Here is a 240693-nt window from a genome sequence, read left to right as displayed (position 1 = left end):
TTACCAGCCAAGGCAGGCATTACTCTCAGCCGTGATGCAGCAATCAGTAACTAAAAAGCGGTCTAAGAGTCAGTAGAAAAGCATGCTTTGTGTCTCTCTAACTGGACAAAATAATGGCATGGCCCCCACCCTGATCTAGGGCTGAGGCCTGGCCCAAACATGTGAGGTACACATGGTCCCTGCACCTCTCCCTGCTTCCTGCTGCTTTTCCCCTGAAGCACTACTTTAAGTAGATTTTACAGTGTAGTCATATGCTCAACTTGCTAATAATCAGCTCAGTGTAAATATCGACACTGTGCTGCAGAGAAGCTCAAATGTCATCGTAATCATTCCCTTGGATCACTTCAGCATGGCGAGGAACAGAGAGAATAAAGGCAAGTGCCAGAGGACAAACAGGCACTGTACAGCAACCACAGGAGACCAAAAAGGGAAGAGGTGAAACAGTGAGCTGGTAAACCTGGGGTCACCTGGAGTCCTCCAGCTGGACTCTGGGATGCTGGAAAAGGGGTCCCCAACAGAGCAACTACAGATTCACAAGAGGTGACACCAGTCATAGGATTTTCAAGATATTTCTATGCAGAAAGACTGGGAAAAAAAAATCAGGGGTGGCAGCCAAAACAGTTTTGCATTCAGTTGACAATGGCCAAAAGCACAAAGTGTTGATGTAGTTCATTTGCTAGTGTCCAATTAAAATAAAACTGAAAAATAAACCTCCAGCTGTAATGGAAAGCTGTTTGACATATTTGCTGAGATGCTCCTACAAAGGCCAAGGAACAATGCAGGTAGAAGTGACTTGTATCTCACACGTAAGGACATCAACCTAGGAAGCACCAGAAATATGTTGCAGTGCTGTGCCCACTACAGTGACAGAAAGACAACTCTTGTATCTCTTTAAAGGTAGTATACAGAGATGTAGTGTACTCCCTGAACAGTATTCTTGCTATGTTACTAAGAGACGACTGTTTCTATGGAGAGCTTGTTGGTGAGCAAAATAAACTGTTTTGATGAATTATAAAAAAAGGTAAATTAATTTAAAAAAAAACCCATTGCATTTGTGCTAATTGTATGAAATCATGCTAATATAGAATTTCAAGTACATATTTCCCTCCTCTTTTTCATTATTTTTCTTTTTCATTTCTAGTGGACATTTATCCTAAATGCTGTATGGTCTACAAACTGATACAAATGAATATCAGTCCTGCAAAATACTTAACTAACTGTAACAGCCACCAATGTAGTGGCTACAAAAGCTCTAACTGAACATTTGTTTGCTTTGAAAAGCTAAGTATAATAGTACGGCAATTTATTGTGGATTATAAGTATCCACATGACCATGAATATGCCATGTTGTGAACTGAACAAAAGAGCTTTGAAATAAGAATGGTAAAGGCAAAGAAGGAGAGAACAAATAAGTACATTAAATAAAGCTCAGCATTTAATTTTAACATGCTTCTGTGGTAACAGCTAGACTCTACAGATGACAAGTAATAGATATGTGGGGGTTTGTGGTATTCCTGCTTCTTTCTTGTTTATAGCTCTAATTATCTTATACAGTGCTGAAACAGACCTTGAAAAACACTGTGCTTGACTTAGAGAACAGTTTAGTTGATCAGTCAATGATTTGGCAAAATAAATAACAAGAAACTACACAAAAAATAAATCAGTGAGGAATTCCATAATTAAACCAACTGGAATTTATGAGTGACCTTTTTTATCTTTACAGCTGTGGAAATTATTCAACATATTTGAAGATGCACTTTGGTATTTTCAGTGTCAGAAATATTCCATATATTACACATTAATTTCATCAATTGTATTTTTTTTTCTTTTTTTTTTTTTAGGTTCTTAATAATAAAGCCAGCCCAGGATTATAATTGAACCTTCAATGCACATGCAGAAATGTAAGGTTTCTCACTGGCACCTAAGAGGAAGTTGTTGTTTTCATGAGCTGCCATCTATACCCTTCTGGTTTTATTTTTTCTCTCAAACTTGGTTGCAGTCCTCCAAATCTAGCACCAACATATGAATATACACATGGCTGTTTAAAGCAGGAGGACTGATCTGGCTGTGCTGATTAAAAAAAAAAAATTACAGACCACACCTCTTTGTCCCTCCCATCTGCCAGAGGGTATTGTCCTTGCTGGAGTTGTGGTAGAAGGAACTATAGGAATCTGAGTCACCTGCCTCTTATGTTCTCACTAGTGGTTAAAACTAATTGCCACACTACACAGGGAAACAGGCACAGTTCCCGTCTTCTCTCCCTCCGGCTGTAACAACTTTCAGCGGAAGGGCAGGGCAACTAGCTGGGGCAGTACAGCATTAAAAAGTAACGTCTTAATTCTACCTATCTACCCTGCATGGTTAGTGTTTCTAAGATTATAAGACAGTAAAAGCCTCTGGCCTAGATTGCCAGGTAAAGCCCTTACATCTGCTTACCTCCTAATTCCCTGAATTCTTTTTGCATGTCTTCTGTCTTGCATTCTCTTTCATCTATCCCAGCTTGCCTCTGTCCCACTTCTCTTACCTTAGTGCTTGTTTTGCATAGAGTCCCACTCTCCCAGTGACATCTCAAAAGCTGCCATTATAGCTTTGAAAGCAGTCCTGACAGCCAGCTGCCAGTGCACACAAAACTCCAAAATGTAGTTGATCTGAGCAGGCACAGGGATCTCTAGAATATATAAGGAATTTTCTGCACATCAACAATACATCGTATACCCTTGACCTAGGGCACAGAGAATAATGTGGGCAGCATGCAGTCCTCCCTACAGTAAGCCATGTTTCCCTCAACCCACTACATTCTGTCCCCAGATTTCCTGTACTTGTTTTATCTTCAGCATCCACTATGTATACTACTTCCATTTTCATGTGCGCCTTCTCATAGTCTTCATGTTCTCTATGCCAAATTTTAGCTCCAGTCCCACTTCTTCTATTCCCACGTCTCTCCACACCTTTCTGTCCATCCTTAAAACCATAAATCTGAGAATGATCTCTTTTCAGCCTTGCTGGAACAAACACCATCTTTGGTAGAACAAGCTTCATTTTAATGCAACAGGATTACAGGTAAGTAACCAGCTGTCATGACTGAAAGCAATTTCACTTAAGTCCTAAAACTCTCTGGAGACAGCAACCATTACAATAAGGAAAAAAATCAGAAGTTGGACACCTTTAATCTTGTAACTGCAGGAGTCCCTGTGTATTTTGTGCTTTATTTTCAAATCCACTAAGTACATTGAATTGGCAACAGTACAAATGTTCTGAGACTCACTGATGGCATTTCTAATCAATTCAGTGAGTAATGACTGCAAATTTCTATAAAGCGATTTACTTGCAATGAAGAAGAGAAAGAGATACTTGCTATTCTGTCTGAGACACTCAACCTGCGTGAAAGAGACAGAGAAGAATAGGAGGCTCTTCCCCTGCCATTTCAGGTTTCTGTTTCATAAAAGGAGATGAATCTCCTTGAAAAGAGATCTGCATACAGAAGTGAACGGCTTTCATTACCTACAGATCTTCATTGTTTCACTCAAATTCTTTTAGCTGGTTTTGGTCTCCAACACAAAATGTAAACAAACAAAAAAATATATATATCTATATATATATAAATCACTAGGCTAGATTTTCATTGTGACCTATCTTCTACCGCAGAAATCTCATTTTTAGACAATCTACAGAAAATATCTCACCATGTACTATCTAAGTATAATAATTGTACAGGGTTGGGGTAGGCCTAATATCTTGGATTTTGAAAAGCAGGATGTCCTGCCTTTCAGAGCAGTAGCAGAGGAATAAAGGAGTGTCTAGCCATTTGTTAGCAAACCAGGGCAGAAGTGTACAGAAAGAGTCTCTCTGCTATTAACTTCCTTCTAAAAGGATTAACCGGACTCTCGCTGAAGTCAATGGAAATACTTCACTAATATCAGTTGGAGGAATCTCCAGCTAAAGAAAAAAAATCAAGAAAAATCAAGCAATGAAACTACATCTTCCACTAAAACACCACCCCATGTCCCAAAAACATGCACAGCCAGTAGACACTTTCTATGTCTAACTCCGAAAAATGTTGGATATAAATAAAAACATCAGTTCAGACATTCTAAGTATTGTCTGCATGTGTGAGGAAATGAGAAATATGTAAGTAGCAATTTGATAGGATGTTGTGAAGTTACATATGGGGACTGACAGATTAAGAAACATAAAGGAAGAAGAGAGTGAACAGTGGTGTGTGCTATGTATATGTCAAGTTATATATAATAAATATCTATATGCTAGAAAATGACAAAAGAAAGGGATAAGGGAGAAGCACAGCATGACACAGACATTCCAGTAATGGTAATTTCTCCAGCAATCAACCAGTCTCCAAACACCAGAATAGCTACCCAAATGCAAATCTCAGGTGTAGATAAAAACCCCACTATTTGCACTTCAGAACTTTTTCGTGCTTGCCAAACAAGCAAGGTTTACAAGAACAAATAGTATCTTTCCCTGTTTCTGTCTGAAATATACAGTGCAACTAAGTCAACGACCAGTTATCAGTTACTCAAATCATGGTAGAAATGGCTACAGTTCTTGTTAGCAGAACTAGTATATAGCTTTTTGTTTCTTGCAAGTGTGACCACCTTCTTGTTGCTATTTCCTGCTTCCATTCACCCAAAGAAGAGGTTTGGTCTTCCAGTGATGTTAGAGATTTGTTTTTTCTAGCCTAGAGGCCTGCAAGTATTACTTTGTAGTAAATCCAAGTAACCTGGAAAATACTTTATATGAATACCAGGTTGGTATAAGAAAACAAGAAACTATCTTAATTTGATTACTTTAAATGGATTGGAGCTTTGCATAGGTAGAAGAGGATCATTACAGAAAGGAGTGCTACACAGACTAATATATACATAGCTCGTGCTGTGAGCAGAACAATAGCTCTAGTTCTTCTCTCAGAGCACAGATACAATTAGTTAAGAGGATATTGCATTCTTCAGAAATTTTTGGCATCCAATAGAACAAACCAACCACATTTCAAAATAAAATATTGTATTTTAAAATAATTTCCCCTTTTAATTACCTGCCAAGACTTTCAGTCTTTCCCCTGCAGAGGAACACATCCCCTTGTCAGCTGAACACAATGCTTTCCCACACTGCTTGCTGGTTGTGGGGTTGCTGACTCCTGCTGCTGTGACACAAAATCCTCAACTTAGCTCTTGGCAGGAAAGTAACTGCTTTCCACATACGTGGTGTTACAAATGCACATGTTTCTGTGAGGTTTCCATCTACCATTATGTGAACTTCAATGATTTAACTCCTATGCTTTTACCATCACAAAATAATTTTTCTGCTCAATGAATGTAGAGGCAAAGCCAGTGTTTTCGTATTCAAAGCAGGAAATCTTGGTGCCCTGACAACACTGTAGTCCTACTGCTGGATTTATATTCTAATGGCTGATGGAGTTTTCATCAGATTGTCCAGTAGCAATAATTCATTTCATATAACCTGGGCATACTCTGTTCTCACTAGCATAGAGAGCAGACCTATGGCATTCAGCAGCCAATCCATCTTAAAACTAGTTTAAAATATTAATAATCATGGTTAGCTAGATGGAAATATGATTGATTGCTACATATTCCACTAAATAATAAAACGTATCAATAGCTATAGTTATAAAACCAGACTCATGGGATAAATTAATCAAAATCAGTGCCTACGTTTCAAACTTTTGTCTGTCATTCTGTCTTGCTTCTGTATTGTCTTTTGCCCAGATGTGCAAATCTTTCTCTGAAGGCACCAGGTAGTGGTAGATACAAAGGCCAAATGGATATCAAGTTTTATATCGTTACAGAATAGCAACTTGTTATTCTCCCTGTTGTAAGTGGAAAACCTTAAAACATTTTCACTGCACTGGAATCAGTGTTGACCCCATATTTCTTGGGTGACTCATCCTAACTGTTCATTTTTTGTTTCTTCTTTTGTTTGTTGTAATTACTTTTCCTGTCATACCAGAAGTATCAATGGCAGACACGAATATGTATAAAGCAAAACAAGCATATTTGCTGATATTTTTAATACTTGAAAACAAAAACACAGCTTCACAAACTTCCAACCCACTTTCTCCCCATACTTCGTTTATGAAACATAATTTACTTGGACGTGCTGCAATAAACGCACTCACTGCTATGCTGTCTCAAGAACTTGTTTTACAGATCATGTACATAATAACAAACTCACAATAATTTAAAATAGCCTTCAAATTTAATAAGATAAAACAAAACACAGATCATCCTGTTGGCATTCAAAGATCAGGAGAACTGGTAGGTCTAGCAAGAACTGGTAGGTCCTGCGCTTTAAAGCAGATCCATAAGGGTTATCTTTGCATGACTAGGAAGTTCAAAGCTTGAATATCTGCTTTCTCTATGTTATTAAAAATCCCACAAGTTTTGCAAAGGTAAGCTAGCTATCCTATGTCTTGAAAACATTCAAAAAGACCTCAGTAATCATGTTTTGTCTGTATGAACAGCCAAGTTTGTTTCTGAGTCATACTAACTACTTTTTATCCTCAACTGATTTCCCCAAAAGTCAACGTCTGGATGAGCAAAGTGAACTTGTGCGCATGTAAGAAGTGGTTTCATGCTTGCACTCCTTTTTTAGGTAAGAGCAATTGACTTCTGCTTACTGGGAAACATATTCATTTCTGTTCTGGTTTGCTGGTGCTGCTGGAAGGGTGCAACAGAGCTGGAAGCAGGGGAATTTTCAGCTGGCACTGCTCCTGCAAACGCAGCTCCACTTGGCCCTAATCTGGAGAAGGCCTGGTTGCGTGTGGAGTTACTCAAGCTCAAGAGCTTGCTGCTGCTGCAAACTAAAATACACTCTCCACCTCAACACAGCATAGCACATTGTGATGGTGGTTCAGTCTCCCTCAGTGTACGTGGTGAAGCAAAGACTCAAAATACCTGTGAGTTGGTTCCTCTTCAGGCACCTACAATGTGGCCTGGCACATTCAGTCAGTAACCCCAGTCTGTGTGATGATGGGAGACCCATTTTGAGAAAAGACCATGTGGTTATGACACTGAACTTCAGCTGACAAAGCTAAGAGAGAGGGAGCAGGCAGGCAGTGAGGATCAGCAATGGCTAAAACCAAAACAAAACAGCCATTTACCAAATTCTGCCCTAAGTGTACCTATGACCTGGTCCTTTAAGTTCAAACCCATGTCACTTAAATTACTGAAGAGCTGGCCTGCTTGTTACATATTCTTTGTATGGTGGAAACATGGAAACAACAGTGCACAGTAACTGGCTCACAAGACTAGTTTTTAGCTTTTCGGTCCTGTTCAGCAGCACATGAAGCCTAAGATATTTAGGGGTGGAAAAGGCCTGAGAAATGAGGGAATGTAAACTGCATCGCTTTGAGGGGAAAAAGATTCAAAGCGCAGGAAGGAAGCGCTGTTGGCGCTGGCAGAGCCACCGCAAGAAAGACAAGAGGGATGGTACAGGCACTGTGAGTGCAGGAGACAAAGGAAAGAAAATACCACAAGAATAAATACAGATGTTTTCGTAGCGACTGAGCTAGAAATCGATCTAAAAAGCCACATGGCTTCCCTTCAGTTAGTGACTTGTCGGCCGGGGAGGCATGGGCTTAGGGGGGCTGGCTGCTACCTCAGAGATGGGCTAAATCACCTCGCAAATCCGAGAGGAAGCATCGCCGAAAAAAATAAGCGAGCAAACGCCCCCTCCCACATCGCCCTGCCCGAAACCGCTTGGGGAGACCCCTCGGCCGGCCAGCGCCAGGCAGCGCCTCGGGGCGGCCGCCCGGGCCCCACGAGCCGGTGCCGGGAGATCCGCTTCCTCCCGCGGCAGGCGGCGGCTGCGCAGGGCGGCTGAGGCGGGAGCAGCAGCGCCCCCCGCGGCTCAGCTCGGCCGGGCGCTCCCGTGCGGGGTGCGCAGGGAAAGGCCGCGACGGGAGCCCCCTCCGCCGCCCGGGGCAATCCCCGCGGCGCGGGCCCCGCGCTCCGCCCTCAGCCCCCCCTCCCCCGGCCGCCCCGCTCCCTGCGCTGCCACCGGCTCGGCGGGCCGCCGCGGCCGCTAGGTGTCGCCGGCGCCCGGGCCTCCCCCGCGCCCCTCCTGCGCCCCGGCTGCCGGCGGGGCTGGCTCAGTGCGAGCCGCCGCGCTGCGAGCGGGCGGAGGCGTCAGCCCGCAGCGGAGACGCACAGCCCGGCTCGGGTCGCCTCTTCTCCGCGCACTCCCGCGGCCCGGCCCGGCTGACGCGAGGCCACCCGCGCCGCTCTCGGCACCGCCGGCCGCCGAGCGGGCGGCTCCTGAGCACGGCCTGCGGCCGCTCTCCGGCGGCGGGGAGTCGCGGCAAGGCGACGGCTGCAGCGGCGGCGGGGGGAGCAGCCATGTTGGAGCGGGGGATAAAGTGACTTTCCTCGGGGAGGGAGCGCGGCCGGCGGCCCGGCGGAGGCGGCGGGTCTTGGGGCAGCGAGGGGAGGGCGGGGGGCTCGTCTCCCGGCGGGCGGATACCGCTCCTGGTCGGAAGAGAAGGGGAAGGAGAAGGGGGAGAGGAACCGCTCCCGGACCCACGGAGCTCGGGCGCTGCTGGTGAGTTGTGGCTGCTCATTGTCTGCCGGCCCCGGGGTGCGGGTCGGGCCCGCGGGGGGCCCCGGGCCTGCGTGTGCGTGGGGCGTCGCGGGGGGGGTTGAGGTCAAAACGCGGCTCCGGAGGAAGGTGGTGGGAGATGGGGCGGGCGGTCGCTCCGCCAGAGCGCCGAGGGGCTGCTCGGGCAGCCCGCGGGAGCCGGCAGGGCCGTTCTGCGCCCCCGGGCCGGGCTGTAGGGGATTTCCGCTGGCCGCTGGGAGCGGCTCCGTGGCGGCCGGGAGGCAGCTCCGGGGTTCGAGCTCCGCGTGCGGGGGGAGCGGAGGGAAGCCGGGCCTGAGGGGTGAGCCGGGGCTTGCAGCCGGTGGGCACCGCGGGGTTTTTTGGCGATCCGGTGTTGGTAACCGTCCTTTCCCCGCCGCCTCCTCCCCTTCAAACGAGGCTGCTTTCTCCTGACAGCTCTTCTCCTCGCAGCCTCCGCACCTATGACACATTCGCTCCTTATTGCAGGTCTTCCCCCCACACGCACACCCAAAATATGTAGGTTTCTGCGCGTGGCATGCGAGTTTTTGTGCCCTGAGCTTTGAGTTGGTAGATGACAGGATACGTGAACATTCGCTGACCCTGAACTTCTGTGAACTCCTCCCTCCCCTTCCTCTCTCAAATATGTAATGGCTTGAGTCCAGTCAGAGCAAAATGGTTCTTCCCTCTCAAGGATGGGGAAATTAGGTGGCATTAGGTGTGTTTTATATTTCGTGGAAATTTACTACGCCAGCCAGTCCCAATGCCGTGTTCATGGGGTGGATTAGCTGTTGCGGTAGAAGGCTGCTGACCTTGATCCCCTTTGTCTCCTGCAACAATTTCGGGAGCTGGCTGGAGTTGTTTCAAGCTCAGTGCCGTCTCTGGCACTTTGCAAATGGTGTTTAACAGTATTATGGGTGTTGAGAGGGGAACAGGGCTGAGGTATAGCATAAGCCAAACTAAATTATTTAAGAAGCATCTGTTTCCCTTTTTTAATTTTGGTAAATAATTTAGATGTTTGTTGTTTTATTTTTTTCTTTAAGTATTTTAATAGAAGATCAATAGCAACTTTCTTCTAGCTATCATGGCATAGATAGGAGATGAGGAAGCCTGATTTGACATTCTTCCATTGCTTCCCTGACTGTGTTTCCCTTTTAAAATTGTATGAATTGCACTGGAAGCTAGATGACCAAAGGTTAAATACTTGGAAGATGTGGGGCAGAGGAAAAAAAAGAAGTTAGCCTTAGTACCAAATTCAGGTTTGTTTTTGTACTAGAATCGTATAGAAGTGAAGTAAGTGATCTCGTATTTTATGTGCCTAGGATGTTAAAGAAATTGCCATATTGCTTTGTTGTACGAATTCTGTATCATATGCAGCTCTTGTTATTTATATCTGCACTTCAATAAATGATGTGAGAGAGACTTGTTTTGAATAATTAACACAAAAGTAACACTTATGAAAACGTGAAATCATATATTTGAAATGCAGAGTGAAAAATTTCCTTAAAAATTGTTTATACTTGAGAGAACAAACTGAATTTTCTTCTCCAACACAGAGAAACCATTATAATGTTAACTTGGCATTAAAAGGGCCACTTACATCTGAAAGATGAAAGCTTCTTTTTTGATGGTGTTATTTAAATACTGCTTTGACGATAATGAGTCTGGCATACAAAAATCTGTAGGAAGGATAATGCAGTGTTCATACCTTGCATTTGCATAGTGTGTGGTGTAGTCCTGTGTTTACCCACGATGGAGGTCTACGCAAATCAGTAGATGGGATCTGCCTACATCCATACCGAAGAGCTTGCAAATTGGAGCCTGTGTCGTCTGAAGCAAATTATAATTTGAAAGCAGCGAGTCGTTTATTGCAAGCTCGGCTAAGGATGCAGTGCATTAATTGATCTTTTAAATATGTAAAATACCATCAGCGCGTAATGAAATACTTGATTTATAATTCCGAAAATAATTAAATTGAGAACAACTGAAAGCCAGAATCGGGCTGTGTTTTTCCCTTGAATGACTCTGGCTTCAATTTCTGCCCAACGCTGCGGTGTGAAAATACGATACAACTTATGACATGGATGTTGAGACATTCTCTATGCCTGTGTTATTGTTACAATGTGGAGCTCTTACAGTAAAACTGGGCAGATTTTTTTGAATGGCTTACTAACATATAACGTCTTGTAATTTCTTAAATGACTATCTGTTGCTAGAAGAAAAAAAAATAGAATGTTTCACTCTCTTACGAAGTTTTGGTTAAGTACAGTATATTTGAGTAGACCAACCTAAAAAGTGCAATCAGGAAAGGCTTTGTTAGAAACTGATTCAGTGAACAATCTGTATTAAAACCTTTTTGTGAATTTGCTCTTTACCTTCTTCACACATTTAAAGGAAGCTGTTGGTATTTCACATACTGATCATCTTTTGTTTGTTGGCCAAGAAAGTTAATCAGCTGGTTTTTTAAAAATGTATCTATACCAGTTGTGTCCTTATTGAATATACAGTCTGGTGCTATGTGAGAATTGACAAGATCATGTCTGAAAGCCAAGCTCAATAATAATAAAGCTTTTCTACTGTAAATTCATTAAACGTTGCCTACAGTTTTAAAGTTAGGCGTATCTTAAGTTATTAGCTGCATAATTTTAATGCTTGCTTTTTATTTTTACAGCAAGCTCTGAGTATGTATCTACTGAGGCAGCTGGACACCACTGTCATCAGTGGCACTTCTGAATTTGATATGAAACACTACTCCACAACTTTAGCTTGTGAAAGTCCTTTTAAAAGGCCTGATGTTTATGCAGCAGTTAGGCTCCTCATCTGAATAACAGACTAAACCAGGGTATTGCTACTGATCATTGCCTTTATTGCAATACCTGTAATTGTAGCAGTGACTTTTTGCTTCTGAGTGTAAGAACTGGAAATTTTTTTCTGTGCCTGTTCACATGCTGATCTGAAGACTATCTTACGTGGATATTAGAGGTAAAAGCATTTTATATTTAAATATTTTGATCACTAGACAATAGTTTTAATTTATTTATTAAAAATCTTTAAGAAATCTAAGACTAGGGTTTTTAAAAAAACTTTACAAATGTTTTCTGTCCTGCTGTGCATACCTTTTTGGGGCCTACTAACATTTTTCCCCATTAAGCAGGGAAGAACATATACTATTTCCTCCAGAAACAGTAAATTCCCACAAATGCCCATTAATTATGTGCAATACTTTCTTTTTTCCTGTGTATTTTATGAAGAGTTGTGATGACAACTGTTTCTCTGAAGAGTGAGAGTTGGTGCTTGTTTAGTCAAATGAGTAGTTATAATTCTTTATCCAATACAAATCCATACATTCAGATTTTTAACTAACCTGATGGATCGGCAGTTCTTCCAGGGTTGTTGGTTTCCTGGACTCCTTTCAGAGTTCAGTAGAACTGGCTAATTAAAGTATCTACAAACAGCGGTTTAAACCTCAAGCATTTAACCACTGATGTTGATAGTCACAAGGAACAGACAAAACTGGAACTTAAGGTAGTTTGCCAACTTAGAGCACAAGAACATAAAAAAGAATATAGTTATTGAATTTTGTGATCCAGCTATATGGAAAACAATAACCTTAACAGATGCATAGATCAGGTAATACATCAGTCCTCAGGTAATAAGGCTTTTGCCACTTCCGCGGAGATCATTATACCTTATGTCTGACTATATTATGAAATATCATAGACACACTGATACTGGAAGCAGTAATAACCCTGTGCTTTACTGGCATATTTGGGCTTTTGTGGTCTAGTGCCTATTTTTAAAGGATTAGAAATTTTTTTCAGTAGGGTACATGAGGTTACCACAGGGTCCTATGTATAAGCACAAATGTTATAAAGAGGGAAAAAATAAATGTGTGAGCAGCATTGCTAAAAATATAGCAGCAGCAGAAGAAATAACTGTCAAATCACACTTTATCCTGCCCCACATGAAAAAATAATGATTGCAAGAAAAGGGAAAATACTGTCTTTATAACATTTTAAAACACTCAAAATCTTCTGTGAGTTTCAGGACAATTTTCTGCTTGCTTACTTCTGTAATAGCTCGAAAATACAGTAAGCTGAAGAACAGCTTTATCCTAGATTTTGATTATGACCTTTTTTCCTTACTTTTAATCTCCTCTGGAACAACTAGTTGTGCATATATTATGATGAGCAAGGCTGTGGTGTTATACCAGAACAAAGAAATGACATGTCTTTCATGTACACTCCGAGCTACAGTTCTTGCCGGTCTGTATTTTAGGTTGGAGTTGCTAGGTATCTTGCACAAGTGAATGTTACTCTGCGCCCTCTAATCATATTTTATTTAATTGTAATGTGTACCTCATAATTGTACTCCTTTCTCTGCTTGCTACTGTTTTCAAGGCTTGGTAGGGTTGCATGATGGTATCTGATTTTTAACATGCGCACCTTGTCAGCTTCACTAAGGGTACTTGCATGCTTTCAGTTTGTGTTGAAGTTGGCAGGATCATGACTCTCTTCTGTGCTCAGTGGATTAGGGCATTTTGCAGACATGTAGCTGTACTGATATGCTTATATCATAGTGAACTGCCATAACCTGCGTAGTCATCTTTCAGAAATGTCTCCAGGTATCTCTGACTTCCTACTCTTACCTTACTGATATGGAATTATCTTGATTTGTTTGTATTTTGTTGAGGTATGTGCCAGATATTTTTATACAGCAATCATTAAAGCTTTGGTGTTCACTACAACAGAGATCTTTGGGAAATATGGATTCCTGAGAATTATCAATTAATACTTCTTATTGGCAAACCTATTGTCTTGCAATTGAGAGAAAACTTAGATTAAAAAACTACAGTGGCCTATAGGAGTAAACAAGACAGTTCACAAAAATGTAAACAAGTTGAATGAAGTATGATTGGTAAGGATTGATGAGGAAAACTCATGCTGTCACAGACTGACAATAAGGCAGAGTCTTTTTAGGAGGAAAATGAATTCTAACAAAGCCATTAGCCTGTTACAAATGCTTAAGAAAATGTTGGCATTTGATGGTCTTCAGAAGAGGGTGATGTTCATTAAATACTGCTATATTCAGAGGTAAAACCAGATGATGGTCGTGTGTGATGATGTGAAACTCTTCCTGAAAGAACCTGAGGGTGTTAAACAGCTGGCACTGAAGTTGCATGGTAAGGATTGTGGATGTTTATAGGGTTCTTTCTGGAGTGTTAATGCCGATCGTGTTTTTCAGTATGTCTCAGAACACTGAGAAATCGTGTAATTTTAGCACAACTTCAGGTTTCTTTCAATGATTTTAAAAGTTACTAATATGCATAGTAATGGGTATTGACAGCAGGAGTTTAAGTGAAGGAAATAACTGTTCAGCATATATTTATAGAAGACTGATCTTATGAAATTAACTTCTGGTTCCCTTGGTAGGATTACAAACTGTGTGTGGTTTAACACTGTTGATATTGCAGACAGGCTTCTCTGAAACCTTTTACTTGGCTGTTATGTGACATTTTGATTAAGGAACTAAAATGATAGATCAAGTGTCTACATATTAAATGGTTTACAACCTGGCAGATAATGTGAATCAAGTGGTTAACTATAAATAGTTGCCATGTTGTGTAACTGCATGTGATGAGGACTCCTCATCCTCCAAGTACGATCACAAAGGAGCTGTGGGAAACCTGCTCAGATCCTGCTGTCGGGCACTGCCACTAATGAAGGGAAAGCTAGTGAAAATTGCTGATTGTTTTTTGTACCTCGCACAAAATTGGGAAAACAATAGAGGCAGCAGAACGGGTCATTAGCGCACGGTGGGTGCTTGGAAAAATGGCAGTTTCCTGCTTGTTTCCTTGATGTGGCGTATTATATCAGACTTTAAAAGATTGAATACAGTATATTAACTTCTGAAATAAATTACTTATTTTTTTAATTAAAACAAATAAAGTATAAGCAGCTGTTAATAGTAGCTTTTAGTTTTTTAATTTCTTTTGTAAAGCTTTGGAATAGTTTTTAATGTATATTGCAGAACAGATATTAAATGTTGATCTGCGTTTAGTATGTGGGTTTTAGGGCAAGCTTTTATTTTAGAAACATATTAATAGTAGAATTAATTCATTAATAATACACAAGAGGAGGAGAGTCAGTTATGGAATATTAGATGACATTTTATAATATTGCCACCCATTTTCTGTGTATCTTGAAGCAAAGTTGAATTCCTAAATGTAGAATTCATAAACACTCTGTGTAGGCCAAAATAGTTGTGGTCATTTACATATTTAACTGGGGAAATTTAAAAGCCATTTTTTCAATCTGTCCCTAGTTCATTGCAAGGTTCCTCTGTTCTTTTTCTCTTCATCCAGATCTGGTTGTCATAAACGGCAGTAGAGTATTTACATATACAGGAGACTTGTTTCTGCCTTAAGTACTATTTGATCTTAAAGCTCTGTCATACCTTACTAAATTGTTTAAGTGTCTGCTTGTGAAATGTGAAACTGTTCCATAATTCACCTTATTTATGTTTGCTCTGAAAACTAAATATAAAACTTAAATCTTCCTGTATGACTGTGGGAGACTAAGCTTGAGCTGGTACTGCCTGTGGATAACTTTGTTGCTCTACAAGCAGTTTGAACTGGCACAATTTTGGCTCTGTTAGAGCTGTAGTTGTTTTCCCCTTGGCCGGCTGCTGCCTCTGTACTAGCAGGTGTCTGGTGAACATTGATGACCATGTCAGGGAACCCGTGGAGGTTACAATAGGCCTTCAGCTTCAACTTTACTTTTGTTTTTTAGATGTAAATAATGGTCACTTTCTGTGGAATCAATGGAAAAACAACAGTTTGTAATTATTTTTTTTTAAATATCCTGAGCAGATGGGAGGGGAAACTTCCTGTTGTACAGAGAGGAAAGGAGGTCCTTGACTGCGAAATATGTCAAAGTTATATATATGCCATACTAAAGTCTTTTAGAAATTATGTGTAAAACAGCAGGTCAGAAACTTCTTTTGATACTGAATAGGAAGGGACAGTGGGGAAACAATTACCAATAAATCATATAAAATATATTCTTAATTTTAAGCATGTGTACATCTTTGGGAGGGAGTTGTGCAAGGAAGTGGGATTTTCGATGTGGGAATTGTTAGTGTTGGAGGAAAGAAATCCAAGAAGCTGAAAATAATGTTTTTTATTGAAAATAATATTTTAGAACTGTACTGTACAAGCTGAAATTGAGCTATGGTAGGCATTCAAAAATTTTTGGAATAGGCAACAATAAAAAAAAAGTCAGTTAACAACTATAGTGGTTGTATTTTACAGGGGCCCAACAGGGGAGTTGTGTGGGGTCCTTGTTTTTTCTGAAGAAGACATCACCTCAGGAGAGACAAGATGAGATCTTTGGCTTTTTTTAAGCTAATTTGGATGTAAATCACTGAAGTTTACGCTGAGTGTCCTTGAGGTTAATGTCCTGTACAACACTCAGATAAAGCGGTTTCAGAAGCAATTCCAAAAGTTGAAGATTCTCTCTTTACCTTTGTCAATGTGATTCAGTAGGTTATGGCGAAGAAGCAAAATATTTTAAAGCTTATGCTATTTACCTTCGGGATTAAACAAGATAAACAGCTTACAGTGTTCCCGTTTGCACAAGTCACAGTATTTTTAAACCTGCTGCTTATAATTCTAGGTTGTTTATCACGGAATGCAGTTAACCTAAATGTTTTATTGTGACTTGGTTTTGATACATCTCAATATAATTCTCAAAACCAAATGTTTGATCCATAAGCAAAAAAAGACTTTAAAATTTATTTAGGCAGAAGGCGGCCTTTTGTTATTATGCATGCCCTTTTTTTTTTTTTCTGGACAGCACAGGAGAAACAGCGTAATAATGTATAGTAATTAGTTTGCTCAGTAGGTATATGCTGTTCTTCTTGAATTATGCATTTTTAGGAGCAGTATGAAGTAGATCATGAGTTCTCAAGGTATGGGTTTGATATGCTTCGGTAGTAAGCTTAGTTACTGCATTTTAAAATGTGTTTGTTTTAATTTGTGTATAAAATGTGGAGTGTTGAGTGTTAACAAAGTGTTCCGAACCTGCTTCCTTCAAAATGAGCTTCTTTTTTTTTGGTGGCCTTACATAATAGGAGTTTTGGTTTCCTGGTATTTGTACATATTTCTGGTAGTGGAAGAGGTAGACATTAGTTAAAGGATTTAAGTCATAAATTGTTTCTCATTGTTAAAAGTTATTTGCGGGATGAATGGATAGCTGGTGATGATTTGCACCTGTAGATGCATCTTAACAAAATATCTATATTGTTTTTAATCATCTGTTTCTAGGAGTGGGTAGGTAAAAGCTGTTTTGTTTTATTTTGTTTTTTCAGCAAATAATTTATTCATATCTAAAATATGAACTGCAACAAATTGTCTGATTTGAGGTTTGCCTTTTTTTTTTTTTTTTTTAATGCTACTCTCTATGATCAGTAGAGAGAAACAAGTTCAGAGGGTAATCCAAAGATCTTAATACAGAGCTGCCTCCCTTTCCACATTTACCTTGGAGAGAGCCCATCACAGTCATTGTTTTTGTATTACAACATTACAGTTTGAGCTGAATTAAGTACTTGCTTCAGAATAATTGTTGATGCATTAGTAAACTGAATAGGTTTCCACTACTATCTGGAGAGTACTGGAGGGAAGAGAGAGGGCAGGAATTACAGGGTTCGTGGTGAAGAAGGAAGAGGGGGTTGCTGGGGGATGGAACCAAGCACGTTCTTACTGGTGGTGGGAAACTGTCAATTGACCTCAAACTGGTCTGAAATTTTCTCTTAAGTGCCTCAGGTGCCTAAAGATGAACAATGTGAACACCCCTTGCAATTTATGCTCATGAGTGTTTAACGTGTAAGCAAGAAATTGTGCAGATTTTTCTTTATTCTTCATTTCTGCTTGCAGATGCTCAGCATGAATTAAAATTCTAGTCATGTGAGTAGTAGTGACAGTGTATTTTAATATTGAAATAGGTTGCTGAATGATATGTTTTCATTTTATGTCTCATGGCAATTTCAGAAACTAGGCTTGCAAGGACAAATAAAAATGATGTTTTTTTGTCTTATGAGAACTTGGTTCTTAGAATATATAGGTCCATGATAAAATAAGCCTAGTGAAGATCAGAGCGTATACTATACCTGCAGCTGATGTTTATTATTGACTTTTTAACAACATTGCACTGCATTATGTTAGTAGTAAATCTATGTATTTATATGACTGGATTGTCATATCTGCTTTTGGTAACTGAAACTGTAGGTTAATTCAGAGAGTTTGTTTTTTGGTTTTGCTTGAAAGATAGGATGTGAAATCTCTGTTTTACTTGTATATTGAGAACTGTTTCCTTGGGTGAGTTGACATGATTTACCAAATTCTTTGCTAGTTTAGATAAACTGTTGAACATGTTATTTTAGGATATAACTGCAACAGGTTTTGTGTAGTGACATCGTCCAGTTTTCATGGAAAGTAATGCATCGCTAGCTAAAGTATGTAGGGATGGATTATGTCAGTTTTTGATTGCTTAACTTGAGGCCTCTTTAAGATACTGATCTTCAGGGTGCAAGTGCTGAGGAGGTTTTGAAAATCAACCTTAACAGTGTTGGCTGCAGAGATGTGTTAACAGAAATAATAACCCGACAGTGTCTGAATACCTAATGGTAAACAAAACAGCTGGAGGAGAAGGGAAGATGGTGTAGCTATAAAATATCCTGAACCCAGCTTTATACTAATACAACAGGATAGCTTTTCCCTTTTCTATGGCTAGGTGGTATCTTGCTCTCGTTTTTTTTTATACCAATGTAAATGAATCTATCCTGGACTATTTAACCAACATTCATGCTTCACATCCCAGTCTAGGTAATTGCACTGGTGCCTTTTCCAGTTGTAGATCAGACACAGCCAACACATATGTAACCTCACTGCTTCTCAGCAGGCCTAGGCCTGAAACACAGACTTGGAAAGCAGTCGTAGTGACTGTCTTCTACACAGAATATTCTCTTAACCACGTTGGGTATACAGAGCTTCCAGTGGTAGGCTGTTACAAAGAAAAATTGTTGTCACTTAAGGGAGAAAAAAACCTCAACCCTCTGATAAAGCACAGGAAGCAAAATTGTTGACGGAGAAAATTCCTTTTCTGTATAGTCACTTTTATGAGAAGAGCCACACCCCAAAGGTAGTATGTTTAGCTTAGTGGATCCTAGTGACATAAGAGATTTTTTTTCCCTTGTATTCAGAGACTTAAAGGGCATAAGGAAAATTATGTGATTTAATATATTTTCAAAGTTATTTGTGGTGGTTACCACATTATTTGTGCTATGTTCTAATGTAAAAATATTATGATCATAAGAGGCTTCAGAAAAATAACACATTCATTTTCGTGCAAAAGTGGGAGACATTTGAGATGGTCCTTTCGTTTTTGTTTAACCCCTGATGAGGCTCCTCCCACAGTGTGCACCAGCCTTTTCCTGCTAGGTAGTAATATTATTCCAGTTACATTGAGTTATCATGGCTCTTTATCATAAAGTCTAGGAAGCTTTTTGATTAAGCAGTCTGAAACACAGGGAAGCTTCACTCTGTTTTCCAGCACAGAAGTGAACTTCTAATAATGTCCCTTTCCCTTCCTCGGATGAATAGCTCTACTGTATCTTTGAACTAAACCTTAGGATTAGCAGTGGTTTCGTTGGGGGCAAATTCAGGTAGTGAGGGCAGGAGCACCTCGCTAGGACCAAAGCTGAGCTTTGCAGGCAGGGCACGGCATTCTGGCACCCTGCATCCAGAAGAGGATATTACTGAGGTGTGTTCTTGTGAAATACTGGGGATCTGGTGGTTTCTTTGTTTGTTTTTAAGCCAGAGGAAGGCATAAGGGTTTTTTTAGGGCTTTGCTCTGTGCTGTTGACCGTATTTTGATCTAAAAAGTCAGACATCTGTGTTTATGTAGTGAAACAAGCAGATGTAAATCTGCTCTTAGATCTCTGTACTGCAGGTTTTCGTGGAGAGATGCTGCATACAGTATTATTCATGATATGTGCTGATTATGCATTCTAAGCATAGTTAAACGTTTTGAACTTTAGTAGGCCATAGGCATGTATTCAGGTATCCAGTTATGAAATCCTGTCATTTCAATAATAAAATGTTTTAGAAAAGCTAGAGGTGATTAGTAGATGATGTTGTTCATTGCTCTCAAACCCACACTCTGCAGCATCAAAAGTTTCATGACAGAGGAGATTGAATTGAAGCTAAGAAGTGTTTCATGTGCCATGTGTTGTCTTATAGTAATACTGGTTTAATCTTATCCACGGTTCTGACGCAATTTTTCGTTGACTAGCCCTTTAGTAGAACACTCTTCACTTCTGTGGCTCTCTACCCATCAATAGAGTGCTGGTCTCCAGCTTATGCTATGAAATGCCTTGTGCTACTTCTCTTATTTCTCTCTTTTTTTTCTTTAAATAACTTGAACCTTTAAGTGTATGAAAATTAAATACTGGCAATTCTATTAATAAAGTTTAAACTTCCTAAAGGCAATAAGCAGCTTTTCTCCTCAATTTCAGATATAGTTTTGTTATCTTTTTGTCTGACAATATTTTGGAAGTACTGTGTTTCCTAAAAAATGTCAGTAGGGAATACCAGAAGAGGCATGCTATCTTGTTGGTGGTGGAAATTTTCATATACTTAAATCTTTGCAGCCTATCTGGTTTTCGTCCTTGTCTTTTTTAGTAATTTGAATGCTACTACAAATGATTAATTTTTAAATTTAGATTTTTTTTTTCAAGTTTAGATTTAGAGAATATTGTTTTTAAGAGCCCTTAAAATAATCTTTATCTGCCTTGCCTATCAGATGGAAAAGCTGATGTTTTTGATGACACTTAAAGCATCCAAGATCACTGAGTAGCAAAGTTAGTAATAGGATCTTATTCTCAGCCCAGGTTTTCTTTGTTCTTTCCTGTCTTTCCTATATATGTGGTGCAGAGGTTTATTTACTCAAATAATTCCATGAGATTAGCTGTGGGAATCTGTATTGGTGTAATAGTGATTAAAACTTGTAGCTTCTGATCTGTAACTTTGCTGGCTTATTTTTTTGTTTGATTTATTTTAAGCGATTCATTTTAAAGGGTTACTGATGTTTCAGAATGCAATAGTACCTTATTTAGGCCTATTAATTTTTCTACAGTATGACACAACGTATAATAGGGGCTTCATTTTTTTTCATAAATCCTGTTTGGAGCTATACTGCTGTGTATGCTTTTAATAGCATTGATGAAGGCTGGAGTCTTCATGTGAAAATTATGTATTTTAGACTAAGTTTAAAATTGATAATGTGTAATTCTTCCACCTTGTGTAATTGTCTAGAATGGGGAAGCGATGTTTGAAAACGCTAGAGCAGGGGTGTCAAACTCATTTTCACCAGGGGCCACAACAGCCTCGCGGTTGCCTTCTAAGGACTGAACGTAATTTTAGGACAGTCCTAAATAGAAGATTGCCCTGTGTAATGATTTAATTCCGTGCCATTTTGAGGCACGACTTAGAGGGAGCCTATCTATTATATTGAAGGGGTTTTTTAAATGTTGATTTTTGTTTTAAAAGTGGTGTGCAGTCTAAATTTGAACTTATAAAAAGAGAAGACATGATCTATGTAAAATGTTAATTAAATTCATAGAAAATAGAAAGGCAGCTGATGGATAGAAGGACATTATGACCTTGTAGAAAACAGAAGGTATTTAGGATTATAATAAGTATTAGTAGGCTTTCTGAACCATAGGCCTTTGTATATTTTGTTTAAGAGATCTAGAAGTAACTTTAATAAATGTGACCTATTTTTAGAGTTAGTTTGTCTTTTGGGTTATAGAATATTCTGCATATGATGTATTTTGAACCATTTTTACTTGAAAGATGCAATGAAAGTTTCAGGTATTTCTTTAGTGAAATATTTGCATATGTTGAGAGGAAGAGATGAAAATTGCAATTTTATGGCTGGCTGAAATTTGTATATAGCAAATGAGATATAAAGAAATGCAACCACATATTCTTCACACATGCAAGAGCATGTTCTGTAAGTGATTTCTGCAGTTACCTTTGTTGCACGCTTCATGATTAGTTAATGTACTTTGAGGATATTATAAGTACATGTCTGGCATATCAGAATATGATTTATACTGTGTAAATCATAAATACTTTATTCACTATTTTCACTGCTCATTACACAGAATTGTCTAGCAGCTCTTGAGAGACTAAATGAATTCTCTCAAGACCTAAATGCTGTCATCAGCAATATCTATGTGTTTACATTCTCGACTGCATGGGCAGTACATGGGCCACTTTCTGAAGTAATCCATTGTGTGAATAAAGAATATTCAAGTCTTTCTCGTACTAAAGTAGAAGTTTAGAACAAGCACTGAATCAATCTTAAAAATACTGTTCTTTTTGATAGCGAAACTGCCTCAAATTGAGGCATCCTGTCTCAAAACAGCAGTATTCATCACTTAGCAGTGTTAAAAGAGAAAGTTGCTTTTTAACAGCTCTTCATAATTATTTGAAGTTTCTTGTTTATTGTAAAGGGGGAAGTGAACTTTCTTTGTATGAAATGGTGTACAATGCTAAATTAACGTTATCTGGAGCATGTGATGTACTGTTTATCAAAATGATGCATTGTAATTTAGGATGGTTTCATGAAAATAGCAGTAACTTCAAAGTGTTTTTATTTATAGAACCAAATCAACATAAATAGTTTGAATTAAAAACAAAGTTTGAGGCTTTTGTATGAAAGGTGGTGTCTTTCTAGGGGTGGCATTCCTGTCTTGGGGGGTGTGAGTCTGACAGGGGTCAGGGCACAGTAGGACCGGGCTCTTTATATCCTGGCTGGGACAGGGACAGTGATGTGAACACGTTCACCTGGCGGCTCCTGTGGGTGCACTCTTAAATGATAAAACTAGCTTGCTAGAAAGCTCAGAAAAGCATCTTAAATTGCTGCATTAATCCTCCTCTAAGAGCAATATTTGGTGAATACCTGCATTCCCATTCCTGTCTATATTCTCATTAACATGGTTATTTGTTCTTCCTGGTCAGCAGACTTACACTCTATAAAACCTTCATGTTGGTACCAAGACAGAGGTTTCTGTCTTTGTGGAAGAGATTACGTCAAGTATATTATGAGCTACAAGGGAATGAACATTTATTTGCAAGCTGAATATTTCACCTGTTTGTGCCACATCTGTTTTAAAGGTAAAAAGAATTTATGGTTTAAGAGTAAAAAAGCTTTGAAGTTAGTATGTATTTGCTGTCACCTCCAAAAGTCATTACTGACTAGATTATATACTAATCTGGGTGGGATCCTTTTGTGGTAAAATATTTCCTTAGTTAACTCTACCTGTCCATTTGAAAGCTAGTAAATCTTTGTATTCTTCTGACATTTATTTTTAGTTCATAAAGATGTAATGTGAGACACAAACAAATGCTTTGCTTTGATACTCTAAAAAGGGTTCTTGAATCGAGGATTTGTGCCTGATATTATCCTCTGTTATTCTAGAGATCCAGCAGAAAACCTGATGGTAAGCCAGCTCTGGTGGCACTACTAAATGTCTTTATAGAGTCAGGATAGATTTGGTGTGTGTTCAGTACCAGGGTGTTCTGAAGCTGAACCAACTTACATGTTGCACAGCAAACAAGGTTGAAAATGAAAGCAGACTTTTTCAAAAGTAAACTGGAGATGCCCGTGCATAACACTAAGTCCGCTTGCTTTAGCCTTGTCCCTACGCTCTGTTTTCCCTGCAATGTGGTGGTCATGAGGCTGGAGTAGAAGGATGTCCCTTTCCATTGCCTGGTGTTCCTGAGTAGTTTTCCTGCTCTGCAGACATCGCCAAAGGAGGGTTGCCACAATAGGGCTGCAAACAGGGTGGTAAATAGGTGGTGCTTTTCTCTCTGGGTGGTAGCTGAATTTAATGCCATTTAGAGGAGTTCATGATTAGTCATCTTGTTCTCTTGCGTCAGTTATTTGTTGTGAAGCTCTCTGCTGTATATGCTTGTTGACCTAAACATGAACGTGTTGAACTGCTGTTCATAGAACACGTGCATTTTTGAAAAATTGCACATTTTCAATTTATCCTCCAACATGCTCTGCAAAGTACGTGTAGTGTTTACATAAGGAAGGGAGATGTTGAGGTCTTTCAGTTGACATGGTGACTAGACTAGGTAATTGTCACAGAGAATACTGTGACACTGGTCATAAATTAAGTGATCACATGAAACCTGTTCATTACAAGCCTAATTAATAAGAAACATTTATTCTGAACTTACCCTTCATATCCTCGTGTTTTACTAAATGTCAGGATAATACATAATTAAAATATTTTGAACAGTTCCTCAAGTATCATAATAAATTGTGAAATGAATGATGTCAGTCCTGTAAGTCATAATAAAACAAGCTGCTTTGAGCTTATTTGGCCGTCTAGAGGAAATAGATTCAGTAAGAATTTTTGCTTGTGATTTCCAAAATGTGAACTGCAGTAGAAATAAAGTTCCAGAAGAAGTTTGTTAGGCAGTAAATAGAATAATACTGCTTTGATAGTAGTAGAAAGACTTGGATCCTTACTCTTGCTCTTATTTTTTTTGTGAAGACTGGCTGTTTGGGTATGAGGATTTTAGCATGGTACTTAAAACTGGATGCATTTTTGCTGTTCCTGAGAATAGGAAGTTTAGCAAGGCTTCTTGCTAGTATGAAAGGCAGTATCTGTATTTTCATTCTTTGCCTCCCCTTATTTTTTTGATGTACAGTTTGCTCTGTATTGCTGTGAAGGAAATATAATAATGTGTATTTTAGGGAGATGATACAAGATGTAGAGTGTATTTCAAGTGTTCAGAAATCATCAGATTTAGCTTAAAAAGCATGCTTGGCCTGTGCTTATATCAAGTGCATTGGGATGCCACATGTATGTAGCTTGGTGTAATAGTCTTTAGATTCCATTTTTTTTCTCCCCAAAGCTGTCTTCCTTCTCCCAAATAAAAGAGTTTAATCTGACCTGCTGTATTTTGTTATTTATTATCATCTTGCTGGGATACACATGAGCCTTTAGAAGGTTAATTTTCTTTATATTGAAATTTCTAATCAACTAAAAGTTTCTTCTGCTTGACTTTCTTACTTGCCTCTTATGGTGTCACATTTGAATGGTAAGCAAGAGCTAACTGAACCTGGAAAGAAGCAAGATACCTGGTTTATCTAAGTCTATTGTAATAGATTTGTGCAACATGAAGAGACTGTGTGGCAAGAATAGACTTAAAAAGTGTTGGTCCCAACCTTTCTTTGCTTTGTAAATGAGATTTGAATGTTTAACGTACAAATTTAATGATAAATATATATTTGAAAAACAAATTAATGTTAATTTTTTTGACCCTGTAGATAGAAGATTTTTCAGTGGGATGATAGAGATTCTTATTGTGGAGTGTTCTCAGAGTGATGAAGAGGTGTGGAAGATGGATGTGGGAAAAAGGACAGCTCATATAGGTCAGCCTCATCCTTAGGGCATCCTGGCTCTGTGCGCGAATCTCTGCCATTCAGTATGTGAACTCTGGCTTTTTTTCCCTCTGACATCTAATACAGGACAAGTAGTACATTTCCTGCTAATGTAAAAATTTTTCCAATTCAAGATTCAGAGCTTTTTCTAGCAGGTTGTTGGGTAGTTGTGTATTCAGTTACTTCAGCTCGGAAATTAAATGTGCAAATATGCTAGTTTGTTCCCTGCTGAAGGGAAAAGGTGTTCTTCAGGCATCGCATTATCAGTATAAATTTATAAGCCTGAGCCCTGTTCTCTACATGAGTCTAAAATCTGGTATGCATGTGGGGATGTAGGCTACGTACGGTTACATTTGCGTGTTCAGTATTTATTTGCAAAGTTCTTCAAGCTTATTGCACACACAGACCGATTCTTGGTGAGGTAGTTGATCTGTACCTACAGAATTTATGTTGCACGTAGGAAGTGCATGATCTTTATTAAGGGCCTGATTAGAGCTCATGGAAGCATGTCATGGGGAATTAGGTGTTGGGAAAAGCGGTACCTCGGTGCTTGGTTTGTTTCAGATTTGCCTTGGTAATGTTGGAGTGCCTTTGCTTTTTTTGCTGTCAAAATGTCACTGCTTGGATCTGTCCCAATGTTTTTATTCAAGTGATAGGAAACAGAAGGGAAGGAACTAATTGGTATCAGTCTGGAAATCATGCTCTGAATACATGTACAAGCATTTGTGCTTTCTTATTCAGATTTCCAGCATGTGAGATGTGACGGCAGAAGCATCATTCTGGGGATGTAGTTAGAGCTCTGGGGGAGTCCAGAATGTATTTTCATTCTTACTGCCGCTGAAGGAAAGTGGGGAATATTTCTGTCCTTATTCAGATTCTCATAAATTCTTGCTTTATAATGAAGAGCTTGTCTTGCTGGTTCATTAGTAATTGCTACCTCCTACCATCTCTTTTGTCAGCAGGGGGTAGGATTTCCTCCTACACTCAGGCAAAAAAAGAGAAAATTAGATAGTGATAGAGGCTAAAATTAAAAGAAATCTGAGAAGACATAGGCCAGGTTAGTCTCTAATTCTGTAAGATGACAATTACTTCAGATTTTCAGTGAAAAAAATCTTTCTTTTCTTGATAGTGGTATCTTTAGGGGGGCAGACAACGCCGGTGTTGCTGGGCAGAGAATATTTCCACATAGATCATCTGCCAGTACTTGGGCTGGCTAGCACGTATTGACGTTAACCATTTGATAAAGGTATTTCTAATTGGAAGGCTATACACAGTTCAGAAGCAGTTGCACCTGATACCTTGGTTGCCTCACAGCAAGAGGCCGAGGCACTTCTAAAACTTAGTAAAAACCTAAACTGTGAAAGCTTATAATTCTGTTTGTGGTTCGGTATACTGCAAGGATGGTATGGGTAGCAACACTTCAAACAGAAACGCAAGACATAATGTTGGTGGTTTGTGTACCTGTTTCATTGTCTCAGCTTCATGTACGCTGCAGTCACAGCAGCTGGCTGTAAAGTAATTGGTTTGCATCCTGCTACTCACAGCAGCAGTTTGTTGGAATTAGTTGCAAAAAATGTTATGGAACTCTGTGAGGTCTTCCAGTCACCTCCCTTCATGGCTTAAAGTTTTTATTCCCTGCAGGTTAAAAACCTTTCCCTTTTGCTTTTCCATGTTCCATTTAATTTCAACATTTGGTGACTGGAGTAAATGTTTTTTTCAACAATCTGTTTCTTGGTTTGTGATTGCAAGTGATCAGTGAATGTTTATTTCTCCTTCACTCTGAGAATTTGCTGTGCAGTTTGAACATGCAATCTAAATGCACAGAAAAATAGTCCACGTCATGCTGAAGGTGTGAGGTGTTTGCTGAGGCTGCGTGAGGCAGGAGTTTGTTTGGAAACCCTGTGTTGTGTTGGATTATAATCACCTGTTGTCATGTTACGAGTTTTCAAAACTAAAGTAAAAGTGTTCTACTGTCAGTACTGAAATATGCAATAACAAAATGTAATATTCCTTTCCCTCTGCTGTTGTCAGGCTAGTAGGTTGTTTTGTGGGGGTGGGCAGCTTATAACTTCCTTAAGTGTTCAGAGAAGTATATGAGCTTAAGTGGTCACGATCTCTGTTTGAATCATCAGTAAGAGTTATGTTATGAAACAGGTTGTGTGGCATTACTGACACTTTAGTCTGCTGAACTAGGAAATTGCTCGCGACTTCTTGCCTTTAGACCAAGCCTTTTTTTTTTTTCCTGCATGTGGAAAGTCAAGTAACTGGTTTTCAGGAAGTCAGTTTTGCCTTTTTTCTTCTTTATTTCTTTAATAGCTTTATTATTTTGCCTACTCCCTAGACAGCAGGTGTCCACAAGCATTATTACTGTTAGCATCAATTTATTTCCATATTTTCAGTTTAATGGTAAGATTGAGGAATAAGTTCATATGGAAAAGATAAATAATACTCACCAAAAATAGAGAGGGAAGAAAAAGTAATGCATTTTTAAGTGTAAAGAATGTGAAGTTTATTTGTTTAGATTGAGATGACTCGTAAGATTTTTAAGGTTAAGATGTAACATTAATGTATTTGTATTAATTCTCCAGTTGATATGATAGATAAGTATTTATTCTTGGGCATCACTACTTGGGGTGAATATTTTGATGGTTGGTAAAGAAACCGATTCAATACTTCAGGTTTGCTGTTGCCATGCAAATTACAGAGTTCAGCCAGAAAAGCTAAAGCAAATGTGATCTTTATTTTACAATGTGTGTATCCTTGCTATGATCCCTGTTCATTTCTTCAGCCTTTCTTCACAATAATTTACTTTACCCAAGTTTGGGAACTTGAGAAAAACGATATGATTTCTTACGTATTTCTTACGTATCCTGAAAAGGATAGGATTTCTTACGTAAATCACTCAGCATCTCTCAACATTAAAAATAGATCTGTGAAATGCTTTCAATTTTTTGGCAGTTTCTCACTGTAAACGTGCAATGTTGGATATTTTCATTTCTAATAAAAATCGTAGCCAATGTTTAAACAAACTTTAGCCTAGCTCCAAGTGGAAATTTCCAAAATCCATGCTAGAAGAGGAAAAAATTGGTACTAAAAGTATGTCGAGATTTCAGCCTTATAGCAGGTCATTTCTGATGCTTTCACTAGAAACTTCAGTCACAAATTACTATTTTGTTGTTTAGATTAGCTTTGCTTATTTGGCTGTGTGTATATTTTTTTTTAATGCAGAAAGGTTACCTTCAGCAGATCAGAACTCATGTCCCACAATCAAGAACACAAGGAAGAGTAAACTAAAGAACAGAAATGCATATTAAAGTACGCTTAGATAAGGAGAATATTCTTAAACAATGCTGGCTTAGTGGTGTGGATTTTGTAAAGGCGCTCTTATATGGTCTTGTAAACACATGCAGTTGAAAACAAGGCGATGTTATCTTAAGCATGAGACTTTTGATTCTGTAGAGATCATGGAGGGCTGAGAGACTAAATCCATTGTCAGTGCTCTTTCTTGTTTTACTTAAAAGATTTCAGGGCTATTTACTGGGGTTCTTTGTCGTTTTTACTTCAGAACCCCGTGGTTTGCAAGAGCTTTCACATTTTCTTTCTTTTTTTTTTTTCTTTTTTTAATGCTTTTATTAAACAAAAAAAAAAAAGGAAGAAAAAAGCAAAGAGAAAGATAAACACACGCACAAAAATCCCTCTACCTCTAAGGCACAGTCGAGATTCTGAAAGTGCTTTTCTGAGCGATGTCCATCATAATAGAATCTGGATCAGACCAGAAGCAACCGTAAAATGTATTTACTTCCTTCCATTGTTAGAATAGCAAGATGTGAATTTCTAAATATGGCTTTAAAATTCGATTATACTGTTACATAAGATAAGATAATAATAGATTAGATAATGGAGAAGAAGATGGAAAAATGGCATCTAAAACCACATTCATATGTTATGCTTCAATGTCAGGCTTACAGTTGAATCTGTAGTGAGACAAACTGTCCTGAAAATTGTGAGGGAAAAATGGATATGTTTTTGTAGTATTGACTTACTGTCCGCTTTCTATTGTTCCTTGATTGAATTTGATACTTAACTATTCTGAACGTGTTTTCAGGTTTCAAGTCCTTGAAAACTCTTCATCCCAGCATTGAATCCCAGTTTGTCTCCAGCATAACTTAAATGTTCCCTACAGAGAACTGAAGATTGCTACGGACACTTGTCCTGAGCAAATCCTTCTTTGAAGATTAATGTATAAGTATATTGTTTACATTCTTTTATTTCCAGAAGTATTATTTTTTATTACATGCTTTTCATCAGTAGCCATGCAAATACAATGAAGGAAGTTATTGTTAATATTTTCCTTGTTAAGTTCATTCATTTGGACCACAATGGTGAGACTATCCACCTTCAGGGGTAAAACCATCAGCTAGCTGGTTAATGTGTCTGTATCACTATATATTTTTTTTCCATTCTATTAGGTATCTATTGTTTAGCCATACCTGTTCTTACATGTAGTCAAATATTGCAAATGTTTTAAATAGTTGTACCTTGAGTAATAATACATTTATTCCCAAGCAGTCTTTTTTTGTCTCTTGCTGTGCACTGAAGTAGTTAAAAAAAAAGTTAAGCATTAAGAAAACAAACAGAAAAATCATCAGTGATCACTGTATGGCTTTTAACTGTACTGTGTTGCTTTTCGTAGTAAAAAAGAATATTTTTTTCTCCCAAGAAGTCAATACTGTCCTTAATATTTAGGCTTAAGGACTCTGTTATTGTACAGCTGTTAGTGTCTTTATCGTATTTTAAGGATTAAAAAAAATATGTTGCAGTTTAGTAGTTTATTGTATTGGAAATTTTAGGTGTAATTACTTCAAACCCAGATATGAATATGCATTGTGACAACTGTGGATTATGTAAAATATCAAACCTTCCTGTCAAATTGCCTGAGTCACATATTTCTCTCAATTTTTCTTCCTTTTAAAGCTATTTCAAATTTAAGAAACTGCTATGCAGGGTACAAGATAATTAGAAATAATAGCACACTTCAGTGTTTTTACTTGAATAATTTCAGCTGCATGAAATTTAAATTTGCCATCTAGGCCAAGGGGCTGAACACAGATGGTAGAGTAATGGCTGACTGGTGATCTGCTTCATAGTTGAAAGGACTAGTCTTAATTTTACGGACAAGGAAATACAGTTTTAAAAACACAGACTAGAACGATTCAAAATGTTTCAAAGCAAGATATGTAGGAGTAGTAGATTATGTTATATTAAAGCTGAATTACTTTTTAAGTGTTTTGGCTTTGCTTTAAGATATATCTGAGTTAATAAAAATAGTAAAATTTTTTTTCAGCACACGTTGAAAATGTTCGCTAGACCATGTAAGAAGTTTGCATGCTGCTCTGTTTCTCTTTATGTGTAAGAATTGTCATTTGTTTTTATCCTAGCATCCTCGCATATAAATAATGGCATGTGTCTTTTGTGGTTTCTGAAAAGGAAAGAAATTGTTCATTTACCTGCAGGGGATGAGTCACCATTAGTTCTGTTAAAGAGCCATTTTTAATATTGCCTTATTTTTGAATAAAACAGAATTGCTTTTTGGATTTTCACAACTTCTGATAAATTTGTTCTTAGACTTTATTCTTCAGTTCATCGTGACCTGACTTCTGGTTTCATCACAATTTTGGTCTTTCCACCTTCTTTGAGGATGGAATAAGAGAGTAGCAAAACAGAGTTGCATTTGTGTCTCTGAGGAATTAGACCAATTTATGTGGTATCAGTAGGCATCACTGCTTTGACTATAACAAATCTTCAAATCATTTTGAGATAGGAACACTACATTGGCTTAAGGCTTCCTGTATACAGTAAAGGAAATCGGAGATCTTTGAAGCTCTGGAGATCTTGTCTCTCGTTGCCTTTTAAAGATGAAAACCTGCCATAGGCACTTAAGGGTTCACTAACTGAATGTGGCAAATCATTAGCATATTTTGTGACAGAGCAAAAGTGATGATAAATCTTCCCATTTTCTTGCATTATTTTTATAAGAAGACTTCACAACTACGATCTAGCTCCAGCTTTGTCCTTTACTCCCATGTGTCCTTCTTACGAGTAATTTCTGAAGGAACAACCCCTTGAGACTAGATGGTTTATAGATACCTGATGAATTTTGCAAAGTTAAATACAAATTAATAGTCTTGACTGAATGCTTCAATTCTTGCTCCTGTGCAAGATGAAGGCTCAGTATCAAGATAGTCCCACTTCAGTGGGAGAGTAATTAGGTCAATTATAGATAAAAAATACTAAATCAAGTAATGGTGGAAAAGACTTCTTCAAACAAATTTCAAAGTAAGACTATTAACCTTTAATTGGATTTATTGTAAACATTTGCTTCTTTGGTGTGTGGAATAAGATTGTCAAGGGGGCTGTAGAGTGTTTTGGTTGCTGTTTAACTCTGGAAAGTTGTCTGTACAGCTGGTTTTATGTGAGCTCCTGTTCCTCAGATCTCAGCTTCACCTCTAGCAATAGCGGATTTGTTCATTACTCTCACTGTGGGATCGCCTGTCAGTACAAACTTGATCCAGATCAAGCGTAAGCAAATAACAACACTGCTGTTGACTTGATCAGAATGTGCAACAATGGTGCTTTTCAGCTTTGTGGTGGCTGTGGCAGGACAGCTGATCTCTGTTCAGCATAGGCTTGGAACAGAATTACACTCACAAAGTGTTCTGTACAGATTTGTACAGAGAAGCCAGAGAGCTCATTGTATGAATATGTGGGGTCTCGATCTAGTAATTGGGCAGCCTGATACCTGGTTTACTGTCTCGAAATGTCGATAAAGTCTGTGTCATTATTTTCCCTTTTAATTGGTGAGAGAACGTGTTGCATACAGCTTAATCCAGCCTTTTCTCTCTCTTCTTTTCTTATAAGTACCTTGTGAGTCTTTACTCTGCCTCAGTTTCTCCTCCCTGATCATTTCATGGTTTGCGTCTGTCTGTCGTTCACTGGTCACTGCAGTTCCTTGCAGATGCTTCATTCTCCAGTGGCTCTAGTTGCTTCATCATGACAACATAAATGAATCTTTAGCCTTAAAAATTGTTTTGTTGTAACTCTTAAGTATTTTGGAGTAACTTTCCTAACAAGAACAAGCTTGTATGTAATGCTTTTAACATGCTAACAGTCTCCTTTAGTAGACATTTAAATGTTGGTAGGATACTACCAATGAAAATAGTTGGTACTTTCTTTTTCCTAGGGATGCATGGTCATAGAACATTATTTCTCTTCCGTAGCTCATATGTTTTAATGTAACTGAAGACTGATAAGCTGAACTGAAGTAGCTTTTATGTGAGTTATAATATGGCCAGCAAAGTACAGGTTTAGCTGTGAAACAGTAATCGTCAAAATGAAGTTAGGTTGTGTTTTGATCTTTATAACCTGTGCAATTCTTGAATGTTTACTGGGTTGCTTGCCACCTTCAAAGATTTCTGTATGAGACTTTGATATCAGTTTCTTTTCTGTCTGTTTGGTTTCAGTAACAATATACCAAGATAATTTTTTTCTTCTTGTTAATTCTCTGAAAATTGAATTGATTTTTTTTTTTTTAATCAACGCTTCTTTAATTTAACTAATTCAGTTTTGATTCTTGGAAACCACCTTTGCTTTTAGTAGCTGTAATATGTTTCATATATTTTGTGTAAAGTGAAAGTGAGTGTGCTTTTACTGCAGTTTTAGTCAGACAGAAGGCATTTCATGCCTACCACATTTGCTGCCATCGTCAAGTTTCTCCTACAGCTCTTTTCTCAATAAAGTTAATTCAGAAGGGAAATATGTCATCACGTAACAATTTATGTATTTTTTTTCTTCCTTCATGGTCAATAACTATGTTTTGGACCCTGCCTTCCAACAGCAGAGATAGCTAAGTTGTGAAGAAACAACGCTCTCTAGATTTCTAAAACAATTTTGTAAACATTCATCATTTTACTATATTATGACATTGTTTCAGATCTGTGGTGGATTCTATTCTCTACTTTTAGGCTATCGTAATTCAGTTGATGTCCTGAGCTCTTCATCTGCATTTTGTTGGAGCTGAGCCTCTCCAATGTATATATATATACTCATGTAGGTGGAACAGATAGTCTTAAGAATTAACAGAACTGACTGTAGAAGTATCTGTAATACCTCCTTAGAGCTTTTGAAATGGGTAAGGTGATCTTGAGGAAGTTCCAGGCTAAGGAGTTATCGACTGCAACAGATGAAAGAAGGAAATTGTAAAAAAAAAAAAAAAAAAGACCTAACCCAAAACAAACAAAAAAATAAACGAAAAAACCCCCACACCAGCGGTAGTTCTTTGTTATGCAGAAGGCAAGTTTCTGTGTGCTTGACCCGGTCAATGTAAGAGGAGAGTGTCAGCCTATAGACTTTATTTGGCAAGAAATGTTACAGTCTATGGTCACCATAGCATTCTAGTGAAAGAAGAACCTGAACTACTAAATGGCTGAGGCAATGAAGGTCTTCTAGAAGAGCTAGAAAATCTCCAGATTATGTCAGAAGTGCTTATTTATATACCATCTCCATGATACCCAAGTAAAAATCCCTTTTAAAGGTGTTGTTACGACATCTGCATGCCTGGATCAGAGATGAACAGTGGAGGAATGGTGGTGGGGAACAGAAGATATTCATATCTGAAAGGGCTGTTGGAGCAGTGTGATGGTCCCAGTTGTTTGAAATTACAATAATAAAAAAAACCAACCAAACAACAATAACAACAACAAAAACAAACAAACAAAAACAAAACAAAACAAAACAAACCCCAAAAAACCAACAACCAAACTTCCTTCCCCCACCCCCCCCCCAAAAAAAAAAAAATCCACAAGATTAATTCAGTCAAGTTATACCTGACTGTAGTCAGTCTTCATTTAATAATTTTTAAAGTAACAAGATCTGGAAATAGAACCTCAAATTTGCTCTCAATTTTAGTAAATTTAGTCAAATGGTGTGGCTTGTTCCAGTGACTCATTCAGATGTAAGAAATGGTAATGCCTACAGGATTACTGTTAGAGAAAACACCTGTATTACATGTGTCACATTGGGAAGAAAAAGATGCGAGTTTGTTATGCTCTACAAATATACAACATCCCACTTTAGGTGCAATATCAACTGGACTGCAATCCAGTAGTTTATGTGGTTAAAATAATAAATAGCAGAAATGAGAATACTTGTGAACAATTCAGCTGAAAGAAGCATGCACAGTTCAGTACACAGAAATAAATGACTTCTGTTTCCCTGTTGTATGGTTGTTATAACTAGGCCTTCATTAAAACTAGAGTTTCTTTGTTACTAGCAAAGTTTGCTTGTTCTTATTGAAGATAAACAAAGTTATCTAATTGTGTGTCTTGTCTCTATGTAGTAAATAGCCTGTGTAGTAAACAGCAATAGTGAAAGCCTCTGTCATTCTGGTTTAGCATTCAGCTGATGAGAAGCTTCATTCTCAAGTCCTGTTATAAAGGTGTACTGAAACCATAAAGTCCTGAGTGACAAAAAATTAAGGTTCACTTCATGACAACAGTCTGCCAGATTTATATTCTGAAGCTCTCACCAGAATGTAAGAGTGAAATAATCATGTAAGGAGAATCTTAAAGGGGATATTTTGGAGCTATTTCATTAAAAACAAAACAAAACCCAAACTTAGAGCAAATGTAGTTTGTTTTTCTTACTAAAAACAATTGAACAGCTCACTGTATTTAGTTCACGGATCGATGTGGTTACCAGATGTTGTGCCACAATCGCATTCAAGATGCATGAATTAAATTTCAGTATGATAGTACTTGATTATTTTGTGCTTTTACAAATTAATAATAAGGCTTAGATGACTTGTCCTTGTGAAAACATTCTCTTGGATTCCCTTTTATTAAACCGAAATACAAAAAGCAAAGCTATAGATCTGAATTACAAGTATTACAAGGGGAAAACAGAAGCTTCTTGATCTGTTTAATTTCAGGCTTATGGATCCTACTGATCAAAAGGAAATAAACTGCAGTGGGAAGATTCTTCTGGTTACTCTTCAGCATACTTGGATATGTAAAAACAGATAGAAGCTTCCTTTAGAATTAAGATAAATTTATTTTAAAGAATGTTTTGGTGAAAAGATACTGTTTTCCAAGGCTGCTGAACTGAATAATTCAAGAACAGCTCAAGTACTTGACATGGAAACAGTAGCTAGGTGAAAGAATAGCATATCCTAAAATTTTAAAGAAATAGGCCTTATGTTATATCAATTAAAATGTAATCTTCTGTTCTTTGAGGTGACAGATGGAATCAGTTGGACTTTGTATCTTGGAGCTTGAAAGACAGCATATTAGAGTAGGATTGTCCAAAGAAGGTTCAGAAAGAAAGATCCAAACAGCTAGTGAGAAATAAATAAAATTTCCAAATTAATTACTAAGGTAACATCTGTTGCCCTTAAACTTTGCATACTAATTTTGAATTTTAATTCTGCTTTAACCTGAATTTTCTAATATGTGTGTATTCATCACAGCACATAGATTCCAGAAATAAAAAAACATTATGTGAACCAAGTTACTGAAAGAATGTAATGGGAGAGGGAGGAAAGAATTAGAGGAGCTTGGACAGCCCTTTTACTCTAGAGGAACAGGGGCACCAAATGTCCTTGAGCAGCTTAGTTCAGCCTGTAATGATAGGACAAGGGGTAATGGTTTTAAACTAAAAACAGGTAGATTCAGATAAGATATAAGGAATATATATTTTTTTTTTATACTGAGAGTGGTGAAACACTGGCACAGGTTGCCCAGAGAGGTGGTAGATGCCCCATCCCTGGAGACGTCCCAGGCCAGGCTGGATGGGGCTCTGAGCAACCTGATCCAGTTGAGGATGTCCCTGCTTGTTGCAGGGCCTTGGGCTAGATGAGCTTTGAAGGTCCCTTCCAACCCAAACCATTTTGTGATTCTAACTCCACTGGACTATTTTGAGGGTTGTCTTATCTGATGGCATAAAACAGTTTTCTGCTCTGGAGTTTTACAGCAAATTTGCTTCAGTACTTCTTGAAGTGAAACACTTATTTTCAGTAAAGATCTGTATCAGGCTGTGATATTAAATGCTGCTGGAGTAAGATTCTTCTGGGAATGCTGAACCTCTATAGATGCAGTGATTTCAATTTACCTTTTCATAAAATGTTTTCTGTTTGTGAGACAAATCTTACAGTTTGGCAGCTTTATCCAGGTCACTGACAGCAGTAGCGATATCAGCCTGTGCAACAGGATTAGGATCCAGAATGGGAATTAGTTTGCTGTGGAAGGGATTGGCCCACTGTTAGTCCTTGGCAGCATGAGATTGCATAAGCTTTATGCTCTAACAGCAGATGAATGATCGTGTTTGTAATTCAGAAGAAATTATTTTGAAGAAAAACATAACATTTCATGTCTTCTGCCAGAAAAACAAAAGAGAGCAAGTGGGTCTGCTCAGCACAAATATGTGTTTGGGAACAGTGCTCTGTGCATATTGTGTTATCCTTTCGCTGCTGCTTTGCAGAGGTTTTGTAAAAAAATATCCAGCTATCCTCACTCTGCCTGTAATCTGTAGCTTCCAGGATCCTAGAGAAATTCTGCTTTGCTCTGTGTGTGTGTCTGCCTTTGTTGATGGTATCACTGTTGCTTGCCTGGTATTAATCACGTTTTATCTTTTTAAATTCTATTAAAAAAAATCTGGACGCTATTTGTCCTTCAGGTTTTGTTCACTAATTGTTTATGCCTGGTTTAATGTTATTGACTGACATTAATAATGGTTACTTTCCCAAGTTTCCTGTATAATGATTTTGTCATTTGCTTATGGGTACATCTTTTTCCATTTCTACTGGTTGCCATTTGTCTCCTCTTCACAGAGTCTAGCTGACATCTTGTCACTGTCTCACTTCTGTGTAACCCTTTTTGTTGTTGTCATTCCTTAATCTTTCACTACTTGTTTCAGGTAGGGAATAGGTAATACTAAGAGAAGGTAATGTAAAGTTTGAGTAGTGTCTTTTGATGTGTTGGGCTGTTTGCTGAATCTAGGAGGGAAATGGCCTCTTGAACTGCTTAGCTGGAGTGTAATGTATTTGTAATTTACTTGTTCTGCTTAGTTTTGGAATTGGGTGACCCTTGTCTGGGTAGTCTCAGTTACCTGGATGAAGAGCAGTATGTAAAATTGTGTATAAAAGACACACAGGGAAGAATTATCTTCACAGGCAAAGAAAAGGAACATCCAGTGATACAGAAAGATCTTGAGTCTCCAAATCTCTCAGTCTCCATGTAGAGTTCTTGGTTTTGCGCCAACAGTGACAGTTGTGAGAGCCTGATGCATGGGAGTTGCCTTATTTTGTATGTTTGAGTGAAGAAGTACCTTTTTTTTTCCCCCCTACTCTTGAAAGTACCCTGAAATATACTTCCTGTGAGGCTTGGTAGGACGACTTAATTTGGGAGTGGGGTGTTGCTGCGGGAGAAGTACAGAGACAGAAAAAGCAGAATCTGCATGTGGTTTTTGCGCAGTGGGAATCATAATGGCCTGAATTTATTTATTGCAGAGGATGAAGGCACTTGTGCTGAATGCTTTTACTTAATTTCATATCCATTTGTTCTTCTTTTCCCACGTCATCTTTCCTTAACAGCATTTGCTGTTGTCCTTTATTTTGCTCACAAATGGCATTTCTTTCAGATCTCAGCGTTTGTTTAGCTAGGCTCAGTAAGCTTAAGGCAAAATTCTGCAGTTTTTCAGGCTACTTTTCTGGTACACAACACTTACCTTGAGTTTGATGGGCACTAGTGATCAGTGTTCTGCTTCCACAGCGGTATTAAATTGGCTTAAGCAGGTTCATGCTTTCTTCTCTGCCTTGTAGGGCATATTGCCACCACCTTTTTGTTGCCAACATAAGTATTTGCAAAGCTGCTTGGCAAACATATGTCAGACCTCTTCTTCTTTCCCAGGTTGTCAACTAGATAATAATTTGCATTAGGAATAGTGTCTTTTCTTATGCGTTTAGTATCCTAGGCAATGGATGCTGAAATGATCCATGTGTGCGTATCCAGTTGACCATTAAATGGCAGCATGAGCACTTCAGACAGATGTAGCAACATTTGTCTGAATGTTGTAACAGAACAAATTGGTCTCATGCTGGGATATCTTGACTGCTATGTAAAAATTAATACAGCAGAAAAAATTGTAATTGACTTATTGTTTGGAGATTTTCTGTTAGTGAGGGATCTCTGAAGTTGTACCAATTACAGGATTGGAGAAGGGAAGACAGTAATTTGTGAGGTTTTAAAAAATACCGAATTGGAGCACTTTGTAAGTTTAGGTAAAACACATTTATTAATTCAAATAAATTTTTGAACCATAGTTCAAAGATGGTTTATTGCAAAAATGGGTTTATTTACTGCTCCTTCAGAATTACCTTTAAAATACCTCAGTGGAGATATTACACATACTCAGTCTGATTACGAGAAGCTTGTTTAGGCTGTTGTTTCTGTCAGTAATTATTTTCGTAGTGGTAGCCAAGGTATTTCATCTCTCTATTATTTCAGAAATAATAATTTCACCACAGCTTATTATTGTCAGAAATCTCTAGAAAAATACAGAATACATGTGTTAGAAGATGTCTCTAAAGAATCTGTTTTATCATACCATTTTTTTAATGGCTTGTTTTTTGTCTCAATGCATTCAGTGCATCAGATCTTAAATGTGGCCTGTTATTCATAGGAAAAATATACATGTATGTTGTCAGTACTGTAGAACATCACCATGCTGTTTATAGCATCTCTTATTTGCTAAGTGAAAATTCTTCCTGTGTTGCTATATTGTGCTTTCTTCCAAAAACACCAACAAAACAAAGCTGTTGATTATCGTGAAACGGCTTTGTTTCCATTTGCATAGGAGTGTAAGAGAAAAGTATCCAAAGCTGTTTTAAACCATTCCTGGCTGTTCGCTATTGCTCATATGCACAGACATGTATATATACAATAATTATGGAAGGATTTGGTTTTGCTTTTCCCTTGTAGGTTTTAATGCAAGGCCTTTCTGGGTTTTTGGTGGGTTTTGTTTTGTTGGTTGGTTGGTTGTTTTTTGTGTCTGTGTGTGGTTGGTTGGGTTTTTTTTATATTAGTGCTATACAGAACATGTATTGAGGTTCAACAAATAATAAACCAAAAACCAGACATTTGGAGGAAAAAATGTAAGTTATAAATTTACAGAGATTGTACAAATTAACCATAGCAAATGAATTTTTTATGATAGTCATAATTTTGTCTGCAGTTTTAATAATTAAAAAGCTTTTTTTTTTTTTTTTTCCTGGGATGAGCTCTGTTACAGCAATCACTTAGTGGTTAATTTCCAAGCAGGCCACGATAAGGTTTCTTAAACAACTTCCCCAGTGTAATTAATTTCTGTTTTAAGAGAAGAAGGCCAAACACCTTTTTATTTTGCTTATGCAAATCAGGAGTGTCTTTAGTTTTTATCTTGGTTTATATCTCCATGATGTATTTGTTGTGTTTCTTGGTGTTTGACTCAAGAGTATAGAAATGAACTGAATACTTTTCATTGCCTTAGGTCTTGGTTGTAAATAGAACTTTTTTGTGAACACAACAAGAACCAAATGTTGAAGACTCTGGTTATGGAAGTTCAGATGGTTACAGGACCAGGTGATGCTGGGCTGAGAGCTACTGGAGATTGAGAGAAGGTTCTTCAGTATGAGATTCTTTGATTTAATGCCTGAATTGTGGCAGGGGAAAAAAAAAAGGCAAGCCTCTAGTTCTTGAATGTCCATGCCTTTTACTGACAAAGTTGCTCAGGCTCTCAATAAATTGGAGATGCTTTTCAGTCTTAGAACTAACATTGTCTTCTTGAGCTTAAAAGAGGCTTTCCTCTCAGTTTTCTTCCAAAGACTGGCTCCTTCACAAGACCGAGGAGGATGGTCCCAGAAGTGATGACTACAACAGTCTAAATCTGTCCCTCAAATAATCTCAGTATTAGGGAGTAGCAGGCTTTGTGTGCACAATTTTTTTTTTTTTTTTCCTGAAAGTTGTATTAAGGCTTTATTCTTATTAATCAAAACTAGTGAAATTACAGACATTGCTTTTTGATTTCCAGTGCTCATTATATCTTTTGAGATGGCAGGTCCCATGGCTCATTGGTAGTATATGTGCTACATTCATGTAACCCTCTGGTTTTTGCCTTTCCTTGTAGTTTATGGGTCTGACAGCAAATGCAAGAAGCTTTACCAGTCAACTCATTCACTTTGTTGACATAAATGTCAGTCAATTTAAGCAGACATACTATGTTTTTTCTCTTGGCTCTTGAGAGAACAGAACTTTTGATAATTAACGTGGAGCAATCTGTCTAATCTAGGGAGGTCTTTAAAATAGAATGTCTCTCTTGATTTTACTATTTGTTATTGCTTGTGTCTATATGGGGCAGAATAAATGCGTACGTTTTAAAGAATGTAAACTTGCTATGATGACCTAAGTAAAACTTTTTGAGTCCAAGAGAAAGAAGATAAGTATCGGATATGAAAAAAAGGCTGCAAGATTTGGCCCTTTTTGGCAGATTTGGTGTTTATTTTAAATTGTGTGCCAGTTAGTGTAGTTAAATATGCCTGTAGTCATGATCAATATATTTTTTTGAAAATACAGAAGAGTATTCACAATCTAAATTAAATTAGGACAAGCTCATTTTCATATGTTTGCTCTATTTGCAGAGGTTCTTCCAGTTGATGATTTAGATCAGAAGCTAAGTATAGATGCTCTTATTCAGTTTAGGAGGAGCCTTTTTGCCTACATTACCTAGGAAGACTAGCCTCAGATAAGAAGTTAACCTTTGTGAATACTTTTCTACTGCCAATTTTCATTAATTGTTTGACTGTGATTCTATAAATATGTAAAAAGGGGCTTTACCTCAAAAATTTATTTCCATATTGAATATTGTTTTATTCATAAGGAAATGGCTGTGAGAGTCCTTTTGCCTTTATTTCACTGGGAGGTCAAACTGGGCTGTGAGATTGACTTAATAATTATTTTTCTTTCATCAGTAACAAAGTCCTTGTTTGTACAACGTCACTTATATCTGTGCAGTGTCAGTTCTTTGACCTAATGCAGTATAAAATATAATAACTTTTAAAGTACTTCTGATCCTGACAAGAGAACCTAGTTAGCTGGAGTTGTGTTGCTTTTGAAGACCAAGTATGGAAAAATGCAGTATAAAATATTTTCACCCATGCGAACAAATGTGAGTTGAAACAAATACAAAGAACAGAAGCAATGAGTAAGATGCCATATTTATAATCCATTCTTTTACAATAGAATTGTGATTGTAAGGAGGTGCATCTGTTTTAGATGGGAATTTTATGAACATAAACTGATGGTTTATGATCTTATATAAATTATTCATCTATTTCTCATGAGTGAGATTAATAGTTTGTATTTGATGTGTGAAATGCTTATGTGATCAATAGATTTTCTTTTTTTTAAATTGTGGTAGACTGAGGACATTTTAATAAATGCAAACCCTGTGGAAAGCTGCTTTTCTTTTTAGGTTAAGGGGACAATATGCCTGACAGGTGTTTCCTGTTTCTCTTTTTAATTAATATTGTTTACGGTACTCAAGTTTTTCAGACCTTTCTTTCTGAGACAAGCTTGGATTATCACCTTCAGAAATACTTATTCTTAAGTTAGATGCATCTAAAATTATTAATGCAGCCAAACAAATGATTCATAGTTTATTACATGCTTGCAAATATTTAACAGACCTGTAACTGATGTAATTAAAATGCTAGTGGAAGGTTGAATGATTATCTATTCAGATTTGAGTGGTACAGTGAATGACACCATGGATTTTGAGAATCATTAACAACTATAATTGTGAGAAACATATGAGAGAAAATGTCATTATTCTTGTTTCTAGTTGTGTGGACTGTTTTTATTCTTCTGTTGATAATACCTTACTTGATTTTCCATCTTAGATCCTTAAAAAAACATAAGTCTCTTGACAGAATCTTCAGATCTCTTAAAACCCGTGCCACAGTATACCTTCTTGCAATTTTTTTTAAGCATCTTTACAGTTTTGCCCACTACTGTGTAAGTGTACCCATGACATTATAGTGATTTTACAAAATCATACTGAGTGTCTCATGTGGACGTTTCTATCTCCTCCTGTCCTAGGAGTTCATATGGAACCTACTGGGTGAGCACTTGGCCTTTTTGGGTGCAGAGGTGGCCATGCTGATATCTGCTTGGTTTGACGTCCTGTGCCTTTAGCTTTAGGTTGTTAACATGTCCTTGAGGACCGTGCTTGTGTCCACGCAGTTGTTCATGTGACACAGTTATGTAGGGTTTCTGTTCCTGTCCTTTCCTCCCACTTCAGCTGTTGTCTTCAAATGAGTTATCCAGAACAAGAAGGGCCTTTAGATGTTTGGAGGACACCTACCACCTTGTAAATCAGCTTGTAAAAACAGTCAAGTAGCAACTTCAGTGTGCGTCTAAGTGGTGAAGCAATTTTAAAATGCTTAATCTTTATGTAGAGGCATCTTAATGCAATATAACATCTGGAAACAGAGGCGTCAGCACTTAGTCTGATCCAAAGCTTATTGAAGTTGAAGGCCAGATTCCCACTGACTTCAGAGGGCTTTGAATCAGCAAAATCTTAGTGAGCTTATGGTGTTTGTGACCCTCCTGCAATAAACTGGTTAAAATTTAAGCTATTAAATAACCTCATTGCTTTTGAAAATTTTAGATAAATTTGTTTAAACTTACAAGGATTAAGCACACAGTATATATTAATTGTGTATAAAGATCTTACACACTTTTTTCACTTTCAAGGTACCAAGGGTCTGGGAGCTTGAAGGAGGTGTGGGGGTTTTTTGAGAATTCTGGCTGTTGGCAGTATAAGGCTTCTGATTTTTGCTGAATAGTTGAGTGCAGAATCTAGTTCGGTTATTACTTTACAATCAAAATGCTTTAATGTCTGTCTGCTATGTAGCCAGGGTGTTGTGGACATTTGTGTCTGCCAAATGAGAAGTGCTCTACTACATGTGTTGTGGGAAGGATTGGTCTGATATAAAGAAAGGAAACCAGAACCCACTTATTTAATCTGGTCTTACCTGGATGATTTTAAAAGTGTAGAGTTTGTTTTCAGAACTGTATTACAGAGATTGCTTTAAAATGGCATCAGGAGCACAGCAGAAGTTTCAGACTATTGAAGCAAACTGAGTTAATGACAATGAGAAAATACTTTTTCTGCAGGTTTTAAGGAAAAGAATGTGTGCGGAAGGTAAATTTTAGCATAATGTTGAAGAATTATCTTGTGTTACTTTTAAAGACAAAAATACCAGGTTCTCAGGGTTAGCCTGGAGATTGTAAGAAGCAACAGTTCCTCTACCACATTGTCGCTTCCTTCGTTCATATCAGTATAAGGATTGAACAAGTTTGTCTCTGCCAGCTTTTCTGGGTCGTATCAGATAGTGTCGTATCAGATAGTATTGTATCAGATTGCTTGTCCTCATTCTGTCTGCAGAAGACTAGAATTTGCATTAGTTGCGTTCAAGTGTACGCATCTATCTGCCATGACATCTACAATATTTGATTTTGGTATGACTTACTCAGCGTAGATAAATTTACAGAATAGAATAGTCAAGCCCTGGGCTCTGTTCTGAAGCTCAAAAATAAAAATAACAGTGAGTATTCTTCTCACAATTGGTAAGGACTGGGGAGAACATCAGGAGTCCTACTGCATCTGATCATAGCCACTAGATGTATATTGCTAGTCAAGTAACTCGATTTTCAATTTGAATTAGATTTGCCATTAAATGGAGCAAACAAGTATGTGTCTGTTGAATTGGTGAAAACTAATACCAGCCAATTTCCCTTTACTGTTGTTAAACTGAATTAAAATTTACTTTTCTGTTGAATTTGTTACTTTAGAGAACCAACGATAGCTTTGAACTGTGTAGATTATAGAATCATAGGATCATAAATGGTTTGGGTTGGAAGAGACCACCTCTCAAGCCTCTCAGGGTCCATCTGGATGGGATCCCTTCCCTCCAGCGTGTCAGCCACACCAGACAGCTTAGTGTCATCAACAAGCTTGTCAAGGGTGCACTTAGTCCTTCTGTCCATGTCACGGACAAAGATGTTAAACAGCACTAGTCCCCATACTGACCCCTGAGGAATGCCCCTTGTCACTTGGACATCGAGCCGTTGAGCGTGACCATCCAGCCAGCTCTTTATCCCCTGAGTGATCCATCTGTCAAATCTGTGTCTCTCCAGTTCAGAGACAAGGATGTTGTGTGGGACAGTGCCAAATGCTTTGCACGAGTCTAGGCAGATAACATCAGTTGCTCTTTCCTTATCCACTAATGCTGTAAGCCTGTCATAGAAAGCCACCAAATTTGTCAGGTAGATCATATTTGAAAACTCTGTTTGCTGAGGTCTTGTCTCAAACTATCAAGATTTAGCAGGTTCTACAACTTTGGCCACAAGTGAGAGTAAAGAAGTCAAGGTTAGAGGATGTTCCAAGTGCTAGATACTGGTCTCTTCCTCCTTCTTTGTGGTGGGTTTTTTTTTGTTTGTCCTTTTTTTGTTTGTTTTGTTGTTTTGTGGGGTTTTTTGTGCCTTTTTTTTTTTTGCTGGTTTTTGTTTGTTTTTTAAATGTATGCATATTTTACATATCTGAATTAGTGAGAGTACTGATGCTTTAAGAAAGAAAATTTGGGTTTGTATTGGTAAGCATCTTTTCCTTTAAAAAAATGAACTGTATTTAAATAGAAGGAAGCATTCACTCATGTGGATTCCCACTCCTGATTCCTTTTTACTATTAAATTATTTCAAAATCAAGCCATGAATCCTGTAATTCAGATTCCTAGTAAAAATGGTGCTTCAGCACTCCGTGAAACCTTATAACAGGAGAAATTTTGTAACTATAGTTAATAAAATATTTGCTTTTATATTAGCTTGAGTTTTAGAATATTTCTTGGATTTTGTGATCTATGTGTCTGTTAATTTATATGTAATATTCTTCAGCATTAGACCTTCTTTTTTGATTAGAAAATTGTGTAGGCTTAAATATTGGCAAGCTCAGAAACCAGTAACAGCCTGTTCCATACAAAGGCCCCAGTTACTGCCCAAGTGGAAAACTGGCAAGAAATTGTTGTGCTGTCAGGTAGCTTTAGGGCATTACATAGCTAAAAATTGCACATACCCTTTTTGAGAGTAATACATGTAGGAAGATGCGGGTTTCAAAGAACCGTATAGGATAATTGAGTAAAACCACGTATAAAGGATGTGTCCTTCCAATTTTTTTTTTTAAAACTAGGTTTTTAAGAGAAACATAGGCCATTGTTTTGGACGAGTTAAAATAAATGCAGAATTACAGCAGTTTCAAGTAAGGTCTTTAAAGCAGGTCCTGAACAGGAAAAGTAAATGTTCCCCTTGGAACATTCTCTGAATGCAGTTTCTTAACAATAAGAATATCCTGCTTTTGAGTGCGAGAGAGCACAATTATTCATACTAAGGTGTGGCTTTATTGCACATACAGCAACGCATTAAAAGGGTGGTTTTGAAACTGCTCGCTTAGCTGTATCTCCAACAGTTATATTTTTATTTCCTACATATCTGTACCCAGTGCCTGACTACTTCTGCTTATAGTAAACGTGGTTGTCTAAGATGTTACTGTGTTTTGTAATCCACCTCTTTTCCCTTGCATGTGATTACTTCTTTGCCAGCAATTTTAATGTTCATCTCAGGCTTTTGGGCTCAAATCCCGAAGGTCTTATTTTGTCAGTCCTTATGTATTACTTACTGTCCTGTGCCATCTAGTCTTGTGATCATTCAGTCTATATGTTCTCCTACCACCAACAGACGCTCTCAACTTTTTCCAATTTGTTCTCCTTTTTATTATGTAGCATCTAAACAAAGAGTAAGCTGCACACTTGAAATGTGTGTACTGTAAGGGGCAATGTCAATATAAAAGTAATCATATTCACAATTTCTTATTAAACGTAGATCTTTAGAGTACCACTTCTTGCATTTGTGTTTGGAGGAGGACATAGAGGAAAATTTGATTTTCTAATTTTGTATGTGAATATTGCATTTTGGAGTGTGGAGGCTGATAGATGAAGGAAAAAAAACACATTAGCAGCTCAGACTTGAAAGTATGCTGTGCTTGTGTTTAATGCTGCCTTTGTGACTATGGGAGTCTATGAGGAGATGAACAAGTTACTCTGAAATAACATCCAGGTCAAATTGTCCATATGGAGTAATGAAGGACAAAATTGTGTTTCTCATCATGTATGGGCAAAAATATGGCACGCTGCAAAGTTCACTTACCAGCTCAGACTTGTGGCATTATGTTTATCAGCCTGAACCTTTGTTATTATTACTTGTTTGCTTACTGCTTTCCATGGAGAAAGTATTTCCCAGTTTAGCCTTATTGCCGAATTGGAAAGAAACGTCCATTCTGTCTGTTGCTATCAGGCCCTGGCTATCTATTTTCCGAGGTGGGATCGGGTTTGAGAATTGCTTTTGTGTTTAAAGCATTTAGTATTGTCCCCTTCCTCCTTTTGTGCAAAGGGCAAAATATAGAGAAGTTCAGTAATTTCTCATCTATAAACAAAGGGGCTGAAAGACGGAGGTTCCAGTCTCCTCCTCCTTGGTGGGTTTGGTGAAGGAGGCAACAGAGTGTGGACTCAATAGGTTTTCAAATGGCTGTTTATTACTAGATTGTAAAATTAGTGATCAAATCAGCTGTTTTTTAAAGCGACAAAGATTTTCATTTTCCCTAACAAAGAAAAATTGCAAAAATGTATGGGCACCTACCTCTCAAGACATCCTTCTTCAGGCCAGTAAAGTAATCCTGCTTTAAGGATATTGTTTTAAGGGTAATTTGCACACCAACTAAATTTTCTGTAAGCCTTCTTATGTTTTTATGGGAGATAATTAAATTTTTGTTTTGGATGAACTAATTTTTTTCTCACTTTTTGCCTTTTTTTTTTTTTCCCCCCAGGCTTCCTTAAGCCAGACTTAACATTGATAGAATGAAAAAGTTTAAGAGGAGACTTTCCTTAACCTTGCGTGGAAGCCAGACCATTGATGAATCGCTGTCTGAGCTAGCAGAACAAATGACAATTGAAGAAAACAGCAGCAAAGATAACGGTAAGCACATCTTTCACTTTCCAGAAAATGTAAGGATTGTAATGGGCCCCACTGAAGTGAGTGCTTTTGGGGTTTATATCAGTTTTCACAATTGCATGGATTTCCTCACTAACCTTTTCTTTTGATTTATCTTATATTTGACTACCCTAGTTCTTTTAACAGGTTGATATGTTGTCACACAGTGGTTTGGTTTGCTTTGACTTTGAACTGTAATACAGCTATTTACCAACAGCTATCTAGATTGATACTGTAATGCGGTGTGCAGCAAGGATCGTAGATGCTCTTTAAATAAACAAATTATTATTTTATTAATTTAGCAGGTCTGACATCAACTTCATATGGCTTCAAATTAAATTTTTACCCCAAATGATTATTTGGTAATATAATTGATAGTAATTGCTTAAGTATCATAAATAAAACTGTTTATGTTATTGTTGGGGATGAAGTGCAGTAGTCTGAGAATTCTGTCACCCCTTCATGTCTCTGAATAGTATTTTCTCTTCAGCAATATGAAGGCAGCTGGAAACATTCAGGATAACTAACTTGTCTGTGTATTCTTAAATGAGTCTTTGGCTGATCCCATAAATGTACTGGCTGCTATAAAGTTCACATTAATTATAATACTGCTTTTGAATGCAAACTGCAGTAATAATGACTGGAAAAGATTTTATTGCTTCGTTCCGTTTCCTGGGCTGCAGCTTTTAAGTCATATTTCATCTTTTATGCTGATTAGTAGTATTTCTTGCTTTGCTGACATCTAAGATTTTCTCAAGTATCAAGTGATCTGATTTTTTTTTTCCCCCCACTTCACACCAATAAATGATTCTGAATTTTTCCACTAGAAGCTGACAGGGCTGGGAAATTTGAGCAGAAGTAGAGACAAGGGAATTTTCCCCGCAGACTTTTGAAACCTCATCCAAGATCTGTTGCATACCAAGTTTTTGAAAACTGAATTTACCTTTGGCAAAACAAAGCTATTCATATTTTTCGCTTTTACCCTTAATCGCAGGTATATTCATTGCTATATCCTGTCTTCATTGTGGGCCATGCCCAATAGTTTGGTAAATTATGTTTACTACAACTTTTTATGTGTTTATACAACAGGTCTACTCTGAAATAATAATTTTAGCATTTTTGCACTGATTTCTGTGAAGTACTTTCTGAAACACTGAGCAGTTGTCCCATGTGGCTTCACTTGTATTAGCCTTCTTTACTGATGCATATTTTGTTCACACCTGTATATACATCTGACAGATGGATTTTATTATGCAAATGAGTGCTAAGAATATTACTTCAACGCTGGGAAATGAGCATCAGGAATTGTTACCAGCATCAGTGAATGTAGTGAACTGAGTTGTTGAATGGATTCAGTTGAAAACTGGACCAGGAAGAACAAAAAGATTTTATTTTAAACTGTATCATGTTCTGGATGCCAGCTCAAGGGACAGGGGACATAATAACTCATTAACAGAAGCATGAGCTTATGCCATCTTAAGTCATGTGTGGATCTATGTACAGTTTATAATATTTATCTGAGAATTATCTCAAACAGCAATATGTGGATGTCTTCTGAATGCTTATCACTGAACTCTGACAAACTTAATTTCTCAGTAGGTATCTAAAGTTATAAAATACAATTGAAGAAAGAGGTTCTAATTAGAAATTCATTATTTAGCTTTTAGTGCTCCTTTTATTTTACTTTACACATTAATTCATTGGCCAAAAGAAAGCTTATATGCTAATATTGTGTGATACAGTACATGCTATGCTTACAACTACAAAATGTTGTTAATACCTTACTTGAGTATCTTTGTATACACTGAAGTGTTGTTTGATCCTCTTGAAAGAGGAAGGATAGTAAATATAAACTGTGCTGTTGCTACCTGTAACCCTGAACTCATAATTTTATGTAATTCTAAGTTTTACTGACATTTGCTTCCTTTTTTTTTGATACTTGTGGAATGCAGATACTAGTATCTGTCCTATCTTTGATCTTGCAGAGATGAACAGGATACTACTTTGTGGATTGTTCTTTTGCTTTGTTTTTCATTTCCAACCCTCCTTCTCTCAGAAAGCAGGGTTGGAAAAATGCTTGCTACACCAGCTAGTCCTGCTTTTCTAAAGGCAGTTCTAACTCTCGCACAGATCACAATATTTTGAAGGAGTAGTTTTCAGACAGACTGTAGGAATCAGGGTTTGGGCAACAACAATTGCTGGAAAAAACAGTCAGGAGATGAGTTCTCTCTTTTGGTGAAAGACAAGTTTGGTAGAGAACATAGCCTGGGAAAAAAAAAAGAAAAAAAAACAACCAGTGCACATTATTAAAAAAAATTACATACAGAAGAGTGCTTCAATGAGAAAGGTTTATCTCAGCATCTTATAAAATCAGAGTGCTAAGAAGCCTGTACTAAGTGTAAATACCAGCTCAGACACATCAAGGGGGTTTAGTCTCTTGAAGAATAGTTTATAAAGTGAGAGCTGCATGAAGATCTTGAAAGTTCATCTTTTACTGTGATGGTGCTGATCTCAGAAGGCAGGAGTAACCATCTCCCTAGCTTTGGTTCTAAGAAGAATAAACAGCTCCTTTACCCTGTGGAACAGAGAAAGAAAATGCGCTCAGTTTGCAGGATTTGGGTCTGTTCTTTAAGAAATTTGAAAAGCACAGTCTAGTAAATCAAAGGCAAACCAGTACCTTGATCTACAGAGAATCAAAGTCAAGGATACAAACAGTCTTCAGAAAGTGGTTCTTCCTATGTGGTTTATTTTTGACCGTTATTACATCACGAACTTGAGAAGTTGAAGGGCGTTGCAGCTGTTCTCATGCCGAAAGGCAAGAATAGACCCTGAACACTGAAGACCTTTGCAGCTTTTCTTTTTTCCATTGTTGTTGTCCATTTTTGTTTTGTTTTCTTCCTAGCAAATCACCTGTCTTATCTTCTGTCATTCCATTCTGATGGCCATGTCCACTGAAGGATATAATTTTAGACGAGCTAGCTTTTTTCTTTCCTGGAAAACAGCTGTGTTACTGGACCTTAGAGACTGTAAAGGCTGTATCCACAGAAAACTACATCTGTGCTGACCTGGGATTCGTGCTCGTCTCTATCTGGTTTTCACATACATGTCCTGTAAAATCTTGATTATAAAGTTCCAGTTCAGCACTGCAGTTCCAGATGTAGGTCATATGCACATAGGATCAAGGGACCTTTCCTCAGGGTCACCCTTTTGCACTCACCTGTCTCATTCAGCCCTCTGGCACACATTTCCTCTCCCAGAACAATTGCCTCTGATTTCAAATAGCTGCTGCTCAGATCCAGAGACCCACCTTGTCATTAGCTCCAGCTTTGAGTGGGTTGTTCAAAGATTTGCTTTTAAAGAGCAGTACTCCTAATGCAGAACAAATTGTCCCATTTGCAGTTCACAGACATAAAAATAGATGTGCAACTTTTAATTTCTTCGCAGTGCATTGATACCACTGAATCAGCTTACCTTTTGTGTGCAATGTCATTTCATACACAGCCTCCTTCATTGCCTGATGTCAGTACTATCTCAGTATGCAGCACTCATCCATCAGCAGCAAAATGGGATTAGCAGGGATCAACCCATATTGTTCCACGCAGTAGCACAGAACTATTGCACTGAATGTAGAATATCTAACAGTTTTGCTTTTGGTTTTGTGGGTTTTTTTTGGAACACCATCAAATTATTGAGTGATCAGAAACCTATATATAATTAAATATGCCTTACAAATTATGTTCATCGGAATTGGCTTCTGGGTGAGGAGACATCACAAAACCAGATGCATAAACCATAGAAACAGAGGGACCAGTGAAATGCCTAATATACATCTGAAGCCTTATGAACTGTGGACTGTATGAAGTATACTTTGGGCTATTCTTTTATCTAAGTACAGATGCTTTTCATGGTCTCTGTTTCAACATATAAAGACAATTAGTTGGATTTGTTGTTTATTTTTCATTCTGTCTTGATTCAAGCACACTAACAATGTGCCAGCTTGCTTTTTTAATTCTAGATTCTACCTTACTGTATGTATTGAGATTAATATTAAAAATACTAAATGATAATTTGTAACAGTTGACAGCTAAATTAGCTTCTGAAATTTTTCCTTGCCAATGACATACTAATGAAATTTGGCTAGAAGCAACATCCAAATCATGCATATTTAAAGCCCAATTAACTGCAAAATTTATGCAAATACTTTAAACACATACGAATCTGCTCTTTAATGAAGGCAAGAAAATGTGACCGTATTATCTAATATTATGAAATACATTATCACAAGCTCCAAGCATGCTTTTTAGAATAATTACAAGATATGTTAATAAATACATCCACAGCTCTTGCATTAATATATAAGTAACTTGGAAAGCTATTTTATATTGCCGGTTTTTATTTTTATATGTAGATGTATACATGCATACGTACTAAACTAAAACAAGTCAGTTTCTGATAGAAATGGCTTGATGAATTTCTAGAATAATATTTATCTCCATTTGGTGTGTTTTAGCTCAGTGATGTGATCATAGGATCTGGTTTCACAAACACTTGCATAATTCTTTTGTAATTTTACAGGTGTGAGTAATAATGGAAGGATCAGCTACAGTAAAGTGCGTAAGTGTTTTTTAGGTTTAAGGCTTTTAATGACTAGTTACTACTCTGATAAGAGGCATGAATGTTCATAAGAATCGACACATTGCAGTACTGTCTCCGAACATCCAAATGTCTTTGTAGTTGTAGTCATTGCAAATCATCTTCAGTACAGCTGAGAAATTCCCATTCCATCTGCTGCGTGTGATTCCTTGAGTATGGAAGGAAAACAGTGTGGTGCAACATATTTTCAAGATGTTCTTAAATTGAAAATATGAGCACAGAAATGGTTACTGGTAATAAGTCAATGCAATTTCTCTGCTGATACTGGAGGAAAGTATCAGTATAAAAATATCGGAGGTGGGGTGGGAGGAGAGGAGAAATGCCAAGAAGTGGTAGAGATCATTCGAGAGCTACAGATTGCTGCAAATAACTGGCAGTTGTCAGAGCTAAATGCTGAACCTTGTATTGTCCCTTACACCGTGCTGGTGCTGTTTTTATTCTGGTCTGTATGTACCCTTCTGTGCTGTGGCATACATCAGTTTTTGTTAGTGCTGTTCAGTATGGTTTCTCCATCCCACATACACTGCACAACATGGTGTTCTTTCTTCCCTTCTGTTTTAATTTACTTCTTCCGACAAAACCTGGGGGCTCTACTCATATGTCAAAGTGCTTATAAAGTCAAATGTGCATGAAAATTCAGTGCCCGAAAGCTCACTGCAGAGACCTATCCACTCAGGAGTGTTTTCCTTCACAAGCAGAATGTAGGTTTGGCAGGAGAATTTGGTGCTTGGATGCAGAAATAGACTCTAAATACACCAAATATCTGCTAGCGTAGGCTCACTGATGAATATGGAGAGATTTGTTCTCAAATGGCATTCAGATGGACTTGCTAAGTACAGAAAAGTAAAATAGACAAAACTAGCCAACAGAGTTATTTCTGAAAATGGGGCAAAAAAGAACCAAGTCCTCTGCTCCTGATTTGGTTGGCAGAGTGGCCTCACGGATGTTTGTCTTGGGAGTGACAGGGTTGCTGTGTGTGGACAGACAAGGATGGAAGCCAGGCATACTTTTATCTTGGCTACAATGATGACTCGCATTGGTTTAAATTGTACCTGAAACAGTGTTCTGAAGTATTTGGTGTAGTGCAATGCTTTCTGGAATTACGCTTTTTAAAAAGTAGAAGAGTAACTGGTCATGTGTCACGCAGAGATGATGTGATGTACGGGACCACCACGCTTATGTTCCAATACGTGTTCTGATGACCCAGAGGTACTGTCTTGAGAATTACCTTTTAAATGGCATGAAATATATAAATCTCAAGGGCAGATTTTCGACTTTAAATATGTCTCATTTGATTGTGGTCTATGTCTCGGTACCTAGACTGAAGAAAAAAACTTTGTGTGAAGTCAACTTTGAAGGGCTTTTTGTAGTGTCTCTTAGATGTCCTGATCTCATCTTTTGTGTATTATCTCTTGTTTCTGTAGTTTAAACAGGCTCCTTGGAAGAATGTGTGTCCTTTTTGTCCCAAATTAAAAGTTTGCAGGGCATTTCAGTGCCATTTTAGTCATTGAGGTACTTCATTTCTGGGAAAAACTCAAATGCTGTCAGCACATTCCTTCATGCTCTGCACATGACTCGCATGGGTTAATTTTGAATGATGGGAGGAATCATTTGAGGTTCTTCTAAATACTGTAATAGTCATTAATGTGACGGTTTCATCTTATTACTTAATGAATAAATACACTTTTAAATAGTTTTGCGTGATTGCTCTATTTTTAGAGTGACTTAATGTTTTACTGGATATCGCATAATGGAGTCCATGAAAACAACCATAAAATACTGTATATAAATATATAAATATGCAGTATTTTATGCAGTATTCCTCCTGTGACTCCCTGAGAATACACATATAGCAAATGTATGGCTGCTTCAGGTTATTTAAATATTTCTTTTGTGGGAGCCATCACCTGCAATCAACTGATTTTACTGAGTGGGTCTGACAGCCTTAGAGCAATGTAATTAGATATCATACGGTGCAGCATACCAGCTCCAAGATGTCAGAAATTCACCTGGTTACATTCTAGAATTTCTGAAAAATAAAGGGCTTCTTGACAACACCTCTTCCAGGAAAGCAGTTTGTTCGAAATATATTTTGTATTGCAAGTCCAAAAAAAAAAAAAAATCAATCAATATTGCCAGTAGACATGTAAAAATTGAGTGATCATTAATAGAGCATACACTCAGATTAGTGAAATGAATGTGTAGTAGATGATGCCAAAACATGATTAAGCTCTATGATAGTAGCATTTGAGACAGTCGATATGAATAATATTAAAAGGTTATCATGATGGATTGCAGGCTTTGTGAATGCAGGGCTGTTTAGAGAAGGAATATTTAGTACACCTATGTAGAGTTTATACAGTTCCGCAATCTCTATCAAAACAGAAAAGGAAAATAAAAACAAACAACCCTGGAAGTTTTGTGGAACAAGGGTGAGGCCAAGGTGGGTGGAAAAGAAACTGCATGAAGTCCTGTCCTGTAAGAATCAGTAGCTGATTCTCAGGGTGTTTAGTGAGATTATGTTATTGTTGAGCTAATCCAAAGTCAAGCTGCAGTTAAAAGTGCCGAGTGAGGTTCTGCCTCCATCCTTGTGCCAGCTCCCACACTCTGCGTGCCCCATGATGATCCACTTGAAAAACCGAAATCAAAATTACACTGATTTCTTGCTGGGGGAGGACCTTGAGCCACCTTTTTGCTAGCAGCAGTGAATTGTGGCAGGCTTGCTGTTGCACTATAATTTGTCCTTGCTTAGAATATAGAGCATGCCTGGGTTCAGTTCGCATTATATACCTAAAGCAGAGGTCATAAATGCTACATCTCTGATATCTGTCTTTGATTAGAAAAAACTCCTCTTGTCTACTTAATTTGTATGACATTAAAACGTATGTTTTTGTATTTGTATGGTTTCCATGTCCAGAATGGATAGTGGTTACTGAATAATACTCTTTCTTCCAGACTTCTTCAGCTCTGTTAGAGATTTGTTTTAAGGGAAAATGTCACCATGTATGACAGGTGACTTTGATTCTTTATTAAAGCTAGCTGAAGCAAATACCATTTCAAAATTTAGGCAGTGAAATCTGAAAGCCAGCTTGGTCTTTTAATCACATAATAGAGGTACTCATGGGACATACAAAGAAGAAGAGGTAGTTGAGTATGTGGCATTAGTTATGCCAGAAGTGTGTTTTACAATGCATTTGCATTCCTAATGAAAACACTTTCTTTAATCCTGTGGCTGACTGACATGTGACAGTATGTCAGTTGCTGAGGCCTTGTGTAGAAATGCCAGGAAATTCTGCAGCCTCTTTGGAACTCAAGTAAATCCAGCCCAGGAAAGAAACTGGTAGTGTTGGCTCTTTGTTCAGATAGATGGTCAAGGAAAAGAAACACTGGCAATTTATTGAAAAATTGCTTAACTTGGGAGTAATTTCAGGTCGGGGTTTGTGGTTAATTTAAATTGCAGCTAAACGAAAAAGAGGAGACATCTTTATAACCTCATGAAATAGTTGGTTTTGACTAATTCCTCATACAAGTTTCTTGGTTATATACACTATTGTTCTACTCTATCCTGGCAGTTCTTATAATTATGAAATTAAAAAACCAGTTCCACTTAAGCCTAAATTTCTGTCACTTCACTACTTAAAGATTTCAGCAGCTCATTTGAATTATTTTTTGTTCTTGTCTGTTTGTTAGCATTGGTGTTGGCATTATTTCAAACTTAGCAAAGCAGTGGTACCTTACTGGGTACTGTATTTTCTTAAAATAGATCTGTGTATTCTTAAACAGATCAGCAACATGGTCTGGAAACTCTTACAATCTTAGTAAGCCAGGCTGGTTATATTTTAAAGAGTATTTTTTCTCAGTGGTATTGTTGTAGTTACTTTGCATTATGCCAATATTAACGGAAGTTTGAATGGTAGAATGCAAAAAATATAAGAAAATGATCCAAGTGAAATAAAGCAGCAGCTCAGCATTTGCCGAACTTGAAAATCAAGTAATACAACAGTGCAGTCACCGTGCATTGGCCAATCGTAAACCTTGCTGAAGGTGCACATTTGACAAGATAACATGGATGTGGCATTTAAGAAAAAGTGTGTGTGTGTGTATATATGTGTGTGTGTATATATGTGTGAACTTTTAAAAAAAGAGACACATATTTCAATAAGTGTCCAGGGGCATTGAAAAGAAAACTGTGTTCATCCTCTATGCCAGTATAATATTTCTGAATATTCTCAGAATGTTTCTGTTAACCTTTTTCACATACAAAGACTGATTTTGCAAGATAGCTTGGTAGCTTTCATGAGAAATTTAAGAAATGAGCTGACATTCCTTGAAAGATGAGTGAAAGAAGTGTTTTGTAGCCAAAATAACATAGCAGCAACTGACCAAATTCAGTCAAAAAAGAGCCACTAAGAAGTCTTGCTTTCAGCTCACTTTTTGTATTCACAAGTTTTATCAGTTTGGAATTTCACATTGTAGAGTGGAATGAGGAAAGAGAGCTGGAGATCAATAGTTAATAAGGCCCTTGCTGGAGTGGTTGTGCCAGCGTGAGCCAACACGAGCAAACTGCCCAGGTGCTGCAGAAGCCTCGTGTCGTAATGGAGTTCTGCCTGGATGTTTTCCTGTCCCCAAGGATGGCATTTAAGGGCAAGTCTAAGATTAGAGCCCAGAATATAACAGCATTTCCCCAGAGTACTGCACTGGTTTCTAGTTCAGAGACTCCCTGAACCAGGCAGGTCTCTGTGCAGTCAGTAACCCTGAGCAGATTTGTCAGTCTCCCCTTGAGTCTTGTAAACCTCTGATGGTTGTAATGTCCTGTGGTGAGGAGTTTCCAGAGATGCGCGGTGTGACGAACCGCTTCACAGCACCGTCTGCAACCTACCAGGGCTGGCTGCTTCAGAGACGCTCACGCTGGAGGAGCTGGTGGATGCAGCTGATTCCTGGGTGCTCTCTGCAGCAGTCCTGCAAGTCTGTGGGTTGTATCACACCTTCTGCAGTTTTAATCTGAGAGAAGAAGACCAGAACTGTGCATGATGGTCGAAGTGAGGTATATCCGTACACTTGCATAGTGGCGTTTCTGCTCTCTTTAATTTCCATTGTTCATTTTGGCTGCGGCTGAATATTAGGCCAATAGCTCCATGAAAATACCTGCTGTGCTGCTGGACAGACCTCCATCATGCCAGCCAAGCCTTTGAGTGGTTACTGAGTTATATTTACCAAGTGCAGTGACACCACATAAGGAATGTTAGTGAGTTTTATGCAGGGAAACATTTTTTTTAAGACAAACCAAACCTATAATCACAGAGCTAAAATTCTAAGAAGCAGTTTATAAATGTATGTAGTAAAGGCATTTAACTTTTACAGTTTTGACTCAGTTAAGGCGAGGCAGTTGCACTAAATTCACGCCTTAAAAACTGCAGCATTACCCTTTAAATGTAGTGATTCAGCATCTTAGTAATCCTGCAAAAAAATTAAATGCTTTATGTGAATGAAATGAAATTGTAATTTGGAAAAAGTACTTAGGAATCTTTGGATAGAGAGAGTGAAATACTCTTTTCAAAAGCACTTTATTTAAATCTTGTATCTCATAGATGCACAGAAATAAAAATGCAATGTCTTATAAATTCATTGCCAGCAAGAGTTTTTGATTATTTTCAATATTTACTCCAGTTCTTAGCTGTTACTGTCACATTTGCAAGGAGACAGCACACAATGCAGGATTCATGTGAACGTTTATTTAAAAGTTTCTTGCATACACAATGCAAACTTACCTGTATATACAAGAATACTTTTCCAGACTCTAAGTCTGTAAGTTATGCAATCATAAAAAGAATAACACTATGTGATCCTTTTCCTAACTTAATTTGTACTATGATTTTAAAAAATACTTGTAATCAAGTGTTATTAGTGCTTCTCTTAATCACAAGTATACTAGTAATCTGAGAGTTTTTGTAACCTTAATTTCATTGTCTGTCTGTAGTTATGCCTGTCCTACTACATGACCTAAATTATTGTTGCTAAATTTTATAATGGGCTTCATAATTTAGAACACTGCTTACGACAGTGCGGGAAGGTGGTAGTTACCTATGATGGTGAAAGTTATTTCTGTATAATTGGATCTTACTACATTAACCATTTGTATTTCATTTCTATATACATGTTATGTTTGCTTAATAGTTTTATCTATGTTTATAATTGAGATGAACTTTTTGTGTTAAGATACTTTAGAAATTTTGTTTTAAACTGTAAAATATGTGCAAATCTACCAGTGCCATGAGGAAAACAAGTTTTTTAAATAATAATCTCTCTTCTTCGCACTCTCATGTTAGTAATGAACATAAACCTTAGTCTCTAATTAGTCATTCAGTGTATCATAAACTCTGGCCTTTTTTACATGCTACACAGTTCATGGAGGTAGATTAATTTTAGCGTGAGTAGCCAAAAACTGTAACATACAAGGGAAATAATCAGCTCTGTGAATGCAACTGTACTCGCCATGTGTGCACACACTCCAGTGTGGTTAATGATACTGGAGTCCTCAGTGGCTGGGAACGTATAGAGGTGTGTATGGGTGCAAATGTACAAAGGACAGCAGAGGCGAATGTGCTGTCCTGCTTGCAGGCCGAGCTTTGCTCCCAGCCAAGCTGCCTTGCCCCTTCCTTCTGCTGCCTTTGTTTCTCCAGCCCCTGTTGAGATGTATCCTGACATCCTCAGTTGCTCATTAGGATGAGAAAAATAACTTTGATGCAGAATTTGCATATTTGTGTGTGAGGAAGTTATCTTGCCATGGGAGATACATTTTGCAGTTACCAAGCATCAGTCTGTCTCAGCACCTTGCTCAAGATTGAAGTTACTCTCCCAAGCGTAAAGCTGTTGACCATAGTGGCAGAGCTAAAAAATATTTGACAACAAATATATCTCAACAAACTCATCAGGTATTTGGATTTTCAGAGTTACCATTCGTTTGACATTATGTATAAACTCAGCATGAGGTCCTTAGTCTAGGAGCTAGATCAAATTAAAACCAAAGATCGGTAAGAAAGTTAGAAAGCGAGTTTTGATATATAAAAAAATCAAAGCAGTAGTTGTGCTGTATGTGAACTGATATGTTTTCTGTTATGTGGAAGTAGTGATAGATTCTGTTAAAAAGATCAGGAGGAAGGAATTACTGCCTGCTGCCCCAGGGTAAATCTACTGTTGAAGGCACAGAACAAGGAAGCTGACACCACTCTGAAACTGAAAGGGTTGCTGTAATGCATTAGACACAGAAATAAGGATTTGGGACAGAGATGCACAGAATTTTGAAGGTGAAGACACTGATCATACTTGATGAACCAATACATGGATCTACAGTGTATTTTTCTTCATATTCACACATTTTGAAGCTGTGTTTACAAAGGACATTAATGGGAAGATGCAGGCAGGATTGCAGCTGTGCTGATATGTCCTTTCACATTCTGTTCTCTGCCTGAAGCATTTTTATGGCTTTTCATTTTCCCGCAGCAGCTGAATTAAAGTGATTTTTTTTGTTGTTGTTTTAATATAATAATTCCTGTTTATATGCTGAATTTTCTTGCATAATTGTTTTTAAAGTCACTGTCCTGTTCTTGGATAGTTCTGTCTGTGTACTTCTATCTCTATAATAATATTTCCAAAAGTTTTTTGTTCTTGTGGGAAGGGAGGGAGATTCCCTTCAGGATCCTGTTTTGTTTGGGTTATTAGGTATTTCTTGCTGTTGTTTTCCATAAAATAAGTTCATCTAGTGATATTATTCTTATTTTGGAAGGGAAAACAAGATTTTGGGGTCCCTGCATGTGAGAATATAAGTTGGGGTGGTGAAATAGCGTCCCGGCCTGTTCCCTGTCCCAGTGGGTGCGAGTGGGGCTCTGGGCAGCCATGAATGGCTCCAGAAACTCCTCAGGAGCTACCACTCCATCAGCAGCTCTCACACTGCAGTTGTCGGGTGCACGGCTGCTGCCTTTTCTGTCTTCCAAATAATACCAAACAACACGTGTCTGTAAGGGTAATAAGAGTCACATGAAAAATAAAATTACTTGAATCTAAAGTGTGAAGTGGGCACATCACAGAATCACAGAATGTTAGGGATTGGAAGGGACCTTGAAAGATCATCCAGTCCAATCCCCCTGGCAGAGCAGGAACACCTAGATGAGGCTACGCAGGAAGGTGTTCGGGCGGGTTTTGAATGTCTGCAGAGCAGGAGACTCCACAACCTCCCTGGGCAGCCTGTTCCAGTGCTCTGTTACCCTCACTGTGAAGAAGTTTCTTCTCATATTTAAGTGGAACCTTCCGTGTATCAGTTTGTACCCATTGCCCCTTGTCTTACCATTGGTTGTCACCGAGGAGCCTGGCTCCATCCTCGTGACACTCACCCTTTATATATTTATAAACATGAATGAGGTCACCCCTCAGTTTCCTCTTCTCCAAGCTAAAGAGCCCCAGCTCCCTCAGCCTTTTCTCATAAGGGAGATGTTCCACTCCCTTAATCATCAATAATGATCAATCACATGTCTGGTCTTTTTCCTGGTACGGAGACAGTGCTTGTATGTAGCTGCCGGGTGACTCTTACCTCTGGGTATGCTTTGGGTTGTGACAGTATTTCTTCTTTGATTTCTTGTATGGATGACTTCATCAGTGATCCTGGTAAGTCTAGTTTTGTGACAAGCAATGCCGGCTGGCTTCTTTTCTCCTCCTTGTTGGGATAAAAAAGCCTCTGTGCATTCTGAGTTAGACTGCATCCATTGCCACGGCCATCCTTGAGTGCCAACCCATATGTGCAGAGTAAGGATACTGAGAGGACACGAACGCTTATTTTGTATGCTCATTTGTAGATCAGATTTTAAAATTTCTTATATTTCATCTTTTTTTTTTTAAATTGTTTATCAATAATAGTAAGTAAAAAATTTACAGTCCTGATTTTAAGTCTAAGTGCTGTTTGAGACACAGCCCAGTAGAAAGCCAGCGTAACTCACTGAATACTTAATAATTATGATAACCTTTAAGTTAATAACCTTAATTATGGCAGGGCAGCTCTGGTGAGTATAGACAGGTATGTTTCCTTCTGAAGATTTCCAGTAGTGAGGCCTTGCTACTAGTGATCCTCAAGAACTTTGAGAGGGAGAATATTTCCAAAGGCTTGTGGTTGAATTTGCTCATTGTGTGAGTTGATCTAACATCTGGTCTGTTTAAATTATAGTAAAGATGAAACATTGTGCAATAAGACAAATCATTAATTCAGAAGATGAAAAGTTGATACTAAAATATACATTCTGGTTTTATTCACATTTTTAAACTGTGTATTCAGTTCATTTACTGATCCAGCAGCAGAGTGACAGAATGTAATAAAATGAGATTTGGGTAATATTTGATGCCATGTTTTGGTTAATTGGTTAATTGAGAAATAGCAGTAGTATTATGGTTTACTGTTAGTATGAAAGAGAATCTTACGAGAGTGGTGATTTGCTATCTAGTAACTGTTTTTTTCTTTTTTTTTCTTTTTTCTTTTTTTTTTTTTTTCTTTCTTTTGGCATGTTCCTGACCATCCTGCTTGTTTGTGGGAATGAATATGTTGATCCTTGTGAATTGTAGAGCCCATTGTGAAGAATGGCAGGCCTCCAACGTCTCACAGCATGCACTCATTTCTCCACCAGTACACGGGATCTTTCAAGAAGCCCCCGTTACGGAGACCACATAGCGTCATAGGGGGCAGCCTCGGCTCTTTCATGGCAATGCCCAGAAATGGGAGCAGATTAGGTAATTTACCACGTTGTTTGTTTAAGTTCATTTTTTCTTTGAAGAATAATGTCTGTATTGATTTTTAGCAGGAGATAACGGTTATTGTAATGCTTTAATCAATCTCTAGGAATGTAACAGTCTGTTTCTAGGGTGGTTAGAGAAGCATGTTTTTAAGGTACTGAATGTCTCCTAAGATTTTCAGGAAGAACGCAAATATAAGACCGGAGAGAAGTCTTCTATGAATGTTTTTCAGTTGCAGAGTTACAAAATTTTAAAATATTCTTTCTTAATATTTTGCAAGAAACCTATGTGTCCATCTCAGTTAAGTATTGGTGAGAACTGCAATAACTTGCATATGATAAAAATAGAGGATAATCATCCTCTATGTGGCATTTAAAAAGAACTGACCTATTAATTAGACTTTTCGTTATTATAATAAAAAAAATTCTTTATTTCAATGGTAAATTAAGGCCACTCAGCTATAATTTTGACTATAATTATCTTTTTTGTTGTGATCTCAAGCTATATTTATGGTTCTGTGGGGCAAATAAATTACAATTTTTTTCTTCTCCTTCAAGTAATTTGTCATGTTGCTGCCTCCAGTCACCGTTTTACCCTGCTTTTATGTTATTTTAAGTCATGCTTTGTTAATTGATACTAGAAAATGAGTGCAACTCACAGTTTAATTAGAATTCTATGATTTTTTCAATCTTCTGCCCTTATTAGGGAGGGTGTGATAAACTGATCTCCTTCAGGATTATGTTATGAATCTTCAAGATGGCAGTCAAACCATTTAAATCCTCCTCTGCTGTAATATCACTAACCATGTTCAAAACCTTGCCTTTTTACTGTTTGTGCCACCATTCAAATGGAAAGAAGAATTCCGTCATCTTCAATGGCAGCAGTTGTTATCACAGAAGAAAACAGGTTTTGGTGTGAACAGTTTGACTAGAACATCAATTCCTGATTTCAACTCAAGTCCTATGTAGTTTAATTTTCTTTCTTTTTTTTTTTTTTTTCTTGCCTAGACAATTTTGCTTAAGTTGCCAAGGATCTACCAGGAAGACAAGGCTTAAAAAAAAAAAAGTTGTGTACCAAAAAGAATCTCTGGTTAGGAATATTTAGTCTTTTATGAATTATCTGTCAAATCGTATGTATATTAACTATGTATAGGAACACCAGTGATTTATACTTCTGTGCTTTTGTTCATGTGTATTGCCTTTAAAAACATTCTATAGAATTTTTAAATGTAAATTTACCAATAACTTATTCCTCTTCAAAATTTCCCTATGAACTTCAAATCAGCTTTGCAAAAGGAAAATGATAAACAGTGTTTGGTTTCTTTTAATGATTTTTCCAGTTTTCTCAAAGCTTTATTTTTAACATGAAAAAAATACTGATATATAAATTTTGCAGAAGAATGCCGTTAGTTTTATTTTTCTCAGGTGATCAAGTTTTGTAGATGATCAAGTGTTCAAACAGCACTCACATTTTTGAAATGTTATTTGGTAGGAAGTGTTATAATAACTACTAATAGCTACAGATTACTGTAAAATTTGTAGTTTCATTGGAGTGGTATGGAATAGATTTACTGAGTGAACCATGTGTATGTTAAACACCTTTTTGCTTTGGATGCAGTGATGCCGTAAATTATGACATTTTTTTGCTGCTCCTTTGTTGAAAATGTAAGCTGCTTGTACATGTTATCTAGTGGTAGATAACACAAGAATGTACAAGCGTTATTACTAATGTTCTTTCTGCTCCTTCTCCACGTCTTTCCTCCATATGAGAATGGTTGTTACTCAGCAGGATGCTGAGGTTTTGTCCATTGGGATAATGACATCAGAAATGAAATGGTCAAATATTCTACACTACGTTAGACTGTTTTCTTTGCTTTCTTCATTCGTCCTCTTTCCACTTTTTTCTCTATCCCAGTGATGGGAAAATGCTATCAGAGAAATGAGATATCACAAAATTATGCAGTTAAAGGTTGGTTATTTGGTTAAAAAACAGATTAAAATGAGACCTGCCACAGGTGCATCTTCATGCTGCTTGCTTCTGAATGAGATTATCGATACAAAAATTGGTTGAGAAGCCCAGGATTAGTTTTGTTTGTTTTGTGAGCACCAAACATGGGTTCCTACCGTTGTGGTAACATGTAAAATCTGCATATATTTTTTAAAGTATTTCTACTTGGAAACATCTCTGTTAGCTTTAGGTTTTGTAAAAAGTTTTGTGAAGACTAGAATTCTGAATGGATCTTTACAAAGTGTGCGTTTGTTTAAAATTTTGTAGTCCTTTTTAATTTAGAATTCGGTTGTCATAATAATTTTAAGTGGCGTAGGTGACTCTCAGGCCCGATTTTGAATCAGCCATGCCACTGAGGCAACTGAAGGTCTGGCTGAGGTTTTTTGAGCTCCCGTGTATCTATACAGCCTCTATATATCTATACAGTCTTGCACCTCCAGAAGCTACTGCAGTCCATGACAGAGCCAGAGCTAATAAACTCTTTTTGGACCTGACCTGGCTGAATGCAAAGCCAACTTAGTTGTCCTTGTAGTATTTATATTACTGGGAGCGCTGGAGAGGCACTTGGCATGTGCAAAGCCAACCCTCCTGGTGAACCTGAGTTTCCCCTGCTTTTGCCAGTGTTGTTGATATAGTTATGGAGAGGCTTTGTTTCTTTGTCCTAAATATTTGAATTGAAAGGAATGATTTTTCCATACAGCTTTCATAGATCACTAGTGTTAATGGCAAAGGCAATTTCTCACCATTGCCTTCCTCAATTTGAATTGTTATTAATGAAACTAATAGTAAAATTTAGCCGCTTGATAGAACAGTGCACCTTGGAAAGAATCCAGTCTGCAAGTCACGTGGTCATTTTTGTAATCGTTTGAAATAAGACGGAAAGATCCTGCAGGCTGACTCACTGCTGACTAATTAGTGGATATTACTTTAGCTCACTTGGAGGATTTCTAATTTGCTGCACTGTAGGTTCCCTGTATAAATTTCTTGTGTGGTGCATTCCCTATAGCTGACATGAGAATTTTTCTTTTAAATGTTCTTCTGTTGTTTTCTTGTTATATTGTAGTCATCTGCAACTTTTCATTATGTGGCCATACTGAATATTTAATTAGATATGTAGAGTTCATTAACATAAATCTGTGTAAGAGAATGGTTTGGGTATTCAGTGAAAGCCATTCAATAAATTATTGAACCATTAAAACCTCTGAAGACCATGCAAGCTGGCTTTGGTGCAGGTGAACTTGCCAGTAGAAAAGCTTAGTGAAATTAAGGAAGTATTTGCATGATTTTCATCATTGCTTAATGAAATATTATCTTCATGCACCTGTGTAAAATGATTAAAATTACTAGGTTAATGCCTTATTCCTGGGTTTATGCTATTAAAATAATTAACATAAGGCTCTACTAATGCCTTTTTAATTGAACAAAAGGACACATTTATATTAGATGATAACACGGTTAAGACCTTTTTTAAAAGCTTAAAAGTATCCCTATTTAGAATATAATTAAAACACTGCAAACCTCTCTAGATAGAAGCAGGTGGGTATTTAGCCCATCAGAAATTCAGGCATGTGCTTAATGATAGGTTATTTTTTTTTTTTGGATGACACAACCAGTATCCTGCTTAAAATCTTTTGGTGATGGGTGTATGTAGCTTATACAGACTTAACAGAATTAGTTAGATCACAGCAGTATTCAAAATAGACTGACTGTCATCTTATTGAAGTCTGAAATACCAAATAATTAGACTTGAGTGGTACTCACTGTATTCTCATTGTCATTGAGTGTCGTCTTATTCCTGGTTTACAAAGAGCAGAATCCCCTTGCAGCTATATTATCTGCCCCAAATGTATGGGTTTGTGTCACTAGTTCTTGAAAGGTGCATTGGTTGTGTAGGATTGCATAGGCCATCTTTTTAGTAGAATTATCTTTGTCCACTAGGATGCTCTTTGTAGTTCTGAGTGTTACATTTCAAAGTGTCATTTTTTTATGATCATTTCATAACGTGTGTGATTTTGTGAACTGAACATTGTATATTTTAAGATAGAGAATATGACAGTATTAATCACATGATTACTTTAATAAGTGTCAGTCTTTTTAAAAAAATCAATGATGTAATTGCTCCATGGCTTAGAACACAATACTACTTTAATTTCATCAACCTTATTTTGTGAGGTTGCTCAGATAACTGTCTCTTGTGTAGCTTCTCTAAAGAAAATAGGCTTTGGGGCTCAGTCAGTGGGCTTGTACTACCATGAGGATAAACAGATTGGGGAACAATTGTCAGTAGCTGTTACACTTAATTTTACAAACAGAATCTTGAGAGCTGTAATTGCTAAACTGAATTATATAACCTCTCGAAAAAGTGTTTTAAGAAGAGAATCTTTAATAAAAAACTGATATAGTGAATGTGCTGTTTACCAGATACAACAATGCTGGCATAACAGCTTTGCTGCAAATACTGTTTTCAATAATGCCTTTATATTACTGAAAACAACTTCCTGCAGTTTGGTAGGTATTTTTAAAAAGGCAGGTACCAAGTCATTTGAGAGAGTAAGAGAGATTTCTTAGAGACTGGGCATAAAGGAATCACGTTTTGTCTGCTTAGCTGAAGGTTAAGGCTGATCTTTAGAGACCACTTGCTAAAAATCTTTTCCTCTGCTTTAAACTACCATGCTATTAGAAGCACTGATGAATATTTTCCTTGTTTGAAACCAGAAGTTTTGCTTCTTATCAAGCAAGGAGTGCAGCTTTTCTTTCTTTTTTCCTCATTCAGTCCAAATCTGAGTATGACTTGCAGGGAAAATTCTGATGCAATGTGGATTTTTAATCAAAATCGAATTTAGATCCACGTTGCTGCTTGAAAATATGCTTTGTGCATGGGATGCATGCTTTTTTTATGTGTTTAATTACAGTACTTTGAGTTAAAATACGTGCTGCCAATACCTTGTGAGTTAATCTTTTTATATCCATTCTGTTTTCTGTAAAAGGAAATTCTTTGTACTGAGGAAGGATTTGATCCTTTGAAGTCTACATGATTCTGTGTGAGCCAAACTGTACGGACATTTTAGAAGATATGTTCATACCAGCACACTGGCGTACAGTCTCTTTTCTTTTTTCCTTAGAAAACCCAGCTTTCTTCCTTGATAGTGATAAAATTTGAACATTCTCCTTTTTTTTTTTTTTTTTTTAATTAGTGCTGTGCAAATGCTAAATATTTTCAGCTCTATTGGTGGCAAGGCTGAATTGAGTTCTGTGAGTTTTGCTAAAATTAGTGGTTTCTTAGGAGTAGAGTTTTGAGATTTTTAGTTGTTCCTCAGGTTCTGTTTTATCCTGTAAAAGGTCAAGCTTAATACCAAGGATCAGGACAGGGCAGGGAAACTGGTGTCTTTTGCAACACCTCCTTTATATTTGTAAGTATTTAATCTCTACAGTAATTTGGAGTTTAAATATTTCAGAGGTGATGGTGAAGCATTACTCACAGTGAATTGCTTGTATGACCAGTTTCCCATTGTGTGTCCTTTTGCAAGTTGTTTGACTCTCTGCTATTACTGACACCACCTAGATGTTCGTTCATTGTGGTGTCTTCCAAAGTCTGGAAGATTCTGGCTTGCTTAAAAGTAGCATGTATGTATATACATAATATACATAATATGTATAAATTCTTTTGTGTGGAGGAATCTACCAGATTGTGTTAAAAGTACCAATTTCAGTTGACATGAAGAACCTGCAACACCATGTATAACAACTCAGGCAGTTTGTTGCCTCAGTTCCTCCATAAGGTCACAGATTTCACTTAATTGCTCCTAAATATCAGGTCCGCTGCTGAATCCACTTGCATGTTGTAGGCCTGTGTTTAGATGGTCAGAATATGTCCCCTTCCTCCACATGTGCACACCAGTGGTTTTGATAACTGAAGTTTCCTTATTTGGTGTTTCCGAAAATAATGCCTATACCTCTCAGGTTTTTTTAAGCTTCCCAGAGATATGTCTGGGTTGCGAACATCAGGTACTCTGATTTGAAAATGCTAATGTTTTATATCTAAGAGCAGCTAAAAGAGAAGAGGTAGTGAGGGAGTCCAGGAATTGAAGCCAGGAGGGGAAGGTGGCTTATGGGAATTAAAATTTGGTTTGGACTGTCTGTCTTTTGTTTTGGGAAACTGAGTTCTGCTATAAAGCACAAAAAGAAAAATAATGATAAAGTTTGTGTAGAAGTCCGATAAAGTAATCCTGTTCATTTTGTGATTCCTGAGCCATAAAAGGTGTATCAAGACTATACAAAGTATATAATGACTGTGATGAGTTTTTCCCTGCCATAAAACCCAGTCCACAGTAATGATACGGTTGTTCTGCATCTGTACAAGAGAGATGTTTCGTGGAATACGGATTAACTGTTCTCAATGCTTTGGATTATTTTTAAGATATTGTTCATGAAAATCTGAAAATGGGGTCAGATGGTGAAAGTGACCAAGCTTCTGGAACGTCATCTGATGAAGTTCAGTCTCCCACTGGTGTTTGTCTCAGAAACCGGATACACAGGCGAATCTCAATGGAGGTAATTTGCTTTTCATATAAGGATCATTTAAATTGACCAGAGACTTGAGGGTTGCTTTAATTGTTCATTTTAACTGCTTGTCTTCTCAATTAACTGTAACTATTCTGACATATATTCCATGCAGGGAGCATCATTTTAATATTAACTTAATTTGTCTCCATTTGTCACACAGAAATCAGATTATTATGTTGCATAGTTTACGAGTGGTTAATTTTGAAAAACTAAATATATGTTGAAACTTGTTTTTTTTGAAAGAATTTAGCTGTAGCGTCTGAATTTCTTTCCGTCGCATTCTGTGCAATTCACTGAGCATATTGAAGAAGATACACTTTTTAGACATTTTTCACTGAAGACTGTTTTCTAATCTTTGTAAAACTAGTGCTACAGCAGCGATGGTCCTGAATGCTTCAGCCTTTCCCTCTCTTCCTGTTTTTTAATGAACGGAACTTTACAGGATGGTAAACAAAAGGAGGAAAAGTACCTTGCGAATAACTGTGCACATAATTTCCTTTATTTATGAGTCTCATTATGAATACTAGCCACCCTTGTGCTTGCTTTGTTGTCATTTCCCTTGGTGAAGAAAAACAGAACACTTCCCTGTTTCTTGAGTGTACAAAAGTTACAGTTAGAACGCCTTTGTTACTGAAGCACAGAACATTTTGTAGCTACTGCTTTATAGTACACATACCGATATGCGCAGTTTTTCGTGCAGTTTGTAAGATTTTACATCTCCATTCAGTGCCTGTTATCAAATACAGGATTGGGGAAGCAGATCTGGATAAATTAGAGAAGGGTGTACGTGCCAGAAATTTTTTATTTGTGAGGCGTTCCGTTATGCTTGGAATTCCAAGACTCCAAGCATGTAATGCTGATACGATTCCAAGAACTTGTGAATTAGATGTATTAATGATTTATGTTGCTTCTTGCACCTGGGAGGTTTTGTCCCCAAATTCCTAAATTTGTGTGTTAATCTCGGGTTTATTATAAAGACTGTTAAACCATTTACTTGGGAGAACTAAGGTGGGTCTATTGATTTATTGCAGGATGCTTAAATTAAGGGAAAAAAAAAAGTACCTGTGAAAACTGGCACGTCAGAATGTATGCTGGAAAAACTGAAAATCGAGGAAATTATTTTAAAGGATTATTTACTTTTTGCTCATTGTTTGTTTCCTCCACATTTTGAAATGTACATTTAGAACAGGAAAGAAAGAAGTCAGTGAGGTGTAGTGAAATTTACAAACTGAAATGGAAATGTGTCAAGTCTTCCAGAGGCAGCTCAGAACCATTAAAAAATCTCTTTTAGATTAGGATTTTAGAAACTCTAAAGGAAATTCCAAAAGAACTCAGGAATAGTCATTGAGGTTCAGGCAATTTCTGTGTATTTTTTCAGAAGGTGTCAAATCAAAACATCTTTTCATTGGCCTCTTTAATTGTGAAAAAATTCTAATATGACTATTTAAGGGGCTTTGGGAAGCTTTTATTTAAGTTTTGTTTAACCATTGCTAATTTTCACATTTTTCTCCAAATTCCGAATGCTTGTCTCTGTGAGTTGAAATTAACATTATTTCTTCATTGACTGGCTCAGTCAATGAGAGCAGTAATTTCTTGGCAGCTATTCATGTATATTCTGTGAGAATTCTAATGTTTTCCCTAAATAGCTTCAGTGTTGATAGGGTGACTTCTCCAATAAGGTTTCAAGCTAATGTCTATGAACACTCTCACTTCTGAATTTCAAGAATGCTGTCATTGAGAGATGTTTCTGTTTGGCTTAAGTTTACTTCTTGGAAGTACTTTAGTAGGTGGGGTTTTTACCTGTTTCTGCATTCCAGAGGAAAAAAAAAATAGCTATAACAGTCTTTGTAGCTTTGGTTAAAATACCTTTCTAATCATAATCTTTTCAGTCGACTTTCCTAAGTGAAAAGGCCTTAAGTGATTACGTTGTCTGCCTGTCTTTCCCTCCCCCTGTTTTTCCCATGAGTCATTTTCTGTCAGTTTTGACAGATGGATAGAAATCTCAGATGCTAATTTTCTATTAATTTCTGTGGAAAAAAAAAGCTCTGCATCATGAGAGATTGCTAATGCATCCACTGCTGGGAAAGATGCAGTCTTTATTAAACGCCACAGTATCCACATCTGAGTTGAGTCTGAAGATGTACATCCACAGAAAACATGCATACATACATACATACTAAAATCCAGATTTCACTGGTTTTGCTGTTCATGGAGTGGAATCACTTGCTTCTGTGGCCTTTGAGGGAACCAAAAAAAGGTTTCTTCTTGTATGAAATCTTACCTACATGCCTTGGGTGATTTCTGCCATGGAGCTGGCTGGTTCAAGAGTAGTAATTTGATTATTTTAAAAAAAAAAAAGTCTTTCTTGTCAAGTAAGTTTCTGTTATTTCAGTTTTAATTTGCTAGTTTGTGGGGATCTGTCATCTCTAGACATCATTGCGTAACCTGAGGCCGTATTCCATTTAAGGTGAGCTATAGCTGTATATGTACAGGTTGGAGTGAATTAGTATGTGTGTGATAGTAGGTTTTTGCTGTAATCTGCTGAAGTCATTAGTCACACTTGAAATCCATTGTAGAATCTATTTGATAACTAGATGAAGCTGGATAAACCCAATAAAGCAATATTCCTCATTCCCTCACATTAAGATGAGTGTGCCTGTCACACTGTGAGTATATGCTTTTTTGTGTTTAGTTTGGCTAGTGTTCACTGTATTTGGAATATTTTTGTACATAATTTCTCAGTTATATATGTTTGTTTTTCTCCGCTGAATTGACAGAAGTCCTGGTTTGTTTTCAAGGTAACTAATCAGGTAAAGCAGAAACCTTGGAACCATTCTTATAACTTGTAAGGACATTGAACGTATTAGCCAAATTTTTCATGCTTAGCTTGAACTTCCTCTAGAATTTGGAAAATTAGCAGCCCATTAAAAAAAAAAAAAATCCTTGCTAAAAACATGCATTATTTATTCAAAATGCCAATTACCGATACTGAATATTTGTATTCCTGGGATGTTATGTACCTTAGAATATATATTTTGATTCTTAGTGTCTATCCCCACGGCAGTGAATCATATAATAAAGCTGCTTCTTCTGTAATCATTAAATAATTAAGAGCTACAAATAAAATTGTAACGTTATGGAAGACCAGACAGATTCTCTTGTCCAGAGTATATGAAAGATTTTGTTGGGAAAGAAAACTCAATGTTTCTAAAATTTTCATGTAGAGATATCGTGGAAGATAGAGAAGTGCAAAAGGGGCAGTGGAGATGGAGCTGGAAAATGTGTTCGTTGTAGCAGAATCCCATACCAATTGAAAGTGGAAATTTCATAACCTTAAGTTGACCTGGTTTAGATAGGAAGTCATCATACTGCGGTGTAACCTAAATATGAAGCATTTTAGATATTCCTGCTCCACAGTGAAAAATCTGCTGGGCTGAAAACTTCCCATCCACAGTAGCATCTATGGAGGTACCGACTTTCAATCTGTCATCTCCCCCCAGATGACACAGAATTTAGGCCAGCATGACTGTTACAGACAGGGAGATGATAACACATCTGCTTCTGAATTCAACAACACTGCGGTTGTGGGACTAGATATTTTTTTTAAATGATTGTTCGTTGGTTTTGTGTGCTTAGAAAACAAAGAGAAAATACCAGAATCTCATTGTGTTGCCTAGATAAAGTTTATTTTGCCTGTAATCCACAAGCTACAAATGGTCCAGAAAGCAGTTGCCCTTTCTTTTTTTTTCTCCTTCCTTCCCCTCATTCAGGAACCATGCTGATGTGCGAACATCTATTGTGTGAGGAATTTGGCTTCCAACAGCTGTTAGGTTTTAATTAAAATGTCTACTAATCTCATGCTAATATTAATGATTACTTAGTAAATCAGTAAAACTGTTTATCAAAACAGATGTATGGAATCTTTTTTTTCCAGTGCCAGAAGCAGTAGGGCCTAAGAATGAATACATCTGTGTCTGTATTTTAAGTGCAGGTGCTTCATCATGTAATGAGAAACAGTTGTCCAGATCATGGAGTTATACCTTAAAGCATTTTCACTTTGATTTGCTGGAAAAGACAACATGGGCAGTAATACATTTATATAAATTCATGTTTCAAGCCATAAGTGTTCACTGGGGGCCTTGTGCCCGTGTACTGGATAGCAAATGCTTCATTAAGAACTGTGGTGGATATAAAATAGGGAGATAGAGTCTGTGCAAACTGAAACATCTGTTTCCCTTTCCCAGAAGTCCAAGGTCTGTAAGCTGTCTTCCCATGTGAACTGGCGGAGGGCCATAACCCGCTGTTCACCAGCCTGTTTCCCAGATATTTTATCCTGAGAAACAGTTCTTATCCGTCTGACTGTCACATTAGTGACAGGAGCGTGTTCCAGATCAGGCTGCTCCTACCACACTGCTGTAAGGTATAATTCTCCCCTGGGAGGATTAGCTGCAGGGTTAGCACTTTTAGTTGAACAGAGAGAAATTACGTAGGCTATGAAGTGATCCGCTAGTTGTGTGTGAGTTGTACAGGTCACCCTCCGAAACAAAGAATGTAGATAAGAAAGAAGTATTTGGTGAGCTCCACCTTTACCAGGGGTGTGACTGCTTTGGGGGTCTTGACACAGCCTGAGTAGCTCAGGCTTCTTTTGTTTCCAGGAAAAGCCCAACAAAATTAATTTATGTTTTCACCTGATGTAGTGCTAAGACTTTCTCTCTGTAGGCTTCAAATTAGAATGTGGTTCCTAGATCCTCATTGTGCAAATAGGGCACTCTTGGCTTCAGTAAACCGTTCAATTCGTGACCAGCAGACTGGATGGCAGCACTAACCCAGGCTTTCAGCAAGAGGCAGTACAGTATATTCTCCTGTGGTTAATTTTGGAGGTAGGAAGCATTGTATCAAGAACAGCCTGAACTTTCAGACCTATGTCTCTTGCCGCTCAAGCGGTTCCCTTGGATCCCCAGCAGGCATTACCGCACAGAGCATTCTCTGAGCAGAAGTTCTGCCTTCTCCCTTCCTTCTGTGCTTGGCAACTGTCTTTTTACTTACTGGATGTTGTCTGATTTCCTTCTTTGCACTTCCTGAGAATGCATAGCTTTTCTAATTGTCTCTTCTGTGAATCTGAGCCTGTGGTCACCTACCAGAAGATTTCAGTACTAGATAGAAAAAAAAATGAAGCCAAATACCATCAAGGCTATTTGATTTTCAGAGATTGCTCTATTGTCTCCCTTCAGTCACGGTCGGCAGCTGTCTCAACCTTTTGCAGGGTTACACTAGAAAATATGCAATTATTTTTGTAGAGTTCTGCTTTCAAGTTCACATGAAGCTTGATGGTTTTGAAATCCCTCTTCTAAAAACACAGATGCATGTTCTAAATTGCTAGTATGGTTTTGTCAAAACTGATGGACCTGCTTTTGATGTATTCAATTAGCAGACTTTCATTTCTTCTGCAGAAGAAAACTGGCACTGCACAAGAAAAATAATTTCAGCCTGGATAACAGAGAGACTTCTTAAACCTGTCTTTTACTAGATTTTCTAGGGGTAATGTTATCAGCAATTTGTTTTGTTTTGTTTTCTCTTCTGTTAGCAACCTTTGTAATGCTGATGCTAAAGTTCTTGTATTGCACTTGCAAATGCTACTTCCCTTAGAGAAGTTACCGCACCAGGCAGTACCCTTTCTGTAAGGATGGGAGGATCTGCTTTTTTGCTTTTGCTTCTTCATAACTTGCTTTTCCTGTTCAGTTCCGTTTAAGAGTAGTCTACTATCACATTGGATGTGTTCAGCCATCTACAAAACACATCTCTAGTAATCACTGGAATGCAGGAGATGGGAAGTTAGTACTTGGATGCGGTTTCATACACTGCACTCCAGCCTCACCATCCTGTCCAGGAAGGTCAGATTTTCAGTTTCCGTATTCAAGAGGCTGGTTTATTTTGAATTAGCCAGTTTCTTCATGGGACTTTCCCTTTGGTACTTGCAGATTTGTGTTGATGCGAATGGTTCACGTTGGTGATTAACATTACAGAGAGCTGTTTTAAGGGTCCAGGCTTGCATTTGTGCAGTGATATATTCTGTTTTGTTTCTCGTGGTGTTTTTTCCAGTTCCCTTTTCCTCCACCTCGTTCTTCTTGTAAGCTGGTAAATTTATGCTATGTTTTTCTTCTGGGCAGTTTCTCCTAGTACTCTGTTACAGAAGCTGATTAAAACATAGAGAAATCTATGTTTAAAAATGAGGTAGGAGCAGCAAATAAGGCAGAGGTTGCTTAATTGGCATCTGTTTCTGCCCAGCACCTACCACTGAGTCAAACAACCTTCAGACCTTGGATTTCAGCAGGATTTATGTTAAGCGGCTGATGCCATAGAGTGGGATCTTGTTAGGTGATAATTTAGCCAGGCAAACAAAATCAGGCATGATCTTTTTATGGTTATTATTATTTTTCTTATTCTTCCTTACACTCTCTAAGTTCACTTCCTTACAAGTTCCCTGAGATGCAATAAAATAACAAAACAAAGCAACACCCAAGAATTTTGAAGTATTTCTGACATAATTTGTCACAATTTGTGTGTGTGTGTGTGTGTGTGTGTGTGTGTGTGTCTTAAAATTTCCTTTCCATCAAATGTGTAATGTGTCACATCTATTTGTTTAATTTTAGTTTGGTTTCATTGGTTGTGAATAGAAACTTCTGGAATGCAGTTTCTGAATCCTGCATTTGTGCTGAACAGTTTTAGCCTTTCACCTTAAAGCTGCTGGGAGATATGAAGTAAATAAAAGAACTGTCGGGGGCGGGAGGCAGGGAAGAAGGAAAGAGCAGTTTTTATTCAGCTAGTCAGTAGTCTGAACACCATATCTATGAAATTAAAATTCTTACTAAAAGTATTTTGAAGAAATTATTCGTATTTTTGACTGCTTATATGAAAAAGTCCTATCTATTCAACTATAATTCTAATTTTGTGGGTGCGAAAATACTCATTTTTACAGATATTCCTGAAAAGAGACAAGGTTTCTTATTATAAGTTTTTCATTGTGCCAGAGTAAATGGAAGCAAAGCTATCTGCTTGCAGTTCTGGTTTCTGTGCTCTTAAAAATATATCTCTTTATTTGAATGGCCATAGCTGCTGCAGATAGTGGTGATAGCTTTCTTGAACTCCTGGCAGTGAAGTCCTTGCTTCGTTGATTAATGCTGGTAGATAAGCTGGGAAAATGTGATTCCTAGTCCCCAAATGGAGATTAAACCTTAAGATTCTTGGTAATATCAACATGTCATTGATTACCCTTGGCTCCATGTCTTCTCCTAGTATCTCAACATTAAATTTTACAAACTGTGTTTATGTTGCGGAGGGTGCAGAGAACATGCAGTAGCTGTTGTCATTGGTATTTCTCCGCGGTCTGAAATAGCCTGTGGGCTCAATATCTTTATAAAATCCCTGAAGATACTTTGTGTACTTGATTTCATTAGCTTATTGGGAAAAAAAAAAAAACACACAACAACTTTATTTAATCAATTAATGAATTCCATATTTGGGGTCATTTCTGTCCCAAATATAAACCACCTGATTCAGTGCTGAAAATCGATACTTTCTTTGATTGCGTTGCATTGCAATAAACTGGCTGAAAACCAGCCTGGATTTGTGGAGTGAGAGGTAGCAGTAGATGGGTCTTCAGATTGTATTTTCATTATTACTTCTAACAGAAGAAAGAGTTCTTTGATGACTCTTTCCTCAAATTTAACAGGATGATAATTGATTCATTGTGATTTAATGTTTTCAGTAGAATAATAATAGTAACAACAACATTCAAGTGTAAAGGAAAAATGTGGTGTTCAGGTGTAAACCATTCTGCAGAAGGCAGAAAAAAATGCATGTTCTGCATCACAGCTGATCAGGTGAGTGGGGGAAATGGTGGTGGTTTTATATACTCAACAGAAAAACCGGTATAGATAAATCGTACCAACTGTTAAAATAGTGGCTTTGGTTGCAGTAATCAGGCCTTATTTATAAAGATGTTAAAATAGCATGCTGCAAGGATGCTATAGGTTTCTTTTGATGGATGTGTATGCTGGTGTTTTGCTTCAAGACCTTGGAGGTCTGCAGGGCTGTAACAACAAAATTCTCTATAAATATATTCGCTGATTTAGGGTTGTTATTTTTTTTTCTGTTTGCTTTTGCCTCTGGCGGTCTTGCTGTATGTCATAATTCTGTAGAGGATCCAGTTGGCTTCAACTGTGCTGTCATTTAACAAAAATGCACTGAAATTTGGTAAGGCAACCTTCAGAAAAAAATCCACATGGTATTTGATACTAAAATGGTACAGTAAATACATATAAGGTTGTATATTAGAATGTTTACATTCTCATTGGCATAAGCAAATGTTTTTAATTTGTTTCTGTATTTTGAAGTAACACATAATACACATTTTTATTTTAAATATGCAAGGAAAGAATACTATTAAAAGTCGATTTTTTTTTTTAAATAGCAAGCATTTTGTGAAATTGAACTGTGTTGCATAGAGGGTTATATGATGTAGCATTTTAGATCTCTTTAAGCGTTCTCCAGTGAACAAAACCACTATGACTTATTAGTGAACAGTTTGTGGTCGCAGCTGACATGTCTCGCTGGTATTTGCTAAAGCTGGTGAGAAGACTAATTCAAACTGATGCTTACACAAGAGAGCAAAGCATTTCCATTTGATCTATAGTGGATTGTTTGGGCTGTCAGACGGCTGTAGACTCAGAAAAACAGTTCTTTGTGAGGTTGTAACAAAATTTTATTGACGGAATTTAACAATATTTACTCTTAGAAGATAAAATTTCAGGGAGAGGTAGAAAGCTTGTTGTCTTCTGCCATATAATAAGTACGTACTATAAGTAATGGTTGGTCTGGAAATGTGACCTGTCACTCAACTGCAGAACCAAAGCAGTAAGGATTGGTATATAAAGATGCATCTTGGCAGTATAGTCTGTGTCATTCACTGACTACCTGCTCCTGACAGAGCCAGCTTTCCTCACCTCTCCTAAACTTGAATCAACAGATAAATTATTCACTTTGTTTTGAAGGAATAGTTGATAGTTTTCTACCAGTTGACCACCTTACCCCACACCGCTGTGTCATGAGCTGAGATGTTCTCCAAGAAGTGATGGGAACATCTGGCCGCAGGCAACAAAATACTGGGTTTGGAGATAGTCAGCTGTTAGATTAGCTAAATGAAATATTCCAGGAATAGTCAACCGAGGCTGATGCTTTCACGGTCTTTCTGGTGAGTCTCTTGGTACTACAGGATTGCCTTTTTTTGTGCCTCCTGCTTCACTGCGGGAGCTCGAACCTTTCTTCTCTTGCTGCAGTTGTGAGTGGAGCGACAGCCTCAAACAGCCCAGCAGTTAAAAGATCAATGGCATTTGTAAGCCCAATAGATTTGGGAAGGATTTATTGGTGCTACTCCAGCAAGAAAGAAACAGCCTGCAGGTTGGCACATTCGTTAAAGGATAATAATAGAAGTAGTCTTAAGTTTTTCTGCTTTCTGTAGCATAATAAGGATTGGACTCAGGAACATCTCAACAAATCCTTCCGTAGGGCAATTTTCTGTTTATTTATTTTTATAATTTTTATTATTGTTGTATTGGTTTGTGCAAAATATTAGTGTTTATTATCTAAATGTGCTATATAACCAAAGACATAATGACTTTAGTCATCAGAAGACAAAGAAGTGTGACTAGCTCAAATTGCTTGTTTTTAGAGCTTTGTTAACATGTAGAGTTCAAACATTCTATATCCTGAGTTAGTATCATCTTTATTTCACTTCAGTGAAATTTACTGAAGTCAATGCAATCTACTCTAGGTGAGCCTGCTTTAGTAGGTGGGTTGGACTAGATGATCCTCAGAGGTCCCTTCCAACCCCAGCCATTCTGTAATTCATTCTGTGATTCTATCTACTGTGTCTTGACAGAAAAAATTAAATCATGAGTTAAAGAAAAACGGAAGTTGATTTTAATATCTGATTTGAAGTGTGAAGAGTTAAGAGTGTTGCTTTCGCAAATAAGGATAGGTTCATTCTGTGGGAATATGTACTTTTTTCACAGGGCTTACGTGAAAATTGATCTGTTGACCAGAAATGAAATTTTCTGAAAAGTGTCGCACTGTGGCACTAAAGAATGTCATGTGGGCTAAGACAAGCAATTAGAAAGAGGAATAGCTTGTAAGCTTGTGTAATGGAGAACAGGAAACCAGAAAAACTGTAGTTAGCAAAGGAATAGAGTTGTTTGAGAGTCAGATGTAAAAAACAGGTTGTGGTAGCAAAATTGCAGTATTGAACTCTTGTGAATTAATTACTATGTGTGACAAGTCAAGAAGCTAATATTTGCAACAGTATTTTAGGCCATAGAAAAGGGGACCAGAAGTGAAGAAATAAAAATGTGGTTATTTTGAGTTTTTTTTACTTCCAAGTCTGTGTGGAAAACAGGAGATTTTTTTTTTTTTTTTTGGGGGGGGGTGGGGGTGGGTAATTTGGTATTTGTTTGGGGGGGGGTTGTGTTTTGTTTTAAGGTATGTTTGTTTACTTATAACATTAATTAACTTGGCTCACAGGACCTACAGATTTTAAGTTGAAACACCTGCCTCCTTTTCTTGTGCCCAAGCATTAAGTAGTCAGTGGTAGACAGAACATACACATCAAGTTACAGCAGCACAGTTGGATGCTCACCAGGCGAAAGAAAAGGCACAACAAAGTGTAGCTCTTGTCAGAGCATTTGCTGTAGCCAGCATTAGAAACAGATAGTAAAGATAAGCAGGAGTTGGGTAGTGTATCTCCACAGGAAACAAAGTGATATTAGTGTCACAAGTGCTTACATGTTTATCTGCCATTAAGCAGAGTAGGACAAATGTGATTCTTATTTCAGACAAATTATAAAAATAGTATGCATTTCTTAGCCAGTAATAAAGCAAGACTGAGAATAAGCATTGCACATGAGGATAGAAAATGTGGGTTTAAGATGTAGGGGAGGGGGGAAATGCCATGAGCATTCTGGCTACCAAAGCAAAGCAACTGGTGCATGAATATGTTCTTCAGAATATGTTCTGGAACTGGATCAAAAACGAGCTCATTAAGCAACATATAGTTTAATGTAGGCATTTGAACATTTAGAAGTATACTGGTATTTCCTTGCAATTTGACACTAAAGATAGCCATAAAAGAACCAAACTAGAAAATGTTATGAATTGACAGGAGCTTTTTCATAAATCAGACCTCATTTGGAAAAATAAATTGGAAATGACATCAAGAAAATAGTATCATTTTAATTTTCTAAAAGCTAGTTTATTTTACCTGCAGCACTTTGTTGTCCCTGGAAGCTCAAGTTTTGCATTCCAGTGAACCTCTGCTTGTTGGAGTTACAAAGGAATGCAACCAAATTCCCTGTGCATAGTTGAAGGTCTGTGTATACCCCTCACACACCTGTTACGTTTAAAAAAGGATGCATACGATAACATAGGGGGTTGCTCTACTTTACTGCCTTTAAAAAACGAAAGAAAAATTTTAAGTATTCATAGAGGGATGCAAAATTAAGTAGTGTTAAAAATGGACATCTAACTCTGTAGTGTTGACAAGCTTGAAATCTTAAATGTCAAAACTTAAAGGGCATAGGGAAAATAATCAATCCTGCCATTATTTTTACATCTTTCCATATTACTTCTTTCAAACAGCCCACAGTTTTTAACAGCCAGCTAATAATTTCCATTATAAAAGGTTTCTTGGTTTTAGTCATTTGCCTAACTTTAGGTTCTTTTTTAATTTTCTTTTTTTTCTGAGAAATACTAACACGTCATTACATTCAATTGGTCGTTTAAATCAGTGTGGATAAAGTCCTCTGTCCCAAAAGTGTCTTTTTCTTTGTTTCATGGAATTCCACAGAGGTTTAGGAGAATTAGAAATTCCAAAAAAATCACTGTTCCCTACTTGACACTCCAGCCTGGCGTCATGCCAAAACCACGAGCACGCCATGGGCTTCAGGGGAGCAGGTTTTGCTACACTGGAACAGCAATATCGAGGTTGCAGTGGGGTGGCTGCCCCAGCAGCATGAGGGAGCAGAGATGGTGACTGTGTTCAACAAGCAATTCCATGCTCCACACGCCAAGGCCAGGGCTTGACCGGAGCCTCCACTTCATGAAGGCTTCTCCGCACCAGCGGGGAGATGGGTTATGTCCCCCAGACTTGACAGCTGACCCGAACTGGCCCATGTACCAGTACAGGTTAGGGGTTAACCCACTAGAAAGCCGCATTGCAGAGAGGGACCTGGGAATCCTGGTAGACAACAGGTTGACCATGAGCCAGCAATGTGCCCTTGTGGCCAAGGTGGCCAGTGGTATCCTGGGGTACATTAGGAAGAGTGTGACCAGCAGGTCCCCCTCTGCTCTGCCCTGGAGAGGCCACATCTGGAGTACTGTGTCCAGTTCTGGGCTCACCAGCATAAGAAGGACAAGGAATTACTGGAAGGAGTCCAGCAGCCAGCTACAAAGATGATGTGGGGTCTGGAGCACCTTTCTTATGAGGAGAGACTGAGAGAGCTGGGTCTGTTCAGCCTGGAGAAGGCTCAGAGGGGATCTTATCGATGCTTATAAACATCTCAAGGGTGGGTGTCAAGAGGATGGGACCAGACTCATTTTAGTGATGCCCAGTGATAGGATGAGGGGCTGTGGGCACAGATAGAAACATAGAAGGTTCCATCTGAATATGAGGAGAAACTTATTTACTTTGAGGGTGCCAGAGCACTGGAACAGGCTGCCCAGAGAGGCTGTGGAGTCTTCTTCTCCGGAGACATTCAAAACCTGCCTGGACACCTTCCTGTGCGATCTGCTTCAGGTGAACCTGCTTTTTTTGCAGGTGATCTCCAGAGGTCCCTTCCAACCCTCGTCATTCTGTGGAAAAGCTGTTTTGTGCCACCTGACATGGAGCTTGACAATAAAAGCAGGGAGGAAGGAGAAGCTGGGGACATTTGTGGCTGTGGTGTTTGTTCTCCTGTCCCAGGCCACAGCCAGGTGTGCCGGGGCTCAGCGTTCTGGGATGCAGCTGGACACCTGCCTGCCGGCGGGATGCACTGAGTCAGTTCCTTTTCCGCTCTAGCACACGGCGTTTGCTCTCCCTGTGAAACTGTCATTATCTCCAACCACAAGTCTCCTTGTAGCCCTTCCGTCTTCTCTGTGTCCCATGGGCTCGGCTGTTCGCCCTGCGGGGTCAGGCTGCAGTGGGGACGGGTCCTAGGCTGCCCTCAGCTGAACAGGCTGCCCCAGCATCAGCGGACAGCCTGGTCTGAACACTCAAGGCTCAGAAGTGTTTGGTGTGTGATAGGTTCTTGTTTTCCTTTTTAACATAATCCCTTTTAAATTAACTGGGTTTTTCAGCTGTGTCAAACTGCTGTAATTTTAGTTTTTTGTTTTTCTATTCAGCCTGTAGGAAACATTGTGCTTATTTCTCTTATGCGCATCTGATGAATCCCCTTTCATGTTGCCGTATAGCATTTAATTACGGTTGCTTTCTTTTCCCAAGAGTTGGTTGGCTCAATTATGGCAAAAACTGGGAGAAATAAAGGTGGTAGAGGCAAACAAAACAATAATTTCTGTCTTCCAGATATCTGAGTTTGTGGTCTAAATGATTTTCTTTAATTTTCCCTATTTTAGGCAGTTAGGTAAAGGATAATTATAATACAAAGAAGACTTCTTATATGTGACTTTATATATGTAACTTTATATGTAATCTTTCAAATATTGATGTCATAAAAGGCTGGTAGGTAACAATTTTAATATATGGTTTTAAAAAAGTAGTCTTGACTTGGTTGACATTTCAACAGAACGAAGTATACGTGAGTATTGCAAGCACGGAAGTAGTGTAGATCATTAGGAGGAAGAATCTGTAAGGTACCTGCTGCAGTTTCCATGAAATCATTATGTTTTCCTCTCAGAAAATAAACTTTCTTCAGCTCTGAGAAGTCAAGGAGAATGGATAATGTTTTGATTTTTATTTACATGACAAAAATAGAAGCTTTCAGCACTAAATGCACATTTTTGAGTGTGTGGGGGGAAAGAGTGTTTACTGTCATGTATTGTCCATTATATTACACACGTAAGTAATTACATTAAAAACAGGTACAACAATCCTGAAAAAATCCTCCCTCCTTTTCCCCTCAGGTTGTGTTGTGTGGTGTTGTTTTTTTTTAAGGGCAGACAGTAGGGGCGAGGCAGGGGAACGGTTGTTGCATATTTAAGCAGGCTATAGTAGACTATTGTTTGTAGGGTTTTTCCCCAAGCTGGAGTAGATTTTGGCCTTTGTGTCAGGAAATACTTATGTTCAGACACTATCTGTATTATGCACTGTGGAGCACTGTGTTAGCACCAAATACTAAATTTACAGCTTAAGCTTGGTTTAAAACTGAGGATGTCACATGGGTCGCTGAAGTAAGTTATAGGGGGGGGTTGCAATTGCCTGTTGCAAAAGAGGCATCGGCAGAGCTTTTGGGAATGAAGAAAGGGGAATTCTGTAATAGAATTACAACCTGCTCCCATTATAATATTTTCTGGTACCTAAAGTATTGTTATCTCCAGTTTTTATGGTAGCATGACTTCAAAGTAATGAGTCCTTGGCATCCGTAAAGCATCTTAAACAAGTTTTGCTTCCCTTTCTCTCCATTTGAAAAGGTACGTTGTTATTGATGGCAAGCACCGTGCACAGTTAATCGTGTAGTTTTCAAATTGCCATCGCAGCTTCAAGGCTGTGTTTTCTTCCTTCCTCCTCCATACCCACCAACTCTCTGTGCTTGGAAATGCTGCGTCGAGGCTGTGGAGGTGGGTGGGAGGCACTTTGGCTGCCCCAAGGAGGAGCGCTGTGGGAGGAGAGAACAGAGAGATGGAGAGCTCTGGAGTACAATCCACTCAGTGTTTCATGAGGCCTTCGGGTTGCGGTCCGTGGTTTCAGTATCCCTATAAACAGACTGTTAAGATACTTGTTGTCAAACAAGCATTATGGGACGTTAAGAAGAGAGCACTTACATCAGGTTTCTGTGCCATAGATAATAGATAGGAACAGGATAAAGCTATTTTGCCACAGGTTATATGAGATAATGATGATATCTACTATGTTCGGGAAGTTATCTTGGAAAGAGCTTAATGCTCTTTTTTTTTCTGCTGTCTTGGAATTTGTCAAATTTCTACTTTATGTTCTTGAGCAGTGAGAGAAAGAAAATCAGGATATTGCCCCACTGTTGTTCTGGGATTACAATAGGAAGGTGGAGCAGAGACCGATGCTGGTCCTCTTCTTCCCATCCCTGTCTTGTTCCAGCAATTCTGTGGTTTCCTGGTGCAGTGAGGTGGCAAAGCTGCTTTCTTTAAGGCAATGTGGAGCTCTTTCCTTTGTGCTCATATGTTTGATGGACTGAGTTTTCTGAAGAATGCAATGAATTATAGGGTGAAATTATTTATTTATTTATTTATAATAATCTGAAGCTCTCTTCAGTAGGGGAGAGGCATGTCTCATTTCAAAAAGAGAGGACTCTAACTTCACTGAATTTGAGTTGTCTCTGAACAAAAATGGCATTAGCAGAGCCTATCATAAAGAAGGAAAATGCTTTAGTGGAAAATACTGCTTTACTGAAGGGATTACTGCAGGCTGGTGTTATAATTAATTAGTTCCTCCACTCTCCTGAAAACCACACAGACAGTTTTAAAATTGCCAATATTTTGAAAAATTTGAAATACCAACATTGAAAATTAGTAAAGAAATTGGAGGCTGCCAAAACTAAGGCATCCTTTTGTTTTCTTTTAATTGAACTTCAAATGCTTCCAAAGCTGCCGTTCTGTAAACGGTACTTCTTTTGTTTAAAGGCACTTTAAAATTTCTGTGCAAAAATAAGAAATATAGACACTGTTTTTTCCAGCTATGCAAGGAAGCTGATGTTGGGCAGCAAAGCAGAAGCTGGCAGACTTTGTGCTCTGTACCTAAGGAGGTGTGAGGAGGGTCGGCTGCCAGAAGTTGAAGCTTTGTCATCAGCTCTCCAAATATTTCTGACCATATCTGGTGAATAGCATATGTAGATCAGTCATTTGGGGGATATATATTAGCACTTCGGTTTTACCTGAAATTGAATTAATTGCCAAATTACATTACAGAATCACAAAATGGTTGGGGTTGGAAGGGACCTCTGGAGATCATCTAGTCCAACCCACCTGCCATAGCAGGTTCACCCAGAGCAGATTGCACAGGAAGGTGTCCAGATGGGTTTTGAATGTCTCCAGAGAAGGAGACTCCACAACCTCTCTGTGCAGCCTGTTCCAGTGCTCTGGCACCCTCAAAGTAAAGAAGTTTATCCTCATGTTTAGATGGAACCTCCTATGCTTCAGTTTGTGCCCAAAATTTTTCATGTTTTTAATATATATTTTAAACTGGTATTTTGCTCAGCTCCAGGTACATGCAGGGATCATTAATGTACATGGTTCACATACATTACCAACACTGAAAGCTTAGCGAGGTCTCCACCAAGATGTCAAGTCCTGGAAAGTCTGATGATCCAGTTCTTTGGCAGCCTTAAGCCAATTTAGCTGCTGGCTTCCCGGACTTGCCCTGCTGCCTCTCCTGCCCTGTATTCAGGCCATGAGCTTGTCTGACCTGACACTGAACCTGTTTGGAGCACAAAGCTGGCAGGAAGCTCTTCCGTTCGCATGAGATGGTTTCTCCATGATTTAGCATGCTGAAGTAGTTGAAAGCTACTGCAAAGATACAAGTAGAAACACATGCCCAAGCCTGAGGGGAACCGAATGGGGGAGGTAGCTGTTGGTATTTAGCTTAGCTCAGGATGCCCAAAATTCAAAGCTGGAGGTGGCAGGTGAGATAGAATATGGTTACCTGAAGGAGAGCTTGTTGCCCTCAGGTCAGATTGATGAAATCTGAGGTCCACCATCAGAAATATAGAGTTTTCCTGCTTCTTCTGCAGAGAAGTGTGAAAACAGTGGTTTCAGAGATGTCCTCTCAGCTTTAGGGCAGAATGTGTGGGCATGGATTGTATGGTTTGATGTTGAGTGTGATTTTCAGTACTTGGATAAACTGCCTTTACTGAAAAACAGTTCCCGATCTTCTGGAAATTACTTCCCATTTTTTTGAGAGTCTGGATACGTTTCCTTTTGTGTCTCTGTGGAGGTGACAAACTGCTTTAAGAGAATATTTGGTATTTCATTTTCTGGCACGTTTGAGATTAAAACCAAACTAAAAAAATACATGAGAATGTGCAACTGTGAAAAAAAAAAAAATTTCTTTGTTTTTATGGAAAGGTGAAGAAATTTTATTTCCCTCTTGTCTTAGAAATTATACTCGTTATAAAAACTTACTGGTGAAAAACAGAATCTGATGTAGGAAAAACTGCATTTCCGTAGTGGCAGTTTGATTTTCATGTAGTAAAGAGCTTGAAATAGAAAAATGTGTTAACATTTGTAGTAGTTTGGCTCAATAATGAAGTGATTCTGTTCTGTAAGACTGGAAAAATGGAAGTTGAAGCAATCATAACTTTCAGTAGTTAGAGAAAGGGAGAGTGATATATTTTGAATTGTGGATATCTCTTGTTATTCTCATATAATTATTATATGGAAAAAATTTATTAAACCAGGCTCTGAATTTTTAGTTTCTGATATTCCAGGGATGTATGAATATTCAAGTACACTCAGTAAATTTATCCACAGGGTAATTAATTACATTTTAATATTTCATTCCTCTGGTTAAAGTAATGAGTTTGTAAATCACTGAATTTTTGAACCTGTTATCTAAGCAATTTGAAGTCTTAAAAGAATATTTTTAAAAGCAACTTCTGTGAAATTACTTATTTTTCATTCATGTACATATTTCCATTTTAAATAGCAACACTGTAACAACAGTAACACTACAGGTGTTAACAGATGTTTCAGAAAATACTGAATTGTCCTTGACCCTTCTGTTTTTAACACTGTCTACTGCAGGATTTGAACAAGCGCTTGTCCCTGCCTGCCGATATCAGGATACCTGATGGCTACCTTGAAAAGCTGCAGATTAACAGCCCGCCGTTCGATCAGCCCATGAGTCGGCGTTCTCGCAGAGCATCCCTAGTAAGTCTAACATTGCATCTGCCTTGCTAAACCAGCCTCTTGGGACTTCAGGTCTCATTTAATGCAGTTGTCTCTGTACCATAGGTATGATTCTACTTCAGTAGCACCTTGGCTTTTATGTTCTGAACTTCTGTGAGCACCTGTCAAAGTCCACTGAAGAATTTCACCCTTTCTTTAATTTCTCTTCTGCAAACTTGGCCTTGTTACTGCTCAAGGAAGGTCTTGGCCTGTTGAAATCAGTGGCTAAACTCAGCTCCCAAAGTGGATGCTTAAATCCTTTTGCTTTTTAGAGCAGGGATGATCTGTTCGAGCAAATAGGCCATGTCATCTTAGGTCAAGGTTGGGGCTCTCACGTGGTGTAGTAGGAAGGCCCTAAAGCAGCATAGTATGAAGTCAGGTCCTCCTCGCTCTCCTGTTTCTATTTGATATTAAATTTGCTTTCTTGAAATTGCTGTTGAGAGGATAGGGAAGTTTTGTGTGTGTTGGGGTTTTCTTCTATTTGGGTTTTTTGTTTTGTTTTTGTTTGGGTATTTTGTTTTGGTTTTGTTTGGGCTTTTGGTTTGGGTTTTGGTTGTTGCTTTGGGTTTTGTTTAGATATATTACTTATTTTGTTCAGATTTATTAATTTTTAGGTTATTGGTTTATTTTTAAAAACAAGTCTTTCCTTGGAGATGGCAGATATGCCTACACTGTAATTAAAGTGTGAATGCTCGAAATCCTGGACACGTATAAAATACGCACATCCCTCAAACAGTGAAAAAAAATTGTCTTATTTTTACAAGAATCTTTACATTTCAATCATAATTTGATCTATCTGATTTCTTAGTGTTAATCAAGATCTTAAAGAATTGCTAGACCATTACTGGCTTCCTGAGGAAATTCATTGGCGAGAAATTAATTTCAGAGAAAAATGGGATATGTTTGTGAAATCCACATTATTCTTTATCTCCTTGATTTAATGGTTTATTTGCTGAAAAATAAATATGAAAGTACATGTAGTGAATTGCTTTTATTAACTGCAAAATACCTTTATTCTTTCTGAATGAATAATGTCTGTAACAAAGCAGTGGTTGAGTTTTATCATGTATTTTTCCCCTGAAAAAATGCAATTTACTGTGCTGGACTAAAACTCTCATCTGCATGTCGTCTTTTACAAGAAAAATATTAAAAGAAGAAAAGATTGGATCAAAGCAGTGGAAGTAATAATAATGTAACAAGCTTAAATATTTGTGCCAGAATTTTGTAGCTCATTAACCCCTTAGTTACTGATGTAGCATTGAACTGAGGAATAGACTTCCCTAAACCTTTTCCTTTCAGATGCTGGTGAAATACCTTTTCGATAGAACATGTTCAGGATCGGCATATAGAATTTGGGGGTCTGGAGGGATTTTCCTGTATCTCTAAATCCATTTGCTCGTGCAATAGTGAGCCCTGAGGGAAGCAGCGGTTCTTGCTTCTTCACCATCTAGAGGACAAACAGAAAAACAGTGCCCTCTAATGAATATGGTGGGTGTGTGGAATCACCTTCCTGTCACAAGCTTGTTTGGGGTTTTTTTGCCTCGTAAAAATATTTTCAGGGCTTAAAAGTCCCAAATGAAACCTGCCAGCAGTGTTGGGGTATGCAGGCATGTATTTACTGCCTTGTCCTTTCAAACTAACCTTTAAAAAAAAGAAATTCAAGGGTTCATTGTTCTGAGATTGTCATTGAAAGCTTGCTAGCAGACTTCGAATTACAATATATGAATATTGTGCTCTGCTTCAAAGGCATCTCTCTTTTCAAGGTTTAGTAGGAATCAAAGGGAGAAAGCTATGAAAAGTACCAAGTGAGGACTTGTTATACTTTAGGTCTGGTGTATTTCTTTGAAACACAACCAAAAAAATTAGCTTTTATGGTAATTTTATTTTGTGTAAACATGTACATGCATGCGCAGTAGCATAGATGTAACTTTTATGCACCAGCCATTAAGAGACCATAAATACGATGCATCATTGTTTCTTTGTAAGTCAAGATAGACGGATGTGAATTGCAGAAAAAAGGAGTTCAGAAATTATTTTGAGGGGAAAAGGAAATTTATATTACTTTGAGGAACGTAAAAATCAGTTTTTCTACTGAGTGGTAAACAACCAAATTGTGATTAAAAAACTAAACACATTGAAAGGCAGGTCTTGAAGAATATCTGTCCTCTGTTTGTGGGAAATATTGTATGATTTTATTGTCTGAAGAAGATCTAAAGTTTGTTAGTCTTGATGAACAACATTGAAGTTACTTAGAAATCAGATCTTTTAAGTTGTATTCCAGACTGTCTGGCAATAGCAAGGCCAATGGCTATGAGTTCCCCTTTAGTTTCTCCTGTAAACTAAGCAGCCTATTTTTCTAATGCTGTCTAATACTCACCTCGAGATATGTTTGTTTAAGTAGGTCAAAATGCACTTTGGAAACATAATATTTATTTTACTAACATTGTACTTATATCAGTGGTATGTTTAAAATCTCACTGGAGTTATAAGGCTTGTCAGATAATCAACTTTACTTGTATTTTGGGATAAACAGCTTGGCTTCAACAAGCTGTTAAATGTGCTTGATGATAAGGTATCCTTTTGCAGTTTTAAACATTTCAATTCTAACACTAGTAAAGCAGAATTACTCTTCATACTGCATTAACCTGATTATGTGCCCATTTTTTCTCTTAGATATGTCAAATATTTTTACAGACAAGATCTTACAATCACTTCATATGTATTTTCATGCATGTGTTCTGAAAATAAAGCATCAATCCAAATTTTCTTAGTATACCTTCGTATTATATTGTTGTCAAATCTTAATACAGTCAGCAGTATTTGTTACACTGTGTTAACCATGAAATAATACACAGCTTTAATGCCCATTGGATTTTAGGAGCAAATCAACATCTTCAGACTTGTGGATGTAGGTGCTGAAACCAATCTGGGATGAAAGTGTCGTTCCTTAGAAAGAAATAGCAAGTGGACAGTTATGTTAGGAAATGGAAGGAGAAGGTGATGTTAGGGAGAAAACCTGCCTTTTTGTCTTAGTGTATGTTCAGTTGTCAGCAAATCAAAAAACCTCATGAAGGCTATGGATTTTGAGTTTTGAATAGAGTACAGGCTATAATGCACTTCTTAAGTTGATTTAAAAATGGACATATTTTACATGTCTGCTTTCAGCATTCTTTACTCTGTAAGTACAGTATAAAGCTTTGGTGTAATGGAAAGTGGTCTTACATGAAAGTAACTGTAAGAGATAACCATATTCAATATGAGAGTAGCAATGGATTTGAACGTGAAAAGAATAATGATCTTAGAGTCTTCAAAAAAAAGGCATTCTGTAGGCAGGCAAACCCTTCTGGCTTGCATTGCAAAGCTGAGTTGGGGACAAAAAAAGGTGAGTAGATCCAAATGAAATACACGAAGACTTAAAGTTATAAGCCATGAAACGTAAATTGTTGAGACAAAGCTGAAGGTTATGGGAAAATGTTTGGGGATTTTATTGGCAGCGTTTTAGACTGAAAGGCATTGAGAGGTCAGAATGGCAGAGGAAAACTGGAACTGAGATCAAATGCTTTAGATATATATTGGTAGAGAGCAAATAAGTAATCAACGCTACTTTGAATCAGCAGCATTAGGGTTATGCTAAGGAAGAGAAAGGATGGAATAATTTGAGATTACTTCTGTGCTTTAGACTATAACAACCTTATTAGTAGTGATCAGATCAGAAGAGTGGAGAAGACTTAAGTAGGAGGTAAAGTGGGGTGTCGGTCTAAGTGGCCCTCAGCACATAAACTGGGCAACAGGCTGAGCATTAGGCTTGGATGCTGGGATGCATTTGTATCACAATATGGTAAATTGTTTTTAAAGTAGCAGAATTGTGTGGTGTTTAGGCAAGTACTATCAGGTATGTTTTTTGAAAAAAAGTTTATCTTGCTGATTAAATGATGTATAAATAAAGTGCTCAGTTTCTGTGACTGATTTAGCATTTCTTTTCACTGCAGTCAGAAATTGGATTTGGAAAAATGGAAACCTATATCAAGTTAGAAAAGCTTGGAGAGGTATGTATGGCTTTCTTTTGACATGATTACTGCTTTGATGACAGTTGTGTGAAGTTTTAAATACGTGTTAACTGAAAATCTCCATATCCCTCAAAAGATCCATTGAATTTATTTTTTCAGTAAGCCACATGTATTCAACATGTGTAATGGTGTCACAACCATACAAATATTCTTTGCATATACTATGAGGAAAAAAAAAAAGGGGCAGCAAAACCATCACCGAGCTGGGGAAGAGCAAGATTCCATTAGCAAATGAGCTGTGACCTTCTTACATAGGCTGGATTTGTATGCAGATAAACATTCTGTTGATAATAAAACTTGTTAAATCTGGTGCCCTCCTCCCATGGGTTGGGTGTTGCAGAGCACTCATGCTGGACAAGAAGTCAGTGTTTGCAGGGACCACATAGTAGCTGTGCATGTTTTCATAGAGAAACCTTCACGCCTGAGCTCGGCAGCCAGCCGGGGCTGCTAAGGGAAGGATGTAACGCCGAGCTTGCTTTTATTTCTGGGAGGGCAGCAGTATGGTTTTCTACCTTCACCCAGGCTCTGACTTCCAGAGAAACGGTAGAATTCAGGAGGGGCCATGTATCAGCCCTGCCCAATTTGATTGAGGTTTGCCAATGGGATAAAAAATGGACAAGGAGCACCAGAATGGAGCACACTGAGTATTGCGAAAGTCGGCAGGGCTGTTCAGCATCTCTGCTGTCAGTATTGCAGCTAGTTCTCCGTTTGCAACGTTTTCATTTCCAAAGGCATTCATTGTTTTATTTTGCCTCTAGTACTTGTTAGGTGAGTCACTAGACATGACATAACATTGCGTATCTTTGGAGGAATGTTAATCTAGTAGCTATCAGGTCATAGTTGCAGGTATACATTATCTCACTTGCTTACAAAGTGCAGTGTAAGGCACCAGGCATGTACTGTGACCTAGGGCAGCTTCTGGAACTTTGTTGCTGCTTCTCTGCATTTGCTGGGATTAGTTGTACCTACTTTGCTGTTTTGTCAGAATTTCTTATCCTTATGTAACATGCCCCGAGAGTTTTGAATCTCTTATTGTCTAAGGAAAACAAACAAACAAACAAACAAAATACAAGCTTCATAATATTCACTGTTCATTATGTCAACCAAAATGAAACTTTGACAACTACCCTCCCCAATAAAGAATTCTCATATAAAATACGTAGCAAAGACAAGAATCTATCAAAAGGAGTTACATGTTTTCATAAAAGTAATGCAAGAGTATGTCTGCAGCCTTCAGAAACATAACTGCAGTGTAGAGGTACCTGAGCTTTAATCAATTAGACACTTTCAAGAGGGTAAATGATCCCAGCAGTGAACTTGGTGAACTTAATGCCACCTGATCTGACTTCTTTGGTAGCTGTGTGGTGTACAGCGTTCCGTGTCATTTTCAGAGTTGCTAAGCATACGCATCCCTTGGGTCTTCTGTGTTCAGACAAAATATTTCTATAGCTTTACATTTATCAAGAGAAGACAGTGTAGAAACTATTCGTACCCAAAATGAAACCTATTAGAACCTCAGGCAGAAGGTTATATTTTCTTTTTTGACTGATTTTTCAATGAAGGAACAACATTTAAGAGTTTCCTTCTTTTTTTTCAATTTTGTAGGGTACTTACGCAACAGTTTATAAGGGGAGAAGTAAATTGACAGAGAACCTGGTAGCCCTGAAAGAAATCCGCCTGGAACATGAAGAGGGAGCACCTTGCACAGCCATAAGAGAAGGTGATAACTTTTTGGGTTTTTTTTAATCCTCTAGAATTTCAGATACTTCTGGATTTCTTCTTGACCAAAGTACTGTTGGTACTTGGAAATACATAGGCTACATGGAACGTTAATTAAACTGGTATTAGTTTTGGTGAGGAAACTTTTAGTCTAGACATACTTATTTAACGTATGAGAGTGGGTTTGTTTTCAAATGCAGCATTATAAATATGTGATTTTATACTGAATTAGATTATTATTAGTGAGTAACTTTCAGGGATTCAGAATACATCTTGCCAAATGATGACCACTGCCTGAAATGTGTACTTTAGGAAATATTTACAGTTTATTACTCAAATGTCTGTTTGAAGTTTCTTATTGACTTAATCTATATGAGTATTATGTTCTTAAAAATAGCTTTTTTAATTTAAAAAAATAGTTGATAAGTGTGAACTTGCTAGAAATGCATTTATGGCTTGTGTATTTTACATTCATTTATTTTCTACTTACAATTCTCTTTTGCAGTGTCATTATTAAAGGATCTGAAGCATGCAAATATTGTTACATTACATGATATTGTGCACACAGACAAGTCTTTGACTCTTGTTTTTGAATATCTGGTAAGTGCTTAAACAGCCTAAACGCTTTACATTTGATTTATTGTTCCAAAGTAACATAGACATAACAAAATTTGGTGCTGTTTGTAAAAATACTGGGACTTCTATAGTTTTCTCCTGCATCTAGAATCATTCAGGTGAAAATGAGAAAAGTGTATTCAGTCCTTAAATTGCTGTAAATTATTGGATACTTCTCTGATCATTTCAGAGTTTCATTAATATCAATTAGTGGTATTCTACCTGAGCAAACTGTCCATTTGCAGTAGAATCATTATCTGTGAAAAAGGATAATCACGCTATTATTCAAACAAACGAAGAAAGTATACTTCTAAGTAAACACATATTGAGACTTTTTGTAACAATCTTCTCAAGCAAGTGTCTGCAATTACATCTCTTACTTGCGTAGCTCTTGCACTGTAGAATTTTCACTTTCTCACTAAAGCTTTACCTAATGATCATTTTGTATAATATGCTGAAATATAGAGGCATGATAAGAGGGATGAAGAAAAGCTCTTCACAGAATGACAGAATGGTTGGGATTGGAAGGGACCTCTGGAGATCATTTTGTCCAACCCACCTGCCATAGCAGGTTCACCTGGAGCAGATCACACAAGAAGGTGTCCAGGCAGGTTTTGAATGTCTCCAGAGAAGGAGACTCCACAGCCTCTATGAGCAGCCTGTTCCAGAGTTCCCTTTAAGTGAAGAAGTTTCTGCTCATATTCAGATGGAACCTCCTGTGTTTCAGTCTCTGCCCATTGTTCCTCATCCTATCGATGGGCACCACTGAAAGGAGTCTGGTCCCATCCTCCTGACACCCACCCTTGAGATGTTTGTAAGCATTTATAAGATCTCCTCTCAGCCTTCTCCAGGCTGAAGAGACCCAACTCCAATGTAATTTTTTACTTCAAATATAACTGGAGAATATAACAATTTCATAAAATACTGTGACACACACAAGATGGAGGAGAAGGTGATAAATAATATTGCCTGAGATGATGCAGCTTCCTGGAAAATATGGGCATTTATATCTTTTGGAAAGCCATTTTTCTGCATATTGAGGCTTTTGAGTTTCTTATCATCGAACGTATTTTGCAGAAAACTCAGTTTTCTGATCAATTAATTCAGTTCTAACAACAAACATTCACATAATTTATTGTCTACAATTTTACTGAACAGTGATGATGGTGTTTTGACAGGACAAGGATCTGAAGCAGTACATGGATGACTGTGGTAACATCATGAGCATGCACAATGTAAAGGTGAGTGGGTTTTTTTAGTGACAGTGACTGTCTTCCAGCTTTCTCTGTTCTAAGAATTTCAGAGAACTTAATAATCAGTAGTTATATGGTTTAGGGCTTAAAAATAATAAATAAATAAAATGAAGAAACATCCTTTTTGACCTTTAGGCCTGGTTTAAGTGCATTTGACATCAGATGGAGTCTTTCCTTTTGGTTTTGATGGCTTTGAAGTGTTCGAAGCACTGAAAAGAGGAGATTATATAACTGTGTATGTTTTTCATTCTCTTTGAAGCTATATATTTAAGATCTAAAAATTCCCAAAAAATAATACATTCATAAGTCTTTTTACCTCTTCTTGTCCTTCCATTATTAAGTCTATAGTTTGGTATATCCTCAAATTAAATCTAGTTATGAACACTAAGGACAATGTAGCCTCAATCATGAATGCGGGTTTGGATGCCACTGCCTATGACACAAGTAAGAAATTAAAAATAATGTCTTTAAGAATGAGTGATGTTCATCTTTCCATTACTAATAAAATGGAAATTATTTTGTTTACGGTTTAAGTGTCTGTTCCTCTTACCTATGGCTGTGGCCAGATGGAGTGACTCAGTTTCCAGTCTGTCCCGCTGAAACTAACTCAGGTTCAAGTGTTACCTCCCTCATAACAAGCAGCTCTTGATTTGGAAAACTGTAATAACTCTTTCTATTCTTTAATAATTAATGGCTTTATAAACAAGATTCAAAACAGAGGACAATATTAGTTTCAAATGAATGAAGTTGTCGAGGAGGTTGGGTTACCAGTATCACCCTGCTGTGTGGCAGCCTGTGCTGGACTGTACCTTCAAACCTCTTATTAAGCCATATATAATTCATATAAGGGATGTTATTGGTATGGCAAGTGTGTTTTAGAAACTCTTCCATGCCTCCTGAAAAAAATTACCTTCAAGCTGTGATCCTGAAGAACCAAACCATGAGCATGCGAGCATGGTAGGAAAATTACTTTCACTCTTATACAGTAGCACGTGGCACAAATGTGGTTGACAACACAACGTACTAAATACTGTAAAGCGATGGCCTTCCTGTGCATTACAGTGGAGTTTTTATCCTTGTTTTTGGCTTAGTTGCATGTTGAGAAATCTCTTCTTAGTTGAATTGCATATGGGATTCAGTCTAGATACTGGTTACTGTTTGGTTGACTTTTTTATTCTGTTGTCACATTACAGTAAGTATCTCTAGGGACAGACATCTGCCCTTACCCAACTCTGTTGCTTCCTTTGAGATTCTGCAAAGGGAAATTCTTTAATTTGTATCTACTTCAGAGAGACAACAAAAAAATGTAATTATGCTTGTGTTTTCAATTAACTACAAGTTAATAAGTAGTGTTTTAAGCTTTAAAAAAACAATAAAGAAAAGCTGTGAGTGAGACGCTGACTCCTGCAATAAATGCAGTTAGAGAACACACCAAATCTGCTTGTGGTAATCCGAGCTGAGCAGGGGAGCTGTTTTTCCTTGTTTGCCTGTGGTTGAAGCTGTGCCCGAAGAGCAGATTTATACAGTCAGTACCTTTGGCACTGGGAACAGCTGCTGGACTGTGGTAGCTATAGGTGCTTACCTTCCAATAACTGTCAGGGCTTGGGGCATTATTAACATTTGCGAGACCTTCCTGCCATCACTCCCCTCCCATTCCTCAGCTAATTTTATTTTTTTGAGTTTAAAAAAAAAGAAATCGTATGATATAAAGATGTGTATGATCTCTGTAGGTATTACTGCCTCAAACAAAATTTTGAGCTAATACATGTTGTCTTGTGCATGTCCAAGAGGATCCATGCCAGCTGTGGTGAAGATCCACGTTTTCTGTAGAATAATCTGCTTTGCCTTCTTGACTAATCCTTGTGGTCCCAGTGCACGCTAGAGCTGGCTGTTGATTTCCACAGCTGTCCTGTTAATATCACTTGGCACTGACTACCCCTGCAATAGTGTGGACATGAGTAGATGGAATAAAACTTGTTGCTTCTCATACTGCTCGTCAAAAAGGCACAGAAAGAAAAAAATTGATCCCAAATCCTTTTTTTCCCTAGAAGAGATTTATCCTGCTTAAGCAGACTGAGGACAGATGGATCTAAACTACACCTGCTGTGTTATTTGCCCAGTTTAGGAAAAAGAATTTGGTGGCATCACCTGGTATAAAAATAAACTGATGTGTTAAAAAATAGTTATATAAAAACATTCTAGTGTTTCTCCTCAGAAGTCCTATTACATGCTGGATTTGTCACATTGATAATCGTTGCTTTCTGTAATGCTCTGTATTTTTTCATTGTACATTTGATTGTCTCTACTGGCAGAGGACTGTTGTGTGGTAAATGCCAGCAGTGGTTACGCAGAAGCCCAATGTTGAAAGATCCGACCCTTTATATTATATGTGCAGAAACTGCAAAATAGTAGTTGTTAATGCAGTGATATAGAAAACTGGCTTGGCTGCCCTCTGCTAAACCTTTCTCATCCCTTTCTGCCTCTGTCTCTATATACGTGCAGCATTAATATGCATGACTGAAGTGGGTTGCTTGGTGTGTTGTTCCAAAGGACTAAAATAAACCTGCATGTGTCAAGGTGAGGGGATGAATATAAATGCCAGAGGCAGCCAGGCTGTTTTAATAATCCTCATTCCCCCATTTCTCCATGTTTCATGAGCTTGTGAGTCCAAGTGTATTTTTCCAATAGCAAACTAAAATAATATTTACATACTTTAGCACAATTGGACAGAAAGGACACGGAGCTGCATTTTCAGAATGGATTCTGTGGCAGAAGGGAACTTGAGTATTGTCAGAAACTGTTACCTTTAAAGATATTCATGTGGAGAAGAGCATTTAAAAATAAAACAGCCCTGTGGTTCTCTTCAGTTAAGCCAGAACAAATTGCTCTTAAAATCCTTGTTGTACCATGTTAAAGCAATGCATTAGCATAAAGGCATTTTAAATCTGTAAACAATGATGAAGATGTTCAGTATGTGTTCATAAGGATAAGTAACTTTTTTGAGAAGTATTTTCATTCTGCTTATAATAGAGAGTTAACTCTGCAGTGCCCAAATGGTTGTTGTAGTCGTGTAATCTGTAGATCAACATTTTTAGTCTAATTTATGTAAATGTTTTCTTTTGTAGCTATTTTTATACCAGATTCTTCGTGGTTTGGCATACTGTCATAGGAGAAAGGTATTACATCGAGATCTGAAGCCACAAAATCTACTAATTAATGAGAAAGGAGAACTGAAGCTTGCTGACTTTGGTATGGCCTGAAATTATTCTTTGACAAATATTTTATTCACTCAGGAGAAGAGACATCTTTCCTTATAAAGGAGAGATGAGAACATGGGGTCTGTAGTGACTTTGTGCGTTCTCAGATGGAAAATGAAAGTCAGCCTTTTACAGGATATTAGTAATAGGTGTATGGGTGATACTGTCACTTGAGTTGTGGTTTGAAAGTAGTTCTGCAGCTTCCTTTGAAATTGGCACTTAGTCAGATCCCTGAGGTGGAGCTCGAGTTGCTTTTCCCAGCTCTCCACAGTCACTCCAAAGCAGAGTAACCACGGTGGGAGAGAGAACAGGTCCATGTGCTAAAGTGTTGGGTGCTGCTCTGTCACTGACACACCAAGTTCCTTTGGGATTTCCAATGAAATGGGGCATTCACAGTTTCTTGTTATCTTTGATGTTAGGAAAGTCCTTTGAAAGTTGTGCTACCGCTGGTTTTTCCCCTTGTGGGTGAAGGAAAGTTGCTTACAAGGTTGCATCTAACCTAACAGACCTAAATTTTATTGAAGATATTTCCGACAAACTGACAATGTTAGCGTGGAAAACCCCTGCTGATCCAACACTGGTTTGGTCTGTTTCCACTATTTCATTATCCATTTGTTGCCTTCTGCCTCTTGCAACGTAATTCTCAAATGGAAAGAGTGCAGGAGGGTTTTCACAGAGGGAAGTGTCATATTGATCTAATGCATTGTTGTTTTAATGAAATTTATAGGATTACTCCAGGTTTTGATCTGTTTACCTTTCTGTGCTTAAAAATGCTGATCATGAGATTTCTGTAAGTACTAAGAGGCAAATCACAAGTTGTAGAAATGTATTTATTACAGCTTTTAAATGAGCATCATTGGGAAGGTATTTAGCAAGTCTAGCAAGGTTGATTTAGCTCTCAAAAATTATTTGTCTTTTCCATGAGAAAAAAAACCATTTCAGCAAGCTGCACATGACTCTTTATTTCTCCTTTATCAAGGATTGGCTAGAGCGAAGTCTGTTCCTACAAAGACCTACTCCAATGAAGTTGTCACGTTATGGTACAGACCACCCGATGTTCTCCTTGGATCTTCAGAGTATTCAACTCAGATTGACATGTGGTTTGTATAGCTTTGTCTAATTTAAATCTTTGTTCTCAGTCAAGTTTAAAAAAATGTCAACTCTTCCTTATTATGTAGTTGCATTCAAATACCAATCCTTTTAATTTTTGAAGGAGTTAGATTTTTAGAGAAAGGATTGGCAGACAGGGAAGATGCTATTATTTCTCTCTGAAAATGCAGAGTATCTTTTTGTTGCTTGGAGTAAGCAGGCATTAGGCCCACAGCATTAGGGAGAAAAACCAAACATGTTCTCCTAATGACATGATAATGTGGTGGTTTGCAATGAATTTCAATACAGTTGATAAATTTGACATCTGAAGGAAGAGGATATAATATAGATATGACATAGATTTTGTTTAGTCTTTGTCCAGTCTAGTTCTTTTGCTGCTGCACATCTTCCGAAACAATATTTTTAATAGCAGCATGTGGCTAACAACTAATTTAATAATTTGTTTTAATTGAAAGGAAATCACAGAAGTCTTTAAGAGCTGAAGGCTTAAATTGCTTATTGCTTCTGATTTATCTCTGTTTTTATAAAGGGGTGTTGGATGCATATTTTTTGAAATGGCATCAGGAAGGCCTCTTTTTCCTGGTTCGACTGTTGAAGATGAACTGCACTTAATTTTCAGACTTCTGGGTAAGCAGATACTTTTAGCAGTGATGTTAATGTTGTACATTTGTTGTTCTAAACACTTGTACCACGAGAACTGTAGATCTTCAAACAAAGATATTTTATATTGCATTGTAATTAAGGTAAATGAGTGTACACTTGGTCTAAAATGAACTGAGTGCACAGCTGAGTTTGTCAGTTTGTACAGTCATTGACTGATTTTTTTTTTTCCTTTCCTGTTTAAATTACAGGATTAAATGCTTATTTATGACAAAGTTCATTCGTTACATTTTTTTAAGTTGGATTTGTTGCTTTTTCTAAACGCAGGAACCCCATGTCAAGAAACATGGCCAGGAATTTCTTCCAGTGATGAATTTAGAAACTACAACTTTCCTAAGTACAAACCACAACCCCTCATCAACCATGCACCAAGGTACTTTGTGTTTTATTAATAGCAAATATGCATCCTTGTGGCTTTGGATATTTGTAAACATGAGCATGTTTCCAATCACGCTCTGCTACTGAGTGCTGGAGAACTCCATGTTGTTTTTGTTATTGTGGGCAGATCCCAATGCAAAGCATAATCCTGGTACTATGTGATTACTTTGTCTAATATCATTCAAGGTACCACAACTCCTTAATGGCCTATAGAACTATAAACTCCCATCAACAATGCCTGCAGAGTCGAAGTATTCACACAGCACTTCCTAAATAACCCAAATTCTTTTCTGTTATGTAATAGGCCTATTGTTAAAATGGCAAAGTTTCCTCAAGCGGTCTCTTGAAACTGAATTTGAAGGGTCTGCACAATTCTTAGAAATAAACTACCACACCGACTACCACTTTTTTTTTCCTTGACTCTCAAGAAAAAGAGCTCACAGTGTCCTTCTATTAAATGAATAATGCGGGACTTTGGAAAAAAAAAAGCTTTTTTGCTAAAATAAATTATCAGGTCAACCCAGGAAATCTTATCCAGGTCAACCTGGTAAATCACAATCCAAAGCTCAGTATTTATCTGTCCCCAGTGTTTTTCAAATAATCTTGTTCAGAGATACTGGTACTAGTATGTACATGTATTAGCATGCAGAAAACTTGTTTTGGGTGGAAGCATTTCCATGTTTAAATTTAATTTTCAGGTTTCATATCATTTAATATAGTCAGTTCCTTTACAGTTTTGCTTTTGTAAATATAGTTTGGTAACTGTTTTAATTTTTAAATATATTTTTATTTTTAGGCTAGACACGGAAGGAATTGAATTGATAGCGAAGTTCCTTCAAGTAAGATGTGTTTTGTGGCTTTACTTTATAGAAGTGCAAGTTTAGAGTTTTAATATATTATTCACAAAATGTATTAGATGCTATAGTATCTGTTAGATCTGTCTCAAAGTGGAATATGCAACCGAGTCTGTAGAGGATGACAGATACAGGAAGAATCACAGTTTGGGGAAGCTTATGTACTCTAAGAGACTAAAACCTGATATTTATTCTTTTTATTTTTGCCAGAAGTTATTTCTTCTCTCACTACTTTTTTCTAGAAATAGAATTGATGCTGTGTTAGCATTTCCCTGAAAAAACTAAATGTCTTTTGAAATATGGTATTAAAACAGAACTTTTAAATACAAATACAAATTTCTGTAACGGTGAACTTAGCTTACTACCAGAGAAGCAGTTACTAAGGTACGATATTACTCTTTGATCTTGCAAACTGTATTCAAAAGGTGAAGTAGTACATGGGTTTAATCTTTCGATCTGTATTAAAAATGAGACAGAAGGAAGAGGAGGAGTAAAGCAGGATGGAGGCCAACTCTTGAGTTTTGGGTATATGTGCTGTAACTTCACGGTGTTAAAAATTCTTAGTACACAAGGCAGAGGGCGGTTACCCTGCTTTGCAGCCTGTGATTTAAATTCTACATCAGGTCTTCTTCTATTTATGCATTGTGTCAGAACAGTATTTGCAGTCCTTGTTTGGACTTTGTTCTTACTTGGACACAGCTTTTTAAATGTCTGCATCTTTGTCCAAATGTGCACACATGCCAAGCAGGAGATATTGGAGCACAGATCGAAGACCATGTTGTCTAAAGTTCCAATTTATGCAAAATGCTGCAGCATAGTCCATCAAATTAGAAAACTCACGTAATAGCATTTCATTGCAATTTAATATTAGAATATGATGTAGACAGAAGTCTGTCATCTAATCATTGTTACATCTGTCAATAAAGATCAAGTATATTTTTGAATTGCATCCATTTACAGCAGTTATTTTGGCTATTTTAGCAAACTTGTTGTATGTTGATAATACCGGTTTAGATAACATACGTTAGATTTTCATGTGTGCACTAAAAATAAGGAAAACAAATTTATCCTTGTGAGTTGGTGGGAAATACTGAGCAAGTAGAATTCTTTTCCTCCCTTTGATGAAATCACTTGGTACAAAAAGTTTTTTAATGAAAACCAACACACTTGTATTCTTTTATGTTAATAGTATGAATCGAAGAAGAGAATTTCAGCAGAAGAGGCCATGAAACATGCATACTTCAGAAGTCTTGGAACAAGAATACACACTTTGCCTGAAAGTAAGAGGAGTAGTAAAGTAGCAGAGTATTGTTAAGATAGTAGATTAAAGCTGAGTACCTTGCTTAAGGAAGAACTCTCAAGTCTGCTCTCTTAAAGAAGTCTGGTATATATTCACTTAAATATTCGGGACCGGGAAACATTTGTTATCTAAACTATATAATTAAGAATAACTTTGTTCAATAAAGCATCATTATGTTTTGATCTGAATTAATTTCTTTATTACATTCCAGGTGTTTCAATATTCAGTCTAAAAGAGATTCAGCTGCAAAAAGACCCTGGCTTTCGAAATTCCACTTACCCAGAGACAGGTACAGAAACCTCAATATTTTCTCATATCTGCAAATGGAATGCAGTTCAGAACTGAAAAATCCTTTGTTAAATTGGTCTGTGTGAATGTACTCAAATTATCAAGAATGATTTGCTCAGATCTCTGTAGAAACATATAAGTTAAATGCACAGAAGGAGGTGAGTTTATTAGGGATGGGCAGAAGGACTTATGAGAACGTCTTGGAGTTTCCAGCCATCACTGTGTGGGCGTTGAATAATGGCAAAGTACAAAAAAATGCAGTAAGCGCAGCTAAAAGAAAGATACCCATCTCAGTTTAAGCACAAATAAAGGATATTCTTCCGAAGCGGGAAGACAGCAGATGTAGATAATAGCTGAACACTGTGGTGCGAATGCTTGGGTTTCTCACCGCGGTCCATGTTGTGTTGCAGGACACGGGAAGAACAGGAGGCAGAGCATGCTTTTCTGAAGGGACGTGCAGGGACAAGCCCGAGCCTATCCTGTCAACAAGGACTGGGATCTGAAGGCAGTGCTCTCTGTTGGTGGACTTGGGATCGCAGTTTGTCTACACTGTCCTCTTCACAGTGGGGTCTTTTTATTTCCAACCTGCAGATTATGTTTTTATATTTGTTGTCACAGTGTGACAATTTTTTGTACAGTTGGTTTTAAGGTCTCCTCTGCCACTAGAGCCAGTAGGTTACAGCTGTTGATGTAACTGTAGCTGCAATTTTTGTGCAGGACTGAGAAACACAGTGCATTATTTATTGCGGAATCATTGCTGCTAAATAACTACTGTCTGTATAGTTAACACAACAGTTCCATGCCTGAAGAAGTTGCAATGGCTTTATAATATGTGAATGCATCTGTTTCTCTTCATAAAATGTTCTACTGCTGCGGGGTTTTTTTGTATTTCTTAAACTGCAGTGTTTCCTGGAATGTAAGCAGAGCTTTGCTTGGCTATAGGTGAACCATCTTTAATGCTCTAAGTTCATGGCACTTAATTCCTTATTTAACATTGGAAGTATGTGTTGAAATAGTTGAGAAATTATAATGCATCTTATGTTTTTGAAAAGCACATGGTGTGAAAGTTGATTCAAACAAGTGAACAGTAACTATTATTTGCTGTTAGATCCTACGTTAGTTATTGATAAATTTGAGCATGGAGACTGGACAATAACATTTTCTCAGGCTTACTCCAGCATAAGATATTTGCACATTGTTGTGCATATGGGGCCTGCAGAAGCGATGACTTTTTTTACCTTGTTTTTAACAAATACAAACAGTAAGAAGATGATTCATAGACATTGGACCCTGGCTTACTTTTGAAATGTAGAATTTCATTACAGAGGAACAGGACAACAAGTTATGAGAATATGGGAATAATGTCACACTTTTCCCACCTTGTTGCTCTCCCATTTGCGCATTATTCACTTGAAATCAACTGGAAAGACGCAAGTTTGTACTTGATAAGAACTCACTATGCTACAGAGCTTTTACTATGGGAACTTAGAGAGTTTTTCAGATCATAGATGTTATCTGTTTACCAGAGATAGTAAACATGTTACTACTATGCTTATGCATCTCAGTGAGTATCATAAGTACACCCTTGGTGATGGTTACAGTATTTTTAAGCATTTGTGTTCACCTTTATGAACCTATTTGTTTAGTGCATCTTAAAGAGACTGTAAATCTTTATTGGTATATTTTGAAATGGTCATGTAAATCTTTGGCTGGTATATCATGAAAATAGTCATAGGTAACTTAATTTTTCCTGACATTCACTGTAAAACATTCAGGGGTCCTACCATTTCTGTTCAGGAAATCTTGTAGTTTATTGTTATTTAACAGTATTAAGTGAATTTTTGTATATTTCATTTTAACTTTATTTGTGAATAGTGATTGTGGCATGTTTGGGGGTGTTTTATTAATATTTCATTGATGCTGGTAAATTTGAATTGGGATTTTTTCTTTTTTTTTTAATTTTCTGGAAGAGAGAAATTCATGTGTAATGGTGACTATTGGACCACTACTGCTTCTCAGCATTTGTAAACCGGTTTTACGTTGAATCTTGTAGACCTAACAAACTGCTGTTATTTCTAACTGACCGACCTGTATTAATATTGTACTTTTGAAAGCATAAATATTATGTGGAATTCTTTGGTTTTGTTTTGAAATTTATAATAACAAAGGCCCTGTGTTGTTAAAAATACAGACTGGGTGAACTTAACGCGGTTCTTAGGGCGTTGTTGGAAACGTGTAGCTACATCTGTGTGTTGTGGGAGTCATCGGTTTGGACTTTGGCCGCTGATTAATTCGTGCAACGCAGGAGTAGTGGCAGCGAAAAGCAACGTGACTCATCCGCGATTGAAGCCGTTCAGGATCTTACTCTAAACCTGGTCCGTGGTCTAATGATTGGCAAGTCCTGCCTGTCACAGGGCATCAGAAGCCTTGCCAAGGTCTAGGGGTGCGATCCGTGGCTCAGGTACACGCATGGATCTCCCACGCGGGAGTGTCGTGTGTGTGTCAGAGGCAGATTTGGCATTGATGAAAAACCTTAGTCCTGAAATAGTTGTTATATATATTTTTGTATAGTTGCTATGGATCTGATCTAGATTTTATACCGATTAACTTTGTAGGAAAACGTTGTAGACGTGGTGGTGGTGAAGGAAGAAGTATCAGAAAAACATCTTTTTTACGAGAGTAGTGAAGATATAGAGTAAATGTTCACTGTGGGTAGATTTGGGATTTCGCGTTTCTAGAACAGTTAGTATTTTATAGGTCATAAAAGAACAGGTAAAATGTGACACTGACAAGTAAAGGACTTAAAGGTTTAACTGGTAAAATCAAGTGCGTTAACAAATTTCAAAAGGGGTCAGCTGCAGCTAACAAAAGGAGGTTTCAGTTTTAAGTAGGAATTCAGCCGTTTTGTTACAGATGAAAAGATCTTCCATAAAATTAAAGCACTCTGTTTATAAAGAGATTTTTCTAAGGACCTGCAAGTGAATCGGTTTGCTTCATTAGAAGGTAGCTTTAAAGAAGGTATTTCTTAAGAAACTTGGCATCTATCGTCAAGCCAGTTTCTGGGGTTTTTTTTAATTGTAATTGGAATTCCTGCGTCAGCAGAGACGGTTCTGTGGCAGCTGCCTGTTTGGGGCAGCAGTCAGTGAGTCTGAAGTCACTGGGCATTTCTCTGACGTCCTTTTCTGGCAGTCCAGCGTGCCGCCTCCTCTCTGACAGCCACGGCCACCGAGGACTTGGTTTCACCGTCGGGAGTGTCGAAGACCTCAACCATGACAAAACCCAAGCAGATTAGTTGCTAAAAATGGACGGCTTTCAAGCTTTGGTGTGACAACCTTTGCTTGAAGATGAGTTGGTCAGTTCACGAGAAGTGGCCCGCGAGTTGTTGCTGATGCTGAAATGACTTTGAGGAGATCCCTGGTGTATCCCAGCTCCCGTAGGAACGCCAAGGTGTGCGTGTAGGTGCGTGTGGGAATCCGGTGGGCTTGGAGACAGGGAGGAGGAGGCAGGTGGTGATGAGGTTGCAAGTGGAGGCTGAAGGGGAGAGAGGGCGGGTGGAGAGGGGAATGGACAGGACAGGACAGGGTGGAGATAGAAGGGGCAAACCAGCTGCTCAGCAACGCCCTAGTGGAACGTGCATCTCAACACAGCTGTGTTATTGTCGTGCTGCTTTACCACAGCATTTAGCCAGCGTGTATCCCTGAACTGGGCAATAAAGGTTGAAATAAACAATTATTAAAGAACCTGCATACTTTGTTTTTGCAAATCATTTGAAAAGCTGCAAGGTAGCGTTCTTTGGGCTGCTTGCTTGTTGTTTGCACAGGAATTTTTCTGTGTAATAAAGGTGCATTGTTTCTGTGTTGCAACGTTAAGATGGAATTAAGGTTAAGAACGCATTCAGTTATTGAGGACAAAATATATGAAAAGTATGTTGTAAATATCCCCAAGCTAAGTATTATAAACCCAGGAAATACCCAGAATTAAGGTCAGACTTGAAAGAAATCCAAACAAATTCAGTTATGGAAATGCACAGCTATAGCACATAGTGACGCTGAAGAAAAATTAGAACTTACCTTGTCTGTGACAACATGTGGTCAGAGACACGATCATTTTGTCTGGTCACGAATGGGCAGAGTTGAATTAATTCATGCATCTTGTTAGCACATATCAATACCTTTTTTCCCCATGGTACAGTGCAACATTTCTATGAAATTTCTTAAATTTTGAGAAGGACTTGAATGCTTGCTTTTCTCCATTTCAGAGCCTGGGCTGTTAAGATTTAATGCTACTCTTTGGCCTGTATGTGGGTCAGCAACATTCGCCTTTCTCACCAACATCCATGTTGGACCGATGTAAGAGACTGACAAGGTAACAAGTATCTATTACAAAACACAAAGGAAGCACCATACAAGTGTTTAGCTTGTTGGTACATTGTAAAGTAAGCTCTGGCTGTACAGGTAGGATGATTCTGAAAAGTATAAAAGCCAAGCTTTGTAATTCATACCATCCAGCCCTTTGGTCTGTGGAGTTTACTTGCAGAGAAATCACACTTTTGTGCTAGGCCGCAGTGGAAATTCATGTTATCAGAACTGGGATTAGAGTTCAGCTATTCTGGATTGTTTTATTTCTCTTCTGTGTGTGATTTTCACTGGGCTGTACTTGTCTTGTACTGTTTTCCACTTGTCAGTGGAAAAAACATGCTCTTTACAATGTTCCATTATGTTCACGTTTTCTAAAATCCCTCAACTCATTTAAGTTCTGTGACTTCTGAGCCAACTCAAACTGTGAGTGTACACATAGGCACATACTTGCAGTTGTAAATAACTGCTTAACTTGTTGTCCTGGCTGCATCCTCCAGAATCACTTAAGCAGCAGGCCTGCCCGAGCAGATTGCTTTTACGGTCCTCCTAATGAAATATGAGTCTTGCTTAGCTCAGATGCAAACGTGGAAACACGTTTTTCCCCTGAGAGCTCTGAAGTTCCTTCATTTGGTGCAGTGGGATCTTCCAGCTGATGGAAGTGGCATTACTGCAGATTGCAAAACGGGGAGAAGGCTCTTCCCTGTCCCCGCTCCAACACGCGCTTGCAGAGCGTCTCCCGTGTCGGCGCTGCCTGCTCCCCTTTCACACCCTCAGCTTGTTTTTCCAAAGACTCCTTTTTCCCTCTTCCATGTCCTTTTACTTAATTTGTGGGAGGAGGCAGCTGCCCTGGAGCAGTGTTAGGAATAATTAAGGTTACATTTATCCATTCACACTTCCTGCAGAGCAAACACGAATCTTTGAAGACAAAAAACACCCTGTCCTGAAGTCCTCTCCTCTAAGATGCTTTCCTACAAATATCCCTCCCAAATCAGGTCGTGATGCTGATCGCTCCAGAGTCCTTGCCTAAGGTTCCTTCTCCTTTTTTTCATTTAAATTAAATTTACACTTCTCACTAATGCTATCAGCCTCTTTCCCCTCAGGAAATAGGTTTGTCCTCCACCTGTGTAGGCCAAGCGCTCACATGTTAGTTGGTAAGACCAGTTACAGTTTGGGGCTAAAAAGGATATCAAAAGTTGTGGTTTTCTGAAAACTTTGTAGAGGTGTTTGCAGATCTGAGAGATGTGTGTTTGTTTATCCTACGGGATATAGAGACAGTCTCAAGGTCAGAAGGGAACAGTGATGCCCTTACATAAAAGTCTACCTGTAGTTACTGTGCCTTTCCTAAATTAATTTGGTGGTCATGATGGCTTCTATAGATCCATCCTGGATGCACAAAACCAGACGGCCTCTTAATGTAGAGACTTGCTCGGTTAAAATTAAATGCCATTTTCTGCTCTAAAGGACCATCTTCCCTTTCAACAGTCACCTGTTGACAATTCATTGCTTCATTGGTAGGTATTTCCAGACCGGCAAGTGCCTGCCTGATGAGGCCAATTTTATTCAGACGAAACAAACTGTTGACGTAATGGATGTGTCAGATCTTTCTTTCTCCGTAGTTTGCTATTGCCCATCGCTGTTTTCCCCACCTGGAAAGTTTTCTTTAGAACTGAAGCCACTTACCTGTGCCAGGGCAGAAGATGTGTGCAATCTCTTGGCAAAGCTACCCGGTAACTGCGGCCCTGCTGGTGGGTACTTGCTTTTCTGGAAAAAGAATAATAAAAAAAAAACAATGTAAAGGTAAGCCAAAAATAGCTTAATCATGCACATAGCCTATATCATACCGAAAACTTCATGTATCGCTGAAGCATGAGTAAAGTGTAAATCTATCAAAAAAACCACCAAACCCTGAAGTATGATCAAGTTGCAATTACTCCAGAGTATACTCAAGGAAGAGTAACTCCAGTTTTGTTCCCCAGGGTTGTTGTCTTGGAGCTCTCCATGCCACAGAAATATTGATACTTTCACAGTATTTATTTTATAAACGTTTATTTGACCTTCCTCTACAGTTAAAAAGATACCTGCTAATAAAATCCAATAGACAATTACCAATAGAATATTTTCTTTAGTGTAAAGCATAATAATCTAGTGGTTTTGGTAAGTGTTAGACTTGAGGGGCTGGACTTTATTTGTATAAATATTTCATTTTGTCCCCAGTAGGAAGAATTTTTGTTCCATGTCATTGACCAGTTTGGAAGGCAGATTCCATTTTGACAACCTATTTTTTTATGTTAATTGAAAAATCAACCAGGAAAACAAGATGTGAAGATGTGTTCTGTTGCTATTTTTATTCTCTCAAAGATGAGGAGACAGCTCTGCTTTCCAGTTTCTAGGTGTCTTACGTTTTATTGGATTCTCTTGGATCCTTTACAGTAATCTGTTGAAACAGTGTTTTTTGGGTTTTGTCCAAGAATTACTATTTTCTGCTATCTCTAAAAGTTACTCAAGGCGTTAGGGGATGTGTGGGGGTGTGTGCTGAGGTGGTGTTGAGCCTTTTGAAAAGAAAAAACATCTGCCTTACAAATAGCAAAACCTTGGAAGAAAGTCATGAGAATTTTTATGAGTATCTACTTTTTAAACTCATCGTGCGAAACCCTTCACCTCTGTTGCTTTGTTCTCCCGTTAGCTAATCCCGGTGTGTTCAAGGCGAAACTCCACTGAAGCATTTGTGTTTTTTTAAAAGTTGAGATGAGCACTGGCTCTGGAGTGTGAACAATTGCCTCTCTGTAACTTGGTTACTGAAAAATACTCTGTGTACCTGGGAGGAATCCACTGAAAGAGAGTATTTGACCTGTGAGCCCTTGTGATTTCATCTCCACTGGACTAGTCAACATGTTACCTGCTGCCTCTTCTTCACACCTATTCTGATTTTACTCAGTACAAAACTTCCCTTCACTCTTCAGCTTTGCATGGGTTCATCTTCTGGTTTTGACTCCGCAGGGTGGTACCTCTTGGAGCTCTTAAAACGCTGAATCAAGCAAATGGGTTCCCCTGTGTTTCATTCTTTTTCTTTATGTCTTGCACCTAATTGCTCTGTTTATCAGCACTGGTACTTTGTACAGATACAGCAGGTTTTTATCCCGTTAATTGCTGCGAGTGAAACTTGAGGAGTCATTTTTGGTTGTGCAACCCAGGAGCCTGAGGAAAATTCCTGCTGTCTTTTGTCAGGCTACCTCTGCCCCAAAAATGGCTTTTCAACATCACAACTGCATTAATAAAATGTTTATTTAGCACCTTTCAGGTTGAAGGATCCAAAAGCACTTTACAATTAACTACACACATCATCACTGAAATGCATCCAAGCAGAAAATCAGCAGACGACTCACTGCATAACTTTCCAAAAGAATGGACTTAGAAAGCAAAGTAGAAGCTCTAATGACCTGTAGCAAACAGGGTTCTGATTTTGGTTTGGTGTTTGAAGGTCTCATCTGAAAAACCTACGTGGTAAAGCTGCATTCAACCCGATTTAGCCACCTCAGAAAACTGAAGATTTGCATCAGCCCGGCCAAGATTAGAATCTGTGGTGCCAGGGAGTCTAGCCTAAGCCTAACCTGACATTTAGATGACTAAACCATCTACCTCAAGGTAGAGGGCATACCCAGTAAGTTCAAGTTGCGAGTATATAGTAACACAGTGCTGGTTTTTAATCCAGAATTCAGATGTTTATACACAAACATCCTGCTTGTACAGTATGCCTCTTGACAAGCCCCAGGCATTAATTTACAGTCCCGTAACTTTTCCAGCTTTGGGGGGAGGAGAAATGTGACTTTCTGAGCTTGAGCAGCCAGAACCATCTTTCCAGGGAAATAGTAGAAGGCACTTGGCATGGCAGAACAAAGCACCTGGAAATTCTCTATCAGGAATGATCCTCATTCCCTGGGAGGACAGAGATTACCTGCAGTCTTTCCAGCTGTAACGTTGACAGCTCATAAGAAGTATATGCCAATTAAATTCTGAGCAACACCTCATTTTCTACAGAAATACTCTCAAATGCTGGAAATGTCTCGAATATACACAGCCCAGTTCCTCCCTGTTGCAGCTCTGCAGAAGAACGTGGGCATAAATGTGTAAGTGTGGCTTTGTTACTCCTAAATGCATCTCCTGACTGTAACGTCGATTACGTTTTTCACTTCAGCAAAGAAAAATTATAAGGCTATTTTTATACAATTGGAAAGCACTTAATACAAAGTTACATGAATACACTGCATCGTATGGCCTACCCGTGGAGAAAATACTGAAATAACTACCATAGGGCTGTTCAATACTAGTTTTGTCTTTCAACCTTTTATCTTAATACTAGAAAATATATAAATCATTTACGTGACAATATGCAAAGGAAGGCACAGCCGGTTATAGTTTACACAAGCACAATGCATAATATGCAGAGAAAGGGATTAAAAAGAAGCTTCACATCCTTATTAGATACATTGTTGCGATCCATTACGAAAAGTACTTCATCAACAACAGAAGTGTTCAACACTTGAGAGCTACGATATAAAAAAATTATAATTCATTTAATGCAAAACAGATTTATATATACTTTTATATATAAACACTGTTTAAAAAATGCTAACATAATAAAAGTAGATTATCCATGTAATGAAAAGTGCAAACCAAAGTAATAGAGGGTTTCACAATGTCCTTCTCATGACACAGGAAAAACGAGCCCATAGGAATGAAGTGTTAAATCCACCAGTAAGTCCTTGGTGCGATGAGGCGTCATCAGGATTTCTGAGCGTTTGGAGAGAGCAGAACTGGCGAAGAGGCTCCGTCCAGACTGGGGAGCGGCACCGGGATGTGGCCATTTAGCAGAGTTGGAAACTGGAAGAGGCCAAAAAGGTAAAAATTACTCTTTTCTCTCCAAGTATTCAGCCCAGAAGTGCATACGTTTAGCATCAGCAACTGACTCAGGGTGGTCTCAGGGCTTATCACTTCTATACAGGAAGATATATACATACCAAATGTAAAATAGAGGATGAAATCTGAATAATTTGTACACATGTGGGGATTTGTAAATCAGTTATTGGCTGCTTTTTATTTAAGACTTCACATAACGATACAGCTGTTGTCAACCTGGGAAAGTGAATACCACAGAGCAATCTTTGCCGTCCATTCTGCTTCCTAAAATGTTTTTCAATCTATAAAATATTAAAATCCATGTTTTTTGCCTGCCCTTCATAAAAGCAGGAAAGAGCTTTGCAAAAGTGAAAGCTGAGCGGTATTTTAGGGCAGAAAAAAAATACAATTGTGAATATAAACATGGGAAAAATTGCTCTCAAGTAATTACAGTTTCTGCCTGTATTCACTAAGAAACCACAGACTAGGTAGGCCAGATCATTCGGTATGTGAAGCAGAATATGCCATAATACAGTCTTAACCTTCTACTTCTGAAATACTGCGCAAAAAATACTAATTCAATACCTAACCTGTATATTCCTAGTTCATGACAGCATCCTGCCTGTAACTTGCTTGCAGTGACGTGTAGTGACTAGTTCTTAACATCTGACCTGAGCAAAAGCAAAGCAAGTAGGAGGAAGGAACGTGCTGCGGCATGAGGCAGGAGTTGTCCCTGCCATAGATACCGATCTGGCCTCCAGGCCGGTACCACGAGCTGCGCCGCGCTTCTCCTGGCTCTGAATAACAGAGCTCCTGACTTGAAGTGTCTGGTGCACTTTTAGCACCGATCAGATCAGTCCTTCAACAGCCAGCGGTGGCATAATCAACCTCTGCACGTGTGTGTAATCTGCTCGTAACAGGATTACTCTTCCGCAAAGACGTTAGTTAGCGATGTTGATCTTCCAATGTTGAGAATCACGCTGAGCAGGGCAGCAAGGGGCTGGAACTGCGCTCCTGGGGGCTGCAGGACCGGCTGATACCTCTATTTTAACCAAACCTCAGGAAATGTTTCTGTCGCTTCTGCCAAGATTCATTAAAACACAGAACTCGATAACAAGCTCTTGCTTTTCTAGTCTAGGTTTCTAAAGTGAGACATGTAAATTAAAAAGTGGTTCATGTGATTTCTAAAGCTGCCAAAGGGTTGTTAGATCTCCGTTGAGGCCGGTGGCACACTGGCACTACAGCCTGAGATGCAAACAATGCTGGAGTCGCAATGTTATCCTTCTCCTGGTCTCCACCCCAACCCAGCTCTCTTGTTCTTCCTGTTGTCTCTGTAGCTGCTAGGGCCAGGATGATGCTCTTTATTCATATACCTCCATACAGTGAGGATCTGGGACTGGCCTATGCCTTCTCAGTGCTACCATCTATACAGTGGTAACAAAGAAAATAAACCACTTCATTTAGTTAGCACTTAATTCAAGCTGACTTGATAGTCCTTCAGTTTGGCTGTATTTTCTTGACCAATTCTGTGCAAGTCTCTTGCTGTTCTAGTTATGTGGTAATTTCAAACTAATGACAAAATATCAAAAGTTTAATTACACAGCAGTGTGGCATCAAAGGGAAGACTTGCCAGGTAGGTCAATATCAGTTGTGTGGAAGGAGCCTGCAGATTTCAGTGATGTTCTACATGGGTTGTAAAGGTGTACAGGCCTAGCTGTATGGGAGTCGCTTTCACATTATAAACATCAAAGCAGAGCTTTTACCAGTTAAAAAGCATCTACGTGCTCTGCGAGGGAGCAGGCACGTAGTTGTGTCCAGCACTGCCAGAACAGGCTCCTTGGGGTTTGTTAAAGGAGGGACTGCACCTTCCCATAGGCTTATTCTGGGTTGTGTGGGGCCATGGACGCGGGTGGCTCCCACCTTGCTCCTTGTGCTACACAAAGACGAGTACTAAAGAACCATAGGCAGTGCCAAGCATAGTGCTGTTGTGAAAAGCAGCACACGCCTGAAAGAAAAATAAATTCAGGAACCCGCTCTCTCCTCCGCACACGCCAGCAGGCAAGGGCACAGAGGCAGGTGGGCAGCGGCAGAGCTGCCCCGGCCGCTCGCTGCTGGCAGGACTTTGACTACTTCGACGAGGACTGAATGGTCTTTCAACTCTCAGTGCGAATGAGCAGGTGGAAGCAAAAGCAACTTGTGAAGCAGCTCCAGCTCTCGCCTCCCCTGCCTGCCCAGCTGTAGGGAGCCTGGCTTGGAGCTCTGCCCCAAGGCCCATGCGGGATGACCAGCAGTTCTCAGAGGGGTTGACTACACTTCAGCTGCACTTGCCCTTTCCTATTCACTGTCCAAATCAAGTGTCATGCTCTACAGACCTGTCAGTATGGCCTTTGCCTGAATCCAACATGGTTTATAAGGCCCTTTGGGTCTCTCAGAAGGGAGAGAGCCAAGGCTGGTCTTCACTTTCAGTTTCCACAGGGGCTGGCCTGTGTCCGTCCATACTAGCTCAATTCAGGCCGTGGCACAGACGCTACCCTCTTAAATGAAACGTCTGGCTGTTTTTAACCACCTGTGCAAAACTAAGGTCCAATGGGGATAAATGAGTTTATCTGAAACACAAATAAGGAGCCCCAGGGATCCATGCTCAGCTGTCCCACTGGAGGTAGGACTTACTACCCCAGAGAGGACCACACCTGAGCAGAGCCCTGGAACTGGGCAGCCAGTCATGCTGAAGGTTCAGAGACTAACACAGCAGCCCTGTATAGCAGCAGCCCCCTCCTCTGTTAGTGCTGGCCCTCCACAGGAGTCAGGGAATTCATTCCAGGGGTGTCCCTGCATTCTTCAGCTGCTCAGATGGCCATCAGCTTCTTGTGCTTCTTGCCAATTAGCTGATCAGCATAATTTCTTCTGTGACTTACTGAATCAGCTGTTCTTCAGCAGCTACAGCTGGAGCTGCTATTATAATACCATCACCTTCCTAAGCCTCCAGTAAATGCTGCAGCTGAGTGCCATGGCCATTGCAGTTTACTGAATAACTTTTGTACTTACCACATCTCTATAAAACTTGGAGATTTTTTAGTCTCCCAGTACCCATGAGAGAAGGGACAGTGCTGCCTTTCTCCTGTTAAACACGGAGAGGTCATGCTCAGAGGTGTGCAGTAACTTGGCAGAGGACACAGGGATAATTTGGAGGAGAACTGGAAATGGAGCTTTCAGGTTCAGAGCACCATGTTGTAAATACAACTACGCCCTGTCTTTCTGAGTGAGAAGTAGCTCATTAAGACAGAAGGATAAATGTACACTGACCTTACTGTGTGAGACCCAAACCTGCCTTGGTTTTCCCAGAGTCCACCACTCTCCTGGCTGGTCCCTGACTGGTCTGCACTCTCCTCCTGAAGCTCTGAGAGCTCACTCACCTGCTCTTACTGGGGTCCAGCATTTATTTCTGTTTCCTTCACAGAGCATGTGTGTGCTTGCTGCAGTAGACACTGCTCTGTGGGTTCTGACTTTGCTGCCAAGGGTTTAAAGAGGATGCGAATAAGTAGACCTCTCTTTAAAAGTGCCTGTTAATTCCTGCATTTTCTTAAACGATTTGAAAAGCTCCACATCAATGTGAGGAGATGCTCCCCTGATGTCTTCTCCACATGTGCACTTTCAGAAATTATACCCGTGCATTGGAAAGACCTACCTGGAACAGAGTGTTTGGTCCCTGCAGCCTGGCAGGACTCAGAGGAGCAACAGGACTGAGGCTGCTCCAGAAATGAATGCTAGACAGCAGCGGGCTTGGAGTCAGCAATAATCCATTTGGGGTCTGCAAGACAAAAAAAACCCATCTCACGATGCATACATGGCTCAGGGGTTACAGCTCCAGACAATGGTCATAACCCCCAAAGTCTTGCACTTCACCTACTGGCTCCTTTTCCCAGTGAATGCAGACAGACATACAGCGACTGCCCACCCTGCCTGCGTCCTGTCTCCGTATTGCTCAGTACTGGCTATCTGCACATTTAATATTCCTTCATATGCAAATTGATTCAGTTGTTATTGTGATCTGCTTTAGGGGAAACACAGTTATAGTTTATTTGAACCACACACGCGACTGTGTAAAACACCATGCGTGCCCCAACACCTGTAAACACGGCTTTGGCTCCTTCAGAATAATTTTTTACCTTTTGAAGGGCAGCAATTGCTCGAACCGACTGCAGCTTTTGAAGCACTAATGCAATTGCGTGTGGAGCCCTAAGAGCCACTGGCCACCCTTTGAAGTTTACTCCTCTGATGGTGCCTGTTCGAAATGGAAGAAGTTTCAAGAACTTGGCAGTGCTCAGGCTGCCGCAGCCAGAGGCAGGTGTATGGGCTGGCTGCCCAGAGGGACGCTGGAGAGCACAGCGAATTGTTTGAAAAGAACCAAGAAGGCACTAACTAAGAATTCAAGGCTTTTCCCAGCTCAGAGGTGGCTCTTGCCAGTTCCATGGCGCACAGGGATTGCTCTTGGCGCTTCTAAAGCACGGTTGGAGGGGAGATGAAGTTAAAGCACATTCAAATCTCCATTCAAAGGAAGAATCACATGAATTATTCTGTATCCAGAGTAACTTTTATCTTTCAAAAAAAAAGGCAACATGAAAGTGATGTGACAGTTTTGAACAAAATATTTGGCATAATGAGGTAATCTCAGCAGTAATCTTGATGCCAATTATCAAAATCAGTCCTATTTAGCAGAGCACTTAATGGAATTTGAGTGCACACTTAGTGAGTAAGTATATATTTCACTGTATAGGACAATGTCTCGGTGCTCTGCTGAACTGGGGCATCAGTTTGTGCAGAGTTTAAAACATGTGAAGACAAGACAGAAGATGAGGAGTATCTCCCCCTACTAATGAGCACGTCATGCATTCTGGTACCCGCTAGCTTCCCACCAGGCCAGAAATATAAACTCCCACATTTGGCAACTGCAACCAGGCGTTCTCACTTCACAGCTTCTTCCACCACAGGCTGTCACATCCAGCTGCCAGGACTCCCCGTGAGCAGGCTCAGAAAGGCGGGTACCACAGCTCACACATATTTCTGAACACGATGGACATATTATTTGCAAAGCGGTGCCTGAGGGCTCAGCTGTGATGTTTGAGGCTCTGTGCAAATGTGCAGGCATACAGACCTGCTCTGACCTGCTTGCACTGCAGTTCACAGCAGAGTCAAACAATTAGCTTAACACTGGCAGAAGAGATGGGAGAGACAAGGAGCAGGAAACATTAAGGTCCTCCCAGTGATTCTGTCCCAAGGTGTCTGAAAGGCTCTTTAATACGAAGAGCTTTAGTAGGTCGAGAGAGGTTCTCCTTCCCCTCTACTCTGCCCTGGTGAGACCACATCTGGAATATTGTGTCCAGTTCTGGGGCCCTCAGCTCAAGGACAGGGAACTGCTGGAGAGAGTCCAGCGCAGAGCAACGAAGATGATGAAGGGAGTGGAGCATCCCCCTTATGAGGAAAGGCTGAGGGAGCTGGGGCTCTTTAGCTTGGAGAAGATGAGACTAAGGGGTGACCTTATTAATGTTTATAAATATGTAAAGGGTGAGTGTCACGAGGATGGAGCCAGGCTCCTCTTGGTGACAACCAATGATAGGACAAGGGGCAATGGGTACAAACTGGAACACTGGAACACTTAAATAGGAGAAGAAACTTCTTCTCAGTGAGAGTGACAGAGCACTGGAACAGGCTGCCCAGGGAGGTTGTGGAGTCTCCTACTCTGGAGACATTCAAAACCCACCTGGACGCCTTCCTGTGTAACTTCATCCAGGTGTTCCTGCTTCGGCAGGGGGATTGGACTAGATGATCTTTTGAGGTCCCTTCCAATGCCTAACTTTCTGGGATGCTGTGAGCTTGGCTGCTCTTGAAGGGGACAATTTCTCTTAAGAATCTCAAAAGAAGCGTGGCTCATGGAGAAATGCAAGGGAGAAAGGACACTGCCATCTCCTTTGTGCTGGAGAAGGTGGATCAGAATCGCCAGACCCTGTGGAAGAAACCACAGTTATGTCCCAAGGAGTGACAAACGTGGTATTGCTGGGAAAGCGAAAGGTGTTCATGCAGTAAACCAGCAGGTAACGTGGTCACAGAAGTACCAGTGAGGTCAGGGATGACAACAAAAGGGGTTAAAGAGTGGCTGGAGGCCTGGCAAGAAGAAAACTTCTGTCTTGATCTCATCAAGTGACAGCTCTTCTCAAGATATCTGAGAAAAAATGCTTGACAAGCAGGCCCTTGTGAATGGCTCCCTCACAGCCTCTTTGCGGGACCACGGGGCAGGAAAAGCACAGCACCCATGAGAGCACCTTCCCTGCGCCACTCGCAAGCTGGTGCTCCACAGCAGGCGGCTACTGATGGGGATTTACAAGGCTGACAAAGAACACTGAATTAGGTCAGGATAAATACTCAGAGATCTACTTACAGAAGAGCCTACTAGCCTTAAAACCAAAGATATTAATCAGCAACCCAACAACATTTAGCTAAGGACACATTATTGTGCCAACTGTACTAAGAGCTCCAATGAGCTCTGACTCAGTCCTTTATTTTTTCCTCTAAGAAGCTGCAGATATCCAGAACTGAAAATCCAGTTCTTGAGAGGGTCTTTTGAAAATAATGAATAAAACTTGGAGGTGTTTATTCCTACCTAGATAGAGCCAGAGCAAGTCTTCAGAGAGGAGATTTGAAACTGAGCTGGCCTCCATTCATCTCTGGAAGCATGTTAACATGCCTAACAACAGTGCTCAGCAAAAGTTCATGTCCTCTGATGATCAGAGAACTGATGTCTGCAAGTTCTGCCAGAGCCAAGAGCCAGGCAAAGCAAGCCTCTGAATCTGTTAATATTTAATGCAAGAAGAGCATGGGGCCTCCCAGGCTTGTTCTCAGTATCTCCATGAGCCAAGCATCAAAACCACCAGAGGACACGTAAGTGTAAACACCACCACAGCACAGGCTATCCTTAAATTACACACGGAAATTGATGTGTCACTTCATTTTCTGCCCTCACGCAGCTGTACATCTGTATTAGATGTAGAACTCAGTGGGAAGTTCCTACTTAAAAAACGTCATTATAATCTAAGCATAGGAACCATTTGGTTAGAAACAATTCATTGCACGGAAAGGATTATGTTCAGCATTGATGCCTGCAGCTCCTGACTTCTACAACAAAGAATACGTGTAAGTACAATCTTTGCCACTTCTGGCTGTCAGATAACAGACAAGTGCTGTCACACGTACAGTACTTCCCAGGTCATTAGGCACGTGCTGGAGCCTGTACAGTGTATGGGGATACAACACAGACCACGCACGTGCTGGCTGCAGGCACACGGCTGCGTCCGTGAGGAAACAGCATGTTGTAGATGTTACAAATGCTGAAGTACAGACCTGAAGAAAAAGAGTCAAAATTATGTATCTACGCTGGCCGAGGGAGAGCCAAGAAAAATAACGAGTGTAAGTAATCTGTAAAAGAAGTAAGTACTGAATAAAATCTAGATATCACAGAATCACAGAATGTTAGGGTTTGGAAGGGACCTCAAAAGATCATCCAGTCCAATCCCCCTGCCAGAGCAGGAACACCTAGATGAGGTTACACAGGAAGGCGTCCAGGTGGGTTTTGAATGCCGCCAGAGAAGGAGACTCCACAACCTCCCTGGGCAGCCTGTTCCAGTGCTCTGCCACCCTCACTGAGAAGAAGTTTCTTCTCAAATTTAAGTGGAACCTCTTGTGGTCCAGTTTGAACCCATTATCCCTTGTCCTATCATTGGCTGTTACCAAGAAGAGCCTGGCTCCATCCTCGTGACACTCACCCTTTACATATTCATAAACATTAATGAGGTCACCCCTCAGTCTCGTCCAAGCTAAAGAGCCCCAGCTCCCTCAGCCTTTCCTCACATGGGAGATGCTCCACTCCCTTCATCATCTTTGTTGCTCTGTGCTGGACTCTCTCCAGCAGTTCCCTGTCCTGTTATCTCTCTTTGAAGCCAAGCAAATGGAAAGCCAACATTTTTCTACCCAAGTAAGATCCTGTATGAGCTGACATCTTCAAACTCATTTTTCTGTTCTGAAATTGGTTGTGTGTATCATGTGCCCTTTCACAGGGCTCCATCCAAGGCTATTCCTTGTGACTGGCAGGTCCAGTGGAAAGCCATCTGAAACACCCTCTCAGGCAGCAGGACCTTCTACATCACTCCTGGAGCAGGAACTGGTGTGTGACACCCTGTGCTGCACTGGCCCCATGGTAGTAGGCATCTGAGATCTGATAAACCAGAGATCATCCGAGATACAATGCATGCTCTTCCTAGGGTAATGGGATGAACTTCAGATTTCCAGCCTAAGTTAGGGCTTCAGTTATTTTGCATTGTGGTATTACAGTTCTGTGAACACATTTGTCATCTGATTTTTATTTCATACTCAATAGGTCAAGTATTTAGGACGCAGGGCGCTTCTTATCCACGCTAGAAATAGAAGGCTAAAAGAAAGGAAAAAAGCTGTGTTGCTGTACAGTCAAAAGTTTAAATAAGCAGAGAGAGAAAGTACCCTACACGGGTGCCATCTGCCTCTTCTGTGTTAGCATAACCTGTAAAAAAAGATTTGTAATGCCATTAAGTTGCGTAACAGCCATCACGGCCTTAGCCAGCCAGCCTGATAAAGGGGAGCCACAATCATCTACCTAATTCCCATCTACGTCTTTTAGGGGCAATATGTACACCGGTTTATGAGAATCAGAAAATGAAATGTTCAAAGAGATAAATACAAAATGAGAAAAGAAATCTCTGTTCATACTGAGTTTTGGGGCAGTAGCAGATTAAAGCAAGCTTGTAATAACCCATGCTGTCATCGTATCTGGTTGGCATCTGATACGATTTATTTGTCAGATTTCCTCCCTACGAGCAAAATACTTACTGCGGTTATACCACAGTTAGAGGTTATAAGAGCCTGTCAATGCACCTCAATTTTGGTTCGCCACACTTCTGTTCTTCCTGCCAAACAGAACTTCATTTAAAGGCTTTACGATGTCAAAAACGACAGATAACGGCCCAAAAAATCCAACACCATCACCTCTGCCAGGTGAATGGGGCAAGGGGATTCTGCATACAGTGTGAGCCCTAGACAGCCCGAAGTAAATGAGAGCTTGTTTCACACACCTTTGTGTTTAGTTATTTACTATTTGGTTTGTTTCATGGAGGGTGGGGGGCACGTTAGGGGGTGTTCCCCCACTAGGGTAATTCTAGTCTAGTTTTGCAGTGGTAGCATAAGACAAAACTCACTGATGACACACCGAGTCATTAGCTATGTGATTTTCCTCTTCTCTGAATTGCTACATTTTTTTTTTTTGTAAACTTGCCTGAAAATGAGAACTCGCCATTGACATTGCCACAGATATGTGATCAAAAAGAGCAAAATAACCTACTGGTTATTCAGTAGATCTGTGCTGAAAGGAAGCTCTGGCAAGTACTCTGTGGATCTATAAAACTTTGGAAATCAAAACTGGCTTAAGAGCCTTGTCTTAGAAACCACTTAATTTGCCTTGTATTCAAGTACTAATGAAAAGGTCACACTGTTTGAATGGATACAACATCTAGGACAGAAATCTAACCAAGCATCCCACAATGCACGTGCTCAAGTCGTGACCTACAAAAATCCCCGTGTTTTTCTTGTTGTTTTTGTTCCTGCTTGTTCTGTACACCTGGAGGCTGCTTTGAACTGATAAGGGATTCACTCACATTAAGTAATGGCTGCCCATCTCGCTACTCTTCCAGGCAGCCTGTGAACTGTGATGGCTTTTCCCACACCCACGTAGGAACCCCAGGAGGAACCTACTTTCCACCCTTTGTTCAGACCTCTGCTGTGATTCCCTCTTCCCCCATTTTTTTCCCCATTGGATGACGACAGACCCATAGTGCTGACACAGAGGGAATACCTGGCAAAAACAAGAGCAAACGGGCAGGTCTTACCTGTGCAGTGAAGAAAGCTGGAGTCAGGGATCCCGATGGAAGCGCGGGGCTGTTGAGGGCGATGGAACCAATGTCAGTGCTGGAGAGAACCATGGGGGGGGCGGAGATTTCCAAGCCTTTGGGTTTTTTAGCCTTTGGGGGAAGAGATGGAGATTTTGCCTTGGAGCCTGAGGAGAGGTTCAGAGGCTCAAGGGAATCTGAGTCGTGGCAACTGGACTCAAGGAAGAGGCTCCTGTGTTCTGCAGGAAGGGGTGAGGTGGGAGACAGAGACGGTGACCTGGAGGAAGATGATGATGGAGATGAAATGCTGGCACTGTTGGGTAGCATTAAGGAAGATATTTTAGCTGATACTGACGAGCTGAGAAAAGCAGAGGCAGCTGCTGTTTCGGAAGTGGAAGGCAATGACACCATGGGCCTCATCACTTGTTTGTCTGTTTTGTTTGTCACGAATCTTATAACAGTCCGAACTTCTTCGACTGGTGTGTTCCCTTCTGACTTCTCCTCCAGTTTTTCTGTTTTGATTGGCTTGTAAGGATCTGGCTGGTTCTGCAGAGAGTTGATAGTGAAGGAGGAGTACAGGCCAGAGTGGATATATTCATTACGGCTTGTGCTTTTGAGTGCTGACAAGCTGTGCTTGTGCTGATCCCTGCTCTCAGAAGGCATCTTACAGTCGCTGTCCTGCAGCAAAAGGTTCTCTCTGCTGATTTCCACAGCATGCGGATCCATTTTTAAAATCTCAGGAAAGCAGACGAACTTGTACACAAATTTTTGTCCGATCACTTTCTTGATGATGTTCTGCAAATACAAAAGCAGATGCTAGAAAGATCAGCATTTTAGAGGCACTGAGTACAGCAAACATAAGGGGGTGCATGAGGGTGGGGGGGCACTGCTCCTTCCGTGAGCTGAGCAGGTCATTTTGGTTGGGCTCCTAACACTGCTCATCCTTGGTTTATTCCCATATCTCTGTTCAGCCAGGGAAACCACCCCCTGCTCCTCATGGTGCCTTACAAAATCACCATTACTAGGTGATAAAGACCTACTGGTGGGCAGTTTTCCTCTTGTTTCCTCTCAGGCAGCTTGGGAATACTTTCTTTCCAGTAAAAAACCATTCTGCAACCTTGCACACTCAACCCGTGCCATCATTTGCGTTTCACAACGACAAGCAAACTCCTTCATTTATGCCTCCCAAAACTGACACCAACTACCCCGAGTATGAAATACTCTCAGAATGTCTGCAAGGGACAAAACCACCCCAGCCTCCCTGCTCCAGTCATGTACCCTCCCTTCCTCGCCACATGCAGGATTGACCTGGGCTGGGAGTGACTCTCAACAGTCATGGACTGTGTCTGTGACAGACACAAGTGCTTGCACGGGTTGGAACAGCATTTGTGTCCTCCTGTATCCCCTGTGCTATCTCCAGGTTGGCATTAGGCTCAGGATGCTCACTGGTGCAGGTAGAGTTTTTCATCGGTCTAAACAGGCTACTGAAATTAATTATTGGAAAAAAAAATCTCAAATCTCTCAAAGGTTTGTAGAACCCAGGAAAATGACTGGAACATTTGCCACCCTAAGCCAAGTTCTGTGGACAACAAGAAGTGATATTTCCTGAGACTTCCATAGCAATCTCTCTCTTCTTGAAGCCTCTGGTGGGAAGTTTGTCTTTAAAGTCACTTCTGAAAAACCCTTTCCAAGAAGCTTCCCTTTAGGGCCGCACGTCTGCTGCACCTCCAGCTGATAACTCTGCAAACAGACATCTGCTCTTCTGTACATATGGGGATGTAAATATTTACAGTATTCCTAAAAATCTAATTTGCTTTTCATTCCACCACAGATTCTGAGACCAGTAGAGGAAACGTTTGTTAAACTGACTGAAAATGGGGGGGAAAAAAAAAGAGAGAGAAAGAAAGAGGAATACATTCTTCATCTTTATTTATATATCGACAGTAACCAGAGCTGGGTGCTTGCAGTGCCCATACTACACCTTTTTTGTCACAAAAGCAAGGCTCATCTCGGGAGAGAAGAGTCTGCACTTGGGTATCAGAACCTGTTCTGTCTTTCAGCTGAGCTACTGCACCCTGTAACTCATCTGTCTGAATATCCTGGTGTTTCATCCAGGCATCTTCTTGAATACAAAATCAAACCTACAAAGAGCCCTGGTTTGCAGCTTTGCTCCACGCGTCAGGAGCTGTGGCACAAATGGAGAAAGTTGTTTCCCAAGTTGATAACAGGGATCTGTAGCAAAGAGAATTAAATTCAGCAAGCTCAGAGTAAAGGCACAAAACTGCTCTCTTCTATGCCCAGCCGTACACATATCTCCCCACCTGGCGGATCCTGCAATGCCTATTTTTGCCCTCCAAAAGTGCAGGACATACAGTTAGCCCACAGGATCTCAGTCTGCACGAGCTTTAATTCCCACGGCTTTGGGCTAGGCCTAGATTTTTTGGGGGGGAGGAGGGTATCTTAATCAGGTGAAACATTGGATGGACACATTTTTTTCTGCACTCTCAATATTACATTATTGAAAAAGGCAAAACTCCAAATTACTCACATACAAAAAGAAACATCCCAACTGGATTTTGTTTTCTTTTTTTTTTTAATACATATTTTTTAATTTAAAATAATACTTCCCCTCTGCTCCTGGCAGCTTTGAGTTATTGTTACATCAAGCCCTGGCGACTGAGATCCTACCTGGAAAATGTGAATCCCAGCAGAAAAAGATTAAATGTATTTCAGGGTCGGACTTTTACACTGATACAGGCCTGAAATAGGGGAACACTGCTATAAAAAATAACCAAACTGGCTTGTGAGTTTATACTTCCTCTGTTATTATTAAATATAGTTATATTTTAAGAAGGTCTCAGTGTGGCTCCTCTGACTCTCTAAGCCTGCAGCAAAGGCCCGCTTAACGATGGCTGGAGATGAAAAGGATCCAAGTGCAGATCCCTCAAGAACTTCGCAGGCTTCTCTGAAATGTGGAGCCTGAGGAAATCTCTGTCAGCATGTAAGAGAAAATAAGGATGCAAATTAATTAAGTGCCTCCGAAATGCCACTGGCTTTTCTAGATTTCTTTTTGACAAATAACTGAGGTGAAGGTAAAAAGCAGCTTATTTTACCATCACCTCAGTGATCTGTCAGAATCATTCTGAGCTGTGGATGACAGTTCAAACCACAGAAGACAGTGACAGGCATTAAAACAAGCAGGGGTTTTCCACCCTCAGTTTGAAAGAGCAAAGGAGGCTGCCTTATATTAAGGATTGCATTTGCAGGGAGATTAGACCACTCGCTTGGTAGCAGGACTGTAAGTATACAGAATCATAGAATCATTTTGTTTGGAAAAGACCTTTAAGTTTAACAAGTACAACCATACCCTAGCACTGCCAAATCCACCACTAACCATGTTCCTAAGAACCTCATCTACGTGTCTTTTTAACACCTCCAGGGATGGTGACTCTACCACTTCCCTGCGCAGCCTGTTCCAGTGTCTGACAACCCTTTCTGTGAATAGAAGTTTCTTCCAATCCAATCTAAACCTCCCCTGGCACAACTTGAGGCCATTTCCTCTCGTCCTATCACTTGCTACTTGGGAGAAGAGGCCAACACCCTCCATGCTACAACCTCCTTTCAGGTAGTTGTAGACAGCGATAAGGTCTCCCCTCAGCCTCCTTTTCTCCAGGCTGAACAGCCCCAGTTCCCTCAGCCACTTCTCATCAGACTTGTGCTCCAGACCCTTCACCAACTTCATTGCCCTTCTCCAAACTTCCTCCAGCACCTCAATGTCTTTCCTGTAGTGAGGGGCCCAAAACTGAACACAGGATTCAGGGTGCAGCCTCACCAGTGCTGAGTGCCAGGGACAATCACTGCCCTAGTCCTGTTGGCCACACTGTTTCTGATGTATGTATGTATATATATATGTGCACATTTGGCCCTTTTTAATTGTTGTTCTTTTAATTTTCTAGGTAAATTCTCCTGCGAGCAGCCTTGCCATGAGCGCTAGTGGCTGCGGGCCAGGGCTGTGAGGAACTCCAGAGCTGCTGGGGACAGCAACTGCTGGGCCAGTGCAGCTGCTGGGGAGGAGAACTGGGCAAGCAGGCTGGGAGCGGGGGCTCCAGTCCAATGGCTTAAAAAAAAACCTTATCAAGAGACAGCACTCTGACATTTAGAAAGAAAGCAGGGAGCTGGGAATACCCCCTTTCTCTTGGCTTCTTGACTGTTCCGCACTAGAACACTTTACACTTCCCTTCCGGTGTCCCCAGTGTGTCACACAGTGACTACAGCAAATGTGACCGCCCCTACTGCAAAGTGCTTTGCAAGCTGCTGGTCAGAACTGGGTACAGCACTGCCTGACGTTTGCTCTAGCATGCCTGCTGTGTGAGGAAGCTCAGGTTTTATTCTCACCACATCGCTTCAGGCACTCACTGTATGAGCAACTCCAAAACCAGCCTTACCCAGTGCCCTGAATCACCAGCTGGAGGGATGGGTCTCTCCCTCTGTCCTTCTCCACATCCAGCTGAGCCAGATGCCAAAGGCTCAGTGGCCTGGTTCCCCCTGCAGTTTAAACCATGCTATAATGTGGTGTTTGGGTTTTTTGTGTCTGTGTGTCAACTATGCATTTGCACTACTACTTTTGGAAGGTCTCCAAAAATAGACAGGAGGAGCTGTTCGCCCTTCTCAACAGCACATGATCTCTGGGATTCTTTCCATTTTTCTCCTTTCCTCACAGAAGTTTTCTGGCGAAACTCAGACTTCTTCTGCCATGTGTTTTATTTTCATCAGCTCTGACTCTTACTCCCTGGTTTGAGCCATACAGCACTAAGGTGTAACTATACTACCTACCAGTGTGCCACAAGGATTTTAGTGGCTTGGCTCAAACCTGCTAGCTAACAAGTTTGATGGAGACTAAGGAGTCTCAGGAGACTAAGCTGGGAAACAGGACCCAGTTCCCAGTTGAACTTCAAACTAATGAGGGGCCTCAGGGGCAGAAACACCAGATTGGGATTTTTTCCTGCCCCCAGGAAGTGATTTATAACCAGGGTGCCCGAGATCTCAAAATTTATGGCAAAACAGAATGAACTTGTCTGTAGGTACTAAACACCCCTGCTTCGAAAAGTAGGACCAGAGCTGTAGCTGCTGGACTTAACTCCCATTTGGACATGTTGCAAGTTTCCTGGCTCCAAGAGTACTAAGGGACCACTTGGAGGGACACTTAGGCTATGAATTCCTCACAGGACTCTGTGAGGAGGGAGCTGGGCTGCCTCCAGCTATTGGAAAACCTACCCAGAGAGAGGGCTGCTCACACTCCCATGTCTGAGGTACGTAAGCTGGCAGGAGGTTCCTGTGGCTGCATGGTTTGCTCCAAAAAACAGAGCATGTGTCCATTTCAGCATGTGCAGGCAGGCAGGTTCTCTTAACATTGTACTTTAAGCACTTATGTTTATTGTACTGTGTGCACAGAAGCTAAACTTCTCTCTGCTGCAGCTAACTGGGCGTCCCTTTCCTCTCACATCAGACACGAACTGTTTGTCACACCCTTCAGGGGGTTCTTGGGTTTCCTCCTCTACCCATCCCCTCTTACTGAGTATTAAATTCTTCACTCCCATCTTTCCATAAGGACAGCACTCAATAACCACTTTTATGCCATTTCAGACAAGCGCTTTCCTGAGTTCCACATCGCTCTTGAAAGAAGCTGCTTTCAGTTCTCTATAAAGCTATTTTTTAATGCTCCTTTAAGTATTTCCTTATAACATGTCTTACCTCCACCACTACAAAACATATAGCTGGTATTCTAGCACCATCATACCGCTATTGTTTCACTGCAATGTTCTGTTTCCCCTGAGGTAACTGAAGAGAAGACCTTCCCAAAAGTAAAACAACCGTTTCTATTATCACTTTATAGCCTGAAGTTCTGTAAGCAGAACAAGCAAGGGACCCTCTTCCCAAAACAATTCTTCCATGCTGCCACCCACACTTGGGCATTTAAAACAGGAACTTAACCAGACTGCCGGGTCTGACATGTTATGGGAAGGGAGAGAATGCCATGGGCACCCCTGAATCCTGAGAGCACCTGAGAAGCTCTGTCCCCTACACTGCAACAAGCACAAAGCAGCCCGTATTATTTATATACTATACATCGCCCTGACAACCTATCTAAAGAAGCAGGCAGCCATTAACTGAAACAAAAATGATTTATTCTGTCTTTAGAAGATAGATTGAATAGCACTCACTGAGTAAAGCCTGGGGCCACATACTGCTCAGAGAGGATGCAAAAAAATATTGAATGGTTCATCACAACAGTAAGTGACTGTGTAATTAAAGATGTGACATAACTCATGCAAACATTAAGGTTGCCCAGGGAACTGTGATTCTTGCATTTCCGAACTTCTGAGGGCTTGACTTCCACAACTGCTATATCCTATTAGTGTCGGTGTCCACATGTAAATTCCTGGATTCGCCCTCCTTCCCTCAAAACAAAAAACCCTCATGGGGAAAACTCACTAGCTTCCCTCTTGTGGTGTCATCTTGAAATATTAATGGAGACCTTTAGCAGTCCTGAAACCGCTAGAGACTTCCAAAAGGTATCATCTGTCATTACAGCTATCAGAAAAACAAAGTAACTGGGCAACCTCAAGAAAAAGAAAGGTACTAATCTTACTTATAAAGGTATTTTAGTTCTAAACATCAAGCTAAAGTGTTCTGCCTGGAAAAGGATGCGAAGGATTTCCTTGCCTAAAATTAGTACAAGAGATTTCTGAGCAGCAGAAGTGTGTGACATGATGAACATGCTGCCCAAGCTGTAGGTAGAGAGAGTGCAGGATGCCTTTCCTCAGCGCTATCTGTCATCTGTTCTGCTGCTCTGTTGAGGGAATAGGGGAAATGCATTAAATAAAAAGGGGGGAGGGGAATTCAGGTAAGGAACAAATGAGGATATGGGAAGTCTTCAGATTATCTACAAACCTTTAGCAAACAGAATCATGATAGCAAATTACAATCAAGACATGCTACACTCTACATTTCCTGGGGTGCTTTATATTTGAATTTAATATAAATCTAGCCATCAGCCTCAACAGCACATCATGCTTCCTTTCAAAGCCAGGCTAAGGAACTTGTCCTAATTGTGTTATTTTTCCCCAGTACTGGAATTAATTTACTTTTAAGTTCAGATGAATCACATGATGAATTTTAACAAGCCAGTGTTCCCCCCAAGCAAAATAGCAGAGCTCATAAACCTCCATTTATCCAGTGATCAGTTTTTATTTCTCCACAGTGAATAATTTCAAAGGCAAACCATGAAGCAGTAGCTCAGCTGGTGTCAGTTCTACCCAGTAGCAGCAGAGGGCAGCTGAAGAAAGGAAGCACCATCCCATGTGCCACCATCATTTCTAAAAACCTCTCTGTGCTTTGCCTCAAACTCACATGCCACCAAGTCATTTGGGTTATAGGTTGAGAAGTCCCTGTCAATAGTTCCACAACGCAAATGAAGTCTTGTCCAGAGTTCTGCCTTTTGCCTTTCCTGCTGCCACTTTCCAGCCTGAAGCACAATGTTCATCCCATTCGCTCAGTGTGCATCCCATTTGCCTCAGTACATCCAGCTGCCAACCCATCCATCACTGCCAACTGCAAGGGAGGGGACAAGGGTCTCAGAAGGCTACCTCAGGGTCTAAACTGCTGTTTATCCCACAAACTGGTGAATGGTCCAGGGGAGAGGAGTGCAGAAGTCTGGGAGGCTCTCACCTCACCAGCCCTCCCTTTTTGTTTTGCAGAAGGGAAAGAACGCCAGCCCTTCCTTCCTTCCTTCCTTCCTTCCTTCCTTCCTTCCTTCCTTCCTTCCTTCCTTCCTTCCTTCCTTCCTTCCTTCCTTCCTCCCTTCCTCCCTTCCTCCCTTCCTCCCTTCCTCCCTTCCTCCCTTCCTCCCTTCCTCCCTTCCTTCCTCCACTTTCTGTGCTATGCAGCATAGACTGAAGGCAGAGGAAGCATCTAGGACTGAACCCCATGCTGAGCACTCCCTACCAGTCTACTGGGATTCATTATCTGCTATTGTGCCAGTGTTTCTGGCACTTCAAAACTTGCGGCAAGTTCCCGTCTCTCTGCCCTCTCCTAATAATCTGCCTTTCTCCACTCCTTGGGCACCAACAGGACATAATACACCAAACCCACAGAGAGACAGAGAAGCTCCCACTGTTTTCCACTAAAGCTGTTACTCCCTCAATTTAAATAGCAATAGGCAATGTTTTGGTCTGGGGTTCAAACCCTGATCGCAATACACTGGGAAGAAAGAGTTTCTCCTTTCCATCTAAGGAGCTACAACCTCCGTTGGGCTGCATGACTTCTGGAAAAATGGCCAAATTCCTTGTGCCATACCTACATAAAATTTGCAGAGAGATCAGAGCACAGTCTGGGAAAGCTGCTGTAAGAAGAGCAAGGAATCGCCTCAGCCAGAGCCCTGGTGAAGGAACGGTACAGCCACTCCTGGAGTGGATGCTGTGTGAGCAGAGACAAAACAGATGACAAAGGTGTGTGTGTGCTGGGGGTGGCATCTGAAAACAGTACAAGGGAACAAAAAAAAAAAAAGGTTAAGGGATAAAAGAAGAAAGGGAGTCTCACATAAGAAGCTGTTATATTGCATTGATTTTAAGATATCAGAGAGATCTCAAAGGAAAAGTGCTACCAATATCTCATCCCTTGTCTTTAAGCGGCGTCTGTTCTGTCACAGTGTGTTTGGGCTCTGCCTGGATACGCTGTTCATTCACCAGCAGGCACTCTGTCTCCATTGATCCCAGTCACGTTTATAATCAGAAGGGCTGGAGTCACACAATAAAGTGAGCTTCCCCATGCTGAGCAGAAGCCTTTTGAGTGCTTAGTGAAGAGGAATTCATCACACTAACTGCTTGGAACAGCCGCTGCACTGTCCTCTCTGAATCCTTTTGTGCCTTCTCAGTCATTTGAAACATGTTAAGTGGAAAAATTTGACTTCTAGTGGACGAAATACTAAAAATCTTTCATTGCAGAACTTACAGCTCTAAATCTGAAACTAGAAAAATTCTTACAGGAGGAGTCCTTCTAAATGCCAATGTGCGTACTGAAAATCCTGATCACCAAATCACGCACAGTTAATTTGTGATCGTGCTTTTTTGATTGCTGCGTTAGACTGGCTGTGTAGCATACGGTTCGACCGTGCCCTTCAAAAATAAGTGCACTACAAGTAATACATGACAACAGTACTCTGAGCTCAGTTCAGCAACAATATCTAGTTTCCTGTGCCTTGTGCAGGCAGCAATCATGCCATACCTGTGCTGAACGCTGGTGTTACTCACTGTATAATCTCATCTCATCTCACTGCCTCTTCTGAAAATCAAGATGAGACCAGGCTGCTAAGCATGGCTATTTTCTTGTTTAATATCCAAAATCTACAACAGTCCTTCTTTCTAATATTTAATCTTCAAGAATATAGGAAATAGTAAAACCTATTAATTTAGACTTATTATAAAACACATCCATTTATGGGGAACTAATCCTGAAAAGATTTAACATTAATTAGTGAAAACAACATAGTGTTCATCAAAAAAAGGCTGGAGAAACGATTTGGAAACTCCTTGAATTTACTGGAGTCTAAAATTGAGAAAGGTGAATATGCAAGATATTTTAGCAGCTCCATATGTGTTCTACTATTTTTTCTTCTAGCATCTTGACACATCTGAGAGATTCCCTTCAAATATCTTTCTGTTACAGCAACCTAATACATATCCTTGTTACTCTCTGTTCTCATTTTTGCATTCTCTGTTGTACTGTTGCCACCTTGCTTCCTGCTGAAGAATAAGACCAAGGACTAAATGTCAAAGTGAAGCACGGTTTCACAAGACTGACAATGATCTTATGGACTCCCAATATCTTGCAGAAATTTTCTTTTCAGAGGTGCTAGCTAGCAGTAATTTCCACTGACTGTTTCTAGATTGTGGGCATGCTCATGATGTCTGAAAATCAGAAGCAAATCGAGTGATCAAAATACTTCCAGATTACTATGTTCCGTATGTTGCTATTTCAGATTTCAGTTTTAAAGGAAGAAGTTGAAAGCCAAGCTCCCAACAGCTCTGCACTAAGTGTATGCCTACACTATCTGCTTGTAAGCAGTGTCTGAGAGCACCCACACAACCACAGCTTGCCATTTATAAAGTAGCTGCCTAAACCATGCTGACTCCTTGGCTCTTATTAGTTCTATCAAACCCCAACAGATGTATACATGAAGGAGAGGCAAAATTCAGTAGGTCTTGCAAGAACAGAAAAGTTGGATGAAGAAAACCCTACCAAAGCTCATGTTCCACTCTTTTGACTTGAGATACCCAAAATATAAGTTCCCAAGTGGGAGTAAATTTAACTTTCTACAGCAAATACAGTCTTCACCTGAGATGAGCTCAGCATGAGACTGCTACCTTGACAAACAGACTCACATGTATCCCTGCTCTGACACCCACCAACCAACCGGCCACTTTTCCCTCTGTGTGCTACTCTTATTCTGCATTTTCATCCAGTAAGACACCACATCAGTGCTTTCTCACATATATTGCTGCTAATTTAAATGACAGCAACATATAATTTAGACTACGGTTGAAACTAACAGATTTTTTCCTAAAACGACATAGTGGAAAATTTCCAGACTCCTAGAAACACTGAGTATTAACAAAGGAATAGTTACAGTGAGATCCTGCTGAAGTAATACTGCAGAAGTGTTTCAGTGTTCTATTTCCAGCTAACATATTAGGACGCAATACAATTGTAAAAAAGATTTACCAGAGAGTTAAGGCAAGACCAGCTAACAACACTGGCCAACAGGATCTGTGTTCCAAAAGATGTGTCCTACGAAAACCGTGAAAACTCAGTCCCACTCTCTATGCTGTTGAGTTGTTTCTCTTTTCCTTGTTCTGACATAGGCGATACCTGCTGGTAAAGCTGCCACTCTGCCTGCTGCATCACAGTATCCCTGCTTTCTACCACCTCCCTGCATTCCAGAAGACCCTATGTGGGCTGTAATAATCAAACAATTCTCCGTTATCAACAGTTATTTTATTGTTGTCAAAAGCTACAGAAAATATAGGGTAGCCAAACGCATGAACACATGAAAGCAGCAGTAGGTGTAAACCTAGGTCAAAACCTCCCCTCCTCAGGAAATGGGATGTGCAGGGTTTTCCTGTGCCTCTTTTAGCTGCCCTCTTACCTTCACCGTGATTGCCTTCAATACTGTTGTCTGTTGTAAAAACTAGTTAGAGGAACTTTTTAATAGCTTCCACAGAGAGGTGAAATATTAAATGGTAGTGTTTCTATTTTCTTAGTCTGCATGAGAATAACAAAATTTACCTTGTCATAATAGTATCTGAGCGCTCGGCTCAGCTTGTCATAATTCATATTAGTTTTGTTTTTTCTGAGTCCCCACAGCTTAGCCACTTCTTCTGCCTTGAGTAGCTTGAATTCGCCATCATTAGACGTCCAGCAAATCAGGTGCTCATGTTTCTGGTCTAGCAGCAACTGCAAAAGGAACTGCCACAGTGTGATTGCACTCTCCATACCTACAAGGGACAAAGGAGAGCAAGAGTGTGAAAAACATCTGAGAGGAGGTGTTCCACCCAACGCTCATTTCAGTAATAAGCTCTGTGTTGGAGTCATCCTACGTAATTGAGCAAAGGAAGCTCCTATATCATTTACAACCAAACATCCACAAGACCTACAGGTCTTGCACTCCCGTTTCGGTATTCTTCCCTCTGCAATTTTCTGAAGGGACACATAAAATACAATAAGGATTCAGAAAAGCATTGCCGACGTAGTTGATATGGTACAGTGTCATCTCTAGCTGGTGACAATTCAATGTACCCAATCACCATTCAAAGGAACATACAGGGGAGAGAGGGAAAGGACTTGATGTAACTATCTGCTGAAATGAGCCAAAAGGCTGCTGTTTACTGCCATGAAAAGGATACTGAACTTGTTTGGATATGTCACTGTGAAGAAGAGGAGGAAAAGGCAAGACCAGGGCAGCTGCCTTTGGTTAGAAGAGCAGAAACCACACTCTTTCCTGTCCCACCATACACACCTGCCATCCCAGTGTCATACAGCCTTTGGCTGTCGTGTTTCTCCCAGGGCCTGAAATGACCCTGCTGCTTCTCTTTGCCAGGCCAAATAGCTCAAAAGATATTATCTATTTTGCAGAAATGCTGAAAGTTCAGTACACTTAAGTACAGTAAAGTAAGTGATGTTTACCCTGATCCTTCCTCTAACAGGGATCTTTCATTATTACACGTACAACTAAGAATTAGGAATATTTTAACAGTGCCTGACCACACTTCTAAGGTTGTTTGAATATTTTTCTCTGCTAAAGGTTAATTGAATATTTCTTTCTCTGCTAACTGCCTGTGCTACTGAGCCCTCCCTATAATAAACCTTTTTTTCAGGCACTGCAATATAAGAATATATTAAATAATGACTATATTCCAACTCAGCACAGCTATATACACAACTTAAAACCTGGGAGCATTACCGCTGAAGACAAGCTATTATTGTAATGAACATGCGGCTAAAATTGACCTTTTAAGCTACAGAACTACAAAATGAGATTTTCCCCCACTTTCAACAACATTGCCAGCCGCAGCATTTTAACACTGCATCAAGTATTTTTTTCTAGGCCTCTTCTAATACTTAACTTGGATGTGTCATGTCTGACTATCATGGATTTAAGGATGCTGGTATTACTGGACTGACTATAGTGCTAATGGGGCTAATTGTTACCTGACTTTGTACACGTACCAATGGATATTTCTGTCTTTATCTAAACTGATGACTTTTAACTTCCTTGCTCCTCTTGTTTCCTAATATATTACCGCCAGTGTCCTAAGGGATTACACAGCCAGAACAGGCCTGAGGTTTCTCCTGGTGTGCTGACCACAAGAGGGCACAAGACCTCCAGCCATCTGCCCCATGGAGCAGGACAGCGGACAGCTGAGGGAACACCTGCCTCCTCACGTCTGTCCCAGCACCAAGGGCATCGTGCTGCGTAAATTTCACTGGTGTAAAGGAAAATAAATTGCATCAGCTTCACTAGTTTAAAAGCAAGTTAAAGGTGCTAAAGACCCCTGTCAATAGTTTTACAGAAAAACAGAATTTGGAGCTCTATTTTGGTCCAAATACTTTCTATGTACACTGGTCGAACAAAGGTTTGAAGAATTAACGATGGTCTTATTATACCTGTAAAAGCCTGATGTCTCTAATTAACTGAGAATCCAGTATGACTGACGAGGACAAAAATGTGTGTCCCTGCCCCCCAGCTGTGTAACACCGTAACTACATCACACCTTCCAGAGAGGACAGAGGCTCCCCAGACTGCCGGGTGTCCTTGAAACAGAATTGTACAGATGATTTGGCACTTTCCAAGATTTGCGTTTGCTTCATTGCATTTTTTATCACTTTATACAAATCATTTTCCACATAGCGTAAGGCAAGGAAAAAAATGTATAGCTAGAAAGTTAAACCTGAAAGCTTTGTACTGGTTTTGCAGTCTTTTAAAGTTCCTTTAAATTACACCACCTGTGCAAGTATTAACATCTTGAATGGATTATTTATCTATAACATGATAGCTAATAAAGTATACCTATTAATCTGGCATCATATATACATACTTTTAAATTACTATTTTTAAATTTTGCAACTTACTTCACTAAACATGCGTAGGTATATACAGCCATATTACTTTAAAATATCTTCTGTACATCACATATTATACAGCCATACTCTGCACAATTTCAGCTTGTACCATACAACTCTTCCAAATAAGAAATCACAAACAGAACTTTTTTTTTTATTATTATGGAAAGTTATAAGTAACTTATAAAAATATTTCGTCAACATGGTATTAAAATAAGTACAGGGGTCCTGTGCTACAAAGACCTCTCAGTAGAACTTCGGTCGAGGAAATTAAAGATGGAAGAGAGTTCCAGAAGCACCAATACAAACTCTACCACCGTGCCATTAGCCAAAAGAGTACAGTGCATCAGAGATGCAACTCACTCATCCAGACTTCCTTCAGATCATCAGCAATCTCACCTCTGCAGAGCCAAGGTGGAACTGAACTCACAGCAAAGCACATTTTGCTGCAGCCTCCACCATCCCCATTCACCTCGGCCCAATACCACTCACAGAGTAACCTACAGCTAACACTGCACTACACTTTCCAGTATGAACCTGTTTTCTGACGCTTATAGTTTGTAAAATGTACACAGTTTTGGATTCCAGTTTATCGATGGAGCGTGGGCCTCACAGTGACTCAGCCACAGGCATATGTAGAACGCATGAACAGTGCAAGCCTGGATGAGAACATCCTACAGGTGTATCCACTCCACATGATCTGTCCTGGTGACCAAGGAGAGGTGAATTCCATCAGGTCATTATATAAAAGGTTACTGCCACCATTTTCAAAGTGGGTCAGTTACTGGTGATCAGCTCTTCAAGCAACTGAGATATAGACATAATCTCTGCGGGACACTTCAGGTGCCAGATCCAGGCCAGATGGCTGTGATGGGATCACAGAATCACAGAATGTTAAAGACTGGAAGGGACCTCGAAAGATCATCCAGTCCAATCCCCCTGCCAGAGCAGGAACATCTAGATGAGGCTACACAAGAAGGCATCCAGGCGGGTTTTGAATGTCTCTAGAGAAGGAGACTACAACCTCCCTGGGCAGCCTGTTGCAGGCTCTGGCACCCTCAGTGAGAAGTTTCATCTCCTATTTAAGTGGAACCTCCTGTGTGTCAGTTTGTACCCACTGCCCCTTGTCTTATCATTGGTTGTCACCGAGAGGAGCCTGGCTCCATCCTCGTGACACTCACCCTTCACATATTTATAGACATTAGTGAGGTCACCCCTCAGTCTCCTCTTCTCCAGGCTAAAGATGTAGGGAGCTCCTCACCACCCTGCTTGCCTTGCCGTCAACTCTCCCAAGAACAATGCTCTGATCAGGTGTTGCAAAGGACCTGCACACCTCAGAATTCAGCATCGATGTGATTAATTGGTACATGCATAAATCTTCTACTGAATGTAACCCAAGTCTGTCCACACAAAATGAGATTAAAGCAGTTCAATGCTGCATTGTTCTCCATCCCTCCATCCACCACTGGGGTCCTGTACAAAGCTTCCCATATTGTGTATATAATAACTATGTTTATGATTCCTACATGAGGCAAATCATGCAAATTAGATTTTCAGCTCATCATTAATTGTACAGTACTTTTCTTCTAAGCACCCAACTTGAGGCATTCAGGTCTGAGCTGCGCTGAATATTCACAGCTGTAACTACCTTTAACAGAAGCTTTGCACTCAGCATATACAGTGAAGTAAAATCTTAAATACCTTGAATTTGGTAAACTGGTGTTAATCTTTGCATCTCATTTCCGTTCTCCAAAATGTGATTTGCAAGGGAATAATGAAAATCTAAGATCCTGCAGTAACAGGATTTTTAAACTGATGCAAAATACTTCATTTCCAATCAGGTCAACTGAAGTACTAACCTGTCTTTCTCTATGGGCACCATTTTGGGGTTCCACAAAGTGTTAACTATCCTTTTGGGAGGACAAGGTGGCCACTCAGTGTACCAAGCCTTAACTTCTGCCTCATTTCAGTGGTGGAGCAAAAGAGTCACATGATGGATGTATTACAGGACATGTAATTTAACCAAGAATGTGCTACCTGTATTAAAAGTTATTATAAATTATGATTGGGGGGAGCCAGAAATCTTCAGAAAACATTGTATTTCATTTATGTATTTTCTAATTATTTTGAATTTTTACTGACACAAAGGGAATTTAGTGTCTTGCCTTAATTTGACAGAAACGGGTGGTAGGATGCGGTCACTTTCTACAGGGCATATATTTCACATTTCACTCAACTCTTTATTAATATTAAATAGTAATAATAAATAATCCTGTTACTTTGGTGCTCAGGACAGAATTTGAATGCTGGGCAATAAATAATACATGGAACCACATACTGAATTACATGGAATGGAAGAAAAATAGTTTTAAAACATCACTTACACAGGCAGTGGCATCCATCTATGTTACAGAATGAGAAAGGCAATCTATGTAAGAATCATATATTCTGTGTCATGGAAAGCCAGATCAAAATTCATATAGACAAAAGAGTCAACTAATTTATTCATCCATTAACTTTAACACATGCAGTTTTTCCATCTTACCATTTTTTAAATATTTATACAATGCATTTGACAGTCAAAGGTATTTTCTAAGCCATGAACAAAATTTGCTAGGTTGTTCTGACCTAAACAGTCTAGTAATTTTACTATGTGATAGCTCCACTACCACTGATGCAAATAATCACCAGCAAAGCTAGACGGAATTATACTGGTAAATGCTGTGTTAGACAGCAAAAGGATCTTTCAGGACCGAGTTTTCTGAACATCCATTTCTCAGGCAGCTGTAACAGGTAACCACACTTGCACCCTTTGTGTTACCCATTTACATTTTTTCAACTGTGCCCCCCCCCCCCCCCATACAAATCCCACCAACCGCATGATCAGTGTGATACAATGTGCTCTCCACACATCAGATCATAAGTTCAGGACTGATGTGGGAAGGAGGCAACTCAGATTATCTGTGCTGATAATACTGCCCCTGTTCATTTCAACCACACCAAGGGACCAACAGAAATGCCTAAACTTGGAGCAGCAGGAAAATCGACACGGTAAGCAGTCCCTAAAGAGAATAACAGAAAAGGACAGGGCCATCCACAGGGCAAAACATCCCATCTAAGAGATTATTGTCCTGCACAGGGGGTGCCCAAATCCCTTACTTAGGTGAGGGGCCAAATGCCAAACACTGGCTCTCCCCTTAGTGTATGGTCTGCCAGCATGAACAAGATTTATGAAGACATTATGCAAATTACACTAGAAACAGTTAAGATGTACGAATTAACACACATACTAATGAGCTGCCATGACCATTTTTTGACCAAGACAATACATATGAAATTACATGTGACAAAATGTCAGTAATGTGGCATTAAGGTCCACAGAAAGTCATTAACCTGCTAGGCAAAAATAAAATAAGCAAGCCATCTTAAACCCAGGCAGTAGAAAACCAGGAAGCCCAGAAACAAAGTTACCTAAATAAAAAGCTCAGCATCAGAAAGATTTATGACATGAACTGTCAGATTTGGGGCATTATGTTTTGTAGGATTCTTGCATAGGAAAAGCTCAAAGAAAAAGGCAGAAATCTGGAAAGCAGCTCCACACCACCATGTTACAGCTGTGTTCTTACCTTCCCTTCTCCCACATACTCCAGATTTCCTACCTGGATTCTTTCTCCCCACTCTCAGTTAGCTCCCCCACAGCCCTTCTAAAATAAAAGAGATCTACTGCTGATCCTGGACAACCAACAAGTTCTGAAGGCTAAAACTAGAAATCCCTGGAGGCATTAGGTTCAAAACCAGCCCCTCAATGCTTTAGAGGGTCCACAGAGGAACATCTGGGCCAGACTGCCTGGGGAGCCCAGAGGCTGAAAACATCAGCTGGAGATCAATTAAGTCAGGAAGACATAAAAGGCGTTAACCAGCATAATACACTAGAGGTAGTCACAGACAGATAGTGATCAGACACGTACATGAAAGGGATTAAGAGGCAGAGTCTGGGCAGGGAAATTAATTTCCTTTAACGTATGAAGAAACTGCTGATTCCTCCCGTAGCCGAAGCAGCTGCAAAGGACACAGCTCCTCATCTGCCCTACAACAGGCACACACCTCCACTTCCACTCCCCCACAGGCAAGCGTGTGCTTTCGCATTTCTCTGTAACACATGCCTTTTTTTGTGTGTGTGTCCTTTTCAACTACTCTGGAAAATGTGCATATATCTATTTTCTTTTCATATGTCCATTTACTGCTTTGTATACCAATTCTGGCCAACAGCACGTTGCTCGGAGCAGCGTGACGCGGGGCATTGTTGGCTTCTCATTCACGTTAAGTGTTCGGCTTCCTTATTTCTGCAGGTTGCAGGCAGGAAACTGGAAAATGGGCCACAGGAAACCTGGCCTCCTACATCTGTCCCAGTTCGTAATAGCAGCTCTGGTTTTATTTTTCTAAGTGTCTCAGGTTCATTTTAACCCTTGAGATGACTGCTGCAATAACATGGGAAAGAACATTGCTGCTTTGTCGTTATTTTTTTAAACCACCATTTCTCAATACTGGAAATTGAGATTTTACGAAACCATACTCATTTTTAAAGTATATTAATACTTATAAAATCAACAGTTATGCGAGTTTCAAAAAATTTTTGTTGGAAATTACCAAAACAATTCCATTCCATAATGACAAATATCAAAGAGTATATTTAGAGAAAAATATGGAATAAGGCAGTTTCTAGTTGTTTCACCTATATATACATGTTTGACATAATTCTAAAGTGAATATCCATATGGAAAGTTAAACAGCTTACAAATCCTGTAGGCCAACTTTTCTCTTTCACATTTTAGTTTCTACAAAAAATTGAAGCACACTTGTTTTGCATTTGATTACAGAAGCAAGAGTGCTGATCAAGAAAATAAACGTTTATAGAATAATCAAAAAAGCAGTCAGCCGTAACATTTTCCACTGAAAATTCATTGTATAACAATGAGTATATCATGAGAGGTTTAACACAACTGCCAAATCTGCCCAAACGTTTGCTCAGAAACATTTGAAAGAACAAGGCAAAAGTCTGAGTCAGTCCTCACACTTTATTTCTCAACAGAGATGCTTCAAGGGTGATAAATAGGATGTGGTTGGTGAAAAGTCAGTGATTCTGCCAGAAATGAGGAAAAACAAATATCAATTTGTTTACTCAGAAAGTTTTCAAATACTCTTCAAAGGAGATATTACTGCTAATTTAATTGGCCTTGAAAAAATAAGCTCTCAACCAAGTGTGTAAATATACCTGTTTTAACTTGATGCAGAACCTTCTCTGTTGAGGGTAATAAATCAAACTAATGGTGCAAACTATATGCAGGGTGCTTTAGGGAACTGGTTGTGTGTGATACAGAATGCTGGTAATTTTTCCACATCCAGCAACCAGGACATTTCCTGCCAGAGCATCCTCCGAGTTCTTCCATTGTGTTGAAACTGCAAAAACTTTCTAAATCAGGACTTCCTCCTATTATATCTGAGAGGCGTCTTTCTGGGAAATGCAGATTCAAATGAAAAAAAAATAAAAATAGGAATTCCTGCAGCACCACCCAGTGGAAACATTAGAAAAAGTTACAGTGCCTCAGCCACAGGAGTTCCAATTTGCTGCAAAACTACAGTTAATATCGCCACACAAACCCAGAGTGGTCTAAGGATGTGCCAAAAAAGTAGAGAGGGTTTTGCTGGCCGATGTACTTAACAGAGTCACATGAAGTATGCCCACTCTGTCGCACCTGCATAATAGTCTTAACTTCATATTATAATTTAAAGTATTTACAGTAATAACTTACAAGGTCTCCTTCTCAAGTGAGAATACCCACTGTTCTGGCGCAGGACATTTAAAAAAATAAAGACTCCTGCAGTTAGGAGAAGCACAAAAGAGACAGCAGCAAGATCTAGCAAAATATTATAGGATGACATCAAGTTCCACTGCAGAAAAGAAAGCACTCGCACGCGTCCAGTAATCCTTCCAGTAGGTACTTTTGGTAATACAATGTTCGCAGTTCTGAGTTTTTTTAGCTAAGTCAAAGAGAGGCTGAGGCAGATGTCCAAAGGAAGAAAGTTCTGCAACCTCCACATTAATACAACAAAGGACTGGTTGCCTGCCAAGCTGAGGTGTGATGACACTGCCTCTAAGAGTGTTTTCAGATTCTCCGTAAGGATGCGCTTAAAGAAACAGTTTTAATCCGACTGAAGTACAAGCCCTTAGCAGGAGGGAATACAGCTAGTTGCCTCCCAGTGAAAGCCTTAAAAAAAAAAAAACCAAAAAACAACCTGCTAGCCGTAAACAAAACTACATAAACCCGTAATGGCTCCAAGCATTTGTTCACCTTGGGACAGCCATGAAATGAAGGCAGGCTCCTCGCGCCGCTTGCTGTCTGCTCATGTGGTGCACATCTGTGCTGCGCTGGCAGCGCGCTGCACCGCAACCCCAGGGACTGCTGCTTTCAAAGCCAGCCCTGTATGTTTATTTTTCCCATATGACTTTCTCTTACATTTTTGTCGGCATCGGGAAGACACAGATCGCGATTATTTGACTGTCCTGTATAAAATTTCTGATATTCTCTTTGGTAAATTCAGAGAAAACATGCACAGAAACAAAAAAGCATAGCTAAAGAGGGCAGAGGAAACAGCATTCAGGAACAGTGGCTATTCTGAAAGTTCACTTGACATATCCAAATGTAAATGCTTTTTCCCTATCTGTACTGCCTTCTTAAACTGAAGCGCTAAAATTTCTAATTTTGTGACAGCAGACTGAATGCTTTGTAACATACGCTAGCGGCTCTAATGTTTTAAATGGCGTATTTATACTACCTACTGCCTCAAGTGCTGCATGTTCAGATTCTTCAACTCATCTTCCCCTCTTGACTGATTTTTCCTAGACTAGAAACTCAGATAAACAAGCAGGTCTTTCGAATACAGTGAGCAGAGAGGAACCTGGACAGGAGGACAGGAAATGCTGTCCTGGGAGTTCTGCTCAGGCAAACCAAGCTGCTGGCAATTTCCGTGGGACCTGAAGCACAGCGAGGTGACCACAGCGTACAGTGGCGGTCAGGGCTTGCCGTCCCGTGCACGCCGAACATTCAGAATTTGCTGGAGTAGCAAAACGAGCCATTAAGCTATTAAATAACGTATAGGCTTACCTGTGGATTCTCATGTTGCAAGGGGGAGTCAGTCACAGCATTATGCTGAAAATGGTGTAACATGATTCAATATATGGTAACCTACATACATATAGAGACATTTTACATGGACAATTCCTTCCCAAAATGTTAGCGCTACTGCAACTCTTCTTGGAGCACAAGCCAGAGTGCAGGTTCCTTAGTCATAAAAAATGAGCAACTAGGCACAGCACTAGTCAGGGTTTGTATTTTTCACTTTAAATGGTATTATATCTCTGTGCAACAGTCTCATAGTAAAAACCTAAATTAAGACTCACTCTTACATGTCAAAATCTCAAAAATCTGCTCTTTTCCTCCTTTCTCAGTGCTAATCAAAGTCCTGACAGGCACGTTTATCGTGAGCTGAGCTAAATTGAAACCCAATTAAAAGGTTCCTATCTTCTGACATTATTAACTTGTCTACCACACCAACAACAACCTGAAGGTCACACCTACACATTTCCCCTAACATCGTTCATTAAACACTGGAATACTCAACAGAATGTATCATAAAATGCATAAGATTTCAGACAACAGAAGACCTGGTTGTTACTCTCCTGTACTGTCTGTGTCCTGCAAACTAATTTCTGTGGCTGCTGCGAACTGTGAAGGAGAGACAAATGGGACAGTATTTCCATGATTTCAGCAAACTCTGCTGTACCCAAGGTGCCGAGATTGCCTGTGTTTTGAAGTGGCATCAACACTGGTGAAAACCAGCTTGTTAGTGTCTCTGCTGCTCAGGATACATAACAGCCACTATTTTGATTTGTTCGTTGAATCCTGGATAAGGTTCCACATTTAAATAAAACAAAAAAAAACGTATAGATGAAGCTCTTAGAGACATGGGTTAGTGTTAGAAGTAGGTTATGGTTGGATTCAGTGATCTTGAGGGTCTCTTCCAACCTAAATGATTCTATGATCCTATGACAAAGATTCCATCCCCCCTCCTCAACTTGGATGAAACCACACAGTCAGATTTATCGTACCCTCCTCCCAGGGAATCAGTCCAGCCTTGATGCTGCTCTCGTTGGAAGCGTTTGCACGGCAGAGCTGAAGCGGGAGCGCTGAAGGAGTTCTGCAGCCATCCTTTCTGTACCAGCCCCACTCCACGCTCGCAGTTTGCTGAACTAACCACACACGCCAGTCGCTCTGAGTCTGCTCTGAGTCACCAGACTTCACAGAGGTCTGTATCTAGAATCTAAACCCACATTCCCATCTCAGCTATATTAGCAGGGCATGGAAGACACACTCTGAAGGTAGTCAACTTTCTCCAGGTTTCACTAACAGAGCTGCAAGCCGGAGTTTGTTCTGACTTTCTAAGTGCATTTTGAAGATTATTTCTCCTCATGAATTACTCTTAATTGCTGGGAAAAGATAATAGTGGTACTTGAGCCTATAAACTTTTTGTTTGTGCCGTACTGTGACTTGATATAACAGAAGCCACTCAACATTACCACAGTATAAACATTTCAAAGCAATAACACTCATTACTGTCCTTCCCAAAAAGCTTAAACTGAAATACATCTGATCAATTTTCTTCATTAAAAAAAAAAAAAGAACAAAATAGATGAAGAAATATACAGAGGTACAGTAAGGAGATACTGTCACCACATTAGAGGCAAATGGATGCATAACAGAAATCTGTTTTCCAGATGAACTGTCAGCTGTTTTTCAAAATGAGGATGGGAAACTTATAGGAGAACATTTGATTAAAAACATTGAGATTCTTTAGATGAAGTATATAACCCAAGTCTACTCTTTTTTTGTACAACTGCAAAAGTGTATTGTATGCAAACTTCTTTGCTTGTTCACTAATATTTTCAGAGAAAGGCCTATCTTAGAAAATTGTATTAATAAGACTTAATACTCTGGTTAGTGCTTAGAAAGCTTTTACTAATTTTGAATGCTTGGTAAGAATCACCTAAATTACAACCAAATGATTCATTACATAATTTAACGACAGTGAAAATTAAAAGATAATGATGTAAGATGTAAGATGTAAGTTTTCCTCTCCAAGTACCTCAAATAATCTTCGAGTTAGGATCCACAAGATGAAAAAATAAATTATAACTTAAAGCTGAAGAAAAGGAGACATGGTTCTCTGCACGAGAGCCAAGATACATTAACTTGTAGTAATCAGTATTTATAAAGATTATCCAAGTTATATTCTGAATCTTCAGATATTGAGTAGTGAATTGGTTGGTAGGTATGCAGACATGATTGGAATGACTCTCTGAAATGGGTGTGAGGGAAGCCACAGAATGGGTAGTATCCTTCACACCCACAGTACATCCTGACACTGAAAAATTTAGAGCTAAGCTACGGAAGAGACAAGGGGCCATGAGTATAGACTGGAACACAAGAGGTTCCATTTAAATTTGAGAAGAAATTTCTTCACGGTGAGGGTGACAGAGCACTGGAACAGGCTGCCCAGGGAGGTTGTGGAGTCTCCTTCTCTGGAGACATTCAAAACCCACCTGGACACCTTCCTGTGTAACCTCATCCAGGTGTTCCTGCTCTGGCAGGGGGATTGGACTAGATAATCTTTCAAGGTCCCTTCCAATCCCTGATATTCTGTGATTCTGTGACTAGGAGGACACTTGCAAAGAGCAAGCCAGAGCTACTCCAATGCCTTAGTTGCACTGAAGGCCACAGCTAGCATCTAAATATTTGCAACATGCAGTTAGCCTCCGTGCAGTAACAGAAGTGCTGACACACTCAAAAATAAATACATACCTAAGTGCTTTAAAAGATCAAAACAAGGTAAGTTTCTGGCTTCCTACAGGAATTCTTCTTCTGAAGACCCTGAGCTTTATCTAACCACTCAGATGTAGACAGAGAACATGGTAAAGTCCTTACACAGTCGATTGATATTTATCTTACAATTTCATAGGTGTCACCATACAGGTGAGCAGTTTTCAACACGTGGCCCATGCACACAGAGGTTGATGGATTCCTCCTGAAGCGGAGGCAGAAGTACCGCGGTGCTACCACAGTGGTCTCAGCACAAGTGCTTGCACAACAGCTCAAATATAAGCACGGATCCACAGATATGAAAAGGACAAACCGCCCTGCTCCAGACAGTCACAGCAATGCTACTTAAGCAAGCAGGCCAAAATCGAACATGGTGTTGGTAACTGTAACTCCATTAAAGTGAAAAAAAAAAAGAATTTTCAGCTGAGTTCTATCTGCTTAAGGGATGGCAAAATTTGGTCTCCAATGTTCTTAACTGTAATATAACTTTAAAACAATTACTTAATATTTAATTATTCAGTACACCGTGAGATAATGACCATGAGTTACACTGATTAAGCAGATCAACAATTGCAGGGTACTTTTTGTTACTGCAAAAACTACCACAGTACTCATACAAAAGTAAAAATACAGAATGACTGTACGGTTATTAATTGGCATCAAATTAGCTGGCAGGTAGCACCTTAGTGATATTTTCATATCAATGCTTATGGCAGGTATTTTCTTTAGCTTTTGCTTTCAGAAAGAGAGCAAGTTTCCTTCAAAGAGTTCTTGAATTAAATTCCAGTCTTAACAGCAAACCCTTAGAAATTTGAATTGTGATAAAATTACTGTCATATAAAACCACAATGAGCTAAAGAAAGTTTTAAGGAAAAAGATGCATTTTCTTTTTTTGTGAAGGGTACAGATAAGAGGTACTTTGTGCTTCATCTGCTTTGTTTCCATCCATGCCGCCCTGTATATTGCAGTGCAGTGAGCTGGACTTCCTGTGCCTACACCTTGACATTCTCCTCAAAATCGTGACTAATTCTTTAATCATTCATTATTCAACAAAATACTTCAACGTGAGAAGAGGCATATTCAGCCATCCAAGAGCTCTCAACAGCCTCCAGAATATTAGCTGATTCATTTAACAAGCCACAGATGAAGTAAACATCTGTCTAATGATTCAGGACTGTGAGATTCCCTATTGTGGGAATCACCGAGGAGAAAGCCACGGTGAATCAAGCTGGGGATACGCAGCGTAACGCGATTTTTTTCAAAAGCCCCATTGGGTGTGGTTACAGAAGACAGACAGCAGATCAAAACCAACAGCGCTCTTTGAAACTGGCCCAGACTGACCGTATCCTATGACCAGTGTTGTGGCTCTGAGGTGGATCCAGGCATCAGGAAAAAACAGGGGCTGGTAAATACACACAAGCGAGTCCAACCTGTCGCATCCTTGTGGGAAGCACTAGCTCATGTATCGGCTCTTTGCCATCTTCAATTATTTAAGACTATGACAGAGCACCACTCACAGAGATAACTGTAACTACAAGGGCCCACAAATTTTGTATGGTATCACCAAGATAAACCAGCTAAATTAACTCTTTATAAATACATGCATCACAAATAACTGTATGTTGCCTCTCCCAGCCTTATCCCACTTGTCCTTATCTTTAGCAGCCAAATTACTTTTTATTGCAGCATCTACTTATTTTCTTTGATTTTTGGAAGCAACACATTGAACTCATGTGACTGCAGTCCCAAGGCAAAGATTTGTATTTTCTACAACAGCTGATGGACCTCAGGGTCAGTCAGTATTATATATACATACCTATCTTCCTACATATAAACACACAACCCTCAGAGCAACAACAAGCTCCACATACCTTGGTGAACCTGCAAAATGACTTCTATTCTGTGCTAAGTCTTCCAGAATAGATTTTTAAATTAAGGTAGATTTCAACTTCAGTTACATTAAGCCACTTGAGCTGCAATACCTTCCCATAAGAACACCCTGAAGCTGGCATCCATGCTGAGAAGGGCATTACAACAAGAAGGTAAAGTTTACATAACCGCATTTCATGCACAGCAAAGGGGAATACTTCACTCTTTGATACTTGATTTGTTTTCATAATTTGGGTTTAATGAAATAACATTAAGTTAAAGGAGCAAAAAACCACTGTGAATCAGTGAGCAGTGATAACTGCTAATGAGTAAAACAAAACAGCTTTTTGTTTCTACATATAAAAGTATGCATGTGTGTAGTGGGGCATAAACACAATTCATAAACGCAGTTACAAGGAAGGCTGTAACTGAGTTTCTCCCCCTGAGATTGTGTTGCTTATTTCAGCTGTTGCATCCAGGTGGAGTTAGTTGTATCAGAAAGGATATAAGCCTAGAGCTTTTTTTGCTTTTTAGGAACAACTCACGCAGGTGATTTGGAAAGTCAAGACAGAAACAATTATGATAATATCTCATCCCTTAGCAGACAGTATATATTCCTCTCACACACTTATATTTCATAAATTAAAACAGGTAAATAATAAAATCATACTTACAGTGAAAACACCTTTAAAACATTTTTAGAGTGGAGACCATCATGCACTATTTAATATTTGGATTTTTTTTTTCTGTTCCAAATAGAACTGTTGTATTTTTTAACACAAGTTCACTCTTTCAAATATACAGTACACACAACCGGTACACTACTACTACAACATCTGTTTTTCTATGTGGACATCAAGATGTTTTTACTTATGCTGAGTGAATACAATATATGAAATTTATATAGTGTAGATAGACTATATATATATATATATATATATATATGCATGTATGAAAGTGTGTGCTTCATCTATACTGATTCAGCAGATGGCACACTTAAATTCCAGCAATATTTAATGCAATAAGTGGACAAGTTAATGTCCGTATTTCAAAAAAAGATAATAAGAGCTAGGGAACATTCTTCATTAAGAGTTTTGCTGTTATATACCACACTAACTGTTGCATGCCATATTGCACAGAATTTTGAATATTACGCCAAATAATGCACCACTTTGTCTAAAATTTAGAATTTTACGAAAGAAATAAAACTCCAAAACCAGAAAATAGCTCTCACTACCCAGTGACTGCATTAGATTGAAACATAGATCAGACACTTTCTGGTTTACATACTACTCTAAAAATTCTTCTCTGCCCAACCAAGAAATCAAGAGGCATCTGTGTCTGGAGACTGTGTCACTAATCCACTAATAAAAGTCCTCTGTAAAGTGATGTTAAAGAAGAATTTTTCTGTGCAGCTTGGACATAGGAAGTGGAGGAAACACTGAAGATCCCCAAAGGTAAACATGTGGTATACTGCAATTAGTCCTCCATCCAAATACTACTTTTTGCACAATATTTGCTAGCTTCATGCTATCACATGATAATTCAAGTAAGTAGCTAAGTGTTATTTCCTATTACATGCAATTTTATTTACATCTTTTTGATATTTCTTTAAGTTAAAACCAACTTGCAAACAAGACTCCATTTTCTTTGTTTGCTCCAGACTTTTTTTTGAAAAAAAAAAGTTAAATTCTAATTTAAAGATCAGTGGGGCATGGCAAAAACGCTTCTCATTCTGAACACAGATTTTTTTCATGACCCCTATGAGAATAAATCCTCACTAAATAATTACACAAACCACTAAGTCAAGTGAGATGTAGCAAATAAATATCACTTGGAAATTAAATATGTAAAGCACCAATACATCAAGGTTATGTAAGAGAATATACTTTTCAAACATGCCCATGAGCTCGGCATCTCGGCACAAGAGTCTTTTTATCATGCAATTACATACAATTGTCATAGACACACAGAACATGCTTATGCTAATGCAGCTGCCTGTGTACCCCATTTCTTAACCCTATGAAACTATTTTTGGATAAGTTATGCTTAATCTGAAATAACTGAAGAGTCTGTATGAGCAAAATATGAGATGAACCATGACTTTCTGTTTGAAATTAAATGAAACCATTGACTTTTTGAAGTTGGAGTCCTCATAACCAAAAAGATGCTGCATTGTGTAAACCCATCTTAGCACTACACCCCAAAGTAAATAAAGATGTAAGCTGTCTCCCTTTCAAATGCAATGTTAGAAAGGCTGACAGGGCTTCACAAAACCCTCCTGTGTTAGGGAGCGGAAACTCCTAATGAGATTAGTTGGTGTGTGTGCAGACATTACTTAGCCATGACTAAATGGGCTCTCTTCCTGCAGCCAGTGGAAAATTCAGGGAACTTTTTCCCCCTGCAGCATCAGAGTCCCTCTAACCTTCAGCAAAGCCAGATCCAAAAACAACTCTCCACTTTCTCTCCCTTTCTCTCTCTCTCTTTTTTTTTTTTCCTTCTTTTTCTTCCCTTACAAACATTTTTAGTGTTTTTTTCAACTATCCACGTCGGCCAAGGGGTCTTGGGGCCGGGGGTGGCTCAGAAAAGCGGGGAGGGGGAGGGCCGGAGAGAACGCATAAGACTACAAAGGAAACTGTAAAAAGGAGCAAATATATAAACCTGAGAGGCAGAAAACCACAGAGTTTCTTTGTGAGCTGCAGTGACTCATTTTCAAGATGTTGTCTGCTGCCAGTTTCAAACCGGAAGCGCATGGCAATTAGTCTTGCTGTTTCCAGACAAGCCAGAAACTCTCCCGACACTTTTTTTTTCTCCCCCCTCCCCTTTTTTTTTAAAGCCCCTTCTGCAGTTTCTGCAGGAGCTTTCCCTTCCCTCCCTCCTCCCCAACCCCGGCCCCGCTCGGCCCCGCAACAGCTCCGGGGACCCGGCATCGACCCCGCCGCCGTGACAGGCGGCCCCCGCCGCCCCGAACGCCGTAATCACCGCGCTGCTGGTACCGGGCGGGACCGCGGCAGCCGGACAGCGCCGGGGAAGAGAGGCAGGATCCGACCCGCCACCGCCGAGGGGGCTGCGGGGCGGCCGGGGGTCCCAGGGCTCCCCCCGACCCGCTGCGCCCTGTCAGGCAGCGCCTTCCCCCCGGCCCTGCCTCTCACACCCCGGCACCTTCTCCCGCGCCGCCCGCCCCGCACACACGCTCCGTCCCCACACCGACACCCGCAGCTCCTGGGGGGCGCCGGGGTCCCCGGGCAGCCCCTGACCGCGGCGGGGGGACCCCTGAGGCGGCGCGAATTCCCCCAGCCGCCGCCCCCTGCCCTCGTTACCGCCGCGCCGGCCGGGCCCGAACCTGGAGCAGGACCCCCAGACCCCGTGTGGGGCTGCACCCCGCGCTGCACCCCCGCGCTCCTCACCTCCAGCCCGCCGCTCGCCCCGCGGTGTCCCCCCCGCTGCCCCACCGGCGAGGGGGGCGCCGACCCCCGCAGCAGCAGCCGCCGGCCTCCCCTTCCCCTCCGCGAAACCCCCTGAAACTTTGCAGGAGCCGGGGCGGGCGCAGCAGCACTTGTACCTACCCAGAGCCTGAGGGACTTTTCCGCTCTCTCCTGGTAGTTCAGAGGGAGCTGGATAAAATCCCCTGGTTCTCCATGCTGACAGTCTTCTGCAAACGCTCTGTTGCTCCTGTAATGAGATCCTGATTCCCCCCCCCCTTTTTTTTTCTTTTTTTTTTCTTTTTTTTTTTTTTTCGGCCGGGGTGTGTGTGTGTGTGTGTGTGCCCGTGTGAGAGCGAGCAGGAAGTCAGAGCAGTCAGACAGAGAGCCGGCTCACTTCCTTTCCTGCATTATTCCCCAGGCGGTTTGCAGTCTGTGTAAACAGGCTTTTCCTCCCCTCTCCCCTCGCTCTGGCCACTGATGTGCAGCATGGCTGTAACACAAGACACACACACATAGCAAGAGCGGGTAACGGGAACGCCGCCGGCTCGCAGGGAGCTCCCCCGACCTCCCCCTCTTCCTGTGCTACACCCCTGGGGAGGAGCTTCTCGCCGGCCCGGCGCTTGGCCCACCGTCGGCACCGGGCTACCAGCCGGCTCAAGTGGTTTGCTAGAAGCGTACCCCCGGGTGACAGCCGGGAGATGCTCAGGAAGGGCTTACGGGAAGCACTTCTAACCCTCCCGGAGCATCGCCAGGGTCCTCGGCGAAGCGCTGGCCCAGGGAGAGGTGGCTGGGCTTGTCCCACTCAACTGGGGGCTGAGGTGACAGCGGAGGGAAGAGTTGCGCACCTCCAGTTTGGGTCGGGGGAGGCAGAGGGGTTGGTGGTGTGTGGTAGCTTGCTGGGTGCACTGGACACCTTCCTGTGCAGGACCTCGAGTAGATACATGCATGGCACAACAACATAAATTGAGGGAAACGACATCAGAAGTCAAATCATCAAGTCTGAGCTGGACCTTCCACGTTCAGATCATATCTCAGAGACAGACCGGTGGCAGCTTGCTGATTTGGTTTTAAGTTTTGACCCTCAAAGCTCTAGACCTCCGGTCTAAACTGTTGGTGTGGATTTATTAGAAAGGACAGATTTCTAGTATTTGGAGTTTACATGCTTAATGTCTTGTGTATCTCATAAATCTGCATTGTAGTGTTGATTTCTAACTTTATTTGGAAATTCTCAGGCTGAGCAACATTGTCTTCTGTCTACCCAGTGCATCAGTGGTGTTCAATGCATAATACTTTAAAATCAATACTGCGCTGCTATTTCTTTTAACAGTCAAGATTTATCATTCCAGCACAATAAATGCAGTTCAGGATGTTCTTGACATGCAGTCACACAGAAGCTCTGATTATTTTTTATCACTATTGGATTGTTGCTTACAATGTCATTGGGAACTAAAGTATGCTTTGATGGAATTAAAGAGTTTGTCATAGTTGGCCACTAAGCATTAGTCAATAGCATCTGAACAGCTGGCAGTGAGCAAATTGCGAGTCTCTTGTGGAAGTCCATCAGGTTTCTTGCTTCTCGTCTTCTAACATGCCACGGGGGAGCACAGATAATATGGTACTGGCACACCAAATTATGTAACTTTGTTATTTTCCTTAAATAATACCCTCTTAGAAGTCATTCTGGATTTTAGAATACAGGTGTGAGGTCTGCTAAATCCTCATTTTGTTTTTCCCAAATAAAGAGGCATTAAAATGTTTAACTTTAGATAGCATATTTCCTAGACTAAAATGTGCGGTGCATGAAGCCCTTGCTGTAAGCATTAGTTTAAGTCTTAGGATGCGGGAATCAATCTTTGTTTGGGAACTACAACTGAAGACCTGGTTTTGCAAAACCAGGGCAGCCAGAGAAGCTTTTATGGTACTACAGAATCACAGAATCAACTGGGTTGGAAAAGTCCTCAGAGATCATCAAGTCCAACCCTTGGTCCAACTCCAGTCCAATTACTAGATCATGGCACTAAGTGCCATGTCCAATCTCAGTTTAAAAACCTCCAGGGATGGTGAGTCCACCACCTCCTTGGGCAGGCCATTCCAATGCCTGACCACTCTCTGTAAAGAATTTCTTTCTAATATCCAGCCTAAATTTCCCCTGGCAGAGTTTAAGCCCATGCCCCCTTGTCCTATTGCTAACTGCCTGGGAGAAGAGACCAATCCCCACCTGGCTATAACTTCCCTTCAGGTAGTTCTAGAGAGTGATGAGGTCACCTCTAAGCCTCCTCTTCTCCAGACTAAACAACCCCAGCTCCCTCAGCCTCCCCCCATAGGTCTTGTGTCCAATTCCCTTCACCAGTTTTGTTGCTCTTCTCTGGACCTGCTGCAGCACACTTCAATGTCTTTCCTGAACTGAGGGGCCCAGAACTGAACACAATACTCCAGGTGTGGCCTCACCAATGCAGAGTACAGGGGAAGGATCACTTCACTTGTCCTGCTGACCATGCTATTTTTGATACAGGACAGGATACCATTGGCCTTCTTGGCCACCTGGGCACACTGTTGGCTCATGTTGGGCTTCCTGTCAATTAGTACCCCCAGGTCCCTTTCTGCCTGACTGCTCTCCAGCCACTCTGTGCCCAGCCTGTAGCGCTGCAGGAGGTTGTTGTGGCCAAAGTGCAGGACCCGGCACTTGGCTTTGTTGAACTTCATCCTATTGGAATTAGCCCATTTTTCCAGTCTATCCAGATCCCTCTGCAGAGCCCTCCTGCCTTCCAGTACCAATACACAGTGTTGGAGTGACAGCTGAGGGTACCAGAATTCACCTCCTGCATTTATCTTTTGTTGATTTTGTGAAGAAGAGATGAAGCAGAGATATTCCAGAGTTGCCTTAACTGGTTATTTGTGTGGAGATCTGAGAGAACAAACTCTCAAAACCAGTACAATTTATTTTCTTTTACTTTTTACAGCACCACTCCTTTTTTTTCTCTAGATAGCGAAGTCAAAATCTAAATAAAGCTGCCATGCTCAAGGTTGGTTGGCCACTGGATAAGGGCTCTTCATATTACCATACATATTACGGTACATATTACCCTACAGATGCTGGAGAAGAAAGTGCAGAACTTGCTTAATGGAATAAAGCCACCAGGATATGTTGGAAACATGAGAAATTCATAAAGTTCTGCTGGAAGGGGCGGAAAATAGGAGCTTCTGGCCATGGCTACTGATTCTAGCACTGTGGATGTCATCTGGAAAATATTTTTTGAAACTACATCTATGTGCCTGATAAAAACACTGTTCTTTACAGAATGATTGCCAAAACTCTCTCATCTGTGAAATCTGCCTGGCTAAATTAATCTAAACTTACAGCTATCCTTAAGGATTATCTGATGCAAAACCAGACAATGAACGAAAAAACCCACGATGAATGAGGAAAATTGCAGGTTTGCGTTGTGTAGGAGCCTTTTTCTTCTGTAAAAAACAATTTCACTCAGAAAACCTGTTGATTAATGTAGTCATAAAAATGCTAGTTATGTTTTTAGTAGAGTCACTAGAGAACTTCTGTGTCTCGATTCACATCCATTCATCAGCACATATTATCATTACAGCTGTTAATTATAAAGCCTGAATCTTGTCCCCAAGCTGTGAAGATTCGGGCTTTTAGCTCTAGAAGTTGTTGTTCCTTGTTCAGAGTTGGTTCAGAAAACAGCTGTCACACTTGTAAAGGACTAAGAGTAACTAGAGTCAGCTCCCCTTTGACTATTAAAGCTGGTTACCTCTGCTAAAAGTCCTGATCTGATGGGTTCAGGTGATCCCTGAACAAACATATGCACCCAGGATGTCCCTGTGTTCTGTTTATCTAGGGATAGTGCAGTTTGTAAAAGAGCCCGTATTTATAAACCTGTTCTTCTGTTGAAAAAATTGCCTCAAAGTGTTCCTAAGTATAGTGACTATAATTCTGCCTCATTTTTATTAGATTACATCAATTAAGAAACCAGGCTTTGTCTGTCCTTTCAGATTGTTTCTACCGTATTTTTAAACTGTTCATAAATCTCATGTGCTGCTGTAATTAACCAATCTAAAAGAAGGAAACAAAAAAAATAAAAGTAAATTTGCTGTGTTCCAGATCTCTGTTTAAGCTCTTCAGGCTGAGGCTCATGTCTGTGTTGGTCTAGGTTTTAGTGTAATTTCACTCTGAGCCTTGAGTCCCACTGTAATTAAATTATTAAATTAAATTAAACAATTGTAATGTCACTTTGCGGTACATGATTTTCCTTAAATGTACATAGATGCTTATAATCATGTGTAATTATCAAGAACAAAGTTGAAAGCAGTTGTGGATTGTAGTTTCATGTAATATTTTAATTGCGAATATATTTAATGAATGTATACATTGTTTCACCCTCTGTAAACATTTTGCATTTCTTTCTGGATTACAGGCTCTGTAGTGAAGAGGCTTCAGATTTGTGTCTGCTTTTACGACAATTAACACAATAGGTTCTGTGGGAGAATCACTCATAACTGTTCTTCTCTCTTAGTTTCTGGTAATTCTAGCTTGAATAACCACCTGCCAGGTTACAGGGGGTTTCCAGGGGATTTTGGGAAGTGGGTATATAGAAATTAATTACCTCCGTTGAAATGACAGCCTAATTAATGTAAGATTCTTGGTCGCCCTTCACAACATGCTATTTAAATGCCTTACAAATGTTGCATCAATATTGATGAATGTTCCTCTAGCAGGTTTGGCTTTTCTCTTTCACACTTTCCTGTAGCTGGACAAACACGGGCTTCAGAGCCAACAACTTCATTACTGCCAAAAAGTCCTGGGATATCCATACCGCTCACAAAGCGGTCAGGTCCTCAGTTTTATCTCATCACCTCATCTCACAGGGAGCTTCGCTGGCAAGAAAAGCACTGTCTGCAATACCACGCGGTGCTATCTCCGGGGTGTCACACTGACTCTAAACCCATGGAAACTCGAGAGACTGGACAGCACGTTGTTCCCTGGCAAGCGTTATTTCTTCCTGGTCTTTTTGCTGAGCTATCTAGAGTAAAACTGTGAGCCTTAGAAAGGATTTTAGGTGGCAGACATGGACAGAACTGTGCGTGCTGCTGAGAAACCTCTTGCTTGAAGCTGGATCGGATTAGAGGGAAAAACAATTGCATGGCGTCATCAAAAGGTTCAGAACCCCATGCCTCTGGAACTCTGCAAGTTTTAACCTAAAATGTTTCCTGTCAGAGGCAGGAGAAGGGATAAGTGCTGCTACTTCTTCACACCATGAAACAAGTATATTGTGCAGATGGTAGGACCTTGTCAAGGCAGCAGGAGCCCCTTCCGTCCTCCCAGGGACTTCTTTTACCCTCGGGGACCATGCTTCAGTCCCTCGTGACAGAGGCTGTGATGGAGAATTACTGCTGGGATGCAATTAGAAATCTGCCTTCAGTCTGAAGGGAATGATGTTTTGGAGACCCCAGGGTTTTCCTCTTCTCCCCTCCCCACCCCCAGAAGATTCTGGTGCCTGATCAGGAAGGAGGGTTTGGGGGAAATGACTGCTTTTACATTCCTCTTCCTCTGGCACATTTCTGCTTTCCTGAATGTTTTGTTTTCCCTGGATGTTGTTGTAGAACAAAGCACATGACCCAGTAAGTTTCAATTAAAAGCATCACTTGCATGTAGGATTTTGTTAGGTTTACCTTCTTAGTGAAAGGTCTATAAGGGATTTCCACTAGTGTGCACTGTAATTGCCTATGATTTCTTTGTCATTGCAGGAGTATCGTGTAGCTGTGTGTTGAAGGAGAGCCTATAGCACCTAAGTGAGCAATCCTTAAAAACGAGGAAAGAGGATTCCAAGAATCCTTGAATAACAGTGAGGTCTAATCTTAACCACAAAGATTAACCCTTTCAGAGGTCACTGCGCTTCTCTTAAATATTTCGATCTGTTCTACTGCAATTTCTTTTCCAGGCTAATTAATTGAAGGTTTGAACTAGAACTTTACTTGCATTTTATCAGTCTCTTTATTTTTTTTTTTCCCTTCTGTCTCCCATCTGTCTATTTTATTCTAACCTAATCTCTAAATATAGCTTAACCAAATATCACCATAGCATCTGAATGTAATTAAACTACTTCTACTCTTCGCAGATTCTTTTGGACAAAATGGAGCACATCTCACCGCCACTTGTGTTCAGCCCACACTAATTCTAAGATTCTTAGTTTCTGAATGAAATTGTGCAGATTTTATCTTCAACATAAGACTTTATAGCTTTTATGTTTCCCCGTATCACACACACTTTGGGAGATATTTCTACTTATTCGTTTTCTGTTAGGTGCAAACGACTTTTTTTTTTTTCTCTTCTTCTTATTGTGTATTTGTTTATGATGTTCCAATGATTGTATTATCGTGTTTTAGTTACAAAGTTAATTATGCGTGTTCTTGGTGATGTGCATTTTCTAAAAAAATAATAATTTTCATAAAGCCCTCTCTGTTCTCATACTCCATAGCCATGATCATAAACTTCATATAAAAGACACTTTGGAAAAACAAATAAATCTTCAAATTTTTTTTTATTTCCAAAGTCAAAATTAACCCCTTAACCAGTCATTGGTGCAGGTCATAGCATAATTGTCATTGCCTTTTGCTTGCTAGAAAATGCTTTTTCTGAGTCACGTTATACAAAAAAGTAAAAAAAAAATGAATTTGTTTCAATACCTTTTCCTTACGTGTGCATGTGTGCTCGTTTTTCTTGATGAATGGTAAAAGAGAGAGAGACTTCAGAAAACAAAATTCAAAGTATGTAAGTCAGCAGCCTGCCATGACTGATCTGGAGGTGCCTCCTTCTCTCTGCTGACTGTTCAGGGATCCTGGGAAGCCCCCTCAGCTAATTCAGCTCCCCAAATTCAGTGCTTAGAGTTAGAAGACATAGGTATCCCTTAGATTCACATTCTGTTTTCAGTACAGCTAAAGCGTGGAATCACTTCAGATGTCTATGGGGGGATTTTTCAGAGGTTTTTTACTATACGTTTGAATTACAAGTATGAAAAGCTTTCAGGGTAGACATGTATCTAAGTAATTTGGAAGTGATAGCGTTTTGATCCTTATAAAAACCCAAGTAATGCAGGCTTGTAATGCAAACTTCATCTTGTTCCTTCAAAAATACCCAGTTTATATATCTTTCATGTACTAGTTTGCTCTGTATTAGATCAGGACTGCTGTCCTACCTGTATTTTAAATATACAGATGGAAAAGATGATACACGTTTGCCTACCCGATACCCTTTTATCACATCCTAGTGATAGTTACAGTTCTAAGAAGATTGTTGATATGCAGTCAAAAGCACAGCTATATGAATATTGCCTTGGCTGTTGTTGTGTGCTCTTGACTGGGTGTTATCAAGAGTCCAGAGCAGGGCAACAAAGATGATTAAGGGAGTGGAGCATCTCCCTTATGAGGAAAGGCTGAGGGAGCTGGGACTCTTTAGCTTGGAGGAGACTGAGAGGTGACCTCATTAATGTTTATAAATATGTAAAGGCTGAGTGTCACAAGGATGGAGTCAGGCTCTTCTTGGTGACAACCAATGGTAGAACAAGGGGTAATGGGTTCAAACTGGACCACAAGAGGTTCCACTTAAATTTGAGAAGAAACTTCTTCTCAGTGAGGGTGACAGAGCACTGGAACAGGCTGCCCAGGAGGGTTGTGGAGTCTCCTACTCTGAAAACATTCAAGACCTGCCTGGACACCTTCCTGTGCAACCTCATCTAGGTGTTCCTGCTCCGGCAGGGGGATTGAACTAGATGATCTTTTGACATCCCTTCCAATCCCTAACGTTCTGTGATTCTGTGGTTCTGTATCACATTTACATAGAAAGCTTTTTTTGTAGGCTCCTTCCTAACCAGGCTTGGCAAAAGACCATAAACACAAGCCTAAGTCCCTACGCAGTAAACTAATCCTGAAGAGTTAACCATGCATTCTTTTGTTGTGCTTAACAAAAAATAAATTCAAACAGCCACAAACCTGTGGGAACAGCTGGCATGGCTGTGTCCCACCATTGACACCATCCAGTGAAGCCTGGCTGCTCCAGGCAAGAGGACAGGTCTTCATCTATAACCCTCTCATCCCCTCTTAAGCTTTGCTGAGACAAGGTTTTACATCCTTATGTAAAAGGTGTTGAGGCAATGACAAGTTTATTTTGACTTCAGTGATTTTTCAGCCAGGGTTTTATTGTGGAAGTGGTTTTCAGGGAGATTTTGGTTAAATACGAAGTTTTTTCAAAATCCTACACAGATTGTAGTATAAACTTGTTAGTCTGACACCTGATCATTCTGCTAAAAGAAAGATGCTATATCAAATACATTATTGCTCACATTACTCCATGTGGTATAGCTTGCCTCATTCATGTTAAAAATTGCTTTGAGATATTATTGTGAGAGAAATTGCTAAAACGTATACCTATAAGAATGTATAGTAAACTCTGCTGTAATGTGTCTTTAAACATCTAAAGAGAAAAAGGAAATGTTAGAACTGTTGGTAAATTTTTTGGATGCTGTTTATGTTTTAACTTTTCTCCGTTTTCCTGTAGAAACTTCCGTATCCTCTTCCTTTGTCCCTACAAAGTTTTGTACAATACAGAACAAGAAATGCTATGGGGATTGTGCTCCACCTTTCTCCTTCCTGCTGGGATATCCTTTCTGTAGCGAAATGTAAAGTATGTAATATTCAAGTAGAAATGTAATATTATTCTTTATCTCAGTAATTTTCTGTTATCTACAACATATCAGGCTGAGTGTACATTGGTTGCAGAAGTACACCACTATTTTTACATTTTTATGACCTATGAGTTTCTCAGCCAAAGGTAGCTAAAATCTATTACAAAGTTTCTTGTTTTCCAGAGTCTTATCAAGGGTTCATGTCTAAGCCAAACAAGACAAGGGTGGGTTGGGTTTTTCTCTTCATTGTTTCAACTGAATTAACAGGAAAGGGGGAGTGCTTTACCTGTCTGACACCAGAGCAGTATTCATTAGCTCCCACTTTTCACTTGTCTGTCTGTCCAGACTCTGTCTGCATCCTTGTGGGAATTGTACGGGAATTTCTTAACTCCCAGTAATAAATAAGGAAATTAGTAAGGGCCTTTGATCTGAGTTCCAGACTTAATTCATTCTAAAAGTCAATACTGACAATAAAATAAAGGACCGGGACTTTAAAAGCTTAGTTAATGTTAATGGACCATGTTCCTGATCAGTCAGCATAGGCTTTTACCATTGTACCATTCCTCTGGATGTTGGAAGCCTGTTTTATGACCCTACACACATATAAATGCAGATGTCTATATGTATGTTTCTCATTTAGATCATGCAGCCATTCTGCAGAAATCGGAATAAGGCATGGTGGTGACCAAGACAGAAAATAATTATTCTGTAGTCGGGTAGACAGGGAAGAACAGAAAACAAACTGATTATTCATTTCAACTGAAGTTAATGTATGTAAAATAACAAATGATCCACAGGACTGCCAAGTTAAAACAATGTCAAAAGGCAGAGACTTCTAAAAATGTGCAGAGGTTTCAGACAATTTTTTGAAATACATCAGAAATAGGAAGTAGATGATTTAAAATTTACCTTTAAAATAATACACAACGAAACTCCTCCCTCTACCTGGATGAGGTCTGTTGAGATAAAAGTTTCATATAGTTGTCAGTCTTCTCCACCTTTTCTGATAATGTATATATTTTATTGGCTTGTTTATCTTCCCTTTTGTGCTAAATAGAACAGGCAAATAGAATAAAGGGAAATGTTTTGACTTGCAGGAAATTATTATGAAGAACAAAATAAGGATGTAACTAACAAAATTACTTAAAATTTGTGCCTTTGCTGATTACCAAGCTGATTTAAAAGTATATATCAATTTAACCTTAGTTTTATTTATATTTTATTTATCATACTTATTTATTTTATAATGTTCTTGCCTGAACTTAATTTCTATAAAAATCATTTCTTTCATAATAAGTCACTAAGCACAAGGCTAAGATGTGCCAAGGAGTGGTCCCTAAAAACAATCAAGCAAATCAACCAACCAACCAACCAACCAACCAACCAACCAACCAACCAACCCTGTGTTTAAAACTGATACAATGACACTGTAAATTGATGAGAGAGTTTTTTTCTAAGCATATCACAAAATTGCAATTAGCAGCAGGAGCTACACTTTTGCATGTGCCAAATGTTTATGATTGTATTAGAGCATTTGGCTTTTGTGGTTAATAGATTTGATTCCAATTCCTGTTCTGCTCAGGCTCCCTCATGTCTAAATTAACAGAACTATACTGAAATCATTGGTGTTACTCTGAATTTTCATTGGGCTAATTATGAACAATTTCAGACCCATGTTGGTATTTCAGAAATAAACATCGGCTTCATGGTCCAAAGAGGCAGAAATAACTTTAGCTTCTTTTTTTTTTTAAGAAATTATTTTTTGTGATCACACATGGTGTGAATGCAGGTGAGAGAACCTGTGTCTATGCCACTGTAGATTTTCCCACTTTGATGTGTTTACATGGGGTCTGCCTGTTCTCCCTGATAACAGGTAACCAAGCTTTCCCATTTCAGCCAAATTGACAGAATTGGTCTCAAAAGTCCAACCGACATTAAGTTCCATAAAAATTCTATGCAAAATAACTCTTGGAAAGAAGGCCCTGTTAATGCTACATCAGGAGGAAGTACAACTGAACTCAACAAGTCATGGACACCAGTGAGCCCACATGATTTATGCTACGAATACCCTTAATCATTTCATTAGAGTCAATTGAAGTTTGCACTTATTAGGTGCCAAAAAACCCAGTCAAAATATGTAAATCCATATGAAGCCAGATTTCATTAGCTCTTCCTTTCTGTAACAACTGGGGTTTTTTGCGCAGTTCCATGGAAATGTAAACTCTTCTCTTCTTGTCCAACACTTGCAAGAGGCTACTAGGAAAGACCAGGCTGTCCCAGGAGGCAGCGTTATGCCAGTTAAACACAGATTACTTAACAGTCTTTGACCTTCTCCTCCTTCTTTACGTCTTCTGTGGTCTTTCTGGTTCTCTAGATAATCTTGGTTTACCTGTCAGAGCCTCATGAAACCAGAAGGTATAGATAACTCTGATCTGCTCTCTGGATTAACCTCAAAAGCAATGCAAACTGTTCAATACCTTCCCCCCAGGGGCTGCACGAGTCTTCTTTTCTTGGGGGCCTCAGTGTAAAATTCCACATGTGCTAGTGATCTTAACAAGAACAACACTTATTAAAAACAAGGTGAAAACTCAACAAGAATAAAAGAAATGTGTATTTTACCCTAATTTATCAATTACACTTTTGATCAACTATATTAGATAAGACAGTCTCAACTGAGTTTTATAGAGGAAAAAATATGTAAACAGGTAGCTTGGTGAATAGCTTGCTTCAGTCTCTAGAGGGTTCTCTTGTTGCACAGACAGACAGTTTTGAACCAGTGGCTTTCTGAACCAGTTTCCCCAGTTACCTGTACACATAAGGCTGTAAACTCATTGCTTCCTCTAGGATAAGCGGAAACCTTTATGTACCCAAACCAGTGTTATAATAGTAAAAGTGGAGTTATGAGACACAGGTGTGGTTGGTTTCATGTGATGCTTCTTATAGCACATTTTTATCACTAAGTTATTGCTTGGTGGTATTACAAGGGACACCTGAACTCTGTGCAAGTGGACAGGGGATGCTCTAGTGAAAGACTTTTCACTCAAAGTAAACACCAGTCTCTTGAAAGTTTAGCAGCTATTTCAGAACCTGCGTTTTCAGGTTGGTTGGTTTGTTTAAATCTCATTACAAGCAGCTCCAAACAGTTATTTCTTCACCCCAGAAAAAACTGTTTCATAATTTGATTACGTTTTTTAAAAAGTTGTGTGTGTTTCTATGGGGATTTTATTGAGGTAAAGACACATCAAAAAGATGAATGATCTGTATAATTCTGCAAACAGTGATGCCAGAATCATGACTAGTGCCTTCTCTGGGAGGTAACCGAGTTGGGCATTTACCATGATGCTGAAAGGGTTTCCTTCCTCTTCCTCGTACTTCCCCAATTAGCATGGTCTGCGAGACCCCTATGCACTCATGGGCCATATCACTAAATCATGGCTATAAGTCATATTTATGGCAGGGCTGCATCTGCCTCTGCAGCTCCCACAGTCTCTGTTTCCATTTCTCTCCTACATGCAAAAACCTTCCTTTGGGGCCTGATGCTTTCCTCAGTTGAGCGGAACAGCTGTCAAGGGAGTTTATGTTTGTGAAGAAACAAAAATGACTCACAGGCCAAATATTAATTTAATAATCTAGAAACAGATGCCCTTGAGGATGTGTGGTATAGTAGAGGAAACAGCAGCTTCTATGATGCCTGTCTTTCTCCCAGCAAGAATCACCTCTGTCTTACCTTGCTTTAGCTGTGCCAGCTTCTTTTAAGGTAGGTCTGCCAGTTTAGAGACCTCTAGGCACAAAGAAAATCTGGAATTGTAGCATTTCAGTCCTTTTAGATGAGTTGTTCTACTCACAAAACTGCTTAATTTCCATGGAACTCAACCAAAATAGAGTCAGTGCCTTTTTTCCAAGATGCATGTTGTTTCATCACCTCTCTTCAAAATTCTGCATAACTGTTGAGTGGAGTGAAACAGGGAACTGAGATGTTCTTGGTCTCATGACAAGGGCACCAGGAAGCAATGAGCAGTTATTGATAATGGTCCTTTGCTTCAGAATGCTTAGCTGTTTCAAGGTCTTTGCTGAACTGTGAGAATATTTTATACTTTTAGGGAAGTATTATCTTGCAGTGATTTGCAAACTACTGTATTGTCACTTTTCTTGGGTCTGGAGAAAAAAGAAAGTCATCTGCCTGGAAAATATATATTTGTACTTAGATGAGAAGGAGGTGGAGCCTCAGGTGCCGAAGTTAGGGCTTCTGGCATTACCTGCTAACCTTTTTAATTGAATTGCTTAGAAAGGGGAGGGCAATCTCGGTTGATAAGGTATCAATCACCCTGTCACTCTGTAAGAGAGATATGCTATCAGAGTGACTTTCTGCAGGACTTACACTGAGTCTTCTGCCTGGAGATGACAAGGAGTCATTTGTCTGTGAGATGAGAATGGGATTCTTCCAGGGTACAGAAGGGAAAATATCAAAGATGGAAACAACACAAAAAACCCATTTAATCTAATATCTCTGGAGCATGAAAGAGATCTGCTTTGAAGAGCTGTAAAGCAAACATTCTATAAGAGATGGGAGAGGAGAGGAGAGGAGAGGAGAGGAGAGGAGAGGAGAGGAGAGGAGAGGAGAGGAGAGGAGAGGAGAGGAGAGGAGAGGAGAGGAGAGGAGAGGAGAGGAGAGGAGAGGAGCAAAAGGATTTGAACTGTGTTCACCTGCATCTGACAGCTTAAACTGTATATATATATTATTATCCTAAATCAGGTGTTGTACCCTCAAATGTAGTTGTTTGTGGGCTTATGCATCCAACAGAAATTCTGTTTGTTTGCTAACATTAATGCTTATGTACAGGGCTGTACTGATTTTGCCACTACTGGGTCCAACATTAGGGGTTGCAGAAAATTATTGTTCTATAAGATACAAGATGAAGAAAGTTTAGAAGTGGCTGTGTAGGCCTGCAATAATTGCTTAAGAAGTTTCAGAAAGACCTTGCACTGATGTCCTAATTAAAAAACTCTCTTTTTTTTTGGCCAATGGCACCAATGAAATATCTACAAAAAAAAAGCACAAGTGTTGTCATATTTTCTTTCCAATATTTTGGCAGTTGATATCTTGCATATTGTAAGCCAAGTTCTTCAAAGAATTTGAATCTGTACATGTGTGTGTGACATCTTACATGTCTTAAAATTGTGAAGAAGAAAATCAGGTAACAACCAAAACCCTGGTTTTAGTCAGATACATACTTGGGATTTTTTGAGTAAGCCTGTATTTGAACATCAAAGTTCACTGAGAATAAGGATTAATTTGCCAGTGGGAATAAGGATTGTATCTGTGTGTGGTAAGTGTTCAACAGATAAGGATGAAGCATATAAGCCCACATTTTTTCTGTGTGAGATTTCAGGTGTGGCTTTTATTATGTTCTTCCTTAGAATAATGAGAAAAAAAAAAAAGAAACAACAGTTTATGTTATGTATGTTAAATTTATTAACTTATAGATCTCATTGGGATTAATTTTATGCTTAGCAGATCAGTTGTACATTTTTCTAAACCTTTCAGTCTGGAAACAACTTAAACACTGTGGTGGAGTGTATGTGATGTTAGTATCTGGAAACTTCAAAGTAGCCTTAGTATCCGATTTATAAAAAATAAACAAACACCCTCTTAAGTAGCACAATGATCAGCTGCAGAAATGTTATACTACAGCCTCATTAGGTTCAGAATTCAGCAAGGAAATTCTTGGTGAAGATAACAGATCATCTTTCTAAGTGTCATCTCTCACATATTTTTTTCCGCCATGATGCAGAGACTTTCTTTTGCTAACTAGAATTATTTTCTTTGCTCTCTTCAAGTCATGTCAGCATCTATTTGGCTTCTGCAAATCCTCACTCACTTTGTTCTTGTAATTGATTTTTTCAGGTCTACGATGCTGTATTTTCACCTTATTTTTCACTTTTTCAAATATGTTGTTTCCATATTTTGGGGATGTATCAATAAATCTGGCTTTCTTTGCCCCAAAAAATAAGTTTCACAGGTCTGGGTTTTATTTTATATTCACATTTAGATTTTTTTAAACATCTGTTTCTTTTTTGCAAGTATTCTGAAGGAATCACTTTGCTTGCAATTTTTTCTTCATTTATAAAAGCACTTAAATTCTGTTTCTATTTATTTCAAATGTTTTCATGTTCAGCTATCTGCAAAAGAAAATTCATGTTCAGCTCATTCTTGTTTCAAAATAAAAAAGATTATGGTTTTAGGAGGCAGACAGGAAGTTATGCCCTTTTGACCCAAAGAACTAAGAGGAAGGTTGGGAGGAAGATGATAAAGAAAAAGCAAAGGAGGATACGATTTGTATGCACTGGTTATAAACCTTCGAAGTTTTAAATTAACCCAGTAGGAGGTTTTTGGGGAGAAATTCCAGGCAGAATATAGAAGCATGTTATAGTCCATGACCCTGTATTGACTTTTTCTCCCTTTTCCCTGGAACAGTAAGTTTGATATAGCTATTCCAGCACATTTCATAAAGGACTGGCTTTCTGTGATCCTTTCAACAGGTTCTGGGTGAAATTAGTGTTTCTGAGCACAAAATGCTCCTGAACAGTTATGTCAATCTAGGAAGCGCACTTCATCATGGAAATGGAAGTCTCCGCTACACAGATACTTGGGATAATGATTTCTACACCTTCCTCTTCTTGACTCTTTCTCATTTTATCATTTTCCTCCTTTTACTTATATCCTTCTCTATATTTAAGCTTTTTCTCCTTTGCCTTAATATTTATATTTATCCTTTTTACGTCTTCCTAGCCCTCTTGGTAATCTCCCAGTACCTGTTGGAAAGGAAAATGGGGCAAAGCTTGTATTTTTCTATTCTGCAGATGAAAATCCACAGGATGCATGAGGAGAGATAGCAGGAAGGAGTGTTGTTGCTATGAGTGCCTTCTCTGCTTCCCCTCTTCTGCAAGAGCTCATCCTTGGTGAGCCCTGCAGGATCCTGGGGACTTGGGACAGGAAAGGGTCCTGAAACTCTTGCCTGAAATAGAAAACAGGTAACATAATCCTCCTTTTATCCCACAGGAGCCTGGTGATGAATGGGTGAGTCCATCAAGTGTGACAGCAAGGCAAGAAATTAGAAACAGTCCCATGGAGGAGGAAGCCAAGAGAGAAGAATGGGCAGAGATGTCAGGACTGTGCTTCATACATCTCCTTGGCATGCAGAAGGACAGGAATGGCGCTGACCCCCATCTGGCATTGTCTAGAAGGTATGGCTGGATAGTGAGATAAATCACTGTGGCCACCCAGTGGATGAGGACCCAGGGAGAAAGCCTCACTGCCAAGGTGTCCTGGTGCTCCTCCTGAGTCCTCCTGAGGCCTCGGAGCAGGCAGAAGGGCCCAGCTGGTAATGCAAAGTGACAAATATGTACGGACATTTCTCAAAAACTTAGCAAGGTTCTCAAAGTCCATGTTTTATGCTTTGACATAGATTTTTATTGGTGAGCCAAACACCTCATACAAGCAAATCATTAGCTCTGCAGTGAGCTAAACTTATCTTTAATTAAGACTTCTTCCAAACATCTCAGACATTTGATTTAGTGATCCTTATATTTATTAAACCAAACTTTCATACATCTGTTGGATTGAAGTGTTATTGGAGCTTAAGTTTTCAGGAACTTACACCAGACAAATATGAGCTTCTTAAATGTCTGAAGACTGTGATTAAATTGTAGTAGAGAAGAATTCGGTCCAGTCTCTTCAGAATCAGGAAATATGCAGCCAGGTATCATAACCTTACTTCACACTTGCATAGGTAGATGTACATGAGTTTCTCATAAATTCAGTGATTTCATTCAATTCAGTGACTTCATTCTTGTTGATCATATTTGACAACTTTTACATATACTTGTCCATTTAATATCCTTCTTATACATTTGACAATGTATAAAATGTAAAGTTGCTGAAAAGCTGAATTGCACGTTTCCACTTAAATCTGCATTGCTTTTTGAGTGCTTTTGTTGGTCTTCTTTAAAAACATCCCAGTATTTTGCCTACTGTAGTTGCAGTATACCTATACTTAATGCTCTTTCATTTCCTTTGTCTAGCATGAGATGCTGTTATTCCACAAAGTCCCAGTGAGAGTAAAAAAAAAAAAGACAGAAAAAAATGTTAATTTAGGAAGTAAATCTGCTCAGTGTTTTATCCCAGCACCCTGTCCTCCTGCTGGTTTTTATATGACCTTTTGCACTGCACAGAATTCATTACTATTGTAAAAACTATGAGTTTGTTTCTAACAAAAGTTCAAGAAACTGTTGCCTGTTTTAAAGTGGACAGGATTCACAAATGGCAAAAAACATGCCTTCTTCCAAATCCTTTTCATTCAGTAGCAACTCCGCAAGCTCACTAATTAGATCCACTAAGCAAAAAATACCCCAGCAATAACACCATGCAGAAGGAAAGGAGAAAACCTCTTTATTGCTATTTTATTTACCATTTCACTGCAGGACAGCACAGGAGTCCTAAACAGGTCGAGACTGCATTATGTCAGGTGCTCTACACAATAAATAGCAGTTCCTGCTTCAGGAAACGTGAAATTTGTGTACGTATTTATAGCCAGGTTTGTGGCCCCATGGTAACTCATTTTGTGATTACCTCTACAAATGCTAGTTTAGGCACCCAGGAATGTTTGTTGCAGGACACAAACACCTGTGGTTTTTCCCGAGCTGAAGCCCAGTATTGTTTCACCTCCATGGAAGTGTAATGGTGCCTTAGTGTAAATGGAGTGGAATAAGACCCAAAACACTTTGTGTTGTTTAAATGAAAGACACTTTATACACATACATGTTTACTGAAAGGCCTTTCAAAGAGGGATAATTACACAGGCATCTCTGTGTAATTCGACTGGGTCAATGCTAACATTAGAAAGTACTTTTTCTGTGGGTCAGATATATTGCTGCCATGTCCCTGGCCTGAGTGTCCATAAGTCATGCTACAGAAGAACTATACTAACCTCTATTGGTCTCAGCTTTTTTAATGTAGACCATGAGCATTGAGAGAACCTAAAATGTTTACTCAGTCTAGACTGAGAGGAGAAATCGAGGAGCACATTGAATTTGCTTTTTATGGAGTACCTTCTGCTCCATTTAAGGAGGCAAAGTCTACACACGACACCAGAAATGTCCAACTGTGTACAAAAGGAACAAATGCTAATAGTCCCAGGCGGTTCCTTAAAAATCATTTCGATTAATACAAACCAATTAGGTTTGCATGTGGACTTGTAGAGTTTGGTAGTGCATTTAGTCTCTCTGGACAGTGCTGGGTTGACTGTCCACCCACAAACAGGAGCAGCAGGTGGGACACTGCCACCTTCCCCGTCGCATCCTAGATGGAACCAGTCCTTCACTGAAATGAGCTGGAGAGCTTCAAAGGTTGGCACTGGGGACAGGTCAAGCTGTGCCTGGTGGTGTCCCAGTGCTTGTGTTCCTTTCTGCAGGGACATGAGCCCACTCCTTCAGAGGACGGGGGTGAGAAGTCCAGGCCCTGCAGGCTATGGTGTGAGTGTGTCTGCTGTGGCTGCTGCCATCCACTTACTGGGAATCCAGGCACCCCGTTTTACTGGAACTATGTTAAAAATGGCAGCCAAGGCCAAGTGCAGAGGTATTTGCCATCTATAAGCCCCATGGCACCCAAGAATGCTCGAGTTTGGGCAGCGGGAAGGGGGATGTTGGGCTGTGAGTCAGCCTTGCACCTCAGTTCTTCTTTGTGGAATCTACCTTCCATTGAAAATAAAAAGTCACCTTCTAGCTCTGTTGGGGGCAGAGAAAAGCCCAGTGCAGCTAAAAGGCTCAGGAGCCAGAAGGCATATAAAAACAACTCCAAGTGCCTTTTATTTTTTTTTTTTGGTGTGTGAGTGGGTTGAGGTGTTTTTGTTTTGTTTATTTTTGTTTTTTTTCTGAGAAATCTCCAGCCCCCAAAAAAGCTAATTCATGATTTCTCCAAAGGTGGGGCGGGCCATGCTCTGAGTGTAGAGTATGTGGCACAGGAGCCTTCACCTTCCCTGGGCCAAAATGTAGCTGCCACCTCTCTGTGTCACAGCAGCAAGGCAGCGGATGGAGTTGCAGGCGATGGAAAGGGTGCTGCCTTGCTGGGGCTGACGGATGCTCAGAGCAGAGCGTGCTCGTGGTTTTCCCTGGCATCCATCCTGGACACACATTGTGGGCATGGAGACACTCGCTGGTCGACTGTCCCTTTTCCTGTGATTTCCACCTGGGGCTCCCTGAGGGCTCTTCTAGGAGTCGCCAAAGCAGTTGTTTAAGGGAAGTGCCAGCAACTGTGGGAAAGTGCCCCAGCGGGAGAGCTCCCCAAAACTGAGAGCCCTGAAATGGCACCCTCGCAGACCCAGTGCTCCCATCTGTGCTGGCCACCAGCAGTGGCCATGGTGCCACCAGCCACTGTGAGGGCTCTTCATGCCACAGCGGACCTGGAAGCCAAAGGCAGGAATTCCTGACTCGGGTGACCTGAATCCAAATATCTGAGATTAAGAATGAAAAAAAGAGAAATAAATTTTTAAAAAGCAGTTAACTCTTTTCAACTGAGTTAATAACTGATACATTTTCCAGTCTTCCTCATCTGTCTGGAAGCAGGAAGCAATGCTCCTGAACAACCTTTGAGACACTGATTTAATGTGTTACCTTGGCACATGAGGGTCACAGAAACAGCTTACCCCCTGAGGATGCCCAGGGAGGCTCAGCCTGTGAAAACACAAGCACCCAGTGCCCCCATGTCCCTCCTTGGAACCCAGGATCAACAGGCATCAATCTGGAGAAGGCTTGAAAGGGTTACCGGGCGGCGAGAGGGAAGGGTGGGGAGCGGAAGGCGCGGGGGAACCGTGGTTCTCTTACAATCGTCAGATCAAGTCACAGGGTGGAGGAGGATTTTCCAGATCCTCTGACCTTAAGGTTGGGGAGTGAAAGGAAGAGGAAGCACATTTGCACAGATCCTCTGTCAGAGCTTCCTCAGGGAGGGGCTGGGTCCTTCTCGCCCTTTGCTACATGCAGGGCCATGCACACACATACGCACAGCTAAATAAACACAGGAATGAAGTTCAAAGTAGACCCACAGGAGAAAACCTCATATATGGGAACCTGTTATTAACACTTGTGTTCATCAGCCCCTCATATCTTAAACATTAAGTGTTTAATCAGCTGTAAAAGGAAACATTTGCTGAGTACCAGGAATACCTTACAGTCCTATAGCATTTTCTAAGATTTTTTTGAGTCACCTTATGAGCCATTAAGCCTGATTATGCCTTTGGGTAGGCACTTTAGAAGACTCAGAGAACCAGGAAAACTGAGGCTCAAAACATAATTTAGTTGGTGGGGTGACTTGGGAACCCTGTGATAGACCTGGACAGGGAGCAGAGACTCTGTAGTTCCCCATCACTTACTTTGCATCTGATCCAAAGCCTATTGAAAACACCAGGATTTTTTAAATTGATTTTAATAGGCTTTGGCTTAATCTCTTCTCCCACAAAGACACTATAATCTGTATTTTATAGGGCATCTATTGCGCAAAACAGATGCCAGAATCCTCAGCGTAGGTTTCCGAGACAGTAAGACGTATTATTTTAGAAATAAGCATGAAAGAATCTCCCTCATTTCTCCATTTTACTTTTTTCTCAAAAAGTGATCAAAAGTAGCAATTCAAAGGTTCAGTAACAATATGACCAAATTTCTCCTACGTTTTTCTCCTTCTTTCTTGTTTCTCCCCTTGGCCTTTTTTTATTCTCTCCTCATTTTGTTTTCAAGCTACAGGAAATCTTAGCATGGGCCATTTTAGATTAGGCACAGCATTCGGTGGGTGAGATCCTCCCTACAGTAGATTTCAAAGAACAATTAGGACTTTATAACTGCAAAGAGGCACTCAGATATGAAAAAATTCTCATTTGTTTTTGTTTCCTAATCCCAAATGATTCACCTGCTGCAGAACATTAGAAGTAATAACGTAGCATCCGAGGAATTAAGCTCCTTACAGTAGCAGAACAACTGCCTCAGCTGACGTGTTGAATTCAGTAAGTGCTCTTTTCAACAAGAATTTTTTTCTGTTCCACATGTTATAATTGTCTGTGAGTGCCTGTGGCTGTGTAGCCTCCTGGCAGGTGAGTCACCTAAAGGTAACTGAAACTTCGTCTTGAGTCACTAAGCTAATTTGACAAGGGTAGAACCCCTGTTAGCATCTCCATTGGCCCTGCGGCTGGATCCTCTTCTCAAGTGGGAAGAAAGTTCAGTCTCCTCAACTGTTGGTCTGATCCTTTCTTAGCATTTGCCCATTGTTGGTTTGTCAGTCGTTTTTTAAACACACCTAAATCACGCTGCTGCATTTTATTTTCTATCCACCTGTACTCCTACATCTCTTCCTTTTATTGCTCCTATGATGCTGATACACAGAAATGGTATAGCTCTTCAAGTAACTGCGTATTTTAATCTTTTGACATGAGATGGAGTTGACACAGTGTTCTGTTCACCAGAGCGTAGAAGAAACAGACCCTTTAAATAGTGTTTTACAAACACTTCAATTTGGCGTTTTCTTATCAGAGAGCTACTGGTTTTGACAAATGAGCCAATGCAGCTGAACATTTATATGCTTCATCTTTTTAATGTTTCTTTGCTCCCAGTCATCAGCTTTGGTTTAGTCTATGTATTTCTTCGTCTTGCTTCTGACTACTTTACTCCTGTGAAAGAGATAATGATATTTATTGGTTATTACCTTCTGGAGGTCTAAATTTCATTCCAACAGGATAACAAAGACAGCAATAGGCCATTTCTGATTAGATTTTATGTCTCCTCATTGGAAAAAAGAAAAAAAAAGCCTAATTTGCATAGAAAAGACCTAGACAGAATGAGAGCATTAAATGTCCTCGCCTTCAGAGACAACTAAAATCTGTTGCCTTTCTGGTTTACAATTGCCTGTGAAGGGGCTTTGCCATCAAGAGGTCTGCCAGCAGGAAAAGCCAGCCTCCAGCACATCCTGCTCACTGCTGCATTCCCACCAGCCAGATCATGGTGCAGAGGCAGCACTTGTAATGCTGGGGAGCAACATCTACCAGGTCACCTCCATCCAGCCCCATCCTGCAGAAGGTCTCCAGGGTGTTCAGTATAGGTTTTCTTCAAAAGGCTCCAGGGTGAGGAGGAATGGCAGGAATTTGCCATCCTTGTAGACCGAACTTGGTGCGTGAGCGCTGACAATCATTCAATCTCTCTGGAATATGCAGCGCAATAATTCAGTCTCTTCTCCCAATTCTTGATAATGTGTGCCTGCACCAATGACATCTTGATAAATATTGCACATATAACCTAAGTATTTATTGAGTTTTGACCTATTTAGACTCCACACTTCTTCTGAATAACCATAATAATCAAGACTACTAGAACTTCTTCACTTTGTAGCTGCTGAGAAAATGGCAACCTTGTAATAGCCTGCAGGCTGGACTTCTGGACACCGTGTCAGAGCATCTTTAGCATTGGCAATTCACGCAGTAGCTGCAGTTTGCTGTAGTTGTTCCGGTACTTACACACTGGGAAAAAGCTCCCTTCAATACAAATTTCAACAGCTCCATTCTCTGCTTCCTGAGCAAGGCAGCACAGCCACATCACGTTGACACTCAGCACTCATCACCAACAGATGCAAAGCCCAGCTCCATGTCTGCAGATAGGAAGGTCCTTCCTGGGATGGGTCACTCCTTTCTCTCCACAACAGCACCTTATTTTACCATTTGCATCTTCTTGGAGCAGCAATGTTGTTATCATTAGGAGGAAATCCACAGGAACAGATTAGACCATACCACTTCTATGAAAGACAGGAGTGACTGCAGACTTTGTGAGTGGAAACCAAAGGCAAATCTCATTTCTTCAACTGAACATATCTTAAGCAGCTCTTCATACCTACACAGGGAATCTTAAGCAGTAATATCTCATTGCCTGTTCCAGAGTTCATAGAATAGTTTGGGTTGGAAGGGACCTTCGAAGCTCATCTAGTCCAACCCCCTGCAATGAGCAGGGACATCTTCAACTAGATCAGGTTGCTCAGAGCCCCATCCAGCCTGGCCTGGAATGTCTCCAGGGATGGGGCATCTACCACCTCCTGGGCAACCTGTGCCAGTATTTTACCACCCCTATTTTAAAGAATTTATTCCTAATGTTTGGCCTCAATCTCCCCTCCTTTAGTTTAAAACCATTACCCCTTGTCCTTTCACAACAGGCCCTGCTAAAAAGTCTGTCCCCATCTTTCTTATAGGCCCCTTATAAGTACTGAAAGGGTTCAATAAGGTCTCCCTGGAGCCTTCTCCAGGCTGAACAACCCCAACTCTCTCAGTGTGTCCTCACAGGAGAGCTGTTCCAGCCCTCTGATCATCTTGGTGGCCTCCTCTGGCCCCTCTCCAACAGGTCCGTCTCTTTCCTGTACTGAAGACTCCAGAGCTGGATGCAGTACTCCAGGTGAGGTCTCACCAGAGCAGAGTGGCATAAAAAAAATATAATAAAAATATACTTCAGTTCTTCTATGAGCTTTTCAATTAACAGCACTGTCTGCTTCTAGCATTCTTGTGTCTTTTCTTCCTTCTCCAAAATGCTGCTGCCTGTAGTAGGATCAATGTTTCTGCTCTCTAAAATCACCATGCAATTCTCCTGAAATTGCTTGAGCTTCTCAATTTCTTGCACCAGGCCTTCATTGTCCTCCTTTAATTCCTTTATAATTCCCTGTGCTCTCGTTAGTCTGGAGTCTAGCTGTTGTTTGGCCGTTTCTAACGGCTGATTCTTGGTCTTCAGCTCTGCTTCTATTATAGTTTGTATCTCTTCGGAGTTCCTCTTGTAGCTGTCTTTTCAGTGGTGTGGGTGAGGAGAGGAGAAAACCAGACGAACTTTCTTCTGAGGCTGCTATCTCTCCTGCCTAATTCTGGGGAGGATCTCCTGGACCTGGTGTCACGGGTTCTTCCATCAGCAGCCTCTGCAATGACACTGCTGACTGCTTCCTCTCCCCTCCCCAGAGCCACCTGGAATGGGTCATGGCTGGACAGGGTTCCCACAGGAGGACTTTATGATGTGAACGACCTACTAAGAAAACTGAAAACCTGTGCAAAGCTAAAAGGAACTTGGAATTTCCTCCCTGAGGTCAGGAAGAACAGCTTCCAACTTTTCAGTCGTGTGTTTTCGCTCTGCCTTGTGTGGACAAGAGTAGTCATATTTGTCTTGTTTCAAAGTACCCAAGAGAGGTCAAAATAAGCTACAACAGATTTTTGCATTTCAGCAAGGACATGTTTTGGTCTTTCAAGGAAGAGAAGAAACAGTGTTGTTCACAGTTCGAGCAGCCACTGGAGCAACATGGCAATGTCTTCTTCATAAACCAGCCTGTCTCTTCTTGCTAACTGGACCAGTGCTCTCACTTGAAATCAGAGAGCTTGCACATTGCACTCTGTGAAGCTTGCACAGCTATCCCATCTTGTCACCTCCAACAAGCACTCCACCAGTTTTGGTCATGGTTCCTCTGTGTGTGGTCCTCTACTTTCTGCCTTTTTATGGGACTTCAAATGCTATGCAGAAATTTGAGGCAAACTGCCAGATCAGGTTTTAGAAATATATATATTTTTTAACTCCAGGGTCAGCTGCCTAAGCTAGCTGAGCACTTTGAGTTACAAAAAGTAATAGGCATTATTTACAGGGCTTATGTTCTTAAACAATTTGCCAAAATTATTATGGTATTGCATTAATTTTTGCAATGCTTTCTGTTTTCCACTTATTCCCATGTGGCCACCTTTGCAAGGGTTAAAAGGTGACATCTGGGAAGCACTGAAGGACCTGGGAGTCCTGGTGGACAACAGGTTGACCATGAGCCAGCAATGTGCCCTTTGTGGCCAAGAAGGCCAATGGTGTCCTTGGGTGCATTAGGAAAATTTGACCAGCAGCTCAAAGGGGGTTGTCTTCCCCATCTGCTCTGCCCTGGTGAGGCCACATCTGGAGTACTGTGTCCAGTTCTGGGCTCCCCAGTTTAAGAAGGTCAAGGAATTACTGGAGGGAGTCCAGCAGAGAGCTACGAAGATGAGGAGGGATCTGGAGCATCTTTCTTATGAGGAGAGACTGGGGGAGTTGGGTCTGTTCAGTCTGGAGAAGAGAAGGCTGAGAGGGGATCTTATCAATGTTTATAAATATCTCAAGGGTGAGTGACAAGAGGATGGGACCAGACTCTTTTCATTGGTGCCCAGTGATAGGATGAGGGGCAGCGGGCACAGACTGAAATATAGGAGATTCCATCTGAATATGAGGAGAAACTTCTTTACTTTGAGGGTGCCAAAGCACTGGAATGGGCTACCCAGAGAGGTTGTGGAGTCTCTGGAGACATTCAAAACCCGCCTGGACACACTCCTGTGCAATCTGCTCCACGTGAACCTGCTATGGCAGGTGGGTTGGACTACATGATCTCCAGAAGTCCCTTCTAGCCCCGACCATTCTGTCATTCTGTGAGAAGGCAGCAGTACCCCTGCACTGGCAGCGTTCTGGCCAGCTGCCTTCCTCTCTGGCTGCTGGAAAGGTGGATGTAATTAAGCCAGCTGTCCTGACCATTAAAACCACTGAAACAGTAATTGCAAAGTGAAGGTTAGCCTGAACTCTTGAGTGCAAGGATGCTCAGATGTGATGGATTTGTTTAGCTTATTGCAGAAATGGAGGCTAATGTTAAAATCTGAAGTGTACTGGTGTCTGCAAGTGTTATGGTTTTTAGCTTGTGATTTCCTTCAAAAAGCCTCTCTTTCAACATATTATTATTTTGTTTATATTTTAATTTTTTTTCAAACAGATAATGACACTTGGATACTGGGCCTGGAAAGGAAGAGTGAATCATTCTGCAGCAGGAGCCAATAATGAATGAATCGATCAATTTTTCTTTCGAAGAGGAGGGAACAGAGGGTAGAGAGACAGGAGAGGAAGTGCTAAATGTTCAATTAACCAAATGAACTAACAGGCTAAACTTTGGGGAATGCTTTATATGACATATTACCATGCAATTAAATGGCAGTATGGTATTATGGTGTTACATTAAATTCCATTTAATTTCCTGTACGCTCTCATGATGAAAATGCAGGAGAAAGCTGATTCTATTGATTTCTCTTGCTCTGACCCCCTGAACAGCTCCTCAGCAGACAAGTGACTGTTTTCTTCAGGTCAGTTACATGAGCTTCATCTGGCTTTACACACTGCAAGGTGATGATTTGCTCGTGTAAATGGCTTCACTGAGGCAACTTCACGTTTGCCTGCCTCTCTCCTGGGCCATATTTGGGATGCTATCTTAGCAAATGCAGAGTGTGGATAGCTTGCTACGTGACACTGATTTTTTGTTGTTCTTTTCTTTCAGTATTGCCAAAATCCATGATGATGACTAAATTTTTTCCTGGTGCAGAAGTGAGTCACCTTTTAAAATGGTTAAAAAGCAAAGATTGATGTGATGCATGTGTGTGTGAAATTAGCGCTGCCAGTTTAAGCAGCGTCATTTTGATACCTTGTATCAGTCTTCAGTCGCTAATTCTTTCTTCATCTAAGGACCAAATCTTACAATCAGGTTCAAGAGTAACTGTTCACTTAAAGGATAAACGAAGGCAATTTGTGCAAATGAGGGAGATTAAACTGACATAGGAATGCACTGCAAAGTAGGGATGTCGCTAAGTATACTCCTAAATGCTCAGGGCTTTAGTGAAAATCATGATTGTAAGTCAGTTACTAAAGTATTATTATTTCATATTCCTTTACACACAGAATCACACACAGAATTGGCTAGGTTGGAAAAGACCTCAGAGATCATCAAGTCCAACCCTTGGTCCAACTTCAGCCCATTTACTAGATCATGGCACTAAGAGCCATGTCCAATCTCAGTTTAAAAACCTCCAGGGACGGTGAGTCCACCACCTCCCTAGGCAGGCCATTCCAATGCCTGATCACTCTTTCCGTAAAGAACTTCTTCCTAATATCCAGCCTAAACTTCCCCTGGCAGAGTTTAAGCCCATGTCCCCTTGTCCTATTGCTAACTGCCTGGGAGAAGAGACCAGTTCCCACCTGACTATAACTTCCCTTCAGGTAGTTATAGAGAGTGATGAGGTCACCTCTAAGCCTCCTCTTCTCCAGGCTGAACAACCCCAGCTCCCTCAGCCTCTCACCATAGGTCATGTGCTCAAGTCCCTTCACCAGTCTTGTTGCTCTTCTCTGGACCCGCTCCAGCACCTCAATATCTTTCCTGAACTGAGGGGCCCAGAACTGAACACAATACTCCAGGTGTGGCCTCACCAATGCAGAGTACAGGGGAAGGATCACTTCCCTTGTCCTGCTGACCACACTATTTTTGATACAGGCCAGGATACCATTGGCCTTCTTGGCCACCTGGGCACACTGTTGGCTCATGTTGAGCTTCCTGTCAATCAGTACCCCCAGGTCCCTTTCTGTCTGGCTGCTCTCCAGCCACTCTGTGCCCAGCCTGTAGCGCTGAAGGGGGTTGTTGTGGCCAAAGTGCAGGACCCGGCACTTGGCCTTGTTGAACTTCATCCCATTGGAATCAGCCCATTTTTCCAGTCTATCCAGATCTCTTTGCAGAGCCCTCCTGCCTTCCAGCAGGTCGACACTGCCCCCCAACTTGGTGTCATCAGCAAATTTGCTGATGGTGGTCTCAATCCCCTCATCTAAATCATCAATAAAGATGTTAAACAGGACTGGACCCAACACTGACCCCTGGGGGACACCACTAGTGACTGGCCGCCAGCTAGATGCAGCCCCATTTACCAGCACTCTCTGGGCCCGGCCCTCCAGCCAGTTCTTAACCCAGCAGAGAGTGCACTTGTCCAAGCCATGGGCTATCAGCTTTTGAAGGAGTATATTATGGGAGACAGTGTCAAAGGCTTTGCTGAAGTCTAGATAGATCACATCTACAGCTTTCCCCTCATCCACTAGGTGGGTCACCTGATCATAAAAGGAAATCAGGTTGGTCAGACAGGACCTGCCCCTCCTAAACCCATGCTGGCTGGGTCTGATCCCTGGTCCATCCTGGAGGTGCTGTGTGATTGCATTCAGGATGATCTGCTCCATCACCCTGCCAGGCACCGAGGTCAGGCTGACAGGCCTGTAGTTGCCAGGGTCAGCTTTGCAGCCCTTTTTGTGGATTGGGGTAACATTTGCCAGTTTCCAATCATTTGGGACCTCCCCAGTGAGCCAAGACTGTTGGAAGATGATGGAGAGCGGCTTGGCGAGCTCTTCTGCTAGCTCCCTCATCACCCTAGGATGGATCCCGTCTGGTCCCATAGACTTATGAGGATCCAGATGGCTCAGTAAGCCACCAACTATTTCCTCTTGGAATACAAGGGGACTATTTGGCTTCCTATTCCTGTCAACCATCTCCAGAGGCCAGTTATCCTGAGGGCCATCTGTTTGACTGGTAAATATTGAGGCAAAGTAGGTATTAAGTACCTCAGCTTTCTCCTCATCTTTGTTAACTATATTTCCCTCAAAGTCCAGTAGAGAATGGAGGTTTTCCTTGCCCCTCCTTTTGTTATTAACCTATTTAAAGAAGGACTTTTTATTATCCCTAACAGAATTGGCCAAATTAACTTCAAACTGCACTTTTGTTTCCCTGATTTTTTTCCTGCACGATCTAGCTATTTTCCTAAATTCTTCATAGGTAGCCAGCCCTTTTTTCCACAGTCTGTAAACTCTCTTTTTATTTCTGATTTCCTTCAAAATCTCCCTGTTTAGCCAAGCCGGTTGTCTTCCCTGTCGGCTAGCCTTTCGGCGCACTGGTATAGCCTGATCCTGTGCCCTCAAAACCTCCCGCTTGAAGTATGTCCAACCCTCCTGGGCCCCCTTGTTTTTAAGCATTGTTTCCCAGGGTATGCTCTGAACTAGACTTCTGAATAGGCAAAAATCTGCCCTCCGGAAGTCCAGTGTAGAGGTTTTATTGGTGGCTCTCCTTGCATCTCTAACTATTGAAAATTCTATTATTTCGTGGTCGCTATGCCCCAGGCGGTCGCCAACCACTACATCTCCCACCAGCCCTTCTTTGTTTGTAAACAGTAGGTCTAGCAAGGCCTTACCCCGGGTAGGCTCATTTACCAGCTGATGAAGGAAATTGTCCTCTATACACTCTAGGAAATTCCTAGACTGCCTCTTCTGTGCAGTATTGAGCTCCCAGCAGATATCTGGCAGGTTAAAGTCCCCCACAAGAACAAGGGCTGTCGATTTTGAGACATCTGCCAGCTGCTTGTAGAATAATTCATCTCCTTCATCATCCTGGTCGGGTGGTCTATAACAGACACCCACAAGGACATCAGCCTTGTCGGACTTGCCCCTGATTCTGGTCCACAGGCACTCAACCTTGTCACTACTGACCTCAAGTTTAACAGAGTCAAGAGACTCTCTAACATATAAGGCCACCCCTCCACCTCTCCTGCCCTGCCTGTCTTTTCTGAAGAGCCTGTAGCCACCCATAGCAGCACTCCAGTCATACGAGTCATCCCACCACGTTTCTGTGATGGCAACTATGTCATAGCTTTCCTGCTGCACGATGGCTTCCAGCTCCTCTTGTTTGTTGCCCATACTGCGTGCATTAGTGTACATGCACTTCAAGTGGGCTGCTGATTTCACTCTTAATTCAGGCTTTTTGTCCTTAGGCTGATCTTTGGAGAGCCCAGTTTCAATCCCTTCCCCCTTCAAACCTATGATGGGAAACTTCACTGGGTTTCCTGCTAATCTCAAAATACATAATATTGGTAATTTTTTTGTTCTCTTAGGATCCGTAGTTTCTGTGGTGCACAACCAGCGTCATCTTGCAAGGAATACAACCTGGAGAAAAGAAAGAGTGCGGCAGGTCAGGACTGAGCTGAGCAGTAGAGCGGTGGCGAAGATTACCCCAGATACACTGAGATCATGTCAGCTCCTGTTTACTGATGTTAATTTGTAATATTCATGATTGCCATGATCAAATAAATTTACAAAAACATAGTCCAGATTGCTGGGGCAGAGGAGCACTGCACACAGGGCTGGTCTAACATCCTGTGTGTTGTTGGCCCAGAGCCACTGCCAGCTGCAACATTTTCTGTTAGAGAGATGAAATTGCTGCTCCTGAATGCACACAAATATTTAAACAACTGACACAATATAAAGCAATGGATATGAGGACATAAGAAATGAAAAAGCCTTTTGGTGATAAATCTTGTTGAAAGAGCAACAGCCTAGTAAATCCTATCCAATGTTTAGCAGAGCCTTAGGCCTAACGCTGACCTCTGCCAATACATTTGTGTGTAGCTTCGATAGGAAACCCGACAGTTTGGGGTCTTGGTTTTCCTTTCAACCATCTGTTGCTAACGAAGCACACATTTGACATGACTGTTACACTTTGTCTGAGACCTGCCAAATAAAAAATACCTTTTATTTACATGAGTAAAACTCCTAATAATTTGCATTTACAGCACATTGCACCTTCTCTTGAAAACGCAAAGTACTTCATAAACAGGAGGAATGGAGCTTTTTAGTACTTCTGAGAGGTGGTGTATTATTTTCCCTATTCAAAACTACAGAAGCTATTGCAGAGAAAGTGTCATATTCAGTGTTATGGCTGAAAGAGTAAGGCTGAGCCTTGAGGAGACTGTGAGCCCCTTGAGTGCTCTTGCTACAAAACCACCCAGCAGTAAATGAGGAAACTGCACGCACCATAAAAAGGGTAGTCACACTGAATGAAGTCCGTAGCTGTACCTATGAAATACTAAGCCATTTTAGAGTCAAACAATTTCTATGAAACCTGTTTATTTGAAGTGTTTCCCATGGGGCATTTTGAGTCAGATTCAACCTGCTAAGTAGAGGGGAAAAGTGCTGACTTGCACTAAAGGAAAGGTCAAAGCGACACTGATTAGCAAATGTGGGAAATAACCAGTCTGTCTGTGGTTCAACCCAAGGGATGCTGATAACTGGTGACCTCCGTCCTCCCACCCCACGTGCCTCAGCAGGCTCCTGCTGACTAGGTGCTCCTCACGGTGGCCAAGATCTTCTGTCACAAAGGCATTTCATGGCACTGAAGTGTTCAGTAGGGTCCCTGTTCTGCACCAGGAGGGTGGAGGGAGCTCAGCTGATATGAAGCCAGGTCTGAAACATTTCAGCACCTTCTGACGGGAACTACAGCAATATGTTGCCTAGTAATGATCTTCCTAGGGACTCAATAGAGCTTTATAAATTTTTAATGCTCCAAATTCATTTTCTGATAGCCTTAATACAGGTTTATTATTTCAGTCTGTGAAACAATAGCTGGTGCATGTTCCCAGTTATTAAGGTCCTACTACGTTTTTTTTTGTTTCATTTTCAGTAGTATCCCAGTTTTGACCAAGATCCCTTATTTCACAACAGCCACAGCAACTGTTTTATCAGTCTCAGCTCACTGTTCCGGGTTGGGCACAAGATCAGGTGATTCAGGTCTTGTGAAAATCAGTATTAAAGTTGGTTTAACTCCCTGAGCTCCCTGTGGAGCTGCTCCTCCTTTACACCACACTAAGCACAGGATAAGGATCAGGCTATTGGCATTCATAACTTCTGTTCCTAAGAATTTGTGCAGCAGAGTCTGTCTCTGCGATATGGGTAGTGAATGTTTCCATTCTGCCCCACTTCCAGGCATTCATTTCCTGTAACATAATTTTTAAGGAACCTCTGGCAGTTCAGTGGAAAGAGATTTTTAAAAATTTTTTAATCTCTCTTAAATCCCTATTACCACTTTTAAGTACTGCTGTTTAATTTTTAAGGACAAATACCCAGCAGACTTGTTGAGCTGTTTAAATCTCTCATTAATCACTCCTAGTTAATATGGCCGCTGTGTCAGCCACAAGCCGAATGAAGGAGAGGTCAGCAGAGGCAGCAAACATGCATCTATTCACTCGTGTTCCTTCATGGCATATGTGTACCTGTGCTTCCCTGTTGGTTTTTTTTTGTCTTTTTAGTGCTTCTCCAATTGCATCACAGACACTTTGGCACCAGAATGTCCGCAGGACCAAGACAGTCTTTGCCTCTGCTGGTGGCATGCTGGCACCCAAAGCCCCCACCATGGCCAGCCCTGGAGTCTCTTGCTACCTGTGATCCTCACATTGCCATGGTCACCAGCACAGCCTAGAGCCACCCTTGTTGACCCTTCTGGGACCTGGTGTGTCTCCTTGCCCACCCTCAAACGGGGCTGGTGCTGCTGGGGATGCCCAGCCCGGGCACTGGGGTGACCCAGTCCAGACTATGGATGTCCCATCCCAGCCATCTCATGTCCCTGATGGACGGGGGATCAAGTGAGCAAAGTTGGACACAGTGCTCAAGCACACAGCAAGAGGAGACAGAGGGGAAAAATGTCTTGTTTCCACACTGCCCAGCTGCAGCACGCTATGAAGCAGGTGAGAACACAGGAAGAGCGTGTTCTCAGTGCTGCACGTCAGCAACACAGCAGGTTGGCTCCTGCCTCCGACACAGACCAGCTCGCCTGCTGTCACCAACAGATGGCCTCTGATCATCATGGATATAATGTCTTCTTATTCCCCAAGGCAGGGCAGGATGAAGATCCTGACACAGGCGGTGAAGTGCTCACGGGCATGGTTGGTGCCTAGTGTATTCTGCTGTCCGAAAGGCACAGATAGGGGTGCTGTGTCTGCAGCTTTCCTCTTCCTTTACGCTGCTTCCTTTCTCCTCTTAAGAAAACTTTATGGAAGGAAATTTCTGTGTTTCAGGCAATGGCTGGCTCCTATCAGTGCTTCTTGAAGAGCTCATGATTCCTGGTTATTTATCTGACGTGTTTAAATGAGAATGTGTCACTTGGGTTGTGTTTGAGCGGAGCGAACAAAATAAGTAATGGTACTACATGTTAGGCAGCTTTTCCTCTTGAAGACCTAATGAAGCTGTTTACTACTGGGTCATTGATTCCTGCAAACTCTCTTGTAAAATCTCCTGCTGCCACCATCAGGACATCAAAATATAAAATATTTTTTTTTATACAGAACACAGCATCAAAGCCAAGTAAGTCAGTATATCCAATAAAAACATGACTAGGGTGTAAATCTTTTGGTTGTACACAACAATATGTACTGAATTGGAAATTATAATAGTATGTTTCTCCAGAGAGATGTCCATAAGGAAAAGTATGAAGTTTTTTTTTGTCTGTGTGCAATAATGATGTAGTAAATAAAAAATCTAAATAATATAACTTGCATTGCCCTATTCATGAACGTGAATTAAAGTGGCGTCTAATAGTAACACTGTGAAGACATTAAGAATATTTTTGCCAGTACTTCAGTACAAGTTATATGGCTCATTGAAGACTATCTTCTTTTCATGTAGATGCCAACTGATTTGTGAATTCTCAGCTTTTGTGTATGACCTAGAAACCTAAATTCTTAAAAAGCTTTTTCTGCCACTTTTCAAATGCAGTCACGATTTTCTATGAAATATTCAACTGTCTAGCACCAAATATAGCTAGAAAGTACCACATTTACATGATATCGCTTGGCTATCATCAGGAAGTCTAGGTTGAGGCTGGACTGGGCAGGGTGTCAGTAAATGGAAATTACCTCCTTCTATTAATAACATGATTTATATTGGCAGGGAATTTGGTCTTCTCTGTATTCTTATGTGTAGTAGCTTTGTATCATCCTGTTGTGGTTTAACCCCAGCTGGCAACCAAGCACCACACAGCTGCTCGCTCATTCCTCCCTGATGGGATGAGGAAGAAAAATGGAAGGGTAAAAGTGAGAAAACTCATGGGTTGAGATAAAGACAATTTAACAGGTAAAGCAAAAGCTGTGTACACAAGCAAAGCAAAACAGGGGATTCGTTCACTGCTTCCCGTGGGCAGGCAGATGTTCAGCCATCAGCAGGGCTCCATCACGTGTAATGGTTACGTTGGGAAGACAAACACCATCACTCCAAACATAGCCCTCTTCCTGCTTCTTCCTCCAGCATAATGTGCTGAGCATGACATCATATGGTATGGAATATCCCTGTTGCCATTTTGGGTCAGCTGTCTTGGCTGTGCCCCCTCCCAAATTTTTGTGCACCTCCAGCTTCCCGTCTGAAAAGTCCCTGACTTGGTTTAAACATTGCTTAGCAACAACCAAAACATCAGTGTATTATCAACATTCTTCTCATACTAAATCCAAAACACAGCACTATATCAGCTACTAGGAAGAAAATTAACTCTATCCCAGCTGAAACCAGGGCAAGTCCAAATGAAGAATCACTAATACAACAATAAATAATGACGACATTTCTGAGTACATTGCAATGCAACACATCAGGTTTCAACCAAGCAAGCCAGGAGAGCATCAGCGCTACTGCCTCAGCTGTGTTAAGTTATTGTTTACTTTTATTAACTAATAAATGTCCCATTCCAGGTGACTATGGTTTGTATGTTTTTGATTAAAATTATGTCACCCTTACATTGAACTATCTTCCTTAAAGAAGTGAAGCTGCCCTCCTTTTGCATTAGTAGCTCTCTACCTACTGTGTCGTTGTTCCAGCCTGCTGCTCTGATGTCGCTGTCATGACCTAGAACCCCAGCACCCTCTGTGGGTGTGTGGGCAAAGCAAACATGTACATGTTTTTCAGGCACACTAATATTACTGTCAGCAATTATGTGCGTAACTGGGTTCTTGTTATCTGATGATTATCATATATGATCTAAGGAAAACACTTGTGATTTTATTGTTTTAGTCAAAAACTGTGTAACTAAGCTCTGGGAAATTTCTAGGAAGAACTTTTGCTATCCTGAATCAAGAAGACCCAGTCTTCAATAGCAAGTTGTTTTGGGACGCATTGTATGAAAAAGAACTTTGCATAATTCTCAGTAATCTACTTAAAAGGATGGCCTCATTAAAGTGGAAAGCAATGGGAGTAGGGGTGCCAGGGGAGTGAATAGTCTTTAGTTATGGTCATTTATGGGAACAGTTTGCAGAAGGGGTGGAGGTTTCTCCACAGCTCAGTAAAGGGAAGCATTTGGGCTCCATGGAGTTTCAGAAAAGATTACAGGGAATCTGTGGAGCAAGAAGCCATGGGAAATGAAAAGAGGTGTGGAGTGAGGGCAATGAGCCACCAGTTCTGTGCCACACAGCTGGCAGCCTGTTGTAGGAAGGATGAGGATTTCTTTTGGGCTACATTTCTTGAATTGCTGGGGAAATACCCTGGGTTAGCAAAGAGGCTGGAGGAGGAGGAAGAGAAGACAGGGTGCAGACAGGCTGGTGGGTTTTGGGTGTAGGTCTGAGGCTGGCAGAGGTCTTCCAGACCTGGGAATGCATAGGAAGGTTGCTAGCAGGGGAACTCCCTGTAATTGAGTTTCAACTTCGAAAGAACTTTAGACCAAAGGACCAAGAACACAACAGCATCTTCCCAGCCTGTTTAGGGCAGCTGATTCATATGGGGAATTGAGGCACGATGTCACCTAGGTAAACGTTACCTCAGACCAATAAGGTCTGTCAGGCTGCTGGGAGGAGGGTGCTGCACAGCTGAGATCCTTCTGCTGCAAATGACTCATGTACTGGGCACACATTTATAGACTCCCAGGAAAAATTCTGCCAATTATCTAAGTTTCCATGGAGGTCCATGGAGGGAGACGTGGTCCTTCAGGACCAGCCTCTAAACCATTTACCACCCAGTTTTACATAGCGCTAACAGCTCAGATTACATCCAGATGGGAAAATGGTGGGGCTGGGTCATTCCCTCAGCTGGCTCTCCTGGCCCTGGAAACAGCCTGCCTGTGCTCTGCTAGCTGGAACAGACAGCTGGCTTAATTGCATTGCCGTATGGCCACTTGCACTCGAAATGGCCACAGTCTGCTAAATAACTATACGTAGGAGGTGTAGTTTTGTGTGAGGTGGAACTAGGAAGGCCTGGTAGTGTCTCACATTTGAACTATCTGGAATCTAAGGAGGTGTGAACTCTAACGAATTATTTTCCTCTTGTTGAGAAGAAATGGTTCATAACGGGTCTCTTTCATGATGCCTAAAGATGGTGAAATGTCACATGTCACATGTCACAGCCCTCAATACAGCCACTAGTAGGATTTTTCTTCCCTTTCCAGTTACTTGTTTTCATTTAACTTTACTGAGAATAATTTCTCCAGCTCACAGTAGCTGGGTTAAGCATAGCTGGTTGTTACCCACCGGTTTGTAACTCGTCTCAGACACACTGAGAGTGATTTTGTTTTGTAGATGCCCATCTCCAAGCCAAACAAATCTGTCTGCCAGCACCAGCATACTGACCACTTGCTAGCCTTCCAACAAAGAGCTAGAAGCAGCCCAAGTTATAAGGCGGCCGTATTGCTGACATAGCAAAGTAAAAGAGCTGTAAGTGGGTGTTTGTGACCCTCTAGGGATGCTCTCTCAGCTCTGGAAGACAAGTTGGGATCATACTAGGAGTAGGACGGCAGAAATCTGCTATTCTCTGCATTGAGAGCGTTACAGGAGAATCTGAAGTAAAATTCAAGTGGGGAAAAACCACTCATGCTTTGTGCTTTCCAGAACCAGAGGCAAAAATGTCTCCTTCATGTATTAATGCACTGGATATGTGAATGGGTCCCTCTGCTCTCTTTCTGCATTTCAGCTATGCTTGCATACTGTATTACAATTATCTAAAATTGGTTTTATAGGGACAGATTCCAATCCTGAATATTTAAATAGTCAGACTGGATTGTTGTATGTTGTTGTACAGAAATCAGATTCTTTTTGTTTCCATACAGAGGCATGGAAAGGGGGTGGGGAGAGGCAAAGAGGAATGTAGGAAAGGTGTGGAAAGATGAGGAAAAAAACACCTGGAAAGGGCAAGGGGAAATGGAGAGTGCTCCACACACAAGCATACTTTGGCTCATGAATTTAACATGTGTGTAATGTTTCTTACAAGAAGTCATGTGAGCATTTTAAACTAGCCCCTAGGCAAGTCTAATCTGAACAAGCTGCTCTGAGACAAGCTACAAATTGCAGGGTTTAATAAAAACAGTAGGCTAGAGTCAGCAGAGCAGAGGGTAACACAGGAGGGGGAAAGGGCCAGGATAATACCAGACTGTGAAATGAAGTCTCCATTGAGCAAATCTTAGCGATGCATTACACTGAGATAGCGGAGACTAAAAAGGAGATGTTGCATTAAAATTTCACACAGTTGGAGGTGTAAGTCGTACAAAAGATCCCAACATTTACTCCAAATCAATCAAGAGTGACACAGTATTTTTAGCTCATTTGCACTACTGCTGTATCCGTGTCTTGCATTGTGTCCCTACCATTAGGTGTCACCACTCCACAGCAGTAGATTTCCGAAGAGATAAGTCTAGAAAGTCTGGTCTGATATTGCAAATGTAGTATTTCTTTCCTAAGGGTTCCCAGGCTACTCCTACAAAAGGATCTGCCTGGGTAATGAGCTAAGCTCCTGCAGCAGAGAGAGTTGTACTGGACAAGACTGGGCAGATCCCAAAAGCCTCCGCCGTTCCTGGAACGGTTTGGTTTCTGGCTCTTAATGTTGAGGTTCAACTTCTGGGTAACATTCAGCCTCAACACTGCAAAGCAAGGCTCTTGCCTGCCCTTCAGGCTGCCTCACTTGCCTTGCTTTTTGGCGCATCTTCCACTTGTGGCTGGGACTGAGCCTTTGCTGCTGCTCTGGATGGATGATCAGCCTGCACGTGCTATAACTTGGCTTCACATCATCTGCACTTGTCCAACAGGCCACCGGTCGTGTTGTGGATTCAAAGGGCCCAAAATGAGTGGGGTTAACACAGCTAGTTTTGTTTCATGGGGAAAACACAGCTTAAATTGTGTTCTCTCTGCTCTGCCTCATGTACCATAACGCTTTACTGTTTCTCCGTGAGATAAGACTGTGCTACAGGGAGTTAAACACTGTTAGTACAAAACCACTGTTGGCAAATGGAAATGTCATCTGCTTAGCGAAACAGATTTTGGGTATTACAGCAATATTTGTTAACTGGTCAGCATTATGGGGATGACCAGTAATCCCCACTGTAATTTTAATGGAGTTAAATACCTCTTTATACAGAAGTTTTCATCAGAAACTGGAAACAATGGCCAAAACATCTAGATCAGCCAGATTAGATCAGCACAAGCTTGAATTCCTGACAAATCCTCGAGCAAACCCTGTAAGTCCTTGGCTCTTGGCACTGCTGTCTGACCCCACGCCCTAAAAGGTGGGAGAGCTCCAGGCCCATGAGTACAGCGGCCACAACAGGGCCAGACTGTGAAAGGCAATGCCTTTCCAATTAATTCAATACCTTCAAAAACCAAAAATTATTTGGAAATTCAAGGTAAAAATTTCCTCTTGTAACCGATATTTACTTAGCAACACAAACAAGCGACTCAAGGACAGAACGTGAGTCACAATGTGGAATTAAAAATATTTGTAATCTGTGCTGATGGGTGAGGGATCTGTCACGCTAACTGCCATCAATGAGCTTATTTTGGTCTGAAACTGTGCAGACTGGTTTCTCTGATGTGGCAACCTCTCCCATACTGTTAGGAAAGCAGCACTATCCTAACAAAGTGTGAGGGCCCTGTGGTGATACTCTGCTCTTCCTACCTTCCACCATCCTCCCATCAGAGGAGGAAGCTAGTGTGGTTTCTTTCCATCCAATGTTCTCTTGCCTCTTAATTGTCTCCAAAGAGGCTGCAAAGGCTCCATGGTGCTAGGTTCAGTGTATCCTCCATATACCTTCCCCACAAAGTTCTGTAGTCAAAATCACAAGATAGACAAAGAGGAAACTGCTCTCCTCCAGCCAGCATTTCTAAATGAGTCCCACGAGGAGTCTGTGGCAGAGCCTGGATGTGCACAACTTCTCCGAAATCCCAGTCGGTGTCTGTGACAAGACCTGAGCGCTCCTGTGTCCTTCCAGCCAGACACTACACTTCTGAGTCCAAGCCTTGTAAGACATACAACCTGCCAGGGACAAAACCAATGTATCTAATTAAGACATAATTGACTAAGAGCCTCCAGGAGCAGACCAAGCTGAGGGCCCACCTCACTCAGTATCTTCTCCTTGTTTAAGGAGAACAGCATAAGAAGGATAAAGTATGGAGTGATTTTTCCTCTGGTATGATCTCCCAGGTTATAGAAATCAGCACTTTATAGACTTCAGGAGTTGGAAGCTGCATCCACTCAAAAATGTTTTAAAGGCACTGCCAGAAATAGTCTTCATGACTGTTTAACTCTTTTGAACCTGTTTATACTCCCAGTGTCCACAACATCCTGTGACAACGAATTTCGTAGTTTACATGGCTGCATTTAACTCATTTAACTACATGGAAAAGTGCTTTCTTCTGCTTGCCTGCTTGCCAAAAATTTCATTGGGTGCCTCCTAGTTCTCCTTTTATGAGGAACAATAAATAACCATTCCCAGTTCATCTTCTTCAGACCACTTGTGATCTTATGGACATCTATATTAAAAAATTGTTTAAAAATACATTCCCTGAGCTTTTATCAATGTCTTCACATAAACATAAAACCTGTTTCATATTACTTGGGTTGAAGCCTGCCATGGCTATTGTCCAGCTACATATTTTAGCAATGAAAGTAAATATGTCCAGTCGAGCCTCTTGCATCATTTTGTGTATTTGTCTGATGATATTGATTCTTCCTTTTTAGGGATTGGTAGGAAGTGTTTATTTAAAAGCAAGACTGGATTAATACTTCCCTCATTGGACTGTCTCAAACATTCAGGGTATGCCAGAGCTTAACTGGAGGAAAATCTGGGCAGTGAGGGGATCCTGCTGGATATTGGCAGCATAAGAAGGGCAAGTGCTGTGTGCTCTGTGAGAGGGACTGACGGCTGGAAAATCCCACCGGCTGGTGCGTGCAAGCCTCAGCAGGGCAATTGAACTTCCAGCACCTCTTTATGTGCATAAGGATTCGCCCCGTGGTTTGAGGTTTGCTGGCAGCTGGCAGTAGGCATGGGGGGATTATACATTAAATGGGAGTTGGAGTCAAAACTGCATATAGCTTCTTCTCATCAATTTTGGAGCGAGGCTGTGCAGTGTGAAAGGTCATATGCAGGATTTTTTCCTGGTAACACATGCGTTGCTGCCCCAGAGGAAACAGGGGTTGCCCAGCATGTCTCTGCCTGCCTGTTTGTTCATTGCTGTGAGGTGTTTGGTAGACTTTTAGCCTCCCTTTAGCCCACACATTGATATAAAATTTACCCTGCTGGGAGGCGCTTTGAGCTAATGAGGGGAAACAGCCAGGAAAACAAACAAACAACAATGACAACAAAGCCACAACACACACCCCCCCTCCCCCAAACATACAAACAAGAAAACAAAAACAAACTAACAAACAAAAACCAAAATAACACAAATCAAAACAACAAAAACAAAACAAAAAACCACAACCACCACTGAAAAGAGAAATCTAAATCTATTGACTGTCAGCAGAAATATTCATCTTTATATTCTGTGAGTGGAATGACATTGAGAAGACTTTGTGTTGTGCTTCATGAAAAGCAGGTGGAGAGGGATGCTGGGGAGGCTTTAAGGGGTTATACCTGCTTTTGGCACAAGAGCATCCATGTTCTGTCTACACTACTTCTGGGACCTACCTTGGAGATGGCCAATGCTCAGTGGGGCTGTGGGGTTCTTGGGGTGGCTGGGGTATCCCCCCCAGCCCTGCAGCATGCTTCCCACAGCCCAACTCTAGCTAGCACGGGGCAGGAAGGTAAAAAGTGCCAGTGTGAATGACTGGGGCACATGCTGTGTTCCTCACACAAGCCCAAAGTCCGTAGTTGCTGACTGCTTGCTCTCCTGGCTCACAGAGGGTATGGGTGAAGGAAGGTCGCACCACTGGTCCTGGCAGATCCCAAGCCCCATGGCCCTCCCAAAGCAGCACCGTCAGGCACCCTGGAGAGCCTGAGAGCAGATCTCAGACAGTCAGATCAGCTGCCCATGACTTCAGGTAGAGACCTGCAGAAGTCAGGCACTTACAAAATAAACGTATTTGAGCATGTCTTCTGAAGAGGTCTCTCAAATTTATTATTTCCCCTTAGTGAGACCATGTGATGCAAAATGACACCAGCTCCTGCTGAAAAGACCCATCTATGTTATTTCTTCAGTCCAGGCTCTGCAGTGTCTGTGCAGGCATCTCAGTGAGTGCCCAGGGTGAGAGGATCCCACTCTTCAGATGAGTCCCACCAGTTACAAGCAGTATTTCTTGACACGCCTTAGGGCCTGCCTGTACCTTAATGCTATTGTTCAGTCGCAGTTTTCAGCTCAGATCTCTTGGGCTTTCTCGAACCTTTTTCTCTGCTTGAGATAGTTTCAGACAACTCAGCAAAGACCTTCCTTCAGATCGTGTGCTGAATACAATGAAAAATCCTCTCAGTCAACCCTTGGCCATCTGAACTCAACCAGTCGCAGGCAACACTGCTGCAGCCTCAAAGTTTTCCCTTGGGCTGGGGATGTGCCCCACCTATTTCAGCAGCGAAGCCAAGGGGGAGAGGGGAAAAGGTTTGCAGCTCATGGCCCTGAACAGCTCTTTGTAAACCTTCACAGGAGCCCTTTCCTCTGGGTGCATGCATGGCCTTTCCCAATAAGGTCCTGCTTCACAGTTTTGGAGCTATCCCTGCACAGAAAGGGCAGGGTTATGGGCAGCCTGGCAGCAGCAACATCTCTTGGCCAAGACCAGACATGACTGGCCAAGAGGAGAAGATCAGTCCTTCTACTGAGGCCACCACAGGCAGGGAAACCTGGATGGACAGATCAAGTGCTCCACAGGTTTTTAGTGAAGAGAGTGGCACCTGAACAGCAGACTTAAATAGTTTGCCTGTTATGTTGCCTGTCATGCAAGAAGTTGGGGAAAAGGCAGGAAGGCACTTCTGCCTTATGAAATAGCCATGACAAAAACAACTATGGGAGGAATATGAAAGTTACTGCCTGTGTTGTGAAAAGCTGACTATGCTTGTAGTAATCGCCTCCAGCTGTTCTCAAGCTTGGGGCAGCCCCATTACAGATGAAGGGGGAAGTTTGCAAACACATCCATTTAGGGAGTCTTCCCTTCATGGTGAGAACACTGTGTGGGCTTTGTGGGTGTTCCTGCAAAGGAACTGAGATCTCTGGGGCAAAGGAAGAGCAAACAGGGACAACTAATGAAGAGCATTGCGGGGAGAAGCTCCTCACTTCAGAGTAAACGGTGGGACTGGTTAACCAGTAGCTTCAGCAAGTGAAGGTACACCTGGGTTTGAGAAATAAAGAGGAGAATGAACTGTGAAGAAGTGGTTGCTGTTCACACCCTCACAGCCCTTCACCGAGAAGTGATCAAGACTCACATTATCATCCAGTGATTGTTAAGCGCTAGACCTCTACAAGTTGAAGCCAATGCTGCTGCCAGGCAAAGCCTAGCAGAAGGGTCAAAAAGGCAAATTCTGGTTTAAAATAATGAGATTCTTCTGTGCCAGACACAAAGCCTTCAAAATTTGGAGGGACTGGCAACACCACGTAGGCATGTGCAGTAATGTAAACATTACTCTAGTGCCAAGTCTTCAGATCGCACTCCAAGTCCACACATAAGAGGGGGCTGAAATGTAAAATCAAATGATCTGTGAAAATTTCCATTGGTTGGTGCTGCATTAACAGCAGAACACTGCAGATGATGTGAATGCAGTGAAAACAGGCAGAATAAGCAAGCTCTCTACAACCTTAGAAATTATATAGAGAGGTACTGTCATGCTGACTGGAAAGAGGAAAGCACATGACTAAGTTTTTCTTCCAAAATTGTAATAAAAGCTTTTGCTGTTTAGTAAATATTTATTCTCTGTTCCCATTCTTGAGTGAAGACATCTGTAGTTGAGATGTGTGAAATTTCTGCTTTTTGTTGAAGCCTTTGGGTAATATGGTATTTTCTTGCACAAATGTTTAGTTTCTACTTGTGTTCTTGGTCTGGTTTGCATTCCTGCTCTGAGCTTGGACATGAGGGACAAATATCCAGATAATTACATGCAAAAGCTCCAAGAGGCATATATATAAATAATAAAAAAATCTTGTCTAGCTAAGGGAAATCCAACCTACTGATCTATAGACATAGACTATTGGCTCAAAAGCAGCCCAATTACTGGATGTTACGCTGACCAGAAGCCATTGCCTCATGTGGAAGTGGGAGAAGACGGATTTATTTCTGTGCATCTGTTGGTGAAAGACAGCACCAGACCTAGACACAATTTAATAAAGCTCCTACCCTTAAGACAATACCCCAAGTTTATCCACAGGTCAGTTTGTATTGATGCCCACTTAAAGCTGAACTCTCTGAAAACAAACGTAAAACCTCACCTTGGAAACCTTTACATAATAAACAACAGAGACAAAAATCCCTTTTGTGATCATGGAGTTTATTCTGCCAGAAGACGAGCATCTGCATCCTATTCAAGTAACGTGCTTATGAATATGCTTTGTGTGAAACATATATACTACCCCTTCTGTTTCAGTGTTGATTCTTGGGTGCTTAAAATCAGTATAAGCTTGTTTGTTTGGTACCTCATGGAGCAGAAACGACCCAATCACCCAGAAGTAGATGTTTTTAAAATGGATAATTGAGAAAATTATGAAGCTAATAATAGCTATAGATACATAGAAAACATAGATGATTTCTTCATATACTGCAATTCTGTCTGTATAATGAAGTTTTGTGCATGCTAGTGTTCTCAGATGGAGAAGGATGCTGCAACCCACTGTTGGTAAATGTGAATAACATGACCAGAAAGAGGAAGTGTTGCCATCCAGATTTTAAAGGTTTTAACAAAGAAAATATTTGAGCATAATCAAAGCTGTTGTAATAGACATTTAGCATCAAATTAACAGAAGAGTTAACAGTGCATCATCTGTATTTCTGTTTTTGTCCTTATCTGAGCCTGCTATGATGACGCCCTGGGGTTGCCAGATCTCTGCATACAACTAAATAACTGTCTCTGGAGAAGAAAACACACTGCACACCTTGAAGTGGTAAAAATGAATCATGTTATAACTGTGTAGAAATGCAAATATGGGCAGCTCCAGTGGCAACTTTAATATTAGTTACTTAATAATGTAACTCAAAGTTGGAGGTTAACATTTTCAAATGTGTATTGTGATTTTGGGTGCTTTAGTTTTGAAACAAAAGGAATTACTCTGAATATCTCTAAAGTACTTCAAACACAGCACCTAAAAACTGAGGCTAGTCATTCTGGTGGTGTAATCTGTGTGCATGTCTAGCAACATGGAAGCTCAAAATAAAAGAGGACTGCCTGTGCAAAAGTATTTTAAAAATCAGAAGGAGGAATTGAAATAATTGCAAAACAGCTTCCCTTGAAATGAAAAGGAGGATGATGGAAATTATATTTAACAGACCATCTGACATGTAGTAAACAGCTGTATGAAATGATTGTTGCCTTCTGCAAGGAAGACAGGACTGAGAAACTGTCCTTTTCAGCAAAACAGAAATAGAATAGATGCCCTAAAGCTGCTCAAAAACAAATGCAGGATCAACTATTAACAAGATATTGCTTTAAAATATTTTCCACTCTAACTGTCCCAGAAAATTGGATTTGCTACTGTTCGTTCAGGTACAAAACTGAACAGTTCCTTGTAAATCATTATGCTGGAGTATTAAATGCTCAATATGTTAAGAGCTACTGAAGAAAAAGTGGACATCTAATTTACCTTCATTATAAGCTAACGTGGAAGGATGCCAGGCTAGTCTGGAGGAGTCATAAAACCACAGCATGCATTGGAATTGAATGCCTGATGGTGGCCTGAGTATTTTTTAATTGGCAGATAGATCAGTGTCCCATCTGGCTTAGATTAGTTTTGCTCCACTGACCCAAGTGGGGCTGCGGCCATGTGCAGCTCCTTCAGACCCAGACCTGTGTGAAGACATTGGAAATTTTCAATGAAAGGACTCAGTGGCCAGCTCCTCGGTGGCACACCGTGCCCACAGACCCACATCCCATGCCAGGCAGCCATGGCAGCCATGGCAGTGGGCTGCTCCTCGGGGACTGGCAGGGCCATGCTGCCACCCACAAGGGCACAGCCCTGCAGCACCCACACCAGGCGAGCAGGACAGGGACAGTGGCAGTGACCAGGGACAGCCAGGTCCCAGCTCTCACCCTCATGTGGCTCTTTTCCCAGCAGCTGATCCAGTGCTGGCACCATCGGGGCTGGTCAGGGGCACTGGCAGCCAGACTCCGCAGTGCAGGGAGAAAACCACAGAGCTCATTGGGGTCCTCATTGCTGACAGTTAGTGGACGCTAATGATGACAGGCTAAAACTTTTTGAATGAAGATTAAATTCTTCCAGGATGTTTTCTTTTGTTTGTTTGTTTGTTTGTTAATTTACATAATGAGCTGATTCACTATGTGCAGAGATCAGAAGCCTATAGCAGCTACCGGTGCAAATTGTTTCAGCACCTTCTGAGGGGCAACCACATTCCTCTCTCTTCTTCCCAGACAAAAGGTTTAGCACCAGGAATCTCTGTATAACAATCAAGGTGGAAAAGAGGGCTTACGACCTCCTAAATTGTCAGTTCATGACACTTACGTTGGATGTCCTGACCTGCAATAGAGCTTCTGAACAATTTGCAATTGTCTATTCCTGCTATTAGCCCTGACTGAGCACTTACTGTGACAGTTTTTATTCTCTTCTACCTGATCTCCCTATTCATTGATTAGTTTCCTTCTAAGTGAAAACACAATTATCATATTTTCAGTAGCTGGACTGTTGAAGTTTCCCATTGGGTCTGCCTAGAACAATTGAATTTATTGCTATAGTAATAAGTTTAAGAAGGAGGTCGTCTCTTCCTTGCTCTTAGAGTAACCAACAACATAAAATTTCCAAGATTACCGGTGTTCATGAGTTCGTGTTTCCTCATTACTAATGACATAAAGCAGTTTCCAACTTTTGCAAGCAATATTTTTCCTTCCAAAAATCTTCCTGACAAAGGTTAATTAAAATGTTTGTCAGAGTTAAGCAGACATAAAACATACTTAAATACACATATGGATACAACACACAGAATACACAGAGTTACACAGTACCCAGGTCCCGAACATGCTTAAACAAGATGCTTTAACAAAATGCTGTTAACATGCTCAGGCTGAGCCTCTAGCCCACATCTCCCCTCAGGGCTCCTTTGCTACCCCACTGCACGATTTGCAGGGCTGCAAGTGGTATTACTTCACTTTCCAGCCTGCTCTTCTCTTGCCAGTTTGGCCGCAGCTTTCTCTCCCAAACATAATGCTGACACTGGCTCTCCCTGAGCTTTTGATAAGGTGATGATAATAAAACACACCCATGATGGCAAGCTGAGTGGGACGACTAGAAGCATCAAAAAAGATGCAAATGAAAGTTGGTAATTCAATAGGCATTTGAAGAAGAAATCAGGGCAAGATTTCTACTAGTGATACAACAGTGTTTGCTCCTCCAGATTTCGTCAGTGCCTGCCCTCACTCAGACTTCCCTTCTGCAAAGACTGCAGGAGGCTTCCTGCCTGTGCTCCCTCACCTTGTGCCTCCTGTGGACTTTGCCCATGAGGAAGCCAGCCTGGACCTCACCAGAATTCTCAGGGAGGTCCAAGGTGGTGTGAGCAGCTGCAGCTGCACTTGCTGGCATTGGGGGAGAAAGGCTGACCTTGTAAAACCCCGCTCAGTGCCCTGAGCTCCTTGTTCCTCTTCTTTTTACCTTTGTCCACTCACAAGTGAGAATGACTTCCCAGGACTCTAGAAGCTGCACGTGTATAGCAAAACCTTGCCTCTTGGGTGGTTTGCTTGTGCACTGTGAAAGTGTAATCTGAAAGCAGTAATCCCAACTAAGCAGCTATGGAGGTGCTTGCAAGACTTCTTTTATGCCTGCAAAGCTCTGTCAGCATATTGCTGTTTTGAATTAACTGCTTTTCTAATCCCTTATTTGTTTATGACAGCTGAAATTGCCTCACCGGATGTCAACACATATGAACTACTAAATGTTTCTTACATCTTATTTTGTGGTCCATCTTCTGTTTTGAAATAAACTTCCTACTAAACAAAATCAGTTCCCTTGTGTTTCTGATAACATATATATGTGGATTTCGAGAAGGGGAAGTGGGCATGGGAGGAAATTTAGAAATTGCAAAAGGGAAAAAAGTTGAGGCTATTTTTGTCTTGTTTCTGTAATATGTGCAGCAATAGACATACTGAAACTTCCTCTCCTATTCAGGTTTATATGGACTTCTCCGTACATGGCCCTGATCCAGCTGGTTTATACAAAGCTCCTGAGTGTTACTGTGGATGACACTCCATGTCACATCCCCTCTTCTTCATGTGTTTCTTACATTCCCATCTCAGGGTCACAACTGGATGGGACAACTGGGGCAGTGGGATGCTCTCAGGAGGCCCATGGGCTTTGCCACCAGCAGGTAAGGCCATGGAAAGCACCTCTTGGTTTTGCACTGTACCTCAAGCCTTGCGTCCCTCCTGTGCCTGCAGCTCCTGGTGTGCTACTCCTACAGCTATGTGCACACAGGGTGCAGATGTGCTGTTTCAGGAACTGATTTCTAAAGGGCACAAAGGTTAGGTTCTGCATTTGGCATTACATGTCTGCGGCTTCCGGCAATGTTTTGTCAGGAGCAATTGCCCTTTGTTGCCAAACTTTGCTGTTAAATTGGATCTTAACTCTTACTACACAGATAATTTTTCTTATGTATGTCCTCACTTGAGCACTTGCTGCTGCGTTTGTGCGGTTGATGCGAGGTCACCTGCAGTACAGAATAATTTGCTTTCAATGCCTGGGTCAGGGTATCAAATTCATCTTACTGAAACTGTCTGAGGGGACAAAGCCAGGGCTGGAGCAGGGTCCCCTAGGCTCCCCGTGCTGAAAGCCAGGCACACACAGCCCCTCACGACTGGGTGCCTTGGCCTCTTGTCTTGGGTCTTAATTCCTCACCTCTTTTATGTGTGATCAGTGGCAGGGATCTTTCCTGACTTGGAGAAAGAGAAATACGGGCAGTTGCAACTACTGCTTAGCATCTGCTGTCCCCCCGCAAAAGAGAGGAGATCTCTTTTGGTATCCTTGTGCTAAAACGTTAATCAATAAATAAATAATGCCTCTTGACAGAAGGATTGGAAAAAAAGGAGGGGGGGTGAGCGTGCAGTTCCTAAAAAAGTGTTTCCAAGGATACTAAGTGAATGCAAGGAGGGGTGCTGGAGCCTCACAGTTTTTCAATGCACTGAGCTGGTGCAGTTGGCAGCACTGTCCCACTGGCTGGACACACAGGCTCAGGCCGCGATTTGGCACAACCCTGGGGCTTCCCAGGCTCTGAAGTTCTTGCTTTGAGGATGAGAATGTGTTACCACCAGCCAGAAGACCGTCATCAGCCTCCCACCTTCTCTTATGCACCACGTCCACTTGACATGTCCTTCTATTGTTTCCACCTCACAGGTTTTGGTGAGGTTGTTTTTTTTTCCCGTGTTGGTTTAAGAAAAAAGGTGAAGGTTTCCGGAAGGCTGTTACCTGCCCTGTTCAGCTGTTTGATCCATTTAAATATGAAAACACTTTCCCCACACGCTCTTTCAGTTAGACAGTTGAGCTGGTAAAACCCTGCTGGCCCCCAGCTGCCTCAGGCCTGTAGCAACGGCCATGTTATTTTCCTGGTTTTAAATCACGATATTTTTCCAGCGGCTGTTTGGCAGCGGCTTTGACTTCACCAACTGCTTGTTGCCTTCGGAGTGAGAACCACCTGGGGGAGAATAAGAAAGGAATAAAAAAGCCACGTACCTCCCCGTCGGGGAATCGAACCCCGGTCTCCCGCGTGACAGGCGGGGATACTTACCACTATACTAACGAGGAACCGTACAACTGTGTAATCCCCCCTGGCCTCCAGATGGTTTCTCCAGGCTCACAGCCCGGTCTTGCGCCGGCCCCGCCCCTCGCGTTTCCCGGCGCGCCCCGCGCCGCCTCCCCCCGCAGTGCACCACGGGGGTTGTAGTACTCTTCGCGCTTTCCCCGCGCTTCACGGTGAGGCCGGAACTACGCCTCCCATGGGCCGCCGCGCGGACCCACCTCCCCCAATCCCGGCAGTGGGCGGGGCGACCGCGGCGTTATTCGGGGCCGCGCGGCAACGGGGCAGGCGGTGCGCGAGTCATGGCGGCGGAGGAAGACCCGTGCTCCTTCGCCTCGCCCTCCCGCTGTCTCACGCGGCACCTCTACCTGCGCTGCCGCGTGGACTTCGGTACGCAGGCGCTGCGGGGCACGGCGGCCTTCACCGCGCGCGCCGAGCGCGAGGCGCTGCGTTGCCTGGTAAGAGCGGGGTGGGGGGCGGGCGCGACCCCCGCGCAGGGGGCGGCTCGTGAGGGGAAGTGGGGCTGTCGGGATCTGTGCCCGGGAACGCTCCGTCTCCTCCTGCCTCAGTGTCGCTTTCCCTCAGACGTCTCCCCCCGGTCCTGCCTTCCCTCGCGCTGCAGTGGCGGAGTAGAGCATCTCCCTTATGAGGAAAGAGCTGGGGCTCTTTAGCTTGGAGGAGACTGAGAGGTGACCTCATTAATGTTTATAAATATGTAAAAGCTGAGTGTCACGAGGATGGAGCTAGGCTCTTCTCGGTGACAACCAATGATAAGACAAGGGGTAATGGGTTCAAACTGGACCACAAGAGGTTCCACTTAAATGTGAGGAGAAACTTCTTCTCAGTGAGGGTAACAGAGCACTGGAACAGGCTGCCCAGGGAGATTGTGGAGTCTTCTTCTCTGGAGACATTCAAAACCCGCCTGCACGCCTTCCTGTGTAACCTCACCTAGGTGTTCCTGCTCCAGCAGGGTGATTGAACTAGATGATCTTTTTGAGGTCCCTTCCAGTCTCTAATGTTCTGTGATTCTGTGATACAGCTGCTGTCAGCCACCACCTCAGCCTCCTCTGCCCCTTTGACCCGCTCTGACCAGACTCTCCTGCGGCCCTGGCATGCCCATCACCCCTGGCTGACAGCGCCTCACTGCCCCTGGGCATCCTGGGCTTGTCACGCTTCAAGCCAGCGCCGTGTGTAAGGGAAGGGCAGAAACAGGTGTTTTCCTGTTAAAATGGTGAAGAGCCCATTGCTGAAAAGAATCATAGAATCGTTTCAGTTGGAAGAGACCCTCAGGATCATAGAGTCCAACCGTAACAGATGGGAACCACAAAGATGGGAATAAACCAGTGAAAAGCTATGCCTATAACCTTTTCCCCTGTGTTTATAGCATGCCAGCTACTTTCTTGATTAGCTATGCAAATAAACGTATACACCTCTTTAGCTTTCCGTTACATGCAAAGTGAAGTTTGGGGTTTGTGATGTTTTTCTCTCAAGCTGGCTCCATCAGATCCGTTTGTGATTGGCACTGATTTTGGAGGAAGAAATCCATCTTGTTAATAGTGAAGATCAGAACTTCCATCATGCTGCGCATGGGAGTGCCGCATTATTTAATTCATCTTCTGTTGTTCGGAAGTCCTGATTCACAGTGGCAAGTTCCAGGATGGAAGCCTTGACAGGGGCCATTCTGTCATTCTCCTTATTTCATAGTAGCCCTGTGGAGACTTTTACCCTTGTAGTTTACCTAGTAAACTCTTGTATCCATTTCTGCGATCAGAAGCTGGTTTTCTTCTTCTTCCCACTCCAGTTTTGTAAGTTCAGTGCTGCTCTCTTAAAATGGTTTGTGCTACTCAACATAGTTACTCAGTTTTTCTGTTTTTTCTTAGTAAATACTTTTTCCTTCAGAGAGACTTGTGTTTAAGATTTGATGAGTGCTATGTTAATTATTACACTATTTAGCAAGTATGTAATATATTCTTCATTACAGGTCTTGGATACAAGAGACCTACAGGTATTTAAAGTGACTGTAAATGGACAGGATGCAAAATTTGGTTTTGGAGAAAAGCACAGTTTCAAGGGGGCCCCCTTGGAAATCACGCTGCCTTTTGAACTAAGAAGGTATACACTTCTGCCTATTCCTTTTGGTGTTTCCAAAATGCACTGTATAAGCGGTTTGTCTGCCTGCAAGGTTGTTATGTAGAGCTTGCTAAGGGAATTATAAATTATGGTGTTCCATTTGTTTCATATGTGACCTAGCAGTTGAATTTAATATTTGATTTCATTAGACAGCCAAAACTTTGGGAGTCTTTTTACCAGTCCCTAAGTCAAATGTCATGTACAGAACTACTTGCTAAAGTAAGTAGTGAATTGTGTAATGTATCACAATTTTTCTAGTGTTTCTCATCAGTAATATTCTTTCTGATTCAACAACCTGAATTTTGTCATGTTCAGAATTGCTACAGTATGGCACATATGCAGTTGAAGACCCTATTTTCCTTTTTCTGTAGAACTGCAGGCTACCACTGTGATTAGATAGTGTAGTCAATACAATGAAACTTATTATTTGAAAATGTGTTTTTAAGTCCAAGTCCCTAAAAACTGGAACTTGAGTTTTGGCAACATGATGAGGAATGAACTTAAACGTAATCTACCTCTTAAGTTGCATGGAATAAGATGATGATGCCAAATTTTTGGCAGTTTGCTTTGTATTTTTTACCTCCATGGTATCTTGCATGCCAAAGCTGAAAGCTGTAATTGTATATGGAGATTGCCTTGTTTGAATAAAGTTGTATACTAAGTTGCTTTTTATTGTTTTGTTTTCAGAACTGGTTAGTACCTTTACAAAGTCATGTCTTGTTTGTAATTTTTTTTTGTCACTTTTTTTTTTGTTCTCTGAATTAGTGCAGTTTAAAAACACACACAATGTGGAAGAGAAGGGAATGTCATACAATAGTCATCCCTTCTGCAGAAACACTTTTGATCTGATATGAAACTGAACAAATGAAATGCTTAAATAGACCGCAGCAGAAACATAGGCCTGTTTCTTTTGTTTGACTTTCAGCTTTTTTTTAATTGCTAGATCTCCTTATAAGAAAAAAAAGCAACAAAGAGGGAGTTATGAGCTGTGATCATAAGAATTTATAATCTTGTGTGAGATACAATCCCCCATGTAAATACTAATAAAACAGTGATAGGAAAGGGTAGGAGTTCCAACTGAGAGTTGGACTGTTCAGTATGCGATGTGCCTTATGATGATACAAATTATTCTTGTCAAATATGTACTTTGGAGTACTGGTTGTAAACCAGATATGTATACCTGGTCACCTTATCTAGGAGCCAACTCCTCTGATCAGCTGAAGTTTGTTCAGATTTATGGTTGGATTGTTAATTCCTGAGGGTTGCATGTATAAGCTGAAACGTTGTGATAACAGAAGTGATTTCGTGGCAGTGATAGTTTTGATACATTTTTAAATAACAAGAGCATGAATATATCAGGTTTGTGTGTGCTTGCTTGTTACCAAGCAGGCACTTGTCTGGTACAGAGCTGTTAGTTTTTCCTTTACAGCAGTTGTAAAACCCTGAATGAAATTTGAACATTTTTAATTTTTCTTGTTAACCTACTGTTAATAGGGTTTTCCAGTAATTGCTATTTTCAGTATTTTTTTTCTGTTTAAGGATCATACTTACAGAACATAACATTAACTGCAAAATTATTTTTTAATTTACAGAATACACAAATTCTATATTATTAAGACACCTATCATCTTATATAGGCTTTATTCACTTTTGCCTGTTCCAGTAGGTCTTTTTATATTTAACATGTACCATGTTAGATAGTTGTGACAAAACTATGTGGCTGTTCCATTAGTTTAAAGAACAAGTCCATGTTCGCCTTGAAGAGAGAAGAGGAAAAGTTTCTGCTTAGTAAAAACAGTAATAAAGTGTCTTAGAATGTTAAAATTGAAATAAGCCAGCTATTTTTTACGAGCATAATTGAAAAGGAAAAGTTTATTTTAATATGCTACTTGTTCTTATTTTTAGTGCTTTTGAGACAACACTGCAGACCTATTTTCTGGAAATCTTTATGGATGAATTTTGGTAGCAATCGGGAGTTGTGTCAAAACAGTCTGACTTTTTCCTCTTACACAGGGGACAAGAAGCAATTATTGAAATCTCCTTCGAAAGCTCTCCAAAGTCTTCAGCTCTCCAATGGTTTACTCCAGAGCAAACTTCTGGAAAGAAACACCCATATCTCTTCAGCCAGTGTCAGGTTGAGCGGACTGTTTTTTTTTTTAAGCTTGTTGTTTACATATCATAATAATTCCCTCTGGTTTCCAAAGAGCTGGAGAAGGCGGCAGGTAGAGGAAAATACAGTAACCCATAACTTCTAATTGTGTGTGTTGAATGTCCTAAATGGAAACAATAAATCAGGATATTGCTGAGATTTTATGATATGTTTGCAATTTAATAATTCCAGAACTGCTTTACCCTCTCCAGTATTCTTGTTGAAGAACATGCAGTCCTTTGCAATCAATATACGTGGGTATTGATCTGCCTTACCTACCATTATTTCTTTTAGAAAAGCCTTAACTGTGAAAACTGCTGTAAGTGATAGGATGTATTGGTTTGTAGATAATTCTCTGGAGGAGCTGTATAGATATCCAATCTAATATGTTAGTTGGATTTATTCCTTTTGTATTAGAAAGATTGTTATGTTTTATCTTTTTTTGTTTTATTTCCTCTCCAGGCTACCCACTGCAGAGCCATCTTTCCATGCCAAGATACACCTGCTGTGAAACTAACCTACTATGCAGAGGTAGATGAACCTAAGTCACCTGTCTCTAAATAAAAACTACTACTACAATGGCTGAAATTTTATTTTTATGTAGCTGCTGACATGTGGCCTAAAAGAAAAATAAAGTATATTGACTTTTAGCTTAATGTGCCAAAAGTGGCACTTCTCTAGCTTTGTAATTTTCTTTTACATAAATCTATCATCTCTTTTTTTCATTTAAGTATGTCTTTATTTCCAAAAGACAAAAAAAAGTGCTGTAGTAGAAAGAAATACATTCTTAAATCAGGAAAATCTGACAGTAAAACAACAAAGAGTGCTGTAAAGTAAAAATACTTGAAATGACTCTAATCTGTGCCTTAAGTAATATATTTTGGTGCATACCTGGGGGATCTTTGGAGTCCTGGCATAAATAGTCTGATTGTTTTAAGGAAGCAAAAAGTGAGTTGTGCAATGTGACATTACAACTTGGTACTCTAACAGTAGTTTAAAAGTTTTGCTTTCTTCAGAGGTAGTCCTTCTGGTTAATTAATTATTGCCAGCCTTTAAGACAAAATTTTCTGTATGCCTTGTATTCTACTTGAGGGGGAGCACTTAACAAAAGAACAAATCTGGGCTACTCTTTTTGCTGTTGCGGCTTGTATGTTGTATAATCCTGTGTGCCACTTGAGTTCCTCACAGTCAGGTAACCTTTCAGATATCCGTTCCTAAAGAGTTGGTGGCTCTTATGAGCGCGAATCGCGAGGGAGAGATGCCCGACCCAGAGGACAGCAGTCGGAAGATATATCTCTTCAGTCAGAACGTAAGTGCTCCAAGCTAGTAAACAGGTGCCTAAGGTCTTATTCTGAACTCCTGCAGTTCACAAGCACTTCAGATATGGTTTTGATATCACAATAAATCACATGACTTACAATGGGCCTTTGTCACTAGAAATATGAGGTGTTATAAATCTCCAGTTCTGAAAAGTCAACCTGTTGGTGCTGGTGACGTTTACTTCTTGTTTTGGCATTGCCAGAAAAGCCAAATTTGAGTTTTGAAAATGTTTAGTATACTCAAAGCTAGTACTGTCAAAACCTTTTCTGTCTGCACTGATTCTTGGGAAATAATGTGTGGACTTGAATAACATGGGAGCGAGTTTTGAAAAACAGATCCTGCAGATTTTAAGCTTACCAAGATCTTAGCAGTGAAGCTGTACAGTTGAACTGATTTTAACTTGAAGTTAAGCAAATTCTGACAACAGAGGTTAAAAGTCACTGTTCTCAGGATGAAGTTTTATTAAGTAGTTCAGCTAGTTTAATGATTCCCCTGCTCCTAAAGTGACAGTCTCAATTTACTGTCCTAGCTTTTTCGTTCTCACAGCTCTTTGGGTTACAGTTCTGATGTTTATAGGATCTCTTGGTGATGCTAGTTCATTTTGCTGAACAAGCAGATAAAAATTAATGTAAGTTTAAAAAAGAAATTTGTTTTAGCAAGCTGATCTGGGTTGCTGAGGGTCTGAATAAATGCAAGGAGGAATGGAATTGTGTGACTATGTGAGAGAAGAGGGGAACTTACTCTGAACTGCAGCAGCTGTTGGGTTGATTTGGCTGCTGCATGGAACCTGAGAAGGATGGGAGGGGAGAGAAAGAAAAAACTGTCACCTTATCTCTGAGTTTTTCGGTATGTGGTGTTCTGCCTTCTCTGGAGAGCCAAAACATTTGCCACTCTCCGTCTAGTGTGTAAGGCTTCTGTGTGGTATGTTATCTGGAAATACACTGTGAAGCTGGGTGAACCTGTACAAAGAATAACATTTAATCTAATTGAAATTATACCACGCTTTCTCATACAGAAAACCGTTAGATTAATTTGTTAGAAAAGGCATGTGTTTCATTAAACAAAAAAGTCAAATGCATTAAGCACAAAATATATAAGTGAAAAAAGACAAATGCATTAAAAAAGATGTACACGTCATCCAACAGACAAAACCATGAGACTGACTTGCTAGAAAAGGCATGTGCTTCATTAGATGAAAGAGATAAATGCAGCAAGCTCTTGGATTTGTATGTGTGCAGGGCTTACCGAAAACCACTTTTTTTTTCTCCTGCATGTCCGCGCTGGTAGAAAGTGCAGTGGAGAGCACCTTCTGTAAAAACAAACTTGTAACCCAACAAGCCTTGGGATTTGAATTCATTTCAAAATTTCAGATTAGCAAATTAGTCAATATATCCCTACATTTTAATGCCAAACTTTCAACAACCTGTCTATAACACAAGTCAAAGGATGTAAATCTTTCAAATTGTGTGTTCTGTGGATTAATATGTAAAATTAAAACACATATGATGTATATTTTAATGAGTGCTGTTGAAATGGTTTGGGGATGATAAATGGTGGAATAAAATGTTTTGAAATGTTGTCTTGGAGTAGTTATGCTTTCAAGTCATACTAATTTAACATTCTTTAGTCAGATAAAATGGAACTCTTACAGGGATGGCTGTACTATCTCTTTCTGTTTCCAGAGCAGTAAGAGAAAGCATTTCTCTATAAAGATACTTTGGATTTTTTTTCCCATTAAAGTAACAAATATTTAGAATTTATTTTCATTCCAATCATGGAAACCAAATTTATATGTTTTGATTTTTGCTGAAATTTTGTATCCATAAATATTCTTGTTTACTTGAATTCATTAAAACTCTTCTTTCTGTGTGATACAACTGCCTGTTATCTGAGCATCATCTCTTAAATTCTCCCTCCATAGAATTTCATGGAACTGGAATGAATATGGAAAACTGTCTTTCTTTTGAACAGTAACCAAACCAGTGGCATTTTTGTATGCTCTTATGTATGCAGGTTTTTTCAAACAGAGATGATGCTTGCAATTTTGTGGCCTTTGCATGAAACATCTATGAAACAAGTACTTCTTGTAGATACAGGAATGTCATTTGGGGAGGAAAAAAAAAACCTTTATTATAACATAGGCAGGAAACTGGAGGAAATGTGCATGCTTCTTTATTTATATATCTTTGTTTTCCTTTGAGTGAATCAATTGTGTTGATAGCTCACATTACAAATAAGATTTCTTTTTTTTCTCTTGTTCTCCATTAGGTTCCCATACCTTGCTATTTGATTGCTTTAGTGGTTGGAGCTTTAGAAAACAGGTGAGTGAATCTGCACAAAGTATAAACATTAATAATCATAATAAATCTTTAGTGTTATCTCTTCTTTTTTGTTTCTTGGTATTGTTTCTAGTTTTAAAAGATCTTAGGAGTTCAATAAATATGTTTATTTGCATCAAACTGCAGGTATCATGATTCACTCTTGCATCATTTTTTCTATAGAATATATTTTGCCATAAGTTAAAGAAATGCCATGAAGAGTTTGGGATTTATTTGAACCACTTAAGGGCGTTTTCTAGCTTAGGGGATCTTTTTCCTCCAGTAACAGATAAGCTTTGTCATGTACAAAAAGTATAACATGATAGCTTCAGCCTCGTTGTTCACCTGCACAAGGGCATGTTAATCTAGCCCATAATAATGCTTTTATATTAGAGCTTTACAGCATTCTGAAATCTGTAGATGTGCTTCCTATTTGTTCTGAACAGTGGATGTGTGGTTTGTTTTTGCTAAAGTTTTACTTTAGCAGTGGAGAGTGAAAAGAGAGGAAGAATCTCTAATGAGTTTCTTCAGCAATGTGGGTTGCTCACGAGCACAGTTAAACATATGCTCTGCGAATTAGTTTCCCATGGACTTTTTTCCAGTTCATAGTGTCTTAGTGGCAATTTTACTTTCAACAGAAAGATTGGCCCAAGGACACTGGTGTGGGCTGAGAAGGAGCTAGTGGATAAATCAGCCTATGAATTTGCTGAGGTGGGTAACTGACAAAAAATGTTTTGTAAACTGACTTTTTCACATAGTATTGGAAAAGGAACAGACTGTAGTTCAGTGTTTTGTTTATCTATAGTGCTTTCCCTACTTCAACCCCCTCAAAAAAGCTGTTCTTCTGTCACAACACAAAACTAACACTGAATGTGAATATTGATAGTGTCTTATACTTGTTTTGCATGGGGGACATCCCAAGGTGAAAGAGAAGGAAATGTGGGATTAATAGCTTATAACTTGTTCAGTTTCATTAGTCAGAAGTCATGTTAGAAACTAGTATGAATTCTTGTTCCAGGCTGAAGCTATGCTGAAAGTAGCAGAAGATTTAGCAGGACCTTATGTATGGGGGCAGTATGATTTGTTAGTCTTGCCACCTTCATTTCCTTACGGTGGTATGGAGAATCCTTGTCTTACTTTTGTAACTCCAACGCTTTTGGTAAGTAACACTGATAAAATTCAGCTTTTTCTGAGGGCTTCCTAATCCGTCAAGTGAAGGATATCAATCCCCAAATTGGATTAATCTTCCCCCTAGAAAGAACTCTAAATGTTCTTGCCTCCTTTGGAGTTGCAAATCATAGATGAAACTGCATTAAGTGGTATATTTTGAGGTTTACTTAAACTGACAACTGCCTTGTCTTTTTTTTTTTTTTCAGGCAGGTGATCGATCTCTATCAAATGTAAGTGCAAAATAGCTTCATGTCCTCAAGTAGGACACAGTTTGAAGTTGTGTCTTACATTCCTTTGTAATAGATACCTGAAAACTTGGTCTCATGTTCATTGGGGGAATTAAAAGTTAAGGCAGTAACTCAAGAAGTCTTAAAAGTGATTTTTAGTTCTGAGTAAAGGCTAGAAAACTGGAGACATATCTATACCTGTCTATACACTAGAACTCATATTGTGTAGTTTTCTTTTAAAGTTAAAATGATCAGTATTATTTGAGTAAATTCTGGTTTTTTTTCTGGAAAACTGAGTACCATGGATGTTGTTTTTTCTCATATGTCTTTCTACTAGACTGATTAAAAAAATTCCTTATCACAAGAATACTGAAATACTTGACACTGATACTTTTTAGTCTATCTTGAATCATTATTCTTCTAGAGGTGACTGTTTTTCTTCCTTTTTGATATTTTAGAACATCCCAGCACTGTAGAAGTTGCTTAGTGAGAAAGCAGTACTAGTCCATTACTTGACATGGATCCACTATTCTGAAATGTGATTTCATAGTAAAGTACCTACACCATGCTACCAGAGGAACTATTTTTGTTGATCAGTGTGGCTCTGACTTGCGGGCTGGACATTCAAAATTATTTCTGGAGAAGATTCGGTAGGATAGTGTTAGTCCTCTAAATAAAAATTATATGGATAAGTTAAACAGTGCTGTTAATGCTAACTGACTTTGGGAATGCAGTGCAGTAAATGAGATCCCCGTAGGAATTTTTTTCTTTCTATTGGGATTTTGATGTTCTTTTTCCAGAGGAGTATTAATGGTAGATCTGTCACTGTTTTCTTTGTTTTAGGTTATTGCTCATGAAATCTCTCACAGCTGGACAGGAAACTTGGTGACAAACAAAACATGGGAGCATTTTTGGTAGGTGTGATGTTCAATGCAGTACGTATCCTATTTTGAAATTAATCTGTGAAGAGACCAACTAATTTTGTTATGCCATTCTACCAGTGCTGATTTTTATCAATGTATTTCCAGGCTGAATGAGGGGCATACTGTATACCTGGAACGCAGGATTGGTGGTCGGTTGTTTGGTGAGCAGTTCAGGCACTTCCAAGCCCTAGGAGGTTGGAGGGAACTGCAGAATACGGTAAATATTTTTAAAGTTATGATAACTTTATGTTTAGGCATATATCTAAATAAAATAAAGCTGATTTCATGTGGCCATGCTATTCCTGATACAAGCCAGGATGCTGTTGGCCTTTCCGGTCACCTGGGCATACTGCTGGCTCATATTCAGCCGGCTGTCAGTCAATACCACCAGGTCCTTCTCCACCAAACAGCTTTCCAACCACTCTTCCCTGAGTCTGTAGCACTACCTGGGGTTGTTGTGACCCAAGTGCAGGACCTGGCATTTGGCCTTGTTGGTGCTCATACAATTGGCCTCAGCCCATTGATCCAGCTGGTCCAGATCGCTCTGTATGGCCATCCTACCCTCCAGCGGATCAACACTCCTATCCAATTTGGTGTCATCTCTGAACTTATTGAGGGTCCACTCAATTCCCTCATCCAGATCATTGATAAAGAGATTAAACAGAACTGGCCCCAATACTGAGCCCTGGGGAACACCACTTGTGACTGGCCACCAATTAGATTTGTCTAGTTAGCTTTTGTAATACTTTCTTATTAGGTGACGAACAAGGTGTATAATCTCTTTTGAAGTTAATAGCTTAATGTGCTCTGAGATAAAGCTTTTTGAACTTTTCTAAGCTGTTCTGTAAGGAACATATTTATAGATTCTCAGTTGTTCTGGGTACAGCTAAATGGCAATATTACCTGTTAGCATCCTGATAAGCTGTTGTAAGCTTGTCAAAATTATCTGCAAGCATGACCATCAGAATTTCAAATGCCTCATGCAAGTAACTGTTTTTTTTCCTGTGTACTGTGTGATAATTGGGTATATTCCTAATCTCTTTGCTGTCTAGGAGGGTTGTTTAGTTTTGTGTTTATGCAGCATAGTTAAACTGTAGTTTTTCAGGTTTCCAACCTGTGATATTTCCAACCCTCATTCAGTTTGGTGGTGCAACTTACCTGATTTACTATGAATATTTCCTCACTGCATTTTATGCTTTATGCTACCCTTTATATCAAGTAGTTTAGTTTGTTAACAAAGGGATAAATATAGCTTATTAGGTGCTCGTCATTGTGACAGACATGAGACAGCTGTAGCACAGGGTGATTGATTTTAACATCTTTCTGCTTGATATGTGCTCAGACACTGATAAAATGAGGAAAAAAAAGTTTAGTAAACTACCTTTTGTGCAGATTCAGAACTTCCAGAATAAGAATGAGAAATAATGCTTTGAAATGAGGCCATCTTAGTTTTGGATGGATTTTACCTTAATAAATAATATTAGTAGTGATTTCCAATAGTGCTGGTTTTCCTAGATGAATATATTTTCTGGTGTCTTTGTCACAGATAAATACTCTTGGAGATAAAAATCCTGTAACTAACCTCGTCCCTAATCTGCATGGAGTAGATCCTGATGCTGCCTATTCATCTGTTCCATATGAGAAAGGCTTTGCTTTGCTTTTTCACCTTGAACAACTTCTTGGAGGACCAGGTAAGTAAGTGTTAGTTAGACTTGATATATCCTTGTTTCCCATTTTAAATTCAAACACTGAAACAATTTGGTTTTTAACTGTTAGATGTCTTCACTGGCTTCTTGAAGGCTTACATTCAGCAGTTTGCTTATAAGAGCATAATAACCGAGGACTGGAAGAAGTTCTTGTACTCCTACTTCAAGGACAAGGTTGGGTAGTATTTAAAACTAATTGCTTGAAACCTTTTAGTTGTGTGAAACTATGGCATTGCTAAGGAACTAGTTCTTTATCTTTCTCTTCCTTATTTCAAGATCTTAATATGGTGTAGTCTGACATCTTATGAAGATGGGTTTGCATTATGATGCATTTTTTTATTCCCTAGAAGGGAATATTTTGTTTTGAAGTAATTGGTTATTTGGAGGGATATTTAAAGAAAAAAAAAGAATTGAAACTAGTTTTCATAGGATATGCTTTTCTCTAAAAATAACATTTTAAAATTGAGGGAGAATTTGTGTTGCTTTGTAGGTAGATGTTCTTGACAAAGTTGATTGGAATGCCTGGTTTCATGCTCCAGGAATGCCACCAGTGAAGCCTGCGTAAGCTGTGTTCTTTCATAGTTCATTTCTTCCTTTTCCAGATGGCACACAATTTTCTGAACAATTGTGAAGCAGTTTGTAAACATGGTGAAAGTCTTCCCACAAAAGTTTTATTAGAAAATGTCTTAGTACTATGTAGAATTTTATATATATGCATATAGAATTAAAAAACGACACTGTTAATATTTTCAGTGTTTTGTTCTGGTAGAAATTCATTTTGCTTTGAAAGTTGCCAGGAAGGATTGTTTTTTTTCTGACAGTTTGCTACCAAAATAGTATCTTCCCAGCTATATTATATGTATGAACATATATGCTCAGAAGTTTTGATCATTTTAGGAATGTCTAGGATCAAGGGGTAGTGTCACTTATGCACAAGAATATTGAAATACTTGACACTGATACTTTTAATATGTTTTATTATAATAGATCTCTTATAAATTGTGTTGCAATATTGAGTTCAAGCATATAACAAACAACTGTGGAGCCATTTGAAAATAATTTTTAAGCATTCCTATAGACGTATTACAGGAGCTTTTTGTGTTTCCAAAATGTGATCCTTTGTTTTTAATATTTTGCAGGTATGATATGACACTATCAAATGCTTGTGTTGCCTTGAGCCAAAGATGGATCCAAGTGAGTGGAAAGAATGCTGAAGTGTTTGTATCTTGAAAAGCTAGTTTTCTTTATACAAAGTGAGGCATTCTCTTCTGAAATGTATAATTTGTTGAGACAGGATCTGTTTATGGTGGAATATGGCTGCCAGGGGTTTTGCGTTTCGTAGAGTAGCCTTTCATCATAGAGTCTGTGGAGTTGCTGTGACTTCTGTACATGAAGTGCTGTGCATACTTCAGCAAGGCATACACACAGAGCCAGAATTTTGTTACATGGATATATTAACTAAACTAAGAATATTCTTATATTCTTTATGAAACCGTGATATTATGGCTTGATTTTAAAAATTAATGCCAAGGTATCTCTGCCAATTATATTGTATTAGCAATCATTCCCCTACATTATACAGGAGCCTAGTATGCCTTTCTCATCAAAAACCAAAATACATAAATCATAACTACTGGCTAATACCATACAATTCTCTCACAATTTTAGCCATAAAACTCATACACCTACTAGAGAGTTCAGCATAGTTCCTTTTGTTGGCTCTATGGCTTTTCACTCTACTCGTATGTTATCTTCAACTTTCTTCTTCAGTATTGCTTTGCATATAAAAAGTATTTGATTTTTCACTTAACAGAATGACAGTGGAGACAGAAGGATCAATGGAGATGAAACAAGTGAAAGTTGAAAAATACAAAGTGTCAAGAGAGTAGCTTAAGTCCCTCCCTTCCCATTCTTATAACATCCTGCACAAATACAAATCAGGACCTCGTTATGTGGAATGGCCCAATAGTAAATGCAGATATCCAAACAAAAAATTACACCTGATTGTAATACCTTTGAAATACCTATTAAAAACTTAAGTAACCATTCTCTTTTAGGCAAAAGAGTGTGATTTGAGCTCATTCAGCTCAGCAGACCTGAAGGAAATGTCATCTCATCAGTTGATTGAGTTCCTGGCACAGTTACTTCTGGAAGTAAGTTTGCATTTATGGTAACATGATTCAGGTATCAGAAAAACAGACACAGAAGCCCAAGTGTACTTTGGAATTAAATTGTCCATTTTGTTTTAAGTTTTGCTAAAATAAACTGCTCTCATCATACGTAGTTATGAAGACCTTCAGCTGTGCCTCCCTGATAATGTCTGACTCTTCAGCTAATGAGCAACATGTAGAGTATTGTGGTTTGAAAGGTAAAAACCAAAATCATAAGGTGCTTGAGTTTGTCTCTATTTGATGTAATAGCAAATAAGCTATAAATAGAATAAAAATACTTCCAGTTTTGAATGTTTTGGTAGTACTGGATATAGGAATTTGCTGACATTTATTCCTCATACCTTCCCTAAAACTATGAGAAGGTGAAAGAAACAAATACAAGTATTTGTCATGATAAGCTTTTAATTCCTTTGTAGTGTCAATCTTGAATGAACCTGTTTACTTTTGAAGTATGTGTATGGAAGTGTTGCCTCTGGCTTATTCTGACTACGCAATTTCCTTTTCCAGGCCCCTCTTCCAGTGTCGCATGTCAAACGAATGCAGGAAGTATATAACTTCAATGCTATAAACAATTCTGAAATAAGATTCAGGTTTGTTCTAGCAGGGGCATTTTTCTAATCTTAAATGTTTTCATAAAGCAAACTGTCCTGCTTCTTAAGTTGTCTGAGACAGACTGTTGTACAGAACGGGTGCAGGGGCTTGGGGGCGTGTTGTTGTTGGGGATTGTCGTGGAAGTGCATGTGCAATTATGCTTGCCAGAGTGGTTATTCTGTTACTTATAAATCGGGTAAATGTAGTCTAGTAGAAGAACTGGAAGTGAGCAGTTAATTAGGGGTGCTTTGTTTTCATCTGTTGTGCTAGCAAAGGAACCTGATGACCTGATAACTTATTTGAGGGGTGGTATTCAATAATGCAATAGCAAGCATCTCTGTGACTCAAACATGCTTGCAAAACATTTTAAAAAAACTTAGCCAGGAACAGGTCTCCTGGACTTACCTAATCAGTTCTGCTGATGTCCAGCATTTTTTCAACACAACTGGGAACTTTGTCATATTTTAATGCTTGCTATCACAAAGCTTTTGCCTCCTCAAAAAAATAAGTAAATATCGAAGTTCCTAAACAAGTAGGAAATGCTGCTAGCTCGATGGCGTGATTCTTGTGCCATCCTAATTTCTTCTATTTTGTATTTGTACATTGTGTTTACATGTTGCTTGTTAAAAAAAGGTATCGTTGAGGATGTAAATAATCTTTGCAAATATCTTAAAGTATTGTGTGTTTTGCTGCTGTTATGTACTTAGATACGTTTGCAATAGTGACAGTTATTCTGCCATAACTAACTTAGAGTTCCTTGTTTCTTATTAACAAAGCTAAGTATTTTAAACATACAGCATATTTTCTACTTCTTGTAATAAGGTCAATTTCTTCTTATTTTTAAAACAAAAGCGGCACATGCCAGTTGCTGTTGACATTTTGTTTGGATTTTTTGTTGTGGTTTTATTTTTTTAATCACTTGGTCGAATGCGACAAGTGCTGTATCATTCGGCTCTAATTCTGAGTTGTGCAATGGCACACTACTATAATATAAAATAAATACTTAGTTCCAGAAAATAATCAGACCATTTTGGAGGAAATTTGAAGTATTTTTTTCTTATTTTATACAGAAGTCCTCTTTTGTAATGTGCTAGTCAGACACTAAATACTTTATGTTGAATTTAGCTCGAAACCCATTCCTGTGATGATACAGCACTGCTCAGGGTATTTATGGGAACAGAATCATAACTAACCACTGCAATTGAAAATGAAAGTATAAATTTTCTTTTTTCTTCTTTTTCAGATGGCTGCGCCTGTGCATCAGGTCCAAGTGGGAAGAAGCTATTCCTCTGGCTCTAAAAATGGCAACAGATCAGGGCAGGATGAAGTTTACTCGACCCTTGTTCAGGTAAAAGTAATCTCCAAACTGTAGGAGCCCAGGCTGTTGGCATTTTTAATACAGCAGAATGTATAATATTTGCCATTCTATGTGTACTTGTTATGCTTCAAAGCGATATAATACAGAGTTTTCTATATACTGTGAAAAAGCTTTATCTTCGGAGTTGCTTTCCACTTGCTGACTTTATTAATAATCTCCCAGTGTGCACCTTAATGTGAGGCCTTCAAGGGAAAAGTGAAACTTTGAGAAAATCCCCATTGTACTGTTTTCATAGAGTTTTGTAATGGTGTTTTGTTTGGTTGGTTTTTTTCTCTCCTTTCTTTTCCAGGGACCTCTACAATTTTGACAAGTCTCAAGATCTGGCTGTCAAGACATATCTGGAGCATAGAGCCTCAATGCACCCAGTCACTTCAATGCTTGTGGGCAAAGACTTGAAACAAGATCAGTGACAAATTTATGGATTTCTTTGGAATTTTCTTCTTACTGAAAGAAGAGACTGATTTCACAAACTGCTGATATGTGCGCTTGATTATGCCGTTAAATGCTCTGCTGCTTTGGTACTAATTTAGCTTAAATTGAACTTTCCGGATCAGGTTCAGTACTTTCTATTTTGCACTTCCAAGTAAAACAGCAAAATTGTTAAATCTCTGAAATTGTCAGAATGGTTTTGTTACGAGCAGTTTTTAGAACACACAGAAAATCCGTTCTGAGATGTAATAATTTGTCAATAATGGAATTCAAACCCATGGAAAATTAACTGATGGATGCTATAGCTCTTTGTGCACAGCTTTCTTTTTCTATCAACATGGTTGAAACTTCAAGTATCTGAAGACTAAAAAAAATAAATTTTTTCATTGTCTGCTTGTCTGACTGTTGATCTGTATGAAAAGTTTTCAAATAATAGTTTTGGTTTATTTGCTCTTCTTTGTGGTGGGAGAAATTTTGCTGGTGGGTTCAGGAGGACTACGAAGACCTAAGTGCATCCCAACATTCTAGTGTTAGAGCAGAATTTCTCTCTAGCCATGTTTGTCATGGCTTTGTTCTGTTACTCAATTGTTTGCATTAATCATATCATGATGGTTTTTAGTTATTCCTGTTGAATCCTATGCTGTGCACTAATAGTTGTCTGAAGTATGTCAGTCTTTTCTTTTTTTAGCAAACCTGGAAATTTTGCCAGATTTCAGATTTAATATCTTGCTATGCTTTTAGTAACCTGAATTATTTCAACCCATTACATATTTTCAAAGCTTCTAATTATTGCAGGAGTACTAAAGCCCAAGTCTTTCCTTCCCCCATTTGACTTTCTTAATATATGCATTTTTTTATAATAACCAATTCTGGGCACTACCACTTAGGCTAATATAACAACTTTGAAATAAAGTGTGTTTCTTTTAAGTGCTGCAGTGTTTCAGGTCGATGGTTTAGGTGACACTTGTGAATACTGCCATCCACAGGTGGTTTTTTGAAGTGAGTTTGAGAACAACTGCATAAATTAAATCTTATGAGGTAGAGGTAACGCCCTAACAAGGAGTAACAAAAAAAGTGTGCTATTTTAGAGGAAGAAGATGTCAAATCTAGTTCATGACAAAAGGTTTGGATTTAGTAATAGTGCACAGAGTGGGAGTAGAGAGTCTGTCAGTCAATTTGTACTGATCAACACTGGGATCAGAAATAAGCTTTAGAGTAGATGAAGTTACGTACTTTACCAGGAGATAATTTTTTGCTTGCTGGCAGCTCTAATATAAACTATAGCATGAACATATCTTCTTGGTTTTTATTGATTCAAGGCATCCTGAGCTCCTCCATTCAACTTTAGTCTTTATATGTCAAAGTAGTTTAAATAAAAATGATAGAAAAGTTAACTCCTAGGTGACTGAGCTTCAAAAAGTTTAAATTCTTTCTATGCATGTTGTGACACTCAGCTTTTAAAACAACAAAACACTACACTATTTTTGTTCCCCAAAAAAGCCAATCTTCTTGTGCATAAAGAACTTACAGGCTTTCTTGTGTTGAGGACCCAGTGAGCCATTTGTTCTGCTCTTCTGAATGAGTAATGACTTCTGTTGGGGAAAACTCACAGAAAATAATTTTTCTGTATTTCGGGTTAGAAATTTACACAGTTCCTTTTAACTCACTCCCAAAATCTAATTAGACTTCTTCCACAGCATCACCTGAATGAACAGGGATTCTCTCAAAATTACATTCTCAGGTGAGGCTCTGGTGGGAGGAAGGGGTATTGAAAACTCCTTTGTTTTAGAAATGTTTTAAGTTACTAGTTTTGGGGTAACATTTTGTCATAAAAGCCCATATATCATATACAGTGATTTGACAGTCGGAGTTCATGCTGTCAGATAATCCTGGTTTCAGAAAAAAGAAACAGTGTCAGTCATGGCTCTCACTAGTGGTGTCCTGCTCTGCTGGAACAGCATCTCCCACACAGACACTTCCACCGATGGGTGTCTAGTTAAAATTCCCTACAATAATTCCCCCCAGTAAATACACTTTATAGTAGTCCCTTGATCTGGGAACACTATTGTGGGGAACATGGACTGAGTTGTTCTTGCCTTTGAAGACAAAGGTATCTGCGGTTTCTGTGTAGAGATGGTTATTGCCTAACTTTATTTTTGTACCTTCTTAAAAGGTATTTCTCCACATATTTTCTCTTTTGCATCTGCCTGCAAAAGAAGCATGATATAGCAGCACCAGGCTTGCTGCCATGCAGGTGTGGCCTAATATTTGTTGCTGCCTGGTGCAGCAAAATTTTCCGGAGCAGAAGGGAAAGGTCAATGGAAATTCCTGAACTCTTTTCTCACCTACAATACAAAATTATCATCTCAAAACTTTAGTATGGGACTGAGAGCAGCAGGCTTGCTTCCTCCACTGCCTTGCTTGTATCTTACTCTGAATAGAGATATAAAAGCAGTATAATCCAGTCTCCTTTCAATCTTAGCAGCCATGAGCAACCCATAATAATGGGCTGACCATCTTCCAGCCATGTCCCTCATGGAGGTTTTCATTAGTGTGATCTACTGCCAGGTGCCAACTCTCAACTCGTGTTAAACCCTGAAGTTTTTAGAACAATTGCATCCCAGCTTAGTCTGATTTCTTAATCTTTTCTTGGTATATAAGCTTCAGCTCCTGATTTTTCATTTCTGTATTCCTGATGTGATCTTTGGAAAAAATTTCCTGTGGCAATAGCTGGGAGTGGTTTTGCCTTTCTATGAAAAGGGTGTGCTCCCTGGGTTTGGTTTGATTGGATGAAGTCAGCCGAATACATCGATCTCACTTATTTGCAAAAGTGGGGATTTTGCTTCTGATTGCAACACTGGACTCCAGCTAGATGCTGCTCTTCAGGTCATCACATGGTAAATCTAAAACTGCTGCACGCTGCAGCCCTTCTCTGAAAAGGGTCAGTTTTGGAGCGGAAGCATGCCGAGGTACACCGTGCATGTCCGAGGAGAATGGCTGGCGGTGCCGTGCCGAAGCTGCACCAACACCATCAGGTGGCTGGGGAAGGAAGCTGTGAGACGGTACATGAAAAACAAACCCGACAATGGGGGATTTGCCTCAGTGGAAGAAGTAAAATTCTACGTGCGAAGGTGCAAAGGACTTGGGCTGCTGGATCTTGATGATACGGTGGAGGATGCTCTAGAGGACAATGAGTTTGTTGAAGTTGGTAAGCGAAGCCACAAGCAATACATCACAGAGCGACTTGCATTGGCATGCGAGTCTGCAAACTGTGACTCAGTTTGTCTAAAATTGTGTCTGAGATAGTGTCTACAATTTTTACGGAAAAATGCCAAAATGCTTTAGGAATATTTAGGTTTTAGAAGCAGAAGTGTATAAGGTTTAGAAGGTACAGGATTCTATATGCATCATCTGTTTATGATGTCATGTATAGTATATGCTTGGATTGGGCTGTTCTGCTTTTGCTTTTAGAGTACCTCAAATAAATACATACTACCTTGTTCTCCTACAAGCATACAAAGATGTTCAGTGCTGGTAACTGCAAATTAGAATTTTTACTGCTATGTATGGTAATGAACGCAATTTAATCCTGTTTGTGTGTATTCTGCCTATTTCTTCTAGTTATAGAAGGAGATATAATGTCTCCAGATTTCATACCATCTCAGCCGGAAGGAGTTCATTTGTATCCTTTTTTGAGCACTTTGAACTTTTTATAATTCCAGATTCACAATATTCTAGATTTCCCTGTTCTTTTAGTGTTCCTTCATTCTTAAAACATGTTGCCAACTGTAATCGAATGGTCACTACCTGTGAAATCCTGTTTACCCTCTATTTTCCTTTACAGAACTTTCAGATACAGCAAATACAGAGAACCAGAACAGGTAGGAATCACCAACAATTTTACAACTGGGTAACAAATCCTGCTTATTCACCAAAACATGCCGAGAGCTGAGGCACTGCTGCATTCAGGGGCTAATAGATTAGCTGGGTCTAGGAATCTAATGTGTTTATTATGCTTTTGTTAGGGAGTTCCTGTCTTACCAAAAATGTGAGTGAGCTTTCTCTCATTGCTGAGTTTTGACTGGGTTTTGGTTAGTTGTTTTGTTTGGTTTTAATTCTGATCATTAAGCAACTTTATACTTACACATATCCCAAACTAAAAGGTGGCTCTTTGGTTTAGTATATTTCTTTAGATGGCAACAGCTTAACAACAGAGGACTTGGTCGATCTAGGAAAGGGGCTCTACAAGATAAAGGTAAAGATTTTGAACAAACCCAGCTAAAAATTACATGTTTATCTTTCTACAATTAAATAATGACAGATAAACTAATATTTAAACTACTCATGTTTTAGCTCACACCTGAAGCTGAGGCTAAAGTCAAACAATCACGAGAAGTGATTGAAAGGATCATAAAGGAACAGACAAGTAAATATTTTTCCTCTAATTATTAATAGTTTAGAAATCTTTGTCGGGTTCCCTCCTTAACCAGTAGTGTACATTTCTTGCAGTTGTTTATGGAATCACCACGGGGTTTGGGAAGTTTGCCAGGACCGTCATCCCAAACAGTAAGCTGAGGTAAGTTGTGTGTGTGGCTTTCTCCATCCTTTCATTTCAGGAAAGGAAGATAAGGGAACAGTTTGACCTTGTACATTTATACCCTGTGGTTAGATGAAAGGGCTGCTTCTACATTTCCCTCTGTTCTGTGCAAAATAAAACCTGACAAATCTTATTTGTGGTTTTACTCTTTTTTTTTTTTTTTTTTTCCCCTGTAGGGATCTTCAAGTGAACTTGGTTCGTTCACATTCTGCAGGTAATGAGAAACTGTGTGATGTTTCCCTTTTCTGCCACTGTTGGTAGTGGGTTAGTAACCGAGAGGGTGTCTGTTTCAGGTGTGGGGAAACCTTTGAGCCCAGAGAGATCTCGCATGCTGTTGGCGTTGAGGATCAATGTCCTAGCAAAAGGATACAGTGGAATATCCCTAGAAACGCTCCAGCAAGTTATTGAAGCATTTAATGGTAAAAAGATGTTTAAAGAAAATCCTATTTTCTTTTTTTTTTTTCTTTTGATGGTTTTGTTAAATGGATCAAACTATGAATGTTGGTAGTTGTGAAAGATCAGGAACAAAGCTCAGCTGTGACTGATCCTGTAGAAGATCATGGGTAGAGACCATTCCTCTGTTGAACGTGTGGTGTGGGCAGAAGTGACAGGAAAGGCTGAGATAAAGGGATACAACAATTAGGAGTTTGGGGAATGAGCTTCTGAGAGGGAAAGTAACTAGTTTAAGACTAAGCCTGACTAAGAGCATGACTGCGACTCTGGAAAAGTTCTTCTACAAAGCCTCAAGTCTCTAATCTTTGTCCTGTGGCATGTGCCACCATCTTCAGGGATGCCAGAATTTTGGGGTGGAGCTATTATCACATAGAACTGCACATGTTGGTGTTTGTCAGGCACACCTGCTTGAGCAGCACCTGTTTTTAGGAGTAGACCCTCTGAGACCTGCACAAATGTTCGTGAGCGAGGGTTACAAGGCAGCCATGCAGGAGCCCATGGCTGGTCAGCAGCTCACATGGCCATGGCTGTGAGAGCAGTTGAAGCTGGGTGGCCTTGCCAGATGCTGCGGTGAGGAAACCAAAGGAGTGGCTGTGCCATTCATTACCTGCTGTCCGTTAATGGTCCCTCTGGTGAGGCATCCTAGTGACAAGCAAAGAGCACCTTCTCCATGCAGTGGTGACCTCTGGTACACCCTCCTCCTCTTCCTCTTCCCATAGAGGGTGAAGGAGCTGCAATTCAGCGTTCAGCTCTGCAAAAGAAGAGAAACAGACTGGTGATCCCTCCCCTACTTTTTCCGCAGTTCCTTGGGCTCAGTTTCTTCATTTTCACACATTCAGTGCTCAGTGGGTTGTGGGGAAGAGGGTTCAAAGATGATTTTTAGGTGTTACCCAATGTTTAGTGGAGTGAGAAAAGAAGAGATAGCTTTGTCCATACCAGGTGGTCACCTTGTGATGGAGGGCTGAGGGGAGCGATGTTTTACCTGCCTGGCTGTGTGGCTGTAGATGCAGTCACCCCAGGCTGTGGTCACCCCACTCCAGAACTAAATGCAGAAGGGAAATTATTTCTTTATAAACTGTAGCTAGCCTGTGAACAGAGGTAAATTCCAGTCTGCAACAAGAGTAGTCCTGCTGGTGCCATTGACCGTGGTGGCAGGATGTTACTGTGACCACACTCATGTGCTGGCTTCTCTGTTTTCCAAGGAGCATATTGAAGGGAAGCTCTAACAGGAGTCCTTTTTGTTTTCTTTCTAGCATCCTGCCTTCCTTATATTCCTGAGAAAGGGACAGTTGGAGCCAGTGGAGACTTGGCCCCCCTCTCTCATCTCGCTCTGGGATTAATTGGAGAGGGAAAGATGTGGTCCCCAAAGAGTGGCTGGGCTGATGCTAAATATGTAAGGTTCATGCACCTGATTATTTGTTTGTTTTGTTTTGTTTTGTTTTTTCTGCTAGCTGGCTCGTTTGCCAAATAGTGTGTAGCCTTGAGCGAGAGCTTCACACTGAGTATGGTTGTACGTAGAATACCTTGTCGGTCAGTTTGGGTCACCTGTTCTGCCCACCCCTCCCTGCAAGTATGACCCTTTTACAAACTCTCACTTGTGGAACATAAGAGGTCTATCAGTGACCTTGGCTGTTGTAACAATAAATATAAACATGGGCCTTTTCTGCCTACTGTTCCTACCGTTAGCTCAGTAAAAATATAAACATCAGGTGTTATCAGCTCTGGAGTGCACACTGTCTGAAAAACATGCAACCAGCTTCAGAAAAATGCAGTTACTTAGAAGGACTTAGATGAAAGGAAAATTCACTAGAAGACATTTGATCTTGTTTTAACCAAAACCAGGCCAAGACATTAATAGGCTGTGACAGTATCTCACTTTATTGCTCCTACTACCTTCTTTTGCTGGCAATGGGAAATGAGGTGAAAGTTTGGAAGACCAAAAATGCTTTTCTTTATTTTGGCCTAGCAGAAAAAAAATATTTTAAATGTTTGTGATATAGAGTTCTTTTTCTCCCTTCACTTAAGGAATTTGTTAATATTTTTATTTATGGAAACATTTAAGATTTAAAAGCTTTGATGACTGAATTACTGAAAAACTTTTTTCATTAATTACCTTGTCATTAAACTTCTTCACAGGTCCTGGAAGCCCATAGTCTGAGACCAATTACCTTGAAACCAAAAGAGGTAATAAAGTATAATGAAGCCAGCTGAAGGAAAACAAGCATTGTCAGTCACTAGGTGCTTTATACTTACATTGTAAGCCTGAAATGAATTAACAGTCATTTTAAATCAAGCTCCAGAAGGTTATTAATGAGGTATTATCGGTAGTGGGATCGACATTAAATAAACCTCTTGTTTGGAACTACTGGAGCTCCAAGGATGTCTGTGATGACTTACTGGGGTGATGAACATTGCCAGTCTATGTGGCAAAGATACCCAGTCAAGCAATGGATTTTGTGATTTTGGGATGACCCAGGAAGCTAAGCAGAAGTCTTTAACACATTTATATGAGAAGGAGAATTCACACAGAGGTGGGTGATTATCATCACATGTGGAATAGCCACAATGAATTTGGTGAACATCAGCTCTCTCTTTTCAGGGTCTGGCCCTCATCAATGGGACACAAATGATCACCTCGCTGGGATGCGAAGCAGTTGAAAGAGCCAGTGCTATAGCCAGACAAGCTGACATAATCGCTGCCCTTACGCTTGAAGTCCTGAAGGGTACAACGAGGGCCTTTGACACTGGTGGGTACTGGGCCTTTCACCTCTGTTTGCTTAACAGCCATTGCCAAGAGGAGCAAAACCTAACAGTCTGACTTGTTTTACTAGATATCCACGCAGTGCGCCCACACCGAGGGCAGGCTGAAGTGGCATTTCGATTCCGATCCCTTCTAGATTCTGACCATCATCCATCAGAAATAGCAGGTGAACAATCTTAACCTTCACCCTTCCAGGTTACACAGGTCCGACTGGGTCTTTCAGCAGCAGCGCATATGCTTTCGTGTGAGGAATATTAATTTTTTTCCTTCCTTGTTCCTTCTAGAGAGCCATAGGTTCTGTGACCGAGTTCAGGATGCATACACAATGCGCTGCTGCCCTCAGGTAAAAACTTTTATTTCCTTTTGTAGCACTACATAAATGATGGCGAGGTTCCCACATCAGAAATATGGCCAAATATGCACTGTCTGACTCCATTAGAGGAAGTGGTTTTATTTTGCTTCCCCCTCACTTCAAAGATAGTATTAATGGAGATGTGTAATTAATGGATCCCATGCATGCAGCTATCAGGCAGCATCTAACAAAGCCGTGTTCAGATCTGAAAGGGGTCAGGCATCAGAAGCAGGGGGAACATGCTGGTTTCCACACTTGCAGGCTTTGTAGGGCATTTCTTCTGCATTGCTGCTAAGATGGTGGAGTGCAGAAAGGTGTTTCCAGAAACAACCAGAGTGGCAGGCTGTTCATCTACCAGTAGTATCTCAAACATGCTGGAAGAACTCCATCCCATGAGTTTTAACATGAGCAAAGCTATTAAAACAATGGAATTAATGAAAGTTAATTAATTAATGAGAATGTTTTCTGTGGGGCCTTTGGAAGGTTACTTCTCCCCTACTAGCCGTTCTGCCACTGTCTAAGTATTTTCCATTTATGGTAAACCAACCCAAACAAGTAAAGAATGATGTAATCAAATCACCCTTTTAGCAATATTGCCATATTAAAATTAAATACAGTCTTTCAGTTGTCTTGGATGAGCACTGTTCCACAGCGATGCTTCTGATTTTAAGAGCAAATCCAACGCCATCTTCATGTGTGGATGTTATAGACTGGGGTAATGGGAGAGTGCCTGCAGCTTGGCCAGCATGCCCAAGATGAACTAAGTGTAAACCCTAAATTTGGGTGCTAATGTCTTTTGTTCTAGGTCCACGGCATTGTAAATGATACAATTGCTTTCGTGAAGGACATCATGATGACTGAAATCAACAGTGCCACAGACAACCCTGTATCTTTTTGGATAACTTTATTTCTGTGTAATATTTTGCTTGGCCTTTTTTCTCTCTTTCTTCTCAAAAATTATTTGCACAGAAGGCAAAAAAGTAATAACTGGTTTCAGACAATAACTACCTTTGGTTATGACAGCAACCTCTCTTCCCTTACCCATGTCTGCATTGGTGCATGCGAGTGTGTGTTGGCCAAGGAAACAATGTGTGCACACGGCTGAGCGCAGGGCTGTCAAACTTATTTTCACCAGGGGCCACATCAGCTTGTCAGTTGCCTTCAAAAGACTGAATGTTATTTTAGGACTGTATAAATGTAACTACTCCTACAAAGATGAGTTTGACACCCCTGGCTTAGTGTCATGCTTCCTAGGTGAGATTCTGTATGCTTATATTGAATATTAGGTAGGTGGGGCTTGGCAGCCAAATGGACCTGGATGGTGACTTGTATGAAACATTTGGTGGTGCAGTAGGAGTGAAACCTGCACTCCAGAGAAAGATTAGTCCTCTGTCAGAGAGGGCAGACAAAAAGCCTCATCGCAGCTCAGCCTGTAAACTCTCTGCACAGGTCTGGTACCGGCACTGAGCAAGGCTGGATTTCCCTCGGTAGTATAAAGATGCTGTACGTAACATCATATCAATAGCTGATCAGCATTCCTGCTTGTAACCTGTCCAAAATTACATCTGCCCTAAAGAGAATCTGCTGAGGAATGGGGAAACTATACTAGAATCCAAACATGTGTGTTTCTTTGCACCCCTAATAGTTCCCTGCCCTTCCCGCCCCCCTCAATCAAGGACTTCATTTTATGTAGTAGTCTGTTTGAAAAAATACATGTCCAAACTGTATCTACAAGTTTGGAGAATTGAGATTGGGTCTTCATTTTCTGACAAGTCAACAAACGGATGTAGTATAATGTGCTTGCAAATAAAAGCCTGTTAGCACAAACAATTATGATATTCTGGATACTGGCAGTTATCTGTCATTTAAACTGTATTTCACTCATGTTTATGCCTTAACTTATCCTTAAAGATGGTGTTTGCTGAAAGAGCAGAGACCATTTCTGGAGGAAATTTCCATGGTGAATATCCTGCAAAGGTAATTAACCATTTGGAGGGGAAAAAAAAAAAAGTTTATTTTTTGGGCTGGTTTGTTTGTTTTCTGTCATCTGGTTTCATGAGATCTTTTGTAGGCTCTGGACTATTTGGCAATCGGTGTGCACGAACTTGCTGCAATTAGTGAAAGAAGAATTGAGAGGCTCTGCAACCCCTCACTCAGTGAACTGCCTGCATTTTTAGTCACTGAAGGAGGTCTGAACTCTGGCTTCATGATTGCACACTGCACAGCAGCTGCCCTGGGTGAGTACTTAAGCATTATCATGAAGATAGCAAGCTAGGAAGACCAATTTATATTGAGACAGTTGTGATTTGACAGTAGATACAAAGGCATCTCACCATGTTTTCCATCTCTTCTCCACATGCTTTGTGCTGTCTGGGTGAAAATTTTGAGTGTTGAGTGCAGTTGCAATTATTTCAGCTTGGGATTCTTTATTCTGCACTGACCCATGGGCATGTATAGTACTCTGAGCATGCAAACCCTTAGGTGGACTTTGGTGGGAATACTTGCCTGCTTGCATCTTTATGGGGTTGTCAGGGAGCACTCTGATTTACAGTCACCAGCCTAGGAGCTCTGGTTAAAATCAGTGACAGCTCTGTACCCAGGAGCCTATAAATCAGCTCAGAGAGGGCTCTAATTAACAGCAAACATTGCAGGCAACAAGCATACATCTGTCTGAGCCACTCTGCTGAACCTAGAACCTCTGCTTGAATCTGTAAGCAGGGGTTCCTCACCACTCCCCAGCATGGAGACACCACTTGTCTCAAGGCTGGGTCTGGTGCCCTCAGTACTTGTCGTCTCCATTTGACAGCCAGTACATCACTGTGAGACTCACAGTCTGCAGGAGACTGGAGTTCCCAGGGCTGGTCATCAGAGGAGCACACTAAAGATGAGCGTTAGTACATTTTCCCTCTAGTACATGTGCCTAAGGCAACCAGAAGCCTGCTCCATCTGGGATATTACAGTTCATAGGTTCAGGAAAGCATGAGCCATCATGGAATGAGCAGAGGGTGAATTATAAGAGATGCAAAGAGACAAAGAAACAGAGGATGACAAATAAAGGTGTAGATAAACATCCTGCAGAAAAAAAAAAGTCAATGAACTAAACTGATGTAACAAAGAAATCCTGCTGAGAGACTGTGTTGGGAAGCGGGGCTGGACAAGGAGCTGAAGTGCTCATGCCCTTCTTTGAAGGCTGGAAACTTTTCCTTTTGGCTGGGCAGAGTTCGGGGTGGCTCCAGGCGTTAGTTGTTGCTTGGCTTCAAGTTTCACAGCTCACTTCTGTAGTCTGGAGCGAGAGGTTCTGGAGCACTCATGGCTTCAGCCACAGGGAATGAAAATTAAAGCCCTGCCTCCTAAACTCATTGCTGCAGTGACCCCGCAGGTCCATGAATTAAAATCACCTTTCCCTGTCCAAAAGAGCCAGGAGTTTCTCTAAAAGAAAAGTTTTAGCTCCTTTTTTTTTTTTTATTAAGCAAGGTATTACTAATATTTTTAAGTCACTCTGCCAGTTTCTAAGGTGTTTGTGTGCCAGTTAGTGTTGTCCACTCTCAGGGTAAACAGACAAAACTGCAAAAAACTTGCAGGTGTTTTGCAACACTGCTGGATGCATCTGTCCCTTCCTCTCTGGCAGCGCTGTGCCTGCCAGACCAAACTGTTTGCAGTCGCCATGTGCAGCCTCTCTAGGACCTGCTGTTGCCTTCCTAAACGTGCCAGCTGGGCTCTGGCCCTGGACTGTGTCACTCCAGCCTATTTGCAATTGGTGTCACCACCTCTCTGTTGCTCTTGTTGCTTTTCTGAAGCCCCTAATTTGTCGAGGGCATTCCGCTGCATCCTGCTGGGCTTTGGAAAGAAAAGGTCTGCATACAGCCAGAGCACTGTGAACGCAGACTTTGTTTCTTCTCTTCTAAAGAGCAATTTTCAACCTCAAATTGTTATTGGATGGTGCCTATAGCTCTTCCTGCAGCCAAATGTCCCTTGCTTTTGGGTGCAGCTTGAGACACTTACTCCAGGTCTCACACCTGGCTTTCATATCCAGAGTACTTTCACCCTTATGGGTTTTCATGCCTGGAGAAGGGACATGGGCAGCCTCATAGTGGGGCCAGGAGGGTGGGAGAGGATTTGTATCGTGCTCCTGCATCCTCCTGGGGCAAGTTCTGCAAGTGCTTCAGCTCTGATGAGAAGAGACCAGATGCTGATCTTTAGCTCTTCCCTTGAAACCACGGGAGGGCAGCATATGTGATCGAAAACAGAGGGAACCAGTGCTCTTTACAAAGAGTTGCCTTGGACTAACAGGCAAGACCAGGCTTGTATTTCAGTTGTGCTGTCCACTCTTTTTTCTTCAGTTTTCATCAGGCCTTTGAGCCCAAGCAACCCAACCCCAGAGAAGGGGAAGGAGTGAGCAGTCTTTCTATATTTGGTTAATATTTGCACCTAAAGACTGATATTGGTTGCTGTTCTCAGAGAGGATGTTAGTTTTCAAGGTATTTATTACAAATTACTCAGTTCAGGTAAAGTATGGATGCCTTCTTGAAAGAGGAGCGATAGCTGGACCTGAGGTGGTGGACGGGCTCTTTGCTCCATTGCTTCTGCTGTCTTGTGCCCATTCTGTCCTACACTCACTGCACTGGGTTTTTGCAGTTTCTGAGAACAAAGCCTTGTGCCACCCCTCTTCTGTGGACTCCCTCTCAACCAGCGCTGCTACGGAGGATCACGTGTCCATGGGAGGATGGGCTGCAAGAAAAGCTTTGAGAGTTATTGAACATGTGGAACAAGGTAAAATTAAAATTCTGTTTTCCAGACAGACCTTATGTATGTAACCAGATTAAGATATTAGATACTGTTAATATATTTTTAGATATACTTTAAGGAAAAAAAAAAAAAAGAGTTAACACACCTGGAGGAACTATCTAAAAATTTTTATTAAGTACACATTTTACAAGCATTCAGATCTTTCTAACAGAAGTGAGGTAAATCCAGCACTAAGTTTACTGCAACACTGTTTACTGCAGGACACTCTGCCAAACTTTCCTTTCTTGCTTACAAGGACAGATAGCTCTCTTGCTTTTTATTTATTTATTTGGCAGATCGTGTCAGTTGTTAGAGAAAGAACAGAGTAATACACAGCACAGAAATACTGAACTCACTTGCTCACTTGAATTTATACATATGAATGCTCTGAAGATTTAGTTTTATATAAATACATTTTTTTGTGTGCAGGGAAATGAGTTTGAGAAACCGTGTGTTTCAACAATGTGTTGAGAAAGAATGTGTCCTAGATCCAGTTTGTTTTCCCAGTTCCTTGGGTGAATTGGCTCATGAAAATGAGGACCCAATACCAATAACGATCATGTGTGAGGTGCACAGATATGGTGTAAAATTCTCCAGATAGAAGACTGTCTTCCAAAGCTCTGTAATTTTAGTAAGGCTTTCACAGGGCTCTTGCAAGCTTTATGAGCAGACTTACTTTTATAGCTCAGGCCCTTTTCTTCTTCTCAGTCCTAAAGAATTTTTCTGATTTATGATGCCCATTACTTTGGGTATTCAAGATGCCCTAGAAGAGATTTTTAAGGATTCAATACTGTGATAACTAGGAGTTCCTGGTACACTGAAAAGTCTGTACAGCACACTACTTAAAATCTGCTTTCCAAAATGCTGCATACGACCCCCAGCACCATCCATAATACAATCCTGCTTCTGGGCTGCCTCTCTGAGGTGCAAGGATCTGCTGCTCTTTTCACATTACCTGAAACCACATCGCGTTACCCAGAACAACCACCAAGGACAGCTTTATGAGGGAAACCTCATCTTAAGCTGCCAAAAAATCCCTTTCACCATTTTGATTTCCTAGTTCTGGCTATTGAGCTGCTCGCAGCCTGCCAGGGCATTGAATTCCTACGCCCTCTGAAAACGACAACCCCATTGGAGAAGGTCTACGACCTTGTGCGTTCCGTGGTGAGGTAAGATCGCCCAGAGGTCACCCATCTGGAGACCGGCTGCTGGCGGTGGTGGTTAATGTTTGGCCAATGTTCACAAATGTGTCTCGTTACAGGCCGTGGATGAAGGATCGCTTCATGGCCCCAGACATTGAAGCAGCTCACAGGCTGCTCATGGAGCAGAAGGTGAGTGTTGACTTTGGGCATGAGCCACCAGGTTTTCTGAGATTTGGTTTTCATTATTTTTAATGGCCCGTCTTTAGAAACTAATTCCTGAAGTCGCCCTGTGTAATAAATAGCCTACATTATTAATGCTGTCGGAGGAGTTCACAGACATAGGCCCAGCTTTGAACCATTTGAAGGCAGGGTCCTATACCCCTGCAGATCTCCAAAGACTTCGGTGGTCTCTCTCCAGACAGTGTTCCTCATTCCTGGGGCAATGAGAGCTTCCCAGCCTTGAGGCCCTTGGGCTGGTGGACCACTGGAAGCAATAGGTGGATGTGGGTGAGGGAAGAGCAGTGGAGAAATGTGTTAACCTGGGCCAAGTGTTTGTATAGCTATGTGATCCATCTCTTTTGTTTGTTTGTAAAACATAAGTAACAGAATAATCGGGGAGAGTAAGCAAATGGAAGAAGAAAATCCCAGCCTGTCTTCTGCAAGGCAGTTTGCCCTGCAGCCCTTGCAGGAGGAGAGACAAAGAAGACTGTAGAACATCATCCTTTTCTGCCTTAAATCTCAGCCACCATCCCTTCCCTTTTTCTTTGTCCTTGCCAGCTGCTATTTTGCTCCCCCATCCCCTTCATGACCAAGTGATTTTAGTAGCAAGTGACAGTGATCCTCTCCCAGCTATTGCACACAGAGCATTAACCTGGTAACAAGACAAGATGCAATGTTTTCACCTTGAATCCTTTCACCTCATCCCCCTGGAGCTGTATTTTTTACCATCCCCTGCCAAATCCATCCACATGCTCTTCCCAAAGCCTCACTCTGGCTGCCTCTCTGGTTCTGCTGACTGCACACAACTTATCTTTGTAGGCCCATGATTCTCACCTCCATCCCATTAACTCTTCCATGGGGTTTCCTGAACTTGTGCATTGATGTCTGACCTGACCTTTTGTTTTGCTTCTGACTCTGCTGTTTCACTTTCTCGTTTCACAGGTGTGGGAAGTGGCTGAGCCTTACATTGAAAAGTACAGGAGGGAACACGTCCCTGAATCGAGACCCATTTCACCAACAGCCTTCTCCTTGGCATCACTGGAAATGAACACAGGTGTTGGTCATGACCATGGGCACCAGGATGAACTTTAAGAGTACAGAGCAAATGGTACAGAGCACATCCCTGTCCAGGACCTTGCCTAAGGGTGGCTTTTCTAGAAATCAACGTGGTTTCTCCAAGTGACACAAAGGACCTGACTGTCCATCTCAGGAGCACCTACAGATAGTAGAGAAATGGTTCACTGCTTTTCCTCGCATGTGAAAAACAGCTTTGTCACAATAGTCTGGTTTTGGCTGAATTTCCTGAGCTTCTCAACCAAAAACGTGCAGACTCCTGCTGAAACGAGTGGATGTTTTGTCAGCTATTCACTTGTTTTCACTTTGTACCAATGATACCAATCAGCATACATTTGCTAGTCTCACTTTTTTTTTTTTCCTTTGGATAACTGCTATGGTCCCCTTCATTCTGCCACAAGAAAAGTTATCTTTACACTTGGTTCTCCTCTCTTTCACAGATCATATATGAGGCACAGGTTCTTGTATAGCAAGAGCATTTTAGAGCAGGTGCTTCAGAAATCTGAAAATATGTATGCATAAAAATGTGCTACGGAGATCATAGCTCCAGAACAAATATATTGTACTCCGGTGATGGACTGCACTTAATGCAGCTTTCTAAGAGCTATGGGCTTACACCTGCAATAAATAAATTGAGGCTTCACATACAGCTGTAGCAATCTCTTTTCCTGTCATGTGTGATGATGAAAATGTAAAGCAAAAGTTTAGCAGAGAAATAAGGAGGGCAGGTGGGACAGGGGCCAGAAAAGGGGGAGGAAGAGGTGGTGTAGGAGTGGTGGATATGAACCAGTGCGAGATCAGCACTCCCATGGCTTGCCAGGCAGCTGTCTGGCTGTCGAGAGCCCCATCTCCACGGAGTGACTTGTGTCACACCGTGTTCCATGTTACAGCACTGACCTCTGGCACAGGACTCATTCTGCAAGGGAAGAGTCAGGACTTAAACTTCACTTGGACACACACAGGCTGGTTAACCACCAACAGGTTCGGCACTGCTGGCCTGACACCCACGGCTGCACGGGGTTCACCACGGGCTGGAATCTCCCCAGGCTGCTGGCTCTGCTGCAAGGGGCAGCCGAAGCACTAGTGTGGGGCTGCCCTCGTGTGTCTGAGACCTGCTGTGTTCAGTGTGACCTGAGGAAAGGACTCCTGCCTGTTGGCAAGATGGCAAGGAGACACCTAACTTGGCCAGAAGACCTGGGAACTAGAGTACCCACCCATGGCGTGTGAGCTCTCAGTTCAGCTCCTTCCTTCTGTGCCTGATGTGCAGCATCTCCAGCCTCTGTCTCCCCCTCACGTGCCAAGTAAGCCCTGACCGTTACAGCTTGAGGGTCTCTGCAGCAGGCGTATCTCAATCTCCCCCTGAAGCTCTTCCATTTTGTATAAAATCAGGTATTAATTAAAATCAAGTGTGAGAACGAACAGCCAGGCTTATACCTTGTAGGGTCAGACATTTTCCTTCAGCCTCATGTTACAGCTAAACAATATGGTTCCCTCAGCAGCAAAGCCAGCAGAAGTTCCTACCCACCACGCAGTTACCTACGTCCTGTTCCCAACTGTGGTGGGAGCCAGCATGATGAATGTTATCACTGACGTGAGCCACACTGAAAACAACGAAATAAAATCTTCCTATGTTTCAGTCTGGTGTGCCTTCCCTGGCAAGGACTGCACAGCGGGCCATCAGGAACCACTTAAGCCAGCCACACCACTGAAGTATAACCACATCCTCTAACTGCAAATCTGCCACTGATTACAGCCCTGGGGTGGACTCCCCAATGGCTACTGGATTCAGCCAAGCTTGTTGGGCAAGTACATGGTTTGATGTTCTCATCAGACCTTGTTCACGAGAGCAGAATCCTCCCACATTAGTAGTTTCAGGCCACGAATGCTTATTCCTTTCCAGCAAGAGGATATTTGAGGTTTTCCTTATGCAACCTTGGGCTCTCAAATGCCTTCAGCACTTCAGAGAGGAGGTGCTGGGCATTGCTTCTTGCTCATCTCCACTTTGGGCTGCCTGAGACCAAGGAAGCACCAGCACATGCTGCAGCAGGGTGGCCTCAGCTTCGCACCCACGCTAAGCTAAGAGGCACCACACCAGCTGCATTTCAGAGATGCCCGTGCTCGTACCCAGACAGCTTTTGCCAACTGCCTGCATAAATGCTATTCACAAGTACCCTCCTGGGCAGAACGGACTGTGCAATCACATACCTCAGGTGTTCTTCCCAGCCCTACAAAAACAAAGGTCCATGCTCACAACTGGTGCAACATCTGCTTGCAGGAAAACACGTCTAGTGGCAGGAATGCCACTGAATTGGTTTGAAAACTGATCTTTTGGCTAGCCAGGCTCAAATAAAGCAGGAGAAAATATACTGCTTGGGGTAGCTTACATATTTTGGTTGTTAGCGGATGTGGCCAAGGTTCAGGGAGATCAGAAGGTCACAATGAAGCTCATACATGTTTGTAATGGCTTTCAAATATCTTTTAAGCAGAATGAGACTGTTGTCCTTCCTCAGCAGTCTGGGTCACTAAAGCCATTTGTACCAGAAGTTATGTCACCTGCTTATATCAATAATAATCGTTGATGCCAAGTTCTTCATGCTCGTCAGGTGTAGTTTTATGACTTCACCTGCCTTTTTGGTTCTGCAGCCACTGTCCATTTCAAAAGTTGAAGAAAAGCCTCAGCCAGTGTGCAGAGACTCTCCCTTCCCCAGACTCTGCTTAAACACTGCAGCAGCTTCAGCTCCAGAGCTGTATCATCCTTTTTTGTACATACCACATCCTCAAATGATGTTTCAAGCCCCAGAAAAAAATAGTAGCTGAAAAAACCCCACGATTTTAAGTTTTGAAGTTGCTCCAAGTAGGAGTCATCATACTTGTCATCAGAAGCACAAACTTACATGCACAATCATGTGTTGTGTTATTTCAGATTCAGCCTAGAATAAATGAGATCAGGTCTTTTTGGAACTTCTGTATGAGATTGCAAGTGTTCTTCTTCTAAGTTTCAAGATGATTAAAAGTTGAGAGGTTGGCTGTACTCACCAGGCCATAACCTCGCTGGGCTAACTGCCACGAGGGGTAAACTGTAAGATTTTGGCACCATTGATTTATAATAGTAGACCTAATTCAACCCATAGCCAACAGTGTGCTCCAACTTTCGGCAGCCCGGTGAGTAGTGTACCTGATCGCATTTTTCTCACCTTCTTTTCCTTGTGCCTCTACAGCCCCAAAGGAGCTGAGACCCTCAGCAAGGCAAGACCAGCTGATAAGCAGCACCTTGCTGGGCTCCCAGCTGCTGGCTCCTGCTGAGTGTCAGGTCCTCAGAAACCAGGAGACTCGGTATTTTGGAAAGACACTGTGCTTCCCACCATGACTGTGGTTCCTGGTATCTGCTGAGTTTGAGACTGAGCAGACCCAGGAGCTATGAGTGTTTCCTCAGGATGCTGTGGCCTCCCAGCACCACCAAAGGCCATCCCAAATGTGCGCACCTGAGCCCCCGGCTCTCCATCGCAGGTTACTTAACATCATTCTTCCCAATAAATCTTAACCTGGATGCAAATGCCTTCATTCATTGGTGGTTTGTTGGGGCTACTTTCAAATATAGTAGTTCTATAGATTAAAAGTGTATAGGAAACCATATTTGCAAACTGTCTTATTTCTAATTGATACAATTAAAAATTATTTTCATGTGGTGAAGAGAAGAACAACAGACGTAAAGATGCACCAGATTGGTAATGCTTGGTAAAGTTTATTTCAATAAGAGGGCTGGTAAGGTGAGCAGGCAAGCAACTTAACAGTAAGTACAAATCTAATTTGTCTGTTGCTATGAAATATTCCATGCTAATTTGATTATAGTAGCTTCCTAAATTAGTCTTCTCTCAGTAACTACTCATTGTCCCACACCTCTCATTTTGATAGACAACTTTTCCTTTAACAATAACATAGTCGATCAATGCTTCATGTCCCCCAAACTGGTAAATCAAGTGCTCCCACCTAAAAAAGACAATAATATGTTTAAGTCTATCCAGACTTAACAGTAGGTCACACACCTAGTATACTTGGCAATTATAAAAGATTTGTTTGAACCATTAAAAAACTCTATTCCCTGTTTACATATTGATTTCTTGGTGCATGAATACATTGAATGTACAAATCAGTAGAGAATTCCTTCCACAAAATAAACAGGTATTATCTTTAGATAATTTGTAATTAAGCATGGATTATTTGTAATATTAGCCCCAAAATTTTAGGCTTTATTTCCCACTGGAGTGATTAAGGAGGAGGAAAATGGGTCTAACATGCCAGCAGTGTCCCTTTTTTCGGATGAAAATAATTTCTAAAGAACGAGGAATTCATTAACCTCTCCACTATCCACAATATAGTGGAAAACAAAGTCCCTTATGTTAAATCACATTTAAAGCAACAATGGAAGAACAAACCTTGATGAATTTATGACGACAAGATCCCCCTGCTTGCCAGTCTGTATGGAGCCATGTGTGTCCGATTTTCCCAGAGCATAAGCTGCATTAATGGTGGCAGCTGCTAGTGCTTCATTCATTGACATCTTCATGTTTACACAGGCAAGATGCATCACCATAGGCTAGTAGGCAAGTTAAGTGGAAAATGGGAGTTACCAGTAACACGAATAAAGCTGTTCATGCCTCCAATCCCTAAGCACTCCCTCCTTGTGCAACAGAAGTTGTCCTGCATAATGTAAATCTTGGCGTCTCCAAAATGAGAACTCTAAAACCAGGAACTTCGAGAGCCTTTTTTATAAGCTTCTCGATGCATCTGAAGAATAGAACCCCTCCTGGTTTCAAGAGTTTCTGGCAAAAAGTACCAACTACATAAATAAACACGCACAATTGCCTAAGCTGGGCATAGAGCTTTATTTGCAGTTACAAAGACTGTTTTAAGTGCTCGAGATCTATACACAAGTCATACTGGTAAGACATTTCATAATTCTGTGGTGTTACAAGTATGAGGAATAGCTTACCATTGAAAAACAGTATGCATTGGGATTAAAGTCACTGCCAAGAGCAACTATAACTCCTTCTTCTAACATTTTTCTAGCTGGAGGTTGCTTCAGTCTAGTGGGAAAAAGACACTTGTCAGTACAATTTACTTAGTTATTACGTGATAAATTACTAATCATCACTCGGTTTGACTACATTCTTGCCTTCAGTTACACTAATGCTTTGGAGACACAAGGCCGAATTCTCCTCTTGGCTCTCTACCTGTCAGCCTATGGAAAGTATAAACAGGAACTGCGATCCGCTGCTTTTGCAGTAGCAGCGTGTGGCAGCAGTCAGTGTGAACCATCAGGCTTCAGGCCACTGAAATTCTGGGCCAGAATTTTTACTCGGACCACTTAAGGATTTACAAGGTGAAAATCTTGATTTCTCAAAAAAGTAATTTTCTAGTCCTTATAGCTTCAAAGACAGGCTCCCAAATATTCGCAGTGGCGTAAGTAATGCAATAGTCCTTTATTGATTCTGTTGGCAATTTGAAATTGTAAGTTGAGGCTGTGAATTTAATTTGTGTTGACTGAAGGATTTTCTCGCTTAGCAATGTTAATGAAAAAAAAAATCTTCAATATCTGGAATAACCACTTTGAAATCTTTCAGCCACTGCATTAGTCTTAGTATGCGTTTGCAAGGGTGGGCACTAAGAAAAACGCTCTCTAAGAAGTTCTACCTACAGTTGCTGTAAAGCTAATAGCACCACACATTGTGTCCAGAAAAATAAACCAGTATAACAGTAAAAATGGAACCTCAGAGCAACTGCTGCTCAAAAAGTAGTATGAAAAGCGCTGCAGTTAGCAGAAAAGAACAATAAACGAGACCTCAATGTCTCCAACTGCATTCCTTGGCCCACTTCTGGCCATCAGGTGAAGCCCCGGCTGCTACTGCTTCTCTTAAAACCAGGGGACAGTCTATGGGGGGGACCTCTCGAGATCTGAGCTCTCACCATTGGGGCTGAAGGAGCTGAGGGAGGTCAGCAAGGGATGCACCACATCACCTCACAGCAACTTCTACACACTGTGCAGCTTTCGGCCCTCTAATACTCTTTTAACCCATTATCTGTTTTGTCTCTTCTTCATTTTTAGAGCATATTGGACTGGGAGGCTTGTGTTCAATAAACAGACACCGGGACAAACAAGGCCTTATCTCCCATGGCTCATTATTATCTCCATCTGAGACTTATCCTGAGGTTATAAACCTTCCACCACACAGAGTGTCTGGAGCAACACGTGAGTTACAGTCATAGCCTTTTCCATGGGTGGCTGCCTCTCTGTCGTCTCCTTTACCTCCCTGCCTGGGGGTCAGTTTGCAGGACCCCAGATCCTCCCTGAGATCTGTATCCTGGTGGTGCACGTAGTTGCAATCAGCCAGTGGTTCAAAAGCACTGGTGCAGGGCACGTACAGCTAACCACAAATAAACACAAGCACGGACACACATGTGGACACAGATGACAATGGCACAAGCCTTAATGCCTTGGAAAGCAGGCTGCTGAAAATAAACCAAAATTAGCTGAAGGATCTTCTCTTCACAGGAGGGAAGATATTATTGAGTCATGGTCCTCATCATCTAGTTGGCTGACTTTTGGCACTAGGGGTAAGCAGATGATCCATCCATGTTTATCTGGAGTATCTGCATATGGAAAATAGTGTTCTTAAGGTGATTTCACTCAGTGTTGCCTGGGTAAAACCAGATGGGATTCTAAAAATGATACCCACAGTCTTTCAGCACTTTAGGCAACCAAAGGATCCAACTCCTACAAAACCTTCTGCAAGAGAGAAAATACATACGTTGTAGATTTAATTTGGCTGAAAATAAACCAATACAGTTTACAGGCTAAACGGATTAAAGAAAACCACTCTAGTTCCCTCCTTAAATGAATGCCTGATTATCACCCTACCCTGACATAAGGGTTAAATTTCAGTGTTGACTGAACCACTCGAAATCTACTGTGAGATTTCTCAGAAGTAGTGTATTGATTCATTTTTGAGGAACTCCACCAAATCCAAGAGATGAGTAGGCTCATTCAGCTCTTTGTGATCATCTTCACTGATCCAGCTTGACCCTTAAGGCATAGATAAAAGCTTATGCTTTTATATTCAAAGAGACTAAAGCCATAAGTGTGGTTGTGCTGTTACAAAAGCTTTCCTCCAAGCCAGTGGCCCCACCTTAGCATGTAGGCAGTTGTTGGTAAAAGGACAGCAGCACATTTAGCTCTTGCCATTGCTGTGATACCTTCATCACTAACTTCTTCCAGGTGGCTGATAGCCCGGGCTCCCAGTTCAGCTCCAAGCTAAGCAAATGTTGAAGAAATTTACTCACCGTTCTCGATTAATTCAGTAAAGCAATGTTGTTTTCAAATGACTGGAGGAGGCAATTCACTATTAATGTAAAATCTACTAAAAGAAAAATCACAAAGACTGTTTGAAAGAACAAACCCAATACAGAGACAAAATATTTGCTGATTTACTACTGGAAAAGTTAATCACAAAAAGGTATTAACCATCCACTGAGTGAAAGCACACCTTCAGTGGTGTTTTTAACAGATGAGCATGCAAACTATGGGTCAGCTATGGATAAAACCATTATCCACACCTGTTCACAAAGTATCCAGCAGAAAAGCGCTGACAAAGCCGACCCTGGCTACAAAACTAGTACTGCAACTGCTGCCTTCAGTGGCAAAACACCAAAAAGGTTTTTATGATCCATCAAGTTTGGGGTTTGTTTGTGGTTTGTTTTTTTGAGTTAGTTTGTTTTGTTTGTTTTTTTTTCTTGTTAGTTGGGGTGTTTTTGTTTTTAAATACAGCAGAGGATAACTTGAGCAGACCTCACAGGAAGGAAGCAGTGTTTAAATGATGGTGAAACATGGTCTCAGGGTAACTTTATCAGGATATTTGGGAGCACATTTTTGACTAAACCATCCCTCTGAGTGTGCTCATCACACATCTGACTTGTTGCTGCTAACAGGGCACTTAAGGAAAAAAGATTTTTCAAGTTGCATAGAAACCATGTTTTTGTCATTCTTGGGTTTGCAGATATCCACCTTCCCCATCTGTATCCCATGTGGGAGATAAGCAAAGTCAACGTTTGATCACACAGCACGTGTTAGTCCCAGAGGTCAAGGCTTCCTCCCATGTCCTTAACCCAGAGCTGCACAGGGGCTGCACTTTCTGTCATCTGATAGAAACAGATATCTATGAATGGTCTATTTTATAAAGTCTTAGAAAACTTTGGGTTTGAAAACTACAATTATTCAAAGATTCAGCTCTCACAAAAGCAAAGCAAAAAGCAAAAATGGCTTAACTGGATGTTAAGAAAGACATACCTCAGCAGATTTCATCGGATGGAGTTCATCACCATGGAAGTTAATCTGTAACCCAATATCTTTTCCAGCTTGAAGAATTCTCCTAGTAGAATCCAGATCAAAGACTCCCTTCTCACAGAACACATCTATATTGTTAACATGTATTTCACCACTTAGTTTGAGTTCTTTCAGTTTAGGGAGATGGTTATTGATAATGTCATCTGTGGCTTCTCTAGCAGTTTTCCCTCTAATGAAAAGAAAATGTTACAGAACCATAAGAATTACATCCTGGAAGTCTGGAAAACATTCAAATTATACATACAATTACTAGATTTTTTTAGAAAATTATGCAAATTAAAATCACTCAACTTTCCGATCAAAAAAATAAAAACTATTGTAATTCATGTACTCAAAAAAATACTAATTACTTTCCACTCAAAGAATATTAGATTGTATTACTAGATTTTTTCATAAGGTTACCTTATTGGATGCTAACCAAGACATGGGAGCCTTAAAAGGAACTCTTCTGCTTTCTTATTCATATATTCTGACCTACTTATACTGTAGTCTAAAACACATTTAAAATATGTATATTATTATTTAAATATTTTGAATGGTATTAATATAATAAACTTATTCAAGTATCAAATCTCAAAAGGGATATGCAGCACGAATCATTATTTTAAATTTACCTCTCCTCCTTTTATATCATGCAGAGAGATGGCTAGATAACTCTTTCTAAATCAGAGGGGTCTTGATTTGCCAAAGTCAGAAGCATTTATGAACCCCCTATTACACAAGGATAACCCAGGAAAGATCAGTAAATGCCTTTGAGAGAGGGAAAAATCCAAAAATGTGCAGTTGAGTTAGCAGTTTGTAGTTTTAAGATCCAAAGATAAGTGACATACTGCAGCTAAATGTCTGTGATGTCTCAATCCTCATTTCAGGCACTGTATTTCTGTATATTCACAACAGCATCATATGGATGCCACGTGTAGGCAAGTTGGGAGCTTTACAGTGGCAGTATATTCAAGGAGCCAAATTCTGCTCTGATTAACAAACAGGCTGTGCAGCTATAAAGCTAAGCTGAGTCCTGCTTATGGTCCTTCTTTTGGTCACCTCTCACTGCAATGGTCATTGGGGTTGCTCAGGTTTTTACCATGCCAAGCCTCCTCCTTTTCCTTCTTTTACTCAGCAGTCTGTGGAGGAATTTGGACTGAAAGGTTAGGACCAGAGAAAAGACAAACCAGAGGGAAACTTAAGTCTTGGTTTCAAATTCAAAATGCAAGGGACTTCTGCTCAGGAAATAACTTTGAAAATTTCTTCCTACAGATGAAAAGGGCACAGTGAGGCTCTGCCAATAAAAAAAAAATAGAATCAGACATCCTCAGAATCACTGATTTGATTCAAAATGATGACTGGATATATGACAGATCAGTTATTTCCTTGCCATCCTGCTGTGAGTTTTTTAGGTTCATTTCCTAAAGAACTGGAAGTTCTGAGGCTTGAAACACTTTTAAAAGTGATGGACAGGAACAAGGATCATTGTGAACAGAGCAGTCTTATTTTTCCCTAGGACGGCTTAAACTAAGGTAGCCTGCACCGTTTGGCACACACTTCAGTGAGTACTGCCTGCTACCAATGCACTGTATCATAGCCCTAAAGAATAACTGATCCAACCCCTGGTGCAGAGCAGGGTCAATTGGAATCATGTGTCAGTGGTGTCTTCTAGAAGCAGAAAATCAGACTGAATTACTGTATACCTAGAATCATGAAGAGATACATGCAGCAAGTTCTCAACATCTTCTCAAAGCTAATTTACAGGTGAGAAAAAAGAATAACCAGTGCTGGCAAGTCTGGAGGCAGGCTCATCTTAAGACTCCATAAAAAACATATCGAAGCTTTATAAGACATAGAATCATAAAATAGTTTG

General features: G+C 40.3%; 5 protein-coding genes, 2 long non-coding RNA genes and 1 other non-coding gene across 14 annotated transcripts in view; 4 read left to right on the top strand and 4 right to left on the bottom strand.

Annotated features, from left to right (window-relative positions):
• Nucleotides 1-8428: 8428 nt before the first annotated feature.
• CDK17 (cyclin dependent kinase 17) lies at nt 8429-105651 on the top strand. 3 transcript variants are annotated; one of them, XM_071800303.1, is made up of 18 exons: nt 8429-8574; nt 47136-47284; nt 51875-51913; nt 61556-61720; nt 68148-68281; nt 86267-86392; nt 90400-90456; nt 92083-92197; nt 92702-92796; nt 93990-94052; nt 97190-97313; nt 98301-98421; nt 98961-99058; nt 99359-99464; nt 100266-100308; nt 101513-101603; nt 101835-101912; nt 102322-105651. In XM_071800303.1, exons 2-18 carry the CDS (start codon nt 47167-47169, stop codon nt 102357-102359), a joined length of 1611 nt encoding a protein of 536 aa, XP_071656404.1. In that variant the 5' UTR covers nt 8429-8574; nt 47136-47166; the 3' UTR covers nt 102360-105651. The 3 variants fall into 3 exon arrangements, with proteins under 3 accessions (XP_071656404.1, XP_065697149.1, XP_071656405.1); XM_071800304.1 differs by lacking the exon at nt 8429-8574 and adding an exon at nt 47017-47037; XM_065841077.2 differs by lacking the exon at nt 51875-51913.
• Nucleotides 105652-109533: 3882 nt separating this feature from the next.
• ELK3 (ETS transcription factor ELK3) lies at nt 109534-150606 on the bottom strand. Of its 2 annotated transcripts, XM_065857774.2 has the most exons (5): nt 150172-150606; nt 132468-132676; nt 121125-121919; nt 114848-114970; nt 109534-111147 (listed from the first exon to the last, which is right to left on the bottom strand). In XM_065857774.2, the coding sequence occupies exons 2-5, from the start codon at nt 132672-132674 to the stop codon at nt 111049-111051; spliced, it is 1224 nt and encodes a 407-aa protein (XP_065713846.1). In that variant the 5' UTR covers nt 132675-132676; nt 150172-150606; the 3' UTR covers nt 109534-111048. The 2 variants fall into 2 exon arrangements, with proteins under 2 accessions (XP_065713846.1, XP_065713854.1); XM_065857782.2 differs by lacking the exon at nt 132468-132676.
• Nucleotides 150607-162373: 11767 nt separating this feature from the next.
• Nucleotides 162374-180125, top strand: LOC139827074 (uncharacterized). 2 transcript variants are annotated; one of them, XR_011737263.1, is made up of 3 exons: nt 162374-162480; nt 165784-165968; nt 179510-180125. It is a non-coding gene; the product is annotated as an uncharacterized lncRNA (long non-coding RNA). The 2 variants fall into 2 exon arrangements; XR_011737262.1 differs by lacking the exon at nt 162374-162480 and adding an exon at nt 165117-165197.
• Nucleotides 180126-198358: 18233 nt separating this feature from the next.
• Nucleotides 198359-198623, bottom strand: LOC139827073 (uncharacterized). Its single transcript, XR_011737261.1, has 2 exons — nt 198537-198623; nt 198359-198443 (listed from the first exon to the last, which is right to left on the bottom strand). It is a non-coding gene; the product is annotated as an uncharacterized lncRNA (long non-coding RNA).
• TRNAD-GUC (transfer RNA aspartic acid (anticodon GUC)) lies at nt 198482-198553 on the bottom strand. The gene has a single exon. It is a non-coding gene; the product is annotated as a tRNA-Asp (tRNA).
• Nucleotides 198624-198791: 168 nt separating the features above from the next.
• Nucleotides 198792-215448, top strand: LTA4H (leukotriene A4 hydrolase). The gene is made up of 19 exons (XM_065858776.2): nt 198792-199003; nt 200527-200657; nt 202689-202809; nt 203287-203355; nt 204029-204133; nt 206413-206465; nt 207101-207173; nt 207481-207621; nt 207839-207862; nt 208703-208773; nt 208888-208999; nt 210329-210473; nt 210559-210662; nt 210979-211049; nt 211628-211682; nt 212546-212641; nt 213167-213249; nt 214494-214598; nt 214918-215448. The coding sequence occupies exons 1-19, from the start codon at nt 198848-198850 to the stop codon at nt 215036-215038; spliced, it is 1836 nt and encodes a 611-aa protein (XP_065714848.1). The 5' UTR covers nt 198792-198847; the 3' UTR covers nt 215039-215448.
• A 2457-nt stretch (nt 215449-217905) lies between these two features.
• HAL (histidine ammonia-lyase) lies at nt 217906-231089 on the top strand. The gene is made up of 20 exons (XM_065843336.2): nt 217906-218265; nt 218679-218739; nt 218911-218938; nt 219238-219312; nt 219411-219483; nt 219567-219633; nt 219831-219868; nt 219948-220073; nt 221361-221500; nt 222244-222291; nt 222707-222854; nt 222939-223034; nt 223153-223211; nt 224026-224106; nt 225132-225197; nt 225292-225457; nt 227856-227990; nt 229066-229174; nt 229267-229336; nt 230309-231089. The coding sequence occupies exons 1-20, from the start codon at nt 218019-218021 to the stop codon at nt 230456-230458; spliced, it is 1983 nt and encodes a 660-aa protein (XP_065699408.1). The 5' UTR covers nt 217906-218018; the 3' UTR covers nt 230459-231089.
• A 3073-nt stretch (nt 231090-234162) lies between these two features.
• Nucleotides 234163-240693, bottom strand: part of AMDHD1 (amidohydrolase domain containing 1) — a 12220-nt gene continuing 5689 nt past the window's right edge. Inside the window, exons 5-9 of one of the 3 annotated variants that reach the window (XM_065829325.2) lie at nt 238782-239007; nt 237625-237749; nt 235431-235524; nt 234874-235034; nt 234163-234427 (exon numbers count right to left, since the gene is read on the bottom strand). In XM_065829325.2, coding sequence (XP_065685397.1) covers nt 234313-234427; nt 234874-235034; nt 235431-235524; nt 237625-237749; nt 238782-239007 — 721 coding nt within the window. In that variant the 3' untranslated portion in view covers nt 234163-234312. Of the gene's footprint in view, nt 234428-234873; nt 235035-235430; nt 237089-237174; nt 237225-237624; nt 237750-238781; nt 239008-240693 lie in introns of those variants that run through there. The other 2 variants (XR_010650757.2, XR_011736045.1) reach the window with 2 other exon arrangements.

This window comes from Patagioenas fasciata, chromosome 1 (assembly GCF_037038585.1).
Source record: "Patagioenas fasciata isolate bPatFas1 chromosome 1, bPatFas1.hap1, whole genome shotgun sequence".
NCBI classification, from domain to species: Eukaryota; Metazoa; Chordata; class Aves; order Columbiformes; family Columbidae; genus Patagioenas; species Patagioenas fasciata.
This window is presented reverse-complemented; position numbering and strand designations above follow the sequence as displayed.

Coding starts and splice junctions, on each gene's coding strand:
- CDK17 (XM_071800303.1), top strand. CDS start 47,167: ATGAAAAAGTTTAAGAGGAGACTTTCCTTAACCTTGCGTGGAAGCCAG. Junction 101,604..101,834: donor AATACACACTTTGCCTGAAA/GTAAGAGGAGTA, acceptor ATTACATTCCAG/GTGTTTCAATATTCAGTCTA. Junction 101,913..102,321: donor TTCCACTTACCCAGAGACAG/GTACAGAAACCT, acceptor GTTGTGTTGCAG/GACACGGGAAGAACAGGAGG.
- ELK3 (XM_065857774.2), bottom strand. CDS start 132,674: ATGGAGAGTGCAATCACACTGTGGCAGTTCCTTTTGCAGTTGCTGCTA. Junction 114,971..121,124: donor CAGCTTTCTTCACTGCACAG/GTAAGACCTGCC, acceptor TTTGTCTTGCAG/ACCCCAAATGGATTATTGCT. Junction 111,148..114,847: donor GACCAAACACTCTGTTCCAG/GTAGGTCTTTCC, acceptor GGCCTCTTCCAG/TTTCCAACTCTGCTAAATGG.
- LTA4H (XM_065858776.2), top strand. CDS start 198,848: ATGGCGGCGGAGGAAGACCCGTGCTCCTTCGCCTCGCCCTCCCGCTGT. Junction 199,004..200,526: donor GCGAGGCGCTGCGTTGCCTG/GTAAGAGCGGGG, acceptor TCTTCATTACAG/GTCTTGGATACAAGAGACCT. Junction 214,599..214,917: donor TTTACTCGACCCTTGTTCAG/GTAAAAGTAATC, acceptor TTTCTTTTCCAG/GGACCTCTACAATTTTGACA.
- HAL (XM_065843336.2), top strand. CDS start 218,019: ATGCCGAGGTACACCGTGCATGTCCGAGGAGAATGGCTGGCGGTGCCG. Junction 220,074..221,360: donor AGTTATTGAAGCATTTAATG/GTAAAAAGATGT, acceptor TTTTCTTTCTAG/CATCCTGCCTTCCTTATATT. Junction 222,292..222,706: donor TTACCTTGAAACCAAAAGAG/GTAATAAAGTAT, acceptor CTCTCTTTTCAG/GGTCTGGCCCTCATCAATGG.